Consider the following 243793-nt stretch of genomic DNA (forward strand, 5'->3'; position numbering starts at 1 on the left):
TCATATGGTTTTTATTTTTCAATTTGTTAATGTGGTGAATTACATTGATTGATTTGCGGATATTGAAGAATCCTTGCATCCCTGGGATAAAGCCCACTTGGTCATGGTGTATGATCTTTTTAATGTGTTGTTGGATTCTGATTGCTAGAATTTTGTTGAGGATTTTTGCATCTATGTTCATCAGTGATATTGGCCTGTAGTTTTCTTTTTTTGTGACATCTTTGTCAGGCTTTGGTATTAGGGTGATGGTGGCCTCATAGAATGAGTTTGGAAGTTTACCTTCCTCTGCAATTTTCTGGAAGAGTTTGAGGAGGATAGGTGTTAGCTCTTCTCAAAATTTTTGGTAGAATTCAGCTGTGAAGCCGTCTGCACCTGGGCTTTTGTTTGCTGGAAGATTTCTGATTACAGTTTCAATTTCCGTGCTTGTGATGGGTCTGTTAAGATTTTCTATTTCTTCCTGGTTCAGTTTTGGAAAATTGTACTTTTCTAAGAATTTGTCCATTTCTTCCACGTTGTCCATTTTATTGGCATACAACTGCTGATAGTAGTCTCTTATGATCCTTTGTATTTTTGTGTTGTCTGTTGTGATCTCTCCATTTTCATTTCTAATTTTATTGATTAGATTTTTCTTCTTTGCTTCTTGATGAGTCTGGCTAATGGTTTGTCAATTTTATTTATCCTTTCAAAGAACCAGCTTTTGGCTTTCTTTGCCTGCCATTTCTTATTGAAGCTCAGATTTTTTTCATCTAGGATCACTTTCATTTCTGAAATATACTGTTTAGAAATATGTCTTTTACATAGTAGTATATGATAATATTTTGGAAGTAAACTCAGTTCAGGCCTGCTTGAAAATGTCATTTTTCCTTTGATTTTATAGGATATTTTCACTGAGTTAAGAATTCCTAATTAGCAGCTATTTTTGCTTAGTATACTAAAGATATCACTATACTAGCTTCTGGCTTCCATTACTGCTGTAAGAAACCAGCTGTCAACTATTTCTTTGTAGGTGGCCAGTTTATTCCTTCTGACTGCTTTAAAGATTTTTTTTTTTTTCATCTTTCATGCTCTCTAGTTTCAAGCTAATGTGTTTTGGTTAGGATTTCTTTTTTAATATCTGCCTTGGATTCTTTGGGGTTTATGCATCTGAAGATTTATGTCTTTCAATAATTCTGGAAAATTATCAGCCATCATCTCTTTGGATATTGCTTCCCATTGTCTTTATTATTTCTTTATGAAACTAAAAGTACTTTTATGTGTGATATCTCACTCTTTTGTGTCTCTTAATCTTTTTCATATGTTCCCTATATTTGTCTCTCCAAGTAAAGGGAGTTCACCTTTATCATGAGAGTACAGTGCTCTTGTCTCAGCTTTGGAGAGGAGGCTCCTTTATTAGATTCCACACCTGAGTTTTGTTTCCTGTCTCATAACTCAGTGAGGAAATTGAAGCTGAAGGTTACTAGGTTCAATGACTGTCCTCAGAATGAAAGTGAACTTTAGAGCTAGCTTAGCTCTCTGTGTCTCTGTCTTCACTTACCAAGATTTTAGCATGATAATTCCTTCCTTTGTTGCTTACTCACAGATGCTTTTAAGTACACTTACATAGCTTTTTTAGTAGTTTTCAATGGGAGGGTTGGACTGTGTACCTGGCCCACCATATTATCAGAAATAGAAGGTGATATTGTTCATGTAATTATCAGGCATAGACTAGGCACTCAATAAATAGTAGCTATTATTAATTATTGTTACAGTTTATTTTCCTAGCCTAGCCAGTATGTCTGTTATCTTATTTCCCTCATGGAAGCATCATGCATTTAAAAAAAAAAAAAAGTAGGTGTTTTTAAATCAGTAAGGAACTAATTCTTCATTGGTTTTTTTCTATTAATAGAATGCCAAGGCTAAGTCCTGAATTCTAGTAATTTGAACCAGAAAAGTAAAAAGCCATGGCCACACATGTGTTCCAGGGCTCTTTAATCATAAGACAGGAAAAGAGAACAAGCTCTATTTATTTAGGTTTGAAAACAATATCTTTGATCATGCAAAATACAATGAAGAATTGGAAAAAAAAAAAAGGCAGATCAAATTATGCATCAAAATCTTTTCCAGAAAAAGAAAATGAAACAGGCACTTTTCCACATAAATCACAAACATCAATTGGTTAATATAAAATAAAATGTTTTTCATTGCTGTGTGGCTGCCTCTGATCAAATCTCCAGTGTTTAGTGAATGTTAATGCCTTTGTCTGCAGGAATAAGAAAGAGGTTTGACATTACGATTTTTCAGAACTTCTAAACCAGACAGGGTCACTGGAAGGATATATGAAAGGCATCATAATCCAAAATCACAAAAAGTAAATATGAACATGCCTAAATGCCAGTATCTCCTTACTTATTATCTCTTGCCAAGTTTGTACTGACAGAACTAGTTAGAGGGAAAGTGACATTTTTCCACATTTATCTCATTGGTAAAATATCAACCACATGACTAGCTTTTGAACTGTCAGAATAATGGCAACATTTAACACTTCTCAAAGGAAGAAGTTGAAGAGAGACCCAAGCTGTTACTTAATACTGTTGTCCCCTTTCAGATATGAAGCAGTGGTTCCAAGGTGGCTAGTGGTAAAGAATCCGCTCACCAGTGAAGGAGACATAAGAGACTCAGGTTTGATCCCTGAGTTGGGAAGATCCCCTGGAGGAGGAAATGGCAGCCTACTTCAGTATTCTCACCTGGATAATCCCCTGCATAGAGGAACCTGACAGGCTACGATTCATAGAGTCACAAAGAGTTGGACACAACTGAAGCTACTTAACACACAAATATGTTATATGGATCAAGTTTACTAAACCCTAAATTCTCCTAGTTCTGACATGTGAAATGGTCATTAGCTAACCAATGAAGAGTATCAAAATTTAAGAGTACTTGGATATTTCCTCACAAGTATAGGATTCATAACGGAAGCGAAGCTTGGGGTCATTTAAGGTGAATGCTCATCCCCAACCTAGAGATAAGTAGTAAGAGGACGGGAAGTAAGCCAGTCAGGAGACAGTTTGGAGTCAGTGCAAAGTGTACAGGACCATTTGGAGAGTTCCAACACTAGTCCCAGCAGAGAAACTGATAACTGAGACCAGTGGGGATCAGAGGAATGAGGAGGCAGGCTTTAGACACCTGCCTGGCATGCAGGCTTTAGACACCTGCCCGGCGTATGGTGGGACTTCACCCAAGAGTATCAAAAATTCACACACACACACACACACACACACACACACACACACATATACACCCCAGAGTATTAAACATAAATATATGCATACATACATATGTATATAACCCAGAGTATTAAATATATATATACACACATACATACACCAGTCACTAAGGGAAAAAAAGCACTAGTTAAGAATGATTGCATTAAATTTTGGAGAAACAAATATAAAATAACTGCTGAGTTTGCTGATTTTTGAATCTACTCCAAGCCTTATACCTCAGGCATCTGCTGATGGTTGGGGTGTTTGAACCATGAGCCATAAAGATTCATAATTAATCTTAGTTTTAGAACCAAAATAGGGGCTTTATATTTTAAGGTAATGAAGGGAAAAAAACCTAGGCATTTAAAGGATTTTAAAATCTTCATTTATAATATAAATTGAAGGTCAAACCAAGAATCAGAAAGTATTCCCTAAAGCATAACTTCCAGCTTGCACTTATATCTCTAGTCTTTTCTACCTAGCACTGTGTATTGTTGAGCCAAGTGTATTTTAAAGCTATTCGGTTTAGTGGGACAAATAGGAATTGGTACCAGTTGTGTGCCAGGAAGGTTTCATGACGCAGAGAGATGAATAAGACACGGTCCAGTCACTGGAGCAAACATTCTTTATACAGAGGCCATAAAGTCTCCAGAGGAATATTGTATGACATGAACATGCAGATATTTGGACACAAGGCAAGAGCTCCATACGTGTCATTGAATGAAAAAGTACCACTAATCTGATTCATGTATTAGTTTCTTAAATAATGACAAATTTAGTGGATTATAAAAATACCCACTTGCTATCTCACAGTTCTGTGGGTTAGAAATTGGGCACTACATGTCTCAAGGTATTTCTACTCAGGGATCACAAAACAGAAATCATGGTGTTAGCTGGGCTGGGATCTTATCTGGAAGCCTGGGGAAGATCCCTACTTCATAGTCAATTCAGTTCCCATTTTTCTTGGCATGTGGTCCCTTCATCAGTTACTCAGTAATGTTGGACTCTATGCAACCTCATGGACTCTAGCTCACCAGGCTCTTCTGTCCATGGGATTCTGCAGGCAAGGATACTGGAGTGAGTTGCCATTCCCTTCTCCAGGGTATCTTCCCAACCCAGGGATCAAACCCAAGTCTCCCACATTTCAGGCAGATTCTTTACCATCTGAGTCACAAGGGAAGCCCTTCAATCCAACAACATATCTCTAATCTCTGATTTCCCCTTCTGCTACCAGCTGGAGAAAGATCTATACTTTTCAGGGGTTGCATAATTTGATTAGGTCTGACAACATAATTGAAGATGATCTTATTTTAAGGTCAACTGATGAGTAGCTTTAATATTATACATGTGCAAAACCCATCATGCCATGTAATATCACATAATAACAGCAGTACCATCAGGGGACCAAGATTCTGCCTAGCACAGTTCATTTGATTCCATGAATCTGTCCCAAGTAGTTTAAGCCAAAAGGAAAGTTATTGGCTAACTGGGAAGTTAGAAGTGATGTGGTCTTCATCATAGATAAACCATGCCTGAAGATATTGGACCTGTGACTCCATCTCTCAGCTGTATACCCTCTTAAGTGTGGCTTCATTCTCTCCCACTGCAGATTGATCTTCTTCAATTCTAATTTTGTGTGTCCTCAGATTAGTGATCTGCAGAAAAAGGGAACTTCTCTATTTCAATGTCCAAGTAGAGCCCCTCTTTTTGGATTTTGGTTGTGAGCAGAGTGTTTCAATAATGGGGGAATGATTGGTGCTCATTCATTCAAATACCATAACAATTCATCTTTGACACTGAGACCCACTATCTCCTCTAGAGCAGTCTGGGTTTTGATCTTTTCTGAGTCTTACCTCCTTACCTTCCCTAATAGATGTCGTGGTCCCCTAACCATCCCCTCTTTAGCAGCCAGTGTGTTCATTACCCAGCTGCTGTGTGTACTGCATCTAGCAGCTTCTATGGATATCTGCATCCTTCTCCAGACCATCACCTATGGCTGACTGGGACACCTCATTCAGAGATGTCTGGGAGGTCTCAGTAGCCCCTACCCCAAGGTGACAAACAACTGATTGTACTGATGGTATGAGTTAAGGGAGGTATGAAATTTCATCCTCTTTGCCTTAAAATACACAGCTCCAAAGTAAGAGGAGACATCATCTGAGACCACATCCTCGCTTAGTTCCTTGCTCCTACCTGTACTGGGTCCCTCCTTCCTTACAAGTTTCCCTGAAGAGCAAACCCTCAGTGAATCATGGGTTCCTCAACCTCTGTCTTGGACTCTGCTTTTAGGGAAGTAGATACTAAGATACTTCCTGTTAACTATACTGATTGCCTAATGTCCCACCCAAAGTCCAGTTTTTCCTCCCCTCAGAATTCATTACTTTTACTTAAAATCCAGGAACTCCAACTGCTATTCTGAGAACAGATGAAGAGAGGAAAGGGGAGAGTTTCACAATGACAGCCCCACTAAAGCCACAAGTGCTAAGTGGCTTCAGTCATGTCCAACTCTGTATGACCCCATGGACTGTAGCCTGCCAGACTCCTCTGTCCATGGGATTCTCCAGACAAGAATACTGGAGTGAGTTGCCGTTTTCTCTTCGAGGGGATCTTCTCAGCCTGGGACTTGGACTCATGTCTCACTTTTCCTGCATTGGCAGATCAGCTCTTTAGCACTAGCCCCACCTGGGAAGACACATGGAGTAAAGAAAATGGTTGTGATGGAAAAGTGGTTACTTTTGAGTGTCTTAAATCCTTGACTAGTTGGTATGATCCGGGAGACTGAGAACTCTGCTCTAGTCACCTTTACATCTTCCGTAGCACGTAGTGCAAGACCTTGCACAACACAGATATTTAAACACGAGGGGTCCATTTCATAAAAGTAATCCCCACCCCCCACCCCCATCCCCCACAAGTGCTTACTATTTAAAAGACAAAGTGGAAACAGAGAGATTGAAAATGAATAGAAGTGTTTTGCTTATATGGATTACATTAATTACAACTAATATTTACATAGTAAGTTACAGTTTACAAAATATGTCTACATATATCTTTTCATTTCCTTATTAAAACGATCATGCAAAATGAGTTAGCAACAGCCCCATTTTACAGATGAGCCTCTGAGAGCTACTCTTACCCAAAACAGTATGGCTAGTACTCACTGAACAAGAATATTTGATCTAAGTTCTCTATTTCTTCTTCTTCTAAACACAACCCCCCTGAAAAGGTGGGTCCCCCCGCCCCCGCCCCGACTTGGTCTCTTATTTATCTGGAAAATGTTTTTGGAGCCTGAGATTAAAGAGAGTGACTGGTAATGAGGAAGTGTGTTGTACTCTGGCAATCTGTCTTTCCTTTCAAAAAGGAGACTAATAGCAGCGTGAAGTAAAGACAGCGGGGGATGAAGCAGGCCAGGGGTGTTTAAAGAAGTAAGGAAGACCTCACCGCATTCAGGGCTGTCAAGGTTAGGTTATATTGTTAGGCTTCAGCTTCTCTAATTCCTGGCATCTATTGTTTCAGCTGCTGAGCGCTTTTGAGTTTCTTCCCCAAGAAAAGAAAGCAAGGCCAATCCAATTTCTCTTCAGTTACATAGTTTCACTCACATCCTTTAAAATATAATTAATCAGGGTGGTGTGTGGTCATACCCCGTCTAACCTGGGCCCAAAACTTTCCCTGTAACCATTAGGAAAACTTCCGCCTCTCAGGGAGAAAAAGAAAGCTCCCCTTGCTTGTTCGCAATGCCAGAAAGCAGAATGTGAACAGGTCATCTAACTTAAATCCGTAGGTATCATATAGAACCCATGTCTGGTCTTTGAGGTCCAAGAACACATAAAATTTCATCTAAGTAGCTCTTGAAATATCCTCTGCGAATCTGTTTGAAATTGTCTCTTGGCTGGAGTTTTCACATTCACACCAATGGTGTCTGATTTTCCATTCTTTTCTTTAATTACATTTTTCTACCTGGGGCTGTTGATGTCAAAATATTTTCTTCTAGAGCTGTTAAGACTCATACCAGCTGGAAAAACAGGAAAACCCCCCTTCCTGGGCACCAGGCTTCCCCCACCCACCCACCACCCACCATGGACTCAACAGCAATGACTATGATCTTGTCCGGCAATGCCCACAGCTAAACGATCCTTCCAAGTGAAATTCAAGTTCACATTGAAGACAAAATTATCTGCCCCAATATATTTGTCCTTTGACCAAAAATTTGAAAACACTCTTCCAAGATCAAAAGATGAAATCTCCCTCCATAGACAATGTTTTGTTGGCCAGTATTACTACAGCCAAAATAGTCCCAGCTACACGTTTGCCTACATTCTGATTTGAAGGTCAGAGAGTAAGGGATACACCCTAAGCCAGCCAGGGCTTCAGTCATTAGGGGTTTCTTGTCCTTAATTCTCTCTGTAAGGCTCAGCATGATTGTTTACAAAAACAATTTTCTTCAAAAGAGCTTGCATGTTTTTCTTAAACCAACTATCTTGGTGCCAGATTCCAAATATAGGACTACTTCACCACCTCTTTTTTTTCATCTTCCCTAAAGCGGGCTTCCCTTGTAGCTCAGTCAGTAAAGAATCTGCCTGCAATGCAGGAGACAGGGGTTCAATTCTTGGGTCGGGAAGATCCCCTTGAGAAGGAAATGGCAACCCACTCCAGTATTCTTGCCTGGAGAATCTGCATGGACAGAGGAGCCTAGCAGGCTACAGTCCAAGGGGTCCCAAGAGTTGGACACAACTTAGCGACTAAACCACCACCACCATTTAAAAGCTTGCTTTTTAATTAAAATAACATAAAGTGCTCATATTTCACAGAGGAAAGGTATAAGGTTGAAGGAAGAGGGACTAAAATATGTTGGCAGTCCCCACAAACAAGTGGAGACATACTCAAAATAGGGTAATTCAGAGCAAGGCTGTATTCCAGAGGCAAGATTAACAAATGTGTGGGTTTAGGAGAGTCACAAAGGTGAGTGCAATAACTTGAAAGCAGCTGGGACAGTCTTACCAGTGAGATTGAAGATAAACAGGAGGAAGTGTTATCAGAATCCAGAGGGAAGACTTCACTGGTAGTCCAGTGGTTAGAAATTCACCTGCCAGTGGAGGAGACATGGTTCCATCCTTGCTCCAGGAAGATTCCACATGCCAAGGGGCAACTAAACCCATGAGCCACAATTACTGAAGCCCACACACCTAGAGCTCACGCTCTGCAATAAGAGAAGCCATGGAAATGAGAAGCGTGCGCTGCAACTAGAGAAAGACCACGCAGCAACGGAGACCCAGTCCAGCCAAAAGTAAATTAACTAATTTAAAAAAATAATCCAGAAGGAGAGAGTTGGGTGGAGTCTATTTTGTGAAGAATGGTGGCTTTTGATAGGAGGACAGAGGTAGGTCTCACAACGAAGGGGCAAAGGGAAGACATCCTTGAATTTGTATTCAACCGTCTCACACAACTTCCTTCAAGGGCTTTCCTTTGGCCAAAAGTAAAAGGTAGTCTGAGGGCATGGAAAACCTTCTTGATTGAGTTCATACACATCAGCCTCTTAGGATCAATAATTTTGCTGGGTTGTGATGCTTAGGAATTGTAACAAGAATGACCATGTATGGTATCTCTGGTATGTACCATGTGCTTGTACTTTATTTCTTCTAATTCCTTTACTACCCTCTGGGGTGCTTATTTTATGAACTTCCCTGCCAGCTCAGCTGGTAAAGAATCTCTGTCTCACATATGTGAAAACTGACTTGGAGACTCAGGAACTTGCTCAGTGTGGTTACACAGCTGATAAGTGTCCCATCCTGATTTTGAACTCCATTCTGTTCTTTCTAGGATGTCCCACTACATATAAAGTGCCCATCATTGTGCTTGGTAAACAGTGAGCTCAGACAAGCAATACTATTAATGATGGCAAGGAAAGAGCAGCTTCTTATTATGCAAAACTATGTTTTATGCTAAGCCTTTTACATACATAATCTCAGTTAATCTTTACAGCCACCAATGGATCTTATCCAAGAAGGAAAATGTCCCTTGTCACTGAAAAGATACATAAGTTTTGACCAAGGACTCTGTGGTGATGGTGAGAATCTGCCTCTTGGATTTCCCTGCATAGGGAGTGTAACTGACTGAGAGCCCCAGGGGCCACACTGAAATGTCAACCCTGCCTTTGCTCTGAGATCACACTTTCCACCAGCTACTCTCAGTGACTGAATACACGAAGGATACTAAGTCACACCCTTTCCTGGAAGATGTGGAATTCCTCTGATAAGCAGCTTTGGCTTCAGGACTTCCCAACGGCCTCACCAAACTTTTCTTAGAACTGCAATTCAGTCTAAGATGTTTCCACCCACCTCCCTCCCTTTCTTCGTTCCTTCTCTCTCTCTCTCTCTCTCTCTCTCTCTCTCTCTCTCTCTCTCTCTCTCTCTCTCTCTCTCTCTCTCTCTCTCTCTCTCTCTCTCTTTCATTTGGGGTTAGACCTACATTTTACTCTGATGCCTCTCTCAACCTCCTCCTCATTTTTGCTCACAGGCATTTCTCCCAAAATTTTCTTGGAAGTTTAATCCTGCCTTGGTGTCTACTTTTTGGCAGACCTGCTTCTTGGCACACCCTACTAGCACAGACCATGGCAGTCTTACTGAAATTTTAGTCTTAAATATAGCATTTTATGGATGCTTATTGAGTATCTGTTGAGTATCCTTTATTGAATTGCTAGAAAAGACAAGAGAAATCAATCAAGCACCTATCCACAAGAAGCTTACAATCTAGTAACATATTTAATATGTACAAAGATAGCTGTCAGCTGATACAACAGAAGAAGAGATGACACCAGATAGTCAGATTCCATCCTTTTGTGTTTCATGCTATTATCAGTGGGAATTCCATGCATGTTCCCTGGCAATGTATTTCTTTGAAAATTTGGTTCTAAATCCAATATCAAGCTGTGGTTTTTTTTGAATCCTAAGTGGAAATGGCTTGGCAGAAAGAAAAAAAAAATGAACTAGCTGTCCAACTGTTTAAAATATGTATTTTCCAAGTCTTCCATTCTTTCCACTGTTTTTTTCAAAGACCCCACAAAATATGTTTGCACTCAGAAAGTCCTTCTCTCCTCTGAGGCAGATAAAAATTAGCAAAAAGTTATCGGTCTAAGCTTTCTTTTTATCCATATAACAGGCTACTCTGTGCATCCCCTCACCCAAAGAACACAAATGCTTTCCCTGAAATTGTCCTACTAGTTCTCTTTACTTTCCTCTTAATGAATTTGGGGGTGTATGTAATACACACAAAGAGAGAAGCTTGCTCACACACATACAGGAAGATAATTCTGGTTATCTTTGTTGTTGGGTATAAAATATATCTTGCACAAGTCAAAGAATTAAGAACTGAAAGACAATTCCAATTTTCTATTATTTTCTCACTTGAGAGAATTCATAGGCTTTTTGTTTGTTTTTAATCATTTTTATTGATTTATTTGGCTATGCTGGGTCTCAGTTGCAGTATGTGGAATCTGGTTCCCCAAGCAGGGATCCAACCCAGGCCCCCTGCATTGGGAGCTTAGAGTCTTAGCCACTGGACGACCAAGGAAGTTTGGGCTTTGTGTTTTTCTGAAAAAAGCCTCAAGTCCTAAGAATAGCCACCACCTTTTTAACATGCATGGAACCTGTAACAACTAATTAGTCACTTTGGAGATAGGATGAAATGTTTAGAGACAGATCATTTTAGTAACTTCCAAAGTTAGTGATTCAAGTGATTTCTCACCTTTGACATGTTTTTGAAAAAACAAACAAAAATCTTGTCAAACTATTGACCGAAGTAAAAAGGGAGCCTCCAAAGCTTGACAATGCCTTCACAACTGCCAGATACCCCTGTTCATACTGAAAACAGCCTTCAAAATGTAAGCAGGAAGTTAATGGAAAAAGTCTCTGCTTTTCTAATGGTCTCTAAATGATGTGGCCAGATGTCTTCAGTTATTAACCTTGGGACATGCAGCTAATTCTGAGAATCCCAGCACTATTATTGACAAGAACTCAATGAAATATGAATCCCAAGGTGTTACTTCCTCAACTGTGATCACAAGAGATATCTCACCCAGTTTGACCAGAGAGAAGAGCAGACCTCTCCCTCAGCTGCCTGGCATTCAGGACACCTCTTCAGTTGAAGGGGCAGAATCTTCTCTGTCTTCCATTTCAGATACCCCAAATACTTACCTTTATTTGAAAATAATTCTTGACAGAATCAAAACAGTAAGGGAGGTTTTAAGACTCAGTGAAATGAGGAAAATGGCCATATCCGGTCAATTTCATAAACTTTACCAGAGCTCAAGAAAAGTCAGTTCTTTCTACAGAAGCTTGTCTCCCTTCTTTGTGGTCTGTAAAATTTCACAGCCTTGACACATAATTTAGTCTGAATCTGTTTTAAATGTGCTATACTTATCTTCCTTTAATGGAGCTCCTTGAGGGTTAGAATCAGCCTGTATCTTCCCTCCCTTAGTCTGCCCCTCCCAGCAAAGTACACAGTGGTTTGAACTTAGGAGTCCAATAATTAGGTAACAAAAATTGAATGCCCAAGAAAAATAAATTGATTACTTTTGCCTTCGTGTATATTTTAACTATCTATTCTATTGATTTATGAGTAATTAAGAGAAGGATTGCAAAAAGTCATAAAACCTTTTTTTATAAAATATATATATATACACACACACACACAAATATTTGTAAACAGAACAATATTTATCTTTACCTTTCTGTGACCAAAGCTATCTATTTGACCACAGAATTGGTAACTAGTTACTTTTGTCATTTAGTTATTTTTTCTTTTTCTTTCCTGTCTCACTTTCCTTCATTTTAAGTCTTCCTAGAAAATGTCCCTTTCAGATTGGGTCAGAAGGCTGTGACTTTCCAACTTTCCATAAGGAACCCCTCAAAGGAAAACCCTAATTAACCAGAAGGGCAGAGATAAGGTTCCTCTGAGGAACAGTTGAGCTTTGGGAGTTATTTTCCAAGATTATATGGCATGGCATTTTGAGGTGGTTAAGTCAGAACTGTGGTCATTGGAGGGAATCAAGTGTACAGTAGGAAGGTTAAAGCATTCAAAAGCTGGAGCAGAAATGATCAAAATTTAAGGAGCCATCTGGAAAGCAATTCTGACTCCACAAGCAGCATTTGAAAGCCTACCCATTTTGTTTCATGCCCAGAATTTTTGGAGAGGAGACAATAAGAGAAGAGGCAAGACAGAAAGAGAGGAAGTTCTTAAAGAAAGCTTACCATGCCAATGGCTTCTCTATTCTTTAGATGTTCCCTTAACTAAGCAACAGCCCATAATTGTATTAAAGATGAGCATAACAGAGGCCATTTTCACCTGAGAAAAGCTGTATCGTATAGCTGAAAGCGGCTGTGTGATTTTCCTAGCATATTTGGTATTATGAATGACCTGGAATATGGAAAGATTTTTCCAATCCCTCAAGCAAAAGCAGAAGTGGCCACATCAGTAGGTACCACTGAAGAGAATTTTGAGCATCTTCTGTATTTAAGTAAGATGGCCCAGAACATATCAGTCTGTTATTAAGCACAGGTTTAAAAAGTAGTTTTCACAATTTGAAGATGCATTTCCTTTCTTATCTTCCTTGCATCCTCTAGATGTGGAGCACTTAGAATTCCAAGAACTGCAATTCAGCTCCAGTACCACTCACTATCTTGTAACTCTGGGCAAATTTCTTAATCTCTCTAAGCCTGCACTCTGCTCACTACCCACAACCCATCTACAAAGTTGGAGTATTTTTATCTGCCCTCATTAGACAAAAGGGGCTTTGTGAGGCTCAAAAGGAGAAATGGATGTGAAAGCATTTTTTCAGTTATAAATAAATTCACAAGAAATTATATTACATGGATTGGCTGTTGGTGAGGTTCCTTTGATGATCTTTGCTTGAGTTCCACCACCCATTCAACTACTGATTGGTCCTGACATGATCACTATCCATCCAGTCCTTGGGCAGACCTTCCATTGCCTAAGTCCAGCACCACACATGAATGGAGACCAAAATTTGTGTTCTCCTTGTTTCTGAAAGATCTCCTGGTAATTAGAATCCTAGAGTTGCTTTCAAAAATAAGCACTGGGACAGAAATCACATTTATATCATTGTAGGTCCTTAAACTCTTGGGAATTAATTGTCTGTTTCATGTATTCTTTTATTTTTGGAGAGGCCAAATTAAATTATGTAAGTTTGTGTATTTCATAAGAATGTACATAAATATTCATGTTCTTTGCTCAGATTCTAGAAAACTCTTGTGAAAAGTGTTCCTTTGCCCCTTGGATTTCAGTAAAGATGTTTTATCCTGCCTATTAAATCATTTTGAATTATCTTCCATGCCAGCAGTGTACATTACATATCCTGCCAGTCAATAGCTAGACTGTGAAGGCATTCATCCAGATTTTCATTTTTACATAAATGGTTTTAAAACACGTTCTCTATATTACATCCTAATCTCATTCTGGCCCAGCAAAATATACATGATTCAATATAATGCAAATAATATGATGATGAGAAAAAGTTACCAAGGAGTCAAATGGTGTTATAAAGACTTACTATAAAATCCATATGCTCACTCTGAACAAGTTCCAAATAAGCACTAGCAACTGACAGTTTAATGCTGTACTGAAAAGGTCAGATCAAGAAGCAGGAAGCCTCAGGAAACCGAAGCACATGCAAAAGAAATAGCCAAAAGAGTATGAGAACTCCTGTAAAGAATTCAGCATAAAATGAGGTCCAAATTTCTAGCCCCAAACTTAATATACTTCTGTTCATATCAGAGACAAAATATCCTATCCATATTAGAAACATTGGAAAAGCAATAACGTGGGTATCATATGTTTGCACTAATCCAAATCAATGAAAAATATAGCCACAAAATCCCTTCCCTAGAATTAATAAATGTAGAGTAGCATTGGCTTATATACACTGAAAAAAAGTGTGAAAATGTTAGTCATTCAGTCGTGTCCAACTCTATGTGACCCCTGGACGGCAGCCCACCAGGCTCCCCTGTCCATGGAATTTTCCAGGCTAGAATATTCGAGTAGGTAGCCATTCTCTTCTCCAAGGATCTTCCCCACCCAGGGACCAAACCCTGGTCTCTTGCACTGGGGGCAGATTCTTTACTTTCTGAGCCACCAGGGAAGCCTTTTATATATATACCCAGGTTGCACTAGTGGTAAAGAACCTGCCTGCCAATGCAGGAAACTTAAGAGACTTGGGTTCGATCCCTGGGCCAGGAAAATCCCCTGGAGGTGGGCATGGCAACCCACTCCAGTATTCTTGCCTGGAGATGCCATTGACAGAGAAACCTGGTAAGCTGCAATCCATGCGGTTGCAAGGAGTCAATATACACTATTGTATACAAAATAGATAACTAGTGGAAAGCAGCTGCATAGCGCAGGGAGCTCAGCTCGATGCTCTGTAATGACCTGGAGGGGTGGGATGCAGGGGAGGAAGGGAATACATGTATACATATAGCTAATTCATATTGTTGTACAGCAGAAACCAACACAACATTGTAAAGCCATTGTCCTCCAGTCAAAAATGTTTTTAAAAGAATTCATGAACAATTAGATTTTAAATTTCCCCACATACCAAGATTTATACATCTATCTGCCATTTAATTCACTTGGCTGATGAGAATTCATGGGCATGATACTTGATTTTCTATATACAGTTTGCAGCTGGCTGTTTTAGGATAATGCTTCAGGCATGATTATTGGCTAGTATATTCCCATGGGTGCTTTTTCAGGATGAACCTCTTAAATAAGTGTTTTCTTATGTAAGTATAGCTTCAAATGTGCATCTTATAAAAGGGACCATGAAGGATCTGCTAAGGCCTTTTAATTATTGTAAATCTATGGTCTACTACAATACCATCCCTATGTTATATTTCACATTCCCATATTCCAGACGGAGAAGCTGAGGCAGAAAGAGGAAACTCAGATTCAGAACATTCAGTGATTGAGTCCACAGACAGAACTCATGTTTCCAAATTCCAAATTTACAAGAGTTTTCTGGAGTTGCCTTAGAAGACCCTCCAGGCATGACCAGAACTCTGACAAACAACGAACTGCTTTTGAAAATAGGACAATGACTGCTGGGATTCCTTCTAATTGGCATGAGTGAAATCAAAAGCCAATAGAACCAAATAAACTTGGCTCAGGCTGCATGATGATTCTGACAGTAGAACTCCAAAATGCAAACATGCAACTGTTTAGCAGGGGGAGAAAAAAAGAAAAAAGAAGAAGAAGCTTCAATATGTCTTTCAATCCAACAAAAATCAAAACAAACACTAATGGAGTCATGAGATGGTTCCAAACTGGCCTGGACAAAGCAAATCACAAAGCCGCAATATAAAATAATTGAGGAGAAGCCTTCTTCCTTGAATGGGGTAGTGGACCCCAGGGTTACATGTCCTTCCTTGCTCTAGTTTTCCCACCAAGGTAGTCAACTGACTCCATCTGAAACGGAGTTGCTGTCTTGTGTGCTGAGTCCCATGGGAAGTAGCAGCCAACCCTCAACCTCCATTTAAATGAGAACAAGAGTCAACAAAGTATTCAATCAGATATTTTCTATATTGAGAAAAATACCAAGAAAAGCAAAAGTAACTAGCGAAATAAGGGGAAGTGAGCTTCCCCAGCACTCCCCTATGCTGGGGACAATGACAAGAGGGGACAATGACAAGAGGAAATTGAATTCTGAGGGCTCTTTGGTTTGTGGCTACTGCCACATACCATTATGTTTTAATTCAAAAATTATTATTTCCTACAGCAACTTTGCCTAATCAGGAATTGACTTTAATTCTAAAATTGAGAGACGATTTCTGCCTCAAAAAGTATCCTAATATGTTAAGAATCAGAAAAAAAAAACATAAATAACAATGTCAAAGCAATCAATTGTCAGCCTCTAAAAATAATAGAAATAGAAATAAAATTTCTAACTTGCTGGCTGAAACACAGTTACCTTCCTTCAACAATGTTTGTTATAGTACAGGTGTAATTTTATGTCTGCTTCACAATGTATTTCATGATAAATTCTTCCTCAGTTGAGGGGTCATTTTGAAAATGTTTTTGAATGGTAAAGTGCATTTTGAATAGTTCAAGAATTCAGAGCAAACTAAAGTATGTAAAACCAAATTTTATATAGCTCCTAGATTTCTAAATTGAAAACTGTTCAAAGAAATTACCTGTTCACATATATACTAGTATTCCTTCTGTTACAAATTGAGGATTTTTAAAAAGAAAATGATCCATAAGGATCATAGAATCATAAACTTGATAAGCTAAAGGGTTTGGAGACCACCTATTACTTATAAAATTCCCCAGTAGAAAAGGAAACTGGGTTTATAAGCCAAATGCTAACCTTCAACATGACAGACTCAAATAGAAAATAAACCTATCAGCAATTTGCTTATGACCTTTTAAAACATGTTGCAGAATCTTGCTCTTCCATTAAAGTTTCAATTCATTTCCCACTAACTCCAAAAAAGAAATCAGATTTGACATCTTATAACTTGCACATTTAATGTAAGAAGGCATGTGTACACTCAGAGATTTCTTGCTAATTCTGATTCTCATACATTTTTATTACTATTTTCTCATCCCTAAAAATCTTTTTCAAAGTTGTATATAGGAAATGTCGAGGGTGATAATATCATGAGCGGAAAGGAAATCCGAGTAGATGCCTCTATGTGCCCATTGGAAGAAAGCAAGGACGAGTGTTTGTGGATGCATGTAAAGAATTTTCACTATTGAAATCATTGTGATATTTGAAGGGAAAAAATTCTCTAAATATCTAAGTAGTTATAGTGAATGTATCATAAATTACACCCCAACTGATTGCGCCCTCTTCCTGTAGAGATAATGTATTAAATAAGTAAGCATGAACAATACATTAGAATGTGCCAGCTCATAGAGTTCCTTTCACCCAAAGAAGAGACTCCATTTCGTAACTGTTCAGCACCAAATAAATCCAGATATGAAAAGCATATCTTTCAGTAAAGTTGAAGGGCAGATACAAAACAGCATGGAAGCTTATCTGTCAAGGAACTGCAGAATCCTAAAGCTCAAGCCCATCTTATTCAAAATCCTCTCTTCAAAGGTAAGAAGCCTAGAGAAGTGAAGTGCCTTGCTCAATAGCACAGATAGTAAAGTGTGATTTATAACCAGAACTCTGAAGGTCAGTCTACTGGAGTTCTCTACTGACTCTTTTATTCTGTGAGAGGACATAGGTGAGGTGATTGTTCTTCCTGAAATCAGAATGTGAATCCTAAATGTTTACTTGAATTTTCTGTTTTGCCTGTGATTCTTGGTTGGTATTCAGCTATCATGTTGAGCTGATACATGTTCTTAAAATAAACCTAAACTCAAACCCTCTAGACTATTTCTGTTTAAAGTATTTATTTTGTTCCCTCAAATTCTATAACCTTGCTCCTAAAACTCTGACATAAAATTCCCACACACTACTATGCTATACAGAATAGATAATCAACAAACACCTACTATATAGCACATAGAACTATATTCAACATCTTGTAATAACCTTTAATGGAAAAGAATCTGAAAAGAATGGATATATACATAGATACATACATACATACATATATATATATATATATAACTGAATCCCTTTGCTATACACCTGAAACATCGTAAATCAACTATAATACTCCAATAAAAAAATAAGAATTAAAAATTTAAAATTAAAGTCTCACTTATAATTTAAAGAATATCTTAAATCCACCTCCTCCATGATTTCCTGCAGTCTTCAGCCAGAGAGGGAACCTTCTAAGTCCTCGGTCAGTTCCGTTCATTTCAGTCGCTCAGTCGTATCCGACTCTTTGTGACCCCATGAATCACAGCATGCCAGGCCTCCCTGTCCATCACCAACTCCAGGAGTTCACTCAATTTACAGCTCTTATTTGGCATTTGTTGCATACTTCCTTGTATTTCTGTTATTCATAAGTGCTGTTCATCTGCCTCACTGTGTCTAAAACACTCGAGCTTAAGTCAGGACAGTGACTCTCCTTCAGTTATGCTTCTAAAGCACAACTGTCTTCTGGGTAAGCCCCTTAGTCCTTTCGAAGTCATTATCTGATTTGCATTATAGTGAATTACTTATGGATCTGGATCCTGCAACAAATTAGGAAATCCTGATTGTCCACAATTTTGTCCTTTGTTCTTTTTAAAAGCTCTCATTGCACTTATTTTTGTACCCTAGAGCTCAGATGGTTAAGAGTCTGCCTGCAATGCAGGAAACCTGGGTCCAATCCCTACGTCAGGTCCCCTGGAGAAGGGCATGGCAACCCACTCCAGTATTCTTGCCTGGAGAATTCCATGGACAGAGGAGCATGGTGAGGTCCATTGGGTCATAGAGAGTAAGACACGACTGAGTAACTAATACACACACACACACACACACACACACACACACACATATACACACTTAGGGAAATTAAGTGCTAAAATAACATCATGCCTGGCATTTAGCAGGTGCTCAAAAAATATAGCTCCACAATACTGGGGAAATCTTTCTAATGTGCCATTATAACACTAATCCACTCTTTTAAAATCTGTGCAGTATTCCATAGCATGAATAAACCCACTTTATCCAATCATGTCTCTATTGAGGATTCTTCATTTCCAGTTTTCAGCTACTATTAAAAAAAAAAGCTGCAATAAACAGCCTTCCATATATAAGTTCTGCTATATTATATATATATATATAGCATATAATATATATTGATAAATGCATCCCTAAAAAATCACCTGGCTACACAAAATTGTGGAATAAAAATCACAGGGCTGGGACTTCACTGGTGGTGCAGTGAATAAGAATCTGCCCGCCAGTGCTGGGGACATGGTTAAATTCCTGGTATGGGAAGATTCCACATGCCTTGGAACAACTAATCCTGTGTGCCACAACTACTGAAGCCCCCGCGCTTAGAGCCCGTGTTCCACAAGAAAAACCACCTCAAGGAGAAGCCCATCAAAGCAATGAAGAGTAGTCCCCACTCGCTGCAACTAGAGAAAAGCCTGAATACAGCAATGAAGACCTGCTGCTGCTGCTGCTGCTAAGTTGCTTCAGTCGTGTCCGACTCTGTGCGACCCCTGAGACAGCAGCCCACCAGGCTCGCCCATCCCTGGGATTCTCCAGGCAAGAACACTGGAGTGGGCTGCCATTTCCTTCTCTGATGAATGAAAGTGAAAAGTGAAAGTGAAGTCACTCAGTCGTGTCTGACTCTTTGCAACCCCATGGACTATAGCCCACCAGGCTCCTCCATCCATGGGATTTTCCAGGCAAGAGTACTGGAGTGGACTGCCATTGCCTTCTCTGAATGAAGACCTAGCACAGCCAAAAATAAGTAAATAAAATCCTTTTTTTTTTTTTAACAAAACCATAGTATTTCTGGCAAGTATGGGGTTGGGGAGGTACAGAAACCTTGTCCCAGAAAGCAACATATTGAAAAACTAGGACCCTAAAAAATGGTAGTGCCATTTCACATATGATAAATGGTTGAGAAATGCATAAATACTATAAAAAGTATGTCATTCAACCTTGAAAAAGACATGAAATCTGCTTTAGGAAATTGGCATCAGAAAGGTTGTTACAAGTTGTGAAGCAGTGGGAGGAGGGTTATTTAGAATCGGATGGAAAGTTATAACACCAGATGTGGAGGGTGTGGCTAACACACACAGTGAACTAAGGTAGCTAGAGATGCATGAGGTGTGTTTTGTGTTTTCCCAGGCAGCTGGGTTCAGTTGGGTGCAGTTTCCTGCCATCTCTTAGTGGGTTTTTTTTTGCAAAGGAAATTGTGCATAAGCCAAAGCAAAATTCACATTATGCTGAAGTGTTCCCTAATATATCAATTGCATTGGAACAAATTCACATTTTCAAAGTAAAGTGTTCTAGCAGAAGTGACTGCATAGGTACCTTTAGATGCCAGTGCTTTCATTCCTATGGGTTTGATTTCCAAGATAGAGACTGATGGGTTGAAGCATTTGTGCCCTGTGTCGGTTTCTAGATATTGCCAGATTGCATCCTAACCAGTTTTAACAATTTTAAGATATTTGCTATTTTGTATCCTTGGAGAAAACAATTCAGTCCCACACTCTACAGCCCTTTATCCCTCAATTTGAGATAACAACCCTCTGAATTCCAAGCAGAGACCCAGGATCCTGCTTTGTACTAGTCAAAGCAACCAAATGGTTAAAGGACCAGGCCTTTCCTGGGAAAAATCAAGGAAGAAAACAACTCCAATTTCTGTGCCCTTCACCTCTAGCTATGCTGCTAACGGATAGAAATAAAAGATTCTCCAGGCACTTAAAAAAATTTCTTTAATCTCTTTTGAAAAAGGTAAAACTATATAAAAGAGAGAAAGAAAATAACATTCACTAATGACTCTTCCAAGTGGATAAAACCATTTTTAATACATTGATGGTTTATGTCCATGTGTTATGACATCATGTAATATTTAGTTTATCTTGACTACTCATGTCACCATTATCATTAAGGTTCTGCTTATTAACACTTCATGTCTGCATGATATGCCATTTTACAATGTACCATAATTTACCTAGACATTCTTCTATTATTGAAAATTAGATTGTTTTAAAATATACTCTATTATATCTCTTCCATTGGTATTTTTGTATGTATATAAAATACATGTTTCTTTTATATATATATAATAGTTATATGCAGTTACATCTTTAGAATAATGTCGAAAGAGAATTTCTCAACCATAAAGAATTATGGCTAATGAAATATTTTCCAAAATTCCTTTTCAAAAAATTTACACCAGTTTAAAGATCTACAAACCTACCCTTAAACCTCATTTTAATATTATGTAAACCTATCTTGATTTGATGTTTGAAACATTACATAATTTATTACACAATTTGCATTTCTACTACTGGTAAGAATAAAATATTTTATCTCATTAAGCACTGGCTTTCCTCTTCTGAAAATTTTCAGGTTCTATATCATGCCTTTTATTGATATACACAACTTAAACATATTAATTGTATTAATACACTGTCTAGTATTTACTGCAAATATTTTGACAGTATATTGTTCACCTTTTATTTTTATGAGGTGTTATAATATTAGAGAATTTAACTAAAGTTTAAAAATGTTATCAATATTGTATACTAATGCATATATACGGAGAAGGCGATGGCACCCCACTCCAGTACTCTTCCCTGGAAAATCCCATGGACAGAGAAGCGTGGTAGGCTGCGGTCCATGGGGTCGCGAAGAGTCAGACACAACTGAGTGACTTCACTTTCACTTTTCACTTTCATGCATTGGAGAAGGAAATGGCAACCCACTCCAGTGTTCTTGCCTGGAGAATCCCAGGGACAGGGGAGCCTGGTGGGCTGCCATCTATAGGGTCACACAGAGCCAGACACGACTGAAGTGACTTAGCAGCAGCAGCAATGCATATATATGGAATCTAGAAAGATGGTACTAATGAACCTATTTACATTGCAGCAGTAGAGACACAGACATCGAGAACAGACTTATGGATATGGCTGGGGTGGCGGGGAGGAGAGGGTGAAATGTATGGAGAGGATAACATTGAAACTTACATTACCACATGAAAATAGATAGCCAATGAGAATTTGCTGTATGAGTCAGGGAAATCAAACCAGGGCTAGGTGACAACCTAGAGGGGGTGGGATGGGGATGGAGGTGGGAGGGATGTTCAGGTGGAAGGGGACATGGGTAAATCTATGGCTGATTCACGCTGAAATTTGGTAGAAACAAATGCAATACTGTAAACCAATTATCCTTCAATTAAAAATGAATAAATGTTTAAAAATTTATCTAGTGAGATTTGTCAAAGTCTCCCCTTGGTCCCTTCACCTTGCTTACGGTTTTAGGATTTCTTTTTAACCTTTCAATTTGTATACAGTAAAACTCACTTTTGGTGCACAGTTCTATGGGTGTTGAAAAATAAATGGAGCCCATATGCAGAGTACATCATGAGAAACGCTGGACTGGATGAAGCACAAGCTGGAATCAAGATTGCTGAGAGAAACATCAATAACCTCAGATATGCAGATGACACCACCCTTGTGGCGGAAAACGAAGAGGAACTAAAAAGCCTCTTGAAGAAAGTGAAAGAGGAGAGTGAAAAAGTTGGCTTAAGGCTCAACATTGAGAAAACAAAGATCATGGCATCTGGTCCCATCACTTCATGGGAAATAGATGGGGAAACAGTGGAAACAGTGTCAGACTTAATTACCAAAATCACTGCAGATGGTGATTGCAGCCATGAAATTAAAAGATGCTTACTCCTTGGAAGGAAAGTTATGACCAACCTAGATAGCATCTTGAAAAGCAGAGACATTACTTTGCCAACAAAGGTCCATCTAGTCAAGGCTATGGTTTTTCCAGTAGTCATGTATGGATATGAGAAAGTCATGTATGGCCCTCAGAAAGAAAACTGAGGGCCAAAGAATTGATGCTTTTGAACTGTGGTGTTGGAGAAGACTCTTGAGAGTCCCTTGGACTGCAAGGAGATCCAACCAGTCCATCCTAAAGGAAATCAGTCCTGAATATTCATTGGAAGGTCTGATGCTGAAGCTGAAACTCCAATACTTTGGCCACCTGATGCAAAGAACTGACTCCTTTGAAAAGACCCTGATGCTGGGAAAGATTAAAGGCAGGAGGAGAAGGGGACGACAGAGGATGAGATGGTTGGGTGCCATCACTGACTCAATAGACTTGAGTTTAAGTAAACTCCAGGAGTTGGTGATGTTCAGGAAGGCCTGGCGTGCTGCAGTCCGTGGTGTTGCAAAGAGTCGGACAAGACTGAGTGACTGAACTGAACTGAACTGAACTGATGCCATCACAGGCATGACAGAACAGTTTCATCACAGCAAACATTCTCCCTGCTCTCCCTTATTGTCAGCTCCTACCTCTAAGCCCTAGTTCCCAGCAGCCACTGCTCTGTTTTCCATCCATGCCGTGTCTCCTTTCCCAGCTGTCATATGATGAAATCACACAACCTGTAACATTTGGGGTCTGGCTAATTTTACTTAGCAAAGCAAATTTGAGATCCATCATTGTGAATCATAGTTCATTCTTTTCATCGCTGAGTAGGAGTTCATGGTATGAATGTACTACAGGGTTTTTTTAATCCCTTAACTATAAAAAGGACATCTCAGTTGATTTCAATTTGGGGCAAATATGAAGCTACTATAAACATTTCCATACAGAAAACAAGGAGATCAAACTAGTCAATCCTAAAGGAAATCAACCCTGAATATTGATTGGAAGGACTGGTACTGATGCTGAAGTTCCAATATTTTGGCCACCTGTTGCAGAGAGTCAAAGCATTGGAAAAGACCTTGATGCTGTAAAAGATTGTGGGCAGGAAGAGGAGACAACAGAGGATGAGACAGTTGGTTGGCATCAATGACTCAATGGAGATGAGTTTGCACAAACTCCTGGAGATAGTGAAGGACAGGGAAGCCTGGCATACTGCAGTCCATGGGATCATAAAGAGTCAGACACGACTGAGCAACTGAACAATAACAACAAAATACCCATAGTAAACTCTCAGTCATGTAGTCAGTCTATTGTATTTACATATTTAACTTTATAAGAAAATGCAAAACTGTTTTCCAAGTAACAGTAAATTTTTGCATATATTGATATATACGCTGATATATCAACAGTGCCTAAGAGTTCCAGTTGTGTAATTCTAGTGAGTATCTTGGAGAAGGCAATGGCACCCCACTCCAGTGTTCTTGCTTGCAAAATCCCACAGATGGAGGAGCCTGGTAGGCTGCAGTCCATGGGGTCGCTAAGAGTCAGACACGACAGAGTGACTTCACTTTCACTTTTCACTTTCATGCATTGGAGAAGGAAATGGCAATCCACTCCAGTATTCTTGCCTAGAGAATCCCAGGGATGGGGGAGCCTGGTGGGCTGCCATCCATGGGGTCACACAGAGTCGGACACGACTGAAGCGACTTAGCAGCAGCAGCAGTGAGTATCTAGTAGTTACTTTTTCTTTAGCCATTCCAACAGATATGAAGTAGTAAGTTACTCGGAGAAGGCAATGGCACCCCACTCCAGTACTCTTGCCTGGAAAATCCCTGGTAGGCTGAGTCCATGGGGTCGCTAAGAGTTGGACACGACTGAGCGACTTCACTTTCACTTTTCACTTTCATGCATTGGAGAAGGAAATGGCAACCCACTCCAGTATTCTTGCCTGGAGAATCCCAGGGAGAGAGGAGCCTAGTGGGCTGCCGTCTATGGGGTCGCACAGAGTCGGACACGACTGAAGCGACTTAGCAGCAGCAGCAGCAGCATCTTACTACAGTTTTAATTTGCATCTCCCTATGTGAAGTTGGCTTCCCAGGTGGCACTACTAGTAAAGAACCCACCTGCCAGTGCAAGAAATGTAAGAGACACAAGTTTGATCCCTCGATCAGGAAGATCCCCTGGAGGAAGGCATGACAACCCACTCCAGTATTCTTGCCTGGAGAATCCCATGGACAGAGGAACCTAGTGGGTTAAAGTCCATGGGATCCAAAGAGTTGGACACAACTAAAGTGATTTACCATGCATTCATGTGAAGTTGAGCATCTTTTCTTGTGTTTATTTACCATCTGCATAATCTTCTTTGGACAAGTCTGCATAACCTTCTTTGGGCAAGAGTGTGTTCAGAGTTGTTGCTATGGTTACCCTCAGCAAACCTCAAGCTTCAAATATTCTAGAAATACCTTGCATACAGGGTGAGAATAGTTTCTGTAGATGGGTTTCTCCACATCTAATCCACCCTCAGTCTTAGGTCTTCCCTTTTCATTAACCTTAGAGAAGGTATCCACACTCCTGCAACTTCCCCAGGAATTTTCCATACGTATTTGTTACTTTATACTTTTTGGCCTGGGTGTGCGTGTATGTGTAAAGGGATGGAAAGAGGTAGAAGCCTCTGTTCTAATAAAGATTCAGGGTTCCAGCGGCACTAAGTCCCCGGATCTAGAGTGTGTGTTATTCTCAATGACTGTGCCCCTCCCTCAAGGATAGAGGATATTTTTCTGTTCACTCCCCCCAGATCAAAGGCTTTATACCAGTGCCCTAACAAGGGCTTCCCTGGTGGCTTAGTTGGTAAAGAATCCTCCTGCAATGCAAAAACCTGGCTTTGATCCCTGGGCTGGGACAATCCCCTGGAGGAGGGCATGGCAACCCTCTCCAGCATCCTTGCCTGGAGAATCCCCATGGACAAAGAAGCCTGGCAGGCTGCAGTCCATGGGGTTGCAAAGAGTCAGACACGACAGAGTGACTAAGCCCACATTATGGGCAACAATGTTAGTTGGCCCTCCCTTTTGCCACCCACACACATAAATTAAGAGTTTTGTTCCATGGAGTACACAAGACGGAAGTGTCCTGGTGGGGCTCTGGACACTCAGCAGCCGGAGGAGCTCCATCAGTCTTAGGAGTGGGAGCCCATGCTGTTGGGCTCATGCGTAACTTCCATCACGGCCACCACGGCTCCTGTGCCAGCACTGGGAGGACCAGTGGAAAGCGCTGGCTGACAACAACTGGCCAAGCCATTGTAAATACTTGTGTTTAATACCTATTCCATGGTTTATGCTCCTTGGTAAGAGTGAACATTTGATTAAAAAGACCGCCACACTTTTTTCCCACCCCATGGATCTATCCACGTGCCTCTTCCCCGGATTTCCCTCCAGGATTACAGTCTCCTCTCACCTCACCTACCCTATCCGAGTTCAACCACCAAACCATTAGCAGCTCAGGAGTCCATGTATATTCTTAACTCAGGCTGTTTCTCCTTCCGTGAAAATGGCGACTAAAGCTCTGCTCACTGAATTTTCACTCACTTCTGTTTTTCAGGGTTATCCCAAATAAGGCTGCAGGGCAGCAGTAATCTTTCTATAGCTTGCCCTGACATATCAAACCTACACTTATGTGAAACAAATTCTTTTTTTTTTCCTCCCTCCATTGGCTGATTTTAAGGAACCCTCATGAGCTTCTGGTGCAGAGTCTTAGACAGCACATGAATATAAACCACCTAGAAGCGACACTCCTTTTTTCTAATGGATTACTGATACCTGTCTGACCCTATAGCTTGACAAGTCTGACAATACTCTGCTTACAACGAGCAGCTTTGGCCTCACGATCACCCTGTGTCTCAAGCTAAAACATCCCACTTGCACTTACCCCTAATAGCAAGCCAAGGGCTGTTTTCCAAAGTCTACAGCTCACTCATGCAGATGTATTACAATATCTACTGCATTATAATAACTGTAGATGATATGGCCCTGTTTCAAAACCTTAGAGGTCTTCCCTACTGAAGCTCTTCATACCTGCCACATGACATCTTTTCTCACCACATAGTTTTATTACCTGGAGAGCTCACCCAACTGGCAGGCTGCTTGCTATACCATAGCCTAAGCTTTCACAGAGGGCTTTTCTGCTCTGGGCCTCACCTAAAGCTGGCAGCCTTTTGTGTGAGCTGGGAAATGGGTCAGAGCAGTATATACCCAAGTATGTAATATGCTGCCTCCAGAACCAGTGAGGCCATCCAGATATTAGGCTTCATGCCTAATGGTAGGAGTTTCCTTCATTTGACAAAGTCCTAGTAACCTTATCAATGTGCTTGGTCACTGAATCTTCAGAGCTTATTTCCCACTGTGTACCTTACCAAGGCCTCCAACATTCTGTGTGTCTGATACAATTAACATGGTATCATCAGTAGATCAATGTGATGTTTTAGGGAACATCCAGGTGGTCTAGATCTTGTTGGTCTGTATCAGGACAGAAAGTGGGAGAGGTACAATAACAGGGCCCTGAGGTCAGGTCACAAATGTATACTGCTTTTTATACTGCTTTTTATCTCATGTGAATGAGACCTGCTTCTAATCCTCCATAATAGGTACATGAAATAATGCACCATTTAGATCAGTGGTTGTATGCTTTGTATCTGAGGTGTTTTGTTAGTCTGTTCTAGCAGACACAAAAGCTATAAGTAGAATTACCCCTTGATGGAATCTGTTGTCATCCTCTAGGATACAGTTCTGTCTTGTAGGGACCAGAGAGGTGAATTCAGTGAAGATGCGATAAGAAATTCCTGCATTCTTCAAATCTCTAAATGTGGCTTTCATACCTGTCACCATTCCTCTACCTAAGATATGTATGGTTTTGGCTCACGGTTCTTTCCTCTCAGTCTTCTGATCCTGCCTCCTCCATCTGCTGTCAGAGTCCTGACATTTCTGCTTCACCTCATGTGGGCCAGCATTTCTCCAAGAACCATCTTAGCAGCATCTCCTAGGTTCTTGATGGGATGGGGTGTTAAATCCTGTAGCCTGGGAGAGTACTCTCCTAGAGACAGATTTTTCCCTTATGTAAACCTTTCCCTTATGTAAACCTAATGGTCTAGCTCCATGCCTTGATCCAGCATCCTTAGGATGCGCGCGCGCGCACACACACACACACACACACACACACACACCCTACTAGTTCCTGCCAATACACATTAGCCTAGCCAAAGTGCTCCTTGGGTTTAAGCCTCTTTACTCCCTTAGCAGGTCCAGCACTTTTGATTGTTCTTTATTGTGAACTAGTCTTAGACTTGGGCCAGTGTCCAGAAATGAAGGTAAAGATAGCACTGAAGGGATAGCTGCGTTGTCTCTCAAAGCCTGTGTGTCATCTTCAAGCAGCAAGAGGGACTAATAGTGTGTATCTAATAGTGTGGAGTGGGCTACATCAGTGGGCCTGCAGTCTTAGGAAATCTGGGGACTCAAGGTTTTTGAAGACAAACAGAGATGTCCCCATTCAAGTCTCAGAGTCCAACTACTTTCTAACTAGGGTGCTAATTTCAAGATACTTGACTTGCTGGAGTTGAAAATTCAACCTTCCCTGAAGCTTCACTATCCTCATAATCAAGCCCTGGGCCTGATCCTCAGCATTTTTCCCTCTGGTTGAAAGAGATAAAATTCTTTTCATACTCTGTCAAAAGACCCTGGAACTTCCGTGGTGGTGAAGACTTTGTGCTCCCAATGCAGGGGCCCCAAGTTCAATCCCTAGTCAGGGAACTAGACTCTACATGCTGCAACTATGAGTTGGAATGCCACAACTCAAGATCCTGCACGTGGCAAGGAAGACCCGGTGCAGCCAAATTGATAAAAAAAAAAAAAAAAATCTGGCTTGCATACTTCACCTTAAATGAGTTATTAACCCTTGGCCCTTGTCTTTCTCCAATGTACTGTTTACACATAGCAAAAGCCATCTGATTGCACTGGTCTGACAATCACTACTTTAGAAATGCCTGAGATGTTGCCCCTGGCAGGGCATTTCCTTCCACTGAATCCTACCCTGCTTCACCACTTGTGAAAGTTCTAATTGCATGCTCCAGCATGCCAGGGGCTAACTGCCCCTCCCTCCACCAGGGATGGGGTTCTCACTACCCTGCAGACAGCAGGTAATCCAGCTCCAAAATTCTGCTGTACAGTCTGGATCCTCAGACCACTCCTGGAACCAACTAACATTTAAGTTAGGTTTCTCATGAAACAGAGCCTAATGCTGAACAACATGTATTAAGGAGTAAGGAAGGAGGATTGGGCAAAGGAAGAAGCGGAACTTGTACAGGGCGGTTCAAACAGGGGTCTCAGTTAATCCTTCAGGAAGCCCTGGATCTAGGATGGCCCTTCACAGTTTTCTAGAATTAAAGCATGGAAACCAAGTCTTTAAGGTATACCCATATGTGTTAGTCACTCAATCATGTCTGACTCTTTGCCATCCCATGGACTATAGCCCAACAGGCTCCTCTGTCCATGAGATTCTCCAGGCAAGAATACTGGAGTGGGTAGCCATTCCCTTATCCAGGGGATCTTCCTGACATAGGGATCAAACCCAGGTATCCTGCATTGCAGGCAGAATTCTTAAAGGTCTGAGCCACCAGGGAAGCCCACACCCCTGTAGATCAATTATTCAGTCAGTGAGCTGTCCCCAGGGAGAGGATATAACATTGAGCAAAGAAGCTAGCTTCATTCTAGAGCAATTTCCAAAGAGCTCCCCAGCTGTGAGAGATCTTTAGTCATCAATGCCCACAGAACTGTAGGAAGAATCTGGGTGATACTCTGGAACACCCACTACACACTTCCACAACAACCACAAATCTGTAGTTGAAAAAGATGTTCATGAAGGTCAGAATATTGATCAGGTAGCAGAAAAATGATGTTACACATGGGGAAGTCAATCAGCTCAAGCAAAAGGAGAGTTTGAATATTAAAATTATCAGAAAAGGTGTTCATACAAATCAGCATAATCAACAGGTAGGAGAATTAGCTGTATTATAAATGGAGAAATTAACATTAGATAGCTACTAATAAGTTTAGGTTTCCCAGGAAGCTCAATGGTAAAGAATCTGCCTGCAGTGCAAAAGACCCGGGTTCAATCCCTGGGTTTAAAAGATCCCTGGAGAAGGAAATGGCAACCCACTCCTATATCCTTGCCTGGAGAATCCCATGGGCAGAGGAGCCTGGTGGGCTACAGTCCATGGATTGCAAAGAGTCAGACAAGACTGACAAGTTAGTTAAAAAATAGGATCACACTCTGGCTAGGAGACAAATTCTCCTAAGTGAAGTCGCTCAGTCATGTTTGACTCTTTGCTACCCCGTGGAGTATAGCCCACCAGGCTCCTCTGTCCATGGGATTCTCCAGGCAAGAATACTGGAGTCGGTTGCCATTTCCTTCTCCAGGGGATCTTCCTGACCCAGGGATCAAACCCAGCTCTCCTGCATCGCAGGCAGATGCTTTAACCTCTGAGCTACCAGGGAAGCTCTCCTAAGCGCCAGACATCTTCTGAAGCTGCACAACCTCCCCAGCCCTGAATCAGTCTCCATCTTAAAGTTGCTGCGCTGCATCTACAAAAATGTTCACCTGTCTTCCCTCCACACCACTACTAGCTGTGATTAGCCCAACGGGCAGGAACAGCAGTGATGGGGTGAGGTCTTGGTTTCCAAAACGGATACAGTTTTGTGCAATACCAACACTATTCAGCCAGCTCTCTGCTTTAAGTGGGATGATGAGGGAGTGGAGGATAGGGTTTGCTTTCTGGTTGCTCACATAAGGAGCTTGGAAGCCATAATCCCATTCTATGAGCAAGTGAAAAACTGAAAAGACCAACATCAACAACTCATCTTGTATCTGTAACAAGAGGGCACAGAGCAAACCACTGCTGCCAAGATTAGAGAGACAGGAAAGCATAAGGTATAACCTTTGAGAACCAAGCACAGGGCAGGAAGCCAGGAACTGTAAAGGATGAACTGATGACAGTTCAGCACAGACAGGCCTGAAGGTTAAAAACACCATGAGGACCCAGTGACAGGGGGATTTAGCTCTGGGAGCCCCACCAGATTTCATCAGAAAACATCAGAGAAATATCCTCTCCTGCTTCTAGCAGAGGAAGGGAGAAAAGGAACATTTTGAAATATCCCAGAATGCTCTGTTCTTCTTAACAAGCCTGCCCACAGAGGAACCTGCTTAACCAAAGCCTCACCTGCAAGGCATTATCAACACCTGTGACTAACTTCAGTTCAGTTCAGTTCAGTCGCTCAGTCTGGTCCAACTCTTTGTGACCCCATGGACAGCATCACGCCAGGCTTCCCTGTCCATCACCAAATCCTAAAGCTTGCTCAAACTTACGTCCATTGAGTTGGTGATGCCATCCAACCATCTCATCTTCTGTTGTCCCCTTCTCTTCCTGCCTTCAGTCTTTCCCAACATCAGGGTCTTTTCCAATGAGTCAGTTCTTCGCATTAGGTGGCCAAAGTATTGGAGTTTCAGCTACAGCATCAGTCCTTCAAATGAATATTCAAGACTGATTTCCTTTAGGATGGACAGGTTAGAACTCCTTGCAGTCCAAGGGACTCTCAAGAGTCTTCTCCAATATCACAGTTCAAAAGCATCAATTCTTCAGTGCTCAGATTTCTTTATAGTCCAACTCTCATATCCGTACATGACCACTGGAAAAACCATAGCTTTGACTACACGGACATTTGTTGGCAAAGTAATGTCTCTGCTTTTTAATGTGCTATCTAGGTTGGTCATAGCTTTTCTTCCAAGCAGAAAGCATGTTTTAATTTCATGGCTGAAGTCACCATCTCCAGTGATTTTGGAGCCCAAGAAAATAAAATCTGTCACTGTCTCCACTTACTTACTGTCTCACTTACTTACTGTCTCCATTGTTTCCCCATCTATTTGCCATGAAATGATGGGACCAGATGCCATGATCTTCATTTTCTGAATGTCAAGTTTTAAGCCAGCTTTTTCACTCTCCTCTTTCACTTTCATCAAGAGGCTCTTTAGTTCTTCTTCACTTTCTGCCATAAGGGTGGTGTTATCTGTGTATCTTAGGTTATCAGTATTTCTCCTGTCAGTCTTGATTCCAGCTTGCGCTTCATCCAGCCTGGCATTTCTCATGATGTACTTTGCATAAAAGTTAGATAAGCAGGGTGACAATATACAGCCTTGACATACTCCTTTCCCTATCTGACTTGGGGGAAGGGAAATACCCAACTCAAGCCCACTCTAGCCATCCTGTCTCACCTAAGAGAGGAGGAAAAAACCAAGAAGCTCTTGTGAAGTTCACTTTTAGAGAGGCATAAGCTCACCAAGGGGCTTCCCTGGTGGCTCAGTGGGTAAAGAATCTGCCTGCAATGCAGAAGACACAGGAGATGTGATCCCTAGGTCAGGAAGATCCCCTGGAGGATGGCATGGCAACCCACTCCAGTACCCATGTCTAGAGAATCCTATAGACAGAGCCTGATGGGCTACAGCCCATGGGGTTGCAAAAAGTCAAACACCAGACACGACTGAAGCAACTGAGCACACACGCAGGCTCACCAAGACTGAGGGCTCACAATTGGACTAAAGAATGCTTCCCCTCCTCCACACCTTGCCACCATATCACTACAGGCTTACTTACAGCAGTTTCTTTCACCTGTTAAGGTCATGTTCTGCTACCAGGAAACAATAATAGGGCATGTTGTTGTTGCTGCTGTTTAGTCACTATGTCATGCCTGATTGTTTGCAACCCCATGGACTATAGCCCACCAGGCTCTTCTATCCATGGGATTTTCCCAGCAAGAATACTGAGTGAGTTGCCATTTCCTTCTCCAGGGCATCTTACCAACCCAGGGATCAAACTTGTGTCTCCCATACCAACAGCAAAAAAACAGAGTTTGAAGAGAGAGAGCAAGCATCAGAACAAGACATGGCAGGGCTGTTGGAGTTATCAGATCAGGAATTCTAAACTATGATAATATGCTAAGGGTTCTAGTGAATAAAGTAGACAACATGCAAAAACAAGTGAGCAATGTGAGCAGTAAGATGAAAATTCTAAGAAAGGACCAAAAAGAAATGCTAGAGATAACAAGCACTATAACGGAAATAAAGAATGACTTTGATGGATTTCTTAGTGGACTGGACTCAGTTAAGGAAAGAATCTCTGAGCTTGAGGAATGTCTCAAAAAAACCCCACAAAACTGAAAGCAAAGAGAACAAAGACTTAAAGAACAGAATGTCCAAGGACTGTAAGTTAATTACAAAGAGCGTAACATATGTGTAATGGGCATACTGGAAGGAGAAGAAAGAAAAAGGAGCAGAATTGTTTGAAACAATAATGATGAGAATTTCCCCCAAATTAATGTCAGATACCAAACCACAGTTCCAGGAAGTTCAGAGAACACCAAGCAGTATAAATACTAAAAAAAAAGAGGTTGAAATTTATTGAGTCCTTCTCCCTCCCTCCTGTTATTTTCTTGATTGCGGTAGAGTTAATTTACAATGTTGTATTCGTTTCAGGTGTACGGGAAAGTGAATCAGTTATCTATCTATCTATATCTATCTATCTATCTATCTATCCATCATCTGAGGACTACCAATCAGCATAAATTATTGGAGAAAGTGTTGTCAAATCCAACTTCATGTGCCCAATGCACAGCGAGCCCATACAAACTGAAATGTCAGAGTTTGGAGCAGAGAAATGTTTATGGCAAGGGCCAAGCAAGAATTAGTGGCTCGTGCTCATAAAGACCCAAACAGGAAAGAATGTTTAAAGGCAAAATTTAGAGTGAGGGCTTCAGGGTGTGTGATTTCTGATAGGTGAAGTGTTAGCTGCTCGGTTATGCCCAACTCTTTGGCACCCCGTGGACTGCAGACTACCAGACTCCTGTGTCCATGAGATTTTCCAGGCAAGGATACTGGAGTGGGTTGCCATTTCCGTCTCCAGGGGATCTTGCTGACCCAGGGATTGAACCCTGGTCTTCTGCACTGCAGGCAGATTCTTTACCAACTGAACTACAAGGGAAGACTGATTGGTGGTGAGGTAACAGGGCAGTGTTCCAGGAATCTTGTATTCAGCCTCAAACTACCATCCTCTGCCTGGTGGAAGCAGGGCAAAGACTAATAGAGTTTTGCCAAGAAAATGCACTGGTCACAGCAAACACCCTCTTCAACAACACAAGAGAAGACTCTACACATGGACGTCACCAGATGGTCAACACCGAAATCAGATTGATTATGTTCTTTGCAGCCAAAGATGGAGAAGCTCTATACAGTCAACAAAAACAAGACCAGGAGCTGACTGTGGCTCAGATCATGAACTCCTTATTACCAAATTCGGACACAAATTTAAGAAAGTAGGGAAAACCGCTAGACCATTCAGGTATGACCTAAATCAAATCCCTTATGATTATACAGTGGAAGTGAGAAATAGATTTAAGGGCCTAGATCTGACAGATACAGTGCCTGATGAACTATGGATGGAGGTTCGTGATATTGTACAGAAGACAGGGATCAAGACCATCCTCATGGAAAAGAAATGCAAAAAAGCAAAATGACTGTCTGGGGAGGCCTTACAAATAGCTGTGAAAAGAAGAGAGGCAAAAAGCAAAATAGAAAAGGAAAGATATACGCATCTGAATGCAGAGTTCCAGAGAATAAGAAGAAGAGATAAGAAAGCCTTCTTCAGTGATCAATGCAAAGAAATAGAGGAAAACAACAGAATGGGAAAGACTAGAGATCTCTTCAAGCAAATTAGAGATACCAAGGGAACATTTCATGCAAAGATGGGCTCGATAAAGGACAGAAATGGTATGGACCTAACAGAAGCAGAAGATATTAAGAGGTGGCAAGTATACATGGAAGAACTGTACAAAAAAGATCTTCATGACCCAGATAATCATGATGGTGTGATCACTAATCTAGAGCCAGACATCCTGGAATGTGAAGTCAAGTGGGCCTTGGAAAGCATCACTACGAAAAAAGGTACTGGAGGTGATGGAATTCCAGTGGAGCTGTTTCAAATCCTGAAAGATGATGCTGTGAAAGTGCTGCACTCAATATGCCAGCAAATTTGGAAAACTCAGCACTGGCCACAGGACTGGAAAAGGTCAGTTTTCATTCCAATCCCAAAGAAAGGCAATGCCAAAGAATGCTCAAACTGCCGCACAATTGCACTCATCTCACATGCTAGTAAAGTAATGCTCAAAATTCTCCAAACCAGGCTTCGGCAATACGTGAACCATGAACTTCCAGATGTTCAAGCTGGTTTTAGAAAAGGCAGAGGAACCAGAGATCAAATTCCAACATCCACTGGATCATCAAAAAAGCAAGAGTTCCAGAAAAACATCTACTTCTGCTTGCTTGACTATGCCAAAGCCTTTGACTGTATGGATCACAATAAACTGCAGAAAATTCTTCAAGAGATGGGAATACCAGACCACCTGACCTGCCTCTTGAGAAATCTGTATGCAGGTCAGGAAGCAACAGTTAGAACTGGACATGGAACAACAGACTGGTTCCAAATAGGAAAAGGAGTGTGTCAAGGCTGTATATTGTCACCCTGCTTATTTAACTTATATTCAGAGTACATCATGAGAAATGCTGGACTGGAAGAAACACAAGCTGGAATCAAGACTGCCGAGAGAAATATGAATAACCTCAGATATGCAGATGACACCACCCTTATGGCAGAAAGTGAAGAGGAACTAAAAAGCCTCTTGATGAAAGTGAAAGAGGAGAGTGAAAAAGTTGGCTTAAAGCTCAACATTCAGAAAACAAAGATCATGGCATCCAGTCCCATCACTTCATGGGAAATAGATGGGGAAACAGTGGAAACAGTGTCAGATTTTACTTTTTTGGGCTCCAAAATCACTGCAGATGGTGACTGCAGCCATGAAATTAAAAGACGCTTACTCCTTAGAAGGAAAGTTATGACCAACCTAGATAGCATATTCAAAAGCAGAGACATTACTTTGCCGACTAAGGTCCGTCTAGTCAAGGCTATGGTTTTTCCTGTGGTCATGTATGGATGTGAGAGTTGGACTGTGAAGAAGGCTGAGCACCGAAGAATTGATGCTTTTGAAGTGTGGTGTTGGAGAAGACTCTTGAGAGTCCCTTGGACTGCAAGGAGATCCAACCAGTCCATTCTGAAGGAGATCAGCCCTGGGATTTCTTTGGAAGGAATGATGCTAAAGCTGAAGCTCCAGTACTTTGGCCACCTCATGCGAAGAGTTGACTCATTGGAAAAGACTCTGATGCTGGGAGGGATTGGGGGCAGGAGGAGAAGGGGGCAACCGAGGATGAGATGGCTGGATGGCATCACCAACTCGATAGACGTGAATCTGAGTGAACTCCGGGAGTTGATGATGGACAGGGAGGCCTGGTGTGCTGTGATTCATGGGGTCGCAAAGAGTAGGACACAACTGAGTGACTGAACTGAGCTGAACTGAACCTGGGTGGGGGTTTTAGTTTCTGTAGAAGAACTCAAAGATATATTGTTATGCTTATTCCTTGAGGAGGAACTAGGTTTGACTGCTTTTACTTTGTTTCTGCCTTTCTTCATTTCCCTGATTAGCAACTGTTTGAATCTGCCTTTTAGAACTTAGGGAAGGTGTAGGAGAACAAAGTCTTTATCCTACAAACAAGGAACTGGGGACACAGAAAGGTTTTTGGTACCCAGGATAGACCGATAGACCCTCCTTGGTTTCAAAAGCATGTTTTTCAAAATCTGTGGTCTAGGTGATTCTGATCAGTTATCTAGACCAGTCTTCTTCATCCAATTTGGTGTGCAAACCACTTTAGTTAGACATACTCATGACTCACCAGCCCCACTTCTCCTGTTTTTCAAGGCAAAGAAAATTCTTAATCCCATTAATGGTAGGAACAACACCATTTTAAATGTGCTATGCTGTCGTTAGTCATTCAGTCATGTCTGAGTCTTTGCAACCCCATGGACTGCAGCCCGCCAGGCTCCTCAGTCCATGGGGTTTCTCCAGGCAAAAATACTGGAATGGGTTGCCATACCCTCCTCCAAATGATCTTCCCAACCCAGGGACTGAACCCAGGTCTGCCCCTTTGCAGGTGGGTTCTTTACTGTCTGAGCCCCAGGGAAGCAACACCATTTTAAATAAAAAGGGTTGAATGAAGTAGTTTCTGAACTTTATTAAAGTTACAGATAAAATATCTTGCTTTACAAAGTATGCTGCTGCTAAATCGCTTCAGTCATGTCCGACTCTGTGCGACCCCATAGACGGCAGCCCACCAGGCTCCCCCATCCCTGAGATTCTCCAGGCAAGAACACTGGAGTGGGTTGCCATTTCCTTCTCCAATGCATGAAAGTGAAAAGTGAAAGTGAAAGTGAATTCGATTAGTGGTGTCCAACTCTTAGCGACCACATGGACTGCAGCCTACCAGGCTCCTCCGTCCATGGGATTTTCCAGGCGAGAGTACTGGAGTGGGCTGCCATTGCCTTCTCTGTTTACAAAATACGTGTGTGTTAGTCGCTCAGTCATGTCCGACTTTTTGCGACCCCATGGACTGCAATCCACCAGGTTCCTCTGTCCATGAGATTTTCCAGGCAAGGATACTGGAGTGGGTTGCCATTTCCTTCTCCAGGGGATCTTCCCAACCCAGGGATAGAACCCGAGTCTCCTGCACTGCAGGCAGATTCTTTACCGACTGAGCTACAAGGGAAGCCCATTTTATAAATATTCTACTACCCCACCCAAGGCCAACTTTCAACTCTTAATAGAACTGCCAACATTGAGACAAGAGGGAAAGGGGACAGGGCACAACCGTTAAAAGAATGACACAGCCATTGGGGACAGTATACAATAAAAACTGGTTAGAACCTGCTAGGCCCCAAATCTTCTGCTAGGCCAAAGATTCAGCTGTCTGTATTCTGAGCCTCATTTATGCATGTCGTAATGTATTCGCATGCTAAATGACACATCCACAGGAACCATGAGAGTGCTGACACTGCCCGTAAAAGGTGCCTGGAAATCTCCACTGCGACTCTGACTCTGATGATCCCAGAAAACTATGGAAAAGTTTTAAAGAGTTGGGAGTACCAGACCATCTTACCTGTCTCAAGAGAAATCTATATGCAGGTCAAGGAGCAATAATTAGAACCTTACATGCAGCATCTGACTGGTTCAAAATCAGGAAAGGAGTATGTCAGGGCTGTACATTGTCACCTTGCTTATTTAACTTATAAATTCAGAGTACATCATGTGAAATGCCAGACTGGATGAAGTACAAACTGGAATAAAGATTGCCGGGAGAAATATCAACAACCTCAGATATGCAGATGATACCACTCTAATGACAAAAAGTGAAGAGGAGCTAATGAACCTCTTGATGAGGCTGAAAGGGGAGAGTGAAAAGCTAGTTTGGAACTCATATTCAAAAAACTAAGATCATGACAAATAGAAGGGGAAAAATTAGAAGTAGTGACAGATTTTCTTTTCTTGGTCTTCAAAATCACTACAGACTGTGACTGCAGTCATGAAATTCAAAGATGCTTGCTCCTTGAAAGGAAAGCTTTAACAAACCAGAGTATTAAAAAGCAAAGAGATCACTTTGTCAACAAAAGTCCGTAGAGTCAAAGCTATGATTTTTCCAGTAGTCATGTTATGGATATGAAAGTCGGACCATAAAGAAGGCTGAGTGCCAAAGAATTGATGCTTTTAAATTGTGGTGCTGCAGAAGACTCTTGAGAGTCCTATGGACTGCAAGGAGATCAAACCAGTCAATCCTAAAGGAAATCAGCCCTGAATATTCATGGGAAAGACTGGTGCTGAAATTAAAGCTCCAATACTTTGGCCAGCTGAAGCGAAGAGCCAGTTCATTTGAAAAGACCCTGATGCTGGGAAAGATTGAAAGCAACAGGAGAAGGGGTGGCAGAGGATGAGATGGTTAGATAGCATCACTGAATAAGTAGACATGGATTTGAACAAACTCTGGAGAACAGTGAAGGACAGAGGAGCCAGGTATGCTGCAGTTGTGGGGCTGCAAAGAGTCAGACAGGACTTAGCAACTGAACAATAAGAAAACTAATCACTCTATATTTCTGGGCCACCTCTTATCTTCTGAAATGTCATACACTCTGCCTATGGAGTAGGCATCTCTATTTTATTTTTTTTAATTAGCCATACCACACAACATGTGGAATCTTAGTTCCCCGACCTGGGATCAAACTTGAACCATCTGCATTGGAAGCTCGGAATCTTAACCACTCAGGGAAAGGTCTCAAGTGTATATCTCTCTAAATAAATTTGCTTTCACTTTACTGTGGTTCACTCTTAAATTCTTTCCTGAGCAAAGCCAAGGACCCTCATTTGGCAGCCCATCCAGGAGACTCACCAGAGACCAGGGCTATGACCATCCTCTCAAGCCCCATTCTTCTGAAACAGTATGGCCTAGCATGGTCTTTAGATTTAAATAAACCTAAGTTAAAGCCCCAGCTCTGCTAGCCTGTAACTTTGTTTTTATAGGAAAATCATTTAACTTGTCTATGCTTCATTTGCCTCTTTCATAAACTAGTTTTAGTAATGATACCTACTTCACTGAGTAGAAATAAAGATCATTTTGAAATAGCATAAGGAAACAGTGTTGGACTTGACACAAAGAAAGTACTTAATTAATGATACCTACACTGACTGAGTGACTGACACATTCACATTCATACTAATTATTATATTTAATGCACTAATTATTATTATTCATATTCATATTAGTCACTGTGTAAGCAGTTTCCTTTCTTAGTATTCTTGTGTTGTCAGAACATAGCTTAATAGAAGCAAGAGTTGATTTTTGGTGTGTTTTTAATTGTGGCCCTCCAGAGGAACAGCAACTCAACCCTGCTTGTTTAATGTGGTTTGTTCTGAACCATATGCGTGTGGGCTTTTAATACTATTTGATGATGACGATGAGTTCCTGGAGACAGAGCTGTGTTCGGCAGAGTCACTACATTATGCTTGGCCTAACTTTCTGCTACTCAACTCCAGGAATGCTCTTGTGAGCAGTACAGAAACTTCTGAAATTTCCATTTGAGGTGAAGTACCACTGCCAACAAGCCTCATGAAGGGAGTCATTAACCCTCACCCTTTTTTTGTGTGTGTGGCTCCTTCCAAACTGACCCTCAGAAGGGCCTTCTCTGCAGGCTGCCTGGTTCTCAGCTGTCCCGTGTGTTCCTAGCAGAGCTATCTTCTGTGAGCTCAGTGGGCCAACTCCCAAAGCCCAAACTATGGAACAGTTTGTTAAAACCCCAGAAAGAGGAAAAACAAAACCAACTACTCACAGTCTTTAGCCCCTAACTGATATGAAATGAGCTAACAGCTCTAGTGTCTGAAAGAGGGTTTAAACTTTTTTGAAATGTTTGCATCAAAAACAGTGTGATGTGTTAAAATATCAAGCCTGAAACCTGAGGTCAAACTCAGACTTTTTTCTCCATAACTTATAACTTATATTAAAGTGACTGGGAGGCAGGAAGGGATTTTCATAGGGTCAGGCCATGTGAAGGAGCGCAAGCTCGTTTTCATAGGTAACTCGCCTCCTAATCCATGAGGGCCTTTCGGCTTAGTTTTGTCTTGGTAAATTCTCCTGACTGCTATGCTGCTGCTGCTGCTAAATTGCCTCAGTTGTGTCCGACTCTGTGCAACCCCATAGACGGCAGCCTACCAGGCTCTCTCGTCCCTGGGATTCTCCAGGCAAGAACACTGGAGTGGGTTGTCATTTCCTTCTCCAATGCATGAAAGGGAAAAGTGAAAGTGAGTTCTCTCAGTCGTGCCCGACTCTTCACGACCCCATGGACTCTAGCCTACCAAGCTTTTCCGTCCATGGGATTTTCCAGGCAAGAGTACTGGAGTGGGATGCCATCGCCTTCTCACTGCTATAAAACTTCATTTATCATTTGAATTTGAATTAAATGTCTCTTTTACTTCCAATGCACCCCCTTATTTTTAGAAGACAAAGAATTTCTTTTAGGGTGAGACATTCACTTTCTTGCCTAGGAAGCTTCTACCCTCCTGCCCAAGCATTATAGTTGGAAAGGGTCTAGTGATCCCTGGTACAGCCTTCCCAAGAAGGATGCTTCAGACAGAGTGCTGCAAGTGAACAATGCTTCCTTTCAGACAACCTGGGTTCTCTAAACACAGAGATAGCTGTGATGCTTTGCCAGATCTAAAGAGAGTCCATGTTGAACACTGATGACCTAGACTGGTAGCAACATTATAAGCTTTGCAGACAGTCTGTCTATGCTGCCTTGGACCTGGTTTTCAAGGCTCATTGAGACCATTGCCTGAAATAGCAGGGAAGAGTGAAAAGAGATTTGAGAGAGCAGAAGGACATCAAGTCACATGTAGGGGCATCGGGGACACAGGGAGGGGCCTCAAACAACTGGGCCTCTCCTTGGAAAACAACAACAAGCCTGTGAGTTCAATATCACAAAAGCCACAGAAAGGAGAAATCTTGCCTGGCTCACCTAAGTTTATGTGTTTGCTGCTACACTCCAAGCCAATCTTTGATCCATTTAACTCAATGGTATGGCCACTTGATCAATCATTTCATCGAGTTTTTAAATTCATCCACAGAGACTTTGCAACATTATTCCAATTTTTTCTTCTTTTTTCATTGTGGACAAGTCTGTTGTTACTGGCAATGTGTGCAGGAACTAGTCCTGGTGACCTCTCTGTGAACCTACCAAAAAAGTCAAAATTTGCAACTTCTTGTGCAGTGTAAAGCTGAGCTTTGACCTCAAGGACTTTGTTGTGGTGGCTTTCCCCAGGAAATCAAAGAGACTGGTCATTTCCCAAATCTCCAGAAGCAACTCTGCTGTGATAATCTCTCAGGGGCCTCTGAGTAAGAATCTTCCAACTTAAGGGTTCAAGTACAAGTTCTCATTGGTATACAGGGACTATAATTTACGTCTCAAGTCTTTCAAGAGGTGAAATGAAGACAAACGGAAGAGAAAAAAAAAGAAAATTTTTCTGAGAAAAAAAGAGGTAAAGATAACATAAAATGTCATAGGAGAGGGTCTGCTTGTGCTGCATGACCATGGCCCTCTTTGGGGAATGTCTTCCCCATAGACATTTTTGGGGAATGTCTATGGGAAATTCTCATTTCTTTTGTCAGGTCCCTTCCATTGTTCTTGCTGGCTCTTCTCATAGAGAGAGCAAATACTTTCTCTGCCAATTACAATTGAATCCCTTACACCTCTGCTGGGAACAATCTTAGGCTGAACTTTATTCCAGTTCACTTGGATGCCCTTCCTGTTGACCTTATTTCCATTGTGTCTCATTTATCAGCTCTCCCTAAGAAATTAGGTACTGCTAATCTACACCTCACTGAGATGTTGACATAACTTTTGTCACCTGCAATCCCACTTGTCAAAAGCAGCTATGTGTGCAAAGTAGATGTCCAGAGGCCAGCCGATCATCTTTATGATACACTTCAGCTCAACTTGTAGATTTATTCACCCATATTCTTCTCTTATTTATCCAACCCATAGGACCACTTCTCTCTCTTACTAACACATGGCTTTGTGAGGCCAGGATCAGTCAGTATTTACCTTTATTTGCCAAAATTCTGTTAGATAAAAATATATATACCATGAACAGAGCAAAAAAAGACACTGCAGCTGTAGTCTAAAAGCGTCATGTTTCATACAAAGAAATGGCGATCAGGAGAGGTAAAATTATTTTTTTCAAGTCATCCTACAATATTGTGGGAAAACTAGAACCCTAAAACAGTTCTGATTACAAATGCTGAGCTATCACATGTTCATGGGGCTTCCAGCAGAGTTGCAGTGACAACTAAAATTCTATAACATCATAACCCCAAGACATTTCCATTTAAACTTACATGGTCCTCTCTATTTAAAAAATTCTATCCTGTTTGAAAATGCTTATTGATGCCTATCTTCCTAACGTTTTCCACAAAGGCAAACTCTAATGAGAAAGCTAATGAATTCTTTTATTTTTTTCATTGTTCAAATTCTCACTGATCTTTTAGGTCCCAGGAAATATTCCCTATCACCAGTCCCCAAAGAGTCATAAAGTATCATGTAAGTCTGTGAATTCACTCAGTGAATACAGAGCTGCGTTGGTCAGGAAGTCTGTGAGGGGGAAGCCTCAGAACTATACACAAGAATTAAAAGAGGGTAAGTGAAAGAGGAGAGTGAAAAAGTTGGCTTAAAGCTCAACATTCAGAAAATGAAGATCATGGCATCTGGTCCCATCACTTCATGGGAAATAGATGGGGAAACAGTGGAAACAGTGTCAGATTTTACTTTTTTGGGCTCCAAAATCACTGCAGATGGTGACTGCAGCCATGAAATTAAAAGACGCTTACTCCTTGGAAGAAAAGTTATGACCAACCTAGATAGCATATTCAAAAGCAGAGACATTACTTTCCTGACTAAGGTCCGTCTAGTCAAGGCTATGGTTTCTTCAGTAGTCATGTATGGATGTGAGAGTAGGACCATAAAGAAGGCTGAGCACTGAAGAATTGATGTTTTGAACTGTGGTGTTGGAGAAGACTCTTGAGAGTCCCTTGGACTGCAAGGAGATCCAACCAGTCCATTCTGAAGGAGATCAGCCCTGGGATTTCTTTGGAAAGAATGAGGCTAAAGCTGAAACTCCAATACTTTGGCCACCTCATGCGAAGAGTTGACTCATTGGAAAAGACTCTGATGCTGGGAGGGATTGGGGGCAAGAGGAGAAGGGGACGACAGAGGATGAGATGGCTGGATGGCATCACCAACTCGATGGACGTGAGTCTGAGTGAACTCCGGGAGTTGGTGATGGACAGGAAGGCCTGGCCTGCTGCGATTCATGGGTTGCAACGAGTCAGACACGACTGAGCGACTGAACTGAACTGAACTCATATTCTGATCAATAATAATTCTAGTAAACTAGACAAGGAAAGCATACAATTTTATCCAAATATTTAATCCAAGTGAAAGGTCAGTTTTCATTCCAATCCCAAAGAAAGGCAAAGTCAAAGAATGATCAAACTACCACATGATTGCATTCATCACTCATCTCACACACTAGCAAAGTAATGCACAAAATTTTCTAAGCTAGGCTTCAACAGTACATGTACTGAGAACTTCCAGATGTTCAAGCTGGATTTAGAAAAGGCAGAGGAACCAGAGATCAAATTGCCAACATCCACCGGACCATAGGAAAAGCAAGAGAGTTCCAGGAACACAACTACTTCTGCTTCACTGACTACAGTAAAGCCTTTGACTGTGTGGATCACAACAAACTGAGGAAATTTCTTCAAACGATGGGAATACCAGACTACCTGAGTTGCCTCCTGAGAAATCTGTATGCAGGTCAAGAAGCAACAGTTAGAACTGGACATGGAACAATGGACTGATTCCAATTTGGGAAAGGAGTACATCAAAGCTGTATATTGTCACCTTACTTATTCAATTTATGTATGCAGAGTACATCATGTGAAATGCCGGACTGGATGAAGCACAAACTGGAATCAAGATTGCCGGGAGAAATATCAATAACCTCAGATATGCACATGACACCACCCTTATGGCAGAAAGCAAAGAGGAACTAAAGAGCCTTTTAACGAAAGTTAAAGAGGAGAGTGAAAAAGCTGGCTTAAAACTCAACATCCACAAAATGAAGATCATGGCATCTGTTCCCATCAGTTCAGTTCAGGTCAGTCACTCAGTTGTGTCTGACTCTTTGCAACCCCATGAACCACAGCATGCCAGGCCTCCCTGTCCATCAACAACTCCTGGAGTCCACCCAAACCCATGTCCGAGTCAGTGATGCCATCCAACCATCTCATCCTCTGTTGTCCCCTTTTCTCCCTGCCCCTAATCCCTCCCAGCATCAGGGTCTTTTCCAATGAGTCAGCTCTTCACATCAGGTGTCCAAAGTATTGGAGTTTCAGCTTCAACATTAGTCCTTCCAATGAACACCCAGGACTGATCTCCTTTGGGATGGGCTGGTTGGATCTCCTTGTAGTCCAAGGCACTCTCAAGAGTCTTTTCCAACACCACAGTTCAAAAGCATCAATTCTTCAGTGCTCAGCTTTCTTTATAGTTCAACTCTCACATCCATACATGACCACTGGAAAAACCATAGCCTTGACTAGATGGACCTTTGTTGGCAAAGTAATGTCTCTGCTTTTGAATATACTATCTAGGTTGGTCATAACTTTCCTTCCAAGGAGTAAGCATCTTTTTAAAATTTTATGGCTGCAGTCACCATCTGCAGTGATTTTGGAGTCCAAAAAAATAAAGTCTGACACTGTTTCCACTGTTTCCCCATCTATTTTCCATTAAGTGATGGGACCAGATGCCATGATCTTCGTTTTCTGAATGTTGAGCTTTAAGCCAACTTTTTCACTCTCCACTTTCACTTTCATCAAGAGGCTTTTTAGTTCCTTTTCACTTTCTGCCATAAGGGTGGTATCATCTGCATATCTTAGGTTATTGATATTTCTCCCAGTAAACTTGATTCCAGCTTGTGCTTCCTCCAGCCCAGTGTTTCTCATGATGTACTCTGCATATAAGTTAAATAAGCAGGGTGATCCCATCACTTCATGGCAAATAGATGGGGAAACAATGGAAACAGTGACAGATTTTATCTTCTTGGGCTCCAAAATTACTGCCTATGGTGATTGCAGCCATGAAATGAAAAGATGCTTGCTCCTTGGAAGAAATAACCAACCTAGACAACATATTAAAAAGCAGAGACATTATTTTACTAACAAATGTCCATCTAGTCAAAGCTATGGTTTTCCAGTAGTCATGTATGGATGTGAGAATTGGACCAGAAAGAAAACTGAGGGCCAAACAACTGATGCTTTTGAACTGTGTTGGAGAAAACTCTTAAGAGTACCTCAAACTGCAAGGAGATCCAACTAGTCCAAACTAAAGGAAATCAGCCCTGAATATTCATTGGAAGTTCTGATGCTGAAGCTGAAGCTCCAATACTTAGGCCACCTGATGCAAAGAGCTGACTCAGTGGAAAAGATCCTGATGCTGGGAAAGGTTGAAGACAGGAGGAGAAGGGGACAACAGGATGAGATGGTTGGATGGCAATACAGCCTCCATGGACAAGAGTTTGAGCAAGCTCTGGGAGTTGGTGATGTACAGGGAAGCCTGGCATGCTGCAGTTCATGGGGTCACAAAGAGTCGGACACAACTGAGTGACCGAACTGAACTGAATCCATTCAATACTAAATACATGTGCCTTAAGTCTGATCCAGGGTCCCCTGAAACCCAGCATGTTCCTGTGTGTGTGCATACATGTATGTGTGTGTTTCATCCATACAACTTTCACTTAGTGAGAATTTGTGGAACTACAGTGTGCAGAATAGAGAGAATTCAAGAAGCAAGAGAAATGAGAGCACAGTCGCATATTAGAAGCCACCTTGCTCAGTCCTCAAACACACATCCAAGGGTCTCATCCGCCTTAGACTAGATACATCCAAGGTTTTGAGAAGGAAATGCATGAAGAGCAACTTCTTCTTCAAATTTCTTCTTTTAATACTTATTCTATGCTGAAGTTCATTCTTGCTTCCAGTGTGTGTGGCCCACTTTTTCAGACCTATTGAGTTAGATCCTTAACAACCCCTTTGCTTGTATTTCTAATAATGTATCTTCCGATGATGTCTGGACCCTTGAGTCTTTATGGTCTGTCATTTTCCTGGCCTGGGTTCCCCTGTTTCTTACTGACTTTAACCCAAGACACCGTCTTACTTTCCTTGCATTCGACATAGGGTGCTTTTGACATGGTAATTGCTAGCACCTTTCTGACTTTCCAATATCTTTTGTTTCTAATGTTGGAGAAAGATTAATATGGACAAACAGAAGACAGGTGAGTGAGGTCATAAAGAATATGAGGTTGTGGATAAAACTTCCTGGGGCACAAACATGATCAAAAGTCATTCATTAAGATGTAGAACAGATAGTAAATTAGCATAAACACGGAACTCTTACTTTCAAATGATCCAAACATTTTTGTAACATGTTCAAATTCTTATTAGAAAAGTTAACAAGCTTATATAAGGAATTCGTCTAAAAATTCTCTCCCTAGATATATATCCTCATTCAGTATATATTCAGAATGAGCTCTTACATTCTATATATTCAATTCCAGAATCTCACACCAATGATCCTGGAGCAACAATAGTCTTTTATTTATTGACTTAAGATCAAGATGGCACCACTACATTGTGTAGACATTGTGTAGTAGCAGACACTGATGAATGTTGAAATAATTTTCAATATCAAAAGTTTGGACCCTTAATTTTTCAGAAAAACTAAATAAATGGACAACACTAACTTCTAATATTTCAATTAACTGAGATTTTAAAATATTTATTTAAAACATTTAATATACATCATGAATTCAACATGAAAATTTTTAAATATTTTAAGATATTGAATACAATGGAAAGTTAGTATAACCTAATTTATTAAATGACTTTTGTAGCAGAGAACTGAATGCCAGTTCCCTAAAATATGCCTGCACTGGAATGATATCACTAATCTTGCATCTACCAGTAACTATACTTAATCAAGTAATTTAAAGTCTTTAAGACTCAATTTTCTCATGTGTAAAATAGGACTGGTAGGTATTCAACTAAATGACACTTAAAGTCCCTTCCAAATGTAAATTTATTTGATTGTGTGAATTCTTTAACACTGTTTGTGTCATATCATAAGTATCACCCAAATATGAATCCTGTCCTCCGGCAATAAAAGGAAAAAAAAAAAAGCACAAAATAAAATCTCATACGGTGTCTCCAGTGTGCTAAATACAAGTCTGTGATTCTCATTGACTCCAAAAGGAGTTCTGCAGATGTGGAAGGAAGAACATAAATACTGTTCAAGCCTCTGTGAAGTGAAACTGAATGACTGTGAACCAGACAGCTGCACCAAGAATGACTTCACTTGAGCTGGGCTTTCATAGCTGGTACTCAAACCAGCTGTGCACAATCTCAGATCCAATTTTATTTGCAACAAGAAAGTGTTAGGAGATGCAAAGGAGATACTTTATTTACTTGCAGGAGATTATACATTGAGAGAAACCACTACTATCTTGCAATCATTAGTGACTATAGTGAATTTCTCAAATAGAAATATTTTCTAGGTTTTTATGTTTTATTTTACTGTAAACCAATATCCAATTGAGCATCTACCAGGTATCAGACTCTGCAGAGATAGAAAGATTAAAAAAAAAAAGCATAACATTTGCTTTCAACTCTATAGGGAGGATAAGACGTATGCCAATAGATACATATACCACATAGACATAAATGATAGGTACACACACGCTGCAGATAAAGTATGATCATGGTAATTAAACATTCTAAGAAAACAATAATGAGCTGAATAAGCTTGTGAAAATTCAGAGAGGCATATAATTATAACGCTAATGATCCTGTTTTAACTCATTAATAGCTTCTGACATTTGTTCTAGCAGAAATTAGTAAATCTGTTCAAATCATTTCATACATGTCGCTCTAGTAAGCGAAATGTTTCTTGGAAACACTAGACCAAAAGCAAAATGAATGACTCCACCCCAACACACTATTCCTTGGAATTTCTGACAGTCTTGTTTAAAACTTGAAGTGTTACAATTTCTGATTTTGTTTCTTAATCTAAATAATTTTTAACAAAATCTTTAAAATCTTTAGTAGAAACAGCACATTATTAGAAAATAAAGGGTAAACCTTAAGTTCTATACACCAAGAGTTTAACTTCCTTATAAGATTGGCCACATGTATATATAACTCTTCAGGGCTTCCCTGGTAGCTCAGCTGGTAAAGAATCCATCTGCAATACAGAAGACCCTGGTTTGATTCCTCAGTTGGGAAGATCTGCTGGAGAAAGGATAGGTTACCCACTCTAGTATTCTTGGGCTTCCCTGGTAGTTCAGCTGGCAAAGAATCTGCCTGCAATGCAGGAGACCTGGGTTCGATCCCTGGGTTGGGAAGGTCCCCTGGAGAAGGGAACAGCTACCCAGTCCAGTATTCTGGCCTGGAGAATTCCATGGATAGGGGAGCCTGGCAGGCTACAGTTCATGGGGTCGAAAAGAGGCAGACACAACTGAGTGATTTTCACTTTCACATACAACTCTTCTCTCCAAAAATGTGCTAAAATGTCAGACAAAGCATTACCTCAGCCAACATGGCAGTTCCTTCTCTTCCTGCTGTTCTACTGGAATTGGGATAACAGAATGCATAATGTGGCCTCTGTAGCTTTAAATTAAGTTGATACTCCCAGGTGGAAGAATTCCCTTTCCACCAGGAACCAGGATCTCCAGACCCACAGAGTGAAGGATTGCATAGTGACTGTGAGCTGGATTATGCATACATCCCAGAAGTCCCAGATGCTTATAGACTACCTGTTAGGGGCAAAGTAACATATAAAGGTCATTGGTTTAAGGCAAATTCTAGATCTGAAAGGACGGTGTCCACCATCTGCAGGTGTCAACAGGTTGCTGAATTGTGCCAACATTAAGAGGTCATTCCAGTGCTCTATCTGGCCATTAGCATCTAGAGAAGGCAGCAGATGTAAACGAGTAGCAAAATAGCATCCCCTGAACCTGGGGGATGCAAGCACCAACCTATTAAAAGGAATCTGGCAGGGCACCTATAGCATCTGCTGCAGGAAGGTCACCAAGAATTGAAAATTGAACTGATTCATGGTTTAGAAACTCCAAAAGGCTGAGAACTCCAAGGAAACAGGTAAGACAGAGTACAAAAAGAATCATCACAAAGTCCAAATTCTCAAGAAGGTAAGAAAGAAACGGTATTAATTCAACCAGAAAGGAAGCTTTAAAAAAAGTAACAATCCAAAAATAATAAAGAACTCTGAGAAAATAGAAATGTGACAGACAAAAATTTAAATTCGGTAGAAGGATTAGATGATAAATCGAAGGTACCTCTCAAAAATAAAATGAAAACTATTAAATGGACTGAAAGTTGCTAAAAGTAAACCTTAAACGTTCTCATCACAAGAAAAAACTTTGTGACTATGTATGGTGACAGATGTGAACTAACTGTGGTGATCATTTTGCAGTATACGGAAATATTGACTCATTGTGCTGTACACCTGAAACTAAGACAATGTTGCACGTCATCATACCTCAGTAAAAAGGCATAAAAGGATTGAAGAACGAAAAATAGAATAGATAGAATAAGTTCAGGATATTCTCAAACCTGGCGAATGAGAGTTCCAGAAACAAAGAATAGAAGAAATTAAAGGGAAGGGTATCACTGATATAATCAAGAAAAATTTCCAAGCAGTACATGCCTCCACAGATTAAGAAAATCCACTAAATGCTCAGACAATGAGAAGACCTATAGAGTACTTTACCATCACAAATATCCACAAGCATCCAGGATAAAGAGTGCAGAAATTTCCAGAGAGGAAAGAAGGGCAGGGGTGCAGTACGTGCGAAATAATTAGAATTGTATTGAAATTCTCAAGCAGAACACCAGATGCTAAAAGACACTGAGAAAATCCCTTCAAAGTCCTGAGGGAAGATTATTTTCAATCCAGGATTTTACATCCAGCTGAACTGTCAATCAAGGACGAGGAAAAATAAGTTTTGCCCTTCTCAAAGCCTACTTGGGAAAGCTGCTTAAGGATGTGCTCCAGCTGAAGAGGAAAAGACAAGATGCAGCATGTAGACATTGAACACAGAAAACTAATATGGAGGTAAAACCCAGCATAACAGCTATGCAGAAGGCTTGAAGAATAACCAGTCTGGAATGGAACAGAAGTATAGAGACCTCAAGGAGAAAAGTCCCAAAAGATTAAAAACAAAATGCTGTATGTTAATCAAAATGTTTCAGCATTTGGGAAAATTTACTGATGGGTATATGATCAGCTTGATAGAACAAACAAGAAATAGAAAGAATAGGTACAAAAAACTGTAGCATAAAATAAAAATAATTAACTCAAATAACAGTAGAAAGACGCACAAGAAAGTAAATGCACCCACAATATATTGTAAAAGAACAGTGGAAATATTTGCATTATTTTTGTTATTGCTATTTTGGTGTTTTTATTGGTATGACCACTGTCTGCTGACTTAACTAAAAATACAGGCATGTCAAAGATCTAATCTTCCTTTATTATAAGAGAAAATCAATAGATAAAGGCCAAAATAGATAACTGTATATAAGGACAATTATTTAGGAATATGGAAGCAATTATCAGAAGTATATTTTTAAAAGAGTTGAAAGTGATTGTCTCAGAGGGTGGTGATAATTGAGGGATAGGTTAGAGAATTGATGATGATCTGATCTTTATAAGCCTTGCTATAAATACTGTATTATCTAACCATGTGTATGTATTACCTTGATAAAATTGCAAATATTATGCCAAGAAAATAAGATAATCTGGAATAACAAAAATTATGTTTTACATTTCTAACTTCCATGTATAGGTAAGACAGATAATTCTCAACACATTAAGAAGGAACCTTTGAACAAAGTGTTTAGTAAGTAGAAAGATCAAAGGTAATCAAATGAGAACCCAAAAACCTATGATCCACCCTATTGATTCTCTTCATTCATTTTTAGCATTATTTTTACAAGCTTAGTTTCAAGTATTATTAAGTACTGTTCTATGTATTTAAAAAGTGCTTAGGACTATATTCATAACTTTACAAATCAAAATGCACAGAACATTTATAAAGCATATATCTGATAAACAACTTGTATGCAGAATATGAAAAGACCTCTGATCCTATTTTAAAAACAACCCAATATTTAAACATAGGCAAAAGAATTGATCAGCTATTTCACCAAGGAGATATATGGATGGCACACAAGCATATAAAAAATGTTTGCCATAGTTAAACATTAGGGAAGTGAAAAATAACCACAATGAGATATCACTACACAAGTATTAAAATGGCTAAGAGTAGAAAGATTATCCATACTTCAGTTCAGTTCAGTCTCTCAGTCACGTCCGACTCTGCAACCCCATGGACCACAGCACACCAGGCCTCCGTGTCCATCACCAATTCCCAGAGCTTACCCAAACCCATGTCCATTGAGTCGGTGATGCCATCCAACCATCCCATCCTCTGTCATCCCTTTTTCCTCCCACCTTCAGTCTTTCCCAGCATCAGGATCTTTTCAAATGGCTCAGCTCTTTGCATCAGGTGGCCAAAGTATTGCAGTTTCAGCTTCAACATCAGTCCCTCTAATGAACACTCAGGGCGGATCTCCTTTAGGACGGACTGGTTGGATCTCCTTGCAGTCCAAGGGACTCTCAAGAGTCTTCTCCAACACCACAGTTCAAAAGCATCAATTCTTTGGTACTCAGCTTTCTTTATAGTCCAACTCTCACATCCATACATGACTACTGGAAAACCATAGCCTTGACTAGACAGACCTTTGTTGACAAAGTAATGTCTCTGTTTTTTGATATGCTGCCTAGATTGGTCATAACTTTCCTTTCAAGGAGTAAGCATCTTTTAATTTCATGGCTGCAGTCACCATTTGCAGTTATTTTGCAGCTCCAAAAAATAAAGTCAGCCACTGTTTCCACTGCTTCACTATCTATTTGCCATGTAGTGGTGGGACCAGATGCCATGATCTTCGTTTTCTGAATGTTGAGCTTCAAGCCAACTTTTTCACTCTCCTCTTTCACTTTCATCAAGAGGCTCTTTAATTCTTCTTCACTTTCTGCCATAAGGGTGGTGTCATCTGCATATCTGAGGTTATTGATATTTCTTGTGGCAATCTTGATTCCAGCTTGTGTTTCAACCATCCCAGCACTTCTCATTATGTACTCTGCATATAAGTTAAATAAGCAGGGTGACAATATACAGCCTTGACGTACTCCTTTTCCTATTTGGAACCAGTCTGTTGTTCCATGTCCAGTTCTAACTGTTGCTTCCTGACCTGCACACTGGTTTCTCAAGAGGCAGATCAGGTGGTCTGGTATTCCCATCTCTTGAAGAATTTTCCAGTTTATTGTAATCCACACAGTCAAAGGCTTTGGGGTAGTCAATAAAGCAGAAGTAGATGTTTTTCTGGAACTCTCTTGCTTTTTCGATGATCCAATGGATGTTGGCAATTTGATCTCTGGTTCCTCTGCCTTTTCTAAAACCAGCTTGCACATCTGGAAGTCCGCAGTTCACATACTGTTGAAGCATGGCTTGGAGAATTTTGAGCATTACTTTACTAGCATGTGAGATGAGTTCAATTGTGTGGTAGTTTGAGCATTCTTTGGCACTGCCTTTCTTTGGGATTGGAAGGGATTGGAATGAAAACTGAACTTTTCCAGTTCTGTGGCCACTGCTGAGTTTTCCAAATTTGCTGACATAGTGAGTGCAGCACTTTCACAGCATCATCTTTTAGGATTTGTAATAACTCATACTGGAATTCCATCACCTCCACTAGCTTTGTTTGTAATGATGCTTCCTAAGGCCCACTTGTCTTCACATTCCAGAATGTCTGTCTCTAGGTGAGTGATCACACCATCGTGATTATCTGGGCCAAGAAGAACTTTTTTGTACAGTTCTTCTGTGTATTCTTGCCACCTCTTCTTAATATCTTCTGCTTCTGTTAAGTCCATACCATTTCTGTCCTTTATTGAGCCCATCTTTGCATGAAATGTTCCCTTGGTATCTCTAATTTTCTTGAAGAATCTCTGGTCTTTCCCATTCTATTGTTTTCCTCTATTTCTTTGCACTGTTCACTGAGGAAGGCTTTCTTATCTCTCCTTGCTATTCTTTGGAACTCTGCATTCAAATGGGTATATCTTTCCTTTTCTCCTTTTCTTTTCACTTCTCTTCTTTTCAAAGCTATTTGTAAGGCCTCCTCAGATAGCCATTTTACTTTTTTGCATTTCTTTTTCTTGGGGATGGTCTTGATCTCTGTCTCCCGTGTCATATAACTAATCTCCATCCATAGTTCATCAGGCACTCTGTCTATCAGATCTAGTCCCTTAAATCTATTTGTCATTTCCACTGTATTATCATAAGGGATTTGATTTAGGTCATACCTGAATAGTCTAGTGGTTTTCCCTACTTTCTTAGGCTTGGTAAAGATAATGAAAATCTACCAGAACCATAAACTGCTGTTGATGAGAATGTAAAATGGTGCAATCAATTTAGAAAACAGGTTGGAAGTTTCTTAAAAGTTAAAAAACAAATCCTATTTAAATATTATATCATACAATATATCCATTCTACTCCTAGGTATTTACCCAAGAGGAAAGAAAGCATACGAACTCATACAGAGATTTGTACATCTAGTTCAAGTCTCACTGAACTATGTACACTATGAACAAGGTACATTATTCATAGTATCTTTAATTGTAATAGCCCCAAATTAGGAGCAATCCAAATCATCAACAGGGAATAAATAAACTTTTGTATATGCATATAATGACGTACTATTCAATGATAATAACTAGTGAATTTAAAAAGAAATGAAATGAACTATTGACACATTCAACATGGACAAATCTCAAAAGAATTATGCCAAGTGAAAAAAATCCATACAAGAAGAGCATACATTACATGATTTTTGTTTCAAAGACGGTCATTAATGTTCTTTACATTTTTATATCAAAATATTAAATAAATATAATAAAAGATGTTAATAATCCCCTTTACATAAAGCCCTCTTTCATCAGCAGCTGTTTCTCTGTTACTCACACTTTGTTAACCATTTCTCCTTGGGTGGTAATAGTACTGATAGCTTTTCCAATGCTAGTGTATTAATATTCCAAAACCATCATTACTCATTGACCAACACTAACAACAGCCAACTCTCAGTTTTGACAGTGGATTTCCCAGAAACTTGGCTTTGTCCTTGCACTTTCCTGCTACTTGCATGTGGGTCACTTCACTATTCATTAGCACCTGCAATCAAGGGTGTTCAGTCAAAAGAGTAGGTAAAACTCAAACCCATCCAATATTCTGCTGAGAATCATAAAATCAAAATTGAAAGTAATCTCCAATGTTATCTTTTCCAATTCCCACCCAGTGCTGGAATCTTCTCTGGCCTATCCCTGACAGATATTCACCCAAGCCAGATCTTGTCTGAACATTTTGAATAATAACAGACTCAATGTCCAGTTACCCCAATAATAAATTTTGTAGTCCCTGGTTTAACTCTTTTTCTGTGTGAGTAATGCAAGGAGTAATTGGAAACAATATTTAACTTTGGTTAGGGAGTAGTAACATGTTTTTTATTTATTACACACATATACACACAAAATATTTCTCAAGCAAAAAGAATTCTTTCAAAGTATTATAATTACCTCACCCCCAATATTCCCTATGAGTCAGGGAGAATGGGTAAGAGAGAGTGAGGCTGGGAGGGAAGAAAATGTTAATGAATTCATTCATTCTATGGACTGAATTGTGTCTCCTCCTGCCTCCACCATTAATATATTAAAGTTCCAACCCCGCAAAGGGACTGCAGCCAGGCTCCTCTGTCCATGGGATTCTCCAGGCAAGAATACTGGAGTGAGCCACTGTGCGCTCCTCCAGGGGATCTTCCGAATCCAGGGATTGAACCCACATCTCTTATGTCTCCTGCACTGGCAGTGGATTCTTTACCACTAGTGCCACCTGGGAAACCCTTTGGGGAGGTAACTAAGGTCAAATGAGATCTTAAGAGAGGGTTCCTAATCCAGCACAATTAATGACCTTACAAGAAGAAGAAGAAAAAAGAGATGTCTCGCTCTATCATGTAAGGACACAGCAAGAAGACAGCCATCTGCAAACAAGAAAGAAAACCCCTACCAGAACCTGACTGGGTTGGCACCCTGATCTCAGACTTCCAGCCTCAAGAAATACAAGAAAATAAGTTTCTATCGTTAAAGCCACTCATTCTATGATATGTTGTGCAATGGCCCCACCTGACTAATACAGTTAGTCTAAGGAAGATTTTTTTGAAGTGTATCAAGGAATTTAGGAGCTCAAAATACTTTCTTGCACATCTCCAGTCAATTTAAAACATATTACAGGTTCATTTTCGTCCAGACCACTTATTTAGTTTTAACTTCTTGATTTTTTTTCCAAAGAGAAAATGAAGATGTAGAAGAGAAGTAAATCTGTTGAGAGGGAGACTGAATGCCTGGATTCTAGACACAGACTTGCCAATATCATTTGACATAAACCATGCTTGTTTTCTCTTCTATGATATGAAGGGTTAAAATTTTAGAAGATCACAAAACTTCCCTCCATCTATTTAGACTCCTTAAATCTTTAAATCTAAAAGTGCCTTGTAAAATTGTAGGGAAAGGAACAGATCTGTAGTCAGTTTGGCTAAATCTCTAAAGAACTTTGAAACTATTTAAGAGGAAGTGATTTCTTGTTAACAAAGAGCATTACAGACCTCTCCACCAGGAAGCTAAATTTTTCCTATTAAGGATTAAAATATCCTTATTGGGGGCTCAAGTATAAAAGGAAAAATTATAGCTGTGGCATCCAAAATGTAGTCTGTACATCCCCCTTCTTTCTAAAATGATTCATTCATCCAACATACCGTGGGGACTGAGATGCAAAGTCTTGTATCACCCCAGAGTACCAAGCAGTGGTGAGCACTCTTAGTTTTTCTAATGAACTCAACAAACATTAATTACTGTAGGTCTTCAAATTTTGATAGGCAATATAACCTCTCCATTTAATACAATAAAACATATAAACTGAAAGGGAACAAAGTCTTATATTCCGGGAATTTTAATATAGGAAGACACTTCAGAGACTCTCTTCCCTGAAGCCTCTTCAGATGGCCTTGGGGACAATCAGCTGTCCCCTTGCTGGAGCTTCCACAGTATTTGACTCTCTTCCCTGAGACTGCATCTCGTTATAGTGCAATGTTCATTTAAATGTCTAGATGCTAAGGGGTATCATGCAGAGAAACCAAGCCATATTCATCTATTTCCTGGGACCTTCTACCACATTTGATATACAGCTGGTGCTCAAAGCTGTGTTTTGTAGTTTGAGATGAATTAACCTGGTTGAATGGGATAAGGAGGCTGAGATTGTAGCTACTTGCCCTAGGTCTCACAGACAGGGGTGGCAAAGCAGGGCTAGGTCCTAAATCTCAGGCTCCTAGGTCAGTGTTCTTGCCTTCAATGGCTTGCAGCTAAAGAATAGGTACCTCACTTAAACACCACCTCTGTGTTAAACTAAGAGTAATCAGAAAGTCTAGCAGTATAAATAATGCTGGGAAAGATTGAGGGCAGGAGGAAAGTGGGCAACAGTGAATGAGATGGTTGCATGGCATCACCAGCTCAAAGGACATGAGTCTGAGCAAGCTCTGGGAGACAGTGAAAGACAGGAAGCCTGACACGCTGCAGTTCATGGGGTCAAAAGGAGTCAGACACAACTTAGTGACTGAACAACAAAGCAGTATAAAGGAAAAGACAAAATTTAAAACAAGAAGAGACGGTATTTTAAAAAAGAAAAAGAAACTGCTTTCAATAGATATTTCACCGAAGGAAATACACAAAATGTTAACAAGCACATGAAAAGTTGTTCTACATCACTAGTCATTGTAGAAATGCAAATCAAAACCACCCTGATGTACCACTTCATACTCATTAGGATGGCTATAATCACAATGACAGAAAATAAGGTTATAATTTTAAAAAAAAAGACAGGCAATAACAAATGTTGACTAGGATTTGGAGAAACTGGAACCTTCATCCATTGTTAGTGGGAATATAAAATGGGCTTCCCTGGTGACTCAGATGGTAAAGAATCTGCCTACAAAGTGGGAGACCTGGATTCAGTTCCTCGATTGGGAAGATCCCCTTGAGAAAGCCCATGCCAGAGGAGCCCGGCAGGCTGCCGTCCATGGGGTTGCAAAGAGTCAGACACGACTGAGCAACCAAGCAGCCACAATAAGACTACCACTTTGGAAACATAGAGTTACCATGTGAGCCAGAAACTCTACTTAAAAGATATACCCAAGAGAAGAGAAAACATGTGACCATACCAAGCTTGTACATCAGTGTTCATAGCAGCGTTATTCATAATAATAATAGTTAAAATAGCCCAAATGTCCATCAGCTGATGACTGGTAAACAAAAACTGGTATATCCATGCAACAGAATATTATTTGGTGATTAAAAAAAAGGTAGTATGACGTACAGATACATGCTAAAACATGATGTACCTTAAAAACACTATGTAAGGGAAAAGCTCCATACACAAAAGGCCACATATGCATGGTTCTATTTGTATGAAATGTCCAGAACAAGCAAGTCAATAGAGACAGAAAGTAAATTTGTGGTTGTCAGGGGCCTGGATAAGGATAAAACGGGTAGTGACTGCTAAGAGTATGTGTTTTCTTTTAGGGGTAATGAAATAAATAGTTGTTTTGGTTGTACAACTTGGTGAATACAATCACTGAATTGTACACTTTAAAACCATGAATTTTATGGTATGTGAATTAAACCACAATGAAAAAATATGAAAAAAAAGAAAGCAAACTACATAAAATGGGAAACTTGTGCAAAGTAATCTTTATAAAATAGTGCTTAATGGTGCTATATATAACCTAATACAAAGCAAAATGAAATATTACTGCCCACTAAGTCTTATGAAGGAGATGGAAGGAAACCAGTGTTTATTTAGAGCCTACCTAGGCCAGATACCACCATAAGTGTACTTCCTATTTTCATATTAATCTTTTGAGGAAAATATTACTCACTATACAGAACAGGAAACCAAGTCTCAGAGAATTTAAATAATTTCCCCAAGATTATACAGTAGTGTAGACCAGACCTGGGAATCCTGTTCAGAAGTGTATAATTCCACAGCAAGTATTTTTTACACTGTAGCACAAAATTCCTTAAAATTTTATTTTCAACTTTCATAAAATTCATATTTGCAAGTTCCTTCAGAAGTTGTGAAGTAAACTAGAACACAGTTATCTTCAAAAGCCTATGCAAATAAGCCCAATGCATCCCCTGATTTGTCCCACGTGATGTCTTGACCAGGGGCTTTCAGGTGGTGCAGTGGTAAAGAACCTGCCTGCCAATGCAGGAGACGTAAGAGACACAGGTTCAGTCCCTGGGTCAGGAAGAGCTCCTGGAGGAGGACATGGAAACCCATTCCAGTATTCTTGCCTGGAGAATCCCATGGACAGAGGACAGGTGGACTAAGATCATATCTAGTACTTTGGCCACCTCATGCGAAGAGTTGACTCATTGGAAGACTCTGATGCTGGGAGGGATTGGGGGCAGGAGAAGAAGGGGACGACTGAGGATGAGATGGCTGGATGGCATCACGGGCTCGATGGACATGAGTCTGAGTGAACTCCGGGAGATGGTGATGGACAGGGAGGCCTGGCGTGCTGCGATTCATGCGGTCGCAAAGAGTCGGACACGACTGAGCGACTGAACTGAACTGAACTGAAGATCATAGGGCCACAAAGACTTGGGCACAACTGAAGCAACTGAGCACACACATCCTGACCACCTTCTGCATGCCTGACAAACATGGGGACAGCAGTCCATCCCAGAGCCCTTCCTATAGCCAGGGGGTCCTGTACCCCTATGGGATGTCTAGGTCATCACTATAGTTCCCAAACACCCAACTGTACTTTGCATTCAGTGGAGTCAAGGCGTGATTGTGGTGACTGAGTAAACAAACATTTTTCTTCCCCTTATTAAAATTCTTATAACTGTTGGAGGTATAAGCTGAGGACACAGTAAAATAACCACTTTACCATTCCATAACCAGGGGAACCAAAAAAAACTCTTTTGCAGGAAAGTGCAGCTGTGGACAGACTTGATACATATGAAGTTATTCCCAATCCATCTGCAGAGGATCATAGACTGACGGCAACAGGCATCTTCCACATAGATGATAGGCATTAATTCTATAATTCTCGTAGGATGAAGCCGTGTAGCTAGGTTGAAAGTCAAAGGGGCAGATGTCACTTCTGGCCCAGGTGTAATTGCTGACCTCATGCGCAACTCCATTTTGCTGCATCATGGCCAACAACTGCTGAGATAATAGCTGCTCCATAAGGCACACAAGGAACTGTGGGGCCCAACTTGCAGTAGACCCACCCGAGCATTTTGTGTCACTAAAATTTTGAAGTTGTTTTTGTTTCCCCAGCATGATCTAGCCTCTCCTGACTGATCCAAGTCTCTAAAGTCAAGATTATATGCAAAAATAGAAGTACAATTTAACTGGAACAGGCTTGACCATCACAAACTGGAGGAGAGAATCACAAAGATAGTTTGGGGTCAGGTAATCCAAAGCTTTGAAACCTAGTCTAGCGTAGATGGTTTACTGAAGGGGAAATGTACTACAGGAGGAAAAATTGTTACTTGTAGCCCAAAGAAACTATTGGCAGAAAGGAATCTAAAAGCTGAGAAATGCACAGTCAATAGGAGATACCAAGGAATGGATGATGTCCCCACTTTGAGATGCAAAAAGGGCTGAAGTAGATAACTGAGGTCAATATAGAAGGGCCAGTAGACAGGAGATACCAAAAGTCAACCCAAGAAGTATAGAAGCCCATGGCTGTCATGGGAGCTGTATTAATTTTCAATGCCACCATGTCAAGTTATCTCAAAATTAATGGCTTAAAACAACACAGATTTATTATCCTGCAGACCTAATATGAGAAGTCTGACCTGGACCCCACTGTCTAAAACCAAGGCATCAGCAGGTTCTTTCTAAGGAAGGGATGATCCATTTCCTTGTCTTTCCTAGCTTCTAGAGGCAACTTGCATTACTCGGCACATGGCCCCCTCCCTCTACCTACAAAGTCAACAAGGTGGCCACCCCTCTGAAACTTTTCTGGTAACATCTCTTTCTCTGAACAAATAAGGAAAAGTGTTCTGCTTTTAGAGACTTATGATTATCCTGGACTCAAGCAGATCATCCAAAATGATCTCCCCATCCCAACTGTCGTAACTGCATCACATCTGTAAACTACTTTTTGCCACATAAAGTAACATGTTCACAGGATCTGGGGACTGGGATGTGGCCACATTTGGAAGTCCACAATTCTGCCTACCACAGTAGCCACCTATTAAGAATGAGGAAGAGTCAAGGTAACAAGAAACAAGAGTGTGGGACTGTCAGGAGAATAATCTCATTTTAATACACTCTGCGCTATAGCAGGCCAACCCTGTGTTCAGTAGCTCTTGCTCTGAGACCCCTAAAGGGCAGGCTCAGTGGTTAAATAAAAAATGATAGACCTGTACTTTGCTTGAGGTAGAGAATGGTATAGATAGTAGTGCCCATGATAACCTGAGATTAACCCTTTCCATGGAGAAGGCAATGGCATCCCACTCCAATACTCTTGCCTGGAAAATCCCATGGATGGAGGAGCCTGGTAGGCTGCAGTCCATGGGGTTGCTAAGAGTCAGACACAATTGAGCGACTTCACTTTCACTCTTCACTTTCACACATTGGAGAAGGAAATGGCAACCCTCTCCAGTGTTCTTGCCTGGAGAATCCCAGGGACGGGGGAGCCTGGTGGGCTGCCGTCTATGGGGTCGCACAGAGTTGGACACGACTGAAGCGATTTAGCAGCAGCAGCAGTGACATGTACAAGGTAGAGGCTTGAGTGAATGGGTGAATGAATGGAGGTAAATGATATATTGACCAAATAAACAGAACTTGACCACAGTCTGGATACAAAAGGTGATAAAGAGAGAGAAGCATGAAAAAAGCTGACAACCAAGGGAGCAGCTAGAAGTTCAAGATCGGACAGTGAAGAAAGCATGGAGGAGGATTACGTGGGATATCTTCCCCACTGTGCTCTGAAATTTCATTGTTTTTCAGAATTTATGTTACAGAGCTGAAGGGGTAAACATACTGGCAAACAGAAAGCGAGAGATGTTTGAGAAAATATATTAATTATGTTTAGAAAAGGATTATTGGGCAGATGTTTTTTGGGGAACCAAAAACTAGACATAATATCTGTGGGAAAGAATTGGGGGAACTTCTAATTAGGAGCATAGAATAATTTTTAAAGGAGATTTTATCTTCAAAGAAATCTGAAAAGATAGAACCATGTTTTAATTATGAAACGATGGCTTTGAGCATATGTACCCTAGATCTCCCCAGTGGGGTTTGCTGCATCTGGGTCCACTGACTTAGTAAGATGTGGTGGAAACTGAAAACTATACTAAATAACAACCCCTGTGGGCAACACCCGATTAAATTTCTTTCTGGCTTTTGCACAATGGTGGCAATGGCTATAATCCAGAACATAAACAAAAAGTCATATGGAAGCAACAAACACATTAAAAAAAAACTTTTTATTATTCACCAGTCCAAGAACTTTTTGTCTAAGACTTTGTCTGTGACTTATTTATATAACTGAATAACTCTCCCCATGAACATAAAGCACAGATGACTACAAAGATGCAGCATTTACATAGTCTAATGATTCCCATGTATGGATGCAGATGTGCATGCCAAGAAGTTTGGCATTCCACTTCAGAAACTGATTTAATAGGATGGTGACAAGTGAAGTGTGTACATGGTCAGTCCCATGATAACCCAGACATTTCCATTCTCATGTCCGGAAAATCAAGTCATTCATTCTCCATTACCAATGTGTTTCAGAGCAACATGTAAATAATGGGCAAACTGCCACACATTGAATTTGCTAAAATCAGTCCCATGGTATAAATAGAAACCAGAGCTATAACCACTACGAATGCATTATGATAGTTGAAGAGAATGACACAGATCTTAAACCTCCTGTTTCTTGAAGCTTACTCTAGGGGCTTGACAAACATCAATAAACAAGGACCAGAAAGAATCAATTTGGCTTGCCACTTGAATTATGAGTTCTTCCAGATATCCACAAAGATTATCCTGCTAATGTAAATTGTCTCCGGTTAAACTTTAAATGGATGCTAGTTTTCCCTGCCATGCAATACATTCTTGTTTACAGTACATCTGCGTACTAGGGTGCTGCTTATCTAGGAAAACTATCTACACAGGAAATGAAACAAGATTAGAAGTTCCCATTGGGCCTTCCTACTTTGTAATCAGTATCTAAAGGGGGTTGCATAATTGGGGATTTTATAAATATCAGTCATGAAGAACTGACCTCACACTGTGGAATCATTAACAAGTATATGCCAGGATACAATGCATCTAACATACAACCATGAGAGTGTGTGTCTGGAGTTTACCACCAATCATGTAGCCTTAAGGAGGGTGGCTAGAGTCACACACTCAACACACTCTTGGTTTTCGTCTGTTTCTGTTTCCAACATTATGTCACTTTCAATCCATCTAAAACCCGGCACTGTGAGACTTCATCGTTGATGGTTTCACAGACTCTTAGCACAACACCTGATTTCCATCCTGGCTTTCCCCATCAGACTTGGTATTCCTACCTGGTACTCTTGTCATATTCATTCATCAATCCATATTTTCCCATAAGTATTTATTGAACCTGATTCTGTGTTTCTTGGTAGGTACTGAAAATATATTGGAGAGCAAGACACCGATCTTAGATCCCAGCTTTCCCTAATAGATCAAGCTTTAGCCTAGTTCCTCCAGCTATACCCCCTCAGTCTTGAAAGGTTCAAGAGGGCCACTTGGCCCACTACCCTGACACAGCTCATGACACAAGCATCACAGCCAAGCTGACCCTGTTCCATCAGCAGAGACATAGAGAAGATCTGTAGAATGTCAGGGTCCCTGCCCTAGTTGGCCCTTCAGCATTCTGCACTGCACTGTCTCTTCTTGGTGTCAATGAAGATTCTACAAAGATTTGCAGCCACTCAGCCTGCAACTGCTCAAAGCTCCATGCCTAAACTTCGGTAGAAGAACTGTATTGCTCTTAGGTAATTTTTATTTATTTATTTAATTTCTGCTCTTAATGCTCTTTGCATAAATCTGTGCCATTCTGAGAATGAGGAAAGGAGTCTCTTTGGTACCACTCACTCCCTTTATACAATAGTTTTTTGCTTCCAAGAAAGACAGATCTATATGGGGGAAGTGGATTAGGTATAGAAAGGAATGTCTTTTCAGAGGAATTATCTGGAAGTTCACTCCCATTACTCACAAGCACTGTTATTTCTCTCTCCAAATGTCCTTTCAAAAGAAAATAAGAAATTAAAACTCTGGTTACTAAACCCAATCTATAGACTTAGATAATTGCTGTTTAACTTCTGCTTACCCACAACATGCTGTTTACACTCACCTAGTGAAAGTTCAGTTCAGTTCAGTTCAGTCACTCAGTCGTGTCTGACCCTTTGCAACCCCATATGTGCAGCATGCCAGGCCTCCCTGTCCGTCACCATCTCCCAGAGTTCACTCAAACTCACGTCCATCAAGTCAGTGATGCCATCCAGCCATCTCATCCTCTGTCGTCCCTTTCTCCTCCTGCTCCCAATCCCTCCCAGCATCAGAGTCTTTTCCAATGAGTCAACTCTTCGCATGAGGTGGCCAAAGTACTGGAGCTTCAGCTTTAGCATCATTCCTTCCAAAGAACACCCAGGGTTGGTCTCCTTTAGAATGGACTGGTTGGATCTCCTTGCAGTCCAAGGGACTCTTAAGAGTCTTCTCCAACACCACGGTTCAAAAGCATCAATTCTTCAGCACTCAGCTTTCTTCACAGTCCTACTCTTGCATCCATACATGACTACTGGAAAAACCATAGCCTTGACTAAACGGACCTTTGTTGGCAAAGTAATGTCTCTGCTTTTGAATATGCTATCTAGGTTGGTCATAACTTTTCTTCCAAGGAGTAAGTGTCTTTTAATTTCATGGCTGCAGTCACCATCTGCAGTGATTTTGGAGCCCAAAAAAATAAAGTCTGACACTGTTTCCCCATCTATTTCCCATGAAGTGATGGGACCAGATGCCATGATCTTCGTTTTCTGAATGTTGAGCTTTAAGCCAACTTTTTTACTCTCCTCTTTCACTTTTATCAAGAGGCTTTTTAGTTCCTCTTCACTTTCTGCCATAAGGGTGGTGTCATCTGCATATCTGAGGTTATTGATATTTCTCCCAGCAATCTTGATTCCAGCTTGTGTTTCTTCCAGCCCAGCATTTCTCATGATGTACTCTGCATATAAGTTAAATAAGCAGGGTGACAATATACATCCTTGACGTACTCCTTTTCCTATTTGGAACCAGTCTATTGTTCCATGTCCAGTTCTAACTGTTGCTTCCTGACCTGCATATAGTGAAAGTAGCCTCACGTTAGTGTCAAGTGGAGAAAATCATCAACAGTTACGGAAATTTAGTGCGGACTACACACATCAGATGACACCACCCTTACAGCAGAAAGTGAAGAGGAACTAAAAAGCCTCTTGATGAAAGTGAAAGAGGAGAGTGAAAAAGTTGGCTTAAAGCTCAACATTCAGAAAACGAAGATCATGGCATCTGGTCCCATCACTTCATGGCAAATAGATGAGGAAACAGTGGAAACAGTGTCAGACTTTATTTTTTTGGGCTCCAAAATCACTGCAGATGGTGACTGCAGCCATGAAATTAAAAGACACTTACTCCTTGGAAGAAAAGTTATGACCAACCTAGATAGCATATTCAAAAGCAGAGACATTACTTTGCCAACTAAGGTCCGCCTAGTCAAGGCTATGGTTTTTCCAGTAGTCATGTATGGATGTGAGAGCTGGACTGTGAAGAAAGCTGAGTGCCAAAGAATTGATGCTTTTGAACCGTGGTGTTGGAGAAGACTCTTGAGAGTCCCTTGGACTGCAAGGAGATCCAACCAGTCCATTCTGAAGGAGATCAGCCCTGGGATTTCTTTGGAAAGAATGAGGCTAAAGCTGAAACTCCAATACTTTGGCCACCTCATGCGAAGAGTTGACTCATTGGAAAAGACTCTGATGCTGGGAGGGATTGGGGGCAGGAGGAGAAGGGGACGACCGAGGGTGAGATGGCTGGATGGCATCACTGACTCGATGGACGTGAGTCTGAGTGAACTCCGGGAATTGGTGATGGACAGGGAGGCCTGGCATGCTGCACTTCATGGGGTCGCAAAGAGTTGGACACAACTGAGTGACTGAACTGAACTGAACACACATTAAAAGTATATGAAGTTCCAAGTAGAAATTGGGGACAGAAGGAAGTTTCTAAAGCATCCCAATGAGTGGTCTGTGGTCAGAATTTCTAATAAATCTGTACAAAATTTTTGCTATAAATGAAATGCTGTGGTCAGATTTCAACTTTTTCCTTCAATTTTCTCCCAATTGCATTAAGGTCCAATATTGAATCAATCTGTTTTATACAGGCAAATGCATTTGGCACCCTAACACTGAATCAAACCATCTAAGTGCATCACCTTCCACAGTATCTGAAATTACGTGGATGTCACCTCATGCAGTAGAAGAGTTTCTTCTGGGCAGAGTGCTGAAGGGGAGGAATTGTTTGTAAAAATAAATAAATAAATAAAATAACAGAAAAAGTCTACTCTTTATAATATCAAGAATTCTCTAGCCATAGACCTGTGTCCTCTTTACCTCTATGCAATTCAAAAATTCTCTGACACACTACCAGGATAATGTTTCTCCTTTCTCATCTACTAGGGTGATAAAATTATACTTGCCTAGCCTATGCTCAATGTACCAAGTCGCTTCAGTCGTGTCTGACTCTTTGCGACCTCACGGACTGTAGCCCTCCAGGCTCCTCTATCCAAGGGATTCTTCAGGCAAGAATTCTGGAGTGGACTGCCATGCCCTCCTCCAGAGAATCTTCGCAACCCAGGGATTGAACCTGCGTCTCAATCTCCTGCATTCGCAGGCAGGTTCCTTACCTCTAGTGCCACTTGGGAAGATTGCCCTAAACACAGCTAATGAAAATGAAATGAGAGAATACATGTGGAAATGCTGTGAAAAGCATCAAGTGCTATTTGTACTTAAGAGGAAATAATGTTGGTATTAGTGTTGGTCCTAGTGGTGGGGGTATGACAAGTTCTCTGGCAGGGCTTCCAAATTTAAGGACCACAGAGCAATAGTTCTATTGAAAGTCCCTTGGAAAGAGGGATTAGTATGGGGTTGGTCCTGTAAGTCAAATAATCTTAGGAAACACTATGTATAGTATGTTTACCTTTTAGAATATGAAAAAAAAACACGTTAGCCATGGAAGGCTTGGAATGGCCATGCAATAAAGAAATCTATCTAATTTTAATAATCCAGGATTTCTGAAACATAATGGATTGGACATATTTTTTCATATACCTAACACCTACTAATATTCCAAGATGCCAGAGTCCCACAGAACATTCTTATTATTCAAAGGGAACAGAAAATTAGATTCTCATCTGGACCAAATGCTCATGGTATCCAGTCATCACAGAGGGTCTGAAAATGAGAAGTAATGAGTAACAGGCCAACTCCTTCCCCTTGTGAGACCCTATGCGAACAGCATGAAAGATGAGATTTTTAATTTATGAGTAAAGGCAGATACTGACTTCTTCAAAAATTAAGACCTAGGATGCAACCTAAAAAGAGGGCCCCAAGTACTTCCAATCACTACAGATGCTATTAATACTTCTCTCACAAAGAGAAATAGTCAGATGCAAATATATTCATGGATTTTATAGATGTATCATCATCATAGTCTCAAAAGGGACATAAATCAACAAGTGTTTATTGAGGCAGTCAGCCCTATGCTGGTACTTGGAGTTACACTCTTTCCTGCATTCAAGAGATGTTTTGACTTCTCAGTTGGAGAAACTTATAATCTAGAAAGCAGAAGTGAAGACAAGACTTCACAAATTAAAATAGAAAGCAATATCCATTTGTGATGATAAACACATAATTCATCTTCAGAAATGTCTAGTAGGAACCCTTCTGGTCTGGTCATAGAGAAAGTGGGGAATGGGGAAAGACATCTGATCCTGAACAGGGTTCCTCCATGCCACATGGCCAGATGCAATCCGAGTACTCACCTAAATCTCTGGTAATAAACCCAGCACAGAAAGTCAAATCAAAATGAAGGGTCCAGAAAGGGTACAAAAGACATACAACAAGATGGAATTTAATGAAAAAGTAGGAAAATGAAGACATTGGAACATTGAAGAAATGAGGACAGTGAAAAATAGGATGAAACCAAGATAGTATGAAACAGACACCTTTTCCAAAAATCCAACAGGACCAAATCTATAAACAACAAGTTACAAGAGTTTCATGCGGTCAGGTCACTTTTTGCACAGATATTTAAGTCTTGCTTCTTAAAAGGCCATTTCTCTTCCCATTCCCTTACGTAGGCATCTAAAGCCCATTTAACCACATATTAATAACTTTGGTGTCTTTAATGTGATCTTGCAAATAGACTTGCCTATTTTCTTATGCATAGAGTGAAACTCCAGGATTGTGAATTTCCTTCTAGGAAAACAAGTGGACTAACAGATGAAGAGATCTGGTATTGGCACACTGAGTGTGCTCACAATACAGTGGCCCTAAGCACAAATTATAAGGGGCAACCATTATATGTCCACATTTAGGAAAAAAAATCTGTGAATAATATAGAAGCCAAGATTGACAGGTGCCTCCTTAGCACAGTATGCAGCACTTCAGTCTCATAATCTGAAGGTCCTGAGTTCAAAACTCAGTGGGGCCAACACAAAGCATTTGTGTTTCCCTGATAAAGAGTCTGCCTACAAAGCAGGAGACCCTGGTTCGATCCCTGGGTTGGGAAGATCCCTTGGAGAAGGGAATGGCTAGCTACTCCTGTATTCTTGCCTGGAAAATCCCATGGACAGAGGAGCCCAGTGGGCTACAGTCCATGGGGTTGCAGAGTCAGACTTCGGGACTAACACTGTCAAAGTAGAATTCTAAATTCTCCCCCTTGTTGTCATGGCGGTTCTTGAAGGCTATCTTACAAAGGATTTCCTTTAAAGGAAACAGATAGAACCAGATGCCCTGAGATAGCATCCATCACAGAGCATCCAAAGATACATAGCACCAATTCTTTTTTTTTTTTAATTAATTAATTAATTTTTGGCTGCACTGGGTCTTGGTTGCTGAACAGGGGCTTTCTCTAGTTGTTATGAGGAGGGGCTACTCTGCAGGTGCAATGCACAGCTTCTCATTTCAGTGGCTTCTCTTGTGGAGCATGGGGTATAGAGCACAGGCTCAGCAATATAGCACAAGGGCCATGGGTTTAGTCGCCCCTTGGCACGTGAAATCTTGCCAGATCAGGGATAGAACCCATGTTTCCTGCATTGGCAGGCAGATTCTTAATCACTGTATTACCAAGAAAGTCCAAAAGCATCAATTTTAAGTGTACTCAGTAGTGAAAGTGCTGGTTGCTCAGTCATGACCTTTGAGGCCCCATAGACTGCAGCCTGTCAGACTCCTCTGTCCATGGAATCCTCCAGGCAAGAAGAGTGAAGTGGGTAGCCATTCCCTTCTCCAAGGGATCTTCCCAACCCAGGGATCGAACCTGGGTCTCCCACAAGGCAGGCAGATTCTTTACCATCTGAGCCAGCAGGGAAGCCCACTCAGCGTTAGGTGCAGTCTAAGTCAGTCAAAACTCTCAGCATGTGATGCTATACACCAGAAGAGTTTATTCAAGCCCTTTGTATGTCAAAGCAGTATTGAAACATATCTACTCAAATAACCCTCACACCTTGACTGAATGACCCGGAAGACACAGTGGTCAGGCCAACATGCAGACTGTCCCTCCTGATCCCACACCCCAAACACAAAGCATATCGTACTTTCCTCCCAAGTGGCATCGAGAAGGACCAAACTTTGCTTTTCTGTGTTTCTCCATGCCATCCCGATGTACACCTGGCATTCAGAGTAACACACCCAAAGCTCCCTCTCATGAGCAAGGATGGTTGTGGAGCTCCTGTCGTGCCTAGTACTTAGCTCACCCATGGAATTTACCATATGGAATAGAAACTTCCTATTTATCTCTGCTCCCCAACAAGACTGTTTAAATTCCTCAAAAATGGTAATGAAGCTATATTGGTCTTTTGAACACAGTTTCTATGATCCTGACAGAAACATACTAGGAGCTCTAAAAGCATTTTTTTTTTTAGTTGAATCAGGTAAAAGGGCTAGGAACAGAGAAAGGTAGGAAAGGATTTATTTTCAAAAAATATTCCACAGTTCATAGTTATTGACCACCTACTCCATGATAGGCCCTGTGTCAGGGGGAAGAGTTAGGGCTCCAAGGAGGGAGCAGTGAATTTGAGGAGACAATAAGTGAGCATATGTGTAAAGAGTAGAAAACGTCATAAGTACCAATTTCCCTGGGAGGTTCAAAAAAGGACCAGGAAACATTTCCTAAAGAAGGTGGTTTTGAAGTATTAAAGGATTTGAGCAATATTCACCTGGCAACAGGCACTCCATTGACAGTAACATACAAGATGAAGAGCTACAGGCACAGATATTATGATGAGCAAAATTTCTCCTGCCTGAAGCACATTTACAGGGTGTGTAAATGAAATGAATACTGGGCTTGAATCTGGGGGGGCTCTTTAATGCCAGAATATGAACTTGGATGTTTTTTCAATTGAAGTGCAGTTGATTTATAGCCTTCCTAGATGGCTCAGTGGTAGAGAATCTGCCTGCCAATGCTGGAGATGCAGGTTTGATTCCTGGGTCAGGAAGATCTAGAGAAAGAGGTGGCAATCCACTCCAGAATTCTTGCCTGGGAAATCCCATGGACACAAGAACCTGATGGGCTACAGTCCATGGGGTGGCAGAGTCAGACATGACTTAACGACCAAACAACAATAGGTGATTTACAATGTTATGAACTTTCAGGTGTACAACAGAGTGATTCACAATTTTTAAAAGTTATCCTTCACTTATAGTTATTATAAAACATTAGTTATATTCCCTGTGCTGTGTAACATATGGTTTTCTTTACAGAGTGGTATCGCTGAAGGCGTCTGAATGAAGACACGACATAATCATTGCTGTGTTTAGGGTGATTGCTACAGGGGCAACAGGCCAGGTAATTTGGGATAGGTAAGGTCTGATCACCTGTTAGACCTCTTGCCTCAGATAAACATTTTTGCCTGTCAAACTGGAGCTTTTCATGAAAATCTTAGGTTGTATAAGATATAACTCTAAGCAGGAAATATGGGATTTATTAAAATTGAACATGAGGTAAATATTAATAAAAGCATAAGAGTAAATCACAATTAGAAAGTGTGGAGGGTAGAAGACAAGGCAGGATTACAAATTATTCAGCAGGGGAAGTCTAGGACCAAGACATTCCCATATTTTAGGTAGGATTTAAGATGGCATATGGTACGGGTGAATATATTTCTCTAGTTCTCTGGAAAGCTTTTACTTTTCCACTCTTAAGTAAGGGAAAAAAAACTCTCCCTGGAATATATTTTTCCCTCTCCATTGCACAGCCCCCATGAGAGAATCCCTACGATGAAATTTTCAACGAACAGAAAAAGAATGGAACGGCTTTAGGTGCCATTAGTTATGGAGAGGGTAAAAGATGAAAAAAAGGTTCAGTGACGCTAGTAAAAGTCTAACAGTTTGGGAAACCAAAAAGAGTCACAATCATTTAGTCTATATTGAAAAAGGCAACAGATTTTTCCTAATTAAAGAAATAAAGAGGTGGAGCACTTGGGAAAGGGAAGAATTCATAGTGGGAGAAGAATAGATAGCTTCACAGGAAATCAAATCAATTTATTCGGACATCAAACAAATTCAGCACAATGAACAGAATTTTCAGAAACTGGGGCTCTGTACAGTGTGGTTACATTTCCACCAATTAAAAGGAGAATTACTACTTGATTCAGAAGAAAAAATTAAAAGGCTACAAGGTTTAGAGGTTGATGGCTAAATCTGGGAGTGCTCATTTTCTCAGTGCGTTTGACTCTGTAACCCCTCTATAGCCCCCCAGGCTTCTCTGCCCATGGAATTTTCCCAGCAAGAATACTGCAGTGGGTTGCCATTTCCTCTTCCAGGAAATCATTCCCAACCCAGGGAATGAACCCGAGTCTCCCGCGGCTGCTACATCGGCAGGCAGATTCTTTACTACTAAGCCACACAGGAAGCCCAAACCTGGGAGACTTCTTCCCAATCCTGAGACTTAGAGAGAGAATTATAACAGTTAAGAGCTAATTAAACCCCACCTTTGGGGATTCTGGATCTAGAATACAGACAATGTTTAATGTTGGGGTGTGATCTTCTTATAGCCAGCACTGGACTAATACATTATGAGCTTCACTCTTATGACTCAAGTTAAGGATGTGTATCATGGATCATCAGGTTGGCTTCCCCGGGATGTTGAATTTTTAAAGGAGCATCTAGTGGCTAGTACCGAGCAGGCATCTGACAAGTGGAAAGAGCTGGTTAAGCCTCCTTATTTTACATGCAGACACTGAATCCAAAAAGGATAGAACATCTGCCGCAAGTTTGTATGGGTAGTTAGTGGCCCAGCTGGGACTAAACCCCATATTTCCTGACCCTCCATCCAGTGCTCTTTATAAAGCCAGCGGAGCTGTGAGGCAGTCATCTGTGGATCACCCGAGTCAGTCAGCTCTCTACCATCTGGGCCAACAGGAAAACAGTGACTCACAGAATCCAACGTTCCTCTGGAATGTAGGAGAGGTGTGCTTTTCTTCTGTGCTGTGAACCTTTTCAATTTTTGTAAATAAAACCCTACTTTAAATGTCCTAGGAGAGCTGGCAATTGTAAGTGCCTTGCGGTCCAAGATCATATTTGGTGATACTTAACAGAAGCTTAGGCTGACTGACTGATGGGTCAGCTGATAGACAAAGAGCAAATTTCTGTACATTGAACTTCAGATCATCGTGATTTTTGTTCGGACCCAAAGCCATGATCATTTGCATTTTGAAGCAACTGAGGAGTGGTAGGAAAAACTGAAGGTTGAAATTTGCTGAGGATAACACATAGGAAATAGTTCAAAGTAATTTAAAAAACATAAATGTGACAGCATAAGTTTTTAATACCAGGGTCCCCTGTTTCCTCATCCAGAAACCCTTCAAAATTCAAGGATCTCTACATGAAACCTATTATCTCTGGACTGATACTTTTTTTCTTTATATATATATTTATTTTTTTTTGAAGTATAGTTGACTTACAATGTTTCAGGTGCAAAATAAGGTGATTTAGTATATACATATAACATACATTATTTTTCAGATTATCTTCCATTATAGGTTATTATAAGATACTGACTATAGTTACCTGTGCTACACAGTAAACCTTTGTTGCTTGTTGCATATCTATTTTTTTGAACTAGAAATCTAGCATTTTATTCATATTAAGTCAAACAAGTGGAATCAAAATGTCATAAAGTTTTTAGTTAGGCAAATGTTCATAAGTTTTCTAAAATATATGTATATTATACATACTATTTATAAACATGTAAACAAAAACTTGTCTACCATGCTTGATAAAGGCTTGAGTAAGAACATCAAAGAAAAAGAAAACAGATGGAGAAATTGGAAAAGCTAAACTAAATGAAATGGGAGCACTGACTATGAAATAGAAAAAGTGAAATAAACTAGATAAAAGTAAAAGAAAGTGACGTCTCTCAGTCGTGTCCAACTCTTTGCGACCCCATGGACTGTAGCTCACCAGGTTCCTCTGTCCATGGGATCTTCCAGGCAAGAATCCTGGAGTGGGTTGCCATTTCCTTCTCCAGGAGATCTTCCCGACCCAGGGATTGAACCCAGGTCTCCCACATTGTAGGCAGACGCTTTACCATCTGAGCCACCAGGGAAGTCCAGATAAAAGTAAAAGACTGATAACATTAAAGCTACAGCAGGTGACTTAAAGACCAGCCCCTCTGACACACAGAACAGGCACCAACCTTCACATTAATCTCATCTATCATCTTGGCCACACTCGGAGAATTCTGCCTTCCCATCTCCTAAGAATCACCCAGAACACTGTAGGGACACTCTAGGGTAGAACTACCATCATTTTTGCCACCTCATGCAGACCTCCAAGTCTGCAGGACACAAACACTCAGCTTTCTCTAAGTATGCTTATGGCCCTGGAGAGACTGGCAAGTATTTATATGCAAAGCTACTACAAATAGCCTATACAAAGAAAAGCGAATTCTTAATAATATGCCATTTCTAGCATGCCATGCTATGGCTCAAAAGTCTCCAATGACTTCTCATTGCCTAGAGTTACAGTTCAGACTACTGAGGTGACATTGAAGGCCATCCACAGGCTGACTGCATCTCTCCTTTCCTGTTTCTTAGCTTCATTGTTCTGCTATACAAACCCTTCCCTTAAGTCAAGCCAGCCATTTACCATTCTCCACATTTTCCTGTGACTCCCCCAGTTGTGTACATTTCCCCCCTTGTCCTAGAATTCATCACTCACCCATTCCAATTCTGGTTTCCACAGTCAACCCAAATGCCAACACCTCCCTGAAACCACTTTGCAACCCAACTAACAAGAATTATATGTTTGTTTGTTTTTTCCTTCCATGAGAGTAGATCTACATTCTTACTATTTTCCTTTGCTTTGAATACCCCACACTGTCTGTATCCATTCTTAATAGGTATTTATTAGTTGATTAATTCTAAATTTAAAAAAAAGTTTCCATTTTCAAAGCTCTTTAAAATAAGGTAATAATCTGTAGCTGTTATTACATTCACACAATGGAAACTTCAGAGCCATCTAGTATGTTGTCATTGGATTCCTTTCTTTCCACAAAAGACCAAACTAGGTCATTTCAAACCTCAGTCACCTTCAAGAGATTCTAGAAGGGCACTCGAAGAGTCAGCAAAGAGATCACATTCCTGGATTCCTGATTTGTTGTCCAGATCTGCTAGAGTTAGATTCAGGCAAGTGTGAACTGGAGAAATGAACTAACCGTTAGCACCATCCAAACAAAATGAAAGGAGCTCTTTTGTTACATAGCTGGATATTCAGGTTTGAAAGGAGGGAGTGATGGAGGAAAAAGGAAAAGAAAATACAGCTGTCAATTGCCTTCCCTTTGAATGCGCTTTGCTTGCCTTTTCTGTTTCTATTTTTCACAACTATGTGATGGATCTGGAATGTCTAAAGGCATTAAATCAGAATTGAAAAGGTGATTTGCTATAATCTGATAAGGATATCTACTAATATGTATCACCCAGAGGTGCCTCTAACTGGGTCCTAATTAGCTTTCCCAGAAAACATTTCTTCACTAAACTATAAAGTTCCAGAAGTGGTAGCTTTCCTGTGAAATCGTATTTGATTTCAAGGGTCAACCCCAGAAGACTCAATGCAGTTTTATTTCTAAGTCCAGTAACAAAGCTGTTCATTTCATAGACTTCCTTCAGTGGATTTAGGCATATTCTCAAAGCACAAACATACTATTTGTGAAGGGGTTCTAGAAATGAAAAATTAGAACTATTAAGACAAATAATCAATGTCATGAAACATCATGAGTAACATCTGAGTAACTGTTCTAAGGTCAAGTTTGTGTTTATAATAAAGAACTTAAATGTTTCACCTCGTATATCATTAATTCTCCTCATATCCCAGGCACAGGGGGTTGTTGACTCCCAGCTGTATCCGAATGAGAATAAGATTAGTTAGGAAGAAAGCAATTGAGGCTTTGAAGTCTAGAGGCAGACAGATGGGATTATGAAAATGTAAAAGTTATGTTCAATGTAACCTAAACACATATGACAACTAATATTACTATTATCCAAATACCACTGTTGGATATTTTCTTATGAATTTCTTTAAAATCCTTTTTTATATCTGTGGACCTTTTACAACCAATGGTTCTTAAAGGGAGGAGATTTTTTTTTTGCTCCTCCTCCCCCACAATTTGGGTAAGTGTAGGCACATTTTCAATTCTCATAACTCAAGAAGGAGAGTGCTACTGGCATCTGGTGGGTAGAGGCCAGAGATAGTGCTCAACATCCTATAATAGCCAGAAAAAGTTCTCACCAGAATTATCTGGACCAAGATGTCAACAGTACCCAGTTCAACATATTCGGCTCTTGGTCATCATTTTTCCTTCTCTTGGAGTCTGATAACCTCTCCCCACTCCACACACAAAGACATCAGGACTAACCTGAGACCAGGTCAGGCATTCTATATGGTGGCCTCATGTGCAGAGTACACGTGCTCTGGAAGCTCACCAAATACGGCTCCCCTTCTTGCTAGCTTGAGCTAGTTGCTTAACCCTTTGAAATTCCTTTCTTTAAAAAAAAAAAACTACACAATATGAATCATATTTGACTCCATAAGGCTGTGGTGAAATGAATCAAGTTTCATGTGTGAATATATTACTATACATTTATATAGTTATATATCAATATTGTCAGTAAAAGTTATTTCCCCTGTTCTTTTCAGGCCCATCCATCCATCTCCCTGCCTCTTTCTTTCCCCTTGTCAGTACCCCTCACCCTCAAGGCTCAGGTTCTCTCTTTTCAAATGCTTTAATTCCTGTGGTGGCAAAAATCAAACTTGGGCTAGGAAGTGAGTCACGGCTCAGCAGCTAAAGGAGTTTGTTTTTCTTTCTCTGAATGTATTTCTTAAGAATTTCGGCCTGATCCTTCAGCCTCTTGTTGGTTGAATCCTCTTAATGTTTAAGACACACAGAGAGCTATGGCACCAAGACGTTTTCCAATTGCTAGGAATGAGAGTTTTTAAAATACCGAAAATAACCAGAGGGCAGAGAGCCCTGCAATCCTGTTACATAAGCAGATGTTGGAGGACCGAGGCTGGTTTTGAGGTTCCTTTCTCCACAAGCCAATCTCCGCTGATCCTCTCCAACCTTTGCTGGATTTACCTTAATGCTGCAGAAGTCTCCCGAGGGGCCTCTGGATGCTGCGCACTACCGGCAGCACCAGGAGAACTTGCTGGTCACAAAGCACAGTGGGGAGTGATGAGTGAAGGGCCGGCTTTCACCCGCGGGGGGTGGGAGACCAGGACGCAGGAGGGCGGCCGGATGGCAGCCGGCTGTGGCCAGCCCTTCTCCGCGCCCATCCAGAGCTCGGGATGCGCTACTCCGAGGGCCAGCTTCCCCTCCTTTCCCTTGCCTGTGAAATTCCAAATATTCCTGAACCGTTATTTAGGTTTACGAATTCACAGAAAATACCTATTGTTATTCTCCGTCACTCACAACTCGCTCCCCAACACCACTGCCATCTAAAATGTCATACAAAATGGCAAATCATCAAAATTCCGCTTTCCCTCCGTATCTTGCTTGTTTGACTGTCTCAGTCTCCTGGTCGTTTTCTCCCCAGTCTTTTCCCTGTCTGTGGACTACATCCCTTTATAAGTTTTCTCTCTTGTCTCTCTCTGTCTCTCTTTTTCTCTCCTTCTCCCTCCTCTCCCGTTTCCACTGCTTCCTCCGCTCCTCCACCCTCCTCCCTCCCCGCCCCTCCTCCCTCTCTCCGGCTCCTGGCTCTGCCCTCGCCGCCCCTCCCCAGAGAAGAGTGTCCAGCTTCCCGGGGCTGCCCGCCCGCCGCTGCTCCTCTGCCCACCTACCATGAGGAGCGGCTCCTCCCACCTGCCCATAAAAGCCAAGTGCATGTTACCAGCAGCGGATCAGAGCACTTTCCCGGTCCTCTCCTGTGGGAGCCCCCGAGCCTCTCTCCTGGATCTTACTTGCTCAAGGTAAGATAACCCTTCTGCAGGCATCTGACCTACTGGGGGTTGCTTTGGGGGAATCAGTTTCCCCTGGTCAACGTGCTTACTGTTTGGTTAGAGCTGATTCTTATGGATGCCAGATCGGCTGCTCCTTTAAACCAGCAACTGGTTTGAAAACAAACTTCTGTTTGAACGGTAAAATAAAAGTTCGTTTGGGGCAGAAACAGCAGCATAAATATTGCAAAAACCTTTTCGCCTTTTAAATCACTTTTTCCCCTGGTTGCTGGCTGTTGCCGAGGTTAAAGTGTATCTGTTTGGGGTGTTTTCCTGATCGCTTTTCATTGTAAATATTTCACGTAACAGTGGGGGCAAGGAAAACTTTGTCCCATTGTCAAAAATGTACTTTAAAAGAACACAATTAGTTTCCTAAAAATAGCACAAAGGTCTGCTAACAATTTTGCCATGTTTTCCAAACCCCCAAGACAGCTTCTGTGAGTCCTTTAAAAAATATCTTTCCAGGTTTAAGTGCTTGGAAAAAATGATGCCAACGGGTACCCTTTGCCCAGAGACCATAATCAGGTGGCTGGTAGATAGGAAAGAACAAATCCAAATTGACAAGCTACGGCACAACGTGAGAGCACAAAATTGTCTTTTCAAGACGTCCTAAAATGAGAATTGTGCTGGAATAGAAGTGTATAAAAGAACTTCATGAATTTCTATACACACACCTAAACATAAAGCATTTCAATGTGTTCCACAGTCAGAGAAAAATACAGGCCAGATTATCCAATACTTCTGTTTACACCCGAGGGTTGTAAAGAACGATCAGCTTGAAGGCTTTGGAAGTTTGATCCCTGCTTGTCACCTTTTTCCTTATCTAGTAAAAATTGATCTGATTGCCAGAGAGATAGTCTTTAAGCTACCCTCATTTTTAAAGACTTCGGACTTTACATCCTGATCTCTGAGGTCTGAGAATATGTGTCGTGCACCTGTGAAGGAAAAACGTCCTCCGCAGCTACTTCTGGAAAACCAGACACTTAGTCCATGAAGTTTGCAGTCAGAATCTGCGGGCTGTGTGGGATGAAACTCTCTCATGTGGGAGAAAAACCCTCTTCAAATATTTCCTCTGGGGAATTGCACAAGACAGCTGAGAGACGGCAAACCAAAGCTGGCAGTCAGGAAACCGAACCACTGTTTCAGCCCTCAAGGTTCTTAAAGTAGGAGAGGAAAAGGTTTCCTTTTTTTTTTTTTTTTGGTTTGTTTATATTGTTTCTCTTGAAAAAGGAAAAGTCTCCAAAGCTGTAAAAAATTCTTCACTATTAAAGAAAATAGAATCATTAGAAGTTTAGCTGAGGGTCTTCCAAACCTTTCCCCCTTATCGTTTGCATATTAAAAGAAATAATAAAGATATTTAAAATTTCTACTTGGCATGGAGAGGATTCAATGCTATTATTCAAATGAAAAAGTTATATGTCAAACTTCCTGTCATGCGAAATTTTGCTTCATTGGAAAAAATTATTACTAGGAGTTCGGTTTCCTTTAAGAAAATGATATAAAATTACTATTGGCCATGATAATATGTGACCTGAGCATATTAAAATACCTTTTATCTCAAGCCACAGTGCAGACTGCTTGCTTCATATTTGCTGTAAGTGGCAAGAGCACAGGTGTGGGACCAGGCCAAACCAAGTGTGCGGTATGTCCAAGCTAATTCCTCTTTTATGTTAGTGCCGGATTCACGCCCATCACCACGAGGGTGAAGAGACACTGCTTCATTCACCAGATCCCCTTGAGGAAAGTTATCTTTTCTGGGAGGGAAAAAAAAAAAACGTGCTGCCAGTGTAAAAGAGCTCCCTGTTATTCCTAAATGTGGGGATGAAAAGTGTTCCCCCAGGGTTTGCTTCTGCTTTTCCTGGCAGTTAATCCACTCTACCAGCTATGAACCATTTCACAGTAACTGCTTTCCCCATGTGCCATCACATTCAACACCCTAAATAACTAGATGAGATCATCCTAGACTGCTCATGACCTCACTTTCCCAGGGGTCTTTACCAGACACTAAAAATGACACTTTCTCCATAGTTTCCTCCTTAAGTTTATAGAAAGATCAGTAGTGGGGAGTCATGGAGTCCCCCCAGCGTCTCCCCCTTTGCACAGGATATAGAGGCATGAGGCTTGTCTATGCCATTGTATCGCTGCCCCTGGGTTGGGTTGGTTCATGGCCCTACCTACCCCATCCCACTCCAGCACAATTTGAGTGACTCCTTTAATGTTTCTTATAAAAGAAAAGTGACTGCATGTTTCCTTAGAGATACACAGGAAGGGAGCTCGGTTGATCTGGAGGGCCTGTTACATCTAGGGAAACACACATTTTAGATCTGCTATTCCCAAAATTATAAAACAATATTCTTCCCATGATCAGAAGGTATATCCTACCTTAATTCCATTTGTGAAACAAAAATCAAGGAGAGGGGAATGAAATGAACAGAGAATTGAGAGGGAAGCTGGGCAGAACTGCTCCTAGAAAGTGCCCTAGAAGAGTAAGACCAGAATCTCTGTAACAAATGCAACTTCTTTTTGCTCTTTTTTTATGTGGAATATGGGGAACAAAATCCGTATCTGCTGTTGTTGTTTTTTTAATCAATAAGAGTATTTCTAATAATTTAAGATTCATCTCTGCTATACCCTTCTGTAACAGAAAGAACAGCCCTTCTAGAGACCAAAATGATTTCAGGTCTGCCCCACATTAAAAACCCATAGACCTTTGCCAGTTATAATTTTATAATAAAAGCTACATTCTGAATATAAAAAGCCTCAGAACACATTTTTAACTAATGGGTAGTTCATGTCAACAAATCCACCTCTCACTCTCTCAAAGAGTCCAATGTTCAGTAACTGTTTGAAAGTTACAAGTTAGAGGCAGCTGTCTACTCCTCCCTAACCATGGTCTTCAACTGTGATATGGCAACCTGCAGCATGATTGACATGCGGTGGTATTTGCCAATCTCTGGTCCTCCAAGTAACCCTCCGAAAATTAGGTCTTTCTTCAGGCCCCGGCTTCCTTCTCTTCCACCAGGCCCCCGTGAACATCCATATGCATAACTCAAGGAAAGTATAGATCTCGAGACTAGAATGCCATCTTCTGAGAGTTTCATTGTTCTAGCTACTGAGTGAAATGAAAAAAAAAAAAAAAGATACAGAGAGAAGAATGAGTGTCCTATGGAATTTAGAGAATCACTTTAGCATTGTGTAAAAAAGAACCCCTTACTACCCAAAGTATCTAAAAATTTAAATTAAGAAATAAAAAGGCCAGCTTACTGGTTGTTTCAAAATGCTAAGAATATAATGAAAAAGATCTTCCAATGACCTGACAGTCATTAACATCAGTTTATACCCCCAAGTACTAATTTAGAGCTCAGCTAAACTTTCCCTTTGCAGAGACCCAAGGAGTGAAGACTAGGAAAGAATAGTAACCACATTTCAGCACCAACAGAGAAGCCACTAATTAGACATTCCACTATTGACTTGGGAACTACATTTGCTGTTTGAGGAAGGCGGTTCTTATAGTCTATCTTCAAGCAAATAGATTTGCAACAAGAGGGCTAAAGGGAGTCACACACAGTCGGAATGTCTATAATCTGGGGGCCCTGTGAACGCAAATCCGCAAAGCTGTTGAAATTGCAAGGAATCAAACTGAAGTGACTGAAACAAAAATGTTCCCAAAAACTGATCATAGAGCAATCTACTAAAATAATAATGAATTTTCACTTCTCAGTGTAACATTACAGCAAAAGCTATTATGGACACCTATAACTGATTATGTAAAATATTAAAACACATTGATGGTCTACCTTCAATCTCCTCTGTTAATTTTGGGCTCACTTCTACTGTCCTTCCTGGAAAATGAAAGCTGTCCTTCTCTCCTCCAGTACAGGATGTACAGATGCAGTCATGCCTCTCTGTGCTACCTCCTTTTTTTTTTCTTTCAGTGAAAGAAATCTCTTTTCAATCCTTATAGATCTTATAGTTTCTGGAGTACCACTCATAGCTGTGGCACCTCTCTTTATCAAAAGTCTCCTACTTCTCTTAAACAGGTGAGGTAGATTTTCACTCCAACAAATAAGAAACCTTTACATTTTTCTAAAGTTTAATTCATATACCTAGAAGATAGGTAATTTAAACTTGCTACATGCTTCCAAACTGAAAGGAAGCATCTAAGAAGTTTTATTTATCTAGGCTCTAGTCTAACTTCTTGGGTTTTAAAAATTTATTTAGGGACTCACACAGTACAAAGGCTGAAAGAATCCTTGGAGCTAATTCTAACAAAGTTAATTTTACAGATGAAAAAAGTCAGAGAGCTTGATGTCTTTCCTAGGGTCACCCAGACATGACTAGGAGAAGCCGGACTGGAGTTCGTATAACCGAACTCTCTGTTCAGGGCTCTATTTTGAATAACTTTCATGTTTCTTCCCCATATAGTGGGTATCTAAGATGTCTCTGTGATGAGAATCCTGTTGAAACATAAAATATAGAGTTCTCAAAAACTGTAACTGGTAAAGGTTTGGGGCTTCACTGGGCCTCTCCTACAGAACGTTCAGAAACACTGGTACAATCCCTTATGAAGAGTGAAGTCACTGGTTGTCATCATCACAGGCACCTTGTGTGTTTTTATCTTCCTTCCAGGGTCTTATATGTAATAGCTGCTTGGTAAACCTGTGTTGAGAGAGTGAGTGATTGATTAAAGAAAAAAAAAGGCTAAGTATAAAATATCCATATTTCTTAACTCCTTCCATAAAAATCCTTACAAGTCTACAGGTACTTATAGAGACTCAGATCTCAAGTATATCAAATTTAAGATTCCCTGGTGCTTTAAGTAATGCAGGAGAGTTCATTTAGCCTTATCAATGGCTGAGCCATTTCCCTGCCTACAGAGATTTCATTAATCCTTACATTTGCCTGAGATCTAGGCATAATACTATTTTTTGCAGCAGGCTTAAGACTGAGTTCCAATTTTTCCATGACAGAACAAATGTATTATTATTTATGTGATGATTTACAGCATAATCTTCCTCTTCTGGCATGACATTGACAGTGTGTTATCAATATACCTGGAATCTCCTCAGGTCTTTAATGAAAGAAATGACAAAAATATGCGTAATGGACCATTAAGGAAATACTGGTTAAGGGGTGCAGGCATGAGAAGTGTTATGACATGAGAGAGGGACTATCAAGAGGTCAAGAGCATAGAGAGAAGACAGTGCAGCTAAGAGGATCCATTCCTCTAAAACAAGAGGGAGAAACTCCGGAGAAGCGATTTTTTATAACATGATTGTCAGAGCTAAGACCCACTCAAATGTTTGGGAAGTAAAATCCTATTTGGATCAGACTTCTTTCTGTACAGTACAATATTAGGAATGGCTAACATGAGGGAAAGCTTTATAAATTTTACATCTATTAAAACTCTTCTTAACCCTTAACTGGACTTCCACTGAGGAAAGAACCTCACTTGACCTCATTTTAAACTTGACCCTGACCCAAAGTACTAACTCCATGGATATCGTGTCATCAAAATGTTCTCTGCTAAGAGAAAAATACAACTTTTCATAATACATAAAGTTACCCCAATGTGGAAAGTGATAAAGGTAGAAAAGAATATTCTTGTATCTTTTCTAGAAAGAACTTACCGAGAAAGAGAAAGATGTTACCTCAGATGCTTCTTCACTTTCCTCTAAAGCATGCCTGACAATTGTTTGCAAAACTTTGAAATAGTCATTGTGTTTCTGAAATTGGTTTATTGTATGTTAAAATTTACATGGTCCGACTAAGCTTCATTGTGAAAACATACTTTTAAGTAAGTCTTTCTTAAAGACTGTCTTTCTTAAGCTCTCTTGATGTGTTTACATCTCAGGATATTTAGGCACTGGCATCATTTGATATGCTGAGATTAAAGACAATTAGTCACTTCATGTACTACTTTTCCAACTAACTGAATAGGCCTGGGCGTGGATGTCAGCTGTTGGCTTCTCCAGGAAATAAAATGTATCAGCCTGTTGGGGAGCTTTTCTAGTCCTCTCTGTTAGCTAGATAAAACAGCTGTTTTGCTGAAATTCTGGGCCACCATTAGGGTTTCATCTATTAGGGAGCTATGGCCGATTTAGAAAGACATTTGGCCACCCAGCAGTGGCGTGGCTAAGCCACAGCTGCCCTCAGTTCAACAGCAGGACAGCAGACCTTCCGAGCTGGTTGAAGAGTGTTGTCCTGGGGCAGCTGGGAGATATTTTGTGAGCTCTCATCCCATTTAGTATGTTTCCTCTATCATACTGCGTGCAAGCTAAAGATAAATCTAAACTTGGTCCATAAATTCAAAGCGATGACTGTACATTATTATATTTCTTTGAAGATCTGTACTTAACAATTTTCCCATCCAGAGGTCATAGTGTTCATCCATGCTGTAAAGCCAAAAAGTGGCCTCTTAAAGGGCACGTACAAGACAAGCCTGAGGAATATAGGAAGGGAGACGCTAGGTGGAGCTAAGAATTTGAGGCTTAGGTGACCAAGACTGTTGAGGTAGAAAGAATGAAGGAAGATAAGGAATCTGCAGCAAAAATAGGCTATAGGATCCACAGTCCCTAACTTCAAGTCCAGTTCCCCTTCTAGCTCCCAGCTGACTCTAGTCCCCTGCTGTCCCGTGAGTGGGGAGGGAGGTTATTGACCAGTAGAGGGAGCCGAGGGGTTGAGTGTCTCAGAACAGACAACTGATTTCTTCCCAGAGGGAGCCTTCAGATTTTCATTTTTCTGATAAAAGACAGAACAAGGTGTCCTCTACAACCAGTGGCTAAAATGTAGCATGGGAGTATACCACATTGCTGGTTTTCCTTTAAAAAAAAAAAAAAAAACTCCCAATTTAAGCCTCTACAAATAAATCACCTGCATTTCAGCAATGCCAGAAATGTCCAGGCATGTAGGAGTTTATTTGAAAGAAAACCATGGCAATCTTAGAAAATGTTCTTTCCGAGGCCACCACCAGCCAAGACTTAAATGTTCAGGACTAAACGCTCAATTCAGCAATAAATAAACCACATCAGCTGGGGGTCAGCAGGAGACAAGCACAGAGTCAAGGGCCGAGAAAACCTCCTGGGTTCCAAAGGGAAGCCCTAGCATCCTGCCAGGATCAACCCTTGGTCCCCAGGAGAGGGGAAGGGAAATGCAAGAAAGAAGGAGGCAGAAATGGGCCAAAAAGCCTTTATCCAATCAAGATGGCCCAGAACCTACGTTCCAGGATCCTCGTTTCTCCAGGCAGCAGTCAGAGTCTTGCCTAGACCGAAGTGAATACCTTTCTGTTGAACATTTCCATTGCACAGTGGTGTAGGGATGGCTTGTTAAGACTTGAGACAATTGCAAAATTCAGAACCCTCTAGAGGATAGAGATCAGTTAGGAGCATTTAAAAAAAAAAATCCTTGGCATACCAGGAAAGGGCAGCTTGCTTTGTAAAAATTATGACATTCACAGGAAAACAGAACAATCCTCTCTCTAGGACTGTTCATGATCTCAGTAGAGATGAAGCTGTGAAGTTGGTATGCATGTGGCCTGAGAATCCTCTGTTCTAGGAATCTTTAGTGTTTTAGTCCCCAGAATACCTTGACTGTTTCTGGAGCCTTTATCATCTTTATGCCTTAATTTATTTATCTTGAATAGAAGAACAATTCTCAAAGAACCACTCTCTTTAGAGGAAATTAAGGTCTTGCCAAAAATTTTACAGAATGGTGCTACTTAAGCATACATAGTTAATGGATTGTGCTCAGGACACCTGGAGATGGCTCTTAGCATTTACAAAAAACCAAGTTAAAATGGAATACAATGCCAAATAAGCACATAACTTTCCAAGATATACTAAGAGCATTTTTATTTCTTATGATACAGAGGACAATATTACATGTCTCAAGGGGCCAGATAAGGCCTAGGGTAAGTAGAAAAAGGGAAGCTATGACTTCAAGAGTCTCAAGAGGCCTATATGTTCACCTATTCATTATCTTGACACCAGTCAAAAGATAATTCCTCATACAGAAAAAAAAGTTTTTGTGATTTTTAAAATTGTTTTACTGGAGAAAGATATTTTTAATAGTGACTGTTATAGTATAAAATTTCCAAAGTGTGTTTCAAAACAAGTAATATATGGGATATTAACATGTTTATACAGAAAAAAGTTTCTATGGTCAAATAAACTTTAGAAATAATCAAATAACATGACCAATTTTACTTATTATTTTACAACTAATACAAGTAATTTTACCAGTTACTTATTATTTTACAATTTTACTTACAAGATTTCATAAAGACCTTAATATGCTCTGTATATTTTCATTCTTCAAAAAAGTTACAGTAAATAGTGTGTACCCAACATATTCGATGACAAATCTCAACCTGAGGGCATCTCTCGGGTCTGGTATTTTATGGGACAGTTTAGGAATCACAAGCCTCAACTGTTTTCAGTTTAAATTATTCCCAGATTTACTGGGACATAATATTTTCAGTGTTACTAGTTAATATGTAATATACATGGATTGTCAGTATATATTATGTGCTATGTCAAACTATAAAGTAAGAAACAATCCCAGTGTGATTTCCAAACCCAACTGAAAAGGCAAGAAAAGAAGCAAATGAATGTCTTGGTCCCATGACTAAGTTCTTTATGATAAGAACAGCAGAAATGTTGGAATAATTTACCAATAGTTAAGTTAAACAGTAAATGAGAGAGAAAAAGAGGGGAGGGAGTGATGGGAAGAAAGAAAGGAAAGAGGGGGAGCAGGGAGAATATTGGATAGACTGAAATGATCTCTTCCTCCCCTCATCTTTCTCAGTGCCAGGATATTGTGTTACAAATAGAGAAATGGCCAACAATAGTAATAAGTCAGTAAATGGGCAGCCTGGATAATTTTATGAATTAGCTCAACAACCCCTGAGCTGTTCAACAGAAGCATCACTAATTAATCAAGATCATTAACCAAACATTTTTCTTGAGAATTTACTTTATCGCCATCACTAGGGAGCTAATTCCTGGAATAGGAACACACTGATAGCCTAGTATATCTTGCTACGTCAGGGCTTATTGGTTTACCTATGACACTCAGACCTCCTACCCGTATCAAATTGACTACTTCTGTTAGGGTTCTACTCTGGGACATCTCTTTCCCCTTTACAAAGATCATGCTTGGAAGCCAATATCCCAAAAGCATTGCAGTGTAGCATCCTCTCCTTCAAGAAAATAAGTTCGCAGTCATCCAAGGGAAAAACTCAAACTCATCATTTCTAGTTACAGTTATAGAGACTATCTAGTAAGTGTCTCACAGAAGCAGACACTTTACTTCTCTCATTATCTCTGTTCCTTACACCAGCAGTACAAAGATGGTATTATCATTCTCAATTCAAAGATGCGAAAAACGGAGCGCCTATTTGGTCAAGCAACTTGCCCAGGGTCACCCAGCTAGAAGTGGCAGAGCCAGGATTCCCATCCCAGCCATGCTCCAAGGCCATAGGTTTCCTGCTCCCTCACGGCGCCCCTCCTGAGGTCTCATCGGATCACGAAAGGAGGAAAAAATATCGACTCCCTGTGTCACTACCTCTGACTCATAAAGAAAGTGAGAGAATTCCAATGGCTCTGTTCCTAGACACTGCCGACTGGCTCTGTTTTTTGTTTAATACTGTGATTTTAATTTCTTTTTCTTTTTTGTATCTTTTTCCTAAAAGCATGCTGCCATTTCAGAGCCAAAGAAGTAAGGTCTGTGTAACTAGAAAAATAAACAAAAAAAGCTATCATTTCTCCCTGGGGTAATTTATAAGGTCTAAGGTTTCTCCATAAATTCTCCCCAAGTGATCCCAAGTTGCTTGGCATGAGTCTGGGAAAAAGAGTGACAAGCAAGCATGTCATTCCTCAGGCAGAAGAAATTCCCATGAGTATATGAGGAACAGCCTAGAACAGAGGTGCTCTAGCATGTGAAACACACTTGAATCCAGCTCCCTGGATCATTCTTTGACTCTTGCTATATTCCATACCCAGGTAAGAGAGGAAAGACAGTGTAACTGAGGCCCCAAGCCACGTGAGTCACCTAGACAAAAGTCTATTGTCTTTACACCTGCTGCTTAACCTATTTGAGGGTGTACAGGTATCCCCCACTTTCCAAAAGTTCACTTTATGCCACTTCACTTCTATGAAAGACCTATGCTACTACCTGTTTCTGCTAATCTAAAGAAATCCAAAGAAGATTTTCACCTTTGGGGGCGGGGGGGGAAATGCAACAGTGTTGGGCTGGCCAAAAAGTTCATTCACATTTTTCCGTACGCTGGTATTGAAAACCCAAACAAACTTTTTGGGCAACCTAATAGCATTCAGCACTGCCAAGCTCCTTCCCCAGGAACTGCACTCAGCATCAAGCCACCATAGCTCTGAACCGTGTCTGTAAGCCTCTAAGCTTGTTCTGGATTTATTTTTTGCACAAGATGTGTCCTAAGGTACCTGCTTCTTCGCTTTACCCCATTTTGCCTATGAAAGATTTCATATGAATGCTCTGATTTCAGACAGCAGGGGAAGCTTGCACGTAGAAAATAATTACACTCTGAGCCCTTCCTTTGTGCTGTGCCAAAGACAAAAGAGGAAAGAAGGTCTCGGTCTTTCCACATGGTCACATTCTGCTTTGCTTTATAGTTTTGTGCTTGATCTTCCCTCTCTGCCTGGAGCATTCCCCATTTGATCTACTGACTTGGTTTGTACTCCTCCTCTGAGATTCAGAGCAGCAAACCTCCCCTCTGAGAAGACCTGCCTGCCCCTGGCCTGTCTTGACTGGTGCACCTCCGCACGCCCACTAGTGTTCTGTGCACAGCCCTGTCACGGCCACATCTTTGTATAAGACAGTGATCCCCTTGTAGGATTCATGTGCTGTTTATCTCTGCACCTTCGATGCTTAGCACACAAGAGAAACTTAATAAATGTGAAAAGGAAAAAAGGGATGGGGGGACAATGCAATGATGGTACACGAGAGGCTCTAAATATGCTTTTCCCTCTCCCTGTAGGTTGTTCCAAGAAGCGCGCGCGCACACACACACACACACACGCAGTATTACTAGGCTCAACTCTGTAGCTGTTTGTAAGGCTCAGGATGAACTCCCAGTGAGAGACTAATATTAAATATGAGCCTTCTGAACACCTAACTACATAAGGCAAGATTATTTGCTGGGTGGTGCCACTGCCCCAGGACTATCAATAACCTGCTCAAAACTATTCATTAGCATTAGAAAACAGATCAAACACCGTAGCTTGCCAGCCAGTCCCTCCATCTCTCTTACCCCAATCCAGCATTCCATTTTCATCCCTCTTCAGTCTGTACCAGGAATCTGACCTAAGTCAGATGGACTGTTCTTCCCCCAAATATTCTTTCCTCTTTTTTCTACTGACTGTGCCCCACTGTCCTTTACACTTGTCAAAATAACCCTAAATTCAAGGTCCTACTAAGATCTTCCTAAGTATTGCAGCCTGCATTGATTCTTCCTTATTCTCAACTGGTTGGTGGTTATTGTAGATATCACTTATGTGTTCCCAAACCCTGTATTGAAGAAACTGGGGCTGTCTATTAGAACTTGCTGCAATTATAGAAATGTGTTACAACTGAACCTTCCAATATGGTAGCCACCAGCTCTATACGGCAACTGAGTACTTAACATGTGGCTAGTGAAACTGAGGTACTGACTTTTATTTTATATTTTTGTAGTCCCTTTAAATTTAAAATGGCATAGCCACATGTGGCCAGTGGCTACTGTATGGGACAACACAGAATATTTAACTTTTTGTGTGCTACGTCTTATATCCTTGATGAACATATAAACTTTTGGGAAAAAATTGAATTCAGTTCTTTTTTGTATCCTCAGCTAATGCCATGATTGCAGCAGCATTCAACAAACGTTGTGTTCGGTGCATTGCTACACTACTGGGTCTGCCTCTGATAGTTATACTCTCTTGAAGAAGTCCTCTCCCATACATACATAATATTAATAAAAGAATACAGATTGTCTTTGCTTTTTTAAACGTTTAAACTTACTCATAATGGCACTGTATCACTACATGGATCCTTTATCACTGTAAAACCAAAATGAGATGAAGAATGATTTGAACTGAGTCTCTAAAAGAAAAAGTTCCATTATGCATAACTATCTCTTTTCTTTTCCCTTTGGGGGCGGGGAATATGTTTTAAATGTTTTTTAAACATATTTCAGACCTACTGAAACAGAATTTCTTCAATTTTCAAAATGACCTTTTCTACAGAGAAAGACTGTCCCTGAGAATCTGAAACAAGTTCAGCCATCAGATTTTTATTACTCCCTGAAGCCCTATCACTTTCTAAAGGAAAGTAGTTCTCAATGACAGACTTTCCCATAGCACTTTTGACTCTATTTCTAGTGCCCAATCTGAGGCTCTTGGAAGAAGGCTAAACCTCTACCAGCAGGTCAGGGAAGGTCACGGGTCTTTGGAATTTGACAATGATGCACCCCTGGCATTTGCTGGCTTACCAACAGCCCTTCAGGAATCATCATGCCAACAGGCCAACCACACAACAAAATCCTGTGCCTGCAAAGCCAAGAGCAAAGTGATCAAACAGTCTGGCTGCAGATTAGATTCTGACTTATTAATAAGCTTTCAGAAAATAAACCAGAATGTGTCTCTAACAGCAACAGTTTATAGGAGATGTTTAATGATTTCAGAGGTCGGCCATACCACATGCCTTCCTTCTGACTCAGTGAAGAGCAGGACAGGGCAGAAGAGATGTGGACCAAGCCAGGGCAATCAGCTGTATCTTTTCCATTCACAGCTAAGTTTATTTGGAGTGACTGGAAAAACCTTCAATGAAAACTTTTTTTTAATAATAAAATAAAAGAATTTACCCTGAGATCATCAGCCAGACAACATCGAGAAATAATCATGGGTTGGTATTTTCCTCTGCCTTGTAAAATATTTACAAATTGTAGGATAAGCAAGCCCTAGAGGATCATAAAGAATAGCAATAACATTTCAATTGTATTTTTTTTAATATTTAGTCATCAAAGATATCACCATGTGTTTAAATCACATTTGAATACATATAAATAAAATTTTCATCTGCAGACAGGAGCCAGTAGCTAAAGAAAGAATCCACTGACTCCTTTAAAACAGAGCAAGAACACCGGAGAAGTTTGAGATCTTGTTTTTATAAAATAGAATTCATTACTACCACATGAGGAAGAGAGTATTAGTAAGTATCTTAATTTGAGGCCTTTTAAACATGAATGTATTGATGATGATAAAAATAACCTTTGCAAAGAAATCTGCAGTTTATGACATATATTCTATATATACATTCCTTTATTTGCATTAGAGATTTTTATCTATATTTCACACATGAGTCTGTGGAGACTTAGAAAGATTAAGCAAATTTCACAACATCATTTAGACAGCAAGTGATAGAGCTTGAATATGAATCTAGATCATCCCATTCCTGAAGTCCTCTTTTTTCTACTCACCTAGGCTTACAGTATCACACCCAGGTATGGTCCTGGCATGATAAATGAGAAACTGCAGCAGAGAAAAGCTGAATGATCTTTAAGATTACTTCATAAACCAGATTCAGTGATTAAGAATGTGCTTTTCGAGAAGATAGAACTCAAACTCCCAACAATGTTAGCAGTTAATGTGTAATGAAGGTTTACTTTGTGCTGTGTAGAATGCCAAAAACTTCTCTTTTTTTTTCTTATATATTAGTGCATTTTATCCTGATCAGTTTCCTATGAGACAGGATATGTAAGAGAGGTGAAGTAATTTCCTCAAAGTCGCGTGGCTGGAAGTAAAGTAACCAGAATATGAAACCAGTAAATCATATTCCTGAGCTCTCCTGTTAACTGCTTCATCATTGACACTTTATCCCCAAAGAAGTAATCACAACACCCTATTAATAATCTGTGGACAAACAGATTGGCAATGGTCGCAGGACCAGCAATATAGAAATGCCACTAATGATCAGCAAGAATAGTTTTGTAGATTGTTTTCTGTACAGTTGATGATTTGGAAGGACACACAATTAATTTTAAACCTGCCTGTAAGTCATAAGTGAAGTGAAGTGAAGTCGCTCAGTCATGTCCAACTCTCTGCAACCCATGGACTGTAGCCCACAAGGCTCCTCCATCCATGGGATTCTCCAGGCAAGAATACTGGAGTGGGGTGCCATTTCCTTCTCCAAGTGATCTTCCCAACCCAGGGATTGAACCCAGGTCTCTCCAATTGCAGGCAGATGCTCTAACCTCTGAGCCACCAGGAAAGCCTGGTTGTAAAGGGTATTTAAAAATCCCCTTTTAATTAATGCCAAAATGCATGTCATTAATGGAAGAAAAAATAACAAAACACCTTAAACCATCGACAAGGAGCCACTGTCACAAATAAAAGCACTGAATTTGGCAGAAGAAGTCACAGGGTCATGTACTACCTCTGCTACCTAGAAGCACAGACACCCTGGGCAGGACAGTGGGTCTCACCCAGTGTTCACTTTCTTGGCTTTAGAATTAATCTGCCTCTCCTGATTGTTATGACATTTAATAAGATAACATACGAGAAAGTATCTGGCACTCAGAAGGCACTTACTACAAATTATTTGATAATATTGACTCCTAATTATTGAGAGTGAAAGTGAAGTTGCTCAGTCATGTCCAACTCTTTGGGACCCCATGGACTGTAGCCTATCAGGCTCTAGGCTCCTCAGTCCATGGGATTTTCCAGGCAAGAATACTGGAGTGGGTTGCCATTTCCTTCTCCAGGGGATCTTCTGGACCCAGGAATCAAACCCTGGTCTCCCGCATTGTAGGCAGATACTTTACCATCTGAGCTACCAGGGACTTAAACATTGCTTTATACCTAATGCAGATAAGGGCAAACTAAGGATCTCTTTCCTTTGCAGTTCATTTGATGACCTCTAGACTCCTACTCCAGGGTGCTTCCGTGAGCTTGTCATGGTGGCAGTGTGGGATATTTTTCAGCTCATCTATCTTTCTGGTCTTTGGAGGAGAGTAAGGAGGTTGTTTACGTTCTGCTGTTGTTATTTGTTTGTTTGTTTGTAATAAATGACACTATGTCAGTGTTCCCAGTAGTTCCCCAATGGAGGAAGTTTCCGTGATTGCATAATCCCTCTCCAGTCCAAAGCTACCTCCCTCCATTACCAGGGCAATGTAAATAACATATAGGCAACTGCGGTATCATCAGAAAAAAGATGGCTGTCCCAAGTGTTTCATCTAAGGTCTTAGCTCATCCCATGGGCTTCTGGAGCTTTATGCTTCTATGCTCTGTACACTCCCATTTAGGGTGCTGGCATTCCAAATACATCCTGGTCCCTTCATTCTGATGCAATAATATACCTTCTTTTTTTATTGGAGTATAGTTGACTTACAATTTCGTGTTAGTTTCTGGTGTATGGCAAAGTGATTCACATATGTATTCTACACAGAGAGAATATATATATGAATGATGAATTCAGGTGAATACTATCCAAACCACTGGAAAAAACTAAATTATTCTGAGTTTCAGAATTAAAATATATTGAAGGTAACTTTTCATTTACCTTCTTAGGTCAGGCATTAGGTCTCCCTACAACATTCAATGTCAGCACATCAGAGTCCTATCTTATATGAATTCCATTTTCCTATTTTAAAAGTCCTAGTCTTTTTAGCTCTATGCCTTAATTATCAAGAAAACTTTCAATCCAGACTCCCTCAAAAACTGGCTCTGGGAAGCCAAATGTTAGAATAAGGAAAATAATAAGCTACAGTGGAAGGTACTTTCGTTTATGAGACAAAGGAAGGAGGGCCATAAGAATCTTAAAAGACTGTCATTCCAGTTCAATTATCCTATTTTTGTTTGTTTAAGTCTTTGATCTCAACCTCATTTATTCATTCATTCAACAATTCAACATATAGCTTTAGGGGACCTACTACATGCCGAGCCCTAGATGCTAGACGCCATCAAAGACTGTTTCACCTGCACTGAGGATTAGCAGCTGAAAGGCAAAAAAAAAACAGTAAAAAGCCATTTGAAGCATAAATGCACAGGGAGTATGAGAACTTTTTATTCAAAGGGGAGGCCAATTTTTGTGCCTTTTTCATGCTGGTCAGGGTGTTCTGAGCCTTCCCTGGGACCAGTATTCTCTCACAACATACCCATCCTCACTCAGGAAAAGGCTTTCACTCAATAGCTGTCAAGGATTCAAGCCCTAACCTACTCTCGAGGTGTCAAAAACCTAACAAGTCAGCACCTTAATAGATATACTTCAGACATTCAGCCCACATATATAAAAATGCACAACACAGTAAACTCTCATTTATTTAGTATTCCTTCATCTAAAATTGTTATGAAATCTTTTAATTCTGTTGCCAACAAGATAAAATGAGTGAGTGTCCTAGGGATGACCCCAAGTCACTGAGAAATCCTAAGGGCCTGGAACAGAAGCAGGCACTTTGATTCCCAATAAATGCTGGGTGGATGAATATTATCTGAATCACTAGAAAAAATATATATATTATTCGAAGTTGAATTTCAGAATTAAAATACGCTTAAGGTAACTTTTCATTTGTCTAGCATTCTGAAAACTTCAACCCAACAGAACACAACTGAGGATAAAAAGTAAGTGAAGTAAGCCAGAAAGAAAAACACCAACACAGTATACTAACACATATATATGGAACGTAGAAAGATGGTAACGATAACCCTGTATGCGAGACAGCAAAAGAGACACAGATGTATAGAACAGTCTTTTGGACTCTGTGGGAGAGGGAGAGGGTGGGATGATTTGGGAGAATGGCACTGAAACATGTATAATATCGTATGTGAAATGAATCACCAGTCCAGGTTCAATGCTCGGGGATCCTCGGGGCTGGTGCACTGGGATGACCCAGAGGGATGGTACGGGGACGGAGGTGGGAGGGGGGTTCAGGATTGGGAACATGTGTACACCTGTGTGGATTCATGTTGATGTATGGCAAAACCAATACAATATTGTAAAGTAAAATAAAGTACAATTAAAAAAAAAAGTAAGCCAAAAGTACTCAGAGATTAAAACACAGTGGTTGTTAAGCTTTGTAGTATGGTAGTGGTTTCATTGATAAGTCGTGTCCAACTCTTTGTGACCCCATGGACTGTAGCCGGCCAGGCTTCTCTGTCCATGGGATTTCCCGGGCAAGAATACTGGAGAGGATTGCCATTTCCTCCTCCAGGGGGTGTTCTCAGCCCAGGGGTCAAACCCAGATCTCTTGCATTGCAAGCAGTCTCCTGCATTGCAGGTGGGTTCTTTCCAACTGAGCCACTAAGGGAAGCCCATTAAGGTTTGTCAGTCAGTCAGTCAGCTCAGTCGTGTCCGACTCTCTGAGACCCCATGAACCGCAGCACACCAGGCCTCTTTGTCCATCACCAACTCCCGGAATTCATTTAGACTCACGTCCATTGAGTCAGTGATTCCATCCAAACATCTCATCTTCCGTTATCCCCTTCTCCTCCTGCCTTCAATCCCTCCCAGCATCAGGGTCTTTTCCAATGAGTCAGCTCTTCACATCAGGTGGCCAAAGTATTGGAGTTTCAGCTTCAACATCAGTCCTTCCAGTGAACACCTAGGACTGATCTCCTTTAGGATGGACTGGTTGGATCTCCTTGCAGTCCAAGGCACTCTCAAGAGTCTTCTCCAACATCACAGTTCAAAAGCATCAATTCTTCAGCAATCAGCTTTCTTTATAGTCCAACTCTTACATCCATACATGACCACTGAAAAAACTATACCCTTAACTAGATGGACCTTTGTTGGCAAAGTAATGTCTGCTTTTTAATATGCTGTCTAGATTGGTCATAACTTTCCTTCCAAGGAGTAAGCGTCTTTTAATTTCATGGCTGCAGTCACCATCTGCAGTGATTTTGGAGCCCCAAAATATAAAGTCAGCCACTGTTTCCACTGTTTCCCCATCTATTTGCCATGAAGTGATGGGACCGGATGCCATGATCTTAGTTTTCTGAATGTTGAGCTTTAAGCCAACTTTTTCACTCTCCTCTTTCACTTTCATCAAGAGGCTCTTTAGTTCTTCTTCACTTTCTGCCATAAGGATGGTGTCATCTGCAGACTGAGACTACAGTCATGGACAACTAGCCAATCTGATCACATGGACCACAGCCTTGTCTAACTCAATGAAATTAAGCCATGCTATATGGGGCCGCCCAAGACAGATTGGTCATGGTGGAGAGGTCTGACAGATTGTGGTCCACTGGAGAAGGGAATGGCCAACCACTTCAGTATTCTTGCCTTGAGAACCCCATGAACAATATGAAAAGGGGAAAGATAGGACACTGAAAGATGAACTCCCCAGGTCAGTAGGTACCCAATATGCTACTGGAGATCAGTGGAGAAATAACTCCAGAAAGAATAAAGGGAAGGAGCCAAAGCAAAAACAACACCCAGTTGTGAATGGGACTGGTGATAGAAGCAAGATTCGATGCTATAAAGAGCAATATTGCATAGGAACCTGGAATGTTAGGTCCATGAATCAAGGCAAATTGGAAGTGGTCAAACAGGAGATGGCAAGAGTGAACATCGACATTCTAGGAATCAGTGAACTAAGATGGACTGGAGTGGGTGAATTTAACTCAGATGACCATTATATCTACTACTGCAGGCAGGAATCCCTTAGAAGAAATGGAATAGCCATCATGGTCAACAAAAGAGTCCAAAATGCAGTACTTGGATGCAATCTCAAAAACGACAGAATGATGTCTGTTCGTTTCCAAGGCAAACCATTCAGTATCACAGTAATTCAAGTCTATGCCCCGACCAGCAATGCTGAAGAAGCTGAAGTTGAATGACCTACAAGTTATGACCTACAAGACCTTTTAAAACTAACACCCAAAAAAGATGTCCTGTTCATTATAGGGGACTGGGATGCAAAAGTAGGAAGTCAAGAAACACCTGGAGTAACAGGCAAATTTGGCCTGAGAACAGAATGAAGCAGGGCAAAGACTAATAGAGTTTTTGCCAAGAAAATGCACTGGTCATAGCAAACACCCTCTTCCAACAACACAAGAGGAGACTCTACACATGGACATCACCAGATGGTCGCCACCAAAATCAGATTAAGGTTTGTATTCGTAAGAAATTAGGATTTCTCACTTCAAGCCTATTTACCTCTCCTTTGCAAATAACGCTAACAGACTTGGTTCTCTGATCCCTAAGTACAGGGCTTACCTGGCAGCTCAGTGGTAAAAAAAATCCACCTACCAATGCAGGAGACATAAATTTGATCCTGGGTTGGGAAGATTCTCTGGAGAAGGAAATGGCAACCGGCTCCAGTATTCTTTCCTGGGAAATCCCATGGACAGAGGAGCCTGGTGGGCTATAGTCCATGGGGTCACAAAAGAGTCAGACATGACTTAGCCACTAAACCACAAGAACACAGTGAACATGAAATACCTAAATTTGAATAGGGGAAGAGGGGAAGAGATTGCAACAAGGGCACTGACAGCAGGGAGGAATAGAATCGTGGAAGCCTAGCAGTACAGGAGGAAAAGAGCCATAAAAATGATCAGAACTTCTAAGGTATATGGCATTCGTGGAGGAGATAAATAGTTGCATAGACTTGGGAAGTTCCTGAGGGAACCACTGAATCACAGCTGAATAAAAATGTTGACATATTTAGTAGTATCATTTAAGAATAAAGGACATTCTGTATTTCAAATATATAAAAACAAGCCTATGTTGGTCCTGGTGGTTATAAAATTATCGTTATTAGGAAAATGTTAATTTATCCAAAATGTCTCATTCCCTGAAGACTCAGGAAAGTTGAGGTCATTCTACTATATATGAGTGTGTATGTATGCATATGTGCACATATGTATATAAATTATATGAAGTAGAATTTTTGTTACACTAGAAAACCCCATCCCCCTAACATGCAGTATAACGGATTATTAACTTTTTGGTTGTTGGCTTCCTATAAAAGCATGATCAAAGTGGTTACCTGGAATCCAAAACCTTGAGTTCATGCTTTCTTTTCATCTAATACAACTGAGATCAGGGAAATTACCTCACTGCTCAGTGACTCAATTTATCTATTGATATAACGAGAAAAACAAAAGCTCAGCTCGCAAGGGTCTGGTAGGCTGCTCCCATTTCAAAACTTGGAAATGTTTAATATAAATCCCATTAATAGCCTGGTTTGGGTTATTATTTTTAAGCAAACACCCTTCAAAAAAAAAAAAAGAGGCAAAGGTAGTCAGTCTTTCTTTCCCCAGTTTCTTTTCTTACAATCTTTCCTTTCCAAAGAACACAACAGAGAAACAAAGAGCCAAGCACTCTGACTCACAATTTTTTCTAATAGTGTTGTGGTCAATTTGCTCCCGCATAAAAAAGTAGTCGTGAAGCTTTGAACTCTGGGTCTTGGAAGGCCAAGCATGGAAAAACATCTTTAGCAGAAAGAAGGGCACGTTCCCAATCTGTCCGAATCTGTCCAGTGTGATGTGTTTGTGAAAAGTCCACTTGGGCACACAGCTCCCTGCATTGGAGACCTTTTCTGATGTTAGAGCTTTCTGACAAAAGAAGGGGCTGAACTTTGCCTTTCAATGAAATCTTGAGTCTAGTTTCTTTTTCAGATCTTACTCATTCGATCCTTAGGATGGTTTCTCAGTTTGAACTTGCTTTTAGGACAAATGGGGAAAATGCTAAAACTTTGTGCCTAGAAAAAGCTGACTCTATCCTTCTGTCAGGGAAAAAAAAAAAAAGTTCTATGTGGTTCAGAAAGCTGAAGGTTCACTGAGAGCCTTCACTTAGAGATTTCTGATATTGAAATTGGTTATTACATCCCAGCAGTGAGCAGATACCACGCTTTTTGTTTTCGTCGAGGCTGCTTTCTTAAAGTCTGTCACAGTCTAACATACAACTTTGTGGTGTATGAAGGGCTTTCATGTATGTGCATTCATTTCTGAGACCTGTATGCCTCTGATTTCCCAGTATTTTATAGTCGTGTTTTATTTCTGGTTTTAACTACTTTTTTATTATTAATTTATTTGGCAGCCTTGGGTCTTAGTTCCGGCACTCGGGATCCCCATTGTGTCATATGAGATTTTTCGTTAGGATGCACTGGCTCAAAAATTGCAATGCATGGGTTTACTTGCGCCATGGCATGGGGAATCTTAGATCCCTGATCAAGGATTGAACCCATGTCCTCTTCATTGCAAGGCAGATTCTTAACCACTGGACCACCAGGAAAGTCCCTGTTTTAATTCTTAAAGACACTCACAATCTGAAAAAGATACATATCCATTTTGGTACATTTTTAAATGGCTATTGTCATTCTTTGGCTGAGAAGATTAAGAAGTTGGCTGTTCCTCCATATTGCCCAGTTGAAATTTTTATCTCAGTACTAAAATTTCATTATCTAAAGTGCTCTACGGACATCTTAAAAGTGTCTTCACTCATCTCCCTGGGAGGAAGTTTCTATAGAAACACTGTCCACTCACTGTTACCAAACACACATCTTACCTGCAGGCCATTCTGTCCCGTGTCTTCCCTCTGTTACAGACAGACATTCTTCTTCCTAAATTTCTCCATATTCTCTGGCACTCCTCATCCCAGCCCTCCTGCCTTCTGGGGATTTCACTCTGAACTATCTGCACCATCTGCCCATTACAGCTGTGGTGATCTCTCTCAACCCAGATTGCATCACGACTCACATCTGCTTAAAATCTTTCGGGGATATTTCATGGCCCTCAGATTAATAGAATCCAAACACCATCAGAGGATTTACAAGGTCCTTTTTCATCATCTGGGCCTGCCGATCTTTCTAGCTCCATTTCTTTCCATACCACCTGCTGTCACCAAACCCCCCCCCCTCCCCCCTTTAGATGTAGCCAACAGTTTTCTCTGAGCATGCCACAGCTCTTATTTCTTAGGGCTTTCATTCACACTATACTGTCATTTTGTCTGGAACACCCTGCCTTCTCCCATCCCCCATCTCCCATCCCCCTTGAAGCCATCCTTGAACCCCAGAGCTGGATTAGGTGGCCCTGCTGTATGCTCACATGTTGCCCCAACATCCCTAACACTATCACTGTAACTATTTAATTAACAGATTCTCTCTCCTGCTGGCCCCATTATAAACCCCATTATGGTCCAAACTGAGACTGTCTTACTAAGCAGTGTGTTCCATTCCTGAGCCTGAAACCAAGCACAGATATTTAATATTTGCTGAATGAAAGACACATAAATGATAATCAAAGAAGCACCAATGTCAGAGATAAAGCAGTAGATTCAAGATTTAACCAGGGTTCTAGAAAAAAGTGAGTGGTCAAAAGCCTGGTCGAAGAAGTCAGAAACCAAAGCCTTGAACAATCAGCAGTGCAAGGTGGCGGAGGAAGAAGAGGTCTAGACAGGCCCTTATCCACAACAGCAAACAGAATCTGGTAGTCACAACAACAGCCAGTCCCTCTCATGCTCATCCTGAGCGAAGTTCCCCAAAGTTTCAGACTGTGATATGAGGACTACCTACATCATGATTCTACATCCCCAGCCAGCCCTACTGACTCCAAATCTTTTCTAGGCTGGGGCCAGAAATCTGCATTTTCAACCAGCACCCCAAGGGATACTTATGTACATTAAGGTCCTAGGCCAGAAGCACAGACAATCACAATAGCTGGTTGAGTAGGGAGAACAGGAGTGGGAAGCAAATACCCTTCTTTGGTGGTGTCTAGCTCAATATTGTGAGCACCAGTTGCTGTCCATGTGGCCCATGACTCATTGATAAGGATCCCTTTTGCTCTGGTTCATTCATAATGAGCTAACACACAGCTGGTCCATGTGTGACCCTTAAAAGTTCCAACAAGGGTCATGTGTAGCGGGGAGGGGGCATGTTTTCATAGCACTGTGGTTATAACTCCCACTTAACTTCTCACTGTGGCCTCCCTTCTCTTATTTGGGGCATGGCCCAGTATAATTCATCTACACATTCTGTCTGGACAGCAACCATTTAACCAATGCTCAATAAAACATATTGCCTTGTCCATGACCTGGACAAAGGGCTAATAACAATAATAACTATGAAGAGTCCATTGTAAGCTATCACTCCTCTGAGGAAAACAAAAATGTCCCCTTTAACCCCACTAAGCCTGTGGTTTTAAAACTCTGTCCAATTTTGCATTATTGTCAAAGAAAAATAATTAGATATGGATGACTGGAAAAAAAAATCTAGAAAGTTCTGAATAAAAGAAGTTCACCTAAAACCAGCATTTCCTTATTTGATCTTGTGCTCCAAGCAATCTCATTATTTTCCTTTGGGTTTTACATATAGTTTTGTCCTTTATGGTCATGCCTATAATCTGTCATGCTCACAACAAGTCCAAGGTAAACACTGATTTTTGTTACTATTCCATTATTTATAGCTTAAGATTATTCTTCACCTTTCTCCCAAGACTCCGTTCTATCACTGCCATTTGAGGTCAGTACACAGCACCTTAAGCCCCCAGTAAACCAGAATGTATGTGATGTGGGCAGGAAAAACAATACATCTTGACTTTCCTGAAATTGTCTGAATTGAATGTTTTAAGTATAATTGAAAACATATTTTTACAAGCAAAGAGAGCCAGTAAACTAGAAAAATAGTATGGAAACATCAGGCTCCACTTCTCTGGCTTTTAATATTCTTTGGTAGAGGACCTTAGGAAAAGTGAGGGACTTGTATCCCTATATGGAGTCACGCAGGGGGACAAGTGCTCATTCATCTACAAGCACGGCCCATCTCTCACACATGCTCTATGTACGAAGTTATAGCAGGGAAAGAAGAGGAAATATGTCAGAGCCCCATGGCTTTGTATAACCTCCCTTATATTACTATGGGGCCTTCATAAGCCTTCGGAGAAGGCAACGGCACCCCACTTCAGTACTCTTGCCTGGAAAATCCCGTGGATGGAGAAGCCTGCTGGGATGCAGTCCATGGGGTCGCCAAGAGTCAGACACGACTGAGCGACTTCCCTTTCACTTTTCACTTTCATGCATTGGAGAAGGAAATGGCAACCCACTCCAGTGTTCTTGCCTGGGGAACCCCAGGAATGGGGGAGCCTGGTGGGCTGCCATCTATGGGGTCACACAGAGTCGGACACGACTGAAGCGACTTAGCAGCAGCAGCAGCCTAAGCCTTTACACAGGTGGTAAGATTAAGGGGGAGAACCTCATTGCTTTTGTGTCCCTCTGGCCCCCAGATCTAAAACCATGATTATTTTCCTATAATTTTTTTAAAATATAACTACAAAGGAAATATCCTCCTGGGCCAGGTCCCTTTCTCAGTTGCAATGACACAACTCCCGCTAACTCTGTGGGACAGTGTTGTCCTTCTTCTTAGTGTCAGGCGTTCCACTGGGTCTTTCCAGCCCCTGAAACTGGATGTCTACGCTGATGCAGAGGGCCTGGCACTAGGAAGGATTCTGGGCTATGAAATTGAATCCTTGGCACACACTGAATCATTCTGGCACACCAGCTTCTCCTATAATTCCTCTAGCCATGAATCGGAGCAGATTTATTTACTCAGTTTATAAAATGACACTATTCATTAAAGTAAATCACTTGATGTAAAAGAACTAATTATAGAGTTTTAGTAAAAAAATTAAAAAAGTAAAAGCTTTTTACCCTAGAGCTGGGGGTAGAACCAATTTCTGAATTATAGGTTTTTACTGTGTGTATGTGTTAAAGTTCCAGGGGATGTGATTTGATTTGACCCAAATTTGCATAATAGCTAACCATGATGTAACAGGCTTTTACTGTTTGAAGAACAGAATAGCTGTGTATAAAGATATCCTTTTCGTTGTCTAAGTTTATGTCCATTTGTAAAAACAGATCTCTTATGCATGCTGACAAGAGAACAGAGATAGGGAGGTGATCATACACCATTGGTGAGAGTATAAATTAGTACAACTTTTCAAAGTTGAACCAGTAATTCCATCCCAAGAATCAATATCTGGAGAACTCCTACAACTCAGCAACAAAAAGTAAACAATCTAATTTTAAAATAGGCAAAGGAGTGAATAGACATTTCTCTAAAGAAGATACAAATAGCCAACAAATGCATGACAAAGCTGCTCAACACAACTAATCATTAAGGAAATGCAAATCAACACCACAGTGAGACACCATCTCATAACCATTAAGATGGCAAACTATCTTTAAAAAACAGAAAATAAGAAATATTGGTGAAGAAGCAGAGAAATTGGAACCCTGTGAACCATTGGTGAGAATGAAAAAATGGTGTAGCTACTACAGAAAACAGTATGGCAGTACCTCAAAAAATTATATATACAATTCCCATATCATCCAGAAAATTCTATCCTTGAATATATACTCAAAATAATCAAAAGTACAGTCTCAAATATATATTTTATATCCACGTTTGCTGCATAGCAGCACTATCTGCAATAGCCAAAAGGTGAAAACAGCCTGAGAGTCCACAGATTGAAGGATGAATAGATAAACAAAATGTAATATACATATATAATAGAATATTATATATGTGTTATTTTATATGTATTATACATATAGAATATTATTCAGTCAAAGTATCAATAACCTCAAATATGCAGATGACACCACCCTTATGGCAGAAAGTGAAGAGGAACTAAAAAGCCTCTTGATGAAAGTGAAAGAGGAGAGTGAAAAAGTTGGCTTAAAGCTCAACATTCAGAAAACGAAGATCATGGCATCCAGTCCCATCATTTCATGGTAAATAGATGGGGAAACAGTGGAAACAGTGTCAGACTTTATTTTGGGGGGCTCCAAAATCACTGCAGATGGTGACTGCAGCCATGAAATTAAAAGATACTTACTCCGTGGAAGAAAAGTTATAACCAACCTAGATAGCATATTCAAAAGCAGAGACATTACTTGGCCAACAAAGGTCCAGCTAGTCAAGGCTATGGTTTTTCCAGTGGTCATGTATGGATGTGAGAGTTGGACTGTGAAGAAAGCTGAGCACCGAAGAATTGATGCTTTTGAACTGTGGTGTTGGAGAAGACTCTTGAGAGTCCCTTGGACTGCAAGGAAATTCAACCAGTCCATTCTGAAGGAGATCAGCCTGGGATTTCTTTGGAGGGAATGATGCTGAAGCTGAAACTCTAGTACTTTGGCCGCCTCATGCGAAGAGTTGACTCATTGGAAAAGACTCTGATGCTGGGAGGGATTGGGGGCAGGAGGAGAAGGGGACGACAGAGGATGAGATGGCTGGATGGCATCACGGACTCAATGGACGTGAGTCTGAGTGAACTCCAGGAGTTGGTGATGGACAAGGAGGCCTGGCTTGCTGAAATTCATGGGGTCACAAAGAGTCGGAGAGACTGAGAGACTGAACTGGACTGAAAAAGGGAGGAAATTCTGACACACGCTACAACACAGGTGAAATTTGATGATATTATGCTAAGAGAAACAAGCTAGTCACAAAAAGACAAACATTGTATGATTCCATTTATATACCTAAATAGATACATAAGTAGTCAAATTCATACAGGCAGAAAATAGAATGGTGGTTGCCAGGGGCTGAGGGGAGGAGGGAATGGTGAGATATTATTTAATGGGTATAGAATGAAATGAGTTCTGTTGATTGTACAACAATATGAAAGTACGTAACAATACTGACCTATATACTTAAAGTGGTTAACATAGTAAATTTTATGTTATGCGTATTTTACCACAATTTTTTAAAAAAGAATACTGGTGTTAATCATAGTAATCATGAAAAACAGAAAAAATGCAAATCCTCAAAATGGGAAATAGCCATTGAATAGAATTCCACGTACCACTGAAAAATGTGTATACAAACTTATTAACTCATAAGGATGTCCAGGATCTATGTTTTGAGTCAAAGAGCAATTTTCAGAAAAACATGCTTACATTGACTGTATTAGTTTGCTAAAGTTGCCATAACAAAATACCACAAACTAGATGACTTTAGGACAGTAGAAATGTGTTGTCTGACAGTTCTGAAGGCCAGAAGGCTATAATCAAGATGTCAAAATTTAATTACTTCAGAGAGCTATGAGGAAGAATATATGTTTCACGTTTCTGTATTAGCTTCTGATGGTTTACTGGCAAGCTTCCCAAGTGGAATGGCGAGTTATCATTTAATGGATCCAGAATGAGCGTTTTACAAGCCACTTCCCAGGTGGCTCAGTGTAAAGAGTCTGCTTGCCAATGCAAGAGATTCAGGTTCAGTCCCTGAGTCAGGAATATCCCCTGGAGTAGAAAATGGCAATCTACTTCAGTATTTTTGCCTGGAAAATTCCATGGACAGAGGAGCCTGGCAGACCCCAGCCCACAGGGTCACAAAGAGTCAGACACAACTGTGCACACGTGCACACACACAGGTGTTCATCAAGGTAGATAATTAGGCGGCCTTGGAAAGAAGTGGGACCGACAGTTAGATGACCCAAAGTTGCTGGAACACTTTTCAGCTGTCAAAATGCAAAACAGTACTATTTCATGTTTCCCCCCTAAAAAGGGCTTCTGAGTCAATGGCAGAGTAGAAATAGAACTGCACTTGGAGTCCAGAGCCAGACGGAGCTCCATTTCTGGCACGAGTTGGCTATGTGACCTTAGGTTCTTAACCACATTGGCATTTGCATTTCCATCTTTCAGTGTTTCTGTAAATTCCAGATATGCAGTCCCTTGGTCTATGTTTATTCCTATCTGGCTCATACACTTATATTGTACGTCACAACAAAATTTGACTGAGCCTAAAAATAGCCAACTGTCGCTTCTCCTAGACAAAGATCTGAACGCAGAGGCCATTGATCTGAGCCGTGTGCTTGAAGGACAGCATGTAGACGATCTGTTATATAGCAGGCAGCCTGATTCTTCCACTCTGCCTCTGCAGAATGTCTGTGCCACCCTTTGCTACTGCTGTTGGAAAGACAGCTTTCAGTGCAGACCCATATAACAGAGTTGAACGCCACAAACCTAGGTCAGTCCTTCAGAGCTTTCTTCATTCCTCCATTCAATCAGGAAGTAATGATTAAGTACCCTCCATGAGTCAGGACTAAGGATTCATCGATCAGCAAAATAAACGAGTCCCCTATTTGGCTGAACAAGGTCAAGAAAACACCTACTTACAAGACAATATAGAATGTGTTTTGGCAAAAAAAACTGCTGAGTGCTCAGGGAAGCCTGGATCTCTGAGTTAAGGAACCCTAAATCAGACTCAAAAGGTTTTCCAAAAGTCTTCTATTCAGCGAACTGCATCAGCTCAGCTTTGAAATCATGAGTTGGGTAATTTCGCCCACGCTGCCCACTAGCTTTCCGAGAATTTTGTCTTTCAGTTGTGTCCATGGCTGCTGGGGAGGGGCAGGGCTCAGGCAGGGAGTAACCACCCCCGTGAGCTTCAGCTGCTCAGTCAAGAGAAACAATGGCATATCGAACCCGGAGGCATTCTTCCAGCGTTTTGGATGGTGCCATGTTTTCACTGGACATAGGAGAATCCACTTTGCCCAAGCTAGGTGTAAAAGGAGTCAGATACTAGATCATACTGCCTGAGCATAATGAGAAATATTTATTCCTTCTTCATCAGAGTCAATATCCATCAATATCACCCCTCACTCTTACCAACTACATCAAACACAAAGTGTCTTTGAAAGGCTTTGGCGTGCATGTTTGTTAATTTCCTTAGGCATTGCACATGCCAAGGCAATAGGGCTCTGGTTTCTCTAAATCACCTGAGAATTCTTGTTTCCCGTCCCCATTTTCTCTATGTTGACCTACAGAGCTCAAGCAAATGTACAGTTGTGTTTTGTAAAAAAAAAAATTTCAAGTAATTCTGATCAAAATGGTAGTGATGGTGGTGGTGTTTTGTTTTGTCTTTTCACTGCAATAAGCTCTATGAATTTACTAAGTCCCAGTGTAAGCTTATGTGTGTCACTTTGACATTGTATCTTCCAGCAATACTCGCTGTCATTTTTTCCCTATAATTGACTTCTAAAATCATGAGAAATCTACAGGAAACAAGCTTGATTTTTAAAAAGGCTGGAGACGAGATTTTTTTTTTCCCCACAGAAAGGGCTATACCTATATCCCTTATTGAAGCCAGGGTTTTTGGAATTTTTAAAAATACAGGCTAATTTTTTTTTCTTTGTATATCTAAGAAAAAACAATTGGTTAAGTTTTTTCCTAACCCTGCCTCAATTCTATAAATTCTTTACCACAATTTTCTGTGTAGAATGGACATTTCATCACAATTCATTGACTTGGAAGCTATAAAAATAAACAGGCCTACCTCTAATTACCAAATGTTCACTCCATATAACAGCAACCTCAGACCTGAGTCTATCCATGGGATCTATGAAGAATTCTTGTCCTTGAGTTTTCTCTCTGCTCCAACTGGGAAAAAGTATGGTGGGCCATGTGGTTTTGCTTTCACATTCATAGTTTCATCAGCTTTCCTGGATCCTCAGTTAGGTTCATCCCTCTTCCCTGGTGGCTCAGATGATAAATAATCTGCCTGCAATGCGGGAGACCCAGGTTTGATCCCTGGATCAGGAAGATCTCCCAGAGAAGAAAATGGCAACCCACTCTAGTATTCTTGCTTGCAGAATCCTGTGGACGGAGGAGCCTGGTGGGCTACAGTCCATGGGGGTGCAAAAAGTCGGACATGACTGAGCCACTAACAATTTCACTTTCTCTGTAATATATGCATTCGGGGAACAAAAATTCAGATCAGTATGGAAAGTTACAGGAAGGGGAGACTAACTTTGTTGGTTTCAACTTTCAATTGAAATTTGTTTTACATCCTTGGATAAATCAGTTTCCCTTTCTTTACTTTCCTTGCTCTCTCAGCGATAAGAGACATCTACTTTTCTCAAACAAATGCTATGGCAATTTAATTGAAGAATAGATATAAAACAGAACTTGAGTTTGTGGAAGAAGTCTGTCTTTCTGCTAAAGTTCTGTAATTAACCACACATCTTTTGGCAGGTTTTAACCTCTAATCTTCGTTTTCCTCATCTGTCAATTTAAGGCCAGGCTAATGCATTGTCCATTTATTGTCTATTCTGTACCAGTTTCTATGGAGAGCATTTATCATGTTACTATTTTATGTTGTTATTATTGTTCAGTTGCTAAATCGTGTCCAACTCTTTGCAGCCCCATGAACTGCAGCACAGCCAGTTTCTCTGTCCTGGAGGAGTTTGGACTTTTCTGTCCTATCTCCCAGAGTTTGCTCAAATTCATGTCCATTGAGTCAGTGATGCTATCTCATCATCTCATTCTCTGCCACTTGCATCTCCTTTTGCCTTCAATCTTTTCCAGCATCGAGGTCTTTTCCAATGAGTTGGATCTTCACATCAGATGGCCAGAGTGTTAGAGCTTCAACTTCAGCATAAGTCCTTCCAATGAATATTCAGTATTCCTGACTTCCTTTAGGATTGACTGGTTTGATCTCTTTGCAGTCCAAGAGACTCTCAAGAGTCTTCTCCAGCACCTCAATTCAAAAAAGCATCAATCCTTTGATGCTAAGCCTTCATTATGGTCCAGCTCTCATATCCATACATGACTACTGGAAAAATCATAACTTTGACTATATGGACCTTGTTGGCAAAATGATGTCTCTGCTTTTTAGTACACACTATAGGTTTGTCATAGCTTTTCTTCAAAGGAGCAAGTGTCTTTTAATTTCATGGCTGCAGTCACCATCTGCAGTGATTTTGGAGACCATGAAAAGAAAATCTGTCACTGCCTCCATTTTTCCCTCTTTTATTTGCCATGAGGTGATGGGATCAGATTCCACGATCTCAGTTTTCTGAATGTTGAGTTTTAAGCCAGCTTTTTCACTCTTCTCTTTCACCTTCATCAAGAGGCTCTTTAGTTGGTCTTCACTTTCTGCCATGAAAGTGGTATCTGCATATCTGAGGTCATTACTATTTCTCTTGGCAATTTTGATTCCAGCATTTTGCATGATGTACCCTGCATATAAGTTAAATAAACACAGTGACAATATACACCTTGTCATACTCCTTTCCCAATTTTGAAGAAGTTTGTTCTATGTCCAGTTCTAACTGTTGCTTTTTGACCCACATACAAGTTTCTCAGGGGATAGGTAAGACAGTCTGGTATTCTCAACTCTAAGAATTTTCTACAGTTTGTTGTGATACACACAGTCAAAGGCTTTAGTGTAGTCAATGAAGCAGAGGTAGATTTGTTTTTTAATTCCCTGACTTTTTCTATGATTTAGCAGATGTTTGGTAATTTGATCTATGGTTCCTCTGACTTTTCTAAACCCAACTCATACATCTGGGAGTTCTCAGTTCGTGTACTGTTATTGCCTAGCTTGAAGGATTTTGAGCATTACCTTCCAAGCATGTGAAATGAGCCCAGTTGTACAGTAGTTGGAACATTCTTTGGCATTTCCCTTTGGGGGACTAGAATGAAAACTGACCTTTTCCAGTCCTGTGGCCACTGCTGAGTTTTCCAAATTTGCTGCCACATTGAGTGCAGCACTTTAAAAGCATCATCTTTTAGGATTTTAAATAGCTCAGTTGGAATTCCATCACCTCTACTAGCTTTGTTCACAGTAATACTTCCTAAGGCCCACTTAACTTCACACTCCAGGATGTCTGACTCTAGATGAGTGACGATGCCACTGTGGTTATCTGGATCATTAAGACCTTTTTTGTATCGTTCTTCTGTGTATTTTTGCCACCTCTCCTTAATTTCTTCTGCTTCTGTTAGGTCTAATGATGGCCACAATAAAGGACAGAAACGATAAGGACCTAACAGAAGTAGAAGGGATTTTATTTTGAATTTACAGTAACTCTATTTGAAAGGAATTATAATCTGCATTTTTTAGATGAAGAAATATATTCAGAAGGTTAAGTAACTTTCATAACATGTAGCTTGGCCACTCAAATATAGAACCTGAATCTAAACCTTTATTTCTTCCCATTCCAAAGTCCTAATTTTAATTGCTGAAATATGCTACCACCTAAATGAGCTCTGAGCACCCTAAACTAGTCCTTCAGATTCTATGTCCTGATCCATGAAACTATTTCATTTCGTTGCAAGAAGTATTAGCAGTAAGTTATTACTGTTGACTCTATATAGAATAAAAAATAGTCATATTTAATATTTTGTAACTACTTTTATATTGTGAATGGTAGAGAAAAAAGAACTGTCTGGTAGCTTCATCTTCTTTGACTTTTTCTTCCAAAAGCATTTGACCCAAACAAATGGTTTTTTTCCCCTTTGTTAAAAGCTTCTCTCAAATAGAGATGATATAGCCTCCCTTAGAAGACCATCTATCGCTTACTTGCTTACTATTGAAAGAAAGACTTTTTCCTCTGTCTGGTGTGGCTCCCTTCAATTCTAATTTATTGTCAGTACGTCAGGGTGAATTTGATCATTGTTTCTTATCCCTTTCTCCTGGTGAGAAATAATAGGACAGAATATGCTTAAGGGAAGATACAAAAATATGGTACTGAGACACGACAAGGAATGTTAATTCCTTCTTTCGATCAGTGTTTCACGGGGTGTCTGTAGAGCGTAAACTCAGAAGGAATGAAATGTCTATAGATGGACAGATGAAAAGTGCTAGTCTTACACAAAAGGAAACTGTTCATTTTCTGCTTCTCTTTTAAATAACAAAATTTCAATATCATCTGTGACTAGGTTTTCTGGACTTGGAGAAATAACACATAAGGAAGAGGGTGGAGAGGAAGGAAAGGTAGCTCCAACTGATAGTTGACTGATTTCATCAAGAATTATCTAGTGTGTTTAATAAGAATTATCTTCTGCATATGTGCTGGCCCAGAAAATGAAAAATGTCTTGTCCATCAGTCTTTGAAGAATTGAATCATGATTTTCTTATCAGTGAAACAAAGAAACACTTGAAAAAATAGAGCAAATTTTAAAAAATAGAAATGAATCAGAATTTGTAGATGTCTTTTTTTTTTTACTTTGGCAAAGCTATTATAAATAGCATTTTTTAGACTGTCTGACTAAAACAAAACAAATGTTTCCTGTCAGCATGGAAAAAAAAATTCCTGTCTAAAATTGTGTTATCTGGTTTTCAGCCCACTTAATTAAGAAAGCTGCTAAATGTCATGCTGCATGTCATCAAATGCCCTTTTTAAAACTGATTTCAATTTTTCATGAGTTCATCCAGTTTTTGTGTCCTCACTGTTTAATCCTTTAGGATTTTTTAAAGTAGACTCTTCATTTCTAAAAGTCAAAGATACACTATTCTTGCTATAACTGCTTTTTGCACGTAGGAGTTAAAAATATACCAGAATACAGAAATTCACTCACATCATATACCAAACTATAATATGGTCTCACACATTTCACTGATAGTTACTTTTAAAGAGAAAAGCTGAGATAGGGAAACTACTTGAGCTGAATTGAGCTATAGTAAGTCTGACCATCTAATTTTTCATATTAAAAAAACCTGAGACTCAGAACTTTAACAAAATGAAGATCACAAAGTTAGTAGTGGAAAGCAGAGACAAGCTGGCTTCAGTGACACAGTGTTCAATATATATCTAACTAACTGCTATGTGCCAGGCATAGTATCAGCTTTCAATTATACAAAAGTGAAAAAGACAGGGCTGAAGAATATTATAATCCAATGGGAGAGTAAAGTAAATAAATTGGTAAGTACAATTTTGTGTAACAGATAGTTTACACACTTAGTAGCTTAAAATAATGTACATTTATTATTGCACAGCTTCAGAGGATCAGAGATTGAGCAAAATTTAGCTGGATCCTCCTGTTCAGGGTCTCTTATAAAGTTTCAATCAAGTACCAGCCAGAGCTGAGGTCGTATTTGAAAGCTCAGCTGGAAAAGGATTTCTTTTTCAAGCCCATGTGGTGTTGGTAGGACTTAGTTCCTCGTGGCCTGTCAGACAGTTCTTCAGTGTCTAGCTGGCTTTTGTCCAAAGGCAATCCTCAATACCTTGCCACATGGACCTCCCCAACATGCCTGCTTCTTTTATCAAGGTGTGTAAGTCAAAAGGGCAACAGCCAGAATCTGCTAACGGGATGAAGGCAGGCATAATTGGGGGCCATTTTAAAGTTTATTCACCAGTTTTGTTTTGTTTTTTAATTGGAGGTAATTGCTCTACAATGCTCTGTTGGTTTCTACCTATGAATCAATCATAGGTATACATATGCCCCCTCCCTCTTGAACCTCCCTCCAACCCTTCACCACATCTTACCCCTCTGGGTTGTCACAGAGCACCAGCTTGAGCTCCCTGCAACATACAACAAATTCCCACTGGCTATCTATTTTACATATGGTAATGTTTTAAAGAAGTTTCCATATTGTTCTCCATAGCGTCTGTATCAATTGACATTCCCACCAACAGTGTAAGGTGGGATTTCTCTTTTCTCCACATCTTCTTCAGCATGTTTTGTTTGTAGGCTTTTTGATGATGGCCATTCTTACCAGGTGAGGTGATACCTCACTGTAGTTTTGATATGCATTTCTCTAATAATAAGCTATGTTGAGCACTTTTTCATGTGTTTATTAGCCATCTGTATGTCTTCTTTGGAAAAAAGCCTGTTTAGGTCTTCTGCCCATTTTTTGATTGGGTTGTTTTTCTGATATTTAGCTGCATGAGCTGCTTATATATTTTGGAGATTAATCCTTTGTCAGCTGCTTCACTTGCAATTATTTTCTCCCATTCTGAGGGCTGTCTTTTCATCTTTCACCACAGTTTTAGAGTAAAACATGATAAATCTTGTGAAAGAGAAAGGCACAGGGGCTGTGGGAGCACAGGAGATAGGCTCTAAACCAGACTAAGGAGGCTGGGCTATCATTTGTTGAATTTTAAAGGATGAGGGGGTCATCAGATCAATGAAGAAGGAAAGATAGTCATTCCAGGCAGAAGTTAGGTCTGTAAATGCATAGAAGCATTAAAAACTACAACATTTTAAAAGTCTTAAAAGGTAAGTAGGAATGCACAATATCAAATAATTGGAAAAGATAATGTTTAGTTAGGATCAGCAAATTTTAATGTTGAAGACTCCAGATGGAGAAACTAAGGCTCAGAGACATTATGCCCAGCACATGGTAGATATTCAATAAATGTTGGACAAAATGAAATGCCTCTGTAGCACTAGAACTGAGATTCCACTCTCATACCCCAAATAGTAACCATATACATCAACCTCCATATCTTTAAGAAAATTAGGAGAGAACATTACAAGTGTTGGGAGATAGAAAAAACGCATGTTCTATAGTAAAAAGAAATCTAGAGATTAACCAGAAGCTACTGGAAAAGAAACAGATAATTAGATTTCAATTTAATTTCTATTCATAGAAGTGAAAATGAAAGAGAAAATGCTTTTGGTATGATACCAGTCAGTTATTTGGGGAAACAAAAAAAGAAATAATGAAAAAAACTTTAGACATATAAGGTAATAATGAAATTTTTGCAATTAATTCTTTCACTTCATTCCAGAGGAAAAAAAGCTTCCCAGAGCCTTTTTCTTGAACTTACCAAATTCCTGTACAGTTTTTGACTCAAAAACAATACATCATCTCTAGGATCCAAATAAAGAGAGATGGCTTATATTTCACATATTTATATCAGGCTTAGCATTTTTGGGGGGGAGGCCTTGGTCTGAAATATACGTGTTCTACATTTCAGCTGAAGAATTTATTTCAAATGAGGTTAAAATAAACAAAGCACTACCATTCAGGCATTAGCTGTAATTACCTAAAAAAACAATATTTTAAAGTCATAACCATTATAGGAAGCTTTTGAACCAAAGAAGAATTTGAGTAATAATAATCATATCTCTTATTGCATGTCAGTTATGATTGCCCAAAATGCACTGAATGGAATTATACATTTACAATTCTTCTACCCATAAAGTCAGCCTGAAAGTGAAAGTGAAAGTCATTCAGCTGTGTCTAACTCTTTGTGACCCCATGGACTATACCCCGCCAGGGTCCTTGTCCATGGAATTCTCCAAGGAAGAATACTGGAGTGGGTTGCCATTCTCTTCTCCAGGGGATCTTCCTGACCCAGGGATCAAACCTGGGTCTCCCGCATTGCTGGCAGACTCTTAACCATCTGAGCCACTATGGAAAGTCAGCCTAATGTTAGTCAAACTTAGTCATCCTGTTGCCCCATGGGTACTTGGATGAGGCTTGGAACCAGCTTTCAGAGAGAAAGGAGGGGACTGTGAAATCTGTCAGAGAAGACTCCCTCTTTTCGCTGCCTCTGAAGATGCTGGACTGGTTACCTTCTTTCCTTCTCAGTGTGACACATCCAGTCTCCTGGTGTGTGTCTGTGTTTGTGTGTGTGTGTGTGCGTGTGTCTGTGTGTCTGTGTGAATCTGTGTGACTCATACAGAGAGAGTGTTTAAAATGTGTAATTCCTTTTTACCAATTTTATACAAATCTACAACCAAAATCTTTGAGAACAAAAGTTTAAAGAATATGGAGCATGTATATTTAAAATAGATAACCAACAGGGACCCACTGAATAGCACAGGGAACTCTGCTCAATATTCTGTAATAACCTAAATGGGAAAAGAATTTGAAAAGAATAGATACATGTATATATATCCCTGAATCACTTTGCTGTACATCTGAAACTAACACAATATCATTAATCAGCTTTACTTCAATATAAATTAAAAAACTAAAAAAAACAAGTGAAATAGAATATAGAACATGAACAAAGGGGAAGGAAGATGATTTAAAAGGAATAGGAATGAAATTATTTTTAAATATGAAAAAGTAAAGATAATAATTAAGATGTATGTGATATCAGAACCTTCTTGGAGCATATTGTAGAAGAGACAATTCTTCATATTCTTTACAGTTCAGAAACATTTTTCACTTTCTTTGATGAGGGATGCTTTAAAGCAGAAAAGTTAAAACTCTTGATGATGTATACCAGAGGTTTTTTTTTAATATTTATTTATTTAGCTGCTAGGTCTTAGTTGTGGCACGTACGATCTTTGGTCTTCATTACAGTGTTTGGGATCTTTAGTTGCAGGGGGTGGGATCCAGTTTCCTGAGCAGGGATCAGACCCAGGCCCCCTGCATTGGAAGCTTAGCCACTGGATCACCAGGGAAGTCTTCATATACCAAGTTTTAAGAGGAGTAAGTATTCAATTATCTAAATCGTCTCTCCCAAATCTGCTACAAAAGAAAAAAAGCAGGACTTTGGAAACTTTGGTTATTCAAGTGATTGTCTTCTATAGAACACGCTAGCTGAATTAAATGGAGCTATCCACTATAGAAAAGTGTTAGTCAATCGTGTCAGACTCTTTGCAGCCCATGGACAGCAGCCTGCCCAGCTCCTCTGTCCATGGGATTCTTAAGCAAGAGTACTGGAGTGGGTTGCCATACCCTTCTCCAGGAGATCTTCCCAACCCAGCGATCGAACCTGGGTCTCCTGCATTGCAGGTGGATTCTTTGTCATCTGAGCCATCCACTTTAGAGGCTGAGAGCTTTTAAAGAGAAAAGACACAAGTAATCTGGAACTGTTTAGAGGCAGTCAGAAAACTAATCCACAGGGAATCTCCACAGCTCAGAGCAGGAAAAATTAAACTTTCACACTTCCAGAAAAGCAATTGGAAAGAGAGGTAGAAAACCTATTCTCTATTTCAATATCTAAGTTTCTTTTTCTTTTAATTGATGTATAGTTGATTTGCAATGTTGTGTTAGTTTCAGGTATACAGCAAAGTGACTCAGCTAAACACATATTCTTGTTCATATTGTTTTCCGTTATGGTTTATCACAAGATATTGAATGTGGTTCCCTGTGCTATTTGGTAGGACCTTGTTTTTTAATATGTTTTATATATAGTAATCTGTTTCTGCTAATCCCAAATTCCTAATTTATCCCCCCACCCCCTTTCTCCTTCAGTAATCATAATTTTTTTTTCTATGTCAGTGGATCTGTTTCTATTTTGTAAACAAGTTCAGTATCACATTTAAGTGATATCATGGTATTTGTCTTTCTCTTTCTGCCTTACTTCGCTGAGTATGATAATCTCTAGTTGCATCCATGTTGCTGCAAATGGTCTTATTTCATTCTTTCTTATGTCTGAGCAGTATTCTATTATATATATATATTGCACGTCTTCTTTATCCATTCATCTGTCAGTAGACATTTAGGTTGCTTCTGCACCTTGGCTATTATAAATAGTGCTGTGAACATAGGGATGCATGTATCTTTTTGAATTAGAGTTTTCTCTGAGTATATGCCCAGGGGCAGGATTGCTGAATCATGCAGTAACTTTTTATTTGGTTTTTTAAGGACCCTCCATATTGTCCTCCGTAGTGGCTGCACCAGTTTACATTCCACCAACTGCATAGGAAGGTTCTCTTTTCTCCATACCCTCTCCAGCATTTGTTATTTATATACTTTTAAATGTTGGCCATTCTGACCAGTGTGAAGTGGTACCTCATTGAAGTTTTGATCTACATTTCTCTAATAATTAGCGTCACTATCTATATTTCTTATATGTAGATGACATTGCTGCTTTTTTTGTACAAAAGTAACTATTTGATTTATAGGGAAGATTTTTGTACTTCTATTATATTTTGAAACTACTCTTTCTTATCTTCCATGTTTTCTTAACTGCTCTTACATTTTCTGTCTCTTTTTCTCTCTGGCCTTCATTCTGAGTGCCTTCCCTGTGTCTTCAGTTTATCTAGGTTTTGTTTAACTCATCTCTTGGGTTAGACTCTAAGGTTGTATTTCTGCACTACTTGGGTTATTCAAACTCAGGTCTTACAAAGAGCCTGAATTTGGACTTTTACTTTCCACCAAGGCCAGGGAAATGATCTGTTTCTAAGCCATATCCCCATGCTATATCCCAAGCCTGTCCCTGGACTTTTACCTCTCTGTATGAATTGGACAGGATATTCCCAGATATATTTCCCCATTGTACACAGTGCTTTAGACATTAGCTCTTAACGCGTATATCCAGGCTAATACCCTTGGCCTGCATGGCATCAACCATCACTCATTGCAATGACGTAAGTTCCCTCTATTTCCTACTACTTAAAATATTTCTCTTTCTGGCTTTTGAACTCAGCTCTATAGCTAATAATTTTTAATTTCTATTTTAGCTGGCATTTCTACATATTTTGAGTCAGAATATATGTTTCCTACATCTGCTTAGTCAGCCAACCATCCCAGAAATTAATTTTGATGCTGAAAAAAATCAATTTGGGGATTCTGTAACTAGGTATCTTATAAAAGTGTGCTTTGCACTTCTTTGAATTATCAAACTTTCACTTCTGTTGACTCTTCCATTTTTGGTGAACTTTTTTTAAAGATTTAAGAAATCCTTTGTAGTGAAAAATGATACAAGGATATTAAGTCTATATCTGACTCTTTGTGACCCCATGGATTGTAGCCCACAGAATTTTCCAGGCAAGAGTACTGGAGTGGGTTGCCATTTCCTTCTCCAGGGGATCTTCCTAACCCAGGGATCAAACCAGGGTCTCCCGCATTGCAGGCAGACACTTTACCTCTGAGCCACCAGGGAAGCCCTATAAGAATCACTATATGTGCTTAATTAATGGGCAGCATGTAGTTTAGTATCACTTATTTTGGCACAAAAAAATAATGAGGGAGAAGGGTTTGGTTGCCCTCCTTGATTAAGACTAAAATTCTTTGCATTTTCTAGTGAAAAACAGGCTGAATAAATTTTCAGACTCTGATATTAGAGACACTCTTCTTCCCTTCAAAATCTATTATGAGACTACCACCACCCATCAATTTGCCTAAATTGTTTTATATTTCTTTATAATAGTTTTAAAATATTTTTTTCACCTTTGGTGTAATTAACTTGAGTTTATTATTCATTGAATTAAGCAGTGTCCCTATTGTTAGTCCTTAACATTTATATGAAAGTAAATTTTAAACAACAGTATTTGGGGAGAAAAAAATGCTTTTGTTTTTCATTGTTATTTTATTTTCCTCCCTTTGTTTCACTCATTGTGATTCTGAAACAACTGTTGACTTTGGGCTATTTCTTTTAAAAAATCTATCTTATATTCAAGTTTAAAGAAGTAGCAGAGTATCAGTGTTGAGATTCCCAGTTCTAGAGTCAGACTGACTGAGTCTGAATCCAGACTCCACCAGTTACTACTAAGTGCATGACTGTGGGCAAGTTTTTTAACCTCTGTGTACCTCACCTTCCACACCTGGACAACAGGGATGAAAAGGGTAAGAATGATAGTGCCTACTACACAGGGTGTTATAAAGATTAAATGAATTAATATATAGAGAAAATTTAAACCTGTCCTCAATGGACGTTATTATTATTATAGTTCAAATTTCCATAAGGCTTTTGGCACAGGCATCTCTAAGAGAGTGTTTCTAACTATAACCTAGCCTAATGATTTTATAGTTTTATGGAAATGTCTCAAGGTACAATATCTTGAAGCATATTTTTTTTTAAAGAAAAAAAAAAAACAAAACAGGGCTTTCCAGATGGTGCTGGGGGTAAAGAATCCACCTGTAAATGCAGGAGATGCAAGAGATGTGGGTTTGATCCTTGGGTTGGGAAGATCCCCTGGATTAGGAAATAGCAATCCACTTTAGTATTCTTGCCTGGAAAATTCCAAGGACAGAGGAGTCTGGCAAGCTATAGTCCATGGGGACATAAAGAGTCTGACATGACTGAGCAACTGAACACACACATACACATAGAAAAAAAATCAATCTTATGCTATCGCTTTTCATGATTTTTTTTTTTCATGAATGGATATCTTAAAGGAAATGAATCCAAATAAGCCTTCTTTTTTGAAATCAAAAACCTTTGTTGAGGCTTGTGACAGCAAGTCCCTTGGGAATGGAGGGAGTTGAGGGAAAAGAGGAACATCTTAGTTCTGTGGTCAGAGGGGGCCCCCGCGCTCCCCTGCTGGTCCTGTGAGCCAAGATAAACAAGCTTGGCAAGGAATGCCTTGCTCGCTCCACCCTGTCAACTTGAAGGTGAAGGTTTTCAACTGTGGTATTGCTACTCCACCCAAATTCTGTTCCATTTTTAATATAGCTTTGTGATAAAGTGAATTGTATCCATTTTTTAAAAAGTCTTGAAGGTGTGGCTGACAAGGAAAGCAATATCCTACCACAGGTTCAGACTTGAAAGGCCCACCATCCGTAGCTCACGGCCCACCCTCTCTAGTCTGGTTTGTACAGCTCAGGCTCTGTGTTGTGTTCAGTAAAAGCAATGACATCTACGTACCTTACCACCTAGGGAAACGCCATAACATGTCCCTAGTTGTGTGTGCCCTGGCAAACACCCAGGTAGACGACTGAGCTCACACTGACCAGTCACAGAAGGAACATTACTGCACCTTGCTTTCCTCAACAATGTGTTGCTGTAACTCTGCATGAAAATCAAGTGTTTGCAAGTTAAATCACTTCTTGAACGCACTGGGAATTTGCTGCTTAATAAATGCTGCTGCTGCTGCTAGGTCGCTTCAGTCGTGTCTGACTCTGTGTGACCCCATAACAGGTTATTTACTGAATAATAAAATCCCTTTTTAAAATAATGATGACCCTTTAGTTTATCTGCTTTCATATTTAGAATTGAGGAATATGATTTCCCTTAAAGTGAGTTTAGCATTAGTTTTCTACTTTATGTGCTTAGTCGCTTGGTCGTGTCCGACTCTCTGCAACCCTACGTACCAGAGCCCACCAGACTCCTTCGTTCTTGGGATTCTCTAGGCAAAAATACTGGAGTGGATAACCTTTCCCTTCTCCAGGAAATCTTCCCAACCCAGGGATCAAACCCCAGTCTCCAGCTTTGCAGGCAGATTCTTTACTGTCTGAGTCACCAGGGAAGCTCCAGTTTTCTACCATAGGTGTCACTTAATCTTTGAGAGCTCAGTTTTCTTTAGGGGAATATTAGAGCATCAGACTTAAGGATCTCTCCAATCCCTCCCAGCTTGAAATTCACTTTCTTACCAAGGCAGTCTAGGCACAACTGGAGAAATGTCTTTTTGCTTGGTTATTCTTTCTGATTGTATCACTCCATTCATAGTCTAAGGAAGAGTATGCTTCCACCAACAGTTTGTAGAACAGTTCCATTTGACATTTCACAATGGCATAGAGAGCTACAGCTATAGTCAACTGATATTTTGAAGATCCTCAAAGATCTCTTCCCTTTGCTACCTTCCCTGCTTTATTTTTGGTCCAGAGAAAAATCATTTTCAAAGATCAGAACTGCTTCTATCAACTTCACAGATCTTTATGGAGCATAAGGCACTATGTACAACATTTAATTATTTGCTATGAGTAACAATGATGCATAAAAGGAAGATCATGTTAACTTCATGTCCTGGAAAAAGAGTTCAGTTCAGTTCAGTTCAGTCGCTCAGTCGTGTCCGACTCTTCGAGACCCCATGAATCGCAGCACGCCAGGCCTCCCTGTCCATCACCAACTCCCGGAGTTCACTCAGACTCACGTCCATCGAGTCGGTGATGCCATCCAGCCATCTCATCTTCTTTCAGTTCTACAGGTTAATTAGGTTACTCGCCCAAGTCACCCAGTCAGTAACTAATGAAGGTAAACACACTTATTTCTGTGACAGAATTACTAGCCTGTACTACTTAAAATGGAAATGTCTGACAACAGAAGCATTTTAGTTAAAAACTTCCTTATCATCCCCACTGAACATCACACTCATCAGGGAAACTACGTATTCACCAACACATCCTTGGAATAATTTCAAGAACAAAAGGTAACTGAAAGGTGATATTTATGAGCAATTGGCAGTATGCCTCAGTTTATAGACGCAACGTCTCTAAAAACAAGTATAACTATTATTAATAGCATTTTGATTCCCCTGTGGCTGAAGAAGTACTTTCATATTAATGTAAACATTTGATGTCACAGGGGTAAGAAAGAGTCTTTGACTTACATCCATATTATTTCATCTAACTGCATAAACTTATGTGATAATAGGAAATGGCTTGGCAAACTTCAAGGAGTGAGCATTGTATTTGGCATTATTATCGGCTGTAGAAATAGCATTGTAAACTATTCGCTGACATTTAAAAGATTATTAGAAGATGCTATGAAACACTTTATGCCAGTAAATATGGCTATTTATGTGAAATTATTACCAGACTGATACCAAAAAGAATAGAAAACCTGAACTGTCTGATATTATGAAAGAAATTAAACCTGTTTTTATAAGCCTTCCCACAAAGAAAACTCTGCTTACCAAATAGTTTCACCAGTGAATTATTTCATAAAGAATAAATAACACTAGCAGCAATACTTCCAGAGAATAGGAAAAAGGGAGAAGAGACACTTTTCTATTATTTATCGGCCCAGCAGAACCTTACAAGGACATTACAAGAAACAAAACAGTAGACATATAGATGCAAAAATCATAAACAACAGTAGCATGACCAAATGGGCTCTTTTCAAGAATGCAAGGATGGTTTATGATTCAAAAATTAATCAATGTGATTCAACACATTTACAGAAAAAAGAGAGAAATCATGTAACATGCAACAGTTTCAAAAAATTTTTGATAAAATTCAACACCCATTGATGATAAAAGTATCTAGCAAACCAAAGGGACTTTTTAAATCTGATAGTGTATTTACAAAAATCTTACAACAAACATTATCTTACTTGTGAATTTTGGAACAAGGCAAGGATGCCCACTATGATCTTTTTTGTTTGAATTATACTTAAGGTCCCAGTCAATGCAATAAGACAAGACAAACAAACAAACAAAAAGGCATAAGAATAGGAAAATGGAAATATAATTTTCATCATTCGTTATTCAAATTAACAAATGCATATATAAGCCCATTGGATACAAGTGTCAATATCCAAAAAATTATTCATTTCTATACAAATAGAAAATGAAACTTTTAAAAGACATCATTTACAATAGCATTTAAAGCATTAGCTTGTTAGTTATGTGCAAAGAAATTTAGAGAACAGACATCAAGAAATTACTGTTTTAAGAGTAATAATCTGATGAGACAAGTGCTGAAAAAAAATAGATCCAAAATCCATGTAAATATAAATTTTGATAGTAATTTTCTAAAACCAATCTCCACATCTTTCTTCCTCTTTCTATCTTTTGTTAGCTGCTACATTCCTTAAAAGCAGGCTATCATAAAATTTGAATATACACCAGTGATTCACTGATAACATCAGAAAATAGAAATGGACTTTAGGACAATCTCCATCAAAGCCACTGGTTTTAAATTGGTTTTATGTCTTAGATAGAAGGAGAGTCCCAAAAGGAAATAACACATGATGGTCTAGGTCTTTCTGGCTCTCTTAAAAAACATACGATCAGACAGCTTCTTCATGCAGAATATCTTAAAGGGTATCACATGAAAATACACAGTGTGTCCAGCCAAGCAATTTTGAATAGAAAACTTCTGAATACCATCTCAAGCAAGGTCTAAAGAACTCAGTATTTTGTGGCCTTTTGATGAGTTTGCTAGATAGCAGGGTGACCTGCAAGTGTTCCTTTTTGCTTTTTCGTAGAATTCCTCACTTGGAACAACTCCAACTATTTATGGGAAAGCTCTACAAGATAAAAAGCTAAGATTTGGTCACTTTCACACAGACCCCAAATGAATTACCCAGGGTGGGCTGGCAGAGGGATTTGAACTTAAGGACATGGGACAATCTACACAGGTTGCCAATGTTTTGTGAGTGTTGTAAGAAAAGTAAAAAAACCTTACTGGCATAATTTACATTGGACAATATGAACACATTCCAGTCAATCTACTTCACAGACATGATCTCATTGGTCTCCCCAACATCCTTACAAGGAAATGAGGGGGACGAAAGTGACTCCACCCTTTAGGCCAAAAGCCCTATCTTTCGCTCCCACTTGTGGGTGTGCGTGGGTGGAATACATTTATACAGGGAACAAATTACCATGTTCTTTGCTTCCTCTCAACATGTGGGTGAACAAGTTTGCCTTTCTCTGCTTGAGGCCATACAATTCCCCAAGCAACTTGTCTGAAATGTTGGGGACTGAGTCACCAGCCAGCGATATTCTCAGACAGCTGCTGGCTTGTTTCTCAACCACTGTTTGGTCATTCTGACTTGGACTTGGTGCACCATGTAATGTAAGTGCCTGGGATGAAATCTTCCTCACTGGCCTACAGCAGACTTTTAAGAAAGGGAAGACAATGGTGAATATGGAAGAGGAGTCACTTCACACTTCTGTAATAGAAGGATATGCCACCAGCACTATGCTCATCTGGAAGATAAGATTTAAGACTAGGTAGTTAGCACACTGAGTATTCAGAAGTTCTCTCAGAGAGTAAACTGGATAACCATTATTCCGGGTATTTTTAATTTTTGCAACTAGATTGCCTCTCAAGACTTTTTTCACTCCTCCCTTTGTGTACTTAAAAGAAATGTGGCAGAATTGTTCAAATTCTCCATTAAAACAGTAACTAATAATTATAATTTTGAGGAGAGCTCATTGGGAAAGAGAATGTTTTAAGAACAAAAAGCCATTGGACAGCATTTTCACGTTGAGAAATATAAGATAATTTATTCAAAAACAACACCTTAGGACACATATCTGAGTGTTCTAGACTTCAAGGTATGTTTATATTTTTCTTTCTCCCACTGAAAATAGAAGCGCTCCAAATACTGAGGGATGAAAGCACAGGAGATCATTCTCCATATGAATGTTGACACACAAAATTCACTCTAACCACAAATGGATATCTCTTATTGGTATAGAACTCGGCAGCTTCTAGCAGTCATCTGAGATGAGCACCATATGTGACATAATAATGCATTATTTCACTAAAGCTTTCAGAGCTTAAGAAAATAGCCTGAGGAATAAGACTGCTCCTTTCTGAGCCAAGGTTGCAATCTTCTAAGTCCAAGACGTGCTTAAAAAACAGTCATTAGGTAATTGTAAAAGCCAAAGGAGATCAGTTTAAGAATATGAAATAATATTACGACCAACTGCCCTTTTCCCTGTTCAATCCAGACAGAAGCTGGACACATATGTATTGATATTTGTATAATAACAAAGAAGGAGAATGAGGGAACAACCTTCCCACCTATATTCTCTTTGTAAGATTTTATTACTATCTGTTCTTTATACCCTAGAAAATGGGGAAATTGTTGGTTCAGAACATTATGGACAGTCTTCCCCTGTCTTTCTATGACATAGTTTCAGGTCATTATTTGTTAATTTCATTTCATATATCAATAGTAGCCTATCAGTTTACTGAAATCAACATAAAAGGCAGTTCTTGATATCAAATAAAGAGCCTTGAAGTCAGAATACTTCACTCCCATTAATTTGGCGTATGGTCATGAGACATGAGATAAATTATCTCCACAGGTCTTTCCAGAATTATTCTGTTCTTTTTGCAAATCAGTTTATATTTGTAGAAAAGGTTCAATCTGTTTCTGGTATGGCAATGGCCAAGTCAGAATCTCAATTTGAGATAGTAAGAAAAATAGGCCAACACATTACACATTTTCAAGATGAATTATTGTGGATAAAAGATATATAAATATGGATTGGTGTGTATTTTTAATATCCAGGAAAATTTTCATCCCTAAGTTACTTCATTAGCAACTGTTTCATCATCTATCCTTGGCTGAGATTTTCCTGTAAATCTAGGTCAGAAATTATAGACTCTATTTTCAAAGAAAAATCTCTTGTATTTTCCATCTGCAAAATTTTTACACAAATGGCCTAATTTCTTAAGGGTCCAAAGGGGACAGAAAGATTAGAGCAAGAAAAAATTATGTAGACACAGTTTCTGACTGGGGAGTGTATTTAGTCTAGAAACAAAACCTCTGAAGTGTGGCTGATTTAATAAAAGTCATCAAGAATACGAAAGACCAGCTGCTCTGAATTTCCTCAGAGACTAGAACCTGAGAAAACCGCCTTCAATTACAGCAGAAAGTGGCGCTTTGGATTAGACCCAAAGAAGAATTTCCTGGTTAGGTCTCTGAAACAAATCACTAAGTAAGACTGTCACTGCCTCTCAAGGATATCTTGACCCTGGGATAAATAATAGCCCATATGTATGAAGAGCTTCTACATTCAGGCTCCGTACTAAGCATGTTACATTCATTATGTCTTCATGTCAGTACAACAAATCTATGGGGAAAACATTGTTGTCCTCATTTTATCAACGGGAAGGCTATGTTTTGTTAAGGAGCTCACATGCAGAGTTGCTGGGATGTGAACTCAAAGATTTAGACTCCAGAGCCAACTTTTTCCATCTTTTTAGGATTGATGCAATGGCAATGCAACAAGAAAGAGTAGCTAGTAGGTTTGATGTTCAGGTGTAGGAAGACCCTTTCTACAGAGAAACATAATCTGACATTCTCCGTCAACTATGAAATCATTGGAAAAGGCATCAGTGACTTAGAAGTGTGTAAACACAGAATTCATAAGAACTTAAGAGTTTCGTGATTTCAGGTATGTCACTTACCCTCTCTGATGCTGTTTCCTCTCACTTATTCAAGACCATTCATTAAGCACCTACATAGATCAGAATTCAATGGTGAAGAAAATCTGGAAAATGAGAGCAATACTAACTACACCTTGCATTGCTGTGGTTACCATTCAAAGAGTTCCTTTCCCACTCTCCCTTCTGCACAAGGGTCTAAGGTGACAGAGGAAGAACTTTTGACATTATGTTTGAGAAATATGCTAAGTGCACAAAGGGAGACTAGAGAATTGTTATCTTTTGAAAGAAAGATGAGCTTTCCAGAAAAAGTCCAATGAGAAGAGCACCAGTTTTGGGTTGTTTTTTTAAATTATTTGCTTTCTCCTTTGTACTTTCCTACCTCTATTACGGTGCTTATCATATTCTAATAATCTTCTCACATGTGTTTCTTCCCAGTGAGATTCTGGATTCTAGAATTGTTTTATATTTACCAAATTCATACCAAGACCTGAGCCTAGCAGACTATAGGCACTCATAAAATATCTGTTGAATGAACGAATAAAGCTTCTTAGTTGGAAAAAGAACAAAATCGCAGGAGAAAAAATATAAATTGAATCTTATTTCCCTTTACTAAGATTGATAGACTATTCATTGAAGATGTAAATTCTTTTTTGCCTTATTTAGGTGTGGGAAGAGCTATAACTAAATACAATACAGAAGCGTCTTTCACAATTGTTCAAAACTTCCAGAACGCCCTCCGCAGCAGCTCTTAAGGGGTAGGACAAATTCTGGTTAGTGAGAGGGAGTGGATGGGCCTTCTGGGAATCAGGTGGATAAAACCACATGACTTCTTCCATCCTGGGCTTCAGTGACTCAGTGATCCCAAATGAACCCTGGGGAACCCTTCCAATCATATGATTCTTTTCCAGTTACCTTGACTGTGCTTTAAACAAGCTCCTATAAAGAGTCCAAATATTTAACCCAATATTGTCATGCGGCAAACATCTGTTTTTACATCAGTAGATTCTTGCAGCCAAGCACAAGTGCTGTGAATGTCAACTAGGAGAGTCTGTGACTTTGCCTCCATATGATCAGAAGAGTAGAATGAAAAATCAAACAGTTTCTGAAACCAGGTTTGGGGGCTGAGATCTGAAGGGAGCAAATTTTTTATGTGGATTAACTAAATTGAGATTGACTGTTCAGAGCAGTCAGACAGGTTCAGGCCCTGGGAACCTACCGCACTGTCAGAATGTCCTGCATTCACTCAGCATCAGGTGGTGCGAGCCAAAGATGCCATGGGGACCACACTTAGGATATGAGTTTACCAGAAGTACAGTCACATTTATCACTGTGCATGGAGCACTTTCTGGGTGAATCTGACTGTATTAGACATTTTATATACATTCTCTATAATCCTAAAATTAAAAATAAAACCTGCATGCATGCACATACATAATCTTAAAAGTATTCCTAAAAAAAAAAAAAAAGCAGAGGTCATTATTCCCATTTTATATCTGTAAAAAAGGGGCTTTGGAGAGGTTATAGGAACTCCCCAATACTGTCCAGCTACTAAGTCAGGGTCATGATTTACAGCCAAATGCCTCTCTCTGCTTGCCTTTCTGAAGGAGCTGAGTGGCTCACTTTTGACCATTTACAAGCATCTGAGCCCCAAAGCTCTGAAAAGATAGAAAGGAGACACAAAGAATTATTGAATGAGTAGTTTGACATTTGGTTTAAATCAGTTGTACATTTTTTCCTACTGAAATGGAGAGTGTCAGATCTCAACCACCCATTTTCCATTGCTCTGTGAATTGTCAGTATTATTATAATGATGGAATCATTTCCTAAGGTAGAGTATTTTCTTTAAAATGTCTAAATTTGGCACCTTGCAGAATAATTTTCTGAACGGGAATTGTGCTTCCATTACCTAATTGCAAAAGGTTGCCAAAATTTTAAAAGGTTCTGGGAAGGGGAGGCAGTGCAAAAATTCAAGTGGCCCTCAAGGTCTCACTCTTAAAAGAAATAGAAATTTTTTGGACTGAATTGTCATCCTATTTGTTGGTGTAACTATAACAGGAAAGGGAGAATACAGGCAATACTTTTCTCCCCAGCTTCTCCAATAATACCTACCACTGAATTATGCTATTTATAAAGAAAATATTTCTGAATATCTTGCAAATTTTAACATCTTTGAAAGAATGTTCATTTACTACTCTAATGTCTCACTCTAAGGAATAAATAAGTTTATTAATGTAATAAAAACTCTAAATAAAAAATATGTCAATCAACTACATTGGAAGCTCAATCAGTAAGAAGATGAATGCAAAAAAATACAAAATACAGTATAAAAAGCTGATGGAAAGCCATGCGTGATAACACCATTCTACTGCCATCAAAAGTGGTAAGAAGAAAAAACTAGAATTTTTTATACCCATGGTGTGTCCAGAATATAAATGTCTTTCAAATGCCACACATTTCAGTTTTCATTTTGGAATTGTATTTTATATTCATAACTATGAACGAATATTAATTTAGTCATGTTCTACTGAATAAGAAATTAGTATATTATTTCCATCTTTGCTAATTTTTCTTTCTCAGCTTCCTCTTGAACTTAAAAATCTGCCAAATAAAAGTGTGTCAATTCGAAGAAAAGAAATGAGAGTGACCCTTCTCTGCACTGTCTATACCATACCCTATGTCACTAAATATTTGTCTCCCCTTTTCTCTATGTTGTAGAATTGTAAAGTCTTAAAAAATTCTTCTAATTCATTTTTTTTAATTCTTCTAATGGATTTCCACATACAGTAAAAAATTTTATTTTCAATCCAAACATGTATAATTTATACATGGATACTAAAAGCCTATGGCCAGGTCATGTTGATTTTGGCTTATTTAAGTCTATAATATGGTAATAAATAGAATAAGTTCTTAATAAGAATGATAATTCATCCACTGTGGCAATTTTCCATGATTAACAAAAATACAGATATAATAGGCCCCTGTGACATGTGATATACCCATGTGAGATACTTAGCTGAGGACTTGGCAACCTTTTCGATCACACAAACGTTTTTATTTTTGTCATTTTTGTTTTCAGTATTACGGAAAATAATACTGCTTCTAATTCTAAAAATATTGCTTCTAATAAACATTTTAATGCTATCTCCATTCTTTATCAAATACTGGAAGAGAAATATCCCAAAGGTAGTTACTTTTGAAAATTTCACAACCATGTGCAGCCTAAAATTTCCCAGATGAGGCAAAATAAATTTAAACAATAGTCTGCATCCTCAAAACAATAGTCATGGGTTATATGTTAGATTGAAGACCTGTACTCAACTTTTAATAGAATTTACCACAATATTAAATATTAGTGGGATGCTTTATTCAATTTAGTACTAACCTTTTCATAGTATGTGAAAATTTTTAAAAGAGAACAATGAAGTAGCTAATCATTCATTTCACTTCACGCTAGTTTATTCTATAGATTTCAGATGAACCTAGAGATGAGCATATTATGTGAAGTCAGACAGAGTAAGACAAATGTCAAATGATATCATTTATATGTAGAATCTTTTTTTAAAAAATGATGCAAATGAACTTTAGTACAAAACAGAAATAGGCCCACAGACATAGGAAACAAACTTACAGTTAACAAAAAGGAAAAAGCAGAGAGAGGAGTAAATTGGGAGCTTGGAATTAACATGTACACATTATTATATATATAGTAGATAACCAGCAAAGACCTACTATGTAGCACAAGGAACTATACTCAGTATCTTGCAATAACCTATAAAGGAAAAGAATATGAATAAGAATATAAATATCTATATGTGTGTGTGTGTGTGTGTATAATTGAATCACTTTATAGTACATCTAAAACTAACACAACTTTATAAATCAACTGTATTTCAATTTTTTAAAAAAATAGACATTAGAGAGTGTAAATCCATAAAAGGGTCTATGAAGAAGGAACCAGAGGACCCTGGGGAGAGGGCTATACCACAGCCAGGAGACAGAGAAATACTTTCCCTCCGCAAGACTAATAAGAACAGTGAAGTTTCAAGAAGAGGTCTCCCCAGGCCCAGAGGCAGAAAACTTAAGTCTTCAAGGCAGGAGAGAGACTTCCCTGGTGGTCCAGAGGCTAAGAATCCAAGCGTTCAATGCAGGGGCCTTGAGTTAGATCGCTGGTCAGGGAACTATATCCCCCATGCCACAGCTAAGACCTGGTGCAGCCAAATAAATAAAGAAATATGTCTTTTAAAAAGCAGAAGGACATCGGGGGCCAGCCGACTGGGCCGCATGTAGGGCACTCCTACCATACAGGCACTCAGCGTGATCAGCACGGTGACCTCAGCTAAGCTCTATAACTGCCCATCCTGGAAAGTCCAGATGCCATGGAACCACCCAGCAGCAGGTGGACAGCCACATTAGAGAAAGAACATTTGAGTCCCACCACCCTTGCTGCCTTTTTTACACTAGACAAATCACTGAAACTTTCAGTTCCCGTTTCTTAATCGGCAAAACAGATTGAGGATAACAAGGACTATAAAACCACGGAGGTAAAAAGCACTTTGTGAGCTACTGGGCAGCATTCAAACGTCAACTATCCTTATCTGTTCGTGTGTCTTTGTGTGGATGTGTGTTTTTGTTGTTGTTTAGTCGCTAAGTCGTGTCTGACTCTTTGTGAACCCATGACCCCATAGCTCACCAGGCTCCTCTGTCCAGGCAAGAATACTGGAGTGGGGGGCCATTTCTTTCTCCAGGGGATCTTCCCGACCCAGGGATCAAATGCATGTCTCCTTCACTGGAAGGCTGATTCTTTACCCCTGAGTCACTTTGGGAAGCCCCTGTGGATGTGGGTACTATTCATTAAATAATTCTAAATTTTTCACACCTCACAGATGGAGAGGGTAGATGAGAGAGCTGCCCTCGGCGTGATGAGGTTGGTTATGGCAAGCTGTGCCTAGGCAGGAGGCTGCAGTTGTACACACAGCATACCTATGAGTACACACACTATGTGTTGACATCTGCAAGACTCCATGCTGCTGGAGTTTCACCTGATAACTCCTGGATATCACCTGACTGCTTACAACCACACTGGATATGGGCCAGAGAAAAACATGATAGCATTCTTACTCAGGGTTCAAACTGGAAAGCAATATTTTACAGAGGCTGCAGTGAGAAACATCATAATCATCTTATGATAACAACTAATGATAACTGATGATAACAACTAATATGGTGGTTGTAAAAATTAATAAAACCATTCAAGTGAGAGCATAACAAATGTCTATAATTTTGGAGAGTTCATGAAGAATTGTACAGCTACTCTGACAATAGTTCCTCATACTTTTGCAGCTTCCAAACCACTTGATGAGTTATTTTACCCATAAATTGTCTGTAAAAGAAGGCAACATAAAGTTGGCTTATTTAAGATTTTTATCAACCAGCTGTTAAACCACCAAACCTTCTTCCTCAGTAAGATCATCCATCCTCATGCAGAACCCCCAAGTGCCTCTGCTACTCTTAGAGAAAAAGTGTTCCAAATAGCTATAGTGTTAACTAGAATTTTTGTTCTAATGCAGTAAAATCTGAAATCTATTTCTACTATCTGTGAAAATACATATAGTGGAAATAATATGTGGAAATATCCATTCTCAAAGCATACCAAATGATAGTGTATTAGTTTTTCATTCTTGCCGTGAGAAATCACCACAAATTTAGTAGCATAAAACAGCACAAGTTCAGTATCCTACAACTCTGGCAGTCAGAAGTCCAAAAGTCTATCGGCCTAAAATCAAAGTCTTAGCAGGGATATAATCCATCTGAAACTAGAGGGGAAAATCTATTTCCTTGCCTCTTTTTAATCTTTCAGAGATAGCCTGCATTCCTTGGTGTATGGCCCCTTCCTCAATTTTCAGTCATATCACTGCCAGCTTTGCCTTCATCATCACATCTCCTTTTCTGACCCTGACCCTGACCCCCTTACTTCCCTTTTTATAGATTAAAAACCCTTATGATTAGATTACGCCCACTCAGACAATCCAAGATAATCTCCCCCATCTCAAGGTCCTTCACTTAATCATATCTGGAGAATCCTTTTTGTTATGTAAAATAATACGTTCACAAGTTCAGGGCTTAACACTTGGATATTTTGGGGGTCTAGTACCCAGCATACCACAGACAGTTTTCTGGGTTATCATTACTTTTTCACTGGGGGAAAAATGCATTGGGAGCATAAAAAATGTGTTCATATATGCCCAATGAGCTTTCGTATTTATTTGAGTTGTGTAATCATATCCAGTTCTTCCTACCTATGTCATTCTAACACAAGGTTTCTCACCCTTGGTCCTATTAACATGTGGGGCCAGATAGCTCTCTGTTGTGGGGAGCTGTCTTGTGCATTGCGGGAATTTGAGAAACATTTGTGGCCTCTACCCACTAGATGCTCATAGCACTGTCCCCACAGTTGTGACAACAAAGAATAATGTATCCACACATAGACAAATGTCCCCTGGGTAGAAACAATTTACCCTCAGTGGAGAACCACTCATGTAATAGAAAGCAGCCAAATTATTGTCAGTGCCTCTTTGAAGGCAATAGTTCATAGAAGGCAAAAGATTTGGATATGTAGACTGATGGCTAATCTTAAGGGGGCAAATGTGAGTCATGCATCTTAGCATTGCAGACTAAATTTACTGCCAAATGTATTTGTCCAGAAGACACAAAACTCAGAGTTGTCTTATTCATTGGTAGTAACTCATGCATGTGATGAGTCCAGTGTGGGTTATGAGGCTTTCAGGGCTTTGGATATGAGACAGAGAGGAGTGCCTCAGAATGCAGTGTCTTATAAGAGCTGTGAGCTCTTCAGCAGTGGGACCCATGTCTTACCATCTTTCATTTCATTATGAGTAGCATAATCTCAGCCTATATCTTTCAGACTTTCTATTGTACTATGATGGTTCTCAAAACACAGGGGTGATGGTGCCTCTGAAGTGATACAGGCCAGGCCCCAGAATTCACTTCTTGGCTAATCCTCCCCACATTGATCCCCAAGCTTTTGCTGTTGTTCAGTTGCCCCATCATGTCTGACTCTTTGTGACTCCATGGACAGCAGCACACCAGGCTTCCCTGTCCTTCACCATTTCCCTGAGCTTGCTCAAACTCATATCAATTGAGTCAGTGATGCCATCCTCTGTCGTCCCCTTCTCCTCCTGCCTTCAATCTTTCCCAGCGTCAGATTCTTTTCTAAGAGTCAGCTCTTCGCATCAGATGGCCAAAGTATTAGAGCTTCAGCATCAGTCCTTCTAATGAATATTCAGGATTGATTTCCTTTAGGATTGACTGGTTTGATCTCCTTGCAGTCCAAGGGACTCTGGAATCTTCTCCAACACCACAGTTCAAAAGCATCAGTTCTCGATGCTCAGCCTTCTTTATGATCCAACTCTCACATCCATATGTGACTACTGGAAAAACCATAGCTTTGACTAGATGGACCACTGTCAGCAAAATAATGTCTCTGCTTTTTAATATTCTGTCTTGGTTTGTCATAGCTTTTCTTCCAAGGAGCAAGCATCTTTTAATTTCATGGCTGCAGTCACCATCTGCAGTGATTTTGGAGCCCAAGAAAATAAAGTCTGACACTGTTTCCACTGTTTCCCCATCTATTTGCCATACAGTGATGGGACCAGATGCCATGATCTTCAGTTTTTGGATGTTGAGTTTTAAGCCAGCCTTTTCACTCTCCTCTTTCACCTTCGTCAGGAGGCTCTTTAGTTCCGCTTTACTGCTGGAACAATGAGGGAAGCCCTCCTAAGTTTTAGTCATTTGCACAGCTCCTTCATAGGGCTTTCCTGTTGGCTCAGAGGGTAAAGAACCTGCCTGCAGTGTGGGAGACCTGGGTTCAATCCCTGGGTCAGGAAGATTCCCTGGAGAAGGGAGTGGCAACCCACTCCAGTATTCTTGTCTGGAGAATTCCATGGACAGAGGAGCCTGGCAGGCATGTAGTCCATGGGGTCACAAAGAGCTGGACACGACTGAGCAACTAACACACACACACAGCTCCTTCATGATTCCTTTTTGTCATTAATGACTCAGTATTTATCTTTAAATCAACTTATGATTTTCAAGCATCAGTGTTTTAATAAGTGAAATCATGTTTCATGATGCTATTGAATTTTTTCTAAAACGCACTGAATCAAATACATAACTATAAAGAGTTTCATGTTTATCCATATGCTATCTAAAAGTATCTCGCTACTAGATACATACACAAGAGTTTAAGCAATATTGTCCTGGAAGCAACCAACATCAGGAAAAGCCTGACATTTATTTCTCGATCTAAAGAGGTTTCTCCCATCTACTCAAGTTCCTCACAGATGAGGGACCATCAAAGTACAGAAAACCAATTGCTTTCACAATCAGAGGGAAAACCTCAGGCTAGCATTTACACACTTTGCTAAACATCTTCCTTTTCATTTTCCTTTAAAAACAAATAGTTAAGATAATGCCCTTAAAAACAGTAATATCAGGTAATTCATACTGATATGTTTAATGCATCACATCAGTCAGATAAGTACCAAAAAAGCAAACTCAAACACTGGAGAAAGTAATCCAGACCAGCATTTCCAATAGTGTATTTCACAGAACACTAATTCTATAGGGTCTCAGTAGACATTACATGGCAGGGGGGCGGGGGGAGGGGCGGGGGGAAAGGTAAGGGAGGAAGTTGGCAGAGATCTAGTTAAATAATTTGAGGCAATGTTGTTAAACAAAATTAATTTTTTATTGTAAGACTTGTCAAAAGCTTTCGCTTTCTACTGTACTTTGTAAAACTTAAGAGAAATCGATATTAAGCATGCAACCTTAAATTTATTTAATGAAAAATATCCTCTTTTTCCCTAAGAGCATTCCCTGGAACTAGTATTCAGAGGAACATATTTTGGGAAATGCTGATAAATATAGACTAGAGAAAACAGTATTTTCCTGAGATGAAGAACAAACTCTAGGATAATGGATATTTTTAAATGTACACTACCTTTTATTTTAACAACTACCTAGAAGAGCAGACTGTCTTCTCTGGATTAACTTTGTTCATCTCTGTTTTGCACCCCCAGGGACTCAAAAACATTACTGAATGCAAATGACAAATAAATATAAAAGACAATGTGGAAATTATTTTACTGGCTATCAGTCCAGTTCAGTTCAGTTCAGTTGCTCAGTCATGTCCGACTCTTTACGACCCCATGAATTGCAGCACACCAGGCCTCCCTGTCTATCACCAACTCCTGGAGTTCACTCAGACTCACATCCATCGAGTCAGTGAGGCCATCCAGCCATCTCATCCTCTGTCGTCCCCTTCTCCTCCTGCCCCCGATCCCTCCCAGCATCAGCGTCTTTTCCAATGAGTCAGTTCTTCGTATGAGGTGGCCAAAGTATTGGAGTTTCAGTTTTAGCATCAGTTCTTCCAATGAACACCCAGGACTGATTTCCTTTAGAATGGACTGGTTGGATCTCCTTGCAGTCCAAGGGACTCTCAAGAGTCTTCTCCAACACCACAGTTCAAAACTATCAATTCTTTGGCACTCAGCTTTCTTCACAGTCTAACTCTCACATCCATACATGACCACTGGAAAAACCATAGCCTTGACTAGACAGACCTTTGTTGACAAAGTAATGTCTCTGTTTTTGAATATGCTATCTAGGTTGGTCATAACTTTCCTTCTAAGGAGTAAGCGTCTTTTAATTTCATGGCTGCAATCACCATCTGCAGTGATTTTGGAGCCCCAAAAATTAAGTCTGACACTGTTTCCACTGTTTCCCCATCTATTTCCCATGAAGTGATGGGACCAGATGCCATGATCTTTGTTTTCTGAATGTTGAACTTTAAGCCAACTTTTTCACTTTCATCAAGAGGCTTTTTAGTTCCTCTTCACTTTCTGCCATAAGGATGGTGTCATCTGCATATCTGAAGTTATTGATGTTTCTCCCTGCAATCTTAATTCCAGTTTGTGCTTCTTCCAGCCCAGAGTTTCTCATGATGTACTCTGTATATAAGTTAAATTAGCAGGGTGACAATATACAGCCTTGATGTATTTCTTTTCCTATTTGGAACCAGTCTGTTGTTCCATGTCCAGTTCTAACTGTTGCTTCCTGACCTGCATATAGGTATCTCAAGAAACAGGTCAGGTGGTCTGGTATTCCCATCTCTTTCAGAATTTTATTGTGATCCACACAGTCAAAGGCTTTGGTATAGTCAATAAAGAAGAAATAGATGTTTTTCTAGAACTCTCTTGCTTTTTCCATGATCCAGCGGATGTTGGCAATTTGATCTCTGGTTCCTCTGCCTTTTCTAAAACCAGCCTGACCATCTGGAAGTTCACAGTTCACAGTTCACAGTTCACAGCTGCTGAAGCCTGGCGTGGAAAATTTTGAGCATTACTTTACTAGCATGTGAGATGAGTGCAATTGTGCGGTAGTTTGAGCATTCTTTGGCATTGGCTTTCTTTGGGATTGGAATGAAAACTGACCTTTTCCAGTCCTGTGGCCACTGCTGAGTTTTCCAAACTTGTTGGCATATTGAGTGCAGCACTTTCACAGCATCATCTTTCAGGATTTGAAATAGCTCAACTGGAATTCCATCACCTCCGTTAGCTTTGTTCATAGAGATGCTTACTAAGGCCTACTTGACTTCACATTCCAGGATGTCTGGCTCTAGATGAGTGATCACACCATTGTGATTATCCAGGTCATGAAGATCTTTTTTGTACAGTTCTTCTGTGTATTCTTGTCACCTCTTCTTAATATCTTCTGCTTCTGTTAGGTCCATACCATTTCTGTCCTTTATCGAGCCCATCTTTGCATGAAATGTTCCTTTGGTGTCTCTAATTTTCTTGAAGAGATCTCTAGTCTTTCCCATTCTGTTCTTTTCCTCTATTTCTTTGCATTGATCACTGAGGAAGGCTTTCTTATCTCTCCTTGCTATTCTTTGTAACTATGCATTCAGATGTTTATATCTTTCCTTTTCTCCTTTGCTTTTCACTTCTCTTCTTTTCACAGCTATTTGTAAGGCCTCCCCAGACAGCCATTTTGCTTTTTTGCATTTCTTTTCCATTGGGATGGTCTTGATCCCTTTCTCCTATACAATGTCACCAACCTCCTTTGCTTTGAGAAGTAATCAACATCTTTTTTATCTTAATTGACAAAGCTGCATGTAATGTGCGCCCTGATAATCTAAAAGCAATCATTGCTGAAGTTAACATCACCTGAAGAGTACAAATGGACAGTGGTCACAGTGCATGGAATCAGCAAACAGGGTTTTTTCTTCAGTGGACTCTTACTTCCTCTACATGAGCAATACATAAACACGCAAAGGTCATTCTAAATGAAGACTAAGGCTAAGAACTAAAAAGTGGTAAATTTTTCAAATTTGATTTTTCTAGCAACTACTACAGATGGTTGGACATGAAATTGTGAATGTAATGAGATAGTGTGGCCAAAATATTAAACCCAGAGTAACTCGTAAGAAATGTAAAGCCCCAAATGCTATCAGAGTTTTAGCTTTGGAAGAGATATGAGAGATGTAGAAAGTGGTATTGTCATCAAACTAATAAAATGATACCAGGGATTCTTCTATGGGGTGCACTACTCGATTGCCAGGTGAGCTTGGGCAAATCATTCTATACCTGTTCATGACCCACTTTCTTCTTTAGAATGAGACAGTTGGGAAAAATAATCATCTAACACCTTGTAGAGATCAGCAGTATCATCACCACGTGGGATATTGTTAGAAATGTAGAAACTCCGACCTCATCCCAGACTTACTGAGTCAGAATTTGCATTTTAACAAGATTCCTAGATAAACTAATACACTGGTTTTGTAACTCTGTTCTTAGTACCTAAGTGACCTGATGTGAAATTTGCTCAGTCGTGTCTGACTCTTCGCAACCCCATGGACTACAGTCCATGGGATTCTCCAGGCCAGGATACTGGAGTGGGTAGCGTTTCCCTTCTCCAGAGGATCTTCCCAACCCAGGACTCGAACCCAGGTCTCCCACATTGCAGGCAGATTCTTTACCAGCTGAACCACAAGGGAAGGAAGCCCCTCTTAGTACCCAAGACCATACCAATCCTAACCATCCTCACCCCACCCAACCACCCTCAAGGCAGAATTTGCAGTAAGGATTATTTTTGTTTTTTCCTTTTTTTATGCACCAGGATTCCAAGCCCTCTCTTCAGACAGGGAAGGAAACTGAGACCCAGGCAGGTAAAGCAGATTTCCTGAAACCACACAGCTAATCAGCAGCAGAACACAGATTTTGTTATTAGTGTTTCCGGTGCGGTTGATTATACAGTTTCATGAGAACGTTACCAAAATGGTGTGATTAAATTTCCAAGTGTTAATATTGTAACAAACGAACAGCAATGCTTTTCTTCTCTTGGAAAAAGCTTTTCTTAGTTTAAAAATGACTGTTTTTTCATGAAATTATGTTATTTCTGGAGGTACAGCAAGAAGAATCAAGTTACAGGTGTCTCATTCCTCTTCCAGGTGGTAGGAAGACCTCTAGACTCAGGCCAGATGCTTGCTTTCCTGCTTCCTCCCCCCTCACCACTGAGGCACCCACCTCTACCCAAGCAAATGTGCAGCGTGCACACACACACACACACACGCGCACAGCCAACACCAATAATGTGTGATTCAATTATGAATAACAGCAGAAACCACGTAAGTCCATGATCCAGGATGCTTGCAAGTCCTATTAATAATCCCTCTTAGCAGCCAGCACTGTGCCTTGTCTGTCTGTGTGTGTTAGTCGCTCAGTCGTGTCCGACTCTTTGCAACCCCACAGGGTGTAGCCTGCCAGACTCATCCATCCATGGTATTTTCCAGGCAAGAATACTGGAGTGTATTGTCATTTCCTTCTCAGAGGATCTTCCTGACCCAGGGATCAAACTGGGGTCTCCTGCATTGCAGGCAGACTCTACCGTCTAAGCCGCCAGAAAAGCCTGGCGCCTTATCTAAAGGCACCGGGCTTTTCAAGCTTCTACAGCTTTGAAATTTGAAATTTTGAATAAATTTTGAAAACCAAATTTATCTAAAGTAACCATAAAGAAATGAGTAGAGAGAATAAATAATATATAGTGGCATTAAACAAATTTCCCTGGTTCATTATTGAGTATAGTAAGCATTTGTATGTTCCCCAGCAATCTCTTTCCATTTTGTTCCCACGTCTCTTTTCACTAGTCCCACTGGATGGTGACCTAGAAACAAGAGAGATTAACTGTCCAAAGTCAAGAATAATAGCAAAACCACTTGAAAGAACAGTCAAGCATATTATATTTGGCCGTAGACATACTGTCAAATACTTTCTTCAGTTTGCCTCCAAACTACTCCAGGTTTTACCTGGAATTAAAGTCCCAGGCATTATATTTAAAATGGGGAAAATATAACTGCATGGTACCATTTTTATCCTTTGGAAATGATCTTTTCTTTGTCTTCTCCCTCATACCATTATCATCTGAGAACTGTCAATCCAAAGGCATCAAACCAAAAGTTAATTTCACTATTTCTTTTATGTTTAATAAACCTGCAGTATCTTCCTCACTCTTTAGTTTCCAGTTGTCTGTAAATCTTTGTAAATTGTTCGTATTTTCTTTTTCTCATATAAAATTATAAGTTTTTTGTTTTTGTTTTTTTTTTTAATAGACCAGCAGCACTCAGTGTGGTAACATTAGGTGATTTACCAAGTTTAGCCAAATAATACAAATATCTAGCTTGTGGATGGGAAGCAAAATATAGTTCAAAATGCATCATGCCTCTTCTCAAGAAATATCTGACTTATGGAAGAAGTAAAAATTGCTGTGGATCCTTATAAAAGACATGTTCAGGGATATAATTAAGCACGCCAACCAAATAATCTTTTTTTTTTTCTTTTAGTAATGATTGTTAAGGGTACATGTCATAAAGCACAATCTATCCAAAATAATTACAAATTTTCATATCAAGATTCTATCGCAGTCTTTTCAATAGAAATATGAGTCATATAAATAAATATAAATTTTCTTGCAGCCACATTTTAAAAAATAGGTAAAATTAAGTTTAGTACTATATTTTATTTAACCCAATGTGTCCAAAATAGTATCATTTCAACATATAATCAAAATAACAATTTACCAAAAAGCTATTTCACATTAATTGTGCTAGTCTCCATGTTAAACTTAAGAGATTAGGAAGAGAAAATGATTAGAATGGTTAATAAGCAAAACAGTTAAAAACTTATTGGAAAAGTATTCCCAGTAATAAACTAGCATAAGCCCTAAGATAATTGAATTATAATAGCCTCTTACCTTTTGTATCAATAAATCTCAAAATGAAACTGAAGGTTTCTCTCATCACTACTTATGAGGGATATTTATAGTTGGCAAAAGTGAAGTCACTCAGTCGTGTCCGACTCCTTGAGACCCCATGAACTGTAGCCTACCAGGCTCCTCCGTCCATGGGATTTTCCAGGCAAGAATACTGGAGTGGGGTGCCATTTCCTTCTCCAGGAGATCTTCCTGACCCAGGGATTGAACCCGGGTCTCCCTCATTGTAGGCAGACACTGTACTGTCTGAGCCACCAGGGAAGTCAAAGGAATTCACCACCAGGGAAGTTAGCAAAGTTTCTCCATAAAAAAAAATTTTAAATAAAGATAATTTAAAATCATAAGACGAGCTTGCTCTTCCCTCTTTCCTTCCCTTTCCCCATTGTATTTGCTTCCATCAAAGCACCATAATTTGTAATCATTTCATTTCATTTATGTGTTGCCTTCCTTCCCTTTCACAGAATATAAGCTCTGTTAGAGCAGGAACCACACGTCATGTTATGTTCAGTGTTATTTCTAAGAGTACCTGCCCTCCAGCCTGGCAATGAGAATCACTCAATATTTGTTAGAAGAATTATAAAACAAATTAAGAGACATCAGCTAGGTCAGCATAAACGTAAGGGTCTTTTGCATTAATAACACACACTAGAATTCTAAATACTAAGTTTACCCTAACATCTGAATTAAACAAAGCCAAGAGAGTAAACATATCAAAAGTTTCAACTTTTGCAGCACAAATTCCTAGGTATTTAAGAATAACTTCTTCCTCCAGACGTCAAGATTCACAAGATTTATGGGACTTCCCTGGTGGCACAGTGGTTAAGACTTTGTGCTTTCACTTCAGGGGACACGGGTTCAATCCCTGGCTGGGGAACGAAGATCCTGAATGCTACGTGCTAAGGCCAAAAGATAAAAATTAAATTAAAAAAATAATAACTTTTACACACAAAAAAAGATTAACAAGATTTAAGGCTTCTCTGGGTCCCACCTCAGGGCTAGGAAGGGTCTGTGCTAGGGAGGGGCACCTGCCACGAGAAGCCCAGCCCAACAGAGATTCTGAGAGTTGGAGTATTTTCCGTCAGAGCAGCCAACAGCAGTTCAGTCAGGGAGGGACCTTTGAGATAGGTTCAAAGAGGGAAACTACAGGTAGAATCCACAGAAAGGCCAAGTGAATATCTGGAAGTCCTTCGGAGGGGGCAAGCAAGGGTCATAGTACCCTGAGGGGCCTGTTCGCATATGGCCAGCAGCTCACAGGCTAAACCTGGAGGGCTGTGCTGCACAGACCCTGAGCAGCCTTTGGTCAGGCCCAGGGTCACATGGTTACCTCACCGTCATAACAGCCACACTCACACCCGATTATGATTACAAGACCTAAAGGTGGTTACCAAGGTAGAAACAGGAGTATTTATTTTGGAATTCGTGTGACAGATTTATGCATAATGCCTTCAGATCTATTTGTCATATTTTCACCATACTCTTCTCAATCTCACATTATTTTAGTGTTTTTTTTAAAACAATTACTAAGTAGTAATTTAATCAGTTTGCTATACTCTCTGCTTGAAATAGACAAAAATTTAAAACCACACACACAAAAAACCTGAGTGCCTCTTTGAGGTATGAAATGATTCTTGTTCACCACAAGTGATGTTAAAGGAGTAGCTACGATGAAGAAATCTTTGGGATGATTAGATCTGCTAATAAACTTCATAGGTGTATGACTCAGAATTAAATTAGTCAGATTAGGAAGTTAAAAGGAAAACAAGCAAATTGTTTTAAATGCTGGCATTCCCTAAAGAGATTGGGGAAGCTGAGATGAAAGGATGTTTTAGGGAGTTAACTGAAAAGGCTTTGGCATGAGAGAGGTAGTTTGAGAATCTTTCAGCACCTAGAGCTTGAAAAATACACAATTCTAACAATGAGGGTTATAAATTCTCACTGACAACAGAGAGTCAAAGGAGATGTGAGATACTCGAGTTAGCACAGATGCTTACCTTGGGGAGGCCAGTTTCTTTGAAAAGTTTTGTGGATACACAATGATGCCACTTGTTATTTACGTCCTAACACATGACCCTCTTTAGACCCAACTGTATGTCTGCCCCGTACTGATAGCACTACTGCTACCTGGCCAGCTTGGAATGCAAATACTTGCCCAAGGGAAATACTAGAATGGATGACATAAAAGAATCTAAGCATTCAACAGATTGGGCATCTGGGCATCATCATTTTGTTTACTTGGAAGCCCAATGTCTACAGACATGTCAGTTGTCTTCCACTTAGAAAGTTCTAGTAGCTTCCCATGTATAGACTTCCCCAACCCTCTCCCCATACCTTCATGACTTTTGCATCCAGTTCCTAAGTTCAGAAGGAATTCATTTATAAAAAGAAAGGCAAAACAAGAGGACCATTCAGATAATAGTATACATCTCTTTTCCTCTGTGAGGACCAGTGGATGAGCTCACTGGAGAGCATCTGAAACCCTGGCTGAGGGAACTGGGAAACAGCATTCACTTTTAGTTTAGTCTGTTGAGCAAAATGTTTAATATTAGCCTTGAATTCATTTGGTTTCAATTTACCTTTCACAGGACACATATAGAGTAAAAGATTCTGTGCTTGTGTTTTCCTTGCTGCTTGCAAATTTCACCCCATTTAAAACAAAAAAGGAGAAAAATAATGGTGCTGACCAGAGCCAAGCATAATATGGGTGGACTCAGTACAAACCTTCCCTTAGAAAGTCTTACACATGGACTTCATGGGCGAGATTTCTCCTTAAGAAAAAGAGAAGCATATCTTTGACAGTATTTTGCTGTCAGTAGGATATAACACATACCCCGAAGGATCTTCATTCTCCTTAACTTTTGGAAATCCCACCTGCTCCAGTACATAAATGGAAATTGGACACACTGAGGAAGCAGAAGTGATACAAATAATCTCAATTTTTTCCTCTTTAAATGGAAGTTCAGTGATTATTCTTGAATTGCCAGATCCTTTCCCAGTCTATGTCTGAATCCTGTGAACCATTAACCAATAATATCTACAAAAACTTATGCCCACTCTCTGTCCCTCCCTTAAAAAAATCTCAACTATCGACTTCCAGTTAATTATGGAGCTTTCAGTTCAGTTCAGTTCAGTCTATCAGTTGTGTCCGACCCTTTGCAGCCCCATGAACTGCAGCACGCCAGGCCTCCCTGTCCATCACTAACTCCCGGAGTTCACTCAGACTCACGTCCATCAAGTCGGTGATGCCATCCAGCCATCTCATCCTCTGTCGTCCCCTTCTCCTGCCCCCAATCCCTCCCAGCATCAGGGTCTTTTCCAATGAGAACTCTTCGCATGAGGTGGCCAAAGTATTGGAGTTTCAGCTTTAGCATCAGTCCTTCCAATGAACACCCAGGACTGATCTCCTTTAGGATGGACTGGCTGAATCTCCTTGCAGTCCAAGGGACTCTCAAGAGTCTTCTCCAACACCACACTTCAAAAGCATCAATTCTTCGGCACTCAGCTTTCTTCACAGTCCAACTCTTACGTCCATACATGACCACTGGAAAAATCATAGCCTTGACTAGACAGACCTTTGTTGGCAAAGTAATGGCTCTGCTTTCTAATAAGCTATCTAGGTTGGTCATAACTTTCCTTCCAAGGAGTAAGCATCTTTTAATTTCATGGCTGCAATCATCATCTGCAGTGATTTTGGAGCCCAGAAAAATAAAGTCTGACACTGTTTCCACTGTTTCCCCATCTATTTCCCATGAAGTGATGGGACCAGATGCTATGATCTTCGTTTTCTGAATGTTGAGCTTTAGGCCAACTTTTTCACTCTCCTCTTATGGAGCTTTTAGAAATTATTAATTTCAGATCTGAAAAACTTGAGCAGTCATATCACATGCATGTCTGACTGAGGTCTTTTGGCAGTGAAGTCCTAATATTTCTTAATTAGAGACAGGACTAACACTCAATCCCATGCTCTTCTCACTACACCAGTTTTACATAAAAGAATGAAAGCATTAATTGGAAAGTACTTTGGTAATACTGGGTTCCATTATTTTCTTCTGTCCTCTCATACTTTGGGCTTCCCTGGTGGCTCAGAGGGTAAAGCGTCTGACTCCAATGCAGGAGACCTGGGTTTGATCCCTGGGTCGGGAAGATCCCCTGGAGAAGGAAATGGCAACCCACTCCAGTATTCTTGCCTGGAGAATCTCATGGACAGAGGAGCCTGTCCACGGGGTCGCAAAGAGTTGGACACGACTGAGCGACTTCACTTTCACTTTCACTTTCTCATACTTCTGTCCTCTCATGAGGTGCTCTAAGCCACTGACTAGGCATGGAAGTCCCCCACAATGTCATTTCAAGGGAGATGGAGAGACCTTCTCTGGTTGCTTCCCCAGTCCTACCACACACCGACAGTCTCCACTGTGAGGTGTTCTGAGTGTTAGCTGAGGCACCACTCTACCCACAGTGTCCTAGCTTAAAATTCAAACATCCTGGGAGGCATAATACTTTTTTCTTGCTGAGTCTAGCTAAGGTTTGTCAATCTTGTTTATCTTTTTCAAGAACCAGCTCTTAGTTTTATTGATCCCTTTTTCTATTGTGTTTTTAGTCTCTATTTATTTCTGCTCTAATGGGAATTCCCTGGAAGCTCAGTTGGTAAAGAATCTGCCTGCAGAGCAGGAGATCCGGGTTTGATCCCTGGGTTGGGAAGATCCGCTGGAGAAGGAAATAGCAACACACTCCATATTCTTGCCTGAAAAATCCCATGGACAGAGGAGCCTGGCAGGCTACAGTCCATGGGGTCACAAGAGTCGGACACAACTTAGTGACTAAACCACAATTTCTGCGAACTCCTTGCTCATACTAAGTTTGAGCCTTATTTGTTTTTCTTTTTCTAGTTCCTTAAAGCATAGCATTAGGTCATCTATTTAATATTATTTTTGTTTCTTGAAACAGGCATTTATTGCTATGAACTTCCCTTTTAGAACTACTTTTCTGCATCCTATAAATTTTGGTATGTTACATTTCCACTTTGTCTTGAGGGTTTTTGTTTTTTTTTTTGTCTTGAGGTATTTTTTGATTTCCCATTTGAATTCTTCTTTGACCCATTGGTTGTTCAGTAACATGTTGGTTAATCTCCATATACTCATGAATTTTCCAATTTTTGTCATGTAATTAATTTACACTTTCAATGTGGCCAATATTTTATAATAACTATATACGGAATATAACCTTTAAAAATTGTGTAACAAAAATGTATCAATTAAAGGACACATTTTTTAATAAATAAATAAATTTTTCTAGTTTCATACCATTGTTTTTGGAAAAGTTGCTTGACATGATTTTAATCCTCTTAAGTTATTTAGACTTCTTTTGTGGCCAAGATACATATGATGAATCTTGGAAAATGTTCCATGTGCCTTTAAATATATGTATTCTGATGCTTTTGGATATGTTTTATAAATATTTGTTAAGCCTATATTTTTTTAACATGTTGTTTAAAGTCAATATTCCCTTATTGATTTTCTGTCTGCATGATCTATCCATTGATGTAAGTGGGGTATTAATGCCTACAATTATTGCATTGATAGCTATTTCTCCATTTAAGTCCATTCATATTAGCTTTGTATATTTAGGTGCTCCTTGTTAGGTGTGTAAATTTTTGCAAGTGTTTTATCTTCTTGTTGGATTGACCCCTTTATCATTACGTAACATTGTTTTTGTTTCTTATTACTGTCTTTGTTTGAAAATGTTTTTGTCTGATATAAGTATAGCTATTCCAGCCTTTGGGTCTCCATTTGTGTATAATATCTTTTTCCATCCCTTAACTTTCAGTCTCTATGTGTCTTTACACCTAAAGTGAGTGTCTTGTAGAAGCATATAGATGAGTAATTTTTTTATCCATTCAGCTGCTCTGTCTTTTGATTAGAAAACTTAGCTCATTTACATGTAAAATAACTTTTTATCAGTACATGCTTATTGCCACTTTACATTGTTCTGTAGCTGTTTTTGTGGTTACTCTGTTTCTTTCTTCTTTTCTTGCTCTCTTCCCTTGTGGTTTGATGACTTTCTCTTTAGTTGTCTGGTTATAATTCTTTCTCTTCATTCTTTGTGTACTTACCATAGGTTTTTGCTTTGTGGTTACCATGAATCTTACATATAACAAATTATATTCTGTAACATATTACATTTCATATAATTGTATAGCAACATATTTTAAGTTAGTAATAACTTGTTTGTTGCCATTCTAAAGCTCAGCATTTTTGCTCTTTCCCATGTTTCATGTTTTTGATGTCACATTTTACTATTTTTTTTATCTTCTGTATTTTTTAACTAATTTCAGATATACTTCAAAGATATTATGGTCAGTTCCAGACAACCACAATAAAGCAAATACTGCAATAAAGTGAGTCATATGAATTTTCTGGTTTCCCAGGTCATATGTTATATTTACACTATACTGTAGTCTATAAAGTGTATAGTATCATTATGTCTTTTAAATGTACATACCTTACTTTTAAAATGTCTTGCTGCTTAAAATCCTAGCCATCATCCAAGACTTTAGCAAGTTGTAATCTTTTTGCAATAGTAACATCAACGATCACCATAACAAATATTATTTTTAAAATAAGTTTGAAATACTACAAGAATCACCAAGATACAACAAAGAGACATTAAGTGAGCAAATGCTGTTGGAAAACTAGTGCCAACAGATTTGTTCAGTGCAGGGCCATTAACTTTTAACTTGTTTAAAAAAGAAATGCAGTATCTGAGAAGCACAATAAAACAAGTATGCCTGTATTACAGTCATAGACATTTTTACTATGATTATATTAGCTTTTATAAGTAACTAATCCAGCACCTTTACTATTTACTTTTCCAAAGAGGTTTATTATTTCATATATGTTCTCATTACTAATTGTCATCATTTGTTTTCAGATTGAAAAAGTCCCTCTAATAGGCTTTGTAAGGCCAGTTTAGTGGTGGTAAACTCCTTTATCTTTTGCTTATCTGTAAAACTGTCTCTTTTTCAATTCTGAAGGATGACTTTTCTGGGTAGAGTATTCCTGATTGTAAGGGTTTTTTTAAAGCACTTTGAACGCATCATGCCATTACCTGCTTGCCTGCAAATTTTATGCTGATAAATCTGTTGATAACCTTATGGGGCCTCCCTTGTACATAAAAAGTTTCCTCATGCTGCTCTTAATATTCTTTCCTTGTCTCTAACTTTTGACATTACAATTACAATGTGTCTTATTGTAGGTCTCTTTATTCAGAACTTTCTTGGCATCCTGGTTCTAGATATCTGTTTCCTTCTCCAAATTAAGGACGAAAATTATTCAGGGAAGGAAAAAATTCAGCCATTAATTTTTCAAGTAAGATTTCTGCTCCCTTCTGTTTGATGTTGCCTCATAAGCCCCTTAAGCTACCTTCATCTTTTTTCATTCTTTTATCTTTTTGCTCTTCTGGGTGAACCTCACTGCCTTGTGTTCAAGCCGACTGATCCTGTCTTCTGTTCCATCTGTTGAATCTCTGTAGTGTATTTTTTAAATTCAGTAATCATGTTCTTCAATTCTGTGACTTCTATTTGGTACTTTCTTATATTTTCCATTTCTCTCTTGAAATTCTCACTGTGTTCATCCATTCTTTTCCCAGTTTGGTAAGAATCTTTATGACCATTACTTTTAACTCTTTATTGGGTAAAGTACTTATCTCTGCTTCATTAAGATTTTGTATGAGGGTTTATCTTGTTCTTTCATTTGGAACATATTCCTCTATTTGATTCTCTGTGTAACAACCAACCACCTTTCCCAGTCTTGAAAGAGTAGCCTTGTGTTGAAGATGAGTTTTTTTTAAATTCAGCTCTGTCCCAGCTCCTGGTCATCTCTCAAACATCTGTGCTTGTTAAGCGGCCTAATATATTTTTAATACCTCCCAGTGGTTGAAGACATGCCAAGACCTTTCAGAGTCCCAAAGGGAAAGATCTCAACATCTAGATCAGGCTGACAGGAAGTCAGACCCTCAGGCAGCTGCTTTTAAAAAATATGCAAATATATGCAGTTCTCAGGGGAAACAAGCATAAGCCCTGCTGGCCACCACAATCAGGTGATCTGGCAGTGTCCCCTGAGCTACAATCACAAAAATCACACTCCAGATGTGTGTGTAAGCTCCTTTCCTGAGATACTGGTGAGCTGGAGCAAGGTAGAAGGAGAAGGCCAAGATGGCATTCACAGCCTGCCTTCCTTGAGAGCAGCTCTGTAGGTCACTAAATATGTGCCAGACCTAAAACCTGTCCCTCGGGCTGAAGCTCCAGGACAGGAAAAGTAGCATCATTCACAGACAGACTGAAAAATATGCCTCGGTCTGCTATCTGAGCTGTGCCCTGGGGGATTGTAAGCTGCCAAGAACCATCCCTCTGACCACCATATTCCCATGGGATACCAGAATACAAGCTTCTTCATCCACCAGAACCAGGCAATCAAAGGCTGTCCCTTGGGGGTCAGCTGCAAAAAGCAGATACCAGACACAGGCAAATCTCCCCTCCAAGAGATACTGGCACTCTGGAGTGCAATGGAGAGTGAGAGTGAATATAGCACCCACCCTCCAAGATCTCTGGAAAGAATTACAGTCAGCCCTTAGGTACATGTTTTATTAGAAGGCTGCCCCTGTGGACACAGTCGTGATTAGCTAACATACCTGATTCATAGAAAGACCAAACTCTTAAGTCTGTTATCTCTTGGTAACCCTGTGTGTGGTAGCTATTTCAGAACTCTTTCTACAATAGTTACAGTCCTGTGGGATGCACTGGCCACCAGAGCCAGGTGATGTAAAGGTGCTCGCTGGCAGCAGTCATAAAACTCAGGGTGCCAGACAGGGGTAGGAACTCCTTGCTGGGTGACACTGATTATTAGAGTCCCAGGTGACCAGGAACACAAGTTTCCCTGACTTCCAGGGCCAAGCAACCCAGAGATATCCCCTGAGCAGCAGTCACAAAATTTGAGGCACCAGACATATGTTAAGGCTCTCTCCAGGGAGATTCTGGTGCCCTAAGCATGGCAAAAGGAGAATCTCCCAGGCTCTGTCCACAGAGAGTGTTGCAGCAGGCTCATAGAAATGTGAAGTGTTAATGCGGTAGATGAGACTCCTTCTCTTTAAGTCTGGGCACGATCAGCTACTTCTGAGCTGGGTCCTGCAGCAGGTGATTCTGAGTGCACTGGCCCTTTAAGAGCTGCCATCCATTTCACTGCCATCCTGTGAGTTTTGGGATGCAAGCCCTGTCGGCTTTTAAAATCAGATATTTGGAGTGATCATCTCTCAAGTGGGTGTCTTAAAAGTTGGGGTGCCTGATGACAGGTCGCCCTTTGCTCCTCAGGGAGAAGCTCCAGGTTTTGAATTTCCTTCCAGCTATGGGTCACTGTATCAGGGGTAGGGTTTACGGAAAGACATATCTCAGCCTCTCCTGCTTGCCATTTTAAAATATGTATTTATTTTTATTTGACTGCACCAGGTCTTGTTCGTGGCATATTGGATCTTCAATCTTTGTTGCAGTATGTGGGATCATTAGTTGTGGCATGTGAACTTAGTTGCAGCATGTGTGACCTAGTTCCCCTGCCAGGGATCAAACCTGGGCCCCCTGCGTTGGGAGTGTGGTGTCTTAGCCACGGTACCACCAGGAAAGTCCCCTCTGCTGCCTTGATGTGGTTTTCCTCTCACTTGCCCAATGTGCAGCTGTCACTCAGGCAGTCTTCAGATCTTCAAGAGGAAATTGGTCCTTTTGTAGCTGTAGGCTCAGTGTGTCTGGGGGAGGAGGTGAGTTCAGGATCTTCTTATATCTTCATGTTGAACCAGAACATGGAGTTGCTTTTTTATAGACATGGTCAAGGAAGGTCCGAGTGTAAACTCCACGTTCAAGCAAAGACCTAAACCAAACAAGGCAGTGAGCTATGAATATTTCTAGGGAAGAGTGTTCCAAGCAGAAGGAACAGTGGGTACAAATGCCCTATATAGGAAGTATGATTGATGTGTTTGAAGAATAGCAAGAAAGCCAGTGGGACTGGAGTTTAGTAAGCAAGAGAAAGAATGGTAGAAGCTGAAGCCAAAGCACTCCATGTAGATCCTTGTAAGCCATCACCAGGACCTTGGCTATCACACCAATGGAGCTGGAGATTCTACGAAGTGTTGAGTAGAAGAGTGATAGGATCTGACTCATGTTTTTTAAAAAAAAAAAAATTCTGGCTGCTTTGTTTAGATTAGACTTCAGAGGCAAAAGCAGATGCTTGTATTAATTTGGTTATGCATCATGAGTTATGAGATTTTTATAATTTTCTGTTTTGCCCATGACAAAGCTGAGAGAAGCCACACAGATGACAAATAGCAGAACCAGGATAAGAACCCAGGCAAGCTGGCTCCAGGGGTCATGCTTTTAACCTCTACACTCTCACTGCTCAAGAAATATGTCAAAGGCTGAGGCGAGAAACACTGATGCAAATATCATTGGCTGGGGACCCCTAGGGGTAGTTCTAATTGGGGAAGGAAACATCATTTTGCTTCATTCTATTTCCATTATTTCATGGACTGAATTGCACTTTGTAGACAAATGAGTTATAAATATCTGGCTATGTCAGTTGTTAAAAAACAGTATATTACAAGTCAGAAATATAAGAGTTATAGCAGAACCTATTAATAACTTTGCAGCAGGTTCCTGAACTGTCAACTGCAGTACTGGAAAGGAGCTTTGCCCATTTATTTTCCCACCTAATGTGAAGTCAAGAATATGAAAAGGACTAAGATTCCCTTTTGTGATTACTGTATTGATATTGCTTATCAGTGATTCTCAACCTTCATTCCCATATGACTTGGGTTTCTCTAGTTATTTAAAACTTGTAAAGAAATCCTTCACAAAATTTTTATTATAATCAGGTCAGTTCACCTCTACAAATTCTTTAAAAAATTAAATACCTGATTACCAAACCTTGAAAGAGAAAGTTATGTCCATGATATCTCTTCAACACTATTTTTGAACACAAAGAAACATAACTAGAAACATAACATTTTCTATAATGTGTCAGAATATTAGAACTTTCACAATTAGAATGTGTAATATTAGTAAAAACCCATCTTTTCACAAAATTATGTAAAATGTTTACAAATAATTATGGGAGAATATAGTGACATATATACAAGTAATTATGCAATAAAAATTATACTTCAAGGATGGACTTTTTCTCTCATTCATTTTTTAAAGAGATTTTCAAGTAAATTAAATGAATCCCACCAAATAGCCAAAACCCAGTTTAGCTCAAAGAGGCACTCTGTTGAGTGCCTTAACATTTTGAAAGAAAGTGTGAAAGTGAAAGTCACTCGGTCACATCCAGCTCTTTGCAACCCCATGGACTATACAGTCCACGGAATTCTCCAGGCCAGAATACTGGAGTGGGTAGCCTTTCCCTTCTCCAGGGGATCTTCCCAACCCTGGGATCAAACCCAAGTCTCCCACATTGCGAGTGGATTCTTTACCAGCTGAGCCACAAGGGAAGCTCAAGAATACTGGAGTGAGCAGCCTATCCCTTCTCCAGCAGATCTTCCTGACCCAGGGCCTCCAAACCAGGGCCTCCTGCATTGCAGGTATATTCTTTACCAACTGAGCTATCAGGAAGCCCTAACTTTGAAGGGAAAGGTAAAGAAGTAACTAGATACAGGGTATTTCTACACTCAAAAATTTACAACCTTGTCAGAGGACAAGGCTTATATATCTCAAAGGCTTATATGCATGCATGCTAAGTCACTTTAATCAGGTCCAACTCTTTGCGACCCTATGGACTAGGGCCTGCTACTGCTATTGGTGCTAAGTTGCTTCAGTCGTGTCTGACTCTGTGCGACCCCATAGATGGCAGCCCACCTGGCTCGCCATTCCTGAGATTCTCCAGGCAAGAACATTGGAGTGGGTTGCCATTTCCTTCTCCAATTCATGAAAGTGAAAAGTGAAAGTGAATTCGCTCAGTCGTGCCCAACTCTTATCAATCCCATGGACTGCAGCCTACCAGGCTCCTCCATCCATGGGATTTTCCAGGCAAGAGTACTGGAGTGGGTTGCCATGCCCTCCTCCAGGGGATCTTTCCGACCCAGGGATCGAACCCACATCTCTTGTATCTCCTGCATTGGCAGGCGGGTTCTCTACCACTAGCGCTGCCTGGGAAACCCAAATCTTATACCAAAAAGGAGAAAAAATGCAGATAATAGTTAATGACAGTGTTGAACACACAGGGCACTGAGAGCAGTCTTGGGCTCAGCCCCCAGGCAGCCCTGGCCTTCCTTAACTCTCACTCCTCCTGCCAGTTTTCCTCTGTTCTCCCTCTGAGCCCTCCAGACTGTGAACAACCTGGGTCATTTTACTGCTGCTGCTAAGTTGCTTCAGTCGTGTCCGACTCTGTGTGACCCCATAGACGGCAGCCCACCAGGCTCCCCCGTCCCTGGGATTCTCCAGGCAAGAACACTGGAGTGGGTTGCCATTTCCTTCTCCAATGCATGAAAGTGAACAGTGAAAGTGAAGTCGCTCAGTCGTGTCTGACTTCGTGACCCCATGGACTGCAGCCTACCAAGCTCCTCCATCCATGGGATTTTCCAGGCAAGAGTACTGGAGTGGGTTACTGTTGCCTTCTCCCTGGGTCATTTTACCAGATATTATTACACTTCTGCACTTCCCATTTGAATCTTGTAAAGTCCATACACACACTTTTAGCAGTGTGAAGGGGCCCCTTACACCCACAGAGCAGAAGTTTTGATTGATCAGAGAGAAGAAAGGCTGATGCAGGCAGTTCTGAACATGGATCCCATTAATAGGGTGAACAGTCCAAGGCAAGGTACCCAAGAGGCAGCTTTGGACAGTAACAAGGTATTAGAAATCTGCGAGTTTGGGAAAGAGGATTTCAAATGTGGAAGAGTTGCCCGGGAAGGCACGTAGGAGGGGAACTATCTTTCAGGCTTGACAGGCAGGACTCAATAGAGGACAACTTTATCTACATGCTATTCTGCTTCTCCCACACAAGACAAGTTAATGGTAGTGTTATTTGATTCCAAAACCAGCTTTCCCATTAGAATCCCGAGGTAGTTTTGTCTGATGTACTGACTCACTGCGAGAGCTTATTTATTCATTTAACAAATTTATGGAGCCTCTGTTATGAATTAAGTAGACCTCTGAGGACCAACCTGGAGCCCAGCCTCCATCGTTTCCATAGGCATTCTGTGTTTGGAGTTCCCGACTACTGATTTACGCCTTTGGGAACTCTTCCCAGTAGTAAATAGAGGGTTTCTTATATCCTTTTTGTATTCCAATTTGCATGCTGCCTTTTCCTTAATTTAAGGACAGTATGAAGGTTCAGAAGAAAGGGCTGCACACTGCTTGATTTTATTTATTTCTCTCCCCTTCTTTGTACTTGAATTATTTGCATTCTGGGAAAAGCTCAAGGGATGGCATTTTTATAAAAGTCTCGAGAGAGATATCCATCACAGCAGTGGTTGAGAAAACTGTAATACAAGGCAGGTCACTTGATTTACATAACAGTCTGCAAATAAAGAACATGGTTTATGTTTCAAAAATTGGAAGAGGTAAAAAACTCACTGTTTTTTCAAGAAGCAGGGAAACTTTGTTTGGATTCAGGGGATGAATAAACTCCTATTTGCAGATATGACCCTTTCAGGGGCATAATAAACAAAAGGTGAATAAGATGAACATTTATTTATTCAATTCATTCATTTTTAACATCTTCCCAGCACAGAATGTGGTGATAAATAATAATACTTGTTTTAAAATATCAATATATTGTTGTCAGCACACATTATATTTTTTCTCTCTTTCTATACTATGTTTCCATAAATGTCTTAGGCATGTTAGGAGAAAGTCCAAATTGAATGGGGCTTAATCATAACTTCAGTGAACTGAGTGACAGGTACATAAATTAGTGTCAGGTCAGGAAAAATATCCACACAACTTCAGACAAGCAAAGGGCAATGTAGTCCTATCTTTTCAACAACCCCATGCCACCCACCTCAAACATCACACAGGTTTGTGTTTGCACTTGCCCTCCTCACTGGAAAATACCAACAGTGTGAACTCTTGACAGTCAGGAAGGACCTTAATCTCCAGTTCAGTGCTTCCATTTTCCTAACATAATCTTATAATATTTGAAAGAACATAGGAAATTTTCTCAATGAAAAAGTTTTGTTTCTAGAATAGGTTTTTTCTTTCTTTCTTTTTTTTTCTTTACCTGGAACCCAGTTAAGCAGTTGGAAGTTTAAGAGTTATTTTCTAAAACACAAGGTGCTCAACCATATCTGATATGGTCATTTTCCCAAGAAAAAGTGGAGAAAAACTGCGGGACTCCTGGATGAAATTCCCTGTTAGAATTCCAGAGTTAGAACTCCAAAACTCTAAACACATTTTCAGACTGGTGGTTTTGTGTTCTTACCAAATGACCATTATATTTGTCCATGATAAACAGTTGTAACTCCTTGACTGGTTGGGACTGGTAAATCTGGAATTTGTCAGCTGCCTTTTCATTAGAACACAGATTCTCTCTCACCTTAATGTGCATATTTTAGTGTCACTTCCAAACAATTAATTCAGATCCAATTTTCGTATATCTGCAATAGTAGATTCGGTAGCTCCTTAAGAAAGGTATATAGATTTTGCTATCCAAGAGTAATATTGGGTTCTCTGGGGATCACAGCAAAAAGGATATTCTTATATAAAGTATCAAAAAAGAAAGCTAAATTTAAGTAAGAGAGCTGCCTGGATCTGTACAAGTCTTGCTGAATGACTAAGGCCTTGAGTTGATTTATATAACAAGTGCTTTTTAAATATTTAGCATTTCTTTTTCCAAAAGGATTCAGGTCAGCTTATAGTGACACAGATGATGCAAGATGAATCAAAGAGGAACTAAAGATGAAAACATGATATGGAATATGGAGAAAGGCTGTACCAAACATGCATGATGACATTCTGTATAATTGCTACAGGCTGATCACAGATAGGGACCAGATCTTTCTATCAGACCTCGGGAAAAAGAAACATGATCAGTCACAAAAAGACACACACACACGAAATTAACCTGCTGCTCACATCATTGCTGACACTGCCGGGTAAAGTTGTGGAGACCTTGGAAGAAGGATCACAATTCAGCAATCCATGGGGAATAACCAGGCTCTCAAGCTCCAAGACGACACCAGGAGTTAGTTCAATTTTACATCTAACTGGAGCGCACCTTTCACTTTTATCTTAGTGGTGACACCAAAAAGCTTCAAAACTTCAGCAAGTGAGGCATTATCCTTCTTTCTTCTGCCTATAACAACCCATCATTCTTCTGGGAAGGCAAGTGCATAACTACTTCCCTGAAGAGCCTAGTAAGTGTGTTCAGGAAGAAGTCACTGGGCTGTCCCTTGCTTCTGTATCAAATTGGTCTTGATTCCTTAGGCAGAGGCATAGGAAAGTCAGAAGAGTCCAGGTGATTCTGCCCAGGCCCTGCCTAACTTGAGGCATTATTCCTAGAGAGAAAATTGGGGGGAAATGCCATCGAGTAAGAAAAATATAAAATAAATTAAACATACAAATAATTAAATTAAAAGCCTGTAAACATGTTAACATGTTTAATAAAATGAGTGCTCAGTTGCTCAGTCATGTCCAACTCTTTGCAGCTCCATGAACAAGGTCCCTCTGTCCACGGGACTTTCCAGGCAAGAATACTGACGTGCGTTGCCATTTCCTATTCCAGGGGATCTTCCTGACCCAGGGATGATGGAACCCGGGTCTTCTGCATTGCAGGCAGATGCTTTACCATCTGAGCTACCAGGGAAGCCCTTAATAAAATAAGAGTTAACATTTATCAAGCTTCCTATGTGTTGATACTGCACCAAGAGCTTCATATTTCATTTATTTAATCCGCTCACCCACCCTAGGAGGTAAATACTCTTGCATGTTTTGTAGACCTAGAAACCGAGGCCCAGAGAAGCTAGGTGATTTCCCCAAACCACACAGCTAATAAGCGGTGCCTCAGGATTTGACTAAAGGTGTCACTTCAGAGCTAACCTCCCATCTATGAACTCCAACATCCACCTCACCTCATCCTTCACCACTTGGAACTTCTATTCTCCTTGGGTTATCCTGATGCCCTTTCCATTAAAAAAAAAAAAAAAAAAGTTAAAGGAAAACCCCAGAGTGTTACTTGTGCTTCTGGTCCATCATCCCCAACCTCTTTCTCAAAGACAAGGCTGCTGGCTTTGTGTGGTGAGCAGGCATCTGAGGAAGCGCTGAGCAAGTTCCCTCCCAGAACTGGAAACTACACAAGATGCCAGAGGCCTTCAGACAGACAGTCTGTGGTCAGGGACTTAAATCCGGGGGAGTGGCTGTCCCTAATTCCTCATTTCTCCCTCACCGCTGCGTCTCCATTCCCCCGCCTCGCATCCAAAGCTCAGACGTTCACTCCTCTCACTTGGCCCATTGACTCTCCTTGCCAGAAAATCACCAGCTTGAATTATTCTGATGATAAAACCTTCCGCCTGAAGCTAGAGCCTACTTCCTCCGCCCATCTTTGATCTCTGCAGAATTTTTCTTTTTTGGAAAAACCATACTGGCAAGCACACCAAACTCCTTCCACATACTTGAGATTTTACAGTGGCTTTTTTGGAACGCCGCTGTATTTTACATGTCAGTCGATCTCTATTGGAGAGAACGCCACAAAGACCTGTTGACACCTCACGGCTGAATTTCACAAAATGTTCTAGGAAGAGATAATTTTCTAATTATACCACCAAATTCTGCTTAGGAAGGCATTTTCCAACCACTCTGTTTGCAGTGGTGAGAATAGCCTGAGGGTGAAATTAGACCCGGGATGCATACTTTCCTTTCCTTTCTATCTCTCTCTTTTTATTCCTTTTTGGTATTAGAAGTATTGCCTGGAAAACTGGGTCTTGCCTTCTACGTGCTTACCTGAAAAAGCAACCCTAAAGAAATGCTATCCCCTCATCCCCAGCCTCCACCCCTCCACCTCCCCGCACCCCCCCCATTAACACCCGGAATGAGGACTCTTTTCCTGCACCCAAAAGGTTTAGGACCCCCAGAGGAATGTGCCTGCCATTCTGTGTCCCTTTTGTCCCATCTCTAACACGTCTTCCTGTTCCTGTCTGCCTGGACAGCTCTTTCTCCAACTACCAACTAGAAAAGTCACTCCCTTTTCATCCTTTAGACGATGTTTGAGTTTCAGTCCTCAAGCCAGCTTTTCCTGACTCACTAGACAAGGGTTCTCTCTCAAAGGCTGCCCACTCGCATCAGAATGATCAAAGCCCAGAAAACTGTGCTGTTAACAAAGTCCCAGGCGATTCTTGTGCACCTGAAAGCTGGAGAACCTCTGTTCTATACTGAGTTAATTCTGTGCTCTATCTTCTCGCAACCCTTGTCTACTCCCTCATCTTAGTGCTAATTGACTTAATGTTTATCTTCTGCATCCCATTATCAGCTCCATCAGGGCAGAGACATAGTTGACTTTTAAGACCTTGGCACCTTCTGGCTTCTGGTAGGCATTCATTAAATATTTATTGACTTGAATTGAAGCAAATCAGAACTGTTGTTAAGAAATATTGAATTGAATAGGAAATATTCAATTTCTCAAATTATCCACTTTTAGCAGAAGGTGATAAAGCAATTAAAACAAGTTTATAAGAAGAATCTAGTCAAAAACCAGAACCCACATAATGTTCACCTGCCTTTCCATATTGAATGTGACCTCACATTCATTTATTTGACCTGTGTACTTACCATGAATGTACTGAATAGAAACAGAGGCATTGTCAGTGATTAACACTTAATTATTGGCCAGAAGGGGCTTCCCTGATGACTCAGTGGTAAAGAATCCACCTGTTAAGCAGGAGAAGCAGGTTCAATCCCTGGGCTGGGAAGATCCCCTGAAGAAGGAAAATGGCAACCCACTCCAGTATTCTTGTCTGGGAAATCCCATGGACAGAGGAGCCTGGTGGGCTATAGTACATGGGGACACAAAGAGTCAGACACAATTGAGCAACTGAACACCAGAACAATGGCCCAGAAGATGAGTTTTTTGTTGCAATTTTTTGAAAGAGTTTCAAAAACAAAGCTTAAAGCACAAAGAGTTTTTATATCAATGATCAATTCAGAGAGATGGCAATACATAGGAAAATCCCTTTTAATAACACACCCAATTCCTTTCTCATGTGTGAGGAGAGCTTGGCTATTTAACTCACTTTAAAGGTTATCCAGAAAGAAAATTCTGGGTTAAATGTTTTTTTTTTTAAAAGATGACTTCGGAATCCCAGAGCAAAGCACTGTTATCTATGAAACTGGGATATTTCCCAGGCCTCAACTGGGCTACTGCCCAAATATTCTCTCTCCTTAGCCCGCCCAAATAAAAGTGGCCTCCATGAACAAGAAACAGGTTATGACACAGGGAAAGCCACAGGACATTAAAATAAAACAGCTCTGTGATTTCCATGTGTTCTCCAAGCACCAAGAGCAGACCCTAATACAGAAAAGTAACAACATGATAACTCTTTTAGGGAATCCAGTTATGATCAAATAAAAGGGACATTGTTAAACGAAGTTTTCAGTACCCCATAAACAAAATTCCAAAGAGCAATGAATAAACTGAAGCTGAGGAAATAGAAGCATAAAAGAAGAGGTTTTCATCAAGCTTTCAAGAGTTTAACCTACTTGGTCAGCTGTCTCAAGAGGAATGGTCAGTCTGTTGACGTTCAAGAACAAGGCTTGCACCAGGCATAGACATGATAACATCTGTACCAGACGCAGATATTACTACTATTATTATTATTATTTCTATTTTATAGGTGAGATGATAGAGATGTTAAGTAACTAGTTCACAGTCACACAAATGGCAAATGATAAAATTAATGTCAGGGCTGTGCATCCAGAGCCTGTGCCTCCAGCACTGTCAAAAATCTGGAAGCTTCTGCTAATAGTATAAATTTTTTAATGAACTGGATGAATGTGAGGTAGAAAAACCTACTATATTTCCTTATGTAATTTCTGGCCCCACTCCAGGACCTTACCTATAGGAGATAAAATTCACCATTTTGGAGCTCTACCTGGGTACCAAAAGGCAAATCTGTCCTCAAACCAGAAATGATGATGGGGAGGGTCCTGAGAAAGTTTGGCTGCCCTGAGCAATTTATTATGAAAATTACAAGACTCTTTTCTGGACTTATTTTTTTCCGATTGCAAATCTTTACAGTGATCAGGCATTGCTTTTTCACTTCATTATCTCCTGTATGAAATCACTTCCTTTTCTGGTTCAGGAGCAAGGAGGCAATTTGAAAGCCTTTTGACTTTGGGAAACAGCAAAAACAACAACAACAAAAAGAGAAAGCAAAGAAAAAATGTGACAGTTATTCAGTAGTTACATAAAAATGGAATTGAGTTATGGTCTGAAAATGCAGAGAAAGTGAGTCACTTTAATAGAAACAAGTGTAATAGTCACCATATGATTAATTGTTTTGTTTTCAGCCCTCTAAAAACCTTCTCTCTTCTCTTCTCAAAACCCTTTCTCCCTTTTCTTTTTTCAAAACTCCTGGGACTTTTTTGCACATCTGCAAAACCAATATCAGTTCCAGGTTCCTATTCTGGTGTTGAACCAATCTGGCGTCCAGTCTCAGAAAAGGAAGCCAGTTCTCACCAGACAAACAAATGGAGGTGACCTAATACCTGGGGGAGGTGGGGGTGGTACCCCTGACTTATAAATGACAAAGAATGCCAAGCCTGTCTGGTCCTAGACCATTGACAAACTGAACCACATCAGAACTTAGAGGCAATTGATGAGGTCATGGGAAAACAGGTGAATTTTACTTTTGATCAGAGGGAAATTACATGGGATAGAATTTAATAACAAGCTAAGTAGTATGGTTCCTTTCTAACAGAATGTTTTTTAGGAAAAAAAATCAGCAAAGCAGGGATAATATTTTCTACCCATCTACCTTCTTAATGATGGTTTATTTCTCCAAACTGAGGATGGTTTAAAAAAAAAACACACACACATTTTGATGCTATCAATAAATAGAAGCAACTTTTCTTTCCACTAATAAAATATATTTGAGGCTGTCAGATTTTTGTCAACTTCTATTAAATTCAGGTAAACATGGAAGTGAACAAAACAGAAAATCTATACTCTCTGGAAAAAAACAAAGTTATACTTTGGAATGAGAAATTTTGAAAGGTTACAAGAAAATTTGCTAAGCCAAAGTCAGATCTTATTATTCCCACCTCGAACAAGTGAAGAAAAACTGAGTTATTTGTGATTATTCAAGTGGTACTTTCTTGGAGGAAAAAGATCCCAGACAATTCCTGGAAACTCTACTTCTCTGAGAAGATGGCATTTTTGTGAATTGAGGGCAAAGGCATGAGTAACATATGGAGTACATTTCCCCTCTAACACTGATCTGTTTAAAGTTGAGGGGAAAACCACTTGGCAACATGTGCTGGCCAACCCAATGGCAAAAGTCATTTCAGTTTATCCTAAATCCACTCCATAGTCCACCTTCCAGCCTGCCGGACATTGGGCCCATGATTTCTAAGCCTTGAATTGAAAAGCAGCTGAAGATGTGTGGAGAACCCCGCTCTCCTTGGCACTCTTTTTTTGCCCCATGTCTGCAGAGATGATGTAAGGGAAAAGATCTAAAGCTTTTCCAGAAACAAGGTGGATTTCAAAGAGCATCAGAGTGACTGTTTTTTGAAGGCTTGCCTAGCCTAAGGAAGACCTCACGGAACTGGAAATCAGACATGGGATCTTCCCAAAGGTGGAGTGATTCTCCAGCTTGATTGGCCCAGGTCCTTCTTGATTTGGGCCCTGAAGGCCTACCATCTCTGGAAACCCCTCTTTCCATGCAAACTGTTCACCCCAGTAGGAGAATTTGGATGCCTTTGTGGCTCAAATTTTGAGAAAGAAAAATCCCAGCGATACTGAGAACAATTTGTTCAACGTGAGCAAGGGAAAAAATAGAAATAAAAACTCTTGATAATAGCAGCTGACATTCACAGAGCCCTTGTTTGGGGCCATGCCTCTGCTGTGTGCTTTTGCAAACCTGATTTCAGTTGATCCCAATTACAGCCTTGAAAGTTATTTCTTCTTGTCCCCATCTTACATAAACTAAGAAACACAGACATTCAAGTACACACACACGCATTACACACACAGTAGGAAAAGAGCCTGAATGAATAGCACAAAGTACATCAAGCTTAACCAAGAGTTATCCCTTTCACTTTCCACCATTCAGAATCTTCTCATGCCCCATAAGCAGCCTCTTTAAGCTTTAAGATGGAATTAGGCTTCCCGGGTTGTGCTAGTGGTAAAGAACCCACCTGCTCAGGCAGGAGACATGAGACATGTGGGTTCAATCCCTGGGTTGGGAAGATCCCTGGAGAAGGACATGGCCACCCACTCCAGTATTGTTGTCTGGAGAATCCCACTGGACAGAGGAGCCTGGCAGGCTACAGTCCATAGGGTCGCATAGAGTCGGACACGAATAAAGTGACTTAGCATGCACGCACGCAGAACAGGACATATCACTTCTTTGTTTGCTATCCTAAGAACTTGCTAGATACCAGATGCTCCTTCAAGAAAGCAACTAAGGACTAGAGAAAACGGTACAGCTAACGCTTGTTAAATGGCAATTGCTTTAGCACCTCCTAAAACAGAATCCACAGGCTTCTATGGAATAAAGCTATAAACTCTACAGCAAATTTACTTGCATACTGCGTGAGTTAAGACCTTCAATGCCTTCTCTCTAAAGCATTCTTTCAGTCATTGATCCTAGGCACCGGGCAACTTCTTTGGAGTTAAGCACCTTGCCAGACAGCTGCCCAGGAGCCCTGTTTAATCCCTCTCTCAAAGAGCAGGGGTGTTGTTTGAATAAAGTTGCCACTGTAATTGCTTGGCTTACCATTTAAGAGTATTATAGGCTCTGGGAATGGATTTCTGGGGGGAAAAAAAATACAATTAGAAGAAATGTTAACAGTATTCTGTTGAAATATGGAGTGTATAGTTGCACGGGAGGAGACAACTTGCCCTAGACTAGTCACTAGAGGCTTGATCTTATGGCGAGAAGCTGTTTTACTTAAGCTGATTTCCTGTATAAAAACAGGAGGCCGAGAGCTTCTGGCTCTGATGAGAGGGGAGGGGAAAAAAGGCAGTCTGGATGTACCTCCAGTTTAACACTTAAAATCAGGCAAATGGAAAACACATCCAACTGGGAGCCTAACCATTGATACATGTGGATGACAAATTCAGATTTCCACATTTTAACTGAGAGCCCCTGACATTGTTCTCCCTGGACACATCTGAAAACACATGTATTTACTGCTAGTGGGCCAGAGACCACCACCACACAGTTGCGGCTAAAATGCAAGTAGCTCTGCTCTTTTTGTATCCAGACCATCTGTTTTCAACTTAGTGCTCTACTGGACTTCCTAAAACCTGACCCACCTCAAAGTAAGATGACATTCTTTTTCCCCCAAGGGCACCCTTCACCATGAAAGTAAAGCATACGCATTAGGACCAGCTGGCTGGAAGGAAGCAGTTTCTAAAGTCAGTCCCATAAACTTTCCAGATTCTCAAGGAAACAAATGACTCATTGGAGCTCTTGATGTAGGTGTCCAGTGCTTCCTGAAACTTCAGCAGACAAGACAAGGAAATGGAATCTATCTGAGGAACTGACCTTTGTTCTGGAGCTACTGCAGCTTTAAACACATGTCTGCCACCTGTAAGCAACTCCCTTGTGTTCAATGGCAACAATCCCAAGGATCTGTTTCCATCCATCTATCCATCATTCATCTCTCTATCCATCCATCTATCCATTCATTCATTCAACAAATATTTGAGCCTGATTTTAGGCTCAGGAGTATAGCAAAGATCAAGACAAAGTTCAAGAGTGACAGAGAGAACATTTAAGAGATTGTTACATAAACAAATGAGAAATGATGGTGGCTTGGACTGGTAGTGGAGACAGTAAGAGGTAAACATAGCAATGAAACATTGTAAAGAGAGAGCTGAGAGGTCTTATGATGATTTAGATACAGGAGATGAGGAAAAGAAGGAACTAAGAACGACTCTGAAGCGTTGGGCTTACACAATGGGGTAGGTGGTTGAGCCATTTCCTATACTGATTCTGTAAGAATAATCCTAAACCAGGTAGGCAGGATAACTGTTAACTGGTTTTTTATTTTATTCCTTGCTTTCTTGAGATACAAGACGCTATTTATGCTTTCAGCCCTTAGCATTTGTAATGACAGCTTTTTTTTTTTTAATTGGGGGATAATTGCGTTATAGTGTTGTGTTGGTTTCTTCCTTACAATGATGTGAATCAGCCACAACTATATATACATATCCCCTCCTTCTTGAGCTTTCTTCCTCCCTCCCATCCTACCCCTCTAGAATGACAGCTTTTCAATGCAAATCTTTTCTGCATGTATCTCAAAACAAGAAAAAATGTGTTGGAGTCAGAGATACATGAACTGTCAGCAAATAGAAAATAATTCTCCTCAGTATCTGAGGAAATGAACGAATAAATGAAGGCCTGCATTTTGATTTTGCAGTCCTCCTTTGCTCCTTAAAACGAGCAACCTGATTAAGTCATTAAATGGGAATGCTAAAAGTAGGATTAGGGTCAGGACCTAAAATGTTTGCTCTCTTAAACAATCTGCAAAGATTAGTGGACTCCTGGAGACTGCCTCTCTGAACAGCCTATTGCATTTCCATATTCCATGGAGATTAGGAAACAGAATTAAAAGGTCTTACACACTCATTCTGGGGCACTTGTTAGACTGCCTTTATTAAGTAAGAACACTTTATACTAGTAGAACCCTGTTCATCTAAAGGTGGAAGAATTTACAATCAGCAAGCTGTTTATTGACTAGGTGATAACCTTTTGGAATCTAAATTAAACCTGGTGTGTGACATGAGTTTACCATAGCCTGGCCTACACAGGTTAGTAATTATCGGGCCAGAAGCAGACTGCCATGTGTGTGCTCAGCCACTCAATCCCATCCAACTGTTTGTGACCCCGTGGACTATAGCCCACTAGGCTTCTCTGTCCATGAGATTCTCCAGGCAATAATACTGGAGATGGTTAGCCTGGTATAGAGTAGGATAATCATTCTCTTAGTAAACATATTAACTGCAACTGATTGGTCTTTGAACATATGTAAAAGACTGCCCTGAGCACTCTAATTCTCATGTTGGTTGGGAAGCACCCTGTTTATCTGAATTCCTTCAGCCTGTGAAAGTTTATCCATCAGACCAGCCTCTTGAAAAAGCACCCAGGGAGTTGCACTGGAAAAAACTACTTCTAAGAGAAACATTCTGTCCAAATGATTAGAACCAAAATGCAAATTCATTAACTCTGTGAACATAACACATAGATTCTTCTAATAAGAATGACAGTTTTTATGCATGCTCTAAAATGTGCCATAAGAAGGAAGCTTATTAAATAATAAGAATTTCAGTCATTACACCTTGTCAACAATGCTGGAAAAAATAGAAACCCAGATGAAAAAATGTAGCAAGTAGGTGGTCTTCCTGTCATACCAGATGACTCACCCCACCCCTCTCAGAAGCCCTCTCAATGGCACAAGCCACAGTTGCAGTCAGCCCTCAGCATTTCTTTGCATGAAATTTGAACTTAGGAAGACAAGTATTTTGCTAACCCCTTGGTGCTGAATGTTTGACCTTAAAGCTTACTGTTTGCTCCCTTTTTGCCTCAATCCTCATGACTACAAATGCTATTATTAGTCATAAGATTGTTCAGTCCCTTTTAAATTCCAGCCATGGTATTTGACTCTCTGGCCTAAACATAATAGGGAATACAAAAGTCCTAATTATTTCTAAGGGGCCTAACTCTTTCATCTTTCCTATGTGCTCCAAATTTTCCCAGCTGTATTCAGGACTAGCACCTATGTTAAGTTTTAGCAGTTTTTGCCCCTTAATCCTTCACTGAGCAAAGAGACATTCCTAGTTTAAAAAAAAAAAAAATGCATAGGTTTGTGTGTGGACAGCCCTGGAACTAAATCTCAGCATTGCTACTGGTGAGTTAGGTGAGTTTGGGAAAGTCATCAAAACTCTGTGTTTTGCACAATAAGTGGAAGATACATGGAGGGCTATTATATAAATTATATATATATCATATAAAATTCCTGGCACAAAATCAGCATTCAATAAATAGTGTATATTATTATCATCAACAACATCACTCCATTTATGTAAAGGTAATAAGTGACTGAACATTATTTTCCATTTCAGCCTAATCCTGGAAAGGCTTAAAATCTTTAATCTTATGATTGAATTGTTTGTGACCACACAAAGATAGGACATCCAACATACCTTCTAGAACAATCCACTTAAGAGAAACTCAGGCTGTTTTGAGTTTAATCTGAAAAATCCATCCTAGTTTATCTATCATAAAAGATCGCAGGGGTGCAAAAGTGCAAAAAGAGTCATAAAGTCACAAGTCTTTGAGTTCAAAGTGTCATTAGAAATGAAATGGCTCAGTTTATTCTTTACAGATGTGGAAACTGAGGCCCAGCTAAGACAAGCGGTGTTTATAAGGTCATGCAACCTAGTTTTCTGTCTCTCCCACAGTATCGCCCCTCACTTGTCTGGCGGCATCAATCTCCCTTTCTTCTGAACTCTCACAGTTCCCAAAGCTAGCTCACAAGAGAGAACACAATTACTACAGGCATGATGTTCTCATTGTTTCTTGTGTGCATATTATCTTTCCAATCAGACTTATGGCCCCTTGAAGACAAGTACCATGACTTAGGCTTACATAACTGCAGGGGAGCAGAACACTGTGATGGACAGACTCAGAGGCATTTCATTAACACTCAGTTGATTGGGCAGGGGGCAGAGAGAACAAGCTTTTACTTGTTTCTTTAACCATTCTTGATTAACTTCTGAGAATCCACGAAAGCTAATACAAAAACTTAAAACTGGAAAGTTTGATTGAGGTTTTGAACTAATTAGAACTAATTAGGGAGGGCAGGAAAGGACAGCAGATATGCCTCTCCTAATCCCATCCTACAATCCTTTCTTTGAAACGTGGAGAAAATCCAGTTGAGACTTCCCAGGTGACTGATAGCTGTTTTTAAATGAGATTTCCACTTCTGCAGCATCAATTTCTGGCAATAAGTCTGCTCGTAAGACTTGAAACTTTTCTCATGGAGTAAGAAAAGTTTTATTGAATCCATGCGATGAAAGATGAATAATATGAACCTCTATGAGCCAAAATTATTTTAAAAATCAATCGCATACTTAGTTGTACCAGAATGCCACAGCTTCATTATATAGACATGAAGTGACACCTGGCACATCTTAGGAAAATATTTCTTATCCTCGCTTATTTTCTTTTAGCTTGCATGTATTGAGTGCATCATGATGGTAATACTTACAGACCATTAAATAAACATAATAAAAAGTTAAAAGCCCAGATTCAAGAGTCAAACAGTCTGGCTTTGAATTCTGGGTTCACAACATGGTAACTGTGTGGGCAAGTTACTTAACATTACTGCCTCACTTTCCTCATCTATTGAGTAGGGAAAAGTTGGGGAAAAAAATAGTATTAACTCAGATTTGTTATAAGGATTAAAACAAGACAATACATGAAAAAAACACTTTAAATGTATGACACACACAGTAAGCACTCAGTAAATATTAGTTATTTATCATTACTATTCTAATCATTATTAAATACTTATATGTCAGGCACCGTGCTAAGCAGTTTATATATTTTAGTAGATATAATTTTTGTAAAAATGTGCAAGTGTGTTCATTAATATGTTTCAAGCACCAATAGGAGCTCCTAGCCCACACAGGCACTGAGTGTATAACTGATGAGTGAATAACTGATTGCATTTACTCCTCACCAAAACTTCACAATGTGGCAGGAACCCAGAATACAACAGTGAGCAAGACGATATCCTAACCTTCAGGAGGAAGCAGGGCCTTGCGGGGAAGGGAGGCAAGTCAACAGCAATTCTGATCCAGGTTGACTGCTCTGGCAAGATAGTACAGGGCATATGGGGGAAGGTATGAGGACCCTGATACTGAGAAAGATTGAGGGCAGGAGGAGAAAAAGGCAACAGAGGATGAGATGGTTAGATGGCACCACCAACTCAACAGACATAAGTGTGAGCAAACTCTGGGAGACAGTGAAGGACAGGGAACCCTGGCGTGCTGTAGTCCATGGGGTTGCAAAGAGTCAGACGTTACTTAGCAACTCAACAACAACATGAGGAACACCTAGTCCAAACTCAAGGAAACCACAGTGCCTGCTGGGAAAAAGTGACATCCTGATTGAGATGTGAAGGATCCAATAACATGCGACAGGGCATGGTCATTTCCTTTGGCCGGTGTCACGCAACATAATGAAATGAGGGAGAGAGAGGAGCCAGAGGTCAGTGGGTTCTGAGTGCAGTGGGGACCCCATCCTCATAGCCATGCAGCCATTTAAATGGCTTTAGAATGATGACTGGTGGCTTCCTCCATCTCACTGGTTCTCAGAGTTCTACCATTTGCTTTGAGAAACATTAACTTTGATATTTATTTGCCTATTTGCAAGTCCACATTGCTGAAACAATAATCACTTATGGTTTTCAGATCCAGGCCTGTTTTTGACCATCTTTTGTCAGTGGTTTCTAAGCTCAAAGCTATCTTGAACCTTTTGAACCCAAAGCCTGTGGGTAGAAGTTTTTAGCATGAGTAGATCCAATAGGATCTGTTATTTTTGCCACAGAATTTCTCATCTGATTACCTCCACAATACCATACTATGATTCAATGGTTAATCTCTCTCTTAAGCTTATAGCAAAGAGGCAGGTTAACTTTTTGTACATGGTTGACTCAACCTCATCAATGAGTGTATCTTCTATTATCTTCTAATATTAAATGACAGGCAGAGAATTTTCAGGGAAGAAGATAAGTAGTGAGATGTGGAGCAAAAGAAAAAGTTTTGTAATCCTACTTACCTTCCATTTAACATGTTAATTCCAGTTTTTATTCTGCATGTATATGCTACATTACTCTGGACTTCCTAGATGATCTCCCAGCTAACCCGAATTTTTCTTCTTAGAATTCAAGGTGATAACACTGAGTAAGAATAACATAATAATAATAATGACACATAGATTTTCAGCTGGAGACCTCATGGGAATTTTATATTCACCAAAAAGCAGTCTTTTATATAAATGTGTCGGGTCAGTTGGCATAATTACCTGAGAAAACCTAAATTCAAACAATCTTTTCTATCACTAAACCAGGTGTGAATTGGTTTATCTTTGCAGAATGAACTCCTTAGTGGTTAAGGCATTAGGAAAAATTTGAAAAAAAAAAAAAAGGCTATGATTTAAAAACTGGAACCTAGTACTAGTCTCTGCATGTGTGCTAAGTCACTTCAGTCATGTCCAACTCTATGCAACCCTATGGACGACCTGCCAGGCTCCTCTGTCCATGGGATTCTCCAGGCAAGAAAACTGGTGTGGGTTGCCATGCCCTCCTCCAGGGGATCTTCCCAACCCAGGGATTGAACTCGAGTGTCTTACATCTCCTGAACTGGCAGGCAGGTTCTTTACCACTATCACCACCTGGACTATAAAAAAAGGCAGTCTTTGTTTTTGAAGTTAAAACCAGAGAGGGAGGCAAATTATTTAAGTCAAGACCTTAAAAGAATGATAAAGAATTTTGGAGAATGAAAACAAGTGGGAGGAAAGACTCTATCACGATTCCTTTAGCCCCACTTAGTTCTGTACTGTTCTGTTTGTGATTTTGGTGTGGTGAGAGGATGAGGAAGGGAAAACAGGAAAACAAGGGGCAGGAGAGGAAGAGTGGGAAACCGGACAAAAAGAAAGGGCTGAAAAGATGAAAGGCGTGGCGGGGAGCATTCTCAGACCACTTAGAATTAGGGAGTAGCACTAAGATAGGCGCTCAGGCACGCCATGCCCCTTACTCACCATCAACTCTAACACCAAGCCAGGAGGAACGCCTACTGGGTGAAAAGTGCAAATATCACTCAGAGACATGCTATGTGAGTTATGCGGTGCAAGATGGGACAAAGGCATGAAAAGAACTGTTAAAAACGTCAGCTGATTGCTGAGCAGTCCAGTCAGCCAGCCAGTGAGTGCAGAGCACACGCTCTATGTTCAGCTGGTACTAAAGCTGTGGTCTCAGCCTAGGTAGAAAGGGCTGAAGGGAGAAGAGAGGGGCCTGGTGATCCCCACAGGAGAGCAGAAGAGAGACTTAAAATCAGGTATATTTTGTTGTTTGAGACAGAAAATAAATTGCTGACAACCTGGCAATAGAAAAAGAATGGCTCATGTTTATACAAATATCCATTCTTTTTTGATATCTGGAATATGATTAAATACAGACTTCCCTTACTTAATTAGTCATGAGGTTTGTTGAAGAATATTTTTCGAGTCAAGCAAGCAAAAAACAGGCTAATGCAGGAAAATGCAAAAGGGCAGATGAAAATATCCATCTTTCTTATAAAATCCCTGAGAATATTTTAGCAGACGCTGGGTTTCTTAAGTCAGGGAGGTGCTGTGGCTAACTCTGATATGGCTTTTGATGCTTAATTCAAAGTTCAGTAGAAGTTTAAAAGGAAATGAAGTGAAAATTGATCACTCAATATATAATCATTTGGAGAAAGAGATCCACCCCAAAAATATTTTTGCCATGGACTTTTTTCAATGCCCTACTTTTGAAAGTTCTTTCAATAATGTAAATTTTTTTAAAATTCCATGCTTGGAAAATACAGAACAAAGTTCCATATAGTTCCACTATATACAAATCTCCTGTAAATGCATTATCATACTTAGGTAATTTTCAAAATAAAATAAATAAATAAAATATTCCATGCTACTTAAGTGTTTGAAATAAAAGAATGTCTTTTAAAGAGAATCCTATGTGTCATCATATTCTCAATATACTTGTTTTAGTATGTGGTTTAAAAGAACCCAGGGCATGAAAGATGGAAAGCATATCCATGTGGATAGAGAAGATGGGGAATTACAGACTCCTTTCCAGGGGCCTAAAACCAACTTAATGAAAAAAACTCATATATGATATCAGTGGCCTTGCAAAAATATTCAGGCTATAACAAACTGGGAAATGACTTAGCATATACAAACACTCATACCCGTTGACATTAATGTATCATAGAAGTAGAAATAGGTACCCAAGAAGACCTATATTAAACTATGTAAGTTATACCTCAATAAAAAAATGTTAAACAGAGTTTAGAGGTTCTTGCTGTAGAAATCAATCATTGGATGACACATTAACAGACATAGGATTACTGCTATTGTAAGAATGGTGTTAGTTAAGGGAAAATAGCTGCTCTTTGGGGCCAAAGAATACTTAGAACTTATCCATGGGATTGTTGAACAGTAAAAGTACACAAAACCTTAAAAATATTTTGTCCATTGTCTTGCTTTATAGTTGCGAAAAACAAGATAGATACCCCTCTTCAACCCACTGCGCTATCTACAGGTAAATTCTTGTCCAAGGGATTAAGAGCTGGGAAGTGGCCATTAATAGGTTGAGACTATCATCATCTCACCCATTTCAAAAAAAGCAAAATATAGATTCTGATGTTCTTTTATATTTTTATGACCCAATAAATAAGACCTGATTGGAACTAGATAAATGAAACAGGAAAAAATATATGTAAATAGATGACATCTGAAATAGACAGAAAATCCAGGAAAGAAAGAACCCTGAAGTGTGTGTTTAACCACTGTATTCAGAAGAATGACTGTTGCAGATAGTTCCCACTTCTTAATGAGGAAAGAATAGGAAATGAATTTAAATTACAACCAAAGGAATTTAAGTTAGATTGAAAGATCTTATTGGCAGTGAAGATTTTATAACCTTATAAAAGGTTTCTGGGGAGGAATCCCCTATCTGGATATATTTTAGGGAAGAGAGATACCTATCAGTCCAGGGTAGTTGAGGTAGAGACCTACCTGAAATTCACTTTCAGCTGAACTCTGTAAATCCAGATTAATTCCTGACAACATTCATTTGAGATGTCAGAGACAGCAAGTGCTAGACAATGACAAAAAGTGTTGCCCCTTATTAAAAAAAAAAAAAAATTCACCCAAAGTAATCATTTCCTTGAAAAATCAATTGGCATATGCTAGCTGATTAAAAGTGGAATGTACAATTATAATAGACTCTGGTTTTTATTTTCTTTTTAGCCTGGTTTCCAGTGGAAAGAAGGCTTATGAAATCTCTCTGGCAGGCTATTCCTTGCTTAATACTTTTTACTTTCCTTCTAACCAAATCTCTTAGAAGAACCTAGACCTAAGTAGAAATACACGTGCCTTCAGAGCAAATACCTGGGAAGGAAAAAAAAAATTCTCCCCCCACTGCAAAAGAACACTTGTTTCCCTCCTAACTGAAAGAAGCAGGGTGATCCCACCTTTATCACCATCCACATGCTCCCTACCCTCATACAGACTTCAGCAAGTTCTCTGCAACTTGCGGAACTTCCCCTCACTTCCATAGCACAAACAAGAGCACTTGCACTCATAGTTCATACCAAAATTCTCTAATTTGTTGTACTTCTTTGTTTATACAGCTGAGCATCTGTTTGCCCCATTGTGTTCACACATCTATTGCCTGGTTTTTATTGTGAGCTCCTGGAGGAGACACATGGAGTCTGTTTAATTTGCTTTGCACAACACAGCACATGTACACTGTGGCTAACAGTGACAATTTCTGGCATGCCTGGATCCTCGATCAATCAATGAACTCCATGGATTAATCAAAGCTGGAGGGAGATGACTAAGACTCGGTTCTTAGACTCTATGTCATCCCATAATCTTCCAATATGCAGCACATCAAAGCCGTAAGGACAGTCAGGGGCCATCAGGAACTGAGCAGTATGGACGAGCGTCCAATCAACAACGGGAAAATATAATAAACCAGGGTGTGAAATGTATAGAAAGTAAGACCTTATTCATTTGAGAGCTTTCCCAACACCATGACCCTCCTTTCTCTTGTGTATAAACACAGTCTTGCTGATGCTGTCAGCTCAGAGCATCATCTGTTCAATTTAAGACACTCCACAGAAGACTGTCAAGTCCAGTCTCTTGACTTTCTTATTTCTTTATGTTTGCAACCCAGATATTTTCACCAGAATCAGTATTTTTCCCTTCCCACCAATCCCTGCACAATCCCCCTTCAGCCTGACTTTATGCCAGCCTTCTTCATTAACCCAAGAAGACAGAGACAAGTTGATCCATGTTTCATAGTTGGGTTAAATATTCCCAATGCCTGTTCATCCCTAAGAGTCTTCAAAGCAACATTAAAGGACAAAATGAGTGATAAAAGCCTATCTCTCAGGAAAAGCGCATAGTGACATAGTGAAGTCGCTCAGTCGTGTCTGACTCTTTGCGACCCCATGGACTGTATGTAGCCTACCAGGCTTCTCTGTCCATGGGATTCTCAAGGCAAGAATACTGGAGTAGGTTACCATTTCCTTCTCCAGGGCATCTTCCCGACCCAGGAATTGAACCCAGGTCTCCCGCATTGGAGGCAGACGCTTTAACCTCTGAGCCACCAGGGAAGCCCAGGAAAAGCACAGGCACTGACATTTCATTTAATTCAATCAATATTTTCTAGGTACCAATTATGAGCCCAATCAGCCCCAATTATTGGTGCTTCCCTGGTGGCTCAGATGGTAAAGCGTCCGCCCGCAATGTGGGAGACCCAGGTTCGATCCCTGGGTTGGGAAGATCCCCTGGAGAAGGAAATGGCAACCCACTCCAGTATTCTTGCCTGGGAAATCCCATGGACAGAGGAGCCTTGTGGGCTATAGTCCATGGGGTCTCAAAGAGTTGGACATGACTGAGCGACTTCACTTTCAATTATGAGCCACTTGTGTTCTGGGCAGAGAAAGGGGAGTAAAACAAACTCTGTCTTCAAAATATGTGCGTGTGTAATGAGTTAACTTGAGATGTTATTAAATTATCTTAAATATAAGAGATTGCTTTATTGTAGAATCATAGTATGAATTAAATAATATAAGATATATATATAAATTATACTGAGCACAGAGCCTGCCATATAAGACATCCTCAATAACTAATAGCTATTACTATTACTGCTGAGTTATAGCTTAATTTAGAGCAATTCTTCTGAGAAGGTTATCTCTGGAAATCCAACTTGACCCTGGATTATGGGCAATATGTTTGATTGTTATGGGAGTAAAAGGAACCACCACATGCAAATGCAAAAACAAAAAAACTGTAATCAAGAACACTGAAGTCAGTATTTTCCCATTAAAATAGAGCTCACCCATGTTCTGACGTCTTGAGAGCTGGGTTGCCATCTTTGTCTGGAGTATTTTAGAACCTCATCCACACCCCAAATATGCAGAGCACATTTTTTTCTCCTTCCTGCTTCTTTATACCATGGTCTGCACCAAAGTTACTCCACAGGCAAGTGACTATTAAGGGACACTTGAAGTTTTCCACATTTATTTCAAAGGTACATAAAATGCTTATTTGAGGGGCATCTGTTATTGACTCAGTATCATCAATTAGTCTTCAATAAGAATAAATCCACTTTTAACTGGAGGTGAAACTAAATCAAATTTTACTCACCCAAGCCATTTTTTTTTTCACTTGCCTCAAACAACTCACTTCACAGGTCATCTTAGAGGATGTATGATGTTTAATTAATCAATTACTCAATTATTTAATTATATGGACGAATACATTAATGAATCATAATGCAGATGACCAGATGATTGAATGCAAAGTTTCAAAATATTGTCAGCCCTAACAAACGAATTCACTTACTTTGCACTTTTTGGTTCAATTTAAGCATTGCTATATAATGCAAAATATCTGAATAACTGAAGAGACTCTATGCTAGATTCTTCTTGAATATTGACCTTACAAAGACACACCCTTAGTCTTTTTCCTGAACTCAGTTGTTTAGACCTCTGAACATACCTTGAATCGCCATTATATTATTAATATTTTATCCTGTCTGAAAGTTTATCTAACAGTTTCATTTGAAGGGGCTATAATTTCTCAGCAAGGATGAGGAACTTCTAGGAAAGGGTGATATATTTTTTGTCAATTGCAAGTGTCAAGAGGATATACCTAGAATGAAAATTTCATTGACTACTTCCTGTCAATGATCTCAAGTTGCATTATGAGAACCAGTGAACCTTCTGCTCTCCAGTTGTCTAGAGCCACTATTTCTCAAATTTATTTGCATATCAGTTCAGTTCAGTTCAGTCACTCAGTCGTGTCCGACTCTGCGACCCCATAAATCGCAGCACACCAGGCCTCCCTGTCTATCACCAACTCCTGGAGTTCACTCAGACTCACGTCCATCGAGTCAGTGATGCTATCCAGCCATCTCATCCTCAGTCGTCCCCTTGTCCTCCTGCCCCCAATCCCTCCCAGCATCAGAGTCTTTTCCAATGAGTCAACTCTTCACATGAGGTGGCCAAAGTACTGGAGCTTCAGCTTTAGCATCATTCCTTCCAAAGAAATCCCAGGGCTGATCTCCTTCAGAATGGACTGGTTGGATCACCTTGCAGTCCAAGGGACTCTCAAGAGTCTTCTCCAACATGCTGATTTCTCACTTCATCCTTCATAATTCCAAACTAGTAGGAATTTCAGATATACTTTGGATCTTTAGATCTTTTCAATGCTCTTTTCTACCAGGTCATTTATACTTGGCTTCTTTGAAGTATACTGTGTGTTTGTAAACTGTATGACTATAACGTGGGTCTTATAAAAAAAGGGAAAATGAGTGTCTCTCTAACTGCAAGGTACTTAAAAGAAGGCCAGTTATCCACAATCCAGACCCTCAGTGGTAGCTTAGTACAACCTTATGAGATTTATTTTCCTCTCTCTTATCAGTATTTAGTCATTAATTCAGAATTAATCCTATCTCAGTAGATACAAACTGTCACAATCCTTATCTGAGACACACAACCTTAAATTTTTATAAAAAGTTAGCTGAAGGATGAAGGCATTCCTTCAAATGGGTGGAGAAAGGGAAATGGCCCGCCGACCCCTTCCTCCAGTTCTCCAAACATTATTAATGAAACCAAATCAGATGTACCACTCTGTGGGACTGTGAAAACAGCTTTCAGGAACCTCAAGGCACCTTATCCAATTGTTGTTCTAAAGCCCTGGCATTTCTAAACCACTCAAATACACAGTTCCTATGCAAATCTTGTGCCCAATTTAATAACACTGTAAAATCAATGAACATTTTCCATGCTCCAGACAACTGTCATGAATCAGCACAGTAAAATAAAGTGTCCCTTAAAAACCTTGGAACTAAACCCTGGGATAATGTCAGTGGGATAAGAATAGGCAGTTCTTTTGTTTTGCTGATTCCTGATTAATCAATCTTCTTTAATATTATGTGAGAGAACAGGAGGTCTCTCCTCATGATCTTCACTCACATGTTGCACACTTCTCAGGATCAAATGAGTCTCTGCAACTGCTACTAGCACGGAGACTGGCCCAAAGGACATGTTTAGTAAATGTGCATTTCCCATCCCTTCAAGAATCATAAGAATGTGGCCTGCCTGCTTTGTGAGGAAATTATAAACTGGTAGGGATAGGCTATGTTGAAACACATATCAAAACTTGTGCTTGAGTGTCTGAATGTTATATCACTTCTGAAATGGTGTGGCCTATTTATAAATAGCAATTTAGATTTTTCTCATGAATTTTAAAGAAACAGATCTCATTTCTGTAGAATCTTGTAATCATAGTTGGCCACTGAGACCCAGCCACTAAGGTTCCTGCAATTCCAGAAAGAATGACACCAAGAGGAACAGCTTTAACTCTCATCCACTCAAGGGGACAAGTAAGACATCTCCTCATTCCAGAGGTTTGTTTTAAACCAGCCTCAAAAGATGAAACTCTGTTTTCAACACTTTCAGTGCTGAAAGGGAAGTTTTTCAAAACGTGCTCTTTACCCAGTGAATAAATCATATGTTCAGCAGCAAAAAAAAAAAAACATTGGTGGGAGGTGCACATTCTTTAAGTGAAAGCAAGGAGCCTGTGGAGTGGTGCTCTAATTTTGAAAATATCTAATTTGACAGGGGAGCTCTCATCACAGTCCTGAAATGATTTTATGATGTTGTGATTTTGTGCTGGCTGTTTCTTTTTGTTTTTTTAACTGAAGCAATGTACTTTAATCAGAACCATCAAAGCTTTGAAAAATGCCCATATAACATACAATATCCAGGTTTTTTTAAATGGTTTCAAATGCTGTGTCTTCTGCACTGCTAAGTTTTGTATTTCAAAAGTACAAAAAGTATTTGCAAGGCATCCAGCAAATATTTATGAATCACCTACCATGTGCCCATCCTAGTTCCAATCACAAGGGATGTTGTTGTTTGTTGTTTAGGCACTAAGCCACGTCTGCCTCTTTTGTGACCCCATGGACCATAGCCCAACCAGGCTCTTCTGTCTCTGGGATTTCCCAGGCAAAAATACTGGAGTGGGTTGTCATTTCCTTCTCCAGGGGATCTTCTTGACCCAGAGATGCAACCCACATCTCCGGTATTGGCAGGCAGGTTCTTTACCACTGAGCCATGAGGGAAGGCAAGGGATGTTATTAAGAATGAAACAAGTTCTCTGCTCTCAAGGAGAGTGGAGAGAGAGGAAGTGTTGCTGTTGAGGCAGACTGTGAACGGATAATATGTATGACGAAGTAGGAAGTGTACAAGGGTTACTGTGTGATGAAAGGGAATTAGAGATACATGAAAATGAGTGGCTGACTTTAGATTAGATGGTCAAGAAAAACCTCTCTGCGGAAGTGACCTGTAAGTTGAGATTTAAATGGTGAAGAGCCCAGCATGCAGGGTTCTGCAGGAAGAGCATTCCAGAAATGGGAGCAGTAGAGGCCTGAAGACGGGGACCAGCACGATATTTCCCACAAGAAGAAGGCCAGTGTGGCTGGAGAATAAAGGGTAAGGGGGAAAGAGGTGTGGGGGAATGGGGAGGTCGGCTGAGAGAATTATATGGGGCCTTGCAATGAGAAAAGCAGTTTAGATCTGATCTAAGTGCTGTGGGGTTTCCATGGTAGCTCAGTTAGTAAAGAATCCACCTGCAATGCAAGAGACCCTGGTTGGATCCCTGGCTAAGAAAGATCCCTTGGAGAAATGATAGGCTACACACTCCAGTTTTCTTGGGCTTCCCTGGTGGCTCAGACAGTAAAGAATCCGCCTGCAATGCAAGAGACCCTGGTTGGATCCCTGGGTCAGAAAGATCCCCTGGAGAAGGGAACAGCTACTCACTCCAGTATTCTTGCCTGGAGAATTCCATGGACAGAGGTGTCTGGGGCGCTATTAGGTGCAAGAGTGGGGGTGTTAGGCAGTTGAATGGTGGATCAGATTTTTTCAAAATTCACCTCATCTGCTGTGTTTGTCGGCAGAGCAAAAGTAGATATTTTTCATGCAATTGGAACTATGGAAGTTTTGCATAAGGAAATTTGGAGGGAAAGAGGGCGGTTGAGGCTGGCCACGCTGTGGCAGGAGGGGCCGTGAGGACAGTAAGTCCAGAGCCGGGGTCTGAGGAGGAGAAGCCAGTGGTCTTTATACAGGCTGACAGGAAGGAGTCAGCCTCCCGCATCCCCGAGTGCCCAGAACTGCCCTGTGGCCGCCTGGTCCTTCAAGTGCAGGAGCCAGATGAAACGTGGGAAATGGAAAGAATGTGACAGTCTCAGTCGGGTAGAACGAGCCTCAGGAGGCTGTTCAAAGTGTAGTGAGAAGTCTGGGTAACAACCTGCAGCTGAAGCCATGTTCCTGGGCATCCTGGAGATGCGGCCCAGCATCTCTGACTTGGATCTGAGGGCTATGGCCTGGGCCCTAACCTGCTGACATCCTGGATGCTACAGATGCAGAAAAGCCTTCTACCTGGGTCAGGAGCCCCTGAAGAACGCCTGCAGGCCCAGGCCCTCTGATTGTCAGACGGTGCGTTGTCTCAGGCCCAGCTAGCCTGAGACCGGGGAGAGGCTCCTGGCCTTGAAGCAGCGCGGCCAGCCCCACGCGGAGTTCAGGGGTCGCGCCTCTGCTCCACCGAAGGCTAAAATCATGGCAACCGATGCCACTTCGCTTCATTGACAACAAATTTATGATCTCTGGAAAGTTCAAAGGTCTCTCCCCCCTTACCTCCGTTTGGATCTTCACCGCAAAGCTTCCTCCCTCGTCAGGGACATCACCCAGGAGATGATGGGTGATGGAGATGATGACCGAGGTGACCCCTTGGAGTTTTTGTTCTGCCAGCCCTGATGTTTCAGAGCAGAACACAAAGCTCCCATGTCTCTCTGTCCCAGACCAGCAGCTTTGCAGACGTGATGGGTAGCCCAAAAGCCTTTCACCGAATGAAGTACAGCCAAGACCCGAACCCAGGTTTGTTGAAGGAGGAAGACCCTTCTGTCCTTATCTCTGAATCTACTCTGAAGGAAGAAGGTATCACAGAAAACAGTGCTCAGTTCTGCAAACTCAGTCTCACCCTCCTGGAATTACTTCAATAGCTGCCGTCCACACCGCAGGTGTTGCTGCCTCTCAATTAAAAATCTTCCACAACAGTCTTGCTGGAGGTTAAAGCTTGGACTTAAAGAGAAGAGCTGCCTTATATGTTTTCCATACTTCAGACTTGGGAATCCCTGGTGGCTCAGCGGTGAAGAATCTGCCTGCAGTGTAGGAGCTGGGGGTTGGATCCCTAGGTCTGGAAGATCCCCTGGAGAAGGAAATAGCAACCCATTCTGATATTCTTGCCTGGGAAATCCCATGGACAGAGGAGCCTAGTGAGCTACAGTTCATGGGGTCACAAGAGTCAGACACAACTTAGCTACTAAACCACCAGTAAAATTCAGACTCAACAGAAGGCCACTTATGAGCTGAAACACGTTGCAAGTAATTGTATCGATTGGCATGTCCCAGTTTAAAGGCTGAGACAGAGGTTTCTGGTTTTTCCTTGCCCTTGGGCAAAAACAGGTCCTAAATGAATGACCAACTTCACTGCATTAAACTCTGGACATATTTCTTTATTTTCCAGAAAATTTGTACTATGTACACTCCACTTTACCCAAAACAATGTTTAATATTTTTTTTATTTTTGCCAGTTTGATAACCAAAATTTTAATTCCATTGTATAATTCACATTTCCTTTACTTACTAGGTTGAACATTTTTTTACATTTTTTTAGCCTTTTTGTTTTTCTTTTGTGAATTTTGTGTTCATTTAATTGCTCCTTTCTTAACACAATGTTACAATTCTTTCCCCTGATAACTCCTAAGTGCTCTTTCTATACAAAGGATATTGACTGTCAATTTTCTCAAACAACTTCACAGGGTGTCTTTTACATTCAACTTCTTAAATTTTTACTGTAAAAATAGCACACATACATGCGGGTATGCTCCAGTTTTCTATCGCTGCATAACAAGCCACATGAAAATGTAATGGCCTTAAAATAACCAACATTTTATTGTATCTCACAATTTTATGGGTCTTAGCTGGGAGCTTTTTCTCTCTCTTGGCTTATTTACCTGATAGATTGGCTGACTTGGAGGGCACACATGGCTTTACTCACATATTTAGTTCCATAGCAGGGATAGAAGCAAGTCTGAGCTCAGCTCGAATTGTCCCTGCTGCTAAGTCACTTCAGTCGTGTCCGACTCTGTGAGACCCCATAGACGGCAGCCCACCAGGCTCCCCCGTCCCTGGGATTCTCCAGGCAAGAGCACTGTCCCTGGAGCACCTAAAAGCTGGCTGCTCCTGCAAGGTGGCCTAATGGTAGTCAGATTTCTTAACTGGTGGCTCAGAATTCCAAAAGACAATATTCTAGAAACAAAGTAGCAACTGGTCTTTCATGACCCAGTCTCAGAAGTTACATAGTATCAGTTCCACTGTGCTCTATTGGTCAAAGCAGTCACAAACCCTTCCAGATTTTAACTGGGAGGGAACACAGAGGTGGGAGGGATTAAATATTTTAAAGATTAAAACAAATCCCACTTCACCTTTTGTTTGCTTATAATGTTTTTAAAGAGCCACTGATTTTTAAGTACTTATATTAATTTCTTTCTTCTTCTTTGTGATTTCTTCCATTGCTTTGTAATTCATTTTTAAAAATTATTTTCATACTGTGTGTTTACAAAATTCAGGACATTATCAGTTACTGTATTCAGAGAAAGGACTATATGGCCTTTAGATGCTTTAAGTACTATGTATTCTGGCTGCACTCATTTAATACAGTTTTTAATCCTTTTCATCCTTAAATTTCCATCAGTGACACGTTGGAAAATTCATCTAAAAATTTAGGTTAACCATACATTTAATTATTCAGTTGCTGTAGAGAGTGAGGGAAGTGTGACTAAATAGCTCTTGCTTAGTTCTTTGCACTTTTCTGGTTCATTCTTCTAAAATGAACTGAAACACAATGGGCTACATTTGGTCTGTGTAGCTAGTAGTTCCCATCAGATGTTGCAATGGTGCTCAAATATTGAAAAAAATGATTCATTTCATAAATGTGATTGTAGCACTCTTTCTTACAGTGTTCTGAGTGGCAAAGAAAAAAAAAAAGTGTCCTCCCATAACAGCATTTAATTAGCCATTATTTTAAAGGACATTCTTCTAGCTAATAGAGAGGAAAGAACTCTATGTTAACATATATTATAAAAACTTAATAAATGCTAAATGATGATGGTCATCTCATGTTCTAAAAATTTAGGTTGAGATATTTTCAGTTATTTTCTGTTTCCAATGGTGCATTTCAAAAACTGGTTTTGCCTTCTCAGTATGGAACTGTGAAAGCTGTGTGGAAAGAAGTAAATTGAATAAGATGTATGACACACATAATCACGATCTTAGTGTTTCTATTTATCCTGTGTGTCTTTCTCCTATTTCCACCACATTCAGAAAAAGAAAAAGGAATTTTGGAAGAAGAAAACATTGGGGAAAATGTTATTGTCTAATGCAGTTAATCACAGGGTGGGGTTTCGTATCTCTTTTTTCCTAACATTTTATCTCCAGCACTAAGCTTCGGGCCTTTTGCGTAGCAGCACTCAATGGATATTTAGAGAAGAGTGATTTGGACGAGGCACTAATGTACATACCAGCCCGTTCCTATGATCTAGTTCGAATCGAGAGAGTTTCTTTTTCATGGAGGCAGCTACATTTATGGAGTATCTCTTCTGTATCTGTCTCCACTGCCTGTCAGGCATACCACACAAACAATGGATTGGGAAAGTCAAGCCCTTGAGTCCATTTACAGCCTGAACTCTATTATGGGAGATCACCTGAGATGCCACAGTTTCTATACACAAATTATTCTCAAATCATCTATGGTTAACCGAAACTTTAACTTTATGGCAGAATATTCCCAAGTTGAGCCAAAATTCAGAATGCTGCTGGGTCCACTGTTTGGCACAAGCTCAGGTGTCAGAGCCTGGGCCTTGTGTTTGGGGAACAGAGGCCTTCAGCAGCTAGAACCATTCAAGTCCTTCCTCATCTTGTGTTGAATACAAAATACATGTAAACTCCAGAATTATACTCTTCAATACAGTAGCTATTACCCACAAGTGAATATTTAAATATGAATTAATTAAAATTAAATAAAACTAAAAATTCACTTCCCCAATTGCATTAGCCACATTTCAAGTGCTTAACAGCCATCTGTGGCTAGTGGCTATCATATTGAACACTGCAAAATGTGAACATTTCCTTTATCACAGAAAGTTTTATTGAATAGCACTGCCCTGGAATATATCACTTATGTCATAATGCAGAAATTCTAAATTAGAAACCCAATTCTGCATTTATTTCCTAATCAACTAATCCTGGCTTTCAAATCTTTTTAAGTGTCTAAAGTTTCCCTGTTTAAATCTTTTTTTGAACGACAAATATAAAGAATATTTCCTAAACAAGTCTCTGTGAAATGTACCAAAACAAAATAGAGACTAATATGTGAAACACAGAGCTAAATTTCTGAAATTCTGACTAAATGGGGAGAAGCTTCCGTATGCCTTGTAAAAAGTCTAAATTACAGATGGTTTATAAAGTACACTCTAATTAAAAATCTCAAACAAAAACCTGAAAGTGCTGCTGAATTAAAGTTCTACCAGGCCTGATTTGATAAATAATAGAGAACAATTTCTAATTCAAATACTATTGTATGCAAATTAGATGGAAATATGTTGATGGCACAGATCCCTTTTCTTAAATTAACCTAACATTGCTCCCTGAGATATTACTTCCATAAATTTCCTCCCACTGTAGCAATTGCCCACATCCTTTCTAAATTATCTGCAATCCGTATTAACAGAAATTAAATTAATGGGAACTCCGGGAGTTGGTGATGGACAGGGAGGCCTGGTGTGCTGCGATTCATGGGGTTGCAAAGAGTCGGACACAACTGAGCAACTGAACTGAACTGAACTGAACTGAGCACATAATATAACCATGAAAAGCAATAAACATATACAAGAAGTGTTTATCTGGATAAAAATTATATATATGGTAGTAAGTGTTTAAAAATAAATAAGCACCTATTTGCATACATAGAAATACACAAAATTATTCTCTCTCCGAATCAGCATACAAATATCTCTAATATCAACTAAATGTGCACTTAAATTCTGGTCCATAACAGCATCTTTTATTGAAACATGTATTTATATGTTGCTATAATGTAATTTCTCCTGTGATCCCGGAACAGTGCACTTTGATAATAACCCATATTCTCGTCGTCTTTCCAACTGAGTAAAAGTATTCTCTTTTTTCCTACCTCAGAAGCTCTTCTGGAAGTGGAGCAGCATCTGAAGAGATAGAAGCCAGCCCACACGTGCCACAGGGAGGCACAAGCAAGGACGGTGGTCCTCGATTCTGTAGGCGGGACAAGTCTAAATGTAAGTGTGAGAAGCCGTGGAGGGCACGATGGCCTGGTGGCTGGTGGCCCACAGGGGCTGTGGGGGCATCTGCAGAAGTCACTGTCTGTTCAGGGAGCACAGGGGCTGTTGGGGTGTCCAGCCTGCCTGCTTGTCCTATTTCCCACCCTCATCTCCACCGCAAAAGCCTTGAAACCATCGCTACTAATGCCAGGTTTTAAAATCCCCAAGAGTAAAATACATGTGCAGAGTGTGATTCGAGCTGATTTTTAAGCCCAGGCATGCTGAATAGAGTCTTAAAATAATCATTTCCATAGGACCTGACTAGGTATCCAAGTGTTCACCAGATGCTAGCAGCTAGATTTTGCAGAAGAAAATTGCTAACTTAAGCTTCTTTTCATGATTCAGCAGAGGGTTTTAAGTAATAAAAGATCTGGAGATTTGTAAAATAAATAATTCTAGCGCAAATGGGAAAATTAAAATAATCTTATCATCTCCCAGTCATGTCTGTATGCGCTTTTCTACCATTATCAAATTTCTCTTAATTGTGCCAATTTTTCTTTTCTGGCTGATACTTTGTAGTTTAAAGTTATGAGTTGTAATGAAGAAATGATTCCTTTCAGATGACTGAAGTGACGTGTACTAAATTTTCCTAAAGACAATCTAGGATGTATGAAACAGAGCACGGTGTAACAAATATGGTTTTATTCATATGCAATATTGAACATATCAACAGTGAAAAATAATAACAGCATGACAGAATCTCTTTTATTCCTTAATAGATCTCTCAGTAGAAGCCATTAAAATATAAAGTAAATCATCAACTTTTGAACTTTGACAGAAAAAAATTCTATCCATTTCCGACAAGTAGACATTATCTCATAGTATCCACAGCCATCTCATGCTTATTACCCTTGCCTGGTCTTAAGTGTGACTTTTGGACACACAACTCAATGTTTCCTAATATTTAATAGTACAATGGCTTTTTATAGTCTATCAATTTTATTTAGTAATTTAAAGAATGAAGAGCTAAGATTCCTCAGATTTTTGTGTTGTTGCTGGAGGTGCACTTGAACAAAAAGAAGAACACAGCATCTAGCCCTATACTTAATGCCACATGACCGCATCCTGTCTAGAATGAATCTATTCAGAGTTCCTGGAGAAATGCAAGTACATTATTCCTTTATCCTCATGTATCACATTTTTTTACCACTTATTATTTTGGCTGCATTCCATCAAAGCCAGATGTTAATTGAATGAAATATTTATAATGTAAAACCATTGAATAAAAAATATATGACAGGTTGTAGAACCAATCACATATTTTGGAGAACCTGAAGAAGGAGGCATGGTGTGGGTTACATTCATAACATCAGGGTAAGGTTCTGAACTAAACCCAGAGAAACCTGATAATTGTTGCAACCAACTAAAGCTCGGCTACTTCTGGACTTGTTGTAACAAAATCTTGCTGCAAAAAACACTGATGGGTTCACACAGTGGAAAATCACAATAATAATGTTTAAGTAAATCATAAAAATACAGAAGGTGGTTATCATAGGGAAGAGGAAAGGAAAGTTATAAAGTTATGATGGAAATATCAAGAATACATTTTTTTGAACTTTTAAAAAATTTAACTTTGTTTCTAAACTAGGGTGCAAAAAGCAAGAAAATGTAAAGTTTGCTCAATAAATGGTTTCACTCAGTGATCAACAGCAATCATTCAACAAGTGAAAATAAAAATTATATTTATTCAATGTAGTCATCAGTTCAGGCAGAACTGAAGTTTATGATAGTTTTCTATTTAAAAAAACCGATGAAAGTCATTTTTAAGAAGGAATTTTGACTGAAAAGGAAATAAAGAGCTTCTTGAGTGCATTCTTCTCAGCAAAAATGAACTTGGCTTACGCTTAATTTCACGTAGTACAAAGCTAAATATTTTATGTGATTTTTAAGTTCTAGGAAGAAATTCATTGAAACAAATGTAGAAAATGACCCTAAAATTTTAAATATGAAAACTATAATAGACTTACAATTAGGGAAATAGATCATAATAACTAATCTGCTATGTGTCCTCCAAAAGTAAAGAACATAACTTTTAAAATTATTTTTTGGAAAATCTGGAATTTTCTTTCTGATCATCTTTATATCTTCTGAAAATAGAGATTCCTGAATCATATATCATAGAAAGTTTGTTAGGCTCCATATTTTTCCTCAAGTTTGAAGAACGTATTTCTGAGGGACGATTATCATAGAAACAAAGTCCATTTGTTCCTTAAAAATACTTGATGTGTCTTATGCACAGTCAGCACCAAATAATATGGTGAATTGAACTAAATTATTTACACTTTCTGTTCAGAGATTAATGTGTCTCTTGGATTCACACTAGAGAAGTGGTGTCTCACACATGGGGATTAATGAGTTACATCTGTAACCAAAAATATCCGTGGAAAACCTGATAAATTGATCCATATCTGTTTTATTAATCAAGCCCAGTACAGAAGGGCTTTCTTGTGGTTATACTATGTTTTGGAGATAAATAGAGTGGGGAAACCACAGGTCAATTTAGAAGTTGTTTGAAACACTGAAGAACGTATGGTTCTATTGCATGACAGCAATAAAGTCAGTCCTTGATGGTTGTAGTGCTAATATGTAAGTATATAAATATCCTGAATGTATAATTTTACTGAAGAACATATAACAGTGTCCAAGAAGACCCTAACCATCTAATATGTAATTTATTTCTTGCTGCCACTCTCTTCCTTCCTAATTTTTTTTTAAATAAAAAAATTTTTTTTCTTTAACCTAGCATGTTTTGAACAGCCTTTAGTTGAAGCAGATGGCTAGAAGTCAGAAGTCCCAGATTCTATCCTTGATTCTCCTACCAACTGGGAATGTGGCCTTGGGCAAGTCATGAGAGTAATTCTACAGTAAAAGAGAGCTATAATGTCTTACATATGTCTGGTGCTTTATGATCTTACACAGCATTTTCAAATACAATATATTATTTAAATCTTCCTCACAGCATCCTAAGAGGAGTCTGGCAGTTATTAACACTCCCTATTATAGAGAGTAGGAATTTGAGACCCAGAGACACTAAATCACTTGCCATCTCAATATCAAATGTCAGAGCCAGAAACAGACATATGTGATGATTCCAAGCTGGCCTTTGTCTCCGTTTCTATACACCACACTACCATGCTGCAGCGCCTCCAAAGCTGGACTGTCCAGTAAGGTAGCCATGAGCCACAGGTGGTGATATAATACTTGAAATGTGGCTAGTCCCAACTGAGACATACACTGGCTATAAAATACAGTATTTTCTAAGACCTAGAACAAAAAAAATCAGAGTGTAAACTATCTCATTAATATTTTTACATTGATTCCACATCAAAATAATAATTTTTTATATCTTCAGCTGAATAAACTGTAAGATTAAAATTAATCTCTGTCCCCTCAGCTTCTTTAATGTGGCTGTTAGAAAATGTCAAGTCACGTACATGGCTCACAGTGCTTCTGTTGGTCAGAGCTGGACTGAGGCTTTCCTGGTTCAGAGCCCACAGGGTAGATTTCACGGTCCTGGACTTCTTTATACACCTGCCATGATGTGGCTGAAACCAATTTCCAAAAATTCTGTCAAACACAGATCGGTGTAGATTTGGAGTAATGATTTAGTCTTTCTCACCCATCTTTCACAGGCAGGGAAAAAGTCAGACTTTATTAGTCGATGCCTCAAATTGCTCATTCATTAAAAGGCCTCATTTTATACTTGCCGAATGTTTGGAAAGCTTAGAGTAAACATACCTTGGAAAGAAGTATAAACTATATTTATGACTCTGAAGCACAGCTTATTTTTAAATGGGTTCCCATTAACATTATGAGTGAATGAGACACTGGGCAATTAGGTGATACAAGTAATGTAAAATAATAACTATATATAAATTTATTATAAAATGTAGTATATTTTATTCCTCCTACCAACTCTTTACAATATTTTATATATAATCCCTAAAGAAGTAGCTTATTTCTCTTTTGAAAAATCTAAGTGAAAGTCCTCAGGAAAAGCGGTAAATTAAAATTTCTTATTTAGCAGAAAAAAATATATAGTAAACAAAAAACCAAAATAGCTCAAATTACTGAAAACTAACATCTATTTGGCATTTATTATGTAGTCTTGGGCACTATATTAAGAGTTAAACCAAGATTATCTCATTTAGAGATTTGAAAATTAGCAACAACAACCAGAAACACGGTTCTTAAGTATTACTGCCTCTTACTTCCCTGCTGTTTGAAGTCACAATGTGAGCTATGGAGACAATATTAGAATATAATGTAATATTGAGTAATAAGATCAAAAATCAACATTCAAAGAGGGCACAAGGTATAGAACATGTTTTTGAAAAACAGTTGTTATTGTTTAGTCACTAAGTTGTGTGTAACTCTTGGAGACCCCATGGACTGTAGATCCCGAGGCTCCTCTGTCCATGGGATTTCCCAGGCAAGAATACAGGAGTGGGTTGCCATGCCCTTCTCAAGGGGATCTTCCCAACCCAGGGATCGAACCACGTTTCCTACTTTGCACCAGGGAAGCCTTTTGAAATATACATACTTATAAACAAGATTATATGAAGGAGAAATTACTCTTGCCTTTCTAAAGGTTTCTTTATGGTACAATAGAAATCTTTACAATGTTCTCCAAGGTGTTAAAATGTAACTATTATTTACAAAGCAAAGGTCCACAAAATATAACTATATGAGTTTCAGAGATTTGTTTTCCTCTATGCATTATTACCACTTGGAGGATTCAACCTTAAATATTTTCTGGAAAAATAAGAAATGAATATAAATAAACTAAAAGGGGGTCTATATCAAAATGGCACTAAACATCACAAAACAGTGAAAACTAAAGAGCTTTATAACTGTTTATACAGTAAAAATAAAATGCTACCTTTGAAGGTTGACAATAAAAATTGTATATGTAAGCTAATAACATATAATATTTTTTAAGATTCCAAATTGTTACCAGTTTCTTAATGTTCATGCTTACCTGAGGTGAAATAAAAAGAAAAACAGTAACACTAACCAACTCTGGGTAGTAGAATTTTAGATATTTCTGTCCTTATTTATACTTTTTTATAATAATTCTTGAGTAAACATGTACTGCTTTTATAATAACTGAATAGAAAAGTTGTAATCAACTCCAAAAATGACTACAAATAAGAAAAATAAAATTATCTTGGTGAGAGGCTGGTGTAAAATGCAAATTTTGTTCTCAACCATAAAACTGTAAAATAATTATATATTTTATAGGTTCTTCTTTTGAGGCATTGTTGCCTTTCCTTTGATTCAAAATAAAACATCCTGTGAGCTATTATTCAGTTTCTCTAGATAGTGGAGGTAAAAGCTAGGTTGGATTTTCTAGATTTTCTTAAGAAAGCAGTTTCCCCTCAGCCATGTACATGAGTATAAAGATCAAGGTTGTAATATGGTGCACTTAAAGCTCAGAGTTGTTATTAGAGCAACCAGAAAACCAGAGCATCATATAAAGTGCACCTCTTCTATAAAACAAACCGGCTATCAGTCATTTCTAACGGTGTCTACAACCTGGCCTTAGTCTTAGAACTTGAGATGTGTAAAACGTCATGTGAGAATATGTTATATAATCATATCTCTGAGCAGGATAGTGATCATAGTGATCCTAAAAACAGTGAAATACAGAGCTATTTTAGGCTTCCATTTCAAGTATTCATAGAGAAACAGTTGGTCAGCTAACTCCTTTTATAACAACAACACTAAAATTTAACTACAAAGAAAACTCAGAAATGAGTTCTTTGTGCCATTTAATCATTAAATCATAAATCCACAGACCATTAGAGCTGAAAGGGGCCTTCTAGATTATCTCATCCACTACCAACATTCTACAGATGAGAAAACTAAGGAGCATAAAAATTATTTTCTCAGGAAAAAATGAAATCACTGAAAAATATCCCAAAGTGTCTAGGAATTTCTGGAAGCTTACCTAAGAAAGGGGAGAAGGAAATGGCAACCCACTCCAGTGTTCTTGCCTGGAGAATCCCAAGGACAGAGGAGCCTGGTGGGCTGCTGTCTATGGGGTCACACAGAGTCGGACACGACTGAAGCAACTTAGCAGCAGCAGCAGCAGCACCTAAGAAATGCTAGGTATTTCAAATGCTACTGGAACTTGATAGTTTAGTTGTGGGTACTCCTGTGCAAGAAAGAAAATATACTAATGTTAACTAATATTCATATTACATGTTTAAAGCACATTTCCAGTGAATCCCTATAAAGTAAAAACCAAAAGCATAACAAAGCCAGTGCTTTCAGACCAGATCACTCACTCCTTACTCATATTCCTTTCTTCAGTGAGTTAAATAATCAAAAGGAACTTTCTTTGCCACTTTTCAGATGCAAATCATTTGCTATCATGAGAACTTGGCTACTCCCACAGTTACTGGTAGACCAAAAAATAATGGAACATTCATTCCTAGAGTTTAAAAACAATGTCAAAATCCTCCTGATTTTATGCATTTATGAAAGCATGCTTATATAAAATTGTTATGTATTAAAAACATGTTCCTCATCCCCCTCCTAAAAAAATATATACTACGCATTACGGAGATTGTCCTGTAACAAGTAAATATTAAGGCTCTTTTTCCTAAATTTGTCTAAGAAGCTGAGATAGTAACACTTGATTCTAAGGAAAATAGAACAGTGCATGCAATCCTACTGTCATCCATAAAATGGGAATAAGAGTAGATTCTCACAGAGCTGTTTAAGGATTAAATCAATAATCGATGTAAAATGCTTAGTACAGTGAGTGGAACATAGTTGACATTTGCTAAGTGTCAGATGGTAGTCACAGCAGCAATGTTACTGAAAACACACTAGCTCCTCCACACATACCTTTCCCCTCAAGCAAACCAAACTCCTGAGATCCCCTCCCGTGTTCATGGCCCCATGTCCTCACGCGTGCCGACCCCTCTTTCCCCATGTCTTTTCCCTACTTCCCTGGGCGGAAGTTTCAGCTCTGCCACTCCCTCCTCTTACTTGTCTTCCCTCATCCCTGTGCCTGACCTCGTTGCTTTCACTTATTTCCCAAGGTGCCCTGTAATATGCCTCTTCTAGCGACTGAATCGCGACTTTTTTTTAAACTTGATTTCTCGCCTCTAACACACACACGTACGCACTAAACTGGAAATGCATTGCACACACATTTTTGTATCCCTATAGAAACATCTATTTAAACGAATGAACTAACGCCTGTGTAAATATACAAGTGGTTTTTTTTCTTCATAAGTAGTTATGAGGCTAGAATGTGTACCTTGTGACCTCAGTTTTGAAGGGGAAAGAGGGTGAAGCGTGTCTTGGGAAAAGTTGGGGGACACAACTCCACAGCCCTGGCCCTGCCACAAGACTAACCTTGTGGTCTTCAGTGAGTCATTTAACTCTCTGGGCTCACTCTCCTTAGTAGAATGAATGAATTGGGCAAAATGGCCTCTAAGAACCCACACAGTGCCAGCTTTTAAGTGATGTTAAACACTGGTTCATCTCAGTGGTTCGCAAACTTTAGCAGAGATCAGAATCATCAGGTGGGCTTGTGAAAATACTGATTCCTGGTCAGCGCGTCTGAGAGGGAGCCCCAGAATTTGCATATCTAGCAAGTTCCCAGGTGATGCTGAGGCTGCTATGGGGCAGGGGGTGGGCGGGGGGGGGGGGGCCATGTCCCACACTTCGAGAACCAGGGATTAATCAACTTAACACAGGATATCCTGACACTGTCCTGTTGCCACCTGGCAGAGAACAAGTTCACTGTAGGGTGAAAGCAAGGAAACCCAGGCTTCTGGGAAGCTGCCATCAGGAAGGTTGGGTGCCTGTGGGTGCGTTCCAAGAGTGGCCACGGAAGGCAGACTTTGCTGACCGTAACAATTCTGTTAAAGGCCCAACTTGTGGGGAAGGGGCCGCCGGAGATCACAGTGCTGCGCTGCGCAGAAAACAAATTCCAGGGTTTGATCCTTCTGTTAAAACCGACTGCTTCTCAAGTCATAGTGGATCACAGTCGCCATCTAGTGATAGCTTTGAGTTACTGCATCTAGAGACTACAGAATGAAGCGATGCTTTCATTGGGAAACTTTTTACAAAAGTGTTTAAGATGAGAACTTCTGAGAACAAACTCTAATGTACGCTGGTCTTGTCTTCATTTGTACCTAGGCACTGTAGACATAAACAGGTACATATCACTTTGTGCTAGGAACTGTTTTAACACTGTATCTGTGTTCAGTTATTCACAGCAACCCAATAACAATTATTATGACCACTTTATAGACAGGAACTATAGCTACAGATATGCAGAGAAATTACGCTTGCCTGAGGCTGCCCAGCCAGTAGAGTGGTAGAGCTGGGATTGAACCTAAACAGTTGCTGGAGAGATACTGTTCTAGCCAGTCTTTCTTATATCAGCCGTTTAAATACACAGGTAATGGAAACAATTGATACCTGTACAGCAGCGCCACCCTTATCATGGTTTTGTTTTCTGCAGTTTGTTACAGTCAACCACCATCTGAAAACATCAAATGGCAAATTCCAGAAATAAACAATTCATAAGTTTTAAATCGCATGCCATTCTGAGTAGCATGATGAAATCTTGTGCCCTCTTGCCCCAACCCACCCAAGATAGTATTAATATTATCCCTTTGCCCCATTAGTTAGTCAGTTTGGAGCCGGTTCAGTTATCAGATCAACCATGGTGGTATCTCAGTGCTGTGTTCAAGTCACAATTATTTTACCTAATAATGACCTCCAAGCCCCAGAGCAGTTATACTGGTAATTAGGATATGCCGAAGCCTTGCAGGCCACGGTCCATGGGGTCACAAACAGTCAGACACAACTGAGCAACTAAGCACAGCACAAGAGGAGCTATAAAGTGTTTCTTCTAAATGATAAAGGGGAAGTTCTTGACTTCACAAGGAAAAAAGAAAAACATGCTGAGGCTGCTAAGATCTACAGTAAAAAACAAAGTTTCTATCTATGAAATTGTGAAGAAGAAAAAAGAAATCCATGCAGGTTTTGCAGTCACATTATAAACTGTAAAAATTATGCCCCCAGTGTGTGATAAGTACTTAATTAAAATGGAAAAGACATTAACTTTGTACAATAAGATATTTTGAGAGAGAGACCACATTTACATAACTTTCATTATACTGTATTGTTATAATTGTTCTATTTTGTTATTAGTTACTATTGTTAATCTCTTACTGTGATTAATTTATAAATTGAATTTTATCATAGGTATGTAGGTATAGGAAAAACATAGTACATAGGGCTTGGTACTATCCAAGGTTTCAGGCATCCAGTGGGGTCTTACCCACAGATAAGGGGGTATTGCTATGAACAGCTACCAGCTCCCAGATATGGGTTTAAAATTTTTATAACATATATATTGAAGCATTTAATTTTTTCAATTCTTCAAAATGAAATCATCTTATGTGGAATAACTAAAGAAATGTTTCTACCTACAAAAGATACCACAATGCAAAAAAAAAAAAAAGAAAAGAAAAGAAAGAGAGAGAGAACCAACTTGGAATCAACTTTGAACTTGCCCTGCAACTTTGGTCAGGATGCTTAACCTCTCTGGACCCTGCTTCCTTCATGTATGAAGTAGAAAAAGTGAAAATGTAATTTACACGGCTGGAAGTTCTTTAAAGCTAGATTACATTTTTGAGACACTAACTCAACTTATCCTGTGAACGTGGTCATGAGAGCAAATAGAGAGACAATGGCTTTTCTCAAATTGTCCTGCACACAGGACAGGCAACGGGACAGCAAGTTTGATCTCCTGGTCTATTATGCAGAAGTGCTAGAGGTAGTAAGGACACTCGCAGTGAATGCACAGGAGTAAAGAGCTCAGTGATGGAGGTCTGTGTTTCATTTTTCTTCCTGGGCGCTGCCCTCAGCCTGTACACCTGAACTCTACAGCCCTGTGTGTCCCTGCCTTCCAAGAGTCCTCACGAAAGCACTTTTGCAGAAAAGTTGAATCTTTGCTGGTGGATTGAGGTCTAACTCCCCTCACTCCAGACTTCTTTTATCAGAGATTTCCTGGATTTAAAAAGCTGGTCGCTGCTAATCCTTTTAACTCCCTATCTAAGACTTCTCAGTTACCAAACCATGTCTAACCTCAATAACTACAAGATCGTTATCAAACCAAAATATTGACACTAGTGGTACAGAGATACACATGTTGGCAATTGCTTGGTGCTGAGTTCTGACTGGATAGAGAAATGAGTATTTCCAGCACCGGATACAGGATCTTTTGGACGAACACATGAATGTAATTATGTATTACAATGTACATACTTTTCCTTCAAAGAGCTCAGGTTTCTATAAGGTTACTTTTAAAATAAAGATACTCAAAATAAGGTAAGGTAAGGTGCCTAAGTAATGGTGGCTCAGGATAAGTCTTTATGGAGAGATCCTAAAACTTGCTGATATCGAAAATGTTTCCTCAGTATCTAAATCAGTCAAACGCACAGTAACGGGAAGAGAATGGTAATTGCCAGGGACTGAGAGGAGCAAAACTGGAGAGCTGCTGTTCAGTGGGTATGAAGTTCAGTTGTGTGAGATGAGTTAAGTTCTAGAGATCCGCTGGAGAACACTGTATTGGTGGTTAATGACGCTACGTGTGCGTGCCTAGCCGCTCAGTCGTGTCCGGCTCTTTTCAACACCATGGACTGTGCCTGTCAGGCTCCTCTGTCCATGGAATTTTCCAGGCAAGAACACTGGAGTGGGTTGCCATTTCCTACTCCATAGTGATGCTGTACTGTATCTTTAAGAGCTTAAGAGGTTAGATCTTGTGTTATCCATTCTTACCATGAAAGAAAGAAAGAAAGGGGGTAGGAAAGAAGAAAGGAAGGCAAGGTTGTTGCTGTCCATGTAAGGCAGACTTTAAAAACTAATAACTTTGAGATACTGGTGTTTTAGGGAAATAGGACTAGTTTTCAACATTATTCTTTGTGATCCATGCAATGTCGTATAACCATAGCTTTCTTCAAAACTTATATTTAAAACACTATGCAGTTATCAAAATAAGAATTAAATTTTAAAAGAACTACAGAGGCTGTCATAATTTCTGATGCAAAATAAATAAATAAACAACAGGAACATCTCATAAACTTTGAGCTTGTGGTAATTTCATTTTCCAAAATAAGGAAGCCTAGGGTAAAATTAGTTTCCCGAAACTTATAAACCTCTACTGGTGTTAGTTAATTCGATTTCAGAATTAATGTTTTTTAAGTGAAAGGAGTTTTTAATTCCAGAGGTTCTGGGAAACGTCAGCACCTTGTCAAGGTTGAGCCATGTTTAGCAACAGTGACATTCCACTGCCCCGTGGACTCCACCCTGAGACAGAATCCTAAACCAGGCAATCAGCCTGATCCAGTGCGATGTTTCTAGATGTTCTCTTACAAAATAGTTTCAAAGACCCATGACTAGAGAATTACAAAATCATGCCTTCCGTTTAGAACATGTTTATAAATATGCATAATGGAAGCTTAGCTCTCCACTCTTTCAAGAAGTACAAGGTAAAAGTCCATGGTTCAGTTCAAAGGAATGTTAAATATCAGCCTGAGATTTATACTCTTGGGAAAGAATGTTACAGTGGAAAAAGGGAAGAAATGTGCTTGGTTTGTGAGCCAGTGGCTCTTTTGTGAGAACCAGAGTCTTGAACTTTGAGGCAGCCGTGTCGTACTGAGCATGGCCACAAAGGCCTGGGGACAGTGCCATGACATCACCTATATATGATTGCTGCTGCTGCTGCTGCTGCTAAGTCACTTCAGTCATATCCAACTCTGTGTGACCCATAGACGGCAGCCCACCAGGCTCCCCTGTCCCTGGGATTCTCCAGGCAAGAACACTGGAGTGGGTTGCCATTTCCTTCTCTAATGCGTGAAAGTGAAAAGTGAAAGTGAAGTCATTCAGTTGTGTCCGACTCGTAGAGACCCCATGGACTGCAGCCTAGCAGAGCAAGGAAATGCTTTGAGGGTGTAGCCAAAATCACTGTAAATCTGGATAAAGCCAGAACTAAGTAAACAGTATTTTTCAAATAGATACTGGAATTATTTGATGTACATGCAAAGTAAACAGAAGGAACCCCAAATTCCAAGGAAATACGGTTTCTTTGTCAGGTCCCCTCTCTCAGAGAATGCCTCCTTTATCGTACTTCAGCTTGTCTGATGGATACTATTATAACTAGTTATAATTTTTTTATGGATAAAGACATGAAATTCTAACAGCATATAAAGAAAGGACCTTACTATCTTCTCTATTGTTGTGTCCCCAGAAATTAGAATGGTACTTGGCATACAGCTAGTACTCAGCAAATTTTTGTTGAATGAATGAACAAAAACTGGAAAAAACTGCTAAGTCAAAGGAAAATACAGAAAGTAAAAAAGGAATCTTCTCTTCCCAATTGTTTTTATGTAAAAAGCCATATTGTCAGCTGAAATCTAATAAAAATTACAAGAGAAAATTTTCTTTCTGGGGAGCAGCTCTTATCTAATGTACTTTTTTTCTCAGCTGCCAGCCTTGGGTTCTCATTGCCCCATATATTTACAACATACATTGGCATTCACTGAGCATAACAGATCTTTATCTTGAGTTTCACTGGTTTTTATGTAGTCTACATACTTCACTCCATCTTTATCATCTTTGACAAGTGAACATTACCAAACTGAAGAGTTAAATTAAAAATTGAATAACTGACAGGCTGGCAACCACAAATGTTCATTTCTTTTGACCACCCACTCAATTCGAAAATTCTAATTTGTCTTAAATTTACATCAGTTCATGCTTCTTTAAATTTTTTTTTTTTTTACATCAGTCCATTCACCCTAACCAGTTCTGACCTCAAGCTCAAGGGGAGCCTTTTTTCAATTGCTGTCATTCTATCTGGCCACAGGTATTGCATAGCAGTGGATTGAAGCTAGTAGAGAGAGAAAAATATGAAACAAAAAAGGAAGCATCCTTTTAGGAAAGTTAATGACAAAACAGAAGCCTCACACATCTAAGGTATGGACCTACCTGGAATCTGGTCTGGATTTTAGAGGCCGTTATCACTCAGCCTTGACTGGATCCACATGAATCTATTCTTTTATCCAATGTTGTATCCAATGTTCTTTGAGATCCTTGACTCAAAGACCTTTTAGAAATGTGTACAAGTCATTCTAAAGTGAGAAAGTGAGTAAGATACATTCTAGTAGAAAGTCAAGGGGAGAGAACATAAACCTTTCCCATCCCCCTTTTGGTGACATTACATTGTAAAAATAGATTTGGGGAGGAGCCTAGGGGAGGAATTTCAGTTAAGCTAATCTAATTACAAGTAGAATTTCTTTCAGGCTACAGGAGGCTTTGGCAAACATTGGTTGGTACATTCTTCCTAAAAGGTAAAAGCCTTTTTCTCCCCTCTTTGGCAGGTTTTAAATGATACTTAGAGTGTCAGGTAAACCTTCCAAACCATGACCAAAAGCAGGTTAATCCAAAACACACAGCAACCTCAGCCAGCTCAAGATCAACAAAACAAATCTAGGCCTAGGGATTAGAGGATGTTAACTGTGAAACATAATCCCATGATATTTATGGCTCCAGAGACTGAACACAGCTACTCTTGAGCACAATGAAGTACTCCTTCCACTGGGGCCATTGCTTATATTCAATGCTCTCAGTTCAGTTCAGTCGCTCAGTCGTATCTGACTCTTTGCAACCCCATGAACCGCAGCACGCAAGGCCTCCCTATCCATCACCAACTGCCAGAGTCTACCCAAACCCACATCCATTGAGTCGGTGATGCCATCCACCATCTCATCCTCCGTCATCCCCTTCTCCTCCTGCCCTCAATCTTTCCCAGCATCAGGGTCTTTACCAATGAGTCAGCTCTTCACATCAGGTAGCCAAAGTATTGCAGTTTCAGCTTCAACATCAGTCCTTCCAATGAACACCCAGGACTGATCTCCTTTAGAATGGACTGGTTGGATCTCCTTGCAGTCCAAGGGACTCTCAAGAGTCTTCTCCAACACCACACTTCAAAAGCATCAATTCTTCGGCACTCAGCTTTCTTCACAGTCCAACTCTCACATCCATACATGACTACTGGAAAAACTATAGCTTTGACTAGACAGATCTTTGTTGACAAAGTAATGTCTCTGCTTTTTAATATGCTGTCTAGGTTGGTCATAACTTTCCTTCCAAGGAGTAAGCATCTTTTAATTTCATGGCTGCAGTCACCATCTGCAGTGATTTTGGAGCCCCAAAATATAAAGTCAGCCACTGTTTCCACTGTTTCCCCATCTATTTGCCATGAAATGATGGGACCAGATGCCATGATCTTCATTTTCTGAATGTTGAGCTTTAAGCCAACTTTTTCACTCTCCTCTTTCACTTTCATCAAGAGGCTCTTTAGTTCTTCTTCACTTTCTGCCATAAGGGTGGTGTCATCTGCATATCTGAGGCTATTGATATTTCTCCTGGCAATCTTGACTCCAGTTTGTGCTTCCTCCAGCCCAGCATTTCTCATGATGTACTCTGCATTATAAGTTAAATAAGCAGGGTGACAATATACAGCCTTGACACACTCTTTTTCCTTTTTGGAACCAGTCTGTTATTCCATGCCCAGTTCTAACTGTTGCTTCCTGACCTGCATACAGGTTTTTCAAGAGACAGGTCAGGTGGTCTGGTAGTCCCATCTCTTTCAAAATTTTCCACAGTTTACTGTGATCCACACAGTCAAAGGCTTTGGCATAGTCAATAAAGCAGAAATAGATGTGGTTTTTTTTCTGAAACTCTCTTGCTTTTTTAATGACCCAGCAAATGTTGGCAATTTGATCTCTGGTTCCTCTGCCTTTTCTAAAACCAGCTTGAACATCTGGAAGTTCATGGTTCATGTATTGTTGAAGCCTGGCTTGGAGAATTTTGAGCATTACTTTACTAGCATGTGAGTGTACCATATTGAAAAGAACCGATTAGTTACAATCTGTGCAATAGGACTGTAGTTCTCAGACTTTTGTGGTCTTACCCATCAACTGGAGTAAGGTTGTGGAAAATTCAGTGCTTTGGTCCTCTCCCTGGGCCTGTCTAGTTAGACTCCTCCATGGGGGAGGAGTCAGGAGTAAGGGAGACCAATGAGAAAGACACAGTGCTTCTGCCAGCATTCATTGAGAATCACTGCATTGGAGTGTGGAGATAGTTCAGTTAACTCAGAATTCTCTCCAGCTCTAGTTCCCTGCACCTAACATTGGCTGAAACCTGCCAGATACTTGATGATTATTGAATGCATTGAAGACAGTGAGCATTTATGGATACTAGGCACTACTGTAAGCACTCTGCACATATTAAGTCATTTAATACTCACAATAGAGGTCTATCATTAGCCCTGACACTTTCTGGGCATTCTGCTCATACTCTGTCCAAAGTGTCACACGACCGGTTCCTTTGTTGCATTCAATTGCCACCTCCTCAGGAAGACCCTCCCTGACTGCCTTCTAAAGTAGCATCAGTCTTACACCCACCCCATCACAAGATCCTGTTCCTCCTCTTTATAGCATTTGCCTCTGTCTGAAATATCTGGTTTGGTTTTTTTTTTTTTTTTTCCTTTTCCTTTTTTGGGGACTTCCTTCACTAAAATATTGGGTTGGCAAAAAAGTTTGTTCAGGTTTTTCTGTACCATCTTACAAAAAAATCCAAATGAACTCTTTAGCCAAAACAATGTATGCTCCACAAGTACAGAAATCTTGCAGGTTTTATTTGTCACTGTATCTTTAATGCAGGATTCACAGTAGATATCAAGGAAACATTTAAACATTTAAGTAAATATATGTTAAAATGCACACTAAATGTAAAGTAAAAGAGTTGTGTTTGCTATGTAATTTCTTCATTCTCTCAGAGATTTCAAAATTATTATGGTAAGTGTAAAAAGCAAAAAAAAAGAAAAGAAAAACCTCTAATCCAAAAATGTCCTGAAGATGGTTTCCTGATCTACCCTGTCCCAAGTCAGAGATTGGACATGAGAAAAGGGGAGAATCAGTAAGGGTTTAAATGAAAAGTCTGGAAGATTTTTTAACCCTAGGGTGTCAATATTTTGTTTGAAATGAATTCTTAGGACATCAGACACACCCATGTTCAAATGTAGGTTAAAAAACACATCCCAAGATTAAATATACATAATTTTTAGATTAGCCATTGTTTTTATTGGCCACACAATGACTCTGCTTTACTCGTTTAAAACGTTGTATCTACATGACACTTGAAGAGCTAGTTTAGTCAATGAAACCCAAGTCAATTGTTTCAATAGTAAGAACGAGTAGACCAGGTCACTCAAAATGGTGAATGTGTCAGAATCATTGACCATTTTATCCTGTGCCAACAAAGTTAAACTTAGGAATTGGCTGTAGACTTTAGAGAAAGAAAGAAACTTATTTAAAATGGATTTCTCGAATAGTGTGGCTCAAAACCATGGCCTTTGAAATAGGCCACTCACTAGTGATGTCGGATCACTGCTAGACAAACCCCGGCAAGACTCTGATCACGGATAATCAAATCAACCTCCCCCTCTTCCTTTACGGTAACAGGTCTTAGGCAAACAAGAGCCAGGGCTGAGGCATTACTGCTGAATGAAGCCTTTTGTGCCGAGTCATTTTTTTTTACCACTTCCTCGGAAATGCCAAACAGTGAATGTCGTCAGGCATGTTGTTGGATAGAATATACTCAAAATCAAATAGAAACATTAAAAAAAGTTTTCCTTGTTTTATTTTGAGAGTATCTTTTCACTGTGATCATGCCAGGAGTTAGCCAGGCCTAGGCTGGCTTCATTAGTCATCTCAGAGAATGTGGATAGATCACGGGAAAGTCGTCCGTCTTTGAGAAATTGCTGTTCCCCCATCACATTCACTTCGGTCAGTCAAACTTGAAAGTACTGAACTAGATGAGGGAAGGGCCAGAGGAGGGTGCGCAACCAATAGTGAGGTCCACTTTCACTACAGGAAGGCAAAGATCCTTTGCAAATACCTTCGCCTATGAAGAATTTTGCAGCCACCCAACCCACCCCAGCTTCCTAGGTGACTCAGTGGCAAAGAATCCACCTGCCAATGCAGGAGATGCAGGTTCGATCCTTGGATTGGGAAGATACACTGGAAAAGGAAATGGCAACCCACTCCAGTATTCATGCCGGGGAGAACAGAGGAGCCTGGTGGGCTACAGGCCGTTGGGACTCAAAGAGCTGGACATGACTCAGAATGCACACATCCACCTCACCCCCACCCCCACTGAGAAAGAATCAGAATTTTTAAAACAAGAGAGGAACTTGTTTTCATTGAAAAGTTTTTCCAGTACAATCAATCAAGAGTAAAGATAATTTCCATGTTCATTACCCAGTCTTCAAAACAGTCTGGGTTAAGTCAAAGCCAGGTTTAGCACGTTCTGTTTCCATTTTGTGAGCAAAACATGATTTGGATTACAAATTTCTCTGAGGTTCATGCATAGAGCTGAAAGACTCTGTCATTTCCTTATCAGAAGCAACAGGAGAAATTCCAAATATGAAGAATTGTCGAGATTTATTGCCTCAATTCCTGGTCTGACACTTGGCTCAGAACAAAGAGTACACAGCCAAAAAGAAGTCCTTTCCTAAGGTATGAAAGGAACTGGCTGCTTGTAAAGTCCAGACTTGGGAGTGACACAAACGGGGGTTTGGGCTTTTACACAGCCAGCTAAACCTACTCTGTTTGAAGTCAGATCAGTTGATTTCTTGAACATTTCAAATAAGCAAAATTCTGCAGGAAATGGGAGCCAGATGCATTTTTTAACTCAGGAGTTCCTTGGAAGACGGGTAGAAAATAACCACACAACATCCTCGAGTTTCATTCTGGCCCTTCTCCTGGACCTGCTGTCCTGAACCATACCTCTGACATGTATGCAGAGAAAATGATGGAATAAACTGCAAGAAGGGTACAGGTAGAAGTGTTTTTAAATCATAATTTGAATTTCTTTAAATCGTAATTTAAAATTTATTTACATAATAGTTATATTTAAATACAAAAAGAAATAGTATGTGTCTGATAAAAATGTAGACCAGTTTTAAAATACTACATTATTTGGAAGAGGCTCCAAAACATTTTAGGAAGCATCTATTGTAAACTAGGCACTGCGTTGGCAATTTTCCCAATTATCCTCTGAGGCAGGTTGTCATTATTCTGGTGATAGCCCCAAGAAACAGAGGCTTCCTGAGACTTGGTGATTTGCCAGAGGCCCTGGTGGCTCAGACAGTAAAGCGTCTGTCTACAATGCGGGAGACCCAAGTTCAATCCCTGGGTTGGGAAGATCCCCTGGAGAATGAAATGGCAATCCACTCCAGTACTATTGCCTGGAAAATCCCATGGACAGAGGAGCCTGGTAGGCTACAGCCCATGGGGTCACAAAGAGTTGGACACGGCTGAGCGACTTCACTTTCACTTTCATGATGATTATAAATAAAGAAACAGAGACTGACCCATCAAAGGAGTTCCCAGCTGGCCCTTGGGACTGAGATCCAAACAGAAAGCATCTGAGACCTATGCTTCTTCTACACTGACTTTTGCTGGTCCTCACATGTGACCCAGGAATAAATGTTGAAGATGGGACAGGAGTGGTTGGCAGCTGCGTGCATGCCAGAAATGCCACCAGACCAAGTAGGCACAGGCAACTTCCCCCCAGAAACTTAGTGGGGAGAAAGAAGAGGCACTCTCCTTTCTCTAAAAAGCTTTGGCTTCAGACATTTAGAGAAAGCATAAGAAACATGAAAAGAAACAGACTCACTTGGCCACACCTAGCCACTAACTTGCTAACACCTTGTTCTTTGTTCTTGTTGACTTTCACAGAAGATGAAATATTTCTTGCCTCTTAACTTCACATATGCTGACCAGAAGCCCCCAGGTTTCCTGGAATTTTTATTAAGAATTCCAGATATTCCAGCAATAATTCTCAGACACCAAACTTTGACTGACAAAGGGCAGATACACACCCAGTTGGGTGCAATCAATGTCTGGGGATTTTCCCTCTGCTTTCTTCTGCTTTTTCTTCCAATGAGACTGTCCCATTATTGGTTTTGATTTATTAATTATGATCATATTTTCCTTTTCAAGAAATCTTATTTGCAAGATTTAAAAAAAAGAATAAAAATGGTAGTGGATAGCTATTCCTGGTATTTTATTAGTTCTCCTCGGCTTTTGCTTTTGAACAATCTGCTCTATTTCTTGAGCCTTCCTGTGTCAGCAAAGAAAATCATGGACGTTTTATTATGGAATGTGTGCGTGTGTGCTTGCAGGAGGTGGCTTTCATTGGGGATTTTTTTTTCCCTGCTTTTCCAAGTTTTCTGAGTCACTTTTCAAGAAAATTTCTAAAGTAAAGCTTCTCACTTTTGATCCTGACTTTTCCTTCAAATTTTTAAAGTCAGTGTTATTGGAGTATAGTTGCTTTACAATATTGTGTTAGCTTCTACTGCATACCAAAATGAATCTTCCATACATATGCATATATGCCCTCCCTTTTGGATTTCCTTCCCATTTAGGTCACCAGAGGGCATTAAGTAGAGTTCGCCGTGCCACACAGCATGTTCCCCTCACTGTCGATTTTATTCATGGTATCAATAGTGTATATGTGTCTATCCCAGTCTCCCAATTCCTCCCACTTCTTTCCCCTTGGGATCCATACATCTGTTTTCTGTGTCTGCGCCTCTATTTCTGCTTTGCAAATTAGGTCATCTGTACCATTTTTCTAGATTGTGCATGTATGTGTTAATATACAGTATTTGTTCTTTTCTTTCTGGCTTACTTCACTCTGTATGAAACTCTCTAGATCCATCCAGATCTCTACAAATGACCCAGTTTTGTTCCTTTTCATGTTTGACTAATATTCCGCTGTATACACGTACCACATCTTTATCTGTTCCTCTGTTGATGGATATTTAGGTTGCTTCCATGTCTTGGCTATTGTGAATAGTGCTAGCACAGAATTTTTTTTTATGAGTATCCATGTTAATTAGGCATGTGTTCTTATAAGTGGAGGCTCTCACATACTACATTTAACTATTTAAAAGTCATGGATCAGACTGACAAAACGTTGAAAGCTCCATGTTCTATCCTCTTTCTTGGCAAGTATACACTCAACGGCAACCTGAAAGTCTATGTTCAGGTTTGGAGTTCTCAGACTCCTTGAGGTGCTGCACAAGGACACAGAGACATGGGGAGGTCAGCCCACCCCTGGCTCATTTGTTCTCACCTCCAGCTTGGCCTCAGACCACAAGAGATTTCACAGCCAGGAGCGTGAACAGTGCAGTCAACTCCATCCACGCTCTCCAACAAGCAGCTTCTCCCTGGCCCCTCAAGTCAACTCCATCCACGCTCTCCAACAAGCAGCTTCTCCCTGGCCCCTCATTGGACCCAGAGGCACAATCCACCTCAGGAGCCTGAGCCCTTAGAAAAACCCTTCAGAGTCACTAGAAGGAGCTCAGGATCATCTGGGTAGAGAACTCTAGGGTCTTGTGTAGAAGGGAGTGGGCTCTGGGCAGCACAATCTCTGGGTTCCTTACCCCCACGGCAGACGGAGGCTGCACAGCTTCAGGGAGGTCTCTCTTGGCCTGATAGAAGTAGTGCTTGGACTTAATGTCCCCTTTGTTGTAATGGCTAAGTGAGGGTTAACCTTATACTGGACACTTTTTAATCCATAGCATCCAAGTCACAGTGAAAGGCATCTCAGAAGGATGTTTAAAACTAGAGGCTCCAGATCTGTGGTTTCTCATAAGGCATGGCTTCTGCACCTCAATATCACTGATTATGCAATTTGCTCTTTGAATTGCAAGCCCAGTCATCTGATTACCTGTTCTAGTTTTTGTGGTCCAAAGCCAGTGAAGAAATAGGATCTGTTAAATATTCAAAAGGATATGTCATTAACAATGGATTATAATCTAACGTAGAAATAACTTTGATTAAGAGGAAGGAGAATAAGCACATATGTCATCGTCATAAACTTCCTTAGAGGATGAAGCAAGCAAGACCCGAAGAAATGTACTCTGGGAGATGGGAGGGAGGAGAGACAGGGTTCCTCAGGTTTATACTCTTTTCAAGTGAGGTACACAGTGATTCTCCCACCTGCCTAATGCCCTGAATTCACTCCTGCCTCTGTCAGTAATGATAGCAACCAAACAGCTTACGTAACGCTTACTCTGTGCTAGACATTATTCTAAACACTGTATCTACATTTACCCATTTAATCTACACAAAAGCCTTATGAGGTAGCTATTATTATTACCTTCATTTTATATAGGAGAAAAGTGAGGCATAAAAAGATGTGGGGGGGGGGGGACGGGGATTAAGCCTTACCCAAGGTCACATGGGTAATAACAGTCAGAGTGGGGATTTGAACACTGTCTGTGCATCACTAGAGTCTGCTCACTAGCAACACATTCTACTGTGTATTGGGATGTCCCGCCACCCAGGGGCTGGACAGCTCAGCCATTTCTCACCCTCCACTTCCCCATTCTGCTTTCTGTGGGAAGAGAAAAGTGTCCCATGGCCATCACCATGAAGTGCAGTATGGAACCAAGGACTTGGTTTCAAGCCCACTACAATTTGTGCATTGAGCCTACCCGGTGGCTCAGTGGTAAAGACTTTGCCTACCAAAGCAGGAGACACAGGTTCCATCCCTGGGTTGGGAAGTTCCCCTAGAGAAGGAAGTGGCAACCCATTCCAATATTCTTGCCTGGGAAATCTCATGGACAGAGAAGCCTGGTGGGCTAAAGTCCATGGAGCTGCAGAAGAGTCGGACATGACTTAGCCACTAAACGGCAACAAGGGTGTTTTAATGATACTAAAATTGTTAGAGTCACTTTTAAAACAAACTGTTGACTAGTGCATCATTAAAAAAAAAAAAATGTCAAGGAAACCATAACAGTCCCCAAATTCTCTCAACAGCGAATGGAAGTTTTTCTTAGAACTTTGTGCATTAAAATTTTACCTATTCTAATCTTTAAGGTTCACAAAAGATTAGGGGCTGGGTCTCATTTTTCGTTATTTTCAGTTCTTACTAGATAGAGTACCTTATATACAACAGGTGTTCAGAAGTTTTTAAATGAATAAAATTTTGCTCTATTCTTTGATAATCCTGAGTTTAAATCTATCTGTTCAATGAATATAAAAAGCAGAATAATATTTGCATTAAAACTCCAAATGCAACTGTTGTGGGTGGACATTAATATGGAAAGTTTATGTGTGCTCCAGAGTCTATTCTATATTCAAAATTCATATTCAAAGAAGTGATATGCTGTAGCAGTTAAGTGCCTAGACCCTGGAGGCAGCCTCCTCGAGTTCAAATTCTAACTAGCTACTTGCTAACTTTGAGACTTTTGGCATGTTATTTAAACCCTTTATGCCCAGTTCTCTATAGGTAAATAGGAATGATTATCATAATAGCTTCCATCCTCAGAGGGGATTTTCTAAGAATTAAATAAATTAATCAACACAAAGTAGTTAAATGAATTAGTTAATATAAAATATTTTCAGTGTGTGTTAGTCACTCAGTCGTGTCCAGCTCTTTGCAACCCCATAGACTATAGCCCACCAGCCTCCTCCGTCCATGGAATTCTCCGGGCAAGAATACTAGAATGGGTTGGCAATCTCTTCTCAGGGGCATCTTCCTGACCCAGGGATTGAGCCCAGGTCTCCTGCATTGCAGGCAGCTTCTTTACCCTCTGAGCCACAAGGGAAGCCCCAGATAGTAAGTTCTCCATGAATGTTAGCTGTCATGCCAAACCATTCCATAATTTAAAAACAAATACAGTTTCATTCAGCACATAAAATAATTATATTTTTAGGAATTGATAAAGTAGTTAGCCATATTTTTTCTTAATGGTTAAGGGAACAGTTATTGATAATGATAGTTGACAAAACACAATCAGGAATAATAGAATATAATACTTGCTGCATTAGCCACTGAGCATAGGCAATATATTAAGTTCTGTCATGAAAATATGGTTCTCAGAGGCAAAGTCTTGGCCATCACAGAATCAGCTGACTCACTCTCCTTCTCTCTCCTCGGAGCAGGCTTCACCCTTCTAAGAATTTAGGGAGCAGACACATCAGTCTTAGCTGTAGTCTGCCACAATTACTTAAGAGTCCCACAGGAAACACCAAGGAAATAAACTGCTCAGTTCCCAGACCAACACTGCATCCATTCAGCAAAGTGTATCTAGTGGGACAGATAGTGCAGTGGGAGTCCTCAAGCGCTTATTTTTTTCTGTTGTTTATTCAGTGAAGCCAGAGGAAATTACAGCAGGACTACAGATCCAAAATGTTCCAAAGCACACACACCAGTTTTAATATTTTTTGGAGCCCAAATTCCTGTCTTCAAGATCTTAACCTTTGCTGTATGAACCCTTCCCAGACTCCTCCCCAGGCCGTGCTTCACAGTGAAGCTTGGAACACTCATGGTACTACTTCTAGTTACTGTCTACTTCGTTGGCACGTAAGTTTCTCATTGTAATATCATTAGCATAAGGCAGGAGTTCCTTCTGGCAAGGTAACCAGAGTAATGTTCAGCTGGTCCTTTAACTCCTTTTGGTTGTGTTCGTGTTTTTGGCTTCCAGGCTAAGAATGTTAACATTTCACAGTTTTTTCCTGTTCTGTAAATTTCTCCACATAGTCTCCTTGGCTTATTCCAGCTTTTCCTTAATTTTACTTTAATTCTTCCAGATATCCTCAATAGCCTCAATCCAACGCAACAGACTTCTCTTCTGATGCCTACTCAAAAGTATCAAAATTACATTTTTGTTTCAGGAAAGTGTTTCAAACATCATTCAAGGCAAGCAATTACAAATATCAGATGCTTGCTCAACAAACCCAAGATAGCTTATATCTTTTAAGGATGGTTTTGTTTATGGATGTGCCTAAGATACTAGAATCAGCTGGTTAAATAAGATATGTTAATATCCTATTGTACCCTAGAACTATGGTAATAGAAAAAGTGCAAAGCTATATAAATACTTATCATAATAGCTACCCTCTCTTGAGTTTTTGCTACTTACCAGGTCCCTATTAGACACTTGTTATCTAATATGATCCCCCAAAGAATTATTTCCATTTTCCAGGCTAAAGAGTGGAGGTTCTTAAAGTTATACAGATGGTAAGTGGCAGAGCCAGGATCCAAATCCAGGCGGTACAGACTCTCCAGCCCACAGCCTTCTGCCTTGAAGGCCCCTCTCAGTACATGGCCCCCAGCAACTGCAGCACGCTTGACAAGAAAGAACTGAAACTTAAACAGTTCCACCAACCCATGCATTCAAGGCTGGGATGAAACTTATCACTAGAATTAACTAGGAAATGAACACCAAAATTTTATATTCCTGGTTTATTATATAATCTTTCAACAACACTTCACTTGCCCCTAGTGTTTTCCTTGAGAAAGAAGATAATAAATCTTGAGGCAAAATATGGGGCTACTAAAATTAATATTCACCATAATAGTTGGATTTGACTTTAGGAAACCAGCGCTACTAACACTTAAAGATGATGTCTTCCTGGGGAGGGAGACTTATGATATCCCATTGCACATTTGTGTAAAGCATTAGTTTCTTTAACTCCTTCGAATGTGTACTAAGCTCAACGATAAGTGTAGTACCCCTACAGCTTCAAAGAGATGGTGCCTCCTCCGAGCCTAAAATGAGCCATGGTCCATCTTTTTCCCTGTGGATGTTTATCCCGCAGCTCAGAACTGACACCATTTACAATGCAACCCCATTCCCTTTGGAAATTTCTTTCTCTCGCGATTTGAGATCTTACCTATTTTGCACAGTTTATTAATCCTGGAGCTCCTCAGACACAAGGTTTTCATTTAATATTTAACTTTGGCATGGAGACATTTTTAAGTTTCTCCAGCCCAAAACTTGGAAAAAAGCTAAGTAAAAGTAGCCAGGAGAACTCTACAACAATATTTTTTAAACCTTCATATGTCCAGATTTAAAAATAAATACATTTATCTTTTCTTCAGAAAACAGCAATAACTCTGAGCTGACATGATTTTTAATAATGTTCTTGCTAACAGCTGGTGTACCCAACATGTTCTGGGGGAGAAAAAAAAGGGAAAATTGGAAAAAAAAAGGAAAAGGAAAAAAAAGAAGAGAAGAAACCTCAAATACCTCCCATTTACCCGTGATGACCTGGCTCAGTACTTGAGAGGATTAGGAGCACTTCTTTCATAAAGCTACATTTCATCAGGATGAACGTTTTGCTCCAACCCAAATACATCGCAGACCATCATCACTGTTTAAGTTGATTATCAAAAAGCAGACCAACATATAATGCATCCTGCTACTGGGTCTGGGAATCACAACTCGCAAACTATAGACGTGCAATCACTACAAAAGACAGAGCAGAAGTCTCAAAACAAAGGCACCACAAGTAAGATAATATTAATGATAATAATAAGACATATATCTCAGAATCAGCGTGAGGAACCAACATTAGAATAACTTCAAATTCCAGGATCTATGGAAGGAACGATGCCCCCATTCTGCTTTTAATTGTGATATAAGGAGATTGTCATCATTTGTCAAATACAGTGGAAGCTCATCTACACATGACTAAAATTTGATTGAAATTGGCACATAACCAATCTCGTCTTAAATAAGATGAACTATTACGTATTTCAGGTCGTTGAAGTTTTTCCTTTTCTCAAAAGGAAAAAGTTGTTGATGACATTAAGGCTAATTAATAGCAGAGTTGCAAGAGCAAAATAGAAGTTCGTTTTAGTCAGAAAGGTCCTACACCCTGGCTATGAGGAGCCCCACAAACCCAAACTCTAGAGAGCTGATCAGCTCCAAAAGAGGCTCTTTATTTTACTCTAGTTGTCCCCACCATCAAGCACCAAACCATCTGGTCCGATTCTACACGCAGTAAAATGACCACATGAGGCTCACAGCTTGTCACTGGCTGACAGCTGATTGAGACCTTCAAGTGGCTTGGGCAGTTGCACACCAAGGGCTGACATTTATGAATCACTAATTCCAGGCACTGTGTATGGGAAAACTTCATTTACTCTTTACAACACCCAAGGGTGATATGCAACACCAGTTAGCACTATTTTTATAGATAAAGAGTGTGAGGTACAGGGAAGTAAGTAACTTCCCCAGGGTTACCAGACTGTGAATAGCAGAAGGGGTAATTAACCCTAAGCATCTGGTTTAGATCCCTTACATGTAACCACCCTATCATGTTTGTCTCACACTTACCATCCTCCAGTCAGCCTGCCAGTCAGACTTCCTAGTAAATTCCCTTCCGAATACCTGTTACAAAAGGTCAGGTGGACACAGCTTGACGTACTCCTCAGACCACCGCCCTTCTGTTCTCATTGCCCAGAGTCTCTCAGCCCACCCAGTTCTGCTCCTTGAGCTCTCACCCTTCCAGAAATTCCCCAGCCCACCTTCACACCTGTACCTTCTCGTGCGATAATGACTTCCATTAGAGAATAGGTAAGAGTCCACCTTCTCAAAATTATTAGCACAAATATGTGAATGATTTACTAGGATAACTCTATCTGAGACCACCTGTGTTTCAGAAGAAAGAAAGAGAAGAAAGGGAAGTTGCTCAGTCGTGTCCGACTCTTAACCCAAATGCACCGTATAGGAGGGGACTTCTTTGCTATTTGGTTTTCTTTTTTCCTTCTTTTCTTTTTTTCTTTTCTTTTGGTGCCTATGGTACAAAGAGCACACTCTTTGGAGTCAGAAAGAAGATGCAGTCCTGGTTCTGTCCCATCACCTATGTAAAGTTGGGTGAGTAACTTAATATTCTGAATCTGTGGCTCACCTATTTTAAAAATTAAAAGCAATAACTCTTCACAGTAGTATTGTCACAACTAACTAACATAAGGTATGTGTAGCGCCTAACATACTGCCTTGCACTTGGTAGGCATTCAATAAATGTCAGTCCTTCTCCTGTCCTCCCAGCACAACGCAGGACCGTAGAGCACGTCCCTGATGTAGGCTGCCATCATTTGTTTCACCAGGGAAGCTGGAACGACAAGGCTCCTCTGTTAAGGCAGCCATCCTGCTATCTGCCTCTTTGGCAGCCTGCTCTCCACTCATACACTCACTGGAAAAGGAGGAGTCAGCAAAGACTTTGGAAAGCTGGTGAGACTGCAGCTTCTCTAGAGACCAACGTTCATGGAGTTGGATTATATGTCAACATGGCATAGCCTGGTTTTTAAAGCAGTGCATCAAAATTGCCTACAAACTTATCCGCTCACTCAACAATATGAATGAGCTATCTACTATGTGCCAAGTGTTGTACTAAGCCCTGGAGAAAGCAGAAACCTAAGCAGCTAATGTGCTGCCATGTGCTACCTAGTAGCAGAGGTGACACCAAAAGAAAGAACAGTGACATGCTTCCCCCCAAAAGTGCACACACACACACTCACAAGACAGAAACAAACCCGGAAATTACCACCGTGGTATCATCCACGCAATTAGTCATTCTCCAGATTTTTACTGAGCAGGAACTACATGCCAACAGCATAGTGAGTGACACAGACCAGGTTTCTTCTTTCGCAAAGTTTATAGACATAGCAAGAGGCATAGGCCATATAATAAATGAGCAAGATAATTTCAGCTACTGAGAAGTGTTATGAATGAAGCAGTGATAGAGAATGACCATATTTGAACATTCCTCCACCAGAGGAGTCAGGGAAAGCTCTTCTGGGGAATGGTATTTAGCTGAGACTTGCACGACATGAAAAGGAGACATGTGCGGAGCTGCTCAGGCAAAAATAACAGATGGTACAAAGTCCCTGGCAGGAGCAAATGGGTAAGTTAAATGAACAGAGGAACTCCGCATGTCTGGCTGTTAATCAACAGGTAGAAGTAGAATGAGGGACAGGCAGAGACCAGATGAGATCAAGATCTGAAAATAGTGAAGGGAGTTTGGATTTTATGCAAATAGTAGGAAGACATTGGAGGGATTTCGGCCGAAGAGTACTGTGCTCTGACTTACATTTGTTTCAGTGATAATATTTATAGAATCACACTCTAATAAGGTTGTTGTTGTTATTGTTGTTTAGTTGCCAAGTTATGTCCCCCTCTTTTGCGACTCCATGGACTGTAGCCTACCAGGCTTCTCTATCCATGAGATTTTTGCAGGCAAGCATATTGGAGTGGGTTGCCTTTTCCTTCTCCAGGGGATCTTTCTGACCCAGGGATCAAACCCTCGTCTTCTGCATTGGCAGGCAGATTCTTTACCACTAAGCTACCTGGGAAGCCTAATACAGTTAAATGGACTGGAAAAAAAATTCTTTTATCACATTATACATACAACGAGCATCAGTTTTTAAATAATTATACTGTACACTATTATAACTAGAAGTATAGTTTCAGCATCACTATATTGAATGCGATGATTCAGTAATCTGGGAACATTCAGTAGCTCAGGGGTTGGTAATAACCATTGTGACCCAAATGGTAAAACAAAACAAAAGTATCCTTTAATAAGTTCTAAACAAACAGATGCCAGCCAAAGTAAACACTATTTGAAATGAATACTCCTCCAGGTTTGTGTGCATTCTACAAAACAGCAGGTTTGAGCTGTAACCTTTCTAGCTCATCAAGCTGATTTGTGATTAATATTAATTTGTGATTAATATTAATCCTACCCAGCTGAAAGTAAGCCAGGGCCTCTTCTATGGTTTCCATTCATGAATCCCAACATACAAACTGTGAGGGTACTAATGGACCCAAAGTGTGGTGTCAGGCTGGTGCTCAAAGAATCTTAGCTTGCCAGCTCTCTGGGGATGATGTGCCCCCTCTGCTGTGATCCCACAGGCCATCTTTCCCCCCAAGATCCTCCTGGTGATCCTTGCACTCCTGGACTTCCTCATCACAAACTCCTCCTTGAGGTGATGGGAACTCTATCAAAAGACAAACATCCTATCCTGGAGAAGTAACCCATGACACCATTGTCAGTCATAAATACCCTCCAACATTGTTTTCTTAAATTACCTGGCTGTGGCTAGCAGAGCCTTTATGCAGTTTTTAAGTCAGGGGAGAAGTTTGGGAAGTCAAAAATATGGTTTTTAAAAGGATTAAATTGAACTCTGTGATCACCTCTGTGGGAAAAGAATCTGAAAAAGAAAGCTATATGTATGTGTGCTTAGCTGCTCAGTCATGTCTGACTTCTTGTGACCCCATGGGCTCTATGTAGCCCGCTAAGCAAGTTCCTCTGTCCATGAGGATTCTCCAGGCAAGAATATTGGAGAGGGTTGCCCTGCCCTCCTCCAGGGGATCTTCCCAACCCAGGGATCGAACCCAGGGCCTTCTTCATTGCAGGCAGATTCTTTAGCATCTGAGCTACCAGGGAAGCCCAGATATATGTATATGTATAACTAAATCACTTTGCTGTACACTTGAAACCAACACAGCATTGTAAATTATACTCCAATATAAAACAAAAAATCTATAGAAGCATATTGATAAATAAACCATGGTACAACCAGACAATGGAATATTATTCAGCAGTAAAAAGAAATGTGCTATCATCCTTATTTACAAAAGCCAAGATACAATGAGACACACACACACACAATGCCACTTTAGACCTCATTTCGATTTCTGCAAAATATATACAGTAGCACCTGCCTCCCAGAGTTGGTGGGATTGTATTAAATGAGATAATTTATGTAAAGTACCTAGCACAGTGTTTGGCACTTGATAAACATTTATTCAAGGCTTTTTACTCTGAATATTATTAATAATAGAGTTAGCAGTGCCTAAAACATTCTCAGCCATTAGAAAATGTGTTCAATGAATTAATAACGAGACTTCAATTAACTGCTGGTATTGCCAGTGTCGGGGCAAAGTATAATGTCTGGTTTCCATTTCACAGTGACAATTCCAGATGTTAAGGTCAGTGGTAGCCAGGAGTGAGTCAAACCCTCTTAACAGGATTCTGCTGAACTTTAATATAATGTTTCTGCCCTGATTGTTGTTTGTACCTATGTTTCATGAATCTCACAGGATACAAAGTAAATTAAAATTCAGTCTATTACAATTTCTAGTTGCAAAAGATTTTTACTGTGAGGATCTTTATTTTAAAATATCTTTATAGTAAGAGCTCTTTCAAGGAAAAGTCTCTTGTAAATTATAATACGTAATTACATTTTTTGTGTTCAATCCAGAAGTTCCTTTAACAGGTGCTGGAAATACCCATTTTTCTATCCAATCAGAACTTAGAACCAAGCAAACAGCCAACCTTTGTGTCTCTATAGACTGTGTACTCATTGATACCTACACGTGGACGGGGAGAAAAGTGATAGATTGGAAGTTGAACAGGTGGGTGGATAGATGATAAACATATATCAAAAGGAATTTTCTTCACATATTTGTGAAAATGTTTTGTCATTTGATTTTGGTAATAGCTAGAACTAGTCGGGTTCGGCAGAGAGAATCTGATTCTCCTAAAAAAAAAAAACTCAGCATATTATTATTGCTAAATAATATGTAGTTTTAGAAATTCTTTGCCTGCCTCAGACTTCTCATGGATAACTCATTATTTTTTTAATATGCTTCTGTATAAGGCCAGACGTTCATAGAGATAATTCAAAAGTTATGTTAGCTATGCAGTGTCTTCCATTTGCATTCTTCGCAAGTCTTGTTGAGACTGATATTAAAATAAGTTTGTTTTTTGTGGATACACATCAAGGACTAGAGTGTAGAAGAAGCCCAATCACACACTGGAAGGTGGAGAGGAGCCAGCCTGGGATTGTAAAACTGCTGGCGGTTATCCTCCAAGTGAGCTGGTCAGCCCAGCACACATGAACAGGAGTTGAATGTTTCCTTGTGACTAATTTCACAGAGGTGGAAACTGAGCCAGGGAAGAAGTCTGAGCCGTCGCCTGCTCAGCTAGCCAACCGCTCTAGACTGTGAGTCATTCCAGGACAGGGACCTCATTCTCCACGCACTGTTGTGTCTACTGCACCTGGCACTTGCTAAGCACCAAACAATGTTGCATGCATGGATCAATGAATTAGGTAATTAATGGGTGAAAGCATCACTCTGCATTCTTTACATCATAGAATTCCATCCCCAGCTGAGCCCTGGGGCAGGATGTGGAAGTTGTTGTGCCAAGAAAGACAAATGACCAAGGAGTGTTTTAGGGAAAATTTACAAAGAGAGGAGCGGTAACAGGTGTGAGGGTCTCCCCTTGTCTTTGGCACGTTCCAGGCAAGGGTCATGCATAAAATTCCAGCAGGCCTGAAAGTCAGACTTCCAGAGACAAAACTGCTCTTGGCCTGTGAGGCATTTAAACGGTGTGACTAGGGACACGCCAGCCCTTCCCCGGGTGTGATCAGAGGCTGAGATCAAATAGCTCGATGATGTGGCAGAACTTTGGCTCCAGCCCCATCGTGGATACGCAGCAATCATGGCTGAGGGGAGCGCTGGCACATCTCTTCTCGGGGAGACAGGTCCTAGCCTTGCACCTCCAGCTAAACAGTGCAGTGAGATGCTGGCAGCATTTGCCCCATCCGTGTGCATGTCTGAGAAACAAGTCCTTCTGAAATCCACCCGCAATGCAGAAGACCTGGGTTCGATACCTGGGTTGGGAAGATCCCCTGGAGGAGGACATGGCAACCCACTCCAGGGATTTGGGGGAAAGGAGGACTGGGGTCTGAGTCTTGCAAATGACCAAGGTTGTTCATCTCACGCATGCCGTGCCTGGGCTACAGTCAGTTTCCTTGGAACTTTGCTGGAGGGAATCTTTCTCGAACACATGAGTTCTGCCTCTCAGTGGTAACGTGGTAGACACAATTTCATGGGCCATCATGACCAGCCCTTCTCTCCAGGAGCTGCTAGAGATTCTTCATGGTAAGGCTAAGCTTCATGCTTCTATCTCATGCCTCTGACTTCCTCAAACTATCTATTACTTTGTACCTCCATCTTCAGTTCAGCTCAGTTCAGTTCAGTCGCTCAGTCATGTCCAGCTCTTTGCAACCCCATGAATCGCAGCACGCCAGGCCTCCGCGTCCATCACCAACTCCCAGAGTTCACTCAGACTCACGTCCATCGAGTCAGTGATGCCATCCAGCCATCTCATCCTCTGTTGTCCCCTTCTCCTCCTGCTCCCAATCCCTCCCAGCATCAGAGTCTTTTCCAATGAGTCAACTCTTCACATGAGGTGGCCAAAGTACTGGAGTTTCAGCTTTAGCATCATTCCTTCCAAAGAAATCCCAGGGCTGATCTCCTTCAGAATGGATTGGCTGGATCTCCTTTCAGTCCAAGGGACTCTCAAGAGTCTTCTCCAACACCACAGTTCAAAAGCATCAATTCTTCAGCGCTCAGCCTCCTTCGCAGTCCAACTCTCACATCCATACATGACCACAGGAAAAACCATGGCCTTAACTAGATGGACCTTAGTCGGCAAAGTAATGTCTCTGCTCTCCATCTTACTATCTACCCATTCCCAGCGAGGGCAACCCCCAGAGCTCCTAAACTATCCAGGCCCCATTCTTCTAAACTGCCTGAGTCCCAGTGCCTTAGGCCCTGTTTGTTCTATATTATAGATCAATCATCTGTCATAAAAAAATCTCTGGAATGTATCAGTTTTCCCAGGTTCTGGAACTTTAACAGAAATTTCAGGTACTCTGCAGACTTATGGAGGAGGTATTTTGGTCCCAAGTGGGGATGGGTGCCCTTTAAAGCCACCCTAGTCATCCCATATAGCATGTCTTCCTTACTTATAAGAACTCTGCCCTTGAATCTAGTGAAGAGAGAAGATGATTTGGTTCCTGTGCCCCACTGTGGCCTTTGAACATATTAGCTTTTATTCAGTCCTAGGTTCAAAAGACTGAACTTCGTTGATGGCTCAGCTGGTAAAGAATTCACCTGCAATGCAGGAGATGTGGGTTCGATCCCTGGATTTGGAAGATCTCCTGGAGGAGAGCATGGCAACCCACTCCAGTATTCTTGCCTGGAGAATCCTCATGGACAGAGGAGCCTAACGGGCTACAGTCCGTGAAGTCGCAGAGTCAGACATGACTGAGGGACTAAGCACAAAGAAGCAGGTTCAAACTGGGCTGATGAAGTTGTAACCACCAAGTGGGAATCAAAAACCTGGAAAAGAGAAAAGGAATTAGGGATAGAGTTGGGAAAGGACAAGGAAAAGGGGAGAGAAAAGTATAAGAGAAAAGGGGTAAACAGGAAGTAGGATAAAGACAGGAAGCAAGATTAGTTTCTTGCATTTTTTTCAGACTTTGCCTTTGCCTTGGGTTGCCATTGAGGTGTGGTAAAGAACCTGCCTGCCAGTGCAAGAGACAGAAGAGACTCAGGTTCGATCCCTGGGTCAGGGAAGATCCCCTGGAGAAGGAAATGGCAACCCACTCCAATATTCTTGCCCAGAGAATCTCATGGACAGAGAAGCTTGGCAGGCTACAGTCCATGGGGTCACACAGAGTCACACACAACTGAAGCAACTTAGCATGCATGTCATTGAGGTGGAAGTGATATCTTAGTTGTGCTTGAATCTTTCATGGTCCCTAGCATGAGAGTTCAAAAAATGTTTGTGGAATGGGATAAATAAGCAAATTAAAGTGGTATGTGGTAATGACCTCAGTGAAATGGGTCAAGGGTCGTGGTGACACCACCCCAATCCTCATTGCATGTCATCTGGTCAACATCACTTATTAAGCAAACCAAAAAAGGAAAAAATGAAAATAGTTTATTTTAGTGGTAACTTCTATGGCACTAGCTGAAGCCCTCTCTCTACTGAGTTGTTTTTCCCCCTCAATATCCAGATTCTATTAATCTTACAGCAGAGAAGCTAGAAGCCTACCAAAGCTGAGTGGCTTACCCAAGGCCACACAGAGACAAGTGTCGAGCTCAGGACAAACACGACTATTTTCCAGCTCTCAGGGCTGGAACTGTGAGTAGGGGAAACTGAAGCCATAGGATGTTCTGTTCCAGAGCAGACACAGATTAAGTATAAGATTCAGATGAATTAATACAATTTAAAACAAAACATGGAGAAAGTAAAAATAAATTATAGACTACACAAAACTGAAATGGGATCGTGACACCTGATCCTTAATCTGTTTGCTATTAGGGTGGAGAACAAGATAGTACTTTGCTTACTGGAATTCAGTCCCACTTTCTATTTATTATTTATAAATTTGAATATTTAAAAGGGATACAAGGAAAGTTCACACAAGCCAGGCTGGGCCTCTTTATAATGCAAATACTTTTCCAATGGGGGGAAAAATATTGAAAGATGGTGAGTTTGTTGTCTGACAGTATCTCCCAGACATTTTTTTATTGTTAGCAAAACTCCCTTGGAGTGTAACTTAAGAGTTTCAGCAATGGTAACGGTAAAGCAAAGGGAAGGAAAATTTCAGTAAGAACCAAGCTGCCCCAACTCCCCCTTTATTTTCGAGCAGAACCATCAAAGAGCAAGAAATATTCTTAAGTGGCATTCATTCACCCCTGAGAGAACTCTCCAAGAGTTTTATTGCTACATAAGAGAGTGCCATAAACCAGCAGGAGGAAAAAGCAAAGAAAATAAGTCTGGCGAGTCGTCCTGTGTAAGAAAGTGAGAAGGTGGTTAGTAATGGGTTTTGGCCGGTTTCCACGGTCAGGAGACAGAAATTCACGGCAAAGATGTGGTCCGCGACATGGGCCATCACAGAGAAAAGAACCGTGGGACTCTGTGAAGTGCTATTGAAGCGTTCACATGAGTATGGAGTCACCACATGTCCATCCCTCCTCCTCCTCCTCACCTTCCATCCAATTTCGTGTTAATACTTGGCTCCACAGCCTGTTGCCTGACACTTTCCAGCATCTGGCATGATTAGGACAGAACAGAAAAGGATTAGACTGGGTAGAGCCAAGGACAGCGAGTCTTTAGACTTGAAAGGAACATTAAGGATCATTTAATGCGACACTCCTGGTTTTCCAAACAAGGAAGTGGAGGCTCAGAGGTTACTTTCATAGAGGGCGAGAACTTCAGAGACTTTTCACTTGAGCTCCAGAGTCGTAAGTTGAATGTTAAGACGGAGGATTCACAAAACTGCTTCCATGATTCTGTCATTCAACCATCTAAGACCTTCTAGAGAGCAGCCGTAGAGACTCTAACAAGCATCCTACGATGAATGACGATAATCACCAATCTCGAGACTAGGTTGCCTTCAACCAACCCTTCCCCATCTTTACAAAGGTTGTTACTTTTAAATCAAAAAAAGCACTCAATTAACTTTTAAGGCAGAAAGGCTATTATGTAGGATTTTTCCTTCTTGTGATTTGGCAGCAGACACCAGAACACAAAATCAGGAGTGAGAATAAAAACGGAAGACAGAGAGAATTATGTTGATCCAGTATTCAAAAACCATAATGTTCTCTCAGCCTTCACGTCACCCAAGACCTTATTTGAACATTTAGAAAAGGCAGGTGAGGAGGGGATGAAAATATGGTACCATTCATATACTTGTTCAACAAGCTTCATAAAGCCTACTTTGTCCACAGTTATGAACTAGGTGCAGAGAATTCCCAAAGGCAAACATCTGATGCCAGGGTTTCAGACACTTAAGAGTACTCTTATATGGAACTTCGTGCCCCCATAACCAGCTCCTAGAATTTACCACCATGTTCAAAATAAAATACGTTACAAATTTCATTTGGAGGGAAATTACTATTTTCTATTGAAATAAGTGTTCATGGCTAAAAAATGCTTAGAGATTTATTTGGTATTTTGAATTTGAGGTTACTACTTTGCACTAACTATAAAAGAAGCATATACTGAATTGAGTCTGTGTTTTTTCAGATATAAAAGTGAAAGTGTTAGTTGCTCAATCGTGTCCAACTCTTTGCGACCCCATGCACTATAGCCCCCAGGCTCCTCTGTCCATGGGATTCTCCAGGCAAGAATACTTACCTGGTTGCCTGGAGAGGGTTGCAATTCCCTTCCCCAGGGGATCTTCCCTACCCAGGAATTGATCCCAAGTCTCCTGCATTGTAGGCAGATTCTTTACCATCTGAGCTACCAGAGAAGCTAAAACCCAACATAATCTTGAATTCGGCAAGGATCTATGGTGGGAGTGATATGAATCTTTCAGACACAAATCTTAGAATATTTGTTTTTGTTGTTGTTTAGTTGCTAAATTGTGTCCAACTCTTTGTGACCCTATGGATTATAGCACTCCAGGCTTCCCTGTCCTTCACTGTCTCCCGGATTTCGCTCTAACTCATGTCCATTGAGTTTGTTATGCTATTGAACCATCTCATCCTCTGCCATCCCCTTCTCCTCTTGCCCTCAATCTTTCCCAGCATCAGGGTCTTTTCCACTGAGTTGGCTCTTTCTAATAGGTGGCCAAAGTATTGGAGCTTCAGCATCAGCCCTTCTAATGAATATTCAGGGTGGATTTCCTTTAGGATGGACTAGTTTGATCTCCTTGCTGTCCAAGGAATTCTCAAGAGTCTTCTCCAACACCACAGTTCAAAAGCGTCAGTTCTTCAGCACTAAGCATTCTTCCCTGGTGGCTCAGTCGGTAAAGAATCTGCCTGCAATGCAGGAGAATCAGGTTCGATCCCTGGGTCAGGAAGATCCCCTGGAGAAGGGAATGGCAACCCATTCTTGCTCGGAGAATTCCAAGGACAGAGAAGCCTGGCAGGCTACAGTCCATGAGGTTGCAAAGAGCTGGACACCACAACTGAGCAACTAGCACGCTCACATACAGCCTTCTTTATGATCCAGCTCTCACATCTGTGCATGACTACTGGAAAAACCATAGTTTTGACTATACAGACCTTTGCTGGCAAAGTGATGTCTCTGCTTTTTTAATACACTGTCTAGGTTTCTCATAGCTTTCCTCCCGAGGAGCAAGCGTCATGTAATTTCACGGCTACAGTCACTCTCCGCAGTGATCTTGGAACCCAAGAAAATAAAGTCTGTCACTGCTTCTACCTTTTCCCCTTCTATTTGCCATGAAGTGATGGGACCAAATGCCATGATCTTTGTATTTTGAATGTTGAGTTTTGAGCCAGCTTTTCACTCTCTTCTTTCACCCTCATCAAAGGTTTTTTAGTTCCTCTTCACTTCCCTGTTTGTTCAGCTGGTGAGGAATCTGCCTGCAACATGGGAGACCTGGGTTCGATCCCTGGGTTGGGAAGATCCCCTGAAGAAGGGAAAGGCTACCCACTCCAGTATTCTGGCTTGGAGAATCCAATGGACTGCATAGCCCATGGGGTTGCAAAGAGCCAGACAGGACTGAGCAACTTTCACTTTCACTTTTTCTGCCACTAGAATGGTATCATCTACATATCTGAGGTTGTCGATATTTCTTCTGGCAATCTTGATTTCCGTTTGTGATTCATCCAGCCCGGCATTTTGCATGATGTACTCTGCGCATAAGCTAAATAAGCAGAGCAACAATAAATAGCCTTGACGTACTCCTTTCCCAATTTGGAAACCAGACCATTGTTCCACGTTGGTTCTAACTGTTGCCTCTTGACCTGTATACATGTTTCTCAAGAGCCAGGTAAAGTGGTCCGGTATTCCCATCTCTTTAAGAATTTCCCACAGTTTGTTGTGATAAAGGGGTAAACACTAAATAAATGTGAATTCAAATATTATTATTATTCCTAAACTCCCTGAAAATAGTATGAAAACATTAAGCTTCTAAAGAAAGTGATTGTAAGCTGATTATTTTTCTGACCTGAAAATAATAATATTATTACTTGTGAATCTTACTTCCTTCAATAGTAAGATATATCCTAAATCTTGTAGCCGCTCCCACAAGGCCAGCTTTCTACTACCACTGCCTAGAGAAATGTCTTTGCTTCTCCGAATTTCATAGCCAAATCCCTTCTTAGTCAATACAAAACAGGCTGCAGAGGGGCCAGTACTGTGTGGGATACAAAGCAGGAAGAGACCCAGAATTTGAACTAGTGCTCACGTGACAAGCAGGTGGGGGCCCAGGCTGCACTGAGGGGTGGGAATTCTGACGCTACTTGTTATCCACATAGTAGGATCTTTCAGTTACCTGACCTGTCTTGGTATCTCAGGCAACGGGACAGTTGGGCAGCCTAGTTTTTATAATAGGTCAGGAACAAAGTAAAGACAAAAGTCTTTGCCTTTTCAAATTGTTCAGAAACGGGACTGCAATAAAGTTAAGTGTGGGGGACTATATGCTCAGAATCCCACCCCTCTGCTTCTCCTCCTTCCCCCTTCCACTCCTCCTCTAAATAGTAGCTAACACCTACCTATATAATGCTAGCCACATCTGAGCACAGTTCTCAGCATTTTACTTGTATTAATTCTCTTCCCATCCTCAATAGCCTCGTGAGACAATGCTATTGTCATCCCCAATTTATCATGAGGAAATGGAGGCACTAAGAGGTTAAGTGACTTGCCTGAGATCACAGAGCTAGATAGAATTAGAAGGCACGTGGTCAGGATTTAATTCAAGCAGGTCAGCTCAGGGCTAATGCACTGAACCATTCTCCCCTATAGCTGCCCTTTAACTGTTGCAGCTGCCAACGTCTGTTTGTAGAATATAGCCTCTACTTCCCTTTTTACTCGCTAAACAATGCCCGTTTATTCTTCAAACCTTAGTTCTAACACTGTCCCTCAAAGACCTCATGTCTGACCAACCCTGCCACCCATACATAGCAATCAGGTTGAAGTCGTTTTTTTTCTTTTGTCTCTATTGAAGCACTTACACCAGATGAAGATCTAACTTTCAACAGTTGACTAGAAACTTCTTGAGAGTAGGTCCTTGTATTTCACTTATTTTTATACATCACCAGCCACTAACATGTGTGGGTTCAATCTCTTCAGTCATGTCTGGCTCTGTATGACCCTGTGGACTACAGCCTGCGAGGCTCCTCAGTCCATGGGATTCTCTAGGCAAGAATACTGGAGTGGATTGCCTTGCCCATCTCCAGGAGATCTTCCTGACCCAGGGATTGAACCCATGTCTCTTATAGCTACCTGCATTGGCAGGCAGGTTCTTTACCACTAGTGACACCTGGGAAGTCCCAGCCACTAACATGGTAGTGCCTAAAAATTCAATATATAAGGTGTTGGGTTTAATATTAACAATTAAACTAATCAACAGCCACAGTAGAGAGAAACAATGCCGGGAGTTAGAAACTGTAGCAAATAAAGGCAAGGGAATCCGCTATACGATATTTTAGAACGAGAGATATGTTAGAAACCATCTGACCCAAGGCATGCAGCAGCCTAAAGTTTGGATTCTGTCTGCAGAGAGCTATTTCTTTTTTCTACCAGACATTATTTTTTTAAAAATCAACCCACAAGATGAAGGGGTTTTACAACATGTCCCAATTTGCGGCTTGTCTTGAAAAACTGGAAAACTTGCCCAAACCAGGCACACAAGTGAGCAGTTCAACTTCTGCCCCGTTAGACAGGGCAAGGCTCCCTAGTTCACCGCACACTTTGGCTAGCCAACTCCACTCACTCCCCCGTCTCCCTGCTTCCTTCAGGTATTTGGACTCCCTCCCCTTCTAATTCATTCCCCTCATCTTACAGTTTAGGAAGAGGAGGGCCTAAAAAGTACAGGAATATATCCATGACAGAGAAGTGGCTACATATACCCCACGTCTCTCATCTCCAGTTTCCAATTCCCACCAAGTCCTAAGAAATGGCATTTGTGAAGCATGGTTATCAGTGCAATCCCTTGGTTTTGTTTTGTTTTGTTTTGTTTTGTTTTCGTGAATTATTTGTGCCTATGGCGAGGTTTGCTCAAAAAAAAACAAAAAAAAAAAACAAAAAAAAAACGAAAGTCTCTTGCACACTCCCAACCTCCTCCACTTTGGCATTTCCAAGAATCGGCATTTGTTACATAATTCCTTGTCCTCTCCTTTCTCCACTTCCATTTTCTCTGAAAAATGTTTGGTGGATTAACTGTGAAAACCTTATGATTTTCCTCCCAGACAGCACATCCATCTCTTTCTCCCTCAAAATAAATTCCACCCCCGAAAGAAGTAGAACTTCCAATACCAAGATAGCTGTGGTTTAGTTGCCTCAGCACTTTGTCTGTGTTCAAAGGACAGGATGCTACCACACAGGCTAATTGTCTAGATGAAGCCATGGTTGAAAAGTGGTGGATTTAGAGACTGCCCTCTCTGTGGCTGACAGTTTATCAGAGCTTGGCGTTTTAGGCTTAGCCCCAGGTTGAGAGTGAAATTTTTTTCATATTTAAATTCATTTTTGGGAACAGTCCTATGGAATGATCTCTGCTACTCCTAAACCATGCAACAGAGAAAGAACAAATTCACATTTTTACTGCCCGAGAAATTGTCGAGGTTTTCTTTTTTTGTTGTTCTTATATAATTCAGAAATTTCCAGGGGTACATGTGGCAACTTTAATAGGATTGCTGTTCTGACTGGAGATTAGCCAAGTGAGTGTGTGTGGGCATGAGGAGGGAGCAATTTTAAAAGAAATTTATTAATTATTTTTATTTCCAAGTGCTGTTGATTTGATTTAATGTCTTGCCCATGTGTGATAGAAACTCTAGAGCTTAACTTTTAACATCAAGTCATTCAAGGTTATGTGACTCAAAGTAATTTTAGCTAAATAAGACTTCAACAACTGAATTCCCTAAATCACTAGTTCAAAAGTGGGGGGAAAAATGTTAATTGGCTGCCTCACATCCTCTGTCTCTTGCCTTTCAATCCACGAAGACACCTGTGTACTCATATAGTAATTTCGTTAATAAATATTTTAGTATTATGAAAGATAGGAAAGGCTAGGATTTGTTGCTCAGTTGAGGGAATTTTTGTTTGTTTCACAGTTTCCTATAAAAATACCAAAATGAACAGTCTACTTCCATAATGGCTGGCTAATAAAAAGAAAATGCTAGCATGGGAAACTGGCTTGCTTGCTTCATCTTCTGGATATGCTGATAGAGTAAATACTAAGTGCCAACCAGAATGGGGCAGAGACAGGAGAGCTTTCTGTACTTTTTCAGTCCTTCCTTGCCACCATCCTAGGAAAGCACTGGGAGCAACATCCAGGTGGCAAAGCCCTCCCGGCCCCCTGCTTCCAGGGAGTGCCCATGCTGGCTGCGAACTGACCCTGCTGTACTTTATATTTCAACTTCCTCAGTTTTCAAAACTTCGACCGGAACTACCTCATTTGAGGGTCACCTAGTTTCTCAACTTTTCTTAAGATGCTGAGCAATGGTGAAGCATCTAGAAGAATACACAGAACTACAGAATAGTAGACAAGGCAAGAGCTTCTAATATGGCAGCCTTCCCCAGAAAAAGCTGGAGTCCAGAGACGAGCCATTGCTTCCTCCCAATCACGCCCTCCCACACCCAGAGGCCACCCTAGGACCCACACCTAGAGGCTACTCCAGGACCCACACCCAGAGGCCACCCTAGGACCCACACCCAGAGGCTGCCCTAGGACCCACACCCAGAGGCCGCCCTAGGACCCACACCTAGAGGCTACTCCAGGACCCACACCCAGAGGCCACCCTAGGACCCACACCCAGAGGCTGCCCTAGGACCCACACCCAGAGGCCACCCTAGGACCCACACCCAGAGGCCGCCCTAGGACCCACACCTAGAGGCTACTCCAGGACCTACATCTAGAGGCTACCCTAGGACCCACACCTAGAGGCCGCCCTAGGACCCACACCCAGAGGCCACCCTAGGACCCACACCTAGAGGCTACCCTAGGACCCACACCTAGAGGCCACCCTAGGACCCACACCCAGAGGCCGCCCTAGGACCCACACCCAGAGGCCGCCCTAGGACCCACACCTAGAGGCCGCCCTAGGACCCACACCTCGAGGCTACTCCAGGACCCACACCTAGAGGCTACTCCAGGACCCACACCCAGAGGCCACCCTAGGACCCACACCTAGAGGCCACCCTAGGACCTATATCTAGAGGCTACCCTAGGACCTACATCTAGAGGCTACCCTAGGACCCCAACTTCTACAAGTTCAAGACCCGGAAAAAGGTCATTCAGGAAACAAGTTATGTGCCTTTGTCTTTTTACCAAACTTGGTTTAAACTTTCTAGCTTCTGAAGCCTTAGATATTTTGGAAATGAGTATAATTTTTTTTTTCATTTTACTTTATTCAACTCATTCATGTTATTTATAAAGAACAACTTCTACCACAACTACCAAATTTTAACTATACGTATGACAAGGACACTGTTGAATTTTGTTTGGTTAAAATTCATTTGTAATCCCATTGGTTTATACAAGAGTTCAGGATGAAATGAAAGTGTCTGCAGTGAACAAATATTCCATGAAATTTATATTTTTTTCCTTCTAATTTTACTGAGATATAATTGACACACAGTACTGTATAAGTTTAAGGTGTAGAGCACAATGATTTGATTTACATACATCATGAAATGATTTCCGCAGAGGCTGAGTGAACATTCATCATCTCATAAAGATACAAAAGAAAAAAAATTTTCCTTGTGATCAGAACTCTTAGGATTTACTTCTCTAATGACTTTTACACGTAACATACAGTGGTGTTAATTGCATTTATCATGTGCACTTATTTATCTCGTAATTGGAACTTTGTACTTCCATGTACGTGATATTTATATTTTACAAAATACACTATTATAGTTATTTGCTCAAGATAAATATTTTCACAATGTCCAGTGCAATGGATTACATCAGAAAAGACTTCCTCACACATGTCTCTCCCTTGCAACGGCCTGAAAATACATTATTTTACACTGTGTCATTTACTCAAACCACAGTAGTGCAGAGAAGGCAGAAAGATGCTTGTGTGAATGGTCGAGTTCTTTCCAGCCCTTCTTGGGTCACACCAGGAAGGAATTTGCCTTGCTACACATTCCCAGGCTCATACAATGGGGAAGGCTTTATTCTTGGGAAGCTCTCATCTTTGTCTACTAAAGACCTGCCTCTAAATTTTGGATCTTCCATTTTTATACGTCATACTTATTCCTTCCTGAGATGCATACTTTGTATTCATTTGTCATTCCTGTGACAGGAGGCATACATCAATCCTTGCTGAGTGACTCTGGGGGACATTTTGAGCCTAAATATTGTAAAAAGTTTTTTTTTCGTTTATAGCCACTTTTTAAAGATTTCTCATTAAGCTTCCATTTTTAGTAAATCTTTGAATATGGTATTACAAAGTTATAAATCACTGTTTTGTCTGTAAATGTTATTTCTTATTTAGGTTCTTTCTTTGGTTTCTTGTCAGGTGTAGCTTATTTCATCAGAGAGATACTGGCAGGGGGCTGTTCAAACTCTTCTTGCTCCATCTCCACCTGTAAGAAGATGAGGAGAGTAAAATACTGAAAAGGGACCGGATGTGTGAGATGACATGCAAAAGGCTTAAGCATGCAGCTTCATGAAAGCATTTGTCCATGAAGTGTGGACTTGTTATTCAGGTTCACAGCTACCCGAGCATTTTAGGGCTAGAGGGGACCTTGAGACCATCTAGCCAGTGTCCCTAGTCTGCAAATGAGGAAAGGGCTGCCCACTTAGGGTAGTGACTTGCTTAAGTCAGAACCAGCATTTAGGTACTATAAATGATGTTGTCTTCACATTATGGGAAGAAAAGCTAAACAAAACAAGACAGGATTCTGCTTTAGCACTTCCCTTTCAAGGGGTTCTCTCAAGTATTTTAGAAACTCTTTGGCAGCTGACATGATCCCAGTTAGAGAAACAAAAGGAGTTAATTACAGACTTCAAGTATGTGAGCTATTATTTTAAGAAAAATTTTCTCCAGATGTTTCCCACCTCCTTTGAGAATACAAAAGAGGAAATGAGTTTAAAGTTCAGCAAGTAAGATTCAGATTAGATGTTAGGAAATGCAGGTCTGTGAAGCCTGCAGTTGGTTATTTGGGAAGGTTGTGAAATCTCTTCTGGAGGACTTGTGGAATGTGGTGGTTGGCCATCCGCTTCAGAGGGGTTATGTGGGTGGCCTGTTTCTAGGGCAGAGGACACAACCTAATTGACATCTCAAGTTCTGTAAGTCCCGAGAAGTCACGCTCTGCCTATGGCTAGTAGGTGGGGCTGTTGGCTCCGCTTAATTATAGTAGATTCAGGATTCATCAGTGAGGCACATATTCAAGTTCAGTTTTATATATGTATCAGTCCTAAGAGGTATAATTGGGCAGATTGACTAAAACTAATGAATGCTTATTGGATTTTCTGCCCACTGCCTGTACTGGATTGATCGACTCATATCTGATGGTTTAGTTTCTTTGGGTTCCATCTCAGCATATTCACCTTGCCGTCATCAATACCTCCCAAGCTTGTGTCCCTAGTCCAGAAAGCAAAAAGTAAGGGATCTAGTCCAGGATCTTATACTATATAATAGGGAAACTCTTTATTTCAATGAAAAAGGCAGCCTTGGAATTTGGAGGACAAGATGGAAAGAAGTGGAAATATAGTTAGATCTGTACCAGTTTATTCAATATATTGATGAATCTCCTAATAATGATCAAATAAGAAATACTTTATAAAATTTTTATTGAAATATAGTTGATTTACAATGTTGTGTTTCAGGTGTATAGCAAAGTGATTCCATTTATTTATATTTATATGTATATGATTTATATATTTATATATAATTTACATTATATAATATGTATTATATTATTTTTCAGATTACTTTCCATTTTAGGTTATTATAAGATACTTAGTATAGCTCCCTGTACTATACAGGAGTTCCTTGTTGATTATCTACTTTATATATAGTTGCGTATGTATTTTAATTCCAAACTTCTAATTTATCCCCTCCTTTTCTTCCCCTTTGGTAAACATAAATTTGTTTTCTGTCTGAGTCTATTTCTGTTTTGTAAATAAGCTTATTCATATCACTTTTTAGTTTTCACACATAAGTGATATCATATGATGTTTGTCTCTTTTCAAGTAAGAATTTAAACTTTCTAACTTGGAATGTAACAGTCTTGATTTTCAGTAAAATAATCAACTCTTAATATATGAATACAGGATGGGAGATACCATATGAAAGAGTTTAGCATTTAAAAAACCCTAGTAAATGGATGAAAGATTAGTGAAATGTATCTGAAGTATGTTCAGGGGGCTGGCATAAAGTAAGTGCTTAAAAACGTAGCTAATATTATTATAACTTGGATGTTTATTTTCTTTCTTCCCCCAACTATTCTCCAGTTCTGGTTTTCTCAAATATAGTCATTGATTTTGCCCAGTGCTAATATGGAGCAGTTCTGAACTGTTTGTCTCAGTTCAGTTCAGTTCAGTTCAGTCACTCAGTCGTGTCCGACTCTTTGCGACCCCATGAATCACAGCACACCAGGCCTCCCTGTCCATCACCAACTCCTGGAGTTCACTCAGACTCAAGTTCATCGAGTCAGTGAGGCCATCCAGCCATCTCATCCTCTGTTGTCCGCTTCTCCTCCTGCCCTCAATCCCTCCCAGCATCAGGGTCTTTTCCAATGAGTCAACTCTTCGCATGAGGTGGCCAAAGTACTGGAGTTTCAGCCTCAGCATCAGTCCTTCCAATGAGCACCCAGGACTGGTCTCCTTTAGGATGTACTGGTTGGATCTCCTTGCAGTCCAAGGGACTTGCAAGAGTCTTCTTCAGCACCACAGTTCAAAAGCATCAATTCTTCGGTGCTCAGCTTTCTTCACAGTCCAACTCTCACATCCATACATGACCACTGGAAAAACCACAGCCTTGACTACACGGAACTTTGTTGGAAAAAAAATGTCTCTGCTTTTTAATATGCTATCTAGGTTGGTCATAACTTTCCTTCCAAGGAGTAAGCAACTTTTAATTTCATGGCTGCAGTCATCATCTGCAGTGATTTTGGAGCCCCAAAAAATAAAGTCTGACTCTGTTTCCACTGTTTCCCTATCTATTTCCCATGAACTGATGGGACCAGATGCCTACCCTCAAAAATCCATTCCCCCCAAAGAATTAGGTTTTCTGAAGGTATCATCAGAAGAATAAGAGTTTCAAAAAGAGACTCACAGACTTAGAGAATGAACTTACGGTTGCTGGGGGAAAGAATGAAGAAAGGGATAGTTAGGGAGTTTGGGGTGAGTGTGTACATACTGCTATATTTAAAATGGATAACCAACAAGGACCTATTGCATGGATCTCTGCTCAATGTTATGTGGCAGCCTGGATGGGAGGTGAATTCAGGGGAAGAATATATATGTATGGCCAAGTTCCTTCACTATTCACCTAAAACTATCAAAACATTGTCTGTCAATAGAACAATGTTAATACATAATACAATGTGATACATAATACAATGTAATACATAATACAATGTAATACATAATAAGTTGTTAATACAGCTATCATTTCAGTTCAGTTCAGGTACTCAGTCATGTCCAACTCTTTGCAACCCCGTGGACTGCAGCACACCAGGCTTCCCTGTCCATCACCAACTCCCAGAGTTTACTCAAACTCATGTCCATCAAGTCAGTGATGCCATCCAGCCATCTCATCCTCTGTTGTCCCCTTCTCCAGCCCTCAATCTTTCCCAGCATCAGGGTCTTTTCCAATGAGTCAGTTCTTTGTATCAGGTGGCCAAAGTATTGAAGTTTCAGCTTCAGCATCAGTCCTTCCAATGAATAGTCGGGACTGATTTCCTTTAGGATTGACTAGTTTGAGAACCCCATGAACAGTATGAAAAGGCAAAATACAGCTATACCCCAATACAAAATTAAAAGTTTTTTTTTTTAAAAAGACAGAAGAAGAGTCTCTTCATCTCTGAGGACATGAAGGAGGGATTTTATAATAGGTATCCTATTATAAACAAGAAGAGCTCAATTGAAATGATGTTTTCCTTTCTTGACTCTTCCTGCCATGGAGATCCTCTTTCCTCTCTTTGTCATGCAGCAATCACAATTGCCTCCAGATTTCCCAACCAGGCCAACTCTCTGTACCTCTATTAGTATTGTTTCTATCTTTCTTTAAAACCCCGGTGCCAGCCCATCCAAATGCAGAAGCTCAATTTCTACAGTAAAGTGGGTTTCAGAGCTCATCATCTCAACATCCGTACCACCCTCTCTTTTGTTTTCCTCCATATCATCTAACACACCATACATTTGTGTTTTTGTTTGTGTCCCCATCAAAGCATAATCCTCAAAATGTTAAAAACACAATTTTCACTTGTACATGAACATGTCAAAGGTTTAAATGACGATGAAGTCAATTTGAAATAAAATATTAAAACTCTACATTTTTCATTGTAATGAGCAGATAAAAAGTATGCTGAGATAATGTTAAATTTGACAAAATTAGCATTAGAATACCAGTTAATATTAGAATATTAACCAAAACCAAAACTGGTTAATATTCTAAAGGGCAACAAAACCATAACCTGAGTGGGTTTAATCAACATATAGAGTTGTTAATGTCCTGTAATACTAATAAATTGTGCAACAAGTTACATATCCCTAGTTTGATGACCTAAGGTGGGTTTATTGGCATGGCAATAAAAGATCATGTGACCATCTATCTTTTGCCTTAGCCAGTTTGGGGATACATTTCTTTCAGCCCTCTCTACCATTCACTAAAAGTAAGCTACCTGTGCACTGCCAGTTATGAATCAAAATAGATGGGTCTTCCCTCCAAGCTGCTCAGATAATAAAAATTGCAAAGAAAATTTAAAAAAAGAGCTGCACAAGAAGGTAGTCAGCTGCCTTAGGAATATTTCCATCACAATTAATATTCAAGTAGGAAATATGCAAGCCTTCTGTCAACAACTGTTGTAGGAAGGATTCCAAATTGGGAGTGAGGCTGAATTTGATTTTTTCTTTTTTTTTTTTTTAATTTTAGTTTTTTATTTTTTAAATTTTAAAATCTTTAATTCTTACATGCGTTCCCAAAGCTCCTATCAACACTGCAAGTTGTGATTGTAAGGATTCATTGATAAATATTGAGGAAGTCAAAGAATATCACACATTTTCCCTGTTCTCAGGAAACACGATCATATTGAGGTTTAGTGGGAAAAAAATAGAAAAAAAGCATAATGTTGGTTAGGACTGCATTTAACTTTTTGTTAAACTTTCAATAGTGCTAGCAGAATAATGATGTCTGAGGAGGTAGGTAGGGAAAACTTTACAGAAGAGGTAGGCATTGAGACAACTAGAGGAATTATACGTGTTATGGGCTGAGTTGTGTCCCCCTGAAAGGAGGGGAACATACTGAAGCCTTAATTTCCCAGACTTCAGAACATGACTGCATTTGGAGATAGGGTCTTCAAGAGGAAATTAAGTTAAAATGAGGCCAAACAGGTGGGCCCTAATCTCATGACTGGTGTCTTTATACGGAGAGGAGATTAAGACACAGACACATTAGAGGAAAGAGCAGGTGAAGACACAGGGAGTGGACAGTCATGTACAAGCCAAGAAGAGAGGCCTCAGAAGCAACTCACCCTACTAATACCTTTATCTTGGATTTCTAGCCTCCAGAATTGTGAGGAAATACACTTCTGCTGTCTCAGTCACTCAGTCTGGGGTCCTTTGTTATTGTAGCCCCAGCAAACCAATACAGTGGGGCTGAAATCTGGAGAGGGATTTAAAAAGAATAAGGATCGGGGACTTCCCTGGTGGTCCAGTGGCTAGGACTTTGTGCTCCCAGTGCAGGGAGCTCGGGTTCGATCCCTGCTCAGGGAAATAGATCCCACATGCTGCAACTAAAACAGTTCGTGAGCTGCAACTGAAGAGCCACATGCCACAATGAAGAACAGAGATCCCAAGTGCTAAGCAAAAAACTAAGCCTTGGCACAGCGAAAAAAAAAAAAAATAGAATAAGAATCCTCTAGAGAGAACAGGATACCCTAAATAAAGAGGCCAAAATGAGGACTGACATAGATGAGGAACAGAGTTTTGAAACAGGGGTTTACATTAACGAATGTTGTATAAAACTATCTTGTAACTAATATAGCTATCTCTTGTAACTAATAGGACTCTTTTTTCCAGTATTGTGTTTAAAGAGAGATATATAAAACTTTCAATCCTCACACCTCTATCCAAAACTTACTTCCTCAGAGATGTCTTCCCCTATTACCCTTCCAAAACAGTATCTGCCTCCCCAAGGCATTCTCACACCCTTTCCCCTTCTTTGTTTTCTTCACAGCATTTAAATTTGAGGTTGTTGTGTTGCTGTTTAGTTGCTCAGTCATGTCTGACTCTTTGCGACCCCATGGCCTGTAGCCCACCAAGTTCCTCTGTCCGTGGTATTTTCCGGGCAAGAATACTGGAGTGGGTTGCCATTTCCTCTTCCAAGGGATCTTCCTGACCCACCGATTGAACTCACATCTCCTGCAATGTAGGCTGATTCTTTACCACTGAGCCATCAGGGAAGCCCCAAAATCTGAGATTACAAAATTTATCTTTAGCTTGTTAATTACATGTCTCCCCAGGCTTGACTGTGAGTTCCTGAGATCAGGGACTTAGCTCTCTAATTCACTTCTCTTGCTTCAATCTCCAAGCAGTTTGTAATGATTAGTAGCTGTCTCATAAATATCCATATCTAGTGAATGAATTGCCCCGAGAAGTGTAATCAACCATGAGATAATTTTCTAAACAGTCCTGCTGAATATTGGAGGAGAAGGGTGCTGCTTGACTTTCGCCTGTTTTAGGTGTGAATCTGAAGGCTTGAGAAACTACAAACCCTGTGTAACAGGGTGAGTAGAGGGCATAGCGGAGCACCAACCGGGAGCAGGATGAGAGAAGGCTTGTCCGCACCACAGACGACACGGACACGCATACATACACATACAGACATTCTGGGAAAGGGAAAGTTGTCCATGTGAAAGGAAGAGTTGGATTTAGCACAAGGATTGATGAGATGGTTGGATGGCATCACCGACTCTATGGACATGAGTTTGAGCAAGCTCTGGGAGTTGGTGATGGACAGGGAAACCTGGCATGCTGCAACCCGTGGGGTCTCAAAGAGTCAGACACGACTGAGCGACTGAACTGAACCTGAAGGCTTAAATACTTAAACATTCTTTCAGACAGCAAGCCATAATCTCATGAGGATCAACGTACTAAGAAAATGCTGAAGAACGTCTAAAATAATACAGATCACACTATTCTGTTATTTACATTGCAGGTTTCATATGAGGAAACGGAAACTCTCTGCAGCAGCCCAGCCCAAATATAGGGAAGCATTTAGGGCTGTTCAGAATGTTAGGACTGGCAACTCCCACCCCAGAATGAATAACTGTCTTGGTTCAGCTGTTCTGTTTTCCCATTTTTAACAAGTACATTTTAATGGCCATTATTGTCTTCTTCATGTTAGGTTTATCATTGTTGCAGTTAACCTCACATTTACTTTGGCTAGCATCTTTCTTTGAAAGTCTTTGACGTTTCAGTTGGTTTTGATTTGTCTCTTTGGTCATACTCCATTAATAATAACTTTAATGTGAATAGTGCTTTTCGCCCTACAAAGAATTCATATTATCATGTATGCCCTTCAACAGTGCTGTGGGAGAGGCGGAGATCATGATTTCTGTTTTATACGCAGGTAAACTGAGGCGCAGTGAAGATTAGGGACTTGCAGAAAGTCATGAACATGGAGAGTGGCAAAGCTATGCCTCAACTCCTGGCCTTTTGGCTTCTTCTACAATGTATGACATGACACCTTTGGCAAAAATCCAGTGTCCACACACAGCATGTATGTACATGCTCACGTGCACACACATACCACATATCAGTTTCCAAATGGAAATCCAAGAAAACATCAAATAGAACTCACAGGATTATTGTGTTCTACATCCTTAGGGGGCAAAAAAAAGAGGCAAGAAAACCCACTTCCACCATTTCTCCCCAGCAGGAATTCTGAGGCTCCCTCTTCCTACCAGGTGTTTGTAGAGTGTTACACAACTCTGATGTTCTTTTGAGTGATTTGGGGAGAACCTCCACAACACTTTGACCACCAAAAATATCCTCAGGGACCAGAGGCAAATGAGTAAGGATAAGTCAAGTGCTAAATTCTAACCAGGGCCCCTGTGTAAATATTCGCACTAAACCTGAACGAAGTTTATTTAAATAAAGATCCAGAGAAATGGCAGATGGCAGACCGAAAGGGGTGGTTTTCAGCAGAAACAGGCCAAGTCTGTGAGAGGAAATAATCACAGTTGAGCAGAATTCCAGTGGGCCTCTGATATTCAACTGGCCTTCTTCTAGGAATTCGCCCCTTTCCAATTCTCCAGTGTTTCATTAGGCTGTCCTGGTTTGAAGATTAAGTAAATCCAACACATCCACTGAATTGAAGGAAAGGTGAAGGACCGGGCATGCTAACTTATTACAAAGAACAAGTTTAGGGTTTAATAATGAAACTCATTAACCACCAAAGGTAGAATTAAGTCCAGGTTACATATCACCAGATATTACCAAGTTATTTCTAGTATGGATTACCATTGTCAACCTCTAATGACTACCTGAGACATTGAATGTTAGAATCCTATGGGCCTTAGAGAACAATTGAGTCTCATTTTTAACAAAAGAAGAAGCTGAAGGGGTCTGTTCAGATACACAAAACTACGATGAATTTATGGTCTTCTGCATGAAAAAAGTAAGGAATAGTGGCGTGTAGAATAAGTGTAGTTTGTCTTAAATGGGTGCATATTAAATGTGCATCTTCATAGATTATCTCTTAGAAAATACAAAGGAAAATGTTACTTCAAAGGGAAGGGATTTTAGACACTAAAGAACAAAAGTGAAAGGAAAATTTACTTTGTCCTGATATCCTTTGCTACTCATTAATAGGTTACACATCTGTCACTCCTACTAAAACAGTGTAAGTTTCTTGATGGCAGGACTTATTGACCATATTAGAGTTATCTTTGTAATCCATGGACAGACATCTCACTGTGTCTGCTAAGTACTCAATGAGCCATTGTTGAGTACTTAGAACAGACGTTCTTTTTCCATCTAAAATAAATTTGACTATTACCGAGTATAAATCAATATTATTTTTGTGACTCTTTCTAAATGGTTTATAACAATTAATCATTCTTATAAGGACATAAAATAACAGCTTTCTGTCTTCTCCCATTTATAGTACACTTGAAACAAATAGTTCTTAAAGACTATTCTGATTTATGAAATAGAGAAAGTTTTATAAATCTTTTTGCTGACAGATATTTCTTCATTTTTCCCCCCGGAAGGGGGACAGATGATTAGTATATTTTTAAAATTTGTAATGCAATGAATTTAATGGTAAAGGTTCTTATTAAATATTTTGTTAGGTGCTTTTTATTAATCAGTTCTATAGCCTGTTCACACTCTCAGCATTACACTTGAATAAGATGTTACATTGTCAACACACATTTTCTAAGAAGTGGAAAACTAAGATCCAGGATTAAGTAAGGCAGAAACAAAGAAAACAAACTCTCAGTAGAATGGAAATTAAAATTTGTAGACGCAAGTTTATTCAAAGTTTTCCAGAAGATATTTACATTAAACATTGTGAGAAACTTGCCACTTCTCCTCCAGCCCCCCACCCCTCCTCTCCGTGTCTGTCTGTGTATCTCTCTCTGCAGCATTACCATGACACTCTATTTTGTTAAGTCCTTTAATAAGATATGAGAACAAAGCTTTCTGTGTGGTTTTAGATCTGGGACTAATTGAGCTGACTTTGATGTGCATCACACTTGCCCTCTAGTGGGAATTCGTGAAAACTGCAGTTCCCTGGGTTGTTCCATCTTCAGCCCTGGGTGTCTCCAAACAGATGGTTTCTCAAGCTCTTTTTAATAAACAGATAAGCCGCACTTATATTTATTCTATTAATTACTAATTTTCAAAGGGTGCTATTAAAAGGCTTAAAAACAGTTTATCCTTGTGAGTAGTTAAACATCTTTCATTTATGCAACAAATTTGCTTCGAAAACTCCTTTCTTTCATAATAGTACAAAGATAAACTTCAGTGATTTCCAGGTCCAATTAACTGAATTCTAAACAAATGACTTCACAGTACATAATTAGAAGAAAGAAATGGTATCCTTGTGTGTATGTAATTATATTGGCGATTTTTTTTTTAATAACATTTGGGGGCTGTCACATGAAGTACTTTCTTTCCAATTCAGAAGATGTCTTTGGTTTTTATTGTCCTTGTTTGCTCTTTCACCTCTACATATGCTTATAACCCCACCAAGTCCAACCAAGGCTGAGATTTCTTCAAGCTTTTTGCTCTGCCATCCTCAATGCACAGTTTTCACTCTATAGCCCAAGACATGTCCACTCCCCTTTACAGCCTTTTTGGAAGCTGTGCCCATTACAACTATACCCAACAGGCCAGAATTTTGTCACGTGGCCACATCTAAATGAAACATCTTCGGTCTAGGCTTGCTTCGCTCCAGCTTAGAATCAGAGGTGCCAATGCTATGGAAAAAGGCTGAGGTCATGTTCAGAGACAACTAGCAGGCTCCCCATAGCCTGTTTTTGTTTAGTCACTAACTTGTGTCTGACTCTTTTGCAACCCTATGAACTGTAGCCCGCCAGGCTCCTCTGTCCATGGAATTTTCCAGGCAAGAATACTGGAATGGGTTGTCATTCCCTTCCTGGACCACGGATCGAATTCACGTGTCCTACATTGGGAGGTGGATTCTTTACCACTGAGCCACCAGGGAAGTCCCCTACCCATAGAATACAATCTCACCGAATGCCTTCATTTGGTAGATCCTACTCTTTCCTGGATTTTTTCTGTTTTCTATTGAAAGGTGACATTTTCCTTTTTATTTTTCTTCCACTCATGAGGTTCTGCTGATAAAGACTACGTACGCTTCCTTTTCTTTCTCAAGTAAACTCTGGTCACCTGGCCGGCTGGTTTTCACCATCTTGGTGGGTGTCTTCCTCCACAGGTGATGGCTGGACCACCTTCCCCTCTGCAGCTGCTGGGAGTCCTGCTCACCCTTTCCGTGGGCTCCGTCCGGCTCATCCAAGCTGGTGCCTATTATGGAATCAAGCCTCTGCCACCTCAAATTCCTGCTCAGATCCCACCACAAATTCCGCAATACCAGCCCCTGGGCCAGCAAGTACCTCATATGCCTTTGGGCAAAGATGGCCTGAACGTGGGCAAGGAGCTGCCCCACATGCAGTATGGCAAAGAGTATCCACACCTACCCCAATATAGGAAGGAAGTTCAGCCAGCACCAAGAATGGGCAAGGAAGCAGCACCCAAGAAAGGCAAAGGTAACACACTTCGGTATTACTATAAAATAGCAGCCTCAACAAATCCCAAGTAATGAGGTGGGGGTGGCGAGAACTAAATCTGGGGTGTTTTTATTTTAGCCTGTATGTCTGACTTTCATTAAATGCCTACTGTGTTCTAAACTCTATCCTTGAAAAAGTTCAACTGCTAAAGAAAGACAAAGTTACCATTTTATGTTGTGCTTTATTTCAACAGCATCAAGTGGCACAAGATGGATTTAATAACAAATAGGTCATTCCCTTAGTCATTATTTCTTTATTCAAACACACAACTAGTGAGCATCTATTCCCATGTCAGGCTCTCAGCTAAATGCTGAGGGATAAAGCACTGAAATATATATATATATATACACACACACACACACATATATATATATATATATATATATATATGATGTCAGTCTTCAGAACTAGGAGAGAAATGTGGTAAGAACCTGCGGTGTTAAAAAAGAAAATCATATGCAACTAGTTGCCAGATAAATGTGCTTTTAAGACAGCTCTAATGAAGGTGCTACACATGTCAATCAATAAATCAACAGAAGGAGCCTGGAGAGCACAGACAGCGTTTAGAGATGATACCTGAAAAATCTCTCCATTACTTTCTAGGCATATTCACTAGTTATTCAACACCTGCTAAATACCTATCACTGTATTTTAGAGACATTTTCTTTTTCTTTTTTGGCCACTCCACACAGCTTATGGGATCTTAGTCCCCCGACTAGGGATTGAACCCCAGGCCCTCGGCAGTGAAAGTGCTGAGTTTTAACCACTGGACCACAAGAGAATTCCCAAGAGACATTTCCTTATACACTCAGTTGGTTCATAAGAAATCTAGGAAACCTCGCACTTGCAGGAAAGGAACTGCAATCTGAGCAGCAATTCCCTTTGAGGAATGGACGCCATTCCCAATGGTCCCCGCAAAAGCAGGAGCTCTACTTCCAGGGAACTGTGGGGTTTGGAGCCAGTAGGCCTGGGTGCCCAGAGGCCAGAAATGAGAGAAACCTAGTCATTGAACCTCTCTGAAACCACATTTCTTCATCTGTAAAGTAGGATTATTGAGAAAGTTGATGACATAAGGTAAGTACTAAATAAATGTTAAAGCCGGCTAAGAACTCTGAGTTGCTACAGCTGGTCATTCAACAAAGCCTAACTAAGGACAGAGCGTACTCCAGGCACAGGCTGGACACTGGGGATTCCTGATGAATATGACATGACCCTGCCCAAGACACTCCTCGATACAGGAGCTATACAACCCCTGCCTAGAAATGGCACACCTTAATCATATATAGTAATGTCTATTAGGGGGCTTCCCTGATGACTCAGAGGATAAAGCATCTGCATTGCACAAAAGAAGTATTTCCTTCTTTTAGGAGCTATATTTCTTCTCTTTAGGAGCTGATATTCCACTTGGGGGATTACTCAGTCATTTGTTTTCCTTCCTTTCTTGAATGGCCTGCCTGGATTTTGAAACTTCCTGTACTTATTCAGATGGGTACCAGATTGCAACTGAGGAATTTAGAAAAAATATGAGTTCTGTGGTTCTATTTTGTTCCCTGACAGTAGGTCAGTGAAAAATACAACAGCAGGATTAAGATGCAACTAATAGTTAAAAATAAGACTTTGGGACAATGAAATTTCCTTTCTTGATGTTATTCCTTACTCCCAGTAGCATGGGAGACTCAGAGTTTTGTTTCTCTGCAAGGCATAGCTTAGTCAGTATAACAGCATGTGCTTTGTATTTTAATAACAATTCGAGAAAGCATAATGCCTTTCATATATATTATCCAATCTTGAAGTGCAGGTGTATTACACTTACCATACAGATAAGCAAGCAAAGATGCTAATGGCTTAAGTAACCCAGTCAAGATCTCATTTCAGGCCAGAAAGAGCTTTTCGCTCCTAATCCCAGCTAGGTTCCTTATCTGTACTGCTTATCATCCTAAAATACCTAATTCATTTCTCCTGTTTCGAAACCAAATTTGCAAGTGAGAAATAGCTTATTAAAGAAATATCTGAGGCTTAGGAAATCCTATAGCATATTAAAGAAATTAAATAAATCAATTTGACTCCAGAGGACAGATGTTTAAGAAGTCATTAAACCACATACAAAATAAAATGCTTCTATTCTTTCCTGTGTCCACATCATAACGACCGTCATCCTACATCATACTAGACTTCAGCACAAGAGAAAACATTATTTTACCATATATTATTATATTTAAAAGTCAAGGACATAGAAAAATACAAGTAGGGATAAAACAGAAAAAATAAAAATGGCTCCAACATTGTTTAAAGTACACACACACACACACACACATTTATATGTATATATAGAACACATGAGATGGAAATACACATAAACGTCAAGCAATTCTCTCTGAGTAGTGGAGCTTATACACAATTTTGATTTTTCTTTATCCTTCTTTGAACTCTTTATAGTGAACACACCATAATATTTCCAAGTTTGTACTGGGAAAAATATTTCTTCATTACTTGTTAGTTTTTTTACTTAACCTAACACTGATAAAAGCAGCTGCAGACATCAGTTCTCAAAACAGTATCTCAAACATGACAAAGAAATTAACAGCTTAACTATCCATTAAATACAGATCATACAGTTCCGGAATACGAACACATTACTCCTCATCTTTTCTCTTGATAATTAATGGGCCAAAGTGTCAGAACTAAATGATTGAAATGAAGTGAAGGATGACCAATGTTAATCTCTCTCTTTCTCTCCCCCCTCCCTTCCTTGTGCCCTCCTCCCTTTTTCTCTCTCCCTTCTCCCGGTAGAAATACCATTAGCCAGTCTGCGAGGCGAGCAAGGTCCCCGTGGAGAGCCTGGCCCAAGAGGACCACCTGGGCCCCCTGGTTTACCAGGTCAGGGGATACCTGGAGTCAAAGGAAAACCAGGGCCACAGGGGTATCCAGGAATTGGAAAGCCAGGTATGCCTGGAATGCCAGGAAAGCCAGGAGCCATGGGAATGCCTGGGGCCAAAGGTGAAATTGGACCCAAAGGGGAGATCGGACCCATGGGGATCCCCGGACCGCAGGGGCCTCCAGGGCCTCACGGACTTCCTGGCATTGGGAAGCCAGGTGGGCCAGGGTTACCAGGGCAACCAGGTGCCAAAGGTGAGAGAGGACCCAAAGGACCACCAGGCCCTCCAGGCCTTCAGGGCCCTAAAGGAGAGAAGGGTTTCGGGATGCCAGGTCTGCCAGGCCTGAAGGGTCCTCCAGGGATGCATGGCCCTCCTGGCCCTGTAGGACTTCCAGGAGTGGGTAAACCAGGAGTGACAGGCTTCCCTGGGCCCCAGGGCCCCCTGGGAAAGCCAGGCCCTCCAGGCGAACCTGGGCCACAAGGCCCTATCGGGGTCCCAGGGGTTCAAGGACCTCCTGGGATACCTGGAATTGGTAAACCGGGCCAGGACGGGATTCCTGGGCAGCCAGGATTTCCAGGTGGTAAAGGGGAGCAAGGCCTGCCAGGGCTGCCAGGACCCCCGGGCCTTCCAGGGGTCGGGAAACCAGGTTTCCCTGGACCCAAAGGTGACAGGGGTGTTGGGGGTCTTCCTGGGCCTCTGGGACCAAGAGGGGAGAAAGGACCAGTAGGCGCTCCTGGACTGGGGGGTCCCCCAGGAGAGCCAGGCCTGCCTGGAATCCCAGGTCCTATGGGCCCTCCAGGGGCTATCGGTTTTCCTGGACCCAAAGGAGAAGGTGGGGTTGTGGGGCCACAGGGCCCACCAGGACCGAAGGGTGAGCCAGGGCTTCAAGGCTTCCCAGGAAAGCCAGGCTTCCTTGGTGAAGTGGGGCCCCCTGGCATGAGGGGCTTACCGGGCCCCATAGGGCCCAAGGGGGAGGCTGGGCTCAAAGGCTTGCCGGGACTACCGGGTGCCCCAGGGCTGCTTGGACCAAAGGGAGAGCCAGGAATCCCAGGGGATCAGGGTTTACAGGGCCCCCCAGGCATCCCAGGGATTGCAGGCCCGAGTGGCCCCATTGGACCACCTGGAATTCCTGGCCCCAAAGGAGAACCCGGTCTCCCGGGGCCCCCGGGGTTCCCTGGAGTAGGGAAGCCTGGAGTAGCAGGACTTCACGGCCCCCCGGGGAAGCCTGGTGCCCTCGGTCCCCAAGGCCAGCCCGGCCTTCCAGGACCCCCAGGCCCTCCGGGGCCCCCAGGGCCCCCAGCTGTGATGCCCCCGACACCACCACCCCATGGAGAGTACCTGCCAGATATGGGGCTGGGAATCGACGGAGCGAAACCCCCGCACGCCTACGGGGCTAAGAAGGGCAAGAATGGAGGAGGGCCAGCCTACGAGATGCCCGCGTTCACCGCTGAGCTGACGGCGCCTTTCCCGCCCGTGGGCGCCCCGGTGAAGTTCGACAAACTGCTCTATAACGGCAGACAGAACTACAACCCGCAGACGGGCATCTTCACCTGCGAGGTCCCTGGGGTCTACTACTTTGTATACCACGTTCACTGCAAGGGGGGCAACGTGTGGGTTGCTCTGTTTAAGAACAACGAGCCCGTGATGTACACGTACGACGAGTACAAGAAGGGCTTCCTGGACCAGGCGTCCGGCAGCGCGGTGCTGCTGCTCCGGCCCGGGGACCGGGTGTTCCTGCAGATGCCCTCTGAACAAGCCGCGGGGCTGTACGCCGGGCAGTACGTCCATTCCTCTTTTTCAGGATATTTATTGTATCCCATGTAAAAAAAGAAAACAAGAAAGAGAGAGATTTAATAGAAGAAAAGAAAATGATGCACCCCAAAAAATCCAAATGAGAAACATAATTGCTTCGAAACATTTATATAGTTGGAAAGTTATATTTAAGTGAAAATTTGAACCGTCATGTACAAATAAAAACTAAGATGCATGCTTAGTGCTCTGCACGGCAGCCTGTGATTGAAAATGATGGGATAGATTTATGTATCAAGTACTGACACTCGTGTTGTACCCACTGGAATTGTATTAGCTGCTTATGTTATGTGCTTCCATGATAACCTGCTTATTCAGATCGAAGTATTTCAGTATGAAAGAGCATCTATAGATAATGAAAGTCACTCACTCATAGTGTTTACTTTAAAATATTTATAAACATGGCTTAAAGAAATGTCAGTGATAACAATTACATACTGTATTTACTTGCATAATTTCCTCTGTATTTGTGCAGATATTTTGCCCTGGGATGTGGGGCTGTCCTGCAGTGTTCTTCCCCAGTGAGACAGGGACGAAGAACCAGGGTAGGGCTTTAGTCCACAGGATATTTCACCCCTGTTGGAGGCTGTGTCTTTTACAAGAGTTCTACTCAGAACTGTATGTCTAGTGTCCCTAGAAGAACAACTGTAATGCATTAACTCGTGCCTTCTCTGTGCTGAGCACTGGATGAGACACTTTTTCGGGGCTTAAGACAGTGTCCCACAAGAAGCTAACAAACCAGCTGGGAGACGTGAGCGGAAAGTAACTCGTTTGTTCCTTTTTTTGCTTGTATTTTTCTTTCCTGTGAGTTTTTTTTCTTTCTTCTTGTCTCCATGTAACTTACACTATGAATCAACTAATATAAACACCTAGAAGTCATAAGAAAAAAAAAATAACCCTCTCCCTGCCGAACGTTCCAGTCTTGTGGAATGTTCACTATCAACAGCTGTTCTTAACTGTGTTTACATGCATATAATAATCCCCTTCCTCTGCCTACACACACAAATAACTTCAATGAGATTTCATCCAGGAAGAGGATATCAGTACTTTTTAGTACTGACTGAATTTCAGTGAAATTTCCCTGCATAGTATACATACAAATCAGTGTGTCATCTGAGGTTCCAGAGTGACTTTCCTAAATCTATGCTGTCCTTTACTTGGGGAAAGAGAAGGGAGTTTCAGAATTATATAGGAAAATAAATTTTTCTGAAAAAATAATTTCTGAAGTCTTAAATTAACAAATGGATGTTACTTCCTGCTGTAAGTACTAAAAATGCAGGAAGCAACTTGTGGAAGAGCCATCTGGAATGTTAAACAGCAAAGACAGCCCATGCTTTTTATGTCACCCCACAAGTACAAGAATCAATACAATTTTAAAGAGAAAAATACATATTTTTCCAGGTTTTCACTTAGTTACATACTAATTGCTTTGCACATTAAAATCTGGTCTCAAAACACAGACTAGGCATTTCAAGTTGGCTGGGAGTATGGTGCTGACACTGTAAGCCACTGGGGGGAATAATGTGGGGCTATGTTGGTGAAGTCTTGTATCTTCTCCTCAAAATTAAGAGTGAGGAAACAAGGTGATAGGTACAGATGGGAAAATACACAAATAAATACGGTATAAACACACATGGAATTGTGTCTACGTGAAATCAGAATCATTTGAACCATCAAGAATGTTCTCCTCAGCCTAGTAGCTGTCTTTTCCCTCTTTTCCTTATATGGTATACAAGCACCATTTGTTCTCAATTCATTAGAATGAGAAGTGAGTTCATTACCACGTGGCTTCTTACTCATGGCTAAATGTATGACAAACTTTTCCCATCAAAAACATATCCCACTCAACCTTCATTTTCAAAGTAGACAGCGTGGATGTGGCCAAACATCTTCGGGTTGGTTTTGAGGATGCTGGTTGTGGGCCAATGGCTACGAGGGCCACTTGGGTCCACTGGGTTCCATCTGCTGAATAGCTGCATGGAAATGGCTCAGAAGCAAGTCAGCTCAGCTCGTTTATAAAACTATATTTATCTGTGCATGTATGGGCTTTCTATTTCCACAAAGAGAGAAAGTACCTCTTTAGTCAAACCCAAATTTCACTTTTCAAATACCTTCCAACTTATTTATTGGTTGTTATTCAATTGCCTCTGTGTGTGTGTGTGTGTGTGTGTATGTGTGTGTATTATCAGGCATATGCTTCTAACTTTTAGACAGGAGAGGAGCAAAATCTATGCCAGATATTGTGTATTCTATTATACAATGGTGCTAATCTCAGAGCTAAATGAATTACTCCATTTAATTTAAAAAAGAGTTTTAAGTAATTATCTATGTATCTGTGTTTCCCTTTGGAGTGTTACACGTCGTGTTAACACACTTGAGTGTAAAAGCAGATGAAACAAACACATGTGCTAAAGTATAGGGACAGTGCTACAATTCCTAGTCATTCAAAATTAACTAGAACCTTTCCATGTGAAATGGACCAAACTGACAATACTGTTATTTCAATACAGAGTTTTAATGCAGGGTGACATCCCGCAGGGGAGAAGAATGTCTGCAGTGGGCGACTGTTCTCAAATATTTCACAGGTAACCATGGATGGTGAACAGACTGGTAACTTTCCTTGAGTTTCCATGATAGATTTGAGACATGTCAATAGCAAATCATTTTTGTATTTAAAATTTTGTACTGATTTGGAAAAAAAAAAAGTCTTATTAAATACCTTTAAAAGTATGTTTCTTATCTTGTTCATATCACTCAGCTGACACTGTCTGAACTTCATAACTGTTTATCCCCTAATGTGTTCATTAGCTGCTGAAACAGAGACCTAACATAATCCTAGCTTGAAAGTGAAAGCGTTAGTCCACTCAGTCGTGTCCGACTTTTTTGTGACCCCATGGATGATAGCCTGCCAGGCTCCTCTGTCCATGGAATTCTCCAGGTAAGAATCCTGGAGAGGGTTGCCATTCCCTCTTCAAGGGGATCTTTCCAACCCAAGGATCGAACCTGGGTCTCCTG

At 40.3% G+C, this 243793-nt stretch overlaps 1 protein-coding gene across 1 annotated transcript; it reads left to right on the forward strand.

Annotated features, from left to right (window-relative positions):
* Positions 1-76905: 76905 nt before the first annotated feature.
* COL8A1 (collagen type VIII alpha 1 chain) lies at positions 76906-243508 on the forward strand. The gene is made up of 4 exons (XM_069551085.1): positions 76906-77104; positions 181751-181866; positions 235742-236072; positions 238884-243508. Exons 3-4 carry the CDS (start codon positions 235745-235747, stop codon positions 240791-240793), a joined length of 2238 nt encoding a protein of 745 aa, XP_069407186.1. The 5' UTR covers positions 76906-77104; positions 181751-181866; positions 235742-235744; the 3' UTR covers positions 240794-243508.
* The last annotated feature ends 285 nt before the right edge of the window (positions 243509-243793 follow it).

Source organism: Ovis canadensis, chromosome 1 (assembly GCF_042477335.2).
Source record: "Ovis canadensis isolate MfBH-ARS-UI-01 breed Bighorn chromosome 1, ARS-UI_OviCan_v2, whole genome shotgun sequence".
Classification (NCBI taxonomy): domain Eukaryota; kingdom Metazoa; phylum Chordata; class Mammalia; order Artiodactyla; family Bovidae; genus Ovis; species Ovis canadensis.

Excerpts from the sequence above, each read along its gene's own strand:
- COL8A1 (XM_069551085.1), top strand. The coding sequence starts at position 235,745 with ATGGCTGGACCACCTTCCCCTCTGCAGCTGCTGGGAGTCCTGCTCACC. Across the intron at positions 236,073-238,883 it reads AGCACCCAAGAAAGGCAAAG|AAATACCATTAGCCAGTCTG; the intron begins GTAACACACTTC and ends TTCTCCCGGTAG.